Raw genomic sequence first — 288,358 nt, forward strand, 5'->3', positions numbered from 1 at the left:
TTTATTTATTTGATAACGTCAAATTTTATAATATAATTCGTGATTGGAGCCGTAGCCACTTTCTGTCACTTGCTGTTGCGTGGAGTAAATTTCCGACTAATTTTGTATGCCTTCAATGATGATGCACGGGTAAACAACCATGTACTCAACTGTAGCTGCCTTCAAGTCACAGTAAAAACTGCTCATATGCAGATATAAATATCATTTATTAATGCTAAATCCTATTTTATATGTATAATTATTGTATATACAACATTTATAGTGTTGTTGCAAAAATCACATTAAAAAATCACAAATTATAAATATTTAAAAAAAATTCAGAAAATCTGGATGAGATAGAAAATATCGGTCAACAAAGATAAATTTAGGGAGCATTGGTATCTTCATATTTATGATAAACGTTGTGAAAGGTGGATTTGGTTGGAGACCAGCGTAACATTAAGAGGAAAAGTAAGGAACGAAGATATTAGGCACTTATGCAAAATCAAAGGAACACGTGTCTCGAGAATAGAAAAACTTATTACAAACGGCACATAAATCCAATAACTGAGAATAAACTGATAAAAATAGCAAGAAATTCATCTCTTGCTGAAAGAAAATCAACTTAAAGACAAGGAAAACAATGGTCAGACAATATATGAAACCGAGAATGAACCGGCATATATCTACAAGCAGAAGAACTATTATTTTTTTATAACATATAATTTGTTATAATTTATTACATACCTATCTCACAGTGTCACTCAAAAACAAAGTTTCCACCGTACCAATATTACAAAAAGATCCTCTCTATTGTATAAAAAGATAACAATATGTTAATATTGTCCTCAAAGTTATAATGACTTTTATTACGGTTGTTGGATATTAAGATAAACAAAGAACTAACTTTCAAAAACAAAGACAGATTTATAAACATTGTCGTCGCATTTGCGCTCATATCTCAGGTGCATCATATTCGTCTTTACAACTCATTTGGAAACTGTTAATGGATTATGTGAAACCGTGCATCTTTTGATGGTGACATGTAAAATATTACTCCGTTCGTGGATAATCATAGTAGGAATATGAAAGTGCATAATAGTTTTCTCAACCGAGAACATTATTGCGTTTTTATTGCAATCGTCGTTAGCGCATTCATTGTTGATTATTCGAAAGACTTTTTGGATATACAATAGGGGTGTGGAACAGGTGGGCTGTTGCTTTTTAATCTGCCGACTGATGATTTATAGTGTACGATGAGTTTGGTTCATAACAATGCTCAGAGTTGGATTTACCTTTGTAAAAGTTTAAGGTGTATACTCCGCAATGTGTAATGAGTAAATGCCGAGGGTGAAATGGATTATAAAGCATAAAGAAAAAAATACTTATTATGCCATCATTAATTTGTAGAAGAAGGTTAGGACCCATATAGAATCGTAAAGCCATAATAACGATGACGATGACACTACGTAATTGCTAATTATATATTGTTCGTTGTCTTGTGAAATTTTTGATGCATATATTATCACCTTCATACCAAAATTATATCAATATTCATTCTCCTTTATTCCTTTCTTCTAAGTTAAAAAGAGAACGTAAAAACAATATTTTTACAATAGTGCCCTAAATAATATACGATATATTATTATAAACTATAATATCTAGTTTACTGCATATTCATACTCCATTATTCAAATCATTTCATCTTGCTGCTAAATCACGTTTAATGTACGAAATCTTTTTTATAAATATTATTTGCCCAATAAAGATATCACCTGTCCATTCCTCAGCGCCATGATATCTATCATATTCGTCAAATCAGTCCGTATAATTGTTTCTGTCAAAGTAGTATAATCGCAAAGGGGAGACTCGAGCCCAGTGACAGCGCCATGGCCCCCTGGAGCTCCTCATCGCTCATTAGGACAACTCTATTACACGATCTGGCCCGCTTTGTCATCCACCGCGGGGAGCCGATAGTTTTAAAAACTAAGAAATGATTCTTCTTCTTCCATTCTTCTTTTTGTTGGTCGCGAGATTGATTGCCGTAGGTGGAATTTATATGGATTATAGGGTCACGCGAGAGGAACATAGATATGTTAATTTTGATATGGAGTGAGGTTGGATGATTGGATAATTATCTAGGTATTTGCTTTATACCGAGGGTCTTAGATAAGATATTTTCAGTACCTGATTTGTTTGTCTGTATTTTTTTTCTATATTTTTATATTTTTTAAGTACCGGAAGAATGACGAAGGAGCGTACTAATTCTTCTTCTTCTTAAAGTTCCATCTCCTATCGGAGGTTGGATATCATAACGGCTATGGTCACTTTGTTGGCTGCTGCTCTGAAAAGTTGTAGTGAACTACAGTTAAACCATTCTCTAAGGTTCTTCAGCCAGGAGATGCGTCTTCTTCCTATGCTTCTTCTTCCTTGGATCCTTCCTTGCATAATAATTCTCAGCAGCTCATATTTTTCTCCTCTGGTTATGTGACCCAAATATTCTAGTTTTCTTCTTTTTATGCTGTTCATAATTTCTACCTCCTTATTTAGACGTCGTAGTACCTCAGCATTGGTAATCCTTTGAACCCACTGAATTTTTAATATTCTTCTGTAACACCACATTTCGAACGCTTCTATTTTCCTTATGTGTTGTTTCTTCAATGTCCAAGCTTCCATTCCGTATAGTAAGATAGAAAATATGTAACATCTTAGAGCCCTCAATCTGAGATGCAACTGAAGGTCTCTGTTGGTAAGCATTGTCTTCATTTTCACAAATGCTTGCCTTGCAGTTTCAATTCGGACTTTGATTTCTCTGCTTTGGTCATTTTTGTCATCAACCCAGGTTCCCAGATATTTATATGTCTCTACTTTTTCTATTTGGGTTTGCTCTATCATTAATCTTTCATTTCCCTGTTGCGTTTTTGAGACAATCATAAATTTAGTTTTTCTCTTATTTATTTTTAGTCCGTATCTAATGCAACAATCGTTAATTCTATTTACCAATTCTTGTAGCGATTCCAGGGTGTCTGCCATTATAACAATGTCATCAGCGAATCTTATGTTATTTACTATTCTTCCGTTTACAGAGATTCCATCACCCAGATCCGCTATCGCTTCCTGGAATATGGCTTCACTGTACACGTTAAACAGTAATGGTGACAGAACACAGCCCTGTCTTACTCCTCTCTTTATATCTATATTTTCGGACTTTTGTTCTTCTATCTTTATATTGGCCTTTTGATTTCAATACAGATTGATAATGATTCGTAAGTCTCGTCTGTCTATATCTCTGTTTCTCAGTATTTCTATTAGTTTTTCATGTCAGACCCTGTCGAATGCCTTCTCGAAGTCGATGAAACAGGAATAAATATCTAGGTTACTATCTATCCATCTATCTAGGTACTAATTCTACTATTCAAAAAAGGAGATAAAAAACAGCCAAACTACGGAGGTGTAAACTTAAACTTAAAAACTAGCCTAATTTAGCAGATGAACAACAGGGTTTTTGTAGTGGAAGAGCGTGTATAGATGCAATATTCATCATAAAGCAAATCGCTGAGAAATCACACTCACATAAAGTATAATAGAACAGCATTTCTGTGTCTGATTGGCTTAAAGAAAGCATTTGACAGAGTAAGACTCAAAGATGTAATCTTCTGTGTAATGGAGAAGTTCCACTAAATATTATAAAAACTACCAAAAACATCTACCAAAAAAATAAAATGGAAGTCACTATAGATGGCCAACTTACAGAATGTATAGAAGAGCCCTACGCTCTTCAACTTAATCATAGATGAATTCATCAAAAGCGTTAACAAAGGAGCAGGATACATAATGGGAATCACAAAAATTAAAATACTCTGTTACGCAAGCGACGCAATATTGACAGCCCAAGATGAAGATAGTCTGCAAAGGCTAGTCCACAGATATAACATAAGAGCAAAAGAATTTAATATGACAATCTTATCTCAGAAAACTAAAACAAGAACCAACCAGATGTAAAATAGAAATTTATGGCATCAGTATTGAACAAGTAATGGACATAAAATACCTGAGAATGACACTATCTAGCTATGGAGACCTGGATAAAGAAGTGAGTGATCAAGTTCAAAAAGCAAATAGACTGGTATTATGTCTTAATAACACTATATGGCGAAACAGACACATTAACACTGACATGAAGTCAAGAATTTATAAAGCCAGTGTAAAACCAATAATGACATCTGCCTCAGAAATAAGACCCGACACAGCCAAAACACAAAGGCTATTGGAAACGGCAGAAATGAGAGTACTGAGAAGAATTACAGGAAATACGCTCAGAGATCCAAAGAGAAGTGAAGACATTAGAAGAAAATGTAACGTACAATGTTTAAATGAATGGACAGAAAATAGAAAAAAAAAAGAATAAAATATTCACATAAGCAGGATGGGGAACACCTGTGTCATCAAAATAGCAAGAGATAAGTCACCAATCGGCAGAAGAAGTATCGGTCGACCGCGCAAAAGATGGAGTGGCAGCCTTCCATAGAGGTATTAATCCGACAATGAACAAGCAGAATTGCTTATAAGAAGGAAGAAGAAGATGTTTATATTTGAATAGAGATTTTATTAAAATTTATTTGTCAATTCATTATTTTTTTTGTGGCATTATATGTTTTCATGTGGTTCTATCTTGGGGCACACCATCATTATACCCTTTATAGCAAATTTTGGCATCAATTAGGATCTGGCATCACCTAGACGATCATTAATATATTCATTTTTAGTTTTGTTTTTATGTTTTTTTCGTTTCTTTTAAGAGTGCCGTCTCCCTACGGAGGTTGGTAATCATAATGGCTATTTTTATTTTTGAACTTGATAGTCTAAATAAATCAATCGATCTGCATTGATACCAATCACGAAGATTTATTTTTCAACCAAGAATTCTGCCTTCGGCCAACAGATCTTCTTTCTTGAATCTTTTTCTCTATTATGCGTCTCAAAATTTCATATTTTGTACCTCTCATCACCTGACCTAGGTATTCCAGTTTTCTGATTTGTATAGTGGTGAACAGTTCTGTTTCTTTCCCAACCCTCTACAGTACTTTTTTATTTGTAATTATATCAGTCCATGATATTAAAATTAAATAAAAAATTTAAAAAATTAAATTGAACTTACATACTGCTCCAGTGGGCACTGACTCAATATTTTAATTTATTTAAAATGCATCACTTTATTTCTTTATGTTTAGCTGTTGTACTGCCCTATTCGTAGTACTGCATTCTATTATCGATTTTCCCATTTTTCTGACGGGTTATGTGCCCAACTGCGACAAAACAAACAAACAGCTAAAGTCTGAGCTTTTTCTTCTTCTTCTTCTTGTGCCACTCCTATCGGAGATTGGAAATCATCAAGGCTATCCTGACCTTGTTTACAGCTGACCTAAAGAGTTCATTAGTGGTACAGCCAAACCACTCTCTCAAATTACGCAACCATGACATTCTTCTACGGCCTGGATTCCGTTTTCCTTCTATTTTTCCTTGCATTATATTTTGAAGTAATGCGTATTTATGTCCTCTCATCAGGTGACCCAGATATTCGAGTTTTCTTCGTTTGATCGTTGACAAAATTTCTGGGTCTTTTCCTATCCTTCGCATTACTTCAAAGTTTGTGACTCTTTCAACCCAACTTATCTTCAGCATTCGACGGTAGCACCACATCTCGAAATTTTCAATATTTTTTATATTGTTCTGCTTGAGAGTCCAGGCCTCTACACCGTATAATAGCGTGTTAAATACGTAGCCCCTTAGCATTCTTAATCGGAGAGGGATGCTTATATCTCTGTTGCAGAAGAATTTTCTCATCTTTATGAAAGTCTGAGCTGAACTCCACGTACTCCATCGTACACTGACGGTTGTCAACATGGAAGTAAAAATCATCACTCTATTTCTTTTCTCGCCAACATTCATTCTCCCACTAGCCAAAAGTGCTCTTACCCAATTCCAATCTTTGATCGACTGCTAAATACTTTCTTTCTCATATCCGCATAAAAGGAAAAATTCTTATTAATTTCATGCGCAAATTGCCGCCTTGAGAATCAGCATTTTATTTTTGCCCATTATAAATGGACTTCAAAATGTTTAGATTATATTATCAATCTCAGAAACGAAAAAAGTTTTCTCTAACATAACATACTCATTCCATTTTTTTTTTCGTTACACTCATTCATATAAGCATTCTACAACAAGAATTTTTTCAGCAAGGTTTTCTTCTCCTTCTGTACGTGCTCATTTCGCTATTGTAATTGGCATTGACCATTGCTATTCTGATCTTTGATGCTACTGCTTTGAATAGTTCTCTCGAGTTACACAGCCATGAGATTCCTCTACTTCGGATGCTACTCTTGTAAAATCAATTTAAGCACATAGTATCTCTCGCCAGCATATCATTTCCCGTGTATTACAACATTTGTGTTTTGATGGTGGCTATTATATTAATTCCTTTGTTAATTATTTTGATGACTTCGGTGTTTGTTACATTGTCTGTCCATGACATCTTCAGGATTTACTTATACAGTACTTTAAGTTTCAAATTAGATATACACACTATAAATAGCAACACTGTGCACCTTCGACTTTCCTCGAACCTCCGTTGACCCATCGCCAATAATTTGTCATTATACAGTGGTTGTTTAAAGCAATAAGAGCGTAGATTTTTAATTTATTTTTGTAAACAACATGTCTGTTTATACGCCGCAGGACAGGTTCAAATAATAAGGTTCTATGATGGTAATTGTGGACAACAGTGGGTAGATTTATTTTCTGTGTTTTTTGAGGGGAAACCAATTCCTTGCATACAGTTAGTTCATAATATTTTTGAGAGTTGTTATTGTCTCAAAAATTGCAGAAAATGTCACGCTCAAGAAGTGTCACCTGAAAAAGTTGAGGAAAGAGAATACCGGGATACACAAATTTGTGCAACAATCGAGTTCAAGTAGAAGTGTTGCTAGAGAGTTAGATGTTAGCAAGGTTACTGTAACGAAAGTATAGAAAAAGCACGGTTACAAGAATTTTAAATATTCGAAAAGGCAGCAGTTTTATCCAGACAACTACTTCCGAAAAATGGAGTTTTGTGAAACTCTAATAACGAAGGCTAATAATGAACCCAATTTTATTAAAACCATTTTATTTACTGGTGAATCTTCTGTTTCATTAGTAGAGAGACACAATCCTTCCATTACGAGGTATTGGGCGCTGGAAAACCAGCACAAAAGTGTTATTTACAGAACTCAGCGTCCTCAAAAAGTTAACGTCTCCACTGGCATTTTAGGAGAATGGGTCCATTTTTTATTGAGGGCAACTTGAATAGTAGAGTATACCTCGATTTATTACAGAATCATATTCTTCCCGCTATTCTCTATCTTCCTGATGTAAATCTGGAGAATGTTTGGTTCCATCAAGACGGCTGTTCAGTTCACAACGTTTGAATAATTACGGAGTAAATCCGGAAACTAATTGTCAAAACCAAATTCAGATTTCTGCTTTAATGTGTGCCTTCTACGATTTGCAAGGCAAAACAGACATTGATAAAGATGTAATTAGAGACATGGGGAATCTAAAATTGCATTTCACAACATATCTCCTCAACTAAGCAAAATCCTTAGCGAATTGGTTTCCAGTACTCATAAAGTGTATACCGAAATAAAAGGAAAGACAGTTAAGATTTGATTTCACGTATAGTGCGTCTGTATATCCGCTTACACGTATTTCATCCTAAAAGGAATCTTCGGAGCGGCTATTTACAAACGCTCTGAAAGTGAAAACAATCTTTCCTATCGTAGTAGAAGCAACACTAAAATGGCTTCGATATGGACGCAATAGAGACATCTGATAATAAATCCGGAAACTAATTGTCGAAACCAAATTCAGATTTCTGCTTTAATCTGTGCCTTCTAAGAATTGCAAGGCATAATAGACGTTGATAAAGATGTAATTAGAGACATGGGGAATCTAAAATTGCATTTCACAACATATCTCCTCAACAATTGCGGTCTTGTACACAATCGAGACTGGCGCTGATATCGCTCACGTACGAATATATGGTAGTCGGGCAGTTTTATCAGTTTACAAAACTAGCGCAAGCGCTGTTATTGTTTTTGTGGTTTCAGATATTTGAGTTGTTACTTTCGCCGCCTGTTACTTTCGACCCCGGTCTGCCCTACTAAATATGGCTTTTTTGGTTCCAAGAATATTGCGAAACCGAAACTGTGTGTCACAAAGTTGTTCTTCTCATTATTTTCTTATCTTAAGTCATCCATTCCAATAATAAAGTATTTTCCTACCTATTTTGCTTTAAAATAGATCATGATAAAGTTCTAAAACTTTTGACGTATGGAACAAAACTCGATTATAAAAATAGGTATATTACCCTAGAACGCATTTATTTAAAAAGAAAGTAAACTTGAGACAAAATTATACTATAAAAAAATACAGTGTTTTCAAACGACGAAACAACAAAATGAGCACCTAACAATTTTACATACATTAAATTCCCATACAAATCGACCTCAATATCCCAGAAACCATCCCCTCGGTTAGTTTGTTCGCCATAAAGCCCTCATTAGGCACAAAAACATCGACCCCGCTCAATTTATCACTGTCGTATATTTTATTAATACACCTCCATTTACTTACCCACTAGATACATTAGCTACCACTAGCGATGTATTCGGGGTTGCATATCCAACGAAATGGGTAATAGCGTAAAAACATAATTGGAACTTGCAATCTATCAGTTTTTTTTAATCTGTGCTTTACATTTTCTATGCACAACTTTTACCAAACTAGTTTTTAAACTAGTAGGTTATTTTATATTTAATTTTAAACATGATAGAAAATCATGAATGTGTTGCTTGTGTGAGTCCCATTCAAACAGGTAAAAAGAAATAAAATAAGACTTACAATCAATTTAATTTTACCACCAAAACGACCGGTTTCGCTTACTACAGTTTGCTAAGCATCTTCAGGTCTAACGGTACCAGGTAAATTAAATGATGCCGGTACAAAAATTATTAATTAATGATTTGTAAAACATAGTTCAAACTATCCTGGATTGCTGGTGATGGGTGTTATTATAACTATTTGGCAATTAGCGGGGAAGTTCTTGAGAGGAGAGATATTGTAATTATTTGTTAAATGAAAGTGATGTTTTATATTATTTAGATTATTAAAAGTTATTTACATTTATTCCATAGATGTATTTTAGAGATGTGTGTTAATTGATTGAAGTTTTATTAAAAGGACAGTTATATAACAATAAATGAAGGTTGATGTATATTTATGAGGGTGTGCAATTACTTTAACTTGTAATTATCAAACTTTAATAAATTGAATTTGGTTTCTGTTTTGGCTGAAAATTGTGAAGTAAAATATATTAAAATTAAAATAAATAAGGACAATCAAAGACACTAAGGGATAAATAGAACACAATCAAAAAGACAAAACAGACATTAATTTTAAGGGGGTACTTGGTGGTACTGTGACTTTCCTAATAAGTGATGTAGTACCACCAAGTGCCTCCCTTTTAAATAAGTTGTTTTTACTTTACTAAGTTTTTGCAAAAGTGTTTATACCTTGACTTATTGTTTAACGAGGCTTATAAATGTTTACTCAGGCAGAATGGTACGTACTGTAGTCGACAAGTAGCAGCTATCTTAAAAAGTGGTGAATTTAGAAACAGTTTTCATGCAGCGGAACGTCTTGTTAATGAGAGGTTCCCCGATCACCCTACATCGAGGACAGGTGAGAAAACTTCTTGGAAGTTTGAAGAAACAGATATAAAGATAGTGTTAAAGATGCCAAAGGATCTGGTCGGTCAACATTTCGTGATGACAAAAAAATTGATATAATTTTACTTCGTCTACAGCTCAAGTTGCGTCTATCTGTGGAATCAGTTAAAGGACACCGAGTGTTGGCTAAAAATTAATTTCATCCATACAAATTAAAAATTGTGCACCAACTTTCGGATGATGACCCCGACCGAAGACTATAATTCTGTAAAAATATATCAAATTAAATTAACCAACAGCTAGATTACATAAAAACATTTTATTTTAGTGGCGAGAGTACTTTTTCCCTCAATGGAAACTCATACAATGTCAGGTATTGGCGTGACACAAATCCTGATACCTACCCAAACACAAATGTTTGGGTAGGTATTTTGGCAAACAACATGGTTGGGTCTGCTTTTCTCAATACTTAACTTAACCCTGAAGTGTATCTGGAGATGTTACAAAACGCAATTGAGCCGTTAATTCTCAAAATTGTCGAAGATAATCCAGATGAATTCGGCAACTTTGGAGATAATATTTCAACAAGATGGTGCTCCTGCACACACTATTATGGTCCAGTAAGACGTTACCTAGGTAAGGAATATCGTGGTAGATGAATTGGACGACGAGGTTCGATGAAATAGCCAGCTCAGTCACCGGACCTCAAATCATTAGATTTTTTTAGTGGAGGTACTCGAAATCTAAGGTTTACACTACAGCACCCGACAGTATTCACATTAAAAAAAAACGAATTGTTGAAGAATGTAGGGAAATGTTCCCAACACATTTAAACAAGTATGAAAAGAGTTTACCAAAAGGATGCATTACCGTACGCATGTAGATGGAGCACATTTTAAACACTTTATTACAATTGTCGGTCACAGTGGATCTGTAACGTCATATGTCACTATTACATCACCTGTTATGACTGGTTGAGAAACCTACGTACGTTTATTTCGTCCCTCTATTTCACTATTATGAGTATAACCATTCAAAAGATACGAGGGGCGTGGGGACTTTTGGTTAACACTGTATATAAAATAAATTTAAAAATTCTCAGTATTGTTTAGTTTTGTACATTTCACATTGAACTGATTTTTGTGTTTTTAAATTCTGAAATGTAAAGCTGAAAGAAATGGAAATGAAATATTGAAGATAATATACACATCTCTAAGTAAAAAGAAGATCCATTTGTGACATACCGTTTCAAAAATATCGAATACTTACAACTGGTAGGTATCAGTGGCGGCTTTTGGGGGTAGGCAGGATAGGCCGGGCCTACCCAATAATTTTAAGAGCTTTAAAATTGAAAAACATAATTCAAAAATTATGTTAATGCATGTAAATAACTTTTAAATGTACTAAATCAATCAATATATTAGCGTCCGTTAAAACAACTATGTTATTATATTACCACAGAAAGCATCGAATCGCATTCAGGCGTTTTAAATATCATTAATAGGCCCGATCGGAAGTGGCCGACCCAGCTCACATAAGATCCCCGCACAAAAAGCGTTTAAAGTTAAGCAGCTTGCCGGACAACGATTTATATTGTCGTGTTTATGGTTGCTGCTTAGGCACCAGACGATCGGGCCTGCGTCCACCATCGTTGTCACTTGTAACGTAATTATCAATTATCGAATTGTAATATAAATTTCCTTTTAAATTATGATAAAAAAATATGTAACATAATATATAATTGTAACATATTTTTAAACAAACCTTAGAAACAAACAACACAATTGCAACTCTCACACAAAAAAAAATATGTATTACACACACTGGCGGCTACAGAAATTTTTTTGGGGAGGTCATGGATCTTGAGGGTGATTACTTTTCTCTGATGCAAGTCACTTTTAATCTTACTACCAATAGGATAAGTGGGTTTTCAAATATGTTTAATGGGAGGGGGATGGTCATGACCCATGACCCCTCCCTCTGGATTACACTGATTCATGGACGTATAAACACAGATGGACTTAGTGATTTACATAAAAATGTGAAGCCAAAATTATTTGACTAGGTCACATTTCACCTTCACATGTTGTCACATTTTTTTTTATTAAAATATCTTATTCACGTATCGCTGAAAATATTACTATATTTATTTTATACTCTACAGGTGCTATCAAACCAAAATATTAATTTATTACTTATATTAATATATTTAATTGTAATTAAAACATCAAATCAACAACCAATTATTTTATATGTAGAAGCACTGAAACCTATTTATTAATGGCAACGGTGTTTACATTTCTCTGTCTTATGGCTCTACGTCAAACTTCAAATGCTGTTCCATGTCATGTCCATGTTTTGTTTACTTTTTACCCAAGATGAGGAAAAGTTGTTTTTCGATATTTTGGCTGTATTTTAAGTGATATTTGTAAATACTGAAATAAACAAATTATAATAATGGTGATACAGTTTTGCATTTGCAAAAAAAAACGAAATATTTACATCCCAATGTCTCATTTAATTTGTAAGTACTGTTTGTTTACATTATTTAAGATGAGGAACTGAGGAAGCCTGTGTGTTTACATTTTAAAATATGTCTTTCATAGGCGTACCATTGGGTTTATTCATTTTAATTAATGTATCGAACAAGATATTAGTTCATGAAATTAGTATAGACATTTTTAAATTGTAAGTAGACATCATCTGATTAAAAAGATCTGTTTAGTAGCTTTTTAATTTAATATTTCTCATGTTAACAATAAATTAGTGAAATGAATAAAACTCATTTATTTTTCTATGTAGGTTTCCAAATAATATTGATTAATGATGAAACTTACTCTAAACTTCAACAGAGAAAACAGTATAAAAAAAACCTTTCAAAAGCATCCTTTTTGGTTATTTAAACTTGTAAGGAAGCTGAAAAATATTTCAGATTTTTTAATAAAACTATAAATATCTACAACAGACTAGTTAAAAACCTTATGAATATTTTGATTAATAAAACCATACAAAATGTCCCAAAATCAATCTATGAGCATTTTGGTGACCATATGTATGATGAAGATGCAATCGATGGTCACTCTATGCAACTTTTAAAATTGGTTCTTGAGAAATATTTTAAAATTGGAATTCATCATGAAACGAGGACTACTTTAGATGCTAACACCGTGCGCATAAGAAGCGTTCTTATTAAGACTGTTTTATTTCGCAATCAATAAAAATTTATTTCTATACCAACGTCTTCTATTATGTCTATTTACCATTTTTACTTTAATATTTCTGTTCGGTAAATGGCTTTCCAATAATTTATACATTTTCACGCCTACTTTTTAATAAGTAGGTATATTTGCAAATAATTTTATGTCAAATGCCAGCAAGAGCTTTGGAATGATCAATAAATAATTTTGTAACAGAAACCCTTACTACGTGGAATCTATTGATATTGTATTAAAACAAATTTGTCACAATTTGAAAAAATATGTTTTAACACATTATCAATAAATATAGGTATGTACTTAAATTTGACAAATGTATATTTTTTAATTGTTTTTTTTATCGTAGGATTATTTAATACCTATTAAAAAATTAACTTGAGCTCAACTATATTTTATTGTATTAATTTTAAAGCAAATAAAATTGTATTTTATTTTTTCTATAAAAACGTGTTTTTATACATTATTACTACTTCCAATTATTAACTTCTGAATAATTATCCCCGCGAGTAAAAATTCAAGCACGCTTATGCTCACAGTCTATCGATACCCATTTTACTCCCCTTTACCCTCTTGTCCAGGAATATCGAAGCTTCAAAACAGTGTGTGTTTAAGGTATCTTATTGCTGGGTCCATCTATGTTTATACGTCCATGCATTGATTACACATAGCTATATGTAATTTGCTGGCTTGGCCTACCCAAAATTTTACCACACCAGCCGCCACTGGTAGGTATGAACTTTACGGCTTTATACTAAAAAGATTATAACTAAACTATAGTTTATATTATAAACTAAACAAAGATACTAAAAGCCACAGGACAAAAAAAAAAAACTTTAGCGTAAACGCAATCGTTTTGAGTAGTAAATCTGCAATGGCACATCTCAAATCCTGCGGTAAGTATTGAATTGTATTGCCAACCTTTACTTAACAATACAATTCATATTAGTCAGATTTAAATGCACTCATTTAAATGCATTTATCTCCCATAGGATGCACGTCCTTGTCTGGGTGATGGAAAAGCCCCAAGAGGGCCGCGGGGGTCCGATTGCTCCTGTGAGCTGCATATAAATATCGGAGAGAGCTTATAATAATAGAGGCTGGGCGTGCCTCAGTCGGATTGGTCGTAGTGACCGGATCCACCGGATCAATATCATCACCCGCGCCCGGACTTTTCCCCGGATATCACCTTACCACAACAAAACAGAAAGCGCTGCTGCTCGGAAGTGATGAAACTTCGGATTCGAACTCTCCAACTTCCCGCTTCCCCCTCGACCGCTCCAAACGGGATGCGGAACGGAGTAGAAGATGACCCCGGCGAGATGTTCAGGGTGTTTACTTTGTTTAGACTAAACGGAATTTTTAATATTTACTCTTTACACATATTGCGACAACTTTTATTCTTCATGGTAGGTATTATTAGTTTAAAATTTTTATTAAAACATTTTATTTACATGGTCACCAATATTATATCTGTTTATTATATCGTTCATCTTGTGTCTTTCTTGTGTATCCTAAATTAAAACGCAACTCAGCTACTATATTGGCAATATCATTTTAAAGTCGTCTACTTTAAAATGTATAATATTATATGTCTGAATTGTCAATATAAATGGGTCAGATAAATTTAAATTATTGGAAGAATTTTTCACCAAGTAACAAAAAACAAAATTTGTTTAATTTATTAATGTTTCTAAATTAAAACTCCACGTTTATTTAACTTTATTTGTTTTGCAACTGGCAGCTCATTACAAATGCAAATCTTCACTTATCTGCAAACAGCTGGTCGGGTGGTCAAACTGAAATCACTCAAAATTATATCCTTTCCTATTGAAATGTACTTTTAGATATTATTTTTCAGAGTTTTCATAGAAATAACAATACAAACCCATGGATTACATACCTAATATGTATGAAATTCATGAATGAGTGGTAGGGAATCAAAGAGGGACAGATTTATATGTCAAATAAAATTAATGTTAAAGCGAATACGTCGTATTATTATCTAGGTAACTTTTAAGCAATTTTATTCATCATTCTGGCTTCACAACTGGGTCTTCCTCTTCTTCTCTGACCAATGGGTCTATCAAGGAACGTTTTTCTAGCTGGGTCAATAATTGTGGATTTAAGGAAGAGATTGAGCCCAAAATAGCATCTGTTGGTCCTGCAAATTCTGCGGTTCATCTCTGCGGTAGTATTATTTTCAGTATTAAGGAGCTTTCCCAGGTATACAAATTCTTTGACTTATTCGATGACGTCGTTTTCTATAACAAGTGTTCGTAGGATTTGCGATTGCGTGCTTATTTTCATATACATACCTAGTTTTGTTGGTGTTTATTATTAAACCCATTTTTGTAGTTGATTCTTTTAATGCTACTTACGCCTCTCGTACAGCGTTTTCCGTTCTCCCAAAAATATTGATATCATCAGCATAGACCAGGATTTGCACTGCTTTATTATATATTGAACCAATGGTTGTGATTTGTGACATACGTATTACTTTTTCCAGATCCAGAATGAACAGTATATAGGAGAGAGGGTCTCCCTGACGCAGCCCGTTATTTGTTTTAAAAGGTTCTGACAGTTCCCCCTGAATTCGCACACTAGGTACATTCAATTTTTTCAAGAGTTAGTTTTGGTAAATTTACCAACTGATAAATAAATTGATAAAAATCTCCGTATTTATCATTATTCACCTAATATCTAGTCCTTTTCCATTATATTAATAGCACATTGTGTATGCAAATCCTCAACAGGTCAAAAAACCATAGGCGTCACCCTATACTTGTTTTGAAATAAATAAAAAAAATAATATTTTAAGATGCCGTCAACAATTCATTATCTTTTTTTAAAAATCTTTTGTAAAATAAGTGTCCACTAATCTCACTATACCTTTTTTGTGCGTAAAAAACGTCGGTATATATGCCACACGATTAGGGTGATTAACGAGAGAATTCAATGTTTTACGAAATAAATTAAAAAATTACTGATAAGGCTTCACTAATGATAGTTTAAGTATTTTTTATGCCACATTACAGCTTATGCCAATAATATAAATTAGAAATTGTTTGCATCTTCCATTTAGTTTGTAGATGTACATTGTTCATGTCTTACCTACCTACGTTTTTGGTGTCGATATTTTGTTATTTGCTTTTTGGAATTTGCTCTATTTAGAAATGATGTCGGCATTAGGTTTTATCCCGGTTTAGTGTAGTTTTACAGGTGCCTTCAGTCTGAGAGAGAAAAATATAATATTAAATGTACACGATGCACTTGTACATCAACGCCCTTTAAGTAATGTTCGTGAAATCGTTAACATGTGTTCAAATATGTTAGGGGTTGGAGGAGCAACAATTTATAGATTCCTAAAAGAAAGAAAAGGAGGAACTGTTTCATCTCCCAAGAAGAGTGGAGGGAGTAAACCCTTGGAAATTGAAGAAATACATAAAAACATGATAAGACGCAGCGTCCACTCATTTTTTTTTAACAAAAAATTTCCAACATTGGACAAAATCCAAACATTAATTAGAGAAAACGAGGAGTTACCAATCATAAGCAACAAGAAATTATGAGGACTATTGAGAGAGATGTGATTTCATTGGCAAAAGAATAGAAGAAAATCTGTTTTAATTGATAAAGATTACATTGTATGTTGGAGACGAGATTATCTAAGAACTATTAAAAAGTACCGAGAAGAAGGGAAAACAATTTTTTATTTGGACGATACTTGGCTAAATGAAGGTCATACTGTACCATATCTATGGGTTGATACAAATGTGAAAAGTTCCCGTCAGGCATTCATCGAAGGTGTATCTACTGGAATAAACAATATTCTTGTTGGAAAAGGACGCAGACTCATACTAACCCATATTGGAAACGAATACGGTTTTGTCAATGGTGGATTATTAAGTTTTGCCTCAAAATCAACCAAAGATTACGACGAAGAAATAACTGCAGACGTTTTTGAAGAATATTTTAAGCAAATGTTGGATTTAATTCCAAAAAATTCTGTCATAGTCATGGATAATGCTAGCCATTCAAGACTAGCAGAAAAATTGCCAACAACGGCATGGAAAAAAGGAGAGATAATCGAATGGTTGGATAAACACGCAATTGAGTAAAAGGAGAATTTGACAAAAAAGGAATTATTACCTATTGTAAGGCAACATAAAGCAGCTTATAAAAAATATATAATTAATAAAATGGCATTAAACCGTGATGTAATTATTTTACGTTTACCCCCATATCACTGTGATCTGAATCCGATAGAAAATATATGGTCTCAAGTAAAGGGTGAAGTCGGACCCAACAACAAAACTTTTAAAATAGAAGACTTACAACAATTATTAGAACATTCCTTAAAAAGTAACTCCAGAAAATTGGAAAAATGCTGTTAGTCATGCTCACAAGGAAGAAAATAAAATGTGGAATTTGGATAATATGACTGATGCAATGCTGGAACCGGTAATAATTAACATTGGAGTTAAAGATTTCTTAGATTCTGAAGAAAGCAATGAATCTGAAATGGAATTCGATTAAAATAATATTCATTTTTTTACAAATCGGCCCCTGTTACCGCCACAAATTATTTTATATATAACCAATAAAATAAACATCTCCATCACTCCGACACTGGCAACTTTATTTAGGGATTAGTAACCCTCAAAACTATTGTATTCTATTCTGCTTCAACCTTTATACCTGATGGTATACTCAATTTAAAATTGTTTTCCTATATACTTCTGTAAACTTGTTGACAAATATCTATTTTTCATTGAGTCACCCGTATCAACAGTTTAGGGATTTGCATACATAATGTGCTATCAATATGATGGAAATGAACTCCTTCATTATATGATGGAAATGGACTATACCGCACTAAATTCTACACAGCCTGACGGTACTATAAAGTACCGCATCTGTTTTTTGCGTAAAAGGTTTTGAAATTTTTTTAAAAAAATTACACTTCTTTTTGAATGTACTTTTGAACATATTTTATCAAAAAATTTAAAAAATTTGTATTATTTTTATAATCCAGTAACTAAGGATTTCCTTGTTGTTAATAGGTCGCCATTCTGAGTGCTACATTGCCTTGTGGTTGCCATGAATTCTTTTCTGTTGATGTTAACTTGCTTATAGAATGCTTTGAATTCTTTCTCACTGTTGAGGTTTTCTATATATTTAAGTTCCTCATTTAGCTGGTTACGTTTTTTTCTTTTGTGTATCCTCTTTTCTTCTCTTCTCTTTGTCTGGTAATTCTCTACAGTTCTTCTAGTTTGTCGGGTAAGCATCTTCCTGTAAGCTTCATTTTTTCTTCTTGTTTAAGCAATGTAGATGAATTAAACTTACTGATTTATTTATAAATTATGGATTTTTTATCTCTTTCTCTTCTTCTAAGTCAAATTCCTTGCCCGGTCCGATTGGAATGATTATAGATTGACAGTCCACAATTTTTCTTTTTTCTTACGTAGTTTACGGCATCGGTCCAGTTATCTTTTCTTACGTTTCTTATAGAGTGTAATAAAAGTTTTTTGACATCCTTTTATTTAAAAGTTGTATTTTGTTTCGCCCCTTCACCTTTAACTTCAGCCCATGTTCTCTATTGGATTTAGTTGACAATGATAACATGGCAAAGGCAAAGGTAATAACATGGTAAATAATGGTAAGGCGTTATTCATTTTGATTTTGCCATTTCGTTAATGACGTATTTTTTATAGTACGATTTATGTTGCCTTGCAATTCGTAATAATTCCATTTTAAGCAAAGTCTGATCATACGATATTGCTTTGAGTTGGAGCCAGTCAATTATTTCTATTTTTTTCCATGAGACCGTCGGAAACTTTTCCACTAATTATGAGTATAGCTGGCGTTATCGAAACTAACTCCAGCATTATTTGCTAGAAAATTCAATACCTGAGCCTCCAAAAAGATAATAAGGGAAGCTTTCAAAACTATTAAAATGTGGCTCGGTTAGTTGAATATTGGTTACAAATTTGCATAGACGTTGTAAAATATAGCAGTTGTCAGTAATGTATTCCTTTTTTTGGAACCACCTCTTTTAAAATTGGCGTGTTGTAAGATTTTTTTGAAAGCTCGTCCGTTTCTTAAATAATGAATTATATTCCATAAATATTCCATAAATTCCATGGATTTGCATCATACTGTATAAGTATTTACACGTTGCATCTTTTTGAATTTGAATTATTTTTATTGATGTTTAAACAATCTAACTGATTACAAATTAGAGCCCTGTATTATACATTTAGAAGTCTTTGAGGCAAACAGCTATTTGGTGACGGACTAGTAGACATTGTAAGACAAGAACGGTTGTTTCTTGCAGACATAGTTGTTGAGCTACCAGACACACTACATCGAATGGTAGATGCTGATTTCTACTGACGCATGTGGTCTTGCAATTTCTTGGGTTAAGTTTGCATTTGTCACTGTCTGTGTTACTACAAGCTGGATTTAGATCGAATTATAGCACTAATGACCACTTACTAGTGATAAAGAACCTGATAGAGAAATCTGCAGAATACAACAAACTATTGGCACTGATATTTGTGGACGACGAGAAAGCATTCGATACCATGAGCCATCAGAAAATATTAAAAGCATTGACAGAATCCCGAATAGACCATTGCTACACTAACATAATCAAATATATGTACCAAAATGAATGAAGAAATGAAGACTATCTGAACAAGAAACAAATAAATTCTGTATACAGCGAGGAGTACGGCAAGGAAATACCGTCTCTCCAAAGCTATTCAGGACGCTTTTAGGTGTCTCTCTAAGAGACCGAATCCCAAACGGAGAAATACGTCATGGAACAATAAAAACAGACGCCATAAAAAAAATCGCGTCGCTGAAATGGAATTGGGCAGAACACGTCGCCAGACTATAAAACAATCAATTAACAAAACGTATTGTCGAGTAGAGACCAAGGCAAGAAGCAATACGGAGCAGAGGACGCCGCCAACTAGATGTACTGACGACCTGAAGCGTGTTAGAATAACTGGATGCAAGCCGCACAAGACAGAGACAGATGGTAAGAGCTGAGGGAGACCTATGTCCAGCAGTGGACGCATACAGATTGATGATGATGATGATGTTACTATTCAACTGCTGCGCTAAAAAATTATTAATAACGGAAAAATGTTAAAAGTTATTAATAAATTAATTAAAAAAAGAAAAACAACAAAGAAAAAAATATGTGACCTTATGGTCATTAATTGGCGGTAATAAAGAATTGCTGTTACTTAGATAGAACATTTTTGGAACTCTTGTACATAATATTTTTACCAGGTGAAAACATTTTTTCGCTTTTTCTATTGAACTAAGTGTTGAATGCCTACAGAATACAAACCTTTTTTAAAAGGCATCACTACTGAATTCAAGAAGCGCATTAAAAGCATCTCCACAGACAAATCTATTGTGGTTAACCATCGTCTTCACGCTCTGTCAAACATTTATGGCCGGATTTTTATAATCTTTTGGGTTGTTTTGTAAATTTACGAAATTGATATTTGTTCTGGGGCAAAAAGACGGCGAAGGTTATAGAAATATAAGGATTAGATTTACAATTTTAAGTAAAAACCATTCGGTTAATAATATAACTATTTCAATATCAAAGTGAGAGTAACTCAGGTCGCTGATATAATAGGAAAATACAGACTCAATACGTAATAAAAACAGATGGGCAAATCGATTAATTAAACTGATAATTTTTCGACTGTTCTAACAACCATTCAAATTTCGTCATTTTGTGTCATGTGGAACAATTTCACCCAATCATGTCAACATTAGACTGATAATTGCATTCAGTGCAATTTTCAATCCCTATGACAACACGATCGAGTTTGACAACTTAATCCAAATAAATTTCAAAATGTCACGTTTCTAACAACTGGTGTTATAGAATTTGGTGAATTAGCAAAAAGTGGTGTAGAAGAACAACAATTGCTAAAAATTACTGGTCATAGCAATCAGAATTCTATAAAACCATACTTGAATCTCGATCAAGAACACCACAACAAGATTATAAATATTATGCGTGGTAATAGATCTTCTATAGTAGAGAACAGCAACGAATCTAATGTTAACTTAAATTTTAATAATTGTACTTTCACTAACTGTACTTTTAATAAATAAATGTTTCGTTATGTTGAGTTATGATTTTTTTTTTCAAAAAATTATCCGCCGAATATCCCTCGGACATTGATGAATGCCTCATAATTTCATGACAAATTTCTCAAGCTCGTTGCTTCAGCCTTCGGCTTCGTGCTGTTATCAAGGAACGAGCTTTCGATTGTCACGAAATTATCTCGTCTGTTATCAATGTCCTAGGGATATTACTACTGAAAATCATCTTTTGGGCTTCTACGCTATAAAAGTAAAAAGGGTAAGTTTTTAGTGTCACATGATCCATAATTATCGATCAATGTAGCACTAAAAACTCGCCCTGTAGAAAAATTTTAATAATTTCTCTAATCACACCACAAGAAACATTGAAATATTTACATCAAAAATAATGTTTAGATTCATATAACAGCATGATAATTAAAAACACAGTAAATTCAAATTGGAGAATTCGCAAAACAAACTTTTGTTATGCTTATAAAAAAAAGCCTTTTTTATTAATTTCGACCGCAGTTTTAGACGAATATTCTGCAAATTACCTACGGCTTTAAGCTCATAAAAAATATAATCGTTGTAAATATCTTGTGCCATATTCAAATATTAATTAAATTGGTATCTGAAACAAGACAGTCAAATAAGGAATTGTTGGTTAAATTATGTTTATCATTAAAGATCTCTAAGATTAATCGGATATCCCTGGTATATAGATAAGAGAGTCAAGAGTCAAGATAATTAGTTCACGAGGCAGAGTTTAAATTTGAGGTAAGTATTCCGAATTCAGAAATTTGCCTAATGTTGTGCCTTGCAGTTCTCACACACAAACTTCCCGGTTGACAGGAAAGTCCCCGCACATTCTTCGCGGCTGAAAGTGAGACCAATCGAGGTATCAGTTTCACTGGGCGGCCAAAGAAGCGTCTTGATTGGCTGCCTCGAGCCACATGTCACGCCCATGGTATCATCATTCGCGTCTCGACTTAACTTGGTTATTGTCAGCGATGACTTGATGATGAACCCACGCGAAACAACGCCTCGCGGATACGTGAGTGTCGCACTTTACTAGGGGGAGACTTTTTTAGACGGCCGGGTCTGACTATTACTGTCCCGGCCGGATGCAATCAGCGAGACGGATGTTCTTTTAATAAAGGGATTGAAAATAATGAATTTTAAAGCTAGAACGGCCAGACAATTATAAGTAAAAAGAACTAAAAATTATGCATAGGCTATAATAAAATATAAGCTATTATAGTAAAAAATTTAAACTCTACCTATAACCAGCGATTAGTAAATATGAAATAAAAAATGCACTTGAGGAAATGAATAAGAAGAAGAAATTACCGGGAGGGTGTGGTACAACAGTTGAAATGATTAAAAACGGTGGAAAATTACAAGGGAAGTTATTAAGTACTTATATTGACAAAATATTTTGAAGTGGAGCTGTAATTTAAATAATTAATACTTCAAGTAATGTCTGTAAATGATCTTAGACACTATATCAATAATAACACCATAGGGAACGATATGGAAGATTCATATAAAGTATAAAATCAGACTGTGCTCATAACTATGAGTGATATGAAAGTGATCATGCTAAACTTTAGTCAAAATCAGTAGGATATAAAAAGATAATAAAGCTCAGATACATAACTAATTAGTAATAAGTAGATATAAGTCATAAAATGAAATCTAAGGATGGTAAAATAAATTAAAAATTTGATAAAATGTAATTCATTAGATAGACAAAATAATTCGACAAACTAAATAAAAAGATCATGAATGTGTTGCTTGTGTGAGTCCATTTCAATTAAGTAAAAGAAATAAAATTAGACGATTATCTCTTAAAATACTAGTAGACAACCAAAAAACTCAATTTCACCAGTTCCTCTCCTAAAAAGTGATGTAGTGCCAATAAGCCCCCTTTTTAAAAGTTTTATGTCTGTTTTGTCCTTTTAATTGTGTTATGTTTGTCCCTAATTGTCCTTAATTGTTTTTAGTTTTATAATTTTAACATTTGACATCACAATTTTCTGCCAAAACAGAAATCATATGCTTTTTATCAAAAATTTGATAATAACGAAATAGGTTGAGGAGGGGAGAACTGTTTGTCTCAAGTTGGTTAAAGACTATAAAGTGGTTTCGGTAAAGAATATAAAGTGTAAATGCATACCAAAAATAGATCACTTGAGAAAGGCACTCTACCGAAACAGTTGTAGTGATAAGATTTTATAATAAATTTTGTGGAAGTTTCGAAAACAAAGTTTTCAGTGTTTTATTGTTACATAAAATGAATTTCCACCAAGTAACGGTCGAATCCATCAATTATAGCTTTTTGCTTATGGCATTCTGTATTTTTAGGGGAATGTAGGGAATAAGCCACAAAATATATTCAAATGTTTAATTTACTGACGTTTCTCTTTCAAATATAAAATGATAGATATATTTATTTTTTATAGCTTTTTGCTTGTGGAATTCTGTATTTTTAGGGAGAATTTTGAAAATAAGCCACAAAATATCTATTTACATGGTTAATTTGCTGACGTTTCGATCTCCATTTCAGAGACCGTTTTTAAAGATAGAAAAAAAAAGAAAATAAATACTATAAGATTATATAAATAATATTATATAAATATATAATAATAAACAAATAAAATAAATGTAACTATCGTGTATATCTTTGAAAACGGTCTTTGGATATAGAGATCGAAACGTCAGTAAAAACCTGTAAATAAATTTATATTGTGGCCTATTTCGAACAAATAATATTTAAAAAATATTATATAATTAACGTTGAAATAAAAGTGAGTGTACGCCACTGGATTTGCGTACGTCTTTCCCCACTTCTCTGCCTTCAAACGATGAAATCACTCTTCCAAATAGTGGAATTATAGTATAGGCCACAAGATTCGTGACTCCATCTCTTGCACATATAACATTGCAACCAGTCTGTCTTGAAATACGTTGAAAATAAAAGGATGAAAACTGAACAATTTTTCAGTTTTTAATTACGCGACCTGAAAACCCTAACACTAGACCTTAGCCAGAAGGTTACACGAACTTTACTTTTACCAGTCTGTCTTACTTTGAATGTACTCTCCATTGCACACTCTGCATGTCCCATCTTCTTCATTTTTTCATTAGCGAATTTTGTCTGATTTTTATTTGTTTCCTTTATATTTTTTGCTTTCTCAAATTCATTAAGATGCAAGTCATCTTCAACGCTTGTCGTTTGTTCTACGTTTTTTTTAAGAACTATTTTTAATTTTCTTTTTGGTATCATATTTTTATTTTTGGTTTCGTTAAATGTATTAAGAGAAAGGTTGTCATCGCTTGAGTCGTGTAACGATATATTTGAACTTGAGTCATCATAACTTGATTCTTGACATAAGCTTTGAATACGTTTTCTTGTGACTTTTGATATTTTCCGTGTTTTACAATTTCGTGTTCTTTTTTCCTTCATGAGTCTATCCTTCTCGGGGGTGTCTATGATAATTGTAGTTTTACCTTTTCTGGACCATCCTAGCTTTGATTTTCGGGGACCAACTTTGGATACGGTCTTATTTGTTGTGGAGATACATATGGAACATCTCTTAAAGTAGATTAAACACCTCTTAAATTAGATAAAACATATCTTGAAGTAGATGAAACATCTCTTGAAGTAAAAGGTAAGTCAAGATCATTACTTTTATTTAATGTCAATAAAGATTGTGCATCAGCAATTTCATCGGTTGATGAGCTTAAAATATGACTATCCGTAACAAAACGTGGTAAAAAAATCATCATTTGAAAATACATTTCTATTAAATGGGTGGATACCTGTTTTAGCAAATCCTTTTATTATATTTTCGATAAAGAAAGCATCAATAAAGGCCTCATTAGCAAATGACGCTACTTCATATATTGTGACTGTCTTGCCAGAATTAGACAACATACATGCGTTTATAGAAATTCTAAATCTTGTTTTAAAAGACCCAAAGACGGAAACGTCTGCTGGTTGTAGAAGATGGTTGCAATGTGGTGGAAATGCCAGAATAATTATATTATTTTCCAGCACTAACATTACTGTCTGCAAAGTCATATATGTTTTATGATTGTCCATGAGAATAAGACATGGTTTCTCTTTGGATGGACTAGTATACTTGGATTAGCTAAACCTAAAGCACCTTTTGGACCATCTTTTAGCATAAAATCTTTATAATCAACTCTTAAAAATACAAATGCTGAAGGAATTGTGCCCCAGAAGCATTCATAAAACCTACCATAGTCACTAAATTGCCTCTTTCGGCCGAAGTTACTTGGCCAACCTGTTTTATTCATTTTACTGCTATGACTTTAGGAGGATTTGTTACGGTACTGGAGCCAGTTTCGTCAGTGTTTCATATCATGTGTGGCTCAGATCGGCTTAAATCTCTTTAAGACCGTTTCGTAATTATCATAGAACCTAGCTACATTTTCAGAATTAAAAGATGTAGTTCGTGATAAAGAAGTATTCTCGGGCTTTCTGATAGAAAGAGTAGGATTTCGTTTTACAATACCACGTAACCAATCCTTAGTGGCCTTTTCAAGTTGGTTCCAAATAGTAGGTGCTACATTATTTACTTTAGCGTATTGTACGGTAGTTAATCCATAGCACATTTTGAAACACGTTTTTAAAAAGTCAGCTGGCATGTTTCCTTGCAAAACAGAAAATATACATTTCCAATGTCCGATTGATGATGATATTTACCTTCATATTTTTAGCAGTTTTACAAATGTCTGCCAAATATGACTTTGAAATACCATGTGCGGCCACCGTTGATCTAATTATTTGCTTTCTTTCTAGGACCTCTTATACCGCCAGGTCAATGATTTCACCTGTGGGACGAACCCTCTTCCTCTTTACTACGCTCATTGTCTAAAACAAAATAAAAATCATATAAAAAGGAATCTAAACGTATATTTTTGACATGGTGTTTTGAAACGGACAGACTTCAATGCATTGAAACGGACGTCCGTTTCAATACTATATTGCATGTCCACTTCAAAGCAACGCATAGTTCATGTTTTTAAATAGAAAATACTCAAACTACATTGACTTGGATATAATATTTATATTTGATATTCGCTCCGTGCGTGACTGACGCGACACCTACCGCCGTCATCTGACAGTTTTGGACCTACCAATTTTCAGGTTAAACATATGACATATGTTTGACATTGTTAAATACATGCGAAATTGACAATTATTAATAATTAACTTTTTAATTGTATTTTTTTAGTTTATGTACAAAATAAATGTAGTATTAAAAACTGGGTTTCTCAAAATTCATCATTATATATCTTTTCAACCACAAACGGAAAAGAAAGGGAAAAATCTAGTACTGACAAATCAAGTTTTTCACGTGAAAGAGCATATGTTTAAAAACAGTAATAGTAAAAGTTATAATATAAAAGCTAAAGTCATCAGGCACTCTGCAGTTACCTTGAAGCCTTATAAAATATCATTTAAGGTAAATTATTTAAATTTTTCCTATTTTAATTGCATAAAAATGAAGTTATGTGATATTTACTTTTTCATATTAATAGCACGGATCCATATTTTTCTTTTCTCTAATTTATATGTAATCTTTGGGAAACTATAAAACCTACACTTACTATTTTTGCTATTATTAGCACAATTAAATACGCAATATGTATTTGCACACATTTTTGATAAAATTTATGCGTAAAAAGGTAGGGCCAATTTTGTCATATTTCGCCGCTACGCACGCTGGCATCGTTTCAAAGTACCCCTACCATGGCCACGCACGGAGCGAATAAGGCCAGAAGAATGTATAAAAATAAATATATAACTATAAATTTTTATTACTTACGGTTCACTTCAAATGCGGTTCGGAAGTTGCACAAAAAATTTACTTTTTAGGACCTAAAAATAAAAATGCACGTGTAGCTCGGATTAACTTCGGGAACATATTGGCATTTATGTAAGCTGACGTAATGGATACACAGTTGTCACGGTGGGCTGCAGTGGAGCTTAGATTAAATTGTTAAAGCAGTTACAGCGACTGTCCGTTTCAGAACACGTCCGTTTCATGGCCACCTTCCCCTACTGTAGATACATCTATTAGGTATGCTAACCTAGACACAAAATGATTATAATTTCCAATACTGTAATAGAGGATCTAAAGAAAATTGCTATATAAAGAATTGCACAATAATTAGACCATATGGGAAACTTTTTTATTTTTAATTTTATGAAAAAAAGTTATTGGTTATAAAAAGTTCTAAATTATCTAAAACATAAAAGACATAACAATCATCAGATATTAAATTTTTTCAGTTATATACTCGGTTTGTCAAAAACCGTATGTGAAAAAATCATACAGAAATTTTTATAAAGAATAACATTTTTCATAAAACTAAAAATTAAAAATTTTCCATGCACTTCCCCGACTAGATGGACGGGATATAAAGCGAATCACCAAAAATTGGATGCAAGAAACTCAAGATAGAAATCGGCGAAAAATTTTAAGGGAGGTCTACGTTCAACAGTGGACAAATATAGGCTGGTTGATGATGATGATTTCATTGTTTGAACAAAATCTGTGAAATGTAGTATAGAGATAATAGAAGGACGCCATAAAAACCAGGTTGTCACAGTTAAAAGCGCTGAATGTGTGCGAAAAAAAAATCTAATGCATTAAAATAATATTTTTATTTAAAATTTGTTTTTTGTAAACTACTTAAGACATCCAAATTAAAATGTCAAATAAATATATTTGATAAAAATGGCACCAGCAATTTCTCCTTGTTTGTTTTCCAAAATTGTTAAACTTACTCACTTTTCAATGTTTGTTAAATTTATCTACACACAACCTTTTTGTAGTTAGGCGATTATACCTCATCTCAGGCCTATTATATTATCAACTTGAATGTCACGCTGTTATAGATTCGGGCCCGCAAACGCCTTTTGTCGACCAGCTGATAGGGACAGGCATTAAATACAGCCGGGACTTATCATCACCTATCCAGTTTATCGACATATCGGGGCTTAGGTAAACACTGTTTGTGTGCGAGTAATGTACTGTACCTAATCCTCCTAATGCCATTGCTGGTCGGATAAGAGCCATACCACATTTTCGCACCTCGTTCGCCCATCAATGGCCTGTCCCAACAATGGAAAACCGGAAGAGATATAGCTATGGTAATTCGGTTTATGTTGTGGAACTTGTGAAGAGTGCCATGATCGTTGCTTGTTATTTTGGGCCTTTGTTCACGACCCACCAAGCGATTTTCGTAGGTTTATCGCAAAATTGTCGTTTTCAAATATTAAAACTACTTCAAGAAATAATGTTAAATAATTAAAAAAATAATAATAAAACATTTATTTAACATTTCGTCTTTTAGATTGAAATTTGTTACAAACTTATTTAAATAAAACATATTTCTGAAAAGGTTCTGAAACTACTTTCTTGTGACATGTCCAATTTAAATATTATGTTTATATGGGATTAACCCACAATATTTATAGATTTCAATAAAAATCACATTTTTAACTAACTAGTGTTTAACGTTTCGACTTCTACTCCGAAAATCGTTCTCAAAAAGATTATTATAAAAATTCTGCAAAAATATATAACCGAAGTGATTTGTTATTAGGTTAGGTATGTCATTACTCATTTCAAAATTGACATAACTTGGCCCTAATCTTGTAGGCAGCACAATGTAAATGACATGTAAATGAAAAAATCTGAGGGTGGTGTTTTTTAACCTAGGAGTATCAAATGCTGAGTGTTGTGTGGGTGTTTTTGTGTTATATGTATGTGTAAACTATATCGTAATAATTGTGATTGTGTATGTAAATTCTGCAATATAGATTTGTGTTTTGTGTATTGTGTGTTGCATATATATTATATATAAGACTGTAGATGATGTTTTTCGACCTCCTGTTACTCCGCTATAGTTGGTATATTCTTGTTGCTGATTTCTTCTTTTAGTATTGGCAACCAAAGCCTGATACATTCTGCTGTGACTGTTTACTTTTTTATGTCTGTTTATTTCATGATTATTGATACATCTTTCCATTGTGGTCTGTATTCGTTGTCCCAGGCATGTTTGCATATATGAGATTTCTCGAAGCCTCTGCTTTTGATGTATGTTTTATGCTCGTTTATCCTGAGACTTAGTGGTCTTGCGGTTTCTCCCACGTAGAAATTGTCGCATTTACAAGGTATTTTATAGATACAGTTATTTTATCTTTTTTGTATATTGTTGGGTTTGGTTTTGGACAGGATAGATCTTAGTGTGTTGGTTGTTTTGAATGTTGTTGTGATGTTGTCGCCAATAGCTCAATTCGGGCTTTACTATTGAATAAATCGCAAACATAATTGCAGCCAATGGTATTGTCCGAAATTGAGCATTGGCTGTTGTGCAACCTCCAATGGCAGAGCGCCTAGGAGCGGTTAATTAACCTAATTAAATCTGTATAAATATAGGTGCACAACAGGTGGACAGAGATCCGCAGAACCAGCCTTCTTGACATTAGAGACCTTCTGGTTGATTTAATTCCCAGAAACCCAGAGACTTAACTTTTTTTTACCTACCGTTACCTTATTTTCTTGCAGGATTCTAAGTCCCTAGCTGGACTTATAAGAATTTCGTAATATTTTATTATATTTTTCAGGTATTTTTGACTTAGAGTAAGTTCGTATAATATTTTATTTATATTTATCTGGTATTTTTGAATTATTTCTATATATTCATCTTTCAGATTTTTTTTAAGTCCAAAACCGACCTAGAAGAATTTATAATATTTATTTATATTTATTTTTGCTAATCGACTTGAAATAATTTTAAAACAATATTTTATATTCTCTTTCAGATTTTGTAAGTCCCTCAACGGACTTAAAAGAATTTTACAATATTTTGGTACCATTATATGTTTCAGCGACTTAAAATAATTTCATAAAAATTATTTCCTTTTCAAGCATGTAAGTCCCTAAACGGACCTAATTTTTCCAATATTTTATTTTTAGGGACTTTGAAATATTTCGTGTTATAAAATAACTTTTATCCATTTTTACAGGTCTCATAGACTGTTGGCGAGGTTGGCGACGAGGGTCGAAAATTTCCAAACTTCAATAATTCGCTTTGTGTTAAACTTCTGTGTAATGTAATTATTGTTTATTTCCGATGTACTAATCTAATAACTATTTTTCAGAGAAATAACTTATAATTTTTTCACTTTTTCTTAAATTTCAGCGACTTATTTATTAGTCTTAGGCGCAATAATTAATCTTTCTCTTGCAGGTTCTTAGTTTTAAGTCTAATTAAGCCATTTCTCTTACAGATTCTTAGTTTTAATTAATAATTTATTGCATTTAAATATAAAAAGGTATTTCCATTTAGCTTTGGACATATACAACCTATATGCCCACGGACCGAGATCTTTACCTTCTCCGGTCATCTCAAGCTATGGATAGTGCGACTGGACCACCGTCCCTCATTTCCGAGGGTTCAGGCCAGCGACAATGTTATACTTATTTCCTATCATCTTCAGTTTTTTTAATTGGCAATTTACATATGGTATTGTTGTCAATGAGTCCCTTTTTGTAAGTATTTCTGGATTGTTTGAGGTGTTTTGTTGTTTCTTTCTTCAATTTTGTAGAATTTCTTATTTATACATGACAATGGGTAGTCCTTTTTAGTAGAAACGTTTGTTAGCAAGTTTTTTTCTGAAATACATTTTCATTGAAGCAGGTGCTTCGGGCTCTATTATATATTCGGGCTCTATTATGTAGAGATTTGACAGTATCTTTCTTGATGTTAATGACAGATATGTGAAAAAATATCAACTACAAATATGAAATGAAATTTGTACTCAGCCAAGAAAATATTTAATGATGTAAATGAATTTTGAATGTAACACATAAGCTTAAATAGATGACAGACAAAATACACATTCCCTACTTCTGCACCGAACTAAAACTGGAATTCCAGAAATCAATAGTAGCCAACTAACAAATATATTTTGTCGTTTAGAATTGGAACAAAGACATCATAGATATTTTATATATGTCTAATGAATAGAATAGAATGGAGTAGATATCGATCTGAATACAGAAAATAGAATATAATAGGTGAAAGATCACAATTAAAAAATAAAGGTTAAATAGGATATTTATTTGATCAAAGAGTTGAGCGCCGATTATTATTAGAATAAAAATAGTTAAATAAAAGATAAACATTTTTAAATGAATAGACTCGAAAGAAATTAAAATAAAATAATTTTTAAAGAAAAATAACAAACATGTGACGTATATAACGTTACAAACTCAACAGAAATTTTTTTTTCATATTGTTACGAACATGCATTCAGCGTGACCCGTGTAACGGTTGCATCTCGAAAGCGACTAGAAGTTTTCGGCGATATCGAGTGCGAGAGAGAACAACCCGTCACGTAGGCGAATTAGAGGTGGGACTACGTTAAATTATTCTAGAATGATACTTTTGGTATATATATGTAACGATGTTATGAGTTAGTTTAGTTGTTAAGATACTATCGAACTGTAAACTTATAAATAAATATATTTATATAAATTCGAACCGCTCGTTTTATTTAATCTCGCTATAATTGGTGTCAGGTGTGGGGTTAATTGATTTAAAAAAACAAAATAAATTCAGCAGTGACTTTTGAAAAAGACTTTTGAACTTTTAAAAAGTATTGTTCGTCGGGAATACCTGCGTAATTTTGTAGTGATCTTTGTAAGAATATTTACAAAAAGTACGTGTGTGCCTGACCAAAGATGCTGCTAGTAGAACTGTCAGTAAAACAGATGCGTGAGCAACTAGAAGAACGCGATGAAGACTGCAGCGGGTCAAAGAAGATACTCCAAGAACGATTGAAGACTGTTCTCAACAAGAATGGAGACGATCCAGAGACATTCCGGTTTCAATCAGCAGAAGAAGCCGTTTTAACTAAAATAATAGATGGAAAATTCGAGAATATTTTCAAAAGATTCGATGAAACGTTTCAAATGATTGAAGAAACTTCCAAAAAAAAATAATGAAAGATTCGACGAGACTTCACAAATTAATAAAGAAGTAGCTAGACAAAACGACGAGAAACTCGAAAAGGTTTCTAGAAGATTCGACGAAGTATGTACTCAGAACAATGAGAAATTTGAAGAAGTCTCTAAAAAATTTGATCAGATACAGAAAAATTTAAACAACGTAGAAGAGAAGATCAAACAGTTAGAGAGCATGATAACCAATACAAAAGTGCTACCACCAGTTAATAAAGTAGCCTTCGATCCATTAGTGAAAGAAGAATCACCGAGAGACGAAACGACACATCATATGAGATTCAAATTGCCACCATTTGATGGAAAGTCGTCTTGGTCCATATACCTTAGACAATTTGAAGCTATTGCGACAACCAACCATTAGACAGAACATGAAAAGGCTGTTTCCTTGACTGTTGCTTTACGAGGTGATGCTGCGGATATCCTAAGGGTCAAGAAAAATATTACCAGACCTTGTTCACTCGACTAGATAAACGTTACGGAGATGCCCATCTACAACAAGTCTACAAAGTACAAATAAGAAGTAGAATTCAACGAGCAAGTGAGAGTTTGCAAGAATTTGAAGCAGATGTTGCTCGTATAGCGCTGTTGGCTTATCCAAAGGCACCAGACAACATATTGGAAGAAATTGCTGTAGATACCTTCGTCAATTGGTTGAGAGACAGTGAACTACAGAAAGCTTTACGACTAGCAAGACCGAAAGTTTTAGATGAAGCGCTCGCCATTGCCTTGGAGCACGACACAGCTAGTCAAGCTTCACGGAGCTATCGAGTACGAACCTCTGAAGAGAGCAACGAACAAAACGATAAACGTCTGTAGGAAATCGTGCGGAAAGTAGTTCGTAACATGATGCCGAAGAGACGCTTCGGTTGATTATACCTAAAAGTAAAGTGTCAGAAGTATTGCGTCAGTTACATGACGGTGCATCAGGTGGACACTTTGGTATTACGAAGATTCTGCAAAAGGTTCGCGAACGGGTCTATTGGGTAAACTGTAAAGATGATGTAAGAAGATGGTGCCGGAAATGTGAACTATGTGCAACCAGTAATGGTCCAGTTGGTAAAAAGAGGGCACCTATAAAACAGTATAATATTGTAGTCCCATGGAAAGAGTAGCAATCGACATTGGAGGTTCACTTCCAGAGACAAATGATGGAAATAAATATATCCTAGTAGCCATGGATTATTTTACGAAATGGACTGAGGCGTATGCGATACCAAATCAAGAAGCTGCTACCGTTGCAGAGGTACTTGTTAAAGAATTCTTTAGCCGATTTGGTGTTCCATTGGAGATCCACTCCGACCAAGGACGAAACTTCGAGTCAACCCTTTTCCAAAACGTTTGTAAATTGATTGGTGTCAATAAGATCAGAACGACACCCCTGTATCCTCAATCAGATGGAATGGTCGAGAGAATAAACCGAACGATGGGTAAACACCTGTCCAAAGTTGTATCAGAACATCAAAGAGATTGGGACCAGCACATTCATTTATTCCTAATGGCCTACCACTCGGCAGTGAATGAAACTACAGGCCAGACTTCAACCTGCCTGATGTTAGGTCGTGAAGTTTGTTTGCCCTGCGACCTAGAGTTTGGCTGCAGACCTTCCGAAGAACATGTTGCAAGCGAAGATTATGTCGACCGCCTGAAGTTAAGAATAAACAACATTCATGAACTTGCCCGACAACACATCTAGTTAGAGTGACATTTTTAGTTAAATCGTTCTTTTTTCGGTTGGTGAAATTAACTGTAATATTTTTAAATTATTTGAAGAGTTTTCTAGTAAAATAATGCATAAATCTTCCATTTTAGCTTGTAGCCCGTATGTGGTTTATTTTTATATATTTATTGCATGTTTTCGAGTTGTATTCATGACTTTATTAATCTTTTAAACTGATCGTAAACGACTTATTTGCACCTCGAATGAAATCATTGCAAAACGCTCTACATAAGTACCCACTTAAGTTTGCAAGCTTTAATTAACCAATAAACTACCACTTTTAATTAAAAATAACGAGGGAATAGCACCGAGGCATATTATTTTCACCTTGATTGAGAGGTCTTTCTTGACAGTTGCCAATTAATCAAAGTATAGGGTTGCGAAGGATGAGTACCGTATTTTTTGAGTTGGTCTGTAGTGAGGACTCGTTGTTTACTTTAAAAGGTCGAATTTTAAAAGTTTTGAAAGCAACACGCAACTTATTAACTCATTAGAAAACGTATAATTTTAGGAAAGAAATTAGTGGAAACGTATATTTGTAGTACACGCGTAATGTAGAAAAAACTTTAGTCTTCTTCCTGTCTCCGGATCGAAGAGTATTCGAATCATTCAGAAAAACAAACTAATTTGTTGTACTTAAGAGACAAAGTTGAAATAATAGACTGTTCAATTTTGCGGTTCGATAAGGGAGGGTGATGCTACTAGCCTAATTTTTTTGTTATGGTACACTCTTCATATAAACGTATAAGAAGTTTCATTTTAATCTGTCAATTTATTCTTTATTTACAAGCCATTATGACACATCCACGTGTTAAAGTATTTTTTACAATAGAAAAAAACGTTTAAAAACAAAGGCAATTTATGGACCCATATTAATAGTTTATAAGGACTCTTCAAGTTCAATTAGTACAGTAGAAAGATTAGTTGCTGAATTAAAACGTGGTCATACAAATCTTAAAGACGATAATTACTATTTAAATGGGAATAAGCCAAAATTAAAGGGTAAAATACGTTTATTGCTTACTTTAACCTTTAATTGTGGCTTATTTCCATTTAAATAGTAATTACTTTAACATGCCATAAGAAAATAGCTCCAGAACAATCTTAAAGACGATCCACGTCAAGCACATATTGCAAATCGTCGAGTGAATGAAAGAAATTTAGTAAAATTGACATTGTTGAAGAATCCACCATATTCACCAGATTTGGCACCTAGTGCTTTCCTGCTGTTTTAATATTAAAGAAAATGTATGCATAGAAAACGTTTTTATTAAGTTATAAGGTCATAACAGCTGTGGAAGCATATTTTGCAGCCCTTACAGATTCTCACTTCAGGAATGGAATTCATAAATTGGAATCTCGTTTGAATAAATATATTGATATTTTAATTCATGCAATTTATTATAAATAGTATATTGCGTGCAGTAATTTTCGACATGCCTAAAACACAAGAACGACTGAAAAAAAGCTCTGGAAACATAGACACGATCATGGATATAGGAAAAAAAAAATGAAAAAACTTATCAGCAGATAAAATAATTTTAGAAAGATCTGTAAACCTGACCTTTATGGATAGTTAAAAAAAAAGAAAAAAGGAAAGGCAACACCTGTGGCATCTGATTGTCGACGATTTAGAGATATCTTCACCAAAAACGTATTAAAACAGTTTGTACATCTTTATTTGTATAGATGTGTAGTGATTATGATTAAGTTTCAGGATCCTTGTTGATCTTTTGGCATTAGCTCTCCATCTTTTTCTCTTTTATACTGCTCGTAACTCTAAAGAAATTCTTGTAAACGGACAAAGACTTTGAGATCCTAAAATAAAACCATTGAGTACCTCTTCGGAAAAAGTATTGCTTGTGTTGAAAAAGCGAACATATAAACTATCTTAAAACGATCAAAATTTGTGTTAATTTTGGAAAACTTTAAAATTATTCTCTACACTTGCTCTTTCGTACTCCATTACATCTACTTCTCTTGACTCCATTATGAACAACAACATTTACAATGCGTTCTTCAGTCTCTTTTTGTCTTCATTTCGTAGCATCACTTCAACCAGAACCTCTACATTGATCCTCTTATCTAAGCCCCTCTGGTCCATCAGTTACATACAGACAGTGCATGCTCTGCAATGTCTTTATAGTTTCTCTTACACTGCCACTGTATTCGTAATATACAGTAGAGTAATAGCCCGAAAAGTACCTTCCTCTGGACTCCTAGAATTTTGCATACAGCATACAGCAATCACTTGTTTTTGATTGCTCTAGAAATTTCAATAAAAACGCAGAATTATTATGTGACATATTTTAACAAACCATAAAGAAGGATACCTGACAAGTGTAATAAAGTTGGCTTTACCACGGCTTTGTGCAGGAGTAGTTTATTGTATAGTGATAATTGTGACAATGTCGTGATAATAAAAGGCAAATTCCTGGCGGGCGGTGAAAGTTATCTGCAGTGGCTTCGTTTTTCATCATTGCATGGTATAGAAGAGATATGTGTACGTCAAGAGAGTAATCGCCAGTTTGAACGAAACGTACAGACTCATTACCAGCTGCGCGATACCTGCTAGAAGTGCATCTAGCTGCCGCTCTTCATTTTCTTTTATCGACAGCACTTTTCTCATATAGTTGTGGATTTTGTTCCACCGTTCCATCACCATCTTTCCGATTCGGCATTTTTGAACCTGTGCAAGTGGCTATGAAAGCTCCTGTGTCCTGTGTGTACCAGAGTTAGATATAATTCTAAACATGTGTGTCCGCAGTCTAGCCAGTTCCACAGATTCGGTATCAGTGACTTCAGGACAGACCCCTGGGGCACCCCAGCCGTAAAGTTTACGATCACGCCTCCCTCATCTGTTTACCGACTACACTGTTCAGAATGAGTTGATCTGAATCTACATATATTTTCTCTACCATTGTTAATTTAATTTTCGTTATAGTGTTTTAAGTGGGTAGAAATCTCTCGTTACCCTACGGTACAGACCGGATAGTGTTTCGAAGATATTCTTTCACTCGCTTAAAAAAATTATAAACTATATTAATCCATTAATATTTTATGGATTTTATCCACTTTTAAAAAATTTATCAGTTTGCATTGACTAGTAATCTTATTAGAATCACTCTGTAGGAGATTATTTTGAATATTTAACGAGATTATCGTGTAGTCAGATATTACCCAGAAGTCCATGCGCTAAAAAATGGGGTGTATTTCGAAAGATGTTCTATTCGATATATGTTATGTATACTTTTGCATAATTGCATAATATATAATTAACTGGAAACCGCAATTTTTGCGTAACCACACGAAAAAAGAAAACGATAACAACTGTACATATACATATACCCGTATTTTAATTCAAGTTAATAATTGCAATTACCTACAAATCATAGCGATGATCAATTAGCGATTCTCATGACGCGGGAGACAATTTTTCCCGCATAAAAAGTGTCGTCTGATCTGGTAGGATAAGCTTGGCAGGCGTCACTCAATATTATCAAGACTAGAACTTTTTCATGTGTGGTAATTAAATTGATAACTGGTCAATTTGTCCGCTTCTAGTTGAAGGAAACAGAACACTGTAGCGCCAACGACTGTCCTGACTGCAAGCTCAACTAACAACCAGATTTAATTATGATCGTCCGTAAATTAATCGTTCAACAAAAAATGTAGATGTGATATGAAACCGTTAGGTCGGATTAATATCATTATCATGTGGAATGAAAATTTAAGAAGCTGCTTGGTCAATACATACTATACGGCTTATACAACAATTCTGCTTACAATTCGTATATGAAGGTATTTTATTATTATGAGGTAATTTTTTTTAATTCACTGTATGTAAACGTTAGATCTACAAAAGCAACTAGATGTATGCTGTAAATTATGACGTGAAATGTAGAAAGAAAATTTAACAACATCTTCAGATCGAAGAGTGGCATCCAATCGTACCAAAATATTAAAAAACGAATATAGCAAAAACACTTGTTTTCTTAATATTTTTGTATAAGTTGAAGTTTTTTTATTTGAGAGTTGTATTCTAAGAGTTTTATTCCAATGACTATTAACTCTTCTTCTTCTTCACTGGCTTTACAACTCGGGGTGAGTCTTCGCCGTATCCACTATCGCCCTCCATCCTCTACAATGGGAAATAGAAGCGCAAGATCGTAGAAGATAGAGGACTATTAACTCCTAGTAAGTTTATTACTAATAACTAAAACAAAGTGTAGACACTTATTTTCTAAATGGTAAGTCAAGAGGAGTTCTCATGTTTAATATATTTAGTTGTGTGGACTTGCTCAATAAATTTACTGCTAACTCGTTGACAATACTTCTCTTCAAAAAAAGGAGGCAGGGGAGATCCGAAGAACTATAGGCCAATCTCCCTGCTGTCCCAAATGTACAAACTGTTAATGAAAGTAATAACTAACAACAGATTAACGTCGAAGCTCGATAGCTATCAACCGCTAGAGCAGGCAGGATAACTTTGGGAAATAGAGAGAACTATGAACAACTGCAGGATAGACTCGCGATACAGAATGCTCATACATAATATTTACAAGAAAGCTACAATTAAAATACAAATAGACGCGAAAACCAAAGCTATACCAATCAATAGAGAAGTTCGCCAGGGAGATGTTATCTCACCAAAGCTATTCACACTTGGACTGGAAGACGTGTTCAAAGACATTAACTGGACAGATAAAGGAATAGATGTTAATGGAAGAAAACTCGGTCATTTGAGATAGGCTTATGACATTATAATATTCGCTACAAGTTTCGAAGAACTACAGACCATAATGACAGAACTATTTCAAGCTTCGGAAAAAGTAGGTCTTAAGATGAACGTGGAAAAAATAAAAATAATGACAAATACACCGAACATTAGAGAAATAACGTTGAACGACATAAATTTAGAAACAGTAAGCGAATACATCTATCCGTGACATATAATGAAAGTTAACAAGGAAAATTAAACTGCAGAAATTACCAGAATGAAAACCAGAATTTACGATCAGTGTATCCTCACTATACTCACGTATAATTCACAGACGTAGACACTTACCAAGTCTAATATGGATAGAATAGTAAAGACACAAAGAGCGATGGAAAGATCAATGCTCGGGGTAAGGCTTACACACAAAAAAAACTAACAAATGGATTAGAAGCAAAATCAAAGTAAAAGACGCAGGAGAACATGCTGCCAAATTAAAATGGAGCTTCGCAAGACACAATGCTCGACTGAAGGATAAAATATGGAACCACGAAATACAACAATGGATACCATGGTTGGGAAAGAGAAGCAGGGGAAGACCACAAGTGAGATGGGCTGATGATCGGATTAAGAAGACCGGAGGACACAACTGGAAGCAAGTGGCGCAAAATAGAAAATACTGTATTGATTTGGGGGAGACCTATGTCCAAAGTTGGATTACTTAAGGCTGAAGAGAGAGAGAGAGAGGGAACTCGTTAGGGTGTTTTTCCAGTCGTTTAAAATATTTATCAAACCAATTTAACATTTGCTTCACTGTTTGGATCTTTTAGTCCCTGTATTTGTCTGCATTTGGAATTTACCACGGCGCATTAGTGATAACACGAAGAACCTTAGATTGAAATCGCTCTAGTATTGCTATGTTGCTATCTGCTGCACTTCCCCACAGTTCATTTCCGTATATCCAGATGGACCAAACGATTGCTTTATACGCTAATATTTTGTTAGATCATGATAAGGTACGACCGAATAACCAGTAGTGTTTTTTGAATTCTATTCCTAATTGCTTTCTTTTCACCCAGATTTGTGTTGTCCATGTGAGCCTCTTGTAATCCAAGATATTTTACAGTATCATTTTTGGGAATGTTCTTGTTATGCTTTAGGACATTTGGTGTTTCTCTGTGACATTTAGTAAATGTCACGTTAACTGAATTTGCTTCGTTGATCTTTATCTTCCATTTCTTAGTCCATATTTCAATTAAGTGTATGGTTTGTGGTAATATTTTAGCTGCTTGTATGGGATCTGGGTTTTTGAATAAAATAACAGTATTATCTGCGAATGTTGCGATTGTGGATTCTTCTCTAGTTGGGAAATCAGCTGTGAAGATTGTGTAGAGAATTGGTTTCAAGATCCTGCCTTACGGAACCCCTGCATTTATGTTGTGGATGTTAGATAATATTTCTTCGTATCTTGGATAAAGTAGCTGATATATTGCTTTCTTCAGTTTGAATAGTAATTCTGGATGCCAGACCTTGTCAAATGCTTGAATAACATCCAGGAAAATGGTATTGCAAAAGGTCATTTCCTGGAAGGCTCATTGTATCTTTTCTACCACCCTATGTACTTGTTCAGTTGTGCCGTTTTTTGGCAAAAACCGAACTAATGATTAGTTGTTCGTTTTTTTAATATTAAGTCTACTTGCTATGACTTTTTCTGCGACTTTGGACATAACTGGTAATAGGCTGATGGGTCGGTAGGATGTAATGTCATGTAAAGGTTTTCCTAGTTTTAGAATTGTGATGATTTCTACTAACTTCCATTGTGCAGGAAAGTAGCCTGTTCTTAGTATATCTAGAAGTTAGATAGTGTTTCTTTAGCTTCGTATTTATTCTGTTCTGGTAATATTCTCCACAATATGGAGAAGCTAATGGTTCTCGTAAAATTGGAGATGTTCTGAAAGCCTGATAAATGAGATTTCACTGGCTTGGAGCAGTACAGACTTGGGTAGTGAAACTGCTACCTACATGTAAAATTCGTCTTTGAACGTTGAAAGTCAAATCCTTTTTAATCCTTTATAAAAGCAATATTGTTTATTCATTGACGGGTTTTTGCCTCTATGGAAGATATGACTCCATCTCTTGCGCGTTCTACCGATACTTCTTTTCTTTTTCTTACCTGACCCCGTCTGATCCAAAAAGATCTCTATTAACACTGAAGCTGAAGCTTATTGTGTTTGCTGCCCCTTGTAGTTTCCTACACCTAGTTTAGAAATTTTCTACCTTATAGAAGTTTGTACAGGACTTTTGCTTGGTGTGTTCGAAATATACCAGAGTATCCTCTCGGTTGCCCATATAGTGTCTGTTTTTGCGGTCCAGAGCCTTGAAATCGCATAATATATATTTGAAACTTTCTGGTTTCTTATCGCAGTATCTGAATTTAAAGTATCCATTGTAAATGCCTATTTTATTCAGAAATTTTCTTACTGGTACATTCCTCGTCAACATTTCTGCTATTTTTCTCTTTGATCGACTTTTTTGTTGCCTTAAATGCCTTGATGCCTTGATACGTAGACAAGCTCAAACCTGTTTCGGTCTCCCAGTTCACTTTTTCTCTGACGCAGTCCCACACCAGTCTGAACGTCACTTCTTGATATGCCAGTGTCTTCAGTACTGCTTGACTGTCAGATAATATATAAATCTGCTCTTTTTTAAGTGATTTTTCATTATTTTTCTTTGCACTTTGCAGTATCGCATAAATCTCCGCTTGAAAACGGTTTAGTTCCTTCTCAAGACAAAGCTTTCGTTAATTCTTTGATTTTTGGAGTATATTCCTGCCCCATACCCTCTCTAGTCTTGGATTGTCTGTATACCAGCTCTTACTCTGTTGGTTCTGGTACTTCTTGTTTCTGACACTCTGTATAACTTCTTAAAATACGATAACACTTTCCCCCCATTGCGAAGTTTCAGTGATTGTTTTATTCTGCGGGCTCCCAATCTTGCCTTTCCTTGTATTATCAAATTCAAGGAAATCAGGCTTAGTGGAGCCTCCGTAGCTGCTATTGGAGTAGTACGCATGGCATCAGTTATCTCCATACATGTAAGTCTTTGCACCTTACTGAGTTTGGCTTTTGCAGCTGTATAAACTATCTTAGTTTACCGCACCGTTGGTGCATAAGTAATTGAGGGTTTGATAGTTACAGAAAAGTAATTTAATTTGTGTTAAGTGTAATGTGGCTTTATGTAAGGGGTGCTTTCACCGTTTCATACATCTTATAGCATAAAGTGACATACAATTGCCAAGTATGAGTATTTGTGATTTTTAATATATTATTGTATGTATAACTTTAAAATTTTTCATTAGCGGGAAATTATTATTGCACTAAAATTTATATTGTAAGGCAGAAAGCATTATAGTTTATTGGGGTAAATATTTCCCACCTTAAAAAAATAGTTTTTTTGTAAAAAATTTCATAAAAACGGTTGTGTTATATTCCTTGTAATCTCATTTCATAATTCAAGACAAAATATTTTAAAAACTATAATTGCCAGTCTCTTGCCACCTAAAGGGTTAATAGATGTATGGAAGGATTAGAAAGTAGTTCACATGTTGTCGGTTTCAGTAGATGAAATAGCTGTCGTTGGCTAAAGCAGAATGAGGCAAAATAATGCTTGAACTACCATTGTATATAAGAGAGATGATAATTTAAAAGTAGTGCTACAGATTTGTCAAGAATGTTAAAATAAGTCTTACGTGATTCTATATATTATTCGAAAAAAAAATCTTATATCCTAATGTAACTATAACTTTATAATTTTATGTAAAATACTCAAATTATGACCATTATGCAAAATAATTACCTATTAGCTACATATTTATCATATACCGACTAATATATCATGCAAGATCATAATTGATTATTAAACATTTTGTCAAAACTACCGATATGCAAATATATTCGTTAACTTTTTGAACATTTAATTAAGTTATTAGTGAAAGCAAGCGAAAATAATATTTAAATTATAGAGGTGTTCTCTCTCAGGTGCAAAAAGTGATTTTTTAAACTTTGGTTTACTGGTAGCTGTCAGACTGCAACATGCAATACGGGTTAAGTATATGATGACGTGGCACTTTTAGAAACATTCGTAATCGATCGAGATTTTGGTGTAAAAAAAAATCAGAAGCAAAACACATGTCTTATAAAAAATGTAAATCACAGGAAGGTAAGAACGGAGGGCCTTAAGAAAAATTAAAAGTAAATTTAAAATGTTTTGAATTAAGAATGTAGTAGAAGTTTTAGGAACTAGTGATAATATTGTGAATGAGAATAAAGTCTGTGGAATGTGTAGTTAATTGAATGTTATATGTGTTTGCTTCTCAGGCGTGGGAGAGAATAAAAGAAAAGCTATGATCACTTAGTATATAGACTTAAAAAAAATCACATAATAGGAGATAAGTTTATTGGATATGTGCATTGTTTCCTCTTATTAGGTACAGATCTTTTGTTTTTGGCTTTTGTATCAACTGGCGGTTCGCAATAACATCCTCCACCCATTTAACGATAAATCTGTTGGCAAAGACTGGTTTTACGCTTTTATGAAAAAGAACCCAAATCTTTGAGTCCGTAAACCCATAAGTACATCTTTTGCCACAGCTAGGGGATTTTGTATGGAAGAAGTAAACGTAAAGTTTTTTGACCTGGTCGATATCATTTTTCAAAAACACAACTATCCTCCTAACAGGATATATAATATTGAAGAAACATTTTTATCTATTATTCAAAGTAAAGTTCCTCATGTAATAGGCCTAAAAGGAAAGAGACAAATTGGGTCGCTTACTTAGGCTGAAAGAGTTTCTCTCGTGACTATTATTCCCTGTATATGTGCAGAAGGTGACCTTGTTCTTCATCTTGTGATATTTCCGAGAAAGAACATGAATGAACAACAGAGTTGCTCCTCCAGGGACCATCGCATCATGCCACCCGTCTGGTTGGATACAGACAAATATTTTTACTAAATGGTTTAAACATTTCATTGCTGTAACAAAACCTTTAGCTAAGTCAGCTGTTCTTCTTCTTCTTAGTGGGCACATAACCCACAAGCGGAACATTGATGTAACTAATTTAGCAAGGAAAAATCATATTACGGTATTATGTCTACCCCCACATAATCCACATAAAATCCAACCATTAGACAAAACCTTTATGGATCCATTAAAGTCTCACTATAGGTGAGATCTTTTAAGACATAGCTTAAGGCTCTTGAGTGTTTTTAATATGATGCAATTGTTTTGCTAGGGCTGCTTTAAAACACAACGTGGGAAAATAGCAGTAAACGGCTACAAAGTAACTGGTATTTATCCTGTTAATAGAAATGTTTTTAACAGTGAAGATTTCATTGCTTATACACTCACTGTTCCTAGGCCTGAAACTACACGACCAACTAAAGACCCTTTTCCTTGTTCGTCTACTATTTCTGATTCATTTCAATCATGTTCTTCTAAAAGTTCTATTTTGTGATTTCTTTGAATGTTTCTAAGTCAAAACCTTTTGTCATACCGAAAGCGATATCACTACTACCTCCAAAAAATCAGAAGCCAAATAGAAGCAGGAAAGCTAAATCTATATCTATAATAACCTACTCTGCATATAAAAAAGATCTAGAGGATAAACTGAATGAAAAAACCAGAAAAAAAGAACCAGGAGCTTCAAAACAACAAGATAAGGATAAATTCAAAGACCTGTTAAGAAATTAAACTTAGACCCAAACCTACTAGAGAAGATTTCAGTGTAAACAGTGATGGAACATTCCACCCTGATGTATCATCTGTAATGGATTCCATGTCATCAGCTAAAGAACTAGAAAACTAAGACTCTAAATGTATCTTCTGAAAAGGAAGATTCTCCGAAGATGAACGAGAAGAGATTTGGATTCAATGTTTAAGCTATTCTTTGTGGGCCCACCTTGACTGTTTTGGAGCAGGGAAATAAGATTATGTGTGTGTTTTTGTAAATAGAGTAGAAGCAGTAATGACTAGGCCATAATCTTAAAAATATGGTTTTTATAGTAGAAAATAATTCTTCTTAGTTAATGTTTTTCCAAATGATTTCCAAGCCGTTGGGTAGATCAAACAAAAATACTGATTAACCAAGGGTAACATGAAGCCGAACAACTAGCCCAGGACAGAGAAGGATGGAGAGAAATCGTGAAAAAACTGTAAAGGCCTGATGGTGTCACCACATCCCAAAAGGGATTAGGGCTGAGGAGGAGGATTTACATATTCATTCACTATTAAAACAAAATAGATATTTTATTCCTCACAAGTTCATTGCAGTTAGTTGTAGTATGGAGTCATGATGATTTTGGGAATTTTTATTTAAAAAATAGTAAGTTATTTTTAGAAATGTAAATGGTATTCCACAACACTCTCCCTTCCTCTCAGAGAGAGAGTTTCTCGAGGGTGAGGGAAGAGTCACTAGTAGGAGTTATTACTAAGTATTGGTCTTAGGTAATGATTTGAAATTGATGTTGGTAATTTAGGATTTAATTCAGCGAAAAATATAGTATTGTTTTTCGCATATAAAAAATTGAACATCCTTTTTTCTTATGTTCTCTTTATCTAGTGATTTTCTGCAATTGTTCTAGTTCGTCAAGTAAACATTTTTCCGCAGACTTTATTTTTTCCTCTTCTTACATTCTTGCAATCATCATCATTTCAATGATGCACAAGTTTCTATTCCTATTTCATCTTCTGCTGCTGCTTCAATATCTTCCTTTATGCTGGTCCAGTAGGAGACTATAGCTTTCTGGTATGTTTCATTTGATTCCTTAGCCTGTTGGGTTGTTTCCCAAGTACCGTTCTGCAACTGTGTCATCTCTTAGGTTTTGCACGTTCCATTTCTTTCTAGCCATTTTATTTTCTTTGCTAACATTTGAATTTCTAGCCCTCAATGTTGAGATCACTAGACAGTGATCTGAGTTTATATTTACATCTGATCTTTATCTCGGATCTATTATGTGATCGATTTGACTCGTTGTTCTTTCATCAGGGGAGGTCCAGGTCACCAAGTTTTGTATATTCTTCTATTATATGTGATAGCGAATCACATGTTTACTGCTGCTCCTAAGTTTATCAGTCGTAATTCATATTCATTATCTCTACTAACGTTGTGTATGCTATGTATTCCAATAGTGGGGATAATAACTCACGGTCGTCTTATTTGTGCATTCATGTCACCTTAAACTATCTTAGTGTCATGTCTGAGACATCTTCTATAGGCTTGCTCTAGGTCTTCGAAGAACTGTTCTTTTATTTCTTCTGGTTTGTCATCAGTCGGAGCATGAGCATTGATCAAACTGTAATTGAAGAATTATTATACTCTTTGACTGTAAACTTTAAACTCAATAATAAGGCCCTTTGTTTTTTGATTTACAATAAATCCCACTCTATGTATGTGTTGACTTTCATTGCAGCATAAGTTCTCTTGTCAACAGTGCCGGTTCTCGTCCATCTATTTCCTGCAGTGTTAAAACATCTACTTTTTACGTGTTAGTGTTAGTCGAGTGTATCATGAAAATTTCAGAATCAATGACGAAATTTAAAAATTTTCGTGACCCGTGTATATATTTTATAGCTAAATTTTGGTCCGTTTTTCTTGTTTTCAGTTACCACGTTTAAACGAAATGTTTTGTAAAAGTTTCTTTTTGTTTCTTAAAACCTGTTCGTCTGTTTAATTTAAGATGCTTATTTCAAGAGAACCAAATTTTTAGTTATTAGTTTTTAAATCGTTTTTACTCAAACTTTAATTTTTAATAAAATGTACCTAATTCTAATTATTGAATCTTCTTGAACTCACCAACAAACAACCAAGTAGTATTAAACATTATAATACAAAAGAGTCTCATAATTTAATCACCGACGTTAATTTTCCATTCGTAAGAAAACAAAAGTAAGACCATAACGAGCCTCATTCCCTATTCCTAATTGTTTTCAATTGGACGATCGCGTCTGAGGCAGAGACTACCAAAACTAATTCTGGTTCAATTAAAAGTATTATTACAATAATTAGTAGAACATAAAGTATTCTTGGAATGATCTCGGCCATTTAGCGTTGCAGGAATTCATTATGCGACTAAGAGGCCATTACCAAAATGCTTGGCTGGCTTCCTAATTAAGACCGAGACTCGCTTTAACTTTTATTAAAATAACGTACGGGGAATAATAAATTTATCAATTAGATTTGCTTTGAACGTCCGAAGTAGATACCTAACTTTAATTATAATTATTGTACCGTGGATTCGGTTTTCTGCCATTAGTATTTGTTTCTTAATAATACTCGGAAACCATTTGTTGTTGCATCTCAGTTTCTTATCAACTAAATAATTGAAAATTAGCTTCAATTACAACCGTCAATTATTTATTTGAAGTTTGTCCTCCATCAGAAGCTATTATTATAACGTAGTTCCAATTTGTAACGCGAAAAAAGGAGGAAGGCAACGCATAAATGACAATGTGAATCTAAATCTAAACTTACAAGATATTAGGATTTCTAATGGACAATCTTTGACTTCGATTCATTGCAGTGGAGATGGATGTGAAGTAAACGGGTACAAATCCAAACAGAAGAATAAAAATGTCCAAACAAGTATTCAGTACCCATCTGTATTTGTCATGGCTGGTTTGAATTTCTTTGGGGAAATATTCACAGGGGTGCTGTTTTATATTATCTAAAGAAGCTTAGATGTCTGTAAAAACTTTCTCAAAATTCATCCTAATATTATACTGCACCGTTTTTAAATAAAACGAGCGGTTCTAATTTATATAAATATATTTATTTATAAGTTTACAGCAAGATTATATCTTATCAACTAACTTAGCTAATACGAGCGCTACTTATATATACAAGTTATTCTGTACTAGAATATTCTGGAATAGTCCACCTCTATTCACTTGCATTAATCGATTCTATTATGGTCGATACATCCTAAAGCTTCTCGAAGGCAGATCATCGTCGGCTCGAGATACAATCGTTATATAGGCTGCGTCGAAATAAGCAAGTTCGCTACAATACTTACTTAATTCTTGTTCTTGAGAGAGTTCTTTAGTTAATTCTTCCATAAGTTCTTGAACGCACTCGAATGAATCTTTTAAATCACTGGAAAATTGTTTTTGCAAGTGAAATCTGCTATAATTCAATTTTTTTTAATTCGTTAACATTATCCGTGACTGTAATTGTATTAATATCCCAGTCTTGCAAGCCACTATTCAAAATATTTAGGTGTTCGAATAAATCCGCAAGGAAAACTAGCATTAGAAGCCAAAGAAATTTGAAAATAGATCTTCATATTCCAAATTATCCATTATTAAGAATGGAGACAGAAAGATTGCCGAAAAGATCCCTAGATAGTTAAATGCAGGGCGCAAGACCAAAAGGATGTCCACGGAAAAGATGGGAGGATGAAGTGGCGGGGGACGCGCAAAATTTGCTAGACGTGAGAACCTGGAGAAGATCGGCGCGGGACCGACAAGGTTAGAGGCATAGTTTGGAGGAGGCCAAGGCCCGATTTGGGCTGTAGCGCCATTGGAGAGAGAGAATTACATCAAAAGTTCTGCTCTTAACTAGAAAACTCTTTTTGAGACTTTACTCCTTGAAAGCTATCTTACTTAAGTGTGGTAAATAATATTTACATATAAGGCACCAATATCTTTACAATTTTTTCTGAAAATGCGAGTTTTCAGTGCTTTACTTTGGTGAATTTTACAACTTGAATGACACTTTTAAAACACAATCCATTTCGGCAAGTAAACTTACTTACTTACTTCTGGCAATTTAACAATGTGCAAAGATTTTTGCAGCCTCTTTTTCGCCTACGATAATTTCCACAATCTCAACAGCTGCAGGTAATATCTTCAGCAATTATAATTGTCTTATTGGTTTTTGCAATGCGGGATGCAACTATGTCTTGCTAGTAATGCTTTTTCATTTGTATTGATAAGGAAAAAATTGCTTGTTGCTTGTAAAGAGCAGAATTTTGCAGACTTTTTTGTCTAGATGTTTGCTATTTAAATACCAAATTACTTTTTTGTCAAAACTTCTTCACAAATAACGCACTGTGGCTTATACAAAATAAATGTAAAGCCATATTTAAGATACTCATTACTAGACTTCGGCAAATATGCAAATGAAAATGTAGAAAATATGCGCATAAATATGCACGTGTTTACCCGAAAATATGCAAATATTTTACAAAATATGCATACAAATAAATAAAAAAATCGTAAAATAGTAACAATTTTATTTAAAAAAAAAAGTGTACATAACTAAATGTTTCCTACTATTCATTAAGATTTACATTTATTTTAAGTAACTACATCATTTTTAAGTATGAATAAACTTATTTAGAATTATGGTAACAATAAATGACCAAGTGGTGTTCAAAATTTTCTAACAAAAACTTGTGGCTTCTGTCTGAGTACATATATTTATATATGGAAAAACTTCGTTCAACATCAACTGATGTAACGGGAGCATTTTTCAAACTAACCAAAACATTTGGTTCTAAATTAATTGTTTCCGGAATATTTCCAGCTAGAACACTGACTACTTCAGAAAGAATATGGTAACCTTTATTTTTTTCCATAGTAGCTTCAAATTTTTTTAAAATATCTTTTCCAATATTACCTCTAACGTTCCGACAACATGACGCAAATTCTTTTATTAATGCTGTACTTTCGAACAATGACAGTTTTGGTGATTCTAACTGAGTAATTGTTTTTTGAACAAAACTAAAATTTGATTTTATAAATGAAAGTTCTTGTTGAAGCAAGTTACTCTGAAAAGTTTGTTTAGAATCCAAAAGAGATTGGGAACTTTCATCTGTTAACGTATCAATTATGTTCTTTATTTTAACAAAATGATCTGCATAAAAATTAGCTGCTTCTAACCATGTTCCCCATCGCGTTAAAATAGGTTGTGGTGGAAGAAGAATGTTAGGTAGCATTTCTTTATAAAGTTGAATTCTTATAGTAGATTTAAGAAATACTTTTTTGACACTGGATATCATGGTATTTACAAGAGGAAACTTTTTTCGTATTTCCTCTGCAACTCTGTTTAATCCATGCGCTACACAAGTAACATGTATTAAATCTGGGAAAAATATTTTTAAATTTTGTCCTGCTTTCACCATATAAGGAGCAGCATCCGATAAAATAAGCAGTTATTTATTAGAAGGAATAGTTGTCGGAAGAAAAAAAGTTGCTAATGTTTCTTGTATAAAACGCGAAATTGTTAAAGCATTTGTTTTCTCAAGTTGCTGGCATGAAATAAGATGAGATTTTGGTAAGGTATCTTCTTTAAGAACACCAATTAATAAATGAGCAATATACTTTCCTGAGGAATCAGTGGTTTCGTCTACAGATATGTAAAAATAATTATCTGCAATTTCTTCCTTAATATTAATTAACACCCACGAGTATAGCCCGTTCACATTATTTCTTCTTAGAGACCGATCACTTGGAACATTAAGTTTGCAATATTTTTTTAGAAACGAACTAAAATTTACATTTGCTAATTTTGAAAGCGGTATGTTTGCAGACACTAATGCGCGACACAAGTCTTCATTAAAAGTTTCTTGCTCATCTAATTTTTTTGAAGTAGATTGGAAACATTTAGCCATTGAAGTTTGATGTTTTCCTCATATTTTTTCTTTTTTTGCAATGTGTGAAGCAGTTCTCACATGTTGGTCTATCTGAAATTTCTTCTCACATGCTATCTATAAATAAAAATAAAAACCTTTATTTTAACCCAACCTTTAAAATATAAAAATATACAAGGTGTTTTTGGTTAATCAAATAACTGGTTTGGAAAAAAATTACTCGCTAAGTGTTTTAAATGCAGTATTAATCCACAAATTAGTTTTTGTTACTAACCATTAGTACATCATATAACTTATTTTAAAATTCAACAAAAAAGTTTTTTTTTTGTTAATTCAATTACAATAAAAATAATTTTGTTTTAGAATAGCTGACTTCATAAAAAAAAGTAAAGGTGAAAATTTTTTCTAAATACACACCATTGTATTGCACCATGGACAATTTTTTCTCACTAAAGGAAGCTATTTTTCATTTAAAAACAACCTACGAGTACTAAATTTCAAGTAAATACGTTTATTGGTTTTAAAGTTATTGTTGTTATTAACTAAAAGAATTTAATTTTTTTTAATTTTAACACCCTGTATCTCGAAAAGTAAATAAGTTTGACCCCTCATTAACTATATCGTTTTGTTCAATTTTTCGAGAAGTATCTACAGTCAAACGTTGTAAGTGTCATTTGGAAACACCCTGTATGTATGAAATATTAGATATTTAATAGAAACTATTAGATACTTACAATTTTGCCACAGACTGAACAGTAGATTTTTCCCATATCCATAGACAGCTCTTTATAAGGTTTAATCCAAGTTGAAGCACTGGTTGTTTTAGGCATTATAAAATCACAATCTTCCTTTTTGTTACGCACAACGAGTGTTTACGCTTTGAATATCAAAACAAAAATGATTTACAAATCTGAGCATCAAATTAGAAATGTTTAGGTACCTAATTCAATAAACTGGGAGATTTTGGAATTTTACCTGCTGTTAAGATACAATAAATTGAGGGCTACTTAAATTGATCTTCTTTGAAATTGTAAATGTTTTGTACCTATAGAGATTACGTACTTAGATCATTTCTTGATTAAAATGACTACAAAATTTTATACAAGAATTGAAATAAATTGGTATGTTTAAAAATTTTCAAAAACAGTATAAAAATCTGAACTTTTATGCACTTTATGCAAACTTTTATACAAATATGCCAAAATATGAAATATTTGCATAAAATATGCACAATATGCAAAATATGCAATATGCATATTTGCCGAAGTCTACTCATTACTTATGCACTTAGTACCTTAAGTCCAGCCACTAATGTAGCGCCTTTTCTTTGTTAAATATGGAAGTAAAAGTAAAAAGAAAGAAATTGTGTAGCTGGCTCATAAATGCCGCAAGTAAAATCGTTTTTCTCTATTAAACAACTGTAGCAAATCTTAGGCAAAATATCAGATCTTCCCCTTGATTTGGCAAAATTATGAAATGACGAATGAACTGGGTATGATAAGACAAGAAGGGTCACCAACTAATTTAGATATTATAGAGTACTTAATTAGGAATGTACAGAATATTCTAAATTCCAGAATATTTAATATAAGAATACCATATACTAACTTTTGGAGAAAGCAAAAAAGCCAGCAAGTTATAAGTTATAAATCAGAGAATACCGATTATTCAAGGATATGTAGAATCCAGAATACTGAATACACTCCCTACTAATAACCAACAAGCTGTATGTAACCAAAAGTAAGAAACGCACTCATGTAATAATGGATTTATAGCATAGTAGTAAGAACATATCATATACATTAGTGTATGGTGTCCAAAAGTGCAGCAAACACGCACATTGCCATTCCCAAATGAAGTACGGTAACATAAACAAAGCTAAGGATGCCCTGCTGTATCTCTCTCCTCTGCACATCGTTGTAAACGGGGAGGCAAGAATGGGAATATGACATTAATATTATAAACGATTCTATAGATTGCTAGACGCTGCACACTGTGTGGTTCAGAACCTGAAACAGTTAACCATATTTTCAGCTAAAAATAATAAAACGGAGGCAGTAATAAATTTTTGAAAGTTATCAAGTGACTCCGCAAACATATGGTACCCAACCATTAGACATCTGCAAGCTGATACGACGTTCCAGAAATCTAGATACTTAAATCTCAAGTAGATCAGAAACAATTTCATTCAGAAACTCTTTAGCTGCCGCTTGAAGTGTTTTGTATTTACTGTATGAATAAAAAAGGCACTATAAAATGCTATGTATTTATTGTATTTAACAGCACATATGCAGATATATATGCGCATTGATTTTAGACTGCATTTGTAAGGGATTGGTACGTACATGCCCTCCGCCTTAAAATACATTTCAATACATTACACAAATTTTGTATAAGCTCGAAGGACCAATTATGTAGCTGATGCTTGTAGAGTTATATATTTACTGTAATAATTAAAAAGCACTAAAAAGTGCTATGTATTTATCGAATTTAACAACGTGACAATTTGAGTTGTCTTAGTCCTGAACGCGAACTCTGATGTTTATGTACACGTCCGAAATTTTAGCTGTCAATAAGTTAGTAATTTATATGGTTTCTTGAAAAATATTAGAAACTTGGTTTTATTCAAGTACATATTCGATTATTCAAGTCATAATGTAAAGAGGAGGAGTAATTAATGTTAAAAGGAAATTGCGGCTGAGTGTAACACCCACTATGTCTGTTTTAACCATTAATAAATAAATTATTTATTGATATATTATAATATATTACAATAAAGGAAGAAATACACAAGTTATTTTCACTGCGGTAATGTGTCTGGCAATAAATTTCACTAAAAGGAAAATATAAAGGTAACTGAAATAAAATACCAACGTTTTATGTAATATTATTGTGTAATATGTTTTCTTTATATACAATCGACAATCAATATAAATATATACTCATTTTATAATAAATCAATAACATATGATTTTCATCTACAAATTGAATATACGCAAACATCTAGGTTTAATACAGGGTGATCGTTTAAATGTTATGTTAAAAGAGTTATTGCAGATATATTTTACATGGTATTTCAATGATAATTTAGAGAGCCTCTTTAATAATCGCAAGGCTACCCGAACACTCTAAAATTATAGATATGATTTACCAACAGAAATTAAAGAAATTCGACGACAAAAATGATTTTCTATTTATTCAGTACAACAATATACAAAATTAACTGTTGATCGATTTATTTGAGGAAATGTTTGTCTACTCATCAGGTTTCTCTTTGCATGATCTATTTACATTAGAGAGCACGCGTCAATATTCTTTCCATGCTTTATTTAGGCTCGATATAAGATCATTAGGATAATGTTTTTGTTTGTCTTTTTTTTTTTCATTGTTACTAATCTTCGCTTAGATCTGTTCTACAGAAAGACATTCAGCATCTTTCAATGTTGCTAGTGATCGTTTCCCGAAATAATCAAAAACGACCACTAAGGTCACTAACCTTAAGACTCTCATGCTAACCAGTAAGAGAGACACAGAAAAAGAATGAAAGATAGAGAAGGAGCAGGTATAGATAGATATCGGCAAGCAAAAAATAGAATAAAAAAAAGAAAATAAAAACAAACTAAAATTTAGCTGCGTTGATGCCATAGTTATAGTAATTGTACTACACTTATATAAAGTACACCAAAAAACTACAAGTTTGCAAGAAAGTACCAAGTTGCTACCGACTGTAATTATGCAATTTCTGATAGCTTGACGTTGGGATCACAATTGTGGAAGAAGAGTTTTGATAACGAAACTGTGGAATTCTGTGGACCAAAGCGCACTAACAGATCTGTTATAATGTTCAGCACTCTTAGTTGAATAGATTTATCATCACTTTCAAAAGCACTAGCCAAAGATTTTGCCATTTTCTTAACAATTCTACGAGATACATTTTTATGTGTTTGAGAAAGTGTGACGATAACAATTTTTACAACAACTCTTATATTTTGTCTCAAAACTGCTCTGGACAAGGACAAAAATTGTTCAAAATATGTTAATTTATGTGATATATGCAGAAAAGTATTGGCAAAAAAATGTGCCAAATAAAGTTTATGATTGCGCAGAATCACACTTATTGTCCGAGTCATCTCACCGTGACACATCGGGTGGGTTGGACTTTTACAGTTCTTTGTATTTTGATGCTATCTGTTTTTGTCTTAAGTATTTGGCTTAACCAACTCTGTATACTTTCTTCTAAATGGTATTTTGATATAAATACATAAATGTTTCAGAGAGTAGACTTTTTGTGCCAAGATTTAGACAGTCAAAAAAATGTGAGCCATCTCTCACGGACTAACCCTAGAACTATAGCTTCTACTTGAGGTTCTTTGACTTTGGTAACTAAATATGCAAGCTTTTAATGGCCAGATTTTGAACTTTACCATTTTGATCTTCGAGAGAGTTTAATAACTTAAATATTACCTTGTTTTTTCAGTATGTGTATGTGTAAAACATTTCCTGTTTGAAGTACTACCATTAAGTCATTTTTGCCATTAATCGAAAATTTTTATCTGAAGAGGTCATGTTTTCCAAATTGCTAATTTTATTTGAAACACTTGCCATGGTGTTAAACAATCATACAGATTAATTATGGGAGTTATTTTTCAAATTATAATAATATACAATAGTTGATAAATGTTTATGCAAATATGACAAATATGACAAAATAAATATGACAAAAAAAACAATTACTAAAACCAGAAACTAAGGACTATTGAGAGAAAATTGTTAAAAATAGAGGTGATAACATGGGTGGGCTATTTGAATAATTTAAAAATCCTAGTCGGTCAGATAGCCAAGCGGGTCAGGCGGCCGACTCTCATTCGCTTCAATGTCGAATGGTTAAGTGGATGTGCGTTTAAGTCCTGGCTCGGTGTACAGAAAAATAAAAAAGGCTAACGCCGCAGTTTAAAATTCTAAAACGAATCTGCGGCTTTGACTAGAATATGCTGGTGTCTGATCGGCCTATGGTAAAGCAGTACGGCAAGAGATAAGGGCTTGCGGCTCGGTGATACTACTCCATAGATCCCTACGGAAGAGAGTGGCGCCTTAATATACAATGGAAGTTAAGCAGTATTTTAATATTAATAAAAATTATGCTTAAAATAATCGGCTTCTTCTTCTTTCTCTTTATAAGCAATTCTGCTTGTTCATTGGCGATTTATACCTCTATGAAAGGTTGTCATTTTCCATCTTTTGCGCGGTCGTCCGATATTTCTTCGGGCGAATGGTGACTTATCTCTTTCTATTTTGACGACACGGGCCTCCCTCATTCTGCTTATGTGGTTATTCCATGCTTTTTTTATATTTTGTGTCCATTCATTTATACACTGTACGTTACATTTTCTTCTAATGTCTTTACTTTTCCTTCGATCTTTCAGCGTATTTCCTATAATTCTTCTCAGTACCTTCATTTCTGCCGTTTCCAGTGGCCTTTGTGTTGTGTGGCAGTGTCGGGTCATGTTTCTGAGGCATATGTCATTATTGGTCTTAAACGGGCTTTATAAATTCTTGACTTCATCTTAGTGTTGTGTCAGGCATCAGTGTTAATGTTAAGGCATTCTGCCAGCCTATTTGCTTTTGTACTTGATCTCTTACTTCTTTGTCCAGGTCACCATAGCTTAAAATAATGTAGTACGTAAATATAGTAACTATCCCTCACCATCTTTTAGAAGTGGGATGCTTGTTTTGTAATTCCTTTATGAATTTTTTTCTATGATGCTTTCTTTCGTTCACTTAAAAAATATAAGCCCTCATTGAAAGCATAGATGTTAGTAGTAGCTCTGTAATAATTCCAACAATGATCCAGGCAAAGTTAGGCCCTTTAGTCTTTCCTTGACTTATAAGTAATATTTTTTTAACAAAAAAATTTTACATTTTGCATTAAATTACGTATTAGCTCTTGCTAAATTGGACTCAGACACACGATGTAGAAGAATTCAAGTACTAGATTAAATTAAATTTAAGTTAGGTTATTTTTTTAAATATGCATAATATGTGTTTTACTAATTGGTATTACTAAACAGTATATTTACTGTTTAGTAATATTTTTTACGTAAATAAAGTAAAGTAAAACTTAAGTTAATTACATACGTATATTGAAATACTACAACAAAACAAAATTATTGATACCTAATCTATGACACAACTCTATTAAAATGATCACCCTGTATAATGCTGTAATTCTAATCACAATATAACCAAAAAAATAAATAATTTCGATACGTACAAAAACAAAGATTCTGGTAAAGACAGTGTCAAATGAAAATCATTTTGTGCATTTTTTAAATTGACTAAAATGCTTTGTTTCTATAAAATATGCGATATCTAGTCAGAGTCAGACGATGGAACAATTTAAAAATGTACATAATTGTCTTAACAATACGTAAAAATTGAATCAAAAGAATTTTTAATAAAATCAACAAGAATTTAATTAAGAATTTAGTGCGTATTCTGTCCGCTGGTTTTATTATTATCTTTCTTTACAGTGTATTTGTACCTACAGTAAATTTGTTAGGAGAATTTACCATATTTAATGTTTTGATTTTGAAGATTACAACATTGAAATGGAACTGGGCGGGGCATGTTGCCAGATTAAAAGATGGAAGGTGGACGAAGAAAATTCTGGAATGGAGACCTAGACACGATGCTTATCGTAATCGAGGAGGTCTTCCAACAAGGTGGTCAGATGGCATCAAGCACATTCAGCACAACTGGATTCAGGGTGCTCAAGATATAATGCATTGGAATTATTTACGGCAGGCATATGTCCAGCAGTAGACTCAAAGCGGCTGATGATGAGGTTCCATGGAACCTCTCTATACTGTGCCAAAGTTACGTCAAAGAATGATGAAATTCTATATTTGTTCAGTGTGGTTACATAGCACTGAGATCTGGAGTCTGAAGGCGAATACAATCACTCGCTAGAGGCGTTTGAGATGTGGTTGCATAGAAGAATACTTCGAATATCCTGGACATCGATGCAGACCGACGAAGCTGTGTTAAATAGAATAACTCGCCAATATAATGGCCAACATTAGGGGGACCTAATATGGCACCGAAAGAAGAAGAGATAGAAGTAGCCTCGAATTACATTAATTACAAATAATTTCCTTTTCCATATTTACGTAAACTAAGACTTTTTAATTGCGTATATTTAAGGTTGTTTGAACAAAAGTACGTCCTGAATTAACGATGTATTCTATCATCTAGCTCTGACCAAACCTGTTAAAATCCTAATATCGACATTATCGACAAATTGCCACTGAACATTTAAAGTAAGTTCACCATCCCGTACACTTACTCTTCTGTACAAGCGAATAAATATACATAACATTGCAGTAATTCTAGTTTCTGAGACATCACAGAACATACCGTACGTTATACTCGAAAACCAAAAATCTTTTATGTTTAAAAATATTATTAGAAATATGTTTAAAGTATTTTCAATATTTTAAAGTATTGCTAGCCGTTTTTGAACATTTAAGAGATCTGGGTTTCGTATTTTTCAAGCTAGTATTATATCGGAGCCATTATATTTACGATAAATGGTTTTAGATTGATTAGGTCTGTAGAGTTTATGTTGTTTTTCGGTTGATGTGACAATTTGCTTTAGTTGCTTTGCTATTGCTTTATTAGATTTCCCTTTTTTCAATTTAGGCTGTGTAGTTGAATACTAACTTTCCCAGATGCATTTAATATTATAATATCACATTTGTATAACAAATTGAATATGTACCAAATGAGTCGCTTGCCATAAAAAAGGTTTATAGTGTACTGGTTATAAATTTATATAAAATAAATTCTGGGTATTGATTTATTGTACTCTTGTCAAATAAATTATGCGTGGAAACCAAAAAAGCATTGTCCCATACATAAACCGTGTATCGTAAATATTGCTCTTAATTGAAGATATTTATACACTCCGTGATGTCATACTTAAAAAGTTCCTATTCACATCCGTGCCACTCCACGGGCGAGTATCACGTTAGCCTTGGAGGCGAAAACGGCCGATGCAAAATATGACCGTTATTGTTAGGACTCGGTGGAGCGATTCTGACAATTCCACCATGCGAATACGCTCCATGAAGATTGGTATGCGGTGAAGGGGCTCCCAGTCTACCGGGAGATGTCACTTGGATTCTCAAGGGTGTACCGATTTGCGCTGGGTTTAGCTGATGGCCTATTCGCAATGGTAAAGGGGTTTCTATTTTACCCTCGTTGTGCTGCATCCTCAAGGTATCCGCAATTCGTAGATTCATGGGCGGCGAGTGCTGAATAGTAGTCTGTGGGGGAGAGTCCAGCTTCCTAGCATCCTTGTCCGTACTGTCGACATCGATGGGACTCTCGTTGGAACTTAACCTCAAATTGACTGCTGTAAAACTGGAATTATTGTCTACATTAATAGGAGACGCTGAATTTCTATCTTTAGACCTCTCGATTCTGAAATTTGGAGAAAACGTGGGAGGAGTATGCGCTCCTCCAAAGCGAAATTGGGCGGGCATAGGACCTGGGGAATGAGCTCCAAATCTAAAGGAGGTTATCGGGTTCGGTGAGGTTCTTCCAAATTGTATCGGACCTGGAGAGCTGATGGGAGGTGAGTGGGCCCCTAAAGATATGTCTGAGTCACTATCTGAAGGAGTTGGACTTAATGGAGGTTGTCTTCCACCACTGCCGTGTTGGGCCAATTGGGCTGCTAGTTGTTGCTGCTGCATTCTGAAACAAAAAAAAAATTTTTAACATTATAAATTTAAGAGATTATATAAAATAAATCTCACAATAATTTGTAAAACAATACAGTGATTTAAGAAGTTATACTCCTTTTGTCATAATCTAGTAAAGAAGAAATTCATTGTCTCAAATGTTGTAGTAATTTTAGTAAACCAATAGTACAGCTACATATATAATTTATTCACTAATAAAATATTATCATTCAAAAGAGCCTTTTTAAGAAACAAAAGAAATTTGGGATTACCTAAATATTTTTAATCAATATACTAAATTCTTAATCTTTTCAGTTAAGCTGTTAAGCTTTTAATCATTTAAATTTCTGTCTGTTTAGACCTTTAAACGTATCTATTATTACTTTTTGTACTAATAGCGACTTGGAGCAATATTAAGTTAATTCATTCGATCAAATACCAGTGGATTCATTTTTCGTCAATGGTTAGGTTATTATGAAACGATGTAAATACTACTTTGGATTACGCTTAAATGGCGTCAAATACTGCTCTGAAGTGGTCTCACGGATAAGCATGTTGTCCAGAGTGAGCAAATGTGGCAATCAGCTTTCTCATACCCAAAATTTCACGAAGGATATAACAAACTCGGTCTTGTGATATGCCTGCGGTCTCAGCTATCTTGCGTACCTTCAGTCGGCGGTTTGCCAATATGAGATCGTGAATTTTTGTCACGTTATCCTATTATCCAAATAGCGTAAACCTTCAATTTTACTTCTGTAAATGTAAAATTCTTATTTAATAGTGTAGTATTAAAATTTATATGACTCTCGTCTAGACGAACACTCCACTCGGATTATTCGTAGTGCAGTTTCTTCCTTTTTAACTATGACCTGAATTGAAGACGCAATTATTTATAGATTAATTCTAATAAAATCTGATGTAAAAATCAAAAGGGCATTCAAAAACTCATTTGTGCACTAAAAGAACTAGAGATTATAGGTTTTTATGGGTTTTTATGGGTTTTTATTAAAAACTCTTTTCGCAAAAATAAGAATTATATTCTGATTATAATTTTAAAACAAGTAAACGTTAACTGTATCTGTCAAAATATTTGTTAAAATAAATAGTATCTACTTGTGTCACAAAAACTAGTAATACTGTTATAGTTGCAAATTTTTTTTAAATATAAATTTTTTAACTAAAAAATTTGTGGATATGTGGGCGAATGCCTAAAAAACTGTTTATTAGTACTATATACAAAAGTATATAAACAGAGATATCCGCAAAGGCATCCTTTCAAAAAAAGTAGGAAAAATTTTGAAACCGCTTTGTTGATAGTGAGATCATATACTATTAGACCTTACTTCTTCTTCTTCGACCAAACGGTTACTGGCAATGATTATCATAGGTTATTAACAGACGGGTTGTTTGGCTTCTTAGAGGATGTTCTCTTGGAAATTAGACAAAACATGGGGTTTTCACATGACGGACCAACAGTGCATCGTACAATAAATAATGGCGTGCGCTAAATAATGACTACATCGACAGTTGAATTCGATACGGTGGTACTGTGGAATGGCCTACAAGATTTCGAACACTAACTTCACTCGAAAAACTGTGTATTTTTAAATGGCTGTATTTTCTAATCTACTCCATGGATTGTAATTTACCAATGCTCGTTTGAAAAGTATTTAAAAATCCTTTAATTTACAAAATCCTACAATTTATTGCTCATTTGGTTAAAATTGAAAATTAATTAAAAATCATAAAATGTTGTAAGATTTCTTTTCGTTCTGCTTGACCAATAAAATAGATCTTATCTTCTGCGGTTTTGTCAATTATTACATCAAAGAGCTGACATTATAACAAAAAAATGAGATATTGTGAGTTAAAATCGGTCCAATGAGCTCAGAGGCAAAAAGGGCTATTTTTGAACCTTTCCGCGGGGGATATCTCAAGCCCACTGGCACCTAGAGGGCTAAAAAGCTATAGGCTTCTTTTTTAAGGTATTTCTTCTTCTTCAAGTGCCATCTCCGCGGCGGAGGTCGGCAATCATCATAGCTATTCGGACTTTTAACTTTTTTTAAGGTACAATAATATACTAAAATTTGATAAAAGTTCCGCCAACCATCAACTCCCCTACAAAAGTGGCCGAAAAGTAAAAATATTGCTCATATATATATATATATATATATATATATATATATATATATATATATATATATATTGAGATGATATTAAATATAGGAGAGGCGAAGGTGGTCTGGAATGAACTTAAATGGTGGTGAACGAAATAATTTATAAGTTATATACTAGAGAATATTATAAAAAGTATTTATATGAGGGCATTCTTAAGAAATTAACATAATAATAAGTTTAAACAGTGTTTTAATTTGCAATGTATTTGGTTATTTTAATAATTATGATATTGTAAATATATTTGAGTGCACCATCTTTGTAGGCAACCAAATATACACTGGAGTGGGTTTGGTTGTAGGAACTTTTATAAAGAATTATGGATTAAAAAATGGTGTTATTTATAAATTTAAGATGTAATTTATATATAAGTTTATATTCTGATCTGAAAAGCCTAAATTTCCATAAAATTCTCCATAGAATTTTAGTTAGAATAGTAGTTTTCTAGGTATAATAGTAAAGAATTATCTAGAACTCTAGAATAAGATGTCAATATAAAGAATTTAACCTTTGATCGCAGTAGAATCTTCGCGAACATTGTAATGTCTATGAAATAGAAGGATTCGAATATATTTTCTTTCAAGAATATTCGTGAACATTAAAGTCATATAAATACGATGAGATTTGGATTCAAGAAGTCAGTTCAATATAGTAAGTTCAGTATAGGAGTCAGTATGTTTAATATAGTCAGTAAGTATAGTTCAGTCGTTCAGTCAAGATACTCAGTTATCAGTGATCCAGCATATTAGATGAAGATTAAGAAATAGAATTAAGAGAGTATTAATTGAAGATTAAAATTATATAATGTATATGGTGAGTGGAGATTGGAAGAGAGTATTAGATTATTAGAAAGAAGAATAAACAAAAAGCAAATAAAAAAGGAAGAAAGAACAATATTTACCGATTTATAAATGCTGGTAAGAAGAAAAATATTTTAAAATGGTAGAAGCTGATAATTAAAACATTGTGGTGTATTTGGCAATGCAAGTTCACAAAATAATGATAACCGAGGCTGACAACGAAGACATTGAGTGGTGATTAAAATCTTATTTTTGAAAACAGTTTCATTTAGGCATTCAGTGACAGAAAGGTACCAAATTTTGTTAATATAATTTAATTAGTGTCATAAGAATTTCAATTTAAAGATAGATTATTTAAAATTTACATTGTCTATATTAGATATATATGTGTGTTTCATAATAATTATAATAAAGATAATTTCAAAAAGTGCTTACAAACTAATTCTTTGAGAACCGCGATAAAAACCCTATATATATTATCTAGAGTGGTATTAAAAACACTCATTGCTCATAAAACTATACACAAACAAAACATCATAACAATATATATATATATATATATATATATATATATATATATATAATATATATATATATATATATATATATATATAATATATATATATATATATATATATATATATATTATTGTGATATTTAAAGTCTTAGTGCGCCAAGCAATAATTAGCTAATTAATTTTTCGATTAATTAATTAAAATTATTTAAATGATATGATTATGACTCTATCACAATTTTTAATTCTTTTATCTCAGGGTTAAATTCGTGCTTCAATATCTATGCTATTACATGTGAAAGGTAAGGTCCAGAGAATACCGGAATAATAAAAAACACATATGATCTAACACTATATATTGAAATAAAAATAATGAAATAATTCACACTCAAAAGTTTTCAATAAACAAATCTCATATAAGGATTCTCAAAATTTTGTTCTCCGTACGTGAACAATCAAAATTAATGGTACAAACAATATTCATTGAAAACTCAAAATCCCAAACTATTCTAACTCTCCTAATCAAAATATTTATATCCTTTCTAAATTACGTGTAAAAATTGTGTTATCAATAAAAGAAAAAAAAACTGCAGAAAAAAAAAATATCTCTCTCTGATGATGAGTGGTCCAAATCCTTGTTCCTTGTAGACTGTATTATCTCCTCTCAACCGCTCCCTATGTAATCAGCAATCTTACAACAGATTGTTGCAAGTATATCGTCCTTAATGATCTCCTACAAAAGCAACAATCATTCAAATTATGATAGCCTTTCTCCTCTCGATAAACTGAATCTCTCGTTGGCCCGAGTGAAAAATTGACTCTTGGAATATCTTCTCTTTACGATAAACTGAATCTCTCGTTGGCCTGAACAGTGACTCTTGGAATATAAGTAGGAAAATATGACTTACAATATTTTGCTGCTTCAGCTTCTGTCAGATACACTAACTCCACAAAAACTCACTAACATTCAACACTACTGCTTGCTACTTCTTGGGAACCACCAGAGAACAATCACTGTTCGTCTTACAGACTTGGAAACCAACTGATTATCTTTTCTCTCTCCTCAATCTCGCTAAACTTTTTCCTACATACTTATCCCACCTTTTTCAATCTCCGCCAATCAAAACTCGTCACAATTCCCCCATTTTTTCATTTCGATAACAAACAAATTTTTACCTATAATTATAAAATTTCCTAAAACTTATTTACAAATAATATTTTCTATAATTCTTAAAACTAACAAAAACCTCTTTCTAAAATCTCTTCTATTTGTCTCTAATCACTGCATTAATGTGGTTCAATTGTCTTTGGATTTCACTTAAAATTATGCGGGTCACTCAAGTATAACAAAGAAATAATTTATGCAAAGCTTACATTTTGTTTAGTACAGGTAATCCAAGAATTTAATAACTTTCCTTCTTCGAAATGTTTGTTGGATATTATCCTACTTATCTGAATTATTTTAATGTTTTTGAACTTTGAAAAATTTTTAAACAAACCAATATTTTTCTCGATTTTACATATCATAACAATATATATATATATATATATATTTGCAAATGAGCGCAAATTATTAGAACAAAGTATAACTAAGACATCGTCGAATAATAATAAGAACATAAAATAACATTGAAATAAGGGAGGCTGCACCGTAATTGGAAACGGTTGATAAAGCTGCACATGATGATGATGATGATGATATATATATATATATATATATATATATATATATATATATATATATATATATATATATATATATATATATATAGACGGGAATCTTTTCTGTCTAAGGAAGAGTCACTTTTAATTAAGTGTTGTATTACAAAAATTTCAAATCCTATTAACGCTATTATTCAAATACGGATCACATAATACTCCGAAATAGCTTATCACTACGATCATAAAAGACTTTTGACTATGCATATCAGGAAAAAAAGTAGTTCTTTTATTCAAAACGTACAAATTCGGATTATACTTCCTAGGCCCTTTTTGGTGTTACTTAAGCTGTATCTGTTAATGTGAGTGTTAACAAACACAACATCTCGAATCGTCATCACTCTGACGTGACAACTTCTAGGATAAAGGAGCTTGAAATGTTTTTGACAGGGGCGGATTTAGAAAAGAACCTGAAAAATCAACATAAGACTTTATTTGAGTTTACAGACCTTGATTTAATACTTGCAATACGAATTTCCAAACATTGAGAGATGGTAGTGCTAGCGATTATATTATTGAAGCTACATCTATTAAATTGGGAGTCATTTATTGAGTCTGTTTTGTCAAATCACTATGGATCACTACAGCAAACAACAACACGTACCAAAGATTGTTTTATCAAAATGGGTGTTCTTTTCGGGCAACGTTTCGCGTGCTCCGCCATTTTTACGATCACCATAAATCCCAATCAGTACGCCAATATAATACAGGCCAATATAATATAGGACAAGTAAACAATCAACCAACACTCGTACGTAGACAAAACGACAGATTTACCGAAAATATCACCGCTATTCGTAAAAGTATGCAGGACGAGACAGTCGATTTCACGTCGCTCACAACAACTCTGTCTTTCACAGACCACAACTTCATCTATATGTATAATATGGAATACATCATATGGGATACGTATAACCGTCTTTCTCTCTGACTGTACATAAACGTCAACAATTCGAATTTTACATATACACAAACTAAATGTACATAATATAATTTTTATTTTTATATTTTTTTTGTTTTCAATTCCATTTTATTTATTCTATGCCTATACTTTATCGCATATAGTTATATAGAATATAGTGTGTGATTTTTGAAAAAATGGATCAGACAGCAAAATACATAAACAGCAAAACACATAAATTTGCAAAATACTCAAGATCGAGCCCCATTTACAATAAATATTCAAATGAAATTAGGGACAGCATCAAAAATGATCCAAATGCTTTTCTTTTTTTGTTGATTCTTCATTAATAACGAGTCAACAGGTTAAGAATTTTTGACAATTTTGCAAAGTTGGTATCTTTGATAATTTCAGCCTTTTCTTGATTAAGTTAAGTAAAAACTTGTATATTGGAATTCAAATTTCAACTAAGAAATTTTTTTGATTGAGCAAAACTTACGTAATATGTTACCTAGAGGACGTTGGTGGAACCAGACATTAAACATTTTAATTGTTCTTCAATTAATCCAACATTTTGCAAATATTAGGTTAATTCTGCATCGTTTGTGTAATATTTGTTATATCAATAACACAAAACACTGCTATTTTGTCAGAATAAAAGCAAAACATAAACGTTTTAAATTGTTGTTTCACATTGTAAAAAAATTATACATTAAATCATTTAAAATGTTTGAAACTTACGACAAAAATTGGCAACTCCGCACAAATGCTGTCATAAGTCAATGGAAATGTCATGATAAACACAGCAAAATATTAATTAGCAAAATTGATTAATTTGGTGAATATCAACCACTATTTCATTATAATCCAGTATTCTAATAAAAATTATGTAATATTCCGCACTAAAATGATATAAATAAAAAGTTAGTAGTAATATATAGTCCTGATTTGTAATTAAATGAAATGTTATGTTGTGTAACGAATCCTATTTGTCGAGTAAATTGGCCTTTCCAACTATTCCAACTACCGGAAAACGCCGGTATCACAGCCATATTCAACAAATATGTCAAATATAGGAGTGTAATTACTCTATAATATTTTACCATTTTTAAAATTATATTAAAAATAAAAATTTAATAATCTTTCTTAAAAAATAAATATCTTAAAATATATGTTTTTATAAAATCCACCCCTGGTGATCGTTAAGCCCTGCCACAAGTTTAAAACTCCGCGCCTAAGGGCATCAGAATCTGAGAATTTACGTCCGTCGAAGGACCTAAGTAGTCAGCTTATTATCAGGGTGTTTAGGAGATATCCCGCTGGGAAGGGTGGTCTATTTGTGCTCCCTATCCAGCCAACAAATTACGCCTAAATACCATTGTAAAGGTTAAGACATCAACCTCTAACTGAATATAATCCCCTGATGGAAATGTAAATGTCAGATTTTTTTTCGTTACGGATTGTTGTAGAAAGGGAGTCTTTTTGCCTTGAAAGGAGTGCAATTTGTTAAGAAGTGGTTTATGAAACCATTAAAGACAGTAACAATCACGTCGTTTGTTGTCATTCTCGTAACAAGCTTTAAATAAAGATGAGGTGTTTCCTGTTTATTTAGTACAGTGGCAAAAACTCGTTGGAACTATGAATGAAAAAACAGTTATTTCGATAAAGATTTACTATTTCCGTAATAACAAAAGGATTTACCTGTATTTCTGATATCAAATTCTTCTGTATAAACAAATATGATAAACTCTTTACCTATTTCATGGTTGGTCATGGCTGATAAGTCTAAATAGCTTTTTAAAATACATATTTTTAATGTGTGTGTGTGTATGAGAGAGAGAGAGAACGAAAGATGGCTTGTAAGCAGGCCTTATACCCCAGATTTTATTTGCTATTTTCTACCATGGAGGTTAGTCAACGGTGTACTAAGCAGATAAAAAGTAAATTTGTGTTTCTCCTACTGAAACCTCAAATTCGCGATTGATAGCGAAAAATAATTTACGGTTTTTTTACATTATGTGGTTTTAAAATAGCTTTGTAAATTTGCGACGTTGCTAAAGTTAAAAACAATTCTGCTAACAGTGATGATTATGCGTCAGACGGCAAGAAGAGAAAAGATAGAGTGTCACATTCACCTTTCCTGCAGAGCAAAAAAAACTACTAGAACACCAATCAAAGGAAAGCTAAGGGAAAAAGATTCAGAGGATGAGTCCGACGTTATGAGTATGTTCAAGAAGATGATGGGAGAACTGAAAAAAATCACTAAAGAAAACAAGCGATAAGGACCCAAAAAACGGCATATAGCAGTGAAAAACGGCTATAGCAGTGGAAAATAAAAAAGAAGACCCATTATGCCGACGGACACTAGCGATTAACAGGAAAATGAGTTTGAAATAAATAGCCAAAAAAAAAAGAATACGTACGTGAATATTTCGAAATGGTATGTAAGAGTAGTATACGAGGAGAGACAGAGAAACAATATTGAACAGATTAGTCCAAACAAGTTTTATGCAAGTGGAGGCGATAATAGGAATTTTGGAGTGGGTTTTCTGGTACATGAAGACGTGAGGCAGGTAAAACAATTTGTAACAAAATCTGACAGATTGTGTGCAATTAGAATTAAAGGAAAAGAGAACATGATATCGCTGATAAAAAATATAGACGTTCAAAAAGAAGGAAAAGGAGAAGTGAAAGATGTATTTTATGAAGAACTAGAGTCATTGTCTGATGAAATGCCCAGACAAGATATTAAAATTATTATAGGCGACGTCAATGCAAAAGTTGGAAGAGAAGATATATACCTAACCATAAAAGGGGGCGAAAATAAATATATGAATACAAATGATAATGGCCAAAGATTGATTACATTGTGTATTACATCTGTTACAAAACTGTTTCATTGAAATGACAATGTTTTTTTCTTTTAAAAAGTCGATCGGTAAGTAAATTATTTTCATCTTATGGAAACTTACTAAAAATACTCTATACTCTATACTAATTATTGGAAAACATACTTGTTGTAGATTGTAATAAAATTCGTCTATAGAGCTCTTGTTAATTTTTTATTCCGTAAAAATATGATTCAAATCTGTTGTGGTATTTTTAACCGATTCACTTATATACTCTATTTTTCATATTCTTTAAATAACCTTTTATCCATAAATTCCTGTTATCCCTGTCCTTAGCTATAACCACAGTATCATAAGTGAAATATAGGGTGTACAAAGTTTTCTTCTTATTCAATAGTAGCTTATAAAAATTATATCTATTTTTAATGTGTCTTGTATAAATCAAAGTTAAATTTGAAATATTTCTGTTTCTTCACATACAGGGTTATCAATTGCTTTGCCCCAGTTTTTCATAGTGTGACTAAGCAGATTTATAACTCTATAATTTGTTTATTTAAACATCTCCATTGTTTTTGTAAAGAGGTTATAAGATGGTGCTTCTCTTCTCCTTTAGCTTTATTCCACTTACATATTACGATTAAAACAAGTTATTCCTGTATTCCTTACCGTTGACCATAATTCTCCAGGGATTTTCGTTATCTAATCTAATAAAATAAAATGAGCGGTAAGTAAGTGGATTTTAGCACCCGAAATTTATATATTTTAAGCGGTTTATAGGAATTTAGTATAAAGTATTCAGATTTATTTGACCTGCTTGCCAAATAAAAGCTTATAGTTGATTTTAGATACCAAAATAAGTATACTTATAATCCTAGATCGTGATAACCACACCTGTCAGCTAAAAATACCACCAGTTGTAACTTTTTTTACATCATACAATTTCCATTAAATAATATCTGGTAAATTTAGGTCTGTTCGCTTACTACTACACCGCGTCATGTCAAACTGTGACAGCATTTTAAGTACTTTGTTCTTTTGAAATTCAATACTAGTATTTCCTTTGGCAAATACTGTAGCTATTAGATTTCATATTTATTCAGTAGCTGCCGTTTGCTTGCCAGCAACTATTGGGACGGCAACATTACTTTTAAACAGTCTAAAAATATATCGTATCTGTTATTTAGATGTTTCAGTTTCAGATAAAAATGAATATATTGACATTTTTGTAGGTATATCTCGTTTAACAGCTAGTACGAGTACGATAAAAAGTATTGTTTGAATCAAAAATATGTGTTAAGGAAAAGCTAAATTTTATTAATTTCATTTTGTTCTTCAGTTGTTTGTATCATTAGAAAGAAAAAAACCATCTAGATAATTTGTAACGCTATAATCTTTTCTTTTAATTTTTAAACGATCACCGTTCTTAATTTATAGGCGAAGATAAATTTTGGCCAGAAGCCTAGATAATTTGTTAACACTATAACCGTTTAGTTTTAATTTTTTTAACGATACTTAGGTTCACTGGTTGACTGCAAAAATAAGATATCCAAAGAAATAAGAAAAAGAATATGTGTGGCTAAACGCTGTTATTTTGGCCTAGGTACTTAACTAAGAGCGAAAAATACAGTAAGAGCAATAAAGTGCAAACTTTATAAAACAATAATACTCCCAGTGCTCACTTACGGATCAGAAACGTGGGCAACGATGACCCGAGATGAAAAGTTACTAAGAATTTTTGAAAGGAAAGTATTGAGGACCATTATGAAGTTAACAAACAGGGTCGGTGGAGAAGACGATATAATTAAGAACCTTATAGACTTTTTGATGATGCAGATATCGTGAAAACCATTAAAATAAATCGCCGAAGATGGATGGGCCACGTCATGCGGCTAAATGAAAGTGATCCTTCTAAAATAGCCATTCTAAATAGGCCGGTCGGAAGAAGAAACAGGGGGAAACAAACTCAGAGATCTGGATGATGTGAAGGACGATTTAAGCTAGATTGGAGTAAGGGGATGAAGAAGACAGACACTCGACAGCGTGTATGCACATTTATTATGTCTGATTGGTGACTAGAGTCTACAAGAACATAGTCCATTATGTTAATTGGGGTGCCATTTGAGAAATTAAGGCAGATATGAGCTACACCAATGCATTTTGCAAGGTAAAATTGAAGGACGAAGGGCCCCAGGATGAAGAAAAATATCCTGGCTTGGTAACCTGAAAGCATGGTATAGAAAGACCTCAACACAGCTATTCCGTATACCAACCAACAAAGTGATCGTAGCCAGAATGATTGCTAACGTTCGAAACGGACAGGCACCCTAAGAAGAAGATTTGGAGAACTCCATGTCCCTTTGTTTATATTTTTGCGTTAAAAAGATGATCATGTTAAAAGAAGTAGCTAAATTTACCAACCTGTCATTGTCGTTGGATGCTTTACGGAAGCCGTGTTTACAAATAGTAGATTGGTATTGTTGTTCTTTTCCAATTTTTGCACTAATGTCTCCATTAATAATCTTAATGTCACTTTTTGTGACATTAAGATGTGTATTATGCTGACTATAGTTCGTCATAGAATTCTTCTTTGATTTCATCTTTTTCTTTAGTTGGACCATGTACGTTTAAGAGTTTACAGTAGAAGAATTTTAGAGCAGGATAGTATAATCAATTCAAAAAAGACTTCTTTTTAGTCGAAATAAATATGGTATAGAGTAATTATGTTAAATTGCCCATGTTTCAATTAATTAAAAACTAAAAACAATATTTTCAAATCATTCCTATCTGTTAAACTCATAAAATCGTACTTTAAAACATTAAAATTTGACCCAAATAATATTTTCTTTTATAATTTGTGTCATAAATGGCCGTTTTAAAATTCTATTTTAAAACACAAAGTGTCCTCTTGTACGGGCAAGAAATGATTGTTTTATTTTAATAGAGTTCCTATCAGCGGGTCACAAAAAGACCGACGGGACCGAAAAGAGAAACAATAAAGATTTCATCACAGAATCAACTCATGTGTTCAGTAATATCATTGACGAAACGAGCTCTAGCATTGTCTCCGGTGCGGAATAATCGCAATATACCTTGGGTAGTGTGCGGTCTTTGATGATACAAGAGAGAGAAGAGAAAAGGCAGAGGCAGAGCACAAGTCGATGACGTTACAGTCTATTCTGTAAACAAACTCGATTAGTATTACGCTGGTCTCGTTTCTGAGCCGCGGGCTCTGGCCCTCATTTCAATATCTAATCAACTTAATTCGGGTGTATGGGTTTTGATAGAGATGCGACTGCACAAAGATGCGGTAGAAAATTAGAATTAGATCGAATTAAAAGCAGAACGATCGATCCGTGGGTCTTTGCTTGATGAACTTTTCTTTTAATATGTTTTCTATTCCTTAAAGTAATTACTTTGAATTAAATCCTGACACAAATTAAACATATAGAAATGCAAAATTATAAGAATATAGAGAAAAACTATGTTTGTAATACATATAAATAAAAATTTTAAATTTGCATTTAAAGAGGATTATTTAAACATTACATTTTTTTTTAATTCAAGCTCATTTCCTTTTACATATATTTTTAAAATTCTATTTTTTCTAATATCGTGTAACATCTTTTTATAAAAACAAAAGAAATATATGACAACTCCCAAACTACGGGGCCGTAAAACTACTTAGTCATACCAACTTAGTCCGATATCAATGCTGTGCTAACTGTATAAACAATATGGACGCTTTATTTTTAATCACATCTAGGAACAATTAGATGAAAAACTCATTCCACAACAAGCAGGCTTCAGGCCAGACAAATCCTGCACAGGCCAAGTACTGACCCTAAAAGAGATCATAGAGGAGGGAGAGAGAGAGAGATAGTGTCAGCAGCCTTGGTAGACCTCACGGTGGCATAAGATACAATAAAACATAGAACCTTGATAACTAAGATTGCCTAGCCTAGTGCTTGACTACGACCTAGCAGAGATCAGCAAGTCATTGCTATATAATAAATCCTTCTACGATATGCTAAATAAAATAAAAAGCAAATGGCGTACTCAAAAATAGCCTAACCAGGGAAGCGTTCTACCCCCATCCTTATTTAACATTTACACGAACGACCAGCCACGAATGCACCTCCAAGATGAGAACTTTGTTAATGCTGACGATCTTGATATCTCTGTGGAAGGGTAAACTTTTGCACAGATAGAGTCGACAATGAAAGAGGCTTTAAACATGATGTTAACCTACTATAAACAAAATTCACTAAAACCAAACCCTGCTAAAACTTAATTGTGTGTATTCCATCTCAACACCTATCTAGCGTATGTAAAACTGAACGTATCCTGGTAGAACATACTGATAACCCAAATATCTTGGAGTCGTATTACACCGCTCCCTAAAATATAAATATTACTGTCAAAGTATAAGAGTATAAAACAAAAGGTTGCTATAAAAAAAAATCTTCTCCGAAAAGAAAGGCTTTTCTTTTAGGAAATAAATGAGGTGAAAATCCACAGGTGTTAAAATCAACAGCCGGGCCTTGTGTTTCTTAGCAGAGAAACAATTTTCAGCAGTTTCGCAGTAGTTATAGGCACGCCCCATTACTGCATTAAATAAAACATGTAGAATAACTACTGGTTGTATGAAATCGACCCCTCTACCCCTACTGATACAGCTGCTTTCGTATCACCAGAAGATTGTAGATACACCTCTGAATCTGTAGAGAAGTTCCGGCGAAGTTTCGATAAAAGACCCCAATATACGAGTTATAAGAACCACCAGAAACCAGCTGGCTCAAATAAAAAAAGGTTTATGAGAAGCGTCGAACCCCCCAAATTGTTCCCACTACCTATACCTAGAGTCACCACGTGGGATGGACCTGGACGGGAGAATCAGGCAAACCAAATGGGTCTAAAGACTAATATCGACGCACTCTGTGAATGTGGGAAAATACAGAATGTGGAACACCTGAAATTATCCAGACTTTATCCATCACAGTGCATCCTTAATGATCTATGGCTAGCAAATATAAAGACAGTAGACCTAGCCCGTTACAGATTTGAAAAACTAAGTAAGTAAGCCACACCATGAAGATATGGGAGAAAGTAACTGATAAACGAATAATATCTGTGTGGGAGGAACTGATAAATTTTATTTCCCGTTTATGTATGCTGACGAGGTAGTGTTAATAGGAAATACTAAAAGAGATTTAGAACAAAAACAGGACTGAAAAGGAAAAGACAGTTAAGATTTGATTTCACGTACAGGGCGCCTGCGCATCCGCTTATACGTATTTCGGCCTAATAGGCCTCATCAGAACGGCTTTCGCAGTCGCTTTGAACGTGAAAATAAATCTTTTCTGTCTTAGGAAGCAACTCTAACATGGCTTCGTATAGAGGCAAATAGCGACATCTGATAATAAAATCCTTAAACTAATTTTCGAAACCAAATTCAGAATTTCGCTTTAATCTGTGCCTTCTAAGAATTGCAAGGCAAAACAGACGTTGATAAAGATGTTATTAAAGACATGGGGAATCTAAAAATTGCATTCCACAACATATCTTCTCAACTAAGCAAAAATCCTTAGCGAATTTGGTTTCTAGTACTCGTACAGAGTATATCGGAATAAAAAGGAAAAACAGTTAAGATTTGATTTCACGTACAGGGCGCCTGTGCATCCGTTTATACGTATATCGTAATAGATAAAGTGGAAGGAAGCGAGTGGTATGTCGTATAACAGAATGATAACAGTGCAGTTGTGCAGTTAAAAATGACGAGGAACAAAGAATGCATGTGGCGAAAATACTTGGATCGATACGTGGACTAATAAAAACGTTAAAAGAAAAGAAAAAACAAAGAGGATCGTAGAGAAGACACTTAGGACAAGTCTAAGTGTCTAAGGAAAGTCTAAGGAAAGGAAGACTGAATGGAATAACATAGTAAAAGTAGCGAGAGATACATCAACCTAATGAAAGGCGATTTATCTGAAGACCAAGAAAACAATAATCAGGCAATTTTTGAACCCAAGAAATAACCAGAAGAACGATCAGACATAATATATGCCTTTAGAGAATAGTAGGAAGAAAAAGAGATAACATAAGAAAAACATAAATTAACAAATACTTGACGATGTAATGATGAAATATACTTGAGCTTGAAAGAATTGTAAAGATCCTGGCATCAACCAAAACACGAACTTATATGATTAGTTCATGATGATTTTAACCATTTCATTATAGTGTATTTTTATGTATGAGAGAGTAATAAAACAATAAATTATGTATGCAAATCCCTAAACTGTTGATACGGGTGACTCAATGAAAAACAGATATTTGTCAACAAGTTTACAGAAGTATATAGGAAAACAATTTTAAATTGACTATGACCACCAGGTATAAAGGTTGGAGCAGAATAGAATACAATAGTTGTGAGGATTACTAAACCCTAAATAAGGTTGCCAGTGTCGGAGTGATGGAGGTTAACAGGTACTAATGAATTTGCAAGAAATGTAAGATGTTTATTTTATTGGTTATATATAACCAATGAAAGTTTAATAAGTACCTACCTATTTGCAAAATAAAGTTTAATTCTTTAGATAAAATAAAACGTTTTATTTTATCTGAAATGAGTGCATTCCACGAAGTAAGGGTTTCAACAATCAAACATTTAATTCTTTAATTCCAGGAATCTACGACAGTAATTGACTAGATAATTACCTTCTAAACTTATTCCACAGAAAATGTGATAGTGGGTTTTTCCATTTTGTAGGAAGGTCCAAGTGGCGTATTCAAAATTCTTAACAGTTCACTAAAAGTAGGTACTTCAGTTGCAAGGTGCAGTTTATTGTGTATACTAGTGTTATGGAAAATTTGGAAGTGCCGTGTAAACGCCGAAAAATTGGTCCTTTAACAGTTAATGAAAAAACATTAATATTTAATTGTTTTAAATCATTTACAGACAAGCGTTTATGTGAAAGTGTTGATGAGACCGTTGAGTTAGTTAGCAGTACACTTGGTGTTGGGAAATCTACGATTTACAGAGTTATTAAAGAAGAGAAATGTGGTAGTTTTCAAATGCCACGTAATGCTCCAGGGAAACCAAAATTTCAAATAGAATATCATTTTAAAGAAGGACTTCGACGGAAAGTGCATGAATTCTTCTTTAGACAAGAATTTCCAACATTGGATAAAGTTCTTGTCTCAGTTCGAGATGATAAGGATTACCCAGAAATGAGTCGAAGTACGTTATGGAAACTTTTAAAAGAAATAGGCTTCCGCTGGAAAAAGAATCCCAGAAAGTCTATTTTATTAGAAAGAAGCGATATTGTCATATGGAGAAGACATTTTCTAAGAACCATAAAGGAAATGAGAAACCAAAAAAGAAAAATATTTTATCTTGATGAAACATGGATCAACGAGGGTCATACACCAAATAAATTTTGGCAGGATGAAACTGTTACAAGTCAAAGGCACGCTTTTGTAAATAACTTATCTACTGGTTTAAACCCACCATCAGGAAAGGGACGCAGGCTGATAATAGTACACATTGGCAGTTCAGACGGTTTTGTTGAAGGTGGTTTATTAACTTTTGAATTAACTCGTACCGGTGACTACCATGAAGACATGAACGCTGATGTCTTTCAAGAATGGTTCGAACAAATGATAGATCTTCTTCCTAAGAACTGTGTAATAGTAATGGATAATGCAAGTTATCACTCCAGACTTATAGAAGGACTGCCCAAAACCAAGTGGTTAAAAAAAGACTTGCAGAATTGGCTGAGTTCAAAAAATATTACGTACCATCCCGGATCTATAAGAAAGGAACTTTATTCGTTGTGTGCCCTTCATAAAGAAAAATTTAAAAAATACGAAATTGATGAAATTGCCAAAAATCGTAGAATGACAGTACTTAGTTCCCCACCATATCATTGTGAATTAAACCCGATTGAACTGGTATGGGCACAGATAAAGAGTGAAGTTTCAAGAAAAAATACCACTTTTAAAATTCATGATGTTAAACAGTTGTTTTTGGAGGCCGTAAATAATGTAAAACCTGAAAACTGGGAAAAGGCAGTAAATCACACTATTAAAGAAGAGGAAAAAATGTGGAAGCTGGACAATATTACTGATAAAATGATCGAGCCAGTTATTATAAATCTTGGTTCTGAAAGTTCATCTTCTGAATCTGATTTGGATTTGTAACAAGAAGCTGTAAGTTTTATATTAATATTTTTATTCATCTATTTAACATACCTTAGACGGTTTTAAAAACTCTTTTTCTCTTTTGTAATTTTTAAAAATTAAAAAAAATGTGAATTTTTTAAAACCCTTTTTAATGTAGGCCAGTCAGTTCTTATATAGTGTGTGATAAAAGAGGTCACTTTTGTTTACATACACATAACACTTTATAACACTGAAATAATTCATTTATTTTTTACAATTATTTAAAGTAATTTTTCAATTAATCTTGAGCACGCCCATGGAGTGGTCGGAGGTACCAGTTAAAATTATGCTAATTACTCTCTCGTTCGTAAAAATAAACTATAACATAAAGAATTGTTAATTAATTAAAAAATTAATTATTTAACTTTTTATTTATGTCCACTTTTTTAAAATTTTTTGAACGTGGAAAATATGTTTCCCATCACCCAAAACCTTTTAGAAAGCTCTTTATTAGAGTGACCAACTTGAGACAAACTGTTCTCCCCTACTCAAATTATTCAGTTGAAGACTATAATAAAGTGTAAACTCATTCCAAAAATAGATCACTTGAGAAAGACACTCTGCCGAAGCATCTGTAGTGATAATATGTTATAATAAATTTTTTGGAAGTGTTAAAAACAAAAGTTCTCAGTGTTTTATTGTTAGATTTTTTTGTTTTTTAGATTACATAACCTGTGCTATACCTGGAACCGCAAAATAGGGATCACTGGAGTAATAGTTTGCTAAATGAAGAAGCTGATGAATTCCCATCATAATTTAAATGCTAATAAGACTTGAATTTTATCCACAGATGTATTTATCATAGCATTAGATGTCTCTGGTCCTTGATTTTTATTACTCCGTCTGGTCTAGTTATTTTTCTGTCGTGTTTGTAAAACTAAAAACAGCTTTCCGGAGTTTTATAAAAGCCAATATATTTACTAAAAATGTAATCAGTATCCTAACTCCATAGGTTCTCTATTGTTAGTCTCCTCTTGGGATTAAACAACATCTTCTGGTGGTAAATTAGGCAGTAATTAACAGTATTTAATTTCCATGTAGCCACTACTTGCACAACTCCTATTGTTTTGATAAATTACAGTGCAATCCAACAATTCCATTTCTTGTTTGGCGTCATCCTCACAGTCTTGATAGGAAATTATTTCATTGTTGAGCAGACTGTACAATTAGTTTATAGCATATTCCACATGTTAGGGATTATCCAAATTAAAAAAAATATATTTCCTGCTTAAAAATTACATATTAATATTTTGGTCAGTGGGAATTATGTTTTCCCCTAATATTATATCCCATTATACAACTTCTCAAAATAACTGAATTGATTTTATAAACATGATTAATAACCGATATATTACATAATGTATACAGACAGCAAATTGATGAAAACCCCTTAATTATTACTTAATTATAAAAGAAAACAAAAAATTTGTATTTTGTAGTAACGGTAGAGGTTTAATGTAAAATTAGCAATCTGGTGATTGTACTTTTCCTGAGCTTCGTGCTGTTTTAGCCTAATAATAAACGCTGAAGGATTATATCCACAATACAATATCGTTAATATGCAAACAGGATAGATTTCATTTCAAATTAAAGCCAACTGCGAATGAGGCCATCCAGAGATTATTGTGATAGAGTTATAACGTTGTTAGAACACGCCGTGGGGGCGAATTCTTGAATGTAAACTAGAGTTCGGGTTGAGAAAACGAGAAAATTGAATTCCGTAGTAGCGGAACTAAAACCATTATTCACACACTATATATAAATGACCGTATATCGTTTGTTGCCGGGACGTAGACATGGCATTTTTATATTTTGCCCCGCCCATTGTAAAACCAAATCGAAAATCAATACCGAAAGAGAGTACAAACAATGGGTTCATTTGAATATTTTCCATGTACAGCATTTATGATATATTAAAGAGGAGGGTCTATGTTTATACTTAATGACTATTTCGTCCATGCTTTAATCATGGAAAGGGCGAAAGCTTTTTGTTTTCCTAATTTCCGGAAATTTCTTAACGATGTGATAGGTTAATGCACATTTGCATAGGTACAAGAAATCCTTTTTTCTCCTTCTTGCGTAGCTATTAATACTTGTAAGACTTTCAAGCTGTGTATTTTCTTTACAAAGTAAACATTTTAGTAATTTTTGTGTCAGAATGAAAACGTTTATATATTAGTATAAGGTTTAGTTAATTTACACAGTAACATTAATTCCGGTTTGGTAAATTACAAGCATTAAAATCTCCAAAAACAATTATATCTTAAAAATTTAATTGGTGAAATATTTTTAACAGTAATTGGACAAACTCATATAAAATATTAACATCAATAATAAAAAGGAGGTTATCAAAGATCACAAACAAGCCAGTAGGACAGTACCAATTTGGATTCACAGGAGGAAGATCTACAATAGATGCAATATACATAATAAAACAAACAATGGAAAATATAAATTAGAATTGGAAATGTTATTCATAGACTTCAAACAGGCATTTTTTTCCACAAAAATTCCACATAAACTCAGAAAATTAATAGAAATGACAATGAGAACTACAAAAATAGGCATAAAGATACAAAGAGGAGAGACAGAGGAATTCAGTATAAATAAAGGGATGAAACAAGGAGATGCCTTATGAACAACGCTATTTTTTAATCTAGCATTAGAATATTTACTACGAAATATAAATAAAGGAAATCTCAGAACAAGAGGTGGTCAAATAATTGCATATGCAGACGATATTGCTATTATTGCAAAGAACAGGAAAATAATGAAAGAAATGCTAGAAGAAATAAGAGAGGAAGGAGAGGTAATAGGACTAAGATTAAATCAAGAAAAGACAAAATATTAAGATTAGGGAAAAAGCCAATGAAAGAAAAAATCAAAATAGGAAGTTCTGAGTTTGAAGAAGTAGAATACTTCAAATACCTAGAAGTTACAATAAGCAAAACGGGAGAAAGTCCGAAATAAAAGAAAAAATATTAGCAGCGAATAAAGCTTATTTTGCAAACGAAAATTTACTTAAAAGCAAAACACTGTCTAAGAAAACTAAGATGAACATTTATAACACCAACATTAGACCAATATTATTATATGAAGGATAAACAATGACGTTAAAAAAGATGAAGAAGACTTAAGAATAGTAGAGAGAAGGATTATGAGAACCACACTGGGACCAATCAGAACAGAGCAAAATGAATATAGAAGCAGAACAAATGCAGAGATTAAGGAAGACATCGTGACTTAAATAAAGCAATGCAGAGTTAGATGGTTGGGTCACATTTGGCGAGCAGGAGATGAGGCAGTGACATACGCAATGATAGAATGGAATCCAAGAGAAAGAAAGAGAAGGGAAAGACCAAGATCAAAGTAACTGCAAGAAGTTGAAGAAAACCTCCAAAGGACAGGAGTCAGAGAATGGAGAGGAAAAACAAAAGACAAGAAAAAATGGAGAGTTGTCGTCAAGAAGATAACATAAACAAAAAGGACTGATCCACCCAAGAAAAAGGATCTAAAAAGCATTCGCAATTTAACTCCACGCTGGGGTGTATAGCCATTATATATTATATAATTGGACAAACCACCTTCTTGCTTCTTTCGAAGTTGTGTATCTTTTATAAAAAAAAAACAGATATTCATGCGATATTTATTATTCTTAAAATGGTATGTAATATAATTTCTCGCGAGATTCCTTAATGAAACGGAATGGTCTTAATAAACCGGTTCGAGACAATTAAGAGCCTTAGTTGTTAGCGCATTAAAGAATCTGAGGGAACAAACTAGCAGTCTCAGAGCCAAAGCAATACTCTAGAATCTAGAAGAACGTTAGAGGCATAGAACCATTTCGCAGAACCAGGAAGGATACCGAAATGAAACTCAAAAAAAGCTGAGACACACTTTCAACATTGTCAAATTAATATAAAGAAAATCATTATCAACATTGATAGAAAACTTCTGACTAAGCTCACAATTATTAATTAAATTTTTATTAATACATTTATGTCATTTGCATATGCTAAGATTTTGCAGTCAGTCAAGGATCTGGTAATAACTGCATATATTACTGTAATAACAAAAACTGCAAATAATAGAGGCTCTAAATGGGCTCCTTGAGGCACTCTAGAGCTTGAAAAGTATGTAGTTGAAGCAAAGTTGTTTGACACACAAAGGCCGGTCTTGGATATACTTTTTCAACCAGTAAAGAAGTTTGCTAGACACACCCAAAATTCCAAATTATGCAATAAAAGGCAATGGTCTCACCTGTCGAATTCTTTAGACAATTCAGTATAAATAAAATCTACCTGAGACCTGTTAAATGCATTTATAATGTAATCAGTGTAAACCAGTAGGTTGGTAGAATTTGAACGACCAGGCAGGAAATCATGCTGACCAGTATGAAGCTGATTCTTTAGATTAACTACCAAAAAATCAGTTACTAAAGCATCAAACATTTTAGGAATAGCAGAAAGAATTGTACTGAAGCGATAATTAAACATCAATGATTTATCACCATCATTGAAAGAAATGAAAAACAACAAAACGCCTGGAAAAGATGGAATAACTGCAGAGATGCTGAAATATGGTGGAAAAGAAAGGGGATAAAGCAGATATAAAAAACTACCGTCCTATAACACTCCTCAATGTAATGTATAAACTCCTAACAAAAATTTTAACCAATAGATTGACGACAAAATTCGACGGATGCCAGTCAAAAGAACAAGCTGGTTTTAGAAAGGGATTCAGCACAAGTGACCATTTACTAAGTATGAAAATACTTATAGAACGAGCAAATGAATACCACATTCTTCTATATATAGCGTTCATATATTTCGAAAAGGCTTTCGACAGTGTCGAACATAGGGCAGTGAAAAGTTCTTTGATTAACAGAAGAATTGACCACAGATATACGGAACTAATAGCCAATATATATAAGGAAGCCAAAACAACAATTAAAGTATATGAAGGAACAAAATCAATACAAATAATGAGACAGGGTGACACAATATCACCGAAACTTTTCAATCAGGCTCTGGAAGATATTTTTAAAAGATTAAAATGGGAAGAAAAAGGTATAAAAATTTGTGGACAACGCAACCGATAAAAAAGAAGAAATATTTGAAATGATGAAAGAACTGGACGTAGAAGCTGGAAAGATAGGCCCTAATAAAACTAAGCTACATTCTTAAAAACAAAAGATATACACAGCATCTTAAGACCAAAGTATACAATCAATGCGTACTCCCTGTTCTCACTTATGGTTCCCAAACGTGGACATTTACAAAAGCAAACATGGACAAAATCATAAAAAACCAAAGAGCAATGGAAAGACAAATGTTGCACATAATATTAATGGATAAAAAGAGAAACGAGTGGATAAGAGAGAAAACAAAAGTGAGGGATGTTAGACAAGAAGTTGCAAAATTGAAATGGAGATTTGTCGGACACAATATAAGACAAAAAGAAGACCGATGGAACAAAATTCTTATAAGTTGGAGACCGTCGGAATGTAAAAAAAAGCAGAGGAAGGCCCCAAATAAGATAGGCAGATGATATCAAGAAGCACGAGGGCTCTAGGTGGATGACTATAGCGACAGACAGAGAAGAATGGAAAAGGATTGGGGAGGCCTATGTCCAAAGATGGACCGAAGAAGGCTAATTAGATAGATAGACAAATAGATTTATCACCAGATTTGCGTATGAGTTTAACAAAAGCTCTCTTAAATTATAATGGAAAGTGACTCTCGCCTCAGAGATTTATAAAACATAAGCTATAGAGGTCTACATAAAGAGAATGCACAATTCTTTATAAACAAGTTACATATTCTATCTGAACCAGGACCTTTATTGGTATTAACACTCTGTAAGCGTGCTAAAATGTCACAAATTTTCATAGTTAAGAAGTGTATATGTCTATTTTGATATATTGATATCAGGTCTATGACTTCACTCGTCTAGGCAGGAAAACAAGGATTATGGACACTGCTAAAGAAATTAACAAAAGCATTAACAATTGACTGCGGCTTACTAAAGTCAGAATCATTCAACTTCATGCAACTTCAAATATCAAAATTATTTCTCTTAGCGCCTCTGTGCGTTTCTCTGTGCATGACAAATTTTCTTTAAAGAGATAAGATGCTTCAGTTTTTTATCGAACCATACAAGGAATATAGGAACTGGTTTATATATTCAAACAAAATATTATAAAAGATATCTCGACATTCAAATTCAAAAATAATTGATCAAAGTTTATTGATAAAAATATGTTGCTTAACCTTTCATAATCTACATGTATAAATACATATTTTTTCTCATTCAAAGATGCAATTAGAAGCCTCCAGAAAAATACCAATACTAGGTGCCGGATAATAAGGATCACAAGGACCAGAACATCTTCTGCAACCCCAACATTATAAACAAAATAATTACTGAATACGAAATCTAACATTCCATTATAAATATTCAGTATTGTGGTTAACTGATAGAAATTAAAAAGAGAATAGTACTCAACAATAACATCAGCTGATGGTACTTCTCCAACAGTGACCAAGCTATCAATATCGTTAGTCCAGAAAATGCCAGCAAGAATGAGCTTCATATACTTTAGAAGATCTTGAATTGGGTGGAATGTAAACACTGCCAATACAATATTTATTTTGTATAATGACAAATAGTTGTTTCTAATAAATAACACTATGAAGAATGATAATTTGTGATGAGAAAAAGCAATTTATCGGCAATAATAATGCCAGCTCTACGTGTTTTGCAAGTAGTAATAGAGTCACTATCTTTTCTAAATATAGAACAACCATTCAAGATAAGTTCAGCATTAGCAATATCTTGGCAAGATCCATGTCTCTACTAAGACCATACCATCATATCCATTTGAAGAAGCATTTTTCCACAATAGATCCAATTTTATCCTTAACATTTTGGTAATATGCAGAGAGCTGCCTATAAGATTTCATAAAAAATTTCTGTTTAATTATTTTTCACAGTTTTATTATTGCTTTTAAATCTACGTGGCGGTTTGTTAATAAACTCCCTTACTGTAACCATGCTTGGCTAAAATGGTGGATTTAGCTTAGCATCAAAGCTGCTCTCACGAATACCAACTCTGAAACAACTGTAATAATAATTGAGAGTCAGTTGCTTTACCAAAACATCATAAGCCCTAATTATATACCCTTTGACATCCTCAGAGGTATCACCTGGAGAAACATTATTAACATGCAAAAATCTCATATTTTCCACTCCTCTAAAATTGGCATCGGAACCAACCATGTTTCCATGTCACCAAGTAAAGTTGGATTATAATTTTATTTAACTAGCCTATTAATTCGTACTGGCCACAACAAGGAAGCAAATGATGTCTTGAGCTTTACTACTTTTTAGTGGGTTTTTGTTGTTAAAAGAGAATTCAAAAAATGGATCCAAAGTAAACTTCTGATTTAAAACCTTCAATTTATTTTAGCATCAAATTAACATAAAACCAAAAACTTAAGAGCTCATTTAAACACAACAATTTGGTTTTATATGGGTTTTATTATTATAACTCGGTAGTTATTGAACTATATTTAATTAGTCTAAAATAGTAAAAAAAACAGACGAAATTTTATATTAAATACTGTATATTCTATAAAAAATAAACTTAACAACGCTGATACAAGGATCTAAAATAATATTTTCACGAAAATTCGGGAATAGGAAAGAGGCCCAATTTTTAGAGTGTGATTCTAATCTTCAACAAAAAAGGGATCTAATTTAGACTACCAAAACTTACTAAACACGTACATGTGTAGTTTCCGCCACAGTATATCGACAATTGATCGAATTTTCGCCGAACTTTTTAAAACTTTACTTTTATGAAAGGTTTGCCTAATAATATTTTTCGGAACAGTATAGACAATCAGTATACCTTACAATATATGAGTAGAAAAAGCTACTTTATGTCTCACATTTTACGTATTCAAAACAACTTAATAACCAACTGGAACATACTGAAACGATCGGAAGCAATTACAGAAATGCTCTTACATCATCCGCTGCCAAAATCGGTAATTACATTCCATATTTGAATACCACCGCACGAATAGCCGAAAACAGTAAAAAAGCAAGAAAATGGCATAATCAAGCCAACCAGCAAGCAATACATTAAGTCGTAGGCTAGCCCTTGGCTGCATTTAGTATTCAAATGAAGAGATGGTATCAGTTGACTGGTCTCCCGCCCTAATTGCTCTCCATCGAGGCGATACCCTTTGTACAGCGGTATGGGATATGGAAACACATCCATTATGGAACACGGCAGCTTTTGTTCGCCGTTTTTTATCTACCACGCCCTTGTGAAATGATACTGGTGCTAGATAATGTGCTGCGATGTCGACGCACGAATGTTGCGTATGAGAGATACGGGTGTTAGTACAAGTATCGGGCGCTCGAGAAGATGACACTGAATCCCATTGGGATACGAAGGTTATGCAACTGTCAAGAAATTATAGTGAGAAAAAAGTAAAAAAAAAATATCATGACATGTGTCTTGCTAGATAGCTTCTTCCTTCTCTTTAACCAGTTTTTAGCCTTTTTGGGTGGTGACGATGGGGTATTTCTTTTTATAATAGGTTCATATTTTTAAACTAATTCATATATGTTACCTCCGTGAGGAGTTCTGTAAATAATTGATTACAAATAGACAGTAATTTTATTTGCTCCTTGCTTTTTTATTCTTTAAAAATCAAAAAGACAGTTTATGGCAAAACATTGAGATAAAAAATGATTATTTAAAACACCTTTATCTTCTATAAACAATTTTCTGTAATTCGTCATGTAGAGGATAGTTTATTATCCACTATTTTTTTTATATAGAAGTAGTGAATATCTGTTAGATATAAAAGTTTGTGTTCTGGCTATAGTATAATATATTTCGACCCATATTGGGACTTGTTAGATAGTGGTAGGGCGCAGACAAAAAGGCTGACCTTTTAACAAAATTATCCATTACGGAGTAGACGTGAATATATATTTTGGATGTAATAATTTAAAGATATATTTTTCTCCCAATTACGTACCGACCTATAAATTTTAAATTATTTTTAACACTAATAGTTTTAAATATCTTAAATATCTTCTTTATGCGGACGACACTGATCTTAGCTGAAAATATTGAAGATCTAACAATGAACGTCAAGAAGACGAAATTTATGAAAATATCGAAAAATCAAAGAAATAACGAGAATCTTCTAATAAACAGAACCAACGTCGAAAAAGTGGACAAATATGCATATATTTGTCTAATGTATGATTAATTCCACAAATGATTACATTCAGGAGATCAAAATCAGAATAGAAAAGGCTAAAGCAAATTTCAACAAAATGAGAAAAGTGCTATGTACAAGGGATTTAAAATTGGAACTAAGAGTTAGGTTGGCGAGGTGCTATATTTTTTCGACTTTGTTTTATGGAATAGAATCTTGGACCTTGAATGCGATATCAATGAAAAAAACTGGAATCATTTGAGCTGTGGATGTATAGAAGAATTCTGAAAATATCGTTGACAGAACACGTCACAAACAAAGAGGTTCTGAGAAGGATGAATAAAGAAATTTTAAATAAAATTAAAACAAGAAAATTGGAATATCTCGGACATATTACAAGTGGAGAGAAATAAACCTTGCTCCAACTGATTATCCGGGGAAAGATCCAAGGAAAGAGAAGCATAGGGAGGCGTAGAATATCATGGCTGCGCAACCTGAGAGAGTGGTAAGAATGTACATTAAATGAACTTTTCAGAGCAGCCTTCTCAAAAGTCCGAATAGCTATGATGATTGCCGATCTCCGCCGCGGAGATGGCACTTGAAGAAGAATGAAAGATGTATATAGATAAAGAAGTAAAGCATATTGAAGAAAATTACAAGAAAAACGAAATAAAAAATTTCTACAAAGAAGTAAAATACATTATAATTGAGTACCAGGGAAAAACGATGAATGTAAAAGATAAGCAAGGAAACGTGATAGTGGACGAAGACCAAATATGTGAAAAATTTAAAGAATTTAGAATCCTATACACAAAAAGGGAGATAGAACTGAATGCTCAAACTAAAGAGGAATATCCTTGTTAGAGATAATATCGCTGCCCCGAAAGTATAATGACACAATTGTAAAGTTTTGAAAAATGACTTTATTGTATTGAAGGGATTAAAACTGCATGTTTTATATATTTGTAAATCGTTATAATTATACTTGCGAAATCCTCTGTCATGGCGAAAGTCGTAAGTACAAATATTATTGATTTACAAATGTGTAGAAAATGCAGTTTTGATCCCTCCTAACGGTGTTAAATGTTTTTTTTTCTAAATTCCTAAGCTATATTGGATATAGATCTAAGACATATTTTTGTATTTAATAATTAATTTATTAATGGATTATACACAAATTCAAGGCATATGTCTAAAAACAAAAACGACATTTGATTTCCTGTTGAAGACCATGTATAACAATATATTAATGATAGCGAATCTCCTGGCTTAATATAACTAACTATACGGTCATTTTTGGTTTAACCCCGGTAGTTTCTTTGATCTCTGCAGTTTGAGATGAAAGCGATATCCTACTTTTCCTCTGTTCCCAGCAATCATTGTACGCACCAAACAAAGCCCCGGTAAAAAATTGTTAGGGGATCAGTTTCAAACAGGAACCCATCAAGAGTTTTCAGTGGTCTTTTCAATGTTGTCCTGTAATGTCAAGCGAAATTCTATCATAGAGGCACATTGAAAACTTAAAGTGGTATTGCCGTAACTGTGGGTAGTAATTTGGAACGTAATTTGAGATGGATATATTACAGGGCTGATATTGTATGAGGATTATATCAGATATAAAGATTTTGTTTGTGATTGGGGGTATATTAAAGCTCGGTATACATATACTCATATAAAACACACGAAATGCGAAGTATATATTTATTCACTGCTTTAAAAAACTATTTTGTCAATACAAAACATAAAAAGTATATAAAGTGCACTAAATTGGTTTATTACACTTCCACAAATATGTTTTAATGAACTTAATGACCGCTAGATGTCAACACTGTTTTATCAAGTTGAATATTACATAATGTATTTGACTATTTTACATTTATAAGACTACAACTAGTATTAATGAATATCCACAGTATCTTTAAGCGCCTAAGAACATTAACCCCATAAATAATGTATTGATATCTATGGAAACACAAACGCTGAATATCAGTGAAAGGAAAAAGGTTTCGTAAATAGTCTAAATAAATCCAAAATGAAATATATGTCAAGAACACCACTTAATGTCATTGCAAACAAGGAAGAGCAAGACCACCACTTAGACAGGTCATATGACAGAGGATGACAGGCGGTACAAAATAATTGTACATTAGAGGACACAGAAATAAAAAGCACAAAGAGAACTGCCACAACATAGCTAATCAGATTACATAAAACAACATACTGGACAGAGATCGATGAAAATATTTCACGGTAGAAAACGATTATGAAAATAATGGGAGTTTAAAATCCACAAGGAAACTAAGTTCCTGTAGCTGGCTGTATATCATGTATCACAAAAAATTTAAGTAAAAATCCTTTATAAAAGGTATATAAATTAAAAAACCCAAACGGGCTATGTCATGAAGACAAAACGTTTTCGGAAACCATGTTCCATCATCAGTGTCTAGGTGTACATGTTTTGAGCCACTAAATATCAGGGTAAAACCCGTTAAAATTTATCTGTTACAATTTGGTTTACATTATTTGGTATTATATTTTAACGCCATGTTATCATATCCACTGATAACTCTAACATCTTAAAATATAGATAGAGGCATTTAAATAAATAGCATTGACAATATTTGTAGGAAGATAATATTCTTCTTACTCTCTACTTGTAATTGGTAAAACATTCCGCAATTACCTGGCAATCGGTCGATGACACGTGTTGCAGAGACCTAATCACTTATTTTGCTTTTTGTTAGCAAACTCTAGGAAATTCGCAGTAAGAATCTTTTAGGGTGCGGTAAGAATGAGAAAAAACAAAAAGTGCCCGCTGTGAAACGTATATAGGTGGTGTGGAAATGACAAATGAATGAGTGACCTTCTCGGCGGGATGTCGCACTCGGCTAATGAAGCAACTTGATTACCGCTACAATATCATCAGTAACTAAGAGTTGGACATTGTAACTGGTATTACAACTGTTATTTCAGTAAAACCTTTACTAAAAATTATTTTTTAATTAGCTAAATCTAGTTTAGTTCAAGCTATTGGATTTTTCTTAATTGAACATCTTCGCGATTTCTATATTTTCGTTTTCTTCGTAATTTTTTAAGGTGAAACACTTATTAGCGCACAATTATCTTCTCCTGTTGATTTGATAGTTATACAATTTGTCTCAAAATATTCTTACTATTTGGTTTTGCACCATTCTATCAATATATTTATTCCATTCTATTTTTTTATATCCACATGTTAACCGACTAATCTATTTTGCACTACCTTCTAAACGTTTTCACTGCTTCATCTAGGTTAATGGAAAATATCATACATCATTGATGGAGGTCACCTCGTTGTTGTTGTCTGGCGACACCGAGCTACCTTCAAACAGATTTGCTAGCTATACAGAGACTTTTGTAATTACTCATTACGAAACAGTAACTGTTGTAGTTGATGGATACCAGCAAGGAAATACAAAAGATAAAGAACACCTACGCAGAGTACGTTCTAGCAATAAAGTAAACGTTGAAAACTGAATCCATGTAAATATAAACGAAAGTGAATTTTTAGCTGACGCTAACAACAAAATGGGCCTTATTTCACTTCTTACAGTACACTTGCAAAGTTTTAATAGCTATTGATGGAGCTAAGAAAGACGTTGAACCGACCAGTTTTGTTGACTGTCCATTGAACATGGTGGTACCAAAGAAAGGCGATCGGCAGGAAAAAGTCTACACTATTATTGACATTCAGCGAGACATTTGTAATATGGAGCATGTACTTCTTACAATATACGCCTTTACAGGATGTGAAACGGTATCAGCTATCTACAAAAAGGGTAAAATGACACTGTATAAGAAAGTGCAAACCAACGACGCTCTTTTTAGAAAACTTCTAGTCTTCAACGACGTCAAAGTTGACCTCAGTGCAATAGCTGACGCGCAGTGCCAGAAAAATCGAAGATCTAGATTGTTTTTGATATGTCTTACTTGAAGGCCATTTCAACGCAGCTTATACATTCTTTGCTCAAGTTAGCTGCGCTACCCCCACTTCAGGAGCTTCTAGCCAGAATTCGTTCAGAACTTACCACCAGCAACGGCAGTGGCTGAACGAGAAGAAGAATCCACTCGAGTGGAGTTGACAGGAGATTAAGAAAAAACTGACACCAATTACAACAGTACGTGCTGCACCTCCCGAGTAATTACTCTTTAATAGTGTGTACTCGCAAAGACGAGTGCATCCGTAACTGTGAGTATAGAAAGAGTGGTCTACAGCATATGCAGCAATTGCTCAGGCGTTAGATGTGATAATATGGACACAACTATTATAGACGAAGATGTAGAAGAGGAGAAGTTTTATTTAAAGAGGACTGAAACTGATGAATAAGTTCACACAATCCTGTTAAAAAAATTAATTTCCTCAGTAATAATATAATAATTTGCCCAAAAAATTTGCCCAACGACAAAAAAGGAAATTTTTTGTCGTTTTTTATCTTTCTGCTGGTTACAGGAAGTAATTTTGAGATACAGAGAAAACGGACTAATCCATCTCTAATAAAATATTAATGTGTTATCGTCAGTTCGTGATAGCTCTATCAGTCAATGTACAATGGACAATGACAGTCGGAGAACGCGTGGTAGGAAATACATAATACAAAATCGCACATCTTCTGGCCTATAATAGAACAGATTAATTGATCATTACGGTGGTGGCATTGGCGTTCCAGAGACATAAATAAAGAGTAAAATCAAGAAATGCAGGTAAAAACAATTTACCTGAAAAAAAAACATGAACACGGTGATAACCAAATTTTCTTTTGCTAATGACGCGTTCTTTTTAGATAATATATAACGGAGCGATGAAGTAAGGTCAGAAATGTTGAAATATATAAGAGAAAAGCAAAAAAAAGCTTATTATACATCCTAAATCTATTATGGAAACAAATATTGCATAGATAATGGTCAAATGCTTTATTTATACCAGTGTACAAGAAGAGAAACAAGAGACTGTCAGAACTATAGAGACATATCCCTATTATGTATACCTAGTAGCAAAACTAGACAAAATAATAATAGAAAGAAAAATCAGGATAGAAATGAAACATAAACTGGAGAACGTACAAAGCAGAGGAAAAGTTTGATTAAATTAAGTCTTTTATTTGAGGTATATCGAAAACCAGAAAATTATAAATTTGACAGATGTCTGAGGAAATGGGAATTCTACTAGTGTGTTTAAAATGCTAAAATATGAAAGCGGTGAAAAGGCTGGCTGTTCCTGTTCGTGAAAAGAATAACATATGTAGCTGAAAAGAGATTGCATGCCGGTAAAGTAAGTAAGTACCAATAAATTCTCATTACATCCAGAGAAATTTAGGCTAGGATAATAATTTAGTATCCAAAAGAAGATGAGTTTTGGTTAGGACGAGAGATCGAGGTTTGTTTTCTGGAGCAGAACCTAGAAGGGAGTTTAGCGAATTGACAAGAGAGTACCTGATCTATTTTATAATTGAAAGAAATTAAAAGTTAATCGAATTATTATAATTTGAGAACAATATTACAGAGATATAAAGTTTTGAAACAAAACAGTAAATCATTTAGTAAAGCAAATTAATTTTGGCTGCGCAGCAATTGTCAGGATAGGGACGGAGCGATATTTATATTCGGTTTGTTTGACATGTGTAATAAAATAAATTTTTCAATGTATTAGATCAATATATTTTAATTGAATCGAAAATTTTGGCATTTCTTTTATTTTCTTACAATCCTGTTATATTTATTGAAAACTATTAAAAGGCAAAGGTAGTTCAGAATATATAAAAGAATCCTGAGATTAAGTTTGAACATCTGATTTACAATTTGAGCTAAAGAAAGCGTTTGACAGAGTAAGACTCAAAGATATAATCCATTTTCTGTATAATAGAGAAGATCTCCTAAATATTATAAAAACCATCAAAAACATCTACCAAACCAACAAAATGGAAGTCAGAATAAATGGACAACTTACAAAACCTATAGAAATAGGCAGCGAAATAAGACAAGGGGATTCATTGAGCATCATGATCTTCAATTTGTTCATGGATGACATCATCAAAATCATTAACAATGGAAGAGGATACAGAATGGGAAACAAAGAAATCAAAATACTCTGTTACGCAGACGACGCAATATTGATAGCCGAAGATGAAGATAGTCTGCAAAGACTGGTCGACAGATTTAACATAAAAGCAAAAGAATTTGATACGACAATCTCATCTCAGAAAACTAAAACAATAGTAGTCAGTAAAGAACCAACCAGATGTAAAATAGAAATTGATGGCATCAGTATTGAACAAGTAGGTAATGGAAATAAAATACCTGGGAATTACACTGTCTAGCAATGGAGACCTGGATAAAGAAGCGAGAGATCAAGTACAAAAAGCAAATAGACTGGCAGGATGCCTTAATAACACTATATGGCGAAAAAGACAAATTAACACTGAGATGAAGTCAAGAATTTATAAAGCCAGTGTAAGACCAATAATGATATATGCCTTAGAAACAAGACCCGATACAGCCACAACGCCAAAGCTACTGGAAACGGCAGAGATAAGAGTACTGAGAAAAATTTTAGGAAATACGCTAAAAGAACGAAAGAGAAGTAAAGACATTAAAAGAAAATGTAACGTACAGTGTATAAATAAATGGACACAAAATAGAAAAAAAGAATGGAATAACCACATAAGCAGAATGGAGGAGACTTATGTATGACAACATCTAAATACCCACTACGATGTAAAATCTAAATTGATGAGAAAATAATAAAGCAGGAAGCAAGGATTAGATATCTGGGAATAGATATAACTAGTTACAGAGATGTTGAAGAAGAAGTACGACAACATAGCTTAAAAATCTATAAAGTAGCAATTGGACCTATATTAACATATACGGTGGAAACAAGACCTGACACGTCTAAAACGAGACGACTACTAGAAACAACAGAGATGAAAATACTTCGATGAATATCAGGGAAAAGTATGTTGGATAAGGAGAGAAGCGAAAACATAAGAAGACATGCAATACAGAAGACATAAATGGATGGGTGACAAAACGAAAACAGGAGTGGAACGAACGCATTAGTAGAATGACAAAGGATAGGATAGGAGGATAGTACGAATAGCACGAGATAAGTCACCAAATGGACGAAGAAGTAATGACAGACCAAGAAAAAGATGGTGACTCCTGACATTGGAACCTTTTCATCATTTACATTTCAATCAATTATTCATTGGTTTTTTTCTCTTCTTGAATTTATAGTATTCTTATAATTTTTACATATGCTTCAATTCTTAAAAAGATTACGTTATCATATTTTTTTCTTTGAATTAACACAGTGCCAACCACCGTTACAAATGTAGATAAATGTTTAGTCATGTCCAGTTACCCGAAATGGTAACATCCCAGAGTGTGACTTGCAAAAAGTCGACTAAAAAGGTCTCAAAATGTGGCCTCCTCGTACCGGATTATAATAGATGTTATCATTCGCCGATACACTGACAAGATGACAATGCAATGCAGCTCTGGGCCAAGTCCGGGGTTTGAGAAAAACAAACCGAGACCGTTGGCGCCACACTTCCGCTACATCAGAGCTGCCAACATATGTGAAATGTCACTGTAGCGTAGGTAAAATAAAACTACCCTCGTATTGAATTACTACGCACACAGAACTGTGTTCTTTTCTATTATTTAAATAAACATACACTTAAAATGTTTTCGAATAGCTTTGAGAAAGTTTAAGGGGTTTGTTTTGTGCAAATATTTTAGGAGACGTTAAGCCTTTGTAATGCAATACTTGACCTATACACGTCAAAATATCGGGACGGCTTGTGTACACAGATGCTATTTTAGAGCTGCACGGTAATTAGAAGTTTAGCTATTAAATATACTCAGTTCGCTGATCCCAATCGCAACTGTTTAGTAAATTTAGTAATTATTTTTTGCTACCTTGGTTAAATTTTGGCCAACTGGCAGAGGTTGAAAACTACTATAGAACAAGCTTACGTGCTCATTGCCAATATTTAAATAAAAAAATATTAACATGCAATTTATTATCAAAATAAAACTGAATCCATTAAAAAAAAGTTTATTTTTGTAATTTTATAGTCGTTTAGGTATTAGCGTTTACAAATGGAAAGTTTTTAATAAAAATTAATAAACATACACTCCTCTTAATCATGGTAATTCTCCTTCTTTGAATTAATCGTCTATAACATTAATTTTATAGGACTTTATATCAGAAAATAGTGTCAGTCATTTTTCTTGTAGAGTTTTTTTAAAAACAAACATGTTGGGTAAGGTTAATAATGTAAATAACAATAAAATGTTTGTGAACACACAATTAAGATAAAAAATACCAAAAAAAGTCTATTTATTAAAAAAATACAAAAATTAAGATAAATGTACCTCAATTATTATTAAGATGACCTGTACAAAAAGGAACAACGAAGCGTTGTGGATTATACTTCATATAGTTTACTTACCGTTGCACGTCATCCGCGTCATAGTCCGTGAGGTCACATGATACCAACACGAAATATTTCGGCGGTAGGTATGTTCTTTTTTAGAATCACTTTGCCGAGTACACTGGCATTACAGCCACTAGACATTTTATTATATACGCGTAGAAATAATATTTAAAGATTTCTTTTAATGTTAACTTAAAGAAATACACAATAATATGTTTCATTTAATTTATATAAACGCATTATAAATCATTTTTATGAAGAACATTTGTTCGGAACACACTGTAACTATAATCGAACGAAGGTGATATTTTGGCATAAATTGGTAACACTTATTTGACAGTTGCGGTATTGACTAATGTTAATAAGTAATGAAAAAAGTGTTGTTTTTGTTTAAGTATTCCATTTTACATCTTCATACGACGCATACAAGCGGCTCAAATTGTTTTTAACAAGATTATTTTTTAACTCTTGTTTTGTTTGTATTTATTTACATTAAATATTAATTTGTTTTGTTGTATGATCCACTTTTGCAATAATTATGTGACCTATTTGATTTAAAATGGATTCAGGATTTTTTCTTATATTTTGGCAACTATGTCAACTTCGATCTCTGTCAGTGATAATGACGTTCAACGGTAAGTAAATTAGATGGACTGTATGTAAGAGTGATAAACGCTCTAAATCATTTAAAAACAATACATATTATTTTACAAATTTTCTAAAGCCTTTATTTCTTTATAAACAATGTTATTTCGTTACTAAATAAAAAATATTTTTCTTTTTTATAAACCAGTGACACATGACGTTATATTTTACGTCATTGATCAAAACTGTACGAAAACATGGCGGCTGATGAAAAGGCCTATTGGACCTATTAATAGTGACAGGTATGAATTTTTGGGTTGTATGTTTCCGACAATGAATATGTCAACATTTTCCCAAGTTGAGCGAAAGGACTATGGTAGATATCGCTTTAAAATTAAAATAGTAACTAGTAAAACAGTATCTTTTGGAAATACAAAAACAGGTAATACTATAACCCGTATAAAATTCAAAAGAGATTTAATTTTAATCAACTAATCACATTAGAGAAATCGCCAAAATTTTAGAAATTACCTATACGTCAAATTAGTGTGACATCCGACTGTGTACTGTCATATATTTTTAAGGTTATGTGTACATTGAAAGCATATAAACTGCATATATTATATAATAGCTAAGTTTGAGTAATATGATACATGATTTTATTTATTCGATTCTTTCTGAAAGGACAATTTTTCTTAATACCCTGTATACATATATACCACTGATTGGAAATAGAAGTAAATAACAAATTAAGGTCATCCAAAGGTCTTTCAGTTCCACAGCCGAACAACAAAAGACTCCCGATATTAATCTTTTATTTTTATAAATTAACAAAATCACTCATTGCTTTCTCCGAGTGATTCCATCAATAATTTTTCGAGAGATGAAATATAGACGGTCTATTCTTCTGTTCTGACCCTAATTACTCACAAAGCGAGTCCGCAATCGCTCCATTCGCAGTTGGCACGTAAGAAACGATCATCATTAGCGGAAACCCCGAGTGCCGCAGTGGTTCTCGACGCGAGAATACAATTCTGTAATGATCTTTATTAATCTGGTCAATGGTAGTGATCTTGAGGGGTCGTAGATGACAATACATTAATAAAAGAATAAGTTTGTTTATTGATTAAGAACAAAAATCATATCACTAGTATATAACGAACTCAAAAGTGATTATAAACATCAAGTGTAATGATAGATTATACTGGCTACAAAACTCCCAGTATAAAGTCTTAAAGATCATTATAAGATCTTATTAGAGACTGTTTACCAATATTATTAATTTTTTCGTTATCTTTACACAGGGCGTCCACAAACTCTTCAGACCAAAGATTCCTCAGATAATTTAAAGACAATTTAATCTAATTCGAGTAGTTAACGATTATCTACTTGGGCCTGTGGAATTGCCTGCTCGTTTAAATGCTGCTAATTACTTACATTTTCTGCAAAATGTTTTACCTAATTCGTTAGATGATGATCGTTTCTACATGACGGCTGTCCGGTCTACTTTAGCAGGAATGTACGAGACTTTCTTAATAATAACTACGAAGACCACTGAATTGGAAGAGGGTGTCCAGTTGCTTGGCCATTAAGGTCACCGTATTTTAATCCTTGCAATTATTGTATTTATTCCGTTCTCATACAAAACCGTGCACAACTCTGGCTAAGAATACAAGATTCTTGCAACGAATTTACAAATAACTTTGGAATTTAAAATTTGGAGTTCTCTAAGCAAAAGGGCAAATTTATGTATAGAGACTAATGGTCATCAATATCGAGTATCTTTTGCAATTATCTACTTTTGATACTTGTTATTTTGTATTAGTTTCCCTTAGGTACCTATTAATTTAACTTTCATGACGAAAAAACGAAAAATTTTCAAATCGATTTTTCTAGAACACGGTGTATCCTAACGACTTAAAGTAATAGTACCTTTTAGTACTAGAATACCTAAAAATTTAGTAATCTAGTATAACGAATGCTTAAAAAATAAAGACAAAAAAGTGATGCGTTAAAATAACCGTTGACCTACCCAAAATGGACGCCTATGACCGGTACTAGAAATTCACAATTAATGAAATCGATTTAACTCTGGATGGTAAATAAGCGTACCAGTTTTCGTTAGAAGCATTCTGGCGGTATTACTACTACTACTACTTGTCGGTTTATAACGTTCTCCGCCGTTTTCTGACTTCCAATCGCCACTTAGACCGGTTGTTCCATAGATCTTCTTCTATGGCCCTCTCTCTCAGTTCTTTATTTATTCCTTCGCTCCAACTTTTTCTCGGTCTACCTCGTTTTCTCTTTCCTTCCGATTGCCACTTTAGTATTTCTTTTGGCATTCGTTGTTCGTCCATTCTTTGTATGTGTCCGAACCAGATAAGTTGTTTTGTTGTTAGGTCATCTGTGATTGTTCGTTTGATTCCCATTATTTCTCTAATGCGTTCGTTGGTTATCCTTTCTCTTCTAGATCTTCCTGCGGCTCTTCTCCAAAAATCCATTTCCGAAAAATCCAAAAATTCTGGAGGTATTAAAAAAAACTAATTATAAGGCGCCATCTTCAAAGATCTCTAGCTCCCTTAGAAAGCATTTTCAGACTAAGTGAATTGGGTTAAATGGTATTTAAATTATCAGAGAAATCTCCAGTCTTCGTTTGTCAGGAGAGTTTCTGGATACCCTGTAGAATGAAATGGATCAACAATTCGTCAGAACAAAACAGGCAGGAATACAAAATACCGAAAAATAAAGCCAACGAAATAAATAAAATAAAAAAAAGAAAAATGACTGGTTAAACTAAAAGCTAGAGGATATTAAAAAAAGACAGAAAAAATCAACAAAAATACGCCAAGTATTAAAACTAGAGGACCGAAAAATCAGAAAAGAGAAACTGTATGTGAAGATGAAGAGATCAGTCGAATACAGGAAGAATATTACGAACAAATTCTATTTACTACGGAAAAAACACATTACGATGAAGAAATAAGACCAATGGTACAAGATAACGTTGGGGCAGAAATTTCTACAGAAGAAAAAGTACAAAAAGAAATTAAAATCCTCCGAAACGGAAAAGCAATAGCAGAAAATGAAATAGCAGTGGAATTATTAAAATACGGAGTTAGAGATACACAAAGAAATAAACAAGCTAACATAATAAATATGGACACAAAACATACTACCATATGATTGGAATAGAGCTTTTATAGTGCCTATATATAAAAAAGGAGATCGGGAAAAGTGCCAGAATTACAGAGCAATAACCCTATTTTACCAAATGGCTCAACCAACCTCAAAAAATGGCTCCACATGCTAGCAAAGAACTATAAGAAAGACTTGTAATGAAATTAGAAGATGGTTGGTCACTATTTTCTGTAGCGAACCATCTTAACGTAAGCAGAACAACAGTTTTTAATATTAATAAAAGATGGAGAGAACAAGAAACTCTCGAAAAAAAGATTCTGAAAGAACAAAAATATCGACCGCTCATGAAGATCGTACGTTTTTGGAAAGATTAGAAGAGAATTCTTTTAAAGATGCGAAAACTGCAAAAATTATTTCACAGTTTCTGGGAAGAAAGACAACAACTCGGCGCAGAATTAAAGCATTGCGTCTTAGGTACCGAACTGCAGCAGAAAACAAGCTGTTACACCATAACAGAAGCAATCAAGACTTATATTTGCTTTAAACCATCAGCTACAAAATCAAAATTTTTGGGACGGGGTAATATTTTTATAGATGAGAAAACTTTTCAATCTTCTAAAAAGAGCAAAATTGGGGTGTATAGACTAGATAATAATAGATTTAGTCCTCTATATGTTGATAGATATCGAGCAGTTAGTCATTGTATGGGGATGGATTTCATCTAGAGGAATGGGAAGGGTATGGCGTATTGATGGTAGGTTTGTTAAACAGACATCTGAATATTCTAGAAAACATCATGTTTCCCAGTGTAGAACAGTTGTATCCAGAAAATAATTTTATCTTCCAAGATAATTGTCTTGTTCACACTGCAAATATAATAAACCAGTGCCTCCAGAATAACAACATCGAGACGTTACCATGGCCCAGCTACAGTCCAGATTTAAACCCAATCGAGAATGTGGGGGGGGGGGGGTTATTATAAAACGGTTGTATCGGCGTAATTTTATACCTCAAAATGCTGAAGAGCTGTGGCACAGTATACAACAGGTTTGGGAAGGGCTCTCTGAAGAAAACAATTTTATAGTTCTTTTACGCAGATGGACCGAAGACTACAAGCTGTTATCAATGCTGGTGGAGATATTACAAAATACAAAAATTAATTTTATTTTTACATACCTAAATTTGGTACAGTTTTGGTTTTCCAGACCCTCGCTTTCTTTCGAGAATTTCTTGTTCTCGCCATTTTTTTCTTGCTTTAATACCTATATTGTTTAGTTAAGTCGTTTGTTTTATTCCTTACTAATAATAAAAATAATAACAACAACCCTATTTTATGTAAAAACTATCATTTATAATACTCTTTATAAAATACAGGAATTCAAAATAATATCAAAATTTAGACCTTAATAATTATTACAATTTATGAATTAACATATGTAATCAATTGTTTGTTGTTTGTTTGTTTATTTTATTATTTGTCTCTCATAATAAATATGATATTATGTCAGATCTATCAAATACACTGCTCAAAATGATCAAATTTTACTAAGAGTCGTATCAGTTTTTTAGGAACCAGCTGTACATATGATATATATCTATTTATTGCCCTCTATAACAGCGGTTCCTAAATGGTGGTCCACGAAACCCTGGGGTTCCATAGAAGGGGCGCATGGGTTCCGCGTCCGTCCGACAGTTAAATAAAACATTCGTAGTAAAGACTCATAACTACATCTAATTACGACTTTTCATTTAAACCTCGGTATGGTGCGCTGCAAACATCATGAAAAAATCTTTGGTTGAGTGGTGAAGGTAAGCCACCGGCTATCCACCCTTGAGAAGTGCTGGCGCTGCGATACGTGAGCGCTCTTATGTTGGGCGAGTTGTGCATCGCAACACAATAGGAGAAGAAATTTTTAAAGTCATTGATAATTATATGACTAAACACCATATTGACTGGAACAAATGTATTGATGTGTGCAGCGACGGAGCTGCAGCTATGGTCGGCAAAATAAAAGGAACTGTAACAAGAATAAAGAATATTGCACCCAATTGTAGTAGCAGTTACTGCCTTCTGCATCGCCATGCCATTGTGGCGGAAAAAAATGCCATCGGCTTTAAAGAAAGTTCTCGATCAAGCCGTACAAATTGTTAACTACGTTAAATCACGTCCACTCCAGTCGAGGCTTTTTAAAAAAGCGTGTGAAGAGGTAGGAAGTCAGCATGAACCACTTTTGCTACACACGGAAGTAAGATGGCTTTCAAAAGGAAAAGTTTTATCAAGATTATTTGAATTGCGCAACGAGCTTACGATATTCTTTGCTGAACAACCCATTTCTGTATCTGTTAGTACGCTTGTTGAACTATTGCATGATGAGCCATGATTGATGATATTGGCTTACTTAGCTGATATATTCGATAAACTCAACGTATACTGCCAGTCCCTACAAGGAAGAACGATAAAAGACAAAATATCATCCCTTAAAAACAAAATTTGCTTCTGGATAGAATGTGTGGAACAAAAAAATTACCAATGTTTACTCTTTTAAATCTAGAGGCCAAATCCACCTGGCTTGCTAATCAATGCAGTGAAATAGAGGCATATGCTTAACAGTATAATAGCTTTAACATGCATAAGAAAATAAAGGAAATGACAAATACACTGAGAAAAAAGAAAGATGCCCTTCTGAAAGACGCAAATGGAAAAATCATTATAGAAATTAAAGAGAAATTAAAGAAATGGAAGACATACATAACAGATCTGTTTGGGGATAATCGACAAGAACCGGAAGAAATCGACAGCGAAACGGGGCCAGAGATCATAATAGAGGAAATCGAACAAGCAATACGAAACGCAAAAAACGGAAAAACTGTAGGTCCAGACGAAATACCTGCGGAACTACTGAAATGTCTAGATAATGAAACTCTACCTGTACTTCTGGACCTATTTAATGAAGTATATAAAACTGGAAAAATCCCACAGGAATGGTTGGTGTCCACCTTTGTAGCAATACCAAAAACAGTATATGCCAAAGATTGTTCAGACTATAGGACAATATCACTAATAAGCCATATCCTCAAAATATTTCTAAAGGTGATTCATGGAAGATTATATAGAAAACTAGAAGATGATATAGATGATACTCAGTTTGGGACTGGGAACGAGAGAGGCATTGTTTGCTTTTAATGTCCTCTCTCAAAGATGCTTAGATATGAACCTAGATATTTATTCCTGTTTCATCGACTTCGAGAAAGCATTCGACAGGGTCCCACATGAAAAACTAATAGAAGTACTGAGAAACAAAGATATAGACAGACGAGACATACGAATCATTATTAATCTGTATTGGAATCAAAAGGCAAATATAAAGATAGAAGAACAAAAGTCCGAAAATATAGATATAAAGAGAGGAGTAAGACAGGGCTGTGTTCTGTCACCATTACTGTTTAACGTGTACAGTGAAGCTATATTCCAGGAAGCGATAGCGGATCTGGGTGATGGAATCTCTGTAAACGGAAGAATAGTAAATAACGTAAGATTCGCTGATGACACCGTTATAATGGCAGACACCCTGGAATCACTACAAGAATTGGTAAATAGAATTAACGATTATTGCATTAGATACGGACTAAAAATAAATAAGAGAAAAACTAAATTTATGATTGTCTCAAAAACGCAACATGGAAATGAAAGATTAATGATAGAGCAAACCCAAATAGAAAAAGTAGAGACATACAAATATCTGGGAACCTGAGTTGACGACACTAAAATGACCAAAGCAGAGAAATCAAAGTCTGAATTGAAACTGCAAGGCAAGCATTTGTGAAAATGAAGACAATGCTTACCAACAGAGACCTTCAGTTGCATCTCAGATTGAGGGCTCTAAGATGTTACATATTTTCTATCTTACTATACGGAATGGAAGCTTGGACATTGAAGAAACAACACATAAGAAAAATAGAAGCGTTTGAAATGTGGTGTTACAGAAGAATATTAAAAATTCAGTGGGTTCAAAGGATTACCAATGCTGCGGTACTACGACGTCTCAATAAGGAGCTAGAAATTATGAACAGCATAAAAAGAAGAAAACTAGAGTATTTGGGTCACATAACCAGAGGAGAAAAATATGAGCTGCTGAGAAATATTATGCAAGGAAGGATCCAAGGAAGAAGAAGCATAGGAAGAAGACACATCTCCTGGCTGAGGAACCTTAGAGAATGGTTTAACTGTAGTTCACTACAACTTTTCAGAGCAGCAGCCAACAAAGTGACCATAGCCGTTATGATATTCAACCTCCGATAGGAGATGGAACTTTACGAAGAAGACTCTTTTAAATATCTTTCTGGAAGAGATTGAGTTAGGAGTAACATCAGATGTGGAAAAAAACATAATTGATATTTAATTAACCTCGAAAAATCCTTGAAAGATTATTTCCCGGAGAAGTTACAGGACATCGGCTGGGTTCAGAATCCATTCATAAAACATACCAAGCCATCGATTCTAACTATGCCAGAGTATGAGAATTTGATCGACATTAAGTGTTTCTTCTAAAACAAAAATTCGAATCAGAAGATTCTAATCTGAATGACTTTTGGATTGCACTTAAAGATGAATACCCCGCAATCGTTGAGAAAGTATGGTTCTACTTCCTTTTGTGACGACTTCCCGACGCGAGACTGGATCAGCTTACACCTAAACCAAAAACAAGTTCAGAAATAGGCTGGATGCAGCTCCGGATCTTGGTATTCAATTTTCAAACATTAAGCCTAATTTTAATACTATTATAAGAAACTGTGTGAAAAAATTTCATTCCTCACATTGAAATAGTTATAGTTACTTACTTAATTGTATTTATCTTTGTATAATAAATATTTTGTATTCCCTATAATATTATTTTTCATTTATAATTTCTTCCTTCTTTTACAGTCTTAAATGAAAAATATCCAAACTACAAGGTAATTTCTTTATTTATGAAAATAGGGTTCCGCCAAAAAAAAAAAAATATCGTCAATTAGGGTTCCGTCAAAAAAAATTAGGAACCCCTACTCTATAAGATGCTTCTGCTCCTTTTTCTGTATTTTTTGGTGATTTTTTAAGGATTTTTTGTGTGATTTTTACTTAATTAATTTAGGTAACTCGGAGTGTATTACTAGTTTATGCTTTCTTGTTTATTAGTGTGGAATTGCGTACAATTGTAAATAAGATATTCTGCTTTATTACCATGTGGGTAAAATAGTTTACTAAATACCAGAATTTAATCAGTTATGCACCATCATAAAAAGTAGAGTCTTCAGTTACAGCCGCCCTGACTAGACGTCTCATTAATTCTTCAGATTCAAAGTTAACGTATTTAAAATGTTGATATTAATTAAAAACCCTAAAAAATAATAAAATCAAGTAAACGACAAGTTTTTCATGTTATAATTAATGTGTTGGTAGATTAATTGGAAGTTTTTGCGACAGGCGTGTATCTCTTATACGGGATATTCGTAAAAAAACGTGTGATCGCGGCAGAAGAGGAAATCATTTCGTTGACGTTTTTCTTAATTCATGCAGGAAACATTTGATTACGAGGGTGGTACTGATAATTTTTAATAATAGATATGCCTTACATTTTACATTTACATTTTTAATAATAGACATTTTTAATAAATCATCCCAAATTTTGGCATATGCAGATGATGTCGACCTAGTTGCCCGCACAACACGCAAGCTAGAAGAAATGTATACCACCTTGTCAAACGTCTCAAAAAATATGGACCTGCAAGTAAATGAAGATAAAACTAAGATAATGGCATCAACACCCAACAATAGAGCCAGAAACATCGGCCACCAATTCACGGTTGATAACTCTACATTTGAAGTGGTGGACAAATTCACATACTTAGGCTACCTGATCACCAAGGAGAACGTCATGACGGAAGAAATCAAGCGAAGAATAATCCTAGAAAACAAATGCTATTTTGGACTGAATAGACATATGAGAAGCAGAAACTTAAGCCAAAAAACAAAAATACCCATATACAAAACCCTTATACAACCAGTGTTGACATATGGATTGGAGAAATGGACCATTTCCAAGGTAGATGAAAACCTCCTGCTTATATTTGAACGAAGGATCCTGAGAAGAATATTCGGTGGCATCTGTGAAAATGTTGTTTGGAGAAGGAGGTACAACTACGAGATATATCACAGATATAAACATATGTGCTGCAGTGATCTCAGTTTGGGAACCAAGATGCGAATAGTGAGGTGCAACGTTCTTCCAGTGTTACTGTATGGAGTTGAAGCCTGGACACTGACGCAAGCCACTGAAAAACGAATCGAAGCCTTCGAGATGTGGATATACAGAAGGATACTAAAAATATCTTATGTGGACCATGTCACCAACGTTGAGGTCCTACAGCGCATGACAAAAGAAAAAGAAGTGCTTAATTTAATTAAACAACGCAAGCTTGAGTACCTCGGCCACGTGATGCGGAACGAAGAAAAATATCGAATTCTTCAACTTGTTATGCAGGGTAAAGTATTTGGCAGAAGAGGACCGGGACGCCGTCGTATCTCGTGGTTGAAAAATCTCCGACAATGGTTTGGGATGACCTCAGCGGAGCTGTTTCGCAGAGCAGTCAACAAAACCATGATAGCCTTGATGATCGCCAACATCCGGACCGGATAAGGCACTGAAGAAGAAGATAAACATATATTTGGTGGTAAAGACGTAGTATCCTTTATAAAAATAGGAAGACTAAGATGGGCAGAACATCTGGCAAGATCACAGCAGAACAACCCTCCTAGAAGAATCCTTATGTCGCAACATGTGGGAAGTAGAAGTAGGAGTAGGCCAAAACTCAGATGGAGGGATGATGTAGATGAGGATGGTAGACAAATAGGCGCAGCAAACTGGCACAGTTGGCAATGGATAGAACTGACTGGCGTAATAGACTTGGGAAGGTCGAGGCTCTTATATAGGGCTGTAGCACCAATGATGATGATGAGATATGCCTTACAGTACCAGAAAAACAAATCAAAATATATTAAGACAAATGTATAAGCTGATTATTCACAATAATACAAACAAAAATATTAAAATATTTCAGAAAATGCGACTAAACCTCTAACAATTAGAAGACCAATCTAAATTTTACAGACAATGTCAATTTTGGCAACTCAAAAAAGTTGCAACAAAGGTTGCCACTCTTGCCAGTGGGCTTCTGCTTAAAACCCCTCTCATAGGGGGGACAAAACATTGATTTACGATGTTACGATGAAAAAATATTTCAAACAAGAAGTGTAGCTAAGATCATTTTTAATATAAATGTTTATAAGAACTTCTTCTGTAGAATGAATCGTTCTCCCAGAAGCAACGATTGAGGAGACCGGCGATTTTGACTGTCATTGTCAAGTGTAGCTAAGATCATTTTTAATATAAATGTTTATAAGAACTTCTTCTGTAGAATGAATCGTTCTCCCAGAAGCAACGATTGAGGAGACCGGCGATTTTGACTGTCATGTCAGTTACGCGAGCGAAATTATTTTTTTTAAATAAAGTTTGTATCAACTCATTTGATTGTACAATTACGTTTTTCACAACTAGATAACTTCAGCTACCAATTCCACTTCATGCCGTTTTCGTGAAAGCATTTTCCGTGACGTGAAATCGTTTGTAATATGAAAGTTTAAATTCAGTGTTTTTAGGCATAGTGGATATGACAATGCAGATTAAGTGAGGTAGAGGTTGGAACCATTGTACATTTTCTCAAACTTCTACAAACTTAAGAGAACTTCTTTACGTGAAGGAGACACAATGTGAAGGTCCCATTTCTCGTGACTTTTACATTAAACACAATTACGATGATAGTTATTCCTCCATATGGAGATGGAGTGTGGTGCTTGAAGAGCATTGGGGCTAGGAGGTTTCTACTATTATTATTACTACCGGGATTATTTTGACTAAAAAAAGAGGATTTACTTAACATAGAACCTCTGGATACAGTAAACTTTCTTCTGGAAGTAACAGGTTTGCGTGAGTCAATCTAATCACTGAAGAACCATCAGAGAAGGCAAGAAAAGGGGAGACATAACAGATCTTATAGCTCGTATTGTAAGTTGTCTAGCAAAAGTAGTAAGAGTAACAGTCACAGCACGTTATCGATTTAGAATTTCAAAAAAAGAATAAGTGGATTGAAAACTAAAAAATTTGCTAAACAAAAATCAGCTCTGTGAATTATAGAGTGATACAATTTTTGAAGTTATACTTCTATACGCTCGCTACACGTTGGAAATTTGTATGGGAGTGAATCTGTGAAATCATTACATATGTAAGATAGTGAGTAAGAGAGAGACAAAAGATATATTTTCTCTCTCTTTCTCTCTCGAATCTAAAAATGTTCCTTTTGTATATATAAGTTAATATTATATATATTGTATAAAGATATATATACATATAATATTATATATATATATATATATATATATATATATATATATATATAATAAAATATTTATTAATATGATTATTTATGTGTATGTATTATTTATTAAATGTTCATAATTATATTAGTCTTTTATATTTCAAAATAATAATCTCAATAAATCACTGTATGATCCAGAACTGTCAATTTTGAAATACATTTGTGTCATGTCCTCGGTAGTATAGTAGTTAGTATCCCTGCCTGTCACGCGGGAGACAGGAGTTCGATTCCCAGTCGGGGAGGACTTTTTTATTAATATTATTACATGGTAAATGTATAATGGTAAAACATATATGCGTCAGTAGAAAAGTTAGGTATATTATTATCATTTTTAAATACTTATGAATATTGCATTTTCATTTGTATTGTATTATTATATTAATAACAAAATAAACAATAAATTTTACTGCAAAGTGTACGTAAAAAAATTTTTGCATTCAACTCCTTTCATACATATATGAAAATAAAAATAAACATTTTCATCAAAATATTGATTTAATCCTTCATTTACTTATTACAGGTCAAAGTTGTTTATTAATTGTTAGTAAGTTGTTATTAATTCTGTTTCTCTTTCTGCTATGTCTTACCTATAGTATTACATATTATGTAATGATTGTCCAGATTGACTCCCAAATAAATTTGTAACGGCGAATGCGTGTATAGAAGTGTAACTTCCACCGGCAGTCCCACTGGACTGCCACACCCGTTTTTTTTTTATATAAAAAATGTAGTTTTCTTTTTACCGAGTATTTTCGGAAGAGTCCTCGTACTACAGACGTGACAAATAACCGGTTAACAATCCGATTTGTGGCTTTAATAAAATGTCACTAGGTAACTGTATAATTTGGTTAATCAGCAAAACAACGATATGATGTAATTAATGTTGCTTCCTACTGAGATTTTTGCACATATTTAATATTTATATATAAATATATTATATATCTACACTACAATGTATAAAACGGTGTCGGACAATAAAAAAGAAATATTAAATTGAATAGAAAGCCAAAGAAAATAACTGGTAAGTGAAATCGCTCAAAATGGTAAAATGTTATTGCGGGTCTATAGCGAAAAATGTTTCTTCTTTTTCATATATCATGTATAAAGAGTATTTTATCTATACATTCTGTCTTCATTTTGTATTATATTTTGTCATCAAAAAGTTTAATGAGGTTTATTTCTAAGAAATGAGTTTAATAAAAATACTAGATTACTCCGTTTTTTACAATACAATCTATCTAAAAACGCTTGGCGAGGTACATTTTTATCCTTTCGTATATGTTTAACTGTTATAACTTTCTTTTAGTCACGTTACTTCCAAACAGTATAATTTTTATTGCGAAAATATCTTTTTGGAAATAATTTCGAACCTAATTCGTTCACTACAACGAATTTTTCAAGTTACAATTTTATTATTAAAATAGAAGGAACGTTTGCCTACTTTGCTTTTCATTACGGTTCCACCCTTTATAAGTCGATAAATGGTATATTTTCCCACTCGGGGCATCTTTGAATAGATTTTAAAATCGTTCCCCAATTATTGGAATATCGGAATACTTTGCATCATACACAAAAAAGGAGATATATTTAAATGCTATAACCACAGAGGAATTACGCTTCTAAATGCAGCGTATTAAATGTTTCTCACAGTACTACGTCACCGTGTGGCAGCATATGCAGCACGGTTAGTAGGAAAATACCAGGCTAGTTTTCGAAGGTGGTAAGTCGACAATTCATCAAATTCCAACCCTGAGACAAATTTTAGAAAAAACACTGAAATATGACATATATACTCATCTCATATTTAGACTACAAAGCAGCCTACGACTCTGTGAATAGAAAAGAAATGTTCAAAGCAATGAAAGAACTAGGAATATCAAATCAGTTGGTAAATTTAACAAAACTAACTCTTGAAAAAGTTAAATGTAGAATATGAATTCAGGGGGAACTGTCTGAACCTCTTAAAAGAAATAACGGGCTATAGAAATATACTGTTCAATCTGGATCTGGAAAAAGTAATACGTATGTCACAAATCACTGGTTTAATAGATAATAAATTAGTGCAAATCCTTGCCAAACGCCAACAAAACGAAGTATATGAAAATAAGCACGCAACCACGATACACAAGTACCACGCAACCACAAATCCTACGATCACTTGTTATAGAAAATGACGTCATCGAAGCAGTAAACAAATTTGTATACCTGGAAGTGCTCCTTAACACTGAAAATAATACTACCGCAGAGATAAACCGCACGGCCAACAGATACTATTGTGGGCTCAATCTCCTCCTTAAATCCACAATATCGAGAAATACAAAAATAAACCTGTACAAAAACAATAATGCAGTTCTAACATATGGTTCAGAGACCTTGACTCTAACAAAAAGTAATGAAAGCATGTTAGGATGCTTCGAAAGAAAAATTAAAGGCGAATATAAGGAGCAGTGAATAACAATAGAGTGTGAAAAAGACGATACAACTTCGAACTTTATAGAATATACCAGGAACCTGATATCATAAAACATATTATGATAGGACGTCTGAGGTGGATAGGGCATAAAATGTGGATGGAACAAAATGACCCAGCTAGAAAAATGCTTATTGATAGACCCATTGGTCAGAGAAGAAAAGGAAGACCCAGAACAAGGTTCCTTGATAACATCGATAAAGACATGAGAATTATGAGAATACGTTCTTGGCGGAGGAAGGCGATGGATAGATCCTTCGGCTTCCTGGTCCGCGTTTTCTTCTACATTTCCTTATAGAATTAATTGCAGCAACCCATATCTTTTGCTGTTCCTCATGATGTGATCAAGGTATTCGATTTTGGCTGTTTTTATTTTGGTTATCAACTCCTTTTCCTTTTTCCATTTTTAATAAAACGACCTGGTTTTCAAGACGACTCAATTTTCTTGCAGATAACAGAAATAGGAAAGATATTACATCGTAGCAACGTATTATGATTGATTTGAAACAGCTAGTTGAGTTGAAAACAATATACGGCTTACATACTAAATCTGGATAATAGTCAGTTTATTACTTATCCACAGTCTTTATAAGTATTTGTAGATTATTTCGAAAAAATGTTGCCCCTTTTTGATTGGAAGTATATTTTACCGGCAATTTTATCCTAAATTAGTCCGTTGATTTTTAGTTTTGTAGTTATAGTGCATTTTATTCTTAAAAAATTAATATAAATGAATACGTCTATGGAATTTTCGATTTTCAATCCGGAAATAGTTTTTAAAAAAATTAAAAAAAATATTATCAGACTTAGCCTGTAAAGGTTTATAAATTGACGTGGGGTAGTACTACCAATTTGACAGTTGACTTACTTGACATAGATCTTATAGGCGTTAGCCATATTTTGATCGAAATTCTGATAGGTATTGTTGAACGTTCGGACGACCATTTTGTGCTTATGTAGTTATAGATGATGTGTCTCTGACCTGCTATTAACTCATTAATGCTGATGTATTCTGAATGCTGAATTCCTCTTTTAGTATTAGTAAGCTGCTATATTCTATTGCTATTGGTGTGTTTGCTACACATTTAGAAAGATAAGAGCTGCTTCTTCGACTTTTTTCTTTTTCATATCTTTTGTTTCATGATTCATGATGCACCTTTCCATTGTACTCTGTGCTTATTTCCCAGGTATGCTTGCATATCTGTGATTTGTTGAAATCTCTGTTTTTTATGTATGCTTCATGCTCGTTTATCTTAACACTTACTGGTCTTGTGGTTTCTCTCACATAGAAATTTCTGCATTCACAGGGTATTTTATAGATTCAGTACTTTAATTTTGTTCGTGTGTTGTTGGGTTTGGTTTTGGACATGATAGATCTCAGTATGTTGGTTGTTTTGAACTCTGTGATGTTGAACTTATTTCTTATCCTTTTAAATTTTTCTGATAAGACCTTTACGTATGGTATTGTGGTCATCTTTGAATCACTTCTTGTGAGTGTTTCTGGATTGTTTGCTTTTTTGATTAGCTGCAAGAAGAACCCATGCTGCTGAAAATTTGTCTGAAAGATACATTGGTTTTGTGTCCTTTTTGGGCCTCTTATCATATAGGTGTGGTGTACTTCTGTGTGTGGGGGGGGCTTACATTTGCTGTCGATTTTGTGGTTTTCTAGTTTCCTTTTGCAAACTACTTTTTATTTTTCTTTTTCGGGTCTGTCTGATTTAATTCCTGTTTTTAAAATAGCTTGTGAGCAATATATCATCTTTCGTACAACGGATTTCAATCTCTATGGTTAATGAAAAGTTTAGTTAGAGTTTTTTTATATTTTTTGCAAAAAACAATTCTTAGAATGGCATACTATATTTATATTTAAAAAAGCGTATGTTGCGCTCAATATATTGCATGTGCCAATACAAACAATGATAAATTATTTACACCTCTAATAGATTTAATGTTAAACCTGTAACTTCACAATGCTAATGAATATCTTACGTTGATTAATACTCTAGTAATTAATGCAACGAACACGCCATATAGCTGCGTGTGTGTGTATATATAGAGCAATAGCATATAACTGTCGGTTTATGTGCCGCTTAAACTATGGTTTGGGATTACCATAATGTGTACAGAGGATAACGACAACACCTGTAATGCAGATTAGGATGAAATTTTTATGTGGCTTCAATGTGGATAATGCGGTGGCAATACTAGGTCATGCTTTAACCAGGCGGTTTTAATAAAGACACATGTGCTCCCGTCAAATTGGGGAAATTAATGTGAAAAGATGAAAAATGCTCAGTTAAGAAATAAAAAGACAGATTATTAACATATACAAATAAATAATTATTACTAATGATTTAGCTTGTTATTTTTAAGAATTTTCCGTAAGTTTTCATATCCTGCACAAATATTTAACAATATAGTTGTCAGTAATCATTTTCGGTTTGGCTAAAAATCTGGATCTCTCCCTTCCTCTCTCTCCCTTCTCTCTCTCTCTCTCTCTTTTCTCTCTCTCTCTCCCCCTTTCTCTATTATATCATGTTTCTGCTTGTATGTACTGCTTTGTACTAACCGGCGGGCGAACTTTCGACACCAAATTGTCTTTGTACCTGGGGTAATCGAAGGGTCAAATTTTATTATAGGAAATTTCGACACCGCGGCGTAAAGCAGGTAGGTAGGTAATTAGCGGCGATGGACATTTGCACCCAAGCAGGACAAGCGGGTTTTCCCAATATTTATTGTCACGGCGGGGGGCGTGGCACTTGTGTACTTGTGACTAAATTATTTCAGTTGTAATTTATTTCTTGTTTGACGTTGACTTGTGCACGTATACGGATATTTAAAAAATGATTTTGATAAAAAGTTCCCGTGGTCGAGATTTATTAGTGGTGGAGCATCATTCGTTCTCGAAACAGAAAGTGTTAAAAAGCGGCGAGATATTTTGGCGCTGCATCCAAAGAAACACTAAGTGTTCCGCAAAAGTGTTTACAATAGGCTGTGAGGATCTCACCATCACAAGAAGTGATTTGGTACATAATCATGAAGCCGATCCAAAAAAGCTTGAAGTAAAGATGGTAACCAATGCATGTAAAAGAAAAGCCCAAGAGGACATATCGGAAAAGCCTGCCAAAATTACAAGAACTGCTGTTGCTGAGTGTGATGCCAATTTGCTGACGGTTCCTGACATAGCTAGCATAAGAAAGAACATTTACAACTGTCGTCGTAAACTGTTACCAGGTCCGTTACCAAGAAGCATATCAGAAGTCCATAACGCGGTTAGTAATTATTCTCCTAAAACCTGTCGCAATGAAAGTTTTTTGTTTTTAAATCATCCTGAATTAAATGTAATTGTATTTTCATGCGAGACAAATATTAGTTTGTTGTGTAAATTAAAAACTTTGTATATGGATGGTACATTTTCATATACCATTTCAATGTACATTTCAGTACCAAATATTTCCTACAATTATTTACTATACATGGCTTGGAAAATGGACATTATGTTCCTTTAGCATACTTTTTGTTAAAGAACAAATTGTCAATGACATACAAAAATTTATTTTCTTTATTAAGGTCTAAGATTTTTGAAACATTTCAATTATCATTAGAGCCAACTTAAATATTTGTGGACTTTGAAAAAGCAATTCACTGTGCTTTATTGTATATGTGGCCCAATGCAAAAATTAGTGGATGCCGTTTTCACTTACACCAAAACTGGTTTAAAAAAATTCAATCTTTGGGTTTGGTACAAGAATATAAGGATACAAATTCAGAAATTGGAAAATGGTTAAGGCATACGTTTGGTTTAACTTATTTAAATCCAGCAGAAGTTGAAGAATGCTTTCTTTATGATTTAATGTCATATAAACCTATAAACGCAACACTTGATATATATGCAGATTATTTACTGGAAAATTACATTTTCGATAGCGCTCTATTTCCACCACACATATGGTCTAATCAGAATCCGTCTATTGCGAGGACCACAAATGCCTGTGAATCCTTTCATTCGAGATTTAATTCTTCTTTTTATTCAACACATCCTTCTATTTTTATTTTTATTGAAAAGTTAAAAGAATTTCAAGTAGACACTTATGTCAAAATAAATAGTTTACATATACCAGCAAAAATCAAAGATACTACTGTTAAGGCTAAATTGGCATTTTTGGAGAAAATGATGGATAAACTACGATCCCAACAAATACGTAGGTTAGATTTTATAAAAGCTGTATCTTATCATTCCTATAATAGCAAATAAATCATTGTATACAAGTATATTAACGGTAAAATGTACAAAAATTAGGTACTAGTTGTATTATATTTAGATATTATTACAGTTATAAAGAAATAAAATCCACATTACTTTTTTATTAAAATAAATAAATTAATTAATTATGGTATTTTATTTATGTCGCAGCTATATTTATTTGGTGTCGAATATACCTGTAAGATAAAAACGAGAATTGGGGCTGGTGTAGAAAATTGCCATTAAATTTTAGTCGCTACCTGCTTAATGTCGAAATTTCCTACGCCCGTACTAACAGATCATTTTTTTCACTATTTTTCTCTGTCGATTCGTTTGATTTAACATCAGCAGAAAAAACCAAATGTATGACAATATCTAAATACCCACTACGATGTAAAATCAAAATTGATGGGAAAATAATAAAGTAGGAAGTAAGGTTTAGATATCTGGGAATAGATATAACTAGTTACGGAGATGTTGAAGAATAAGTACAACAACAGAGCTTAAAAGCAAGTAAAGCGGCGGGATCTCTTAATGACACAATCTTTTGGATAGGGAGATAAGCGAAAACATAAGAAGAGCATGCAATATAGAAGACATAAATGGATGGGTGACAAAACTGAAACAGGAGTAGAACGAACACATTAGTAGAATGGCATAGGATAGGATAGTATGAATAGCACGAGATAAGTCACCAATTGGACGAAGAAGTATTGGCAGACCAAGAAAAAGATAATGCGATATTGAAGAAGAAACAGGCGTTAAATCCTACATACAAAAAGGAAAAAGAAGGTTCGTTTAAAGTTTGTAAACCATTATTTTCTGTTTCGACAATTGCTGTTAATTACCAATTATTAAGACGCCAATCTTCTTCTAGTCCACGACTACACCTGATATTTATACTTCTTCTAATTGAGCTACAACCTTTTGTGGGTCTTGGCTTGCTTAATAACGTTCTTTTATTCTGCCTGTCGGATATTTATACAACTGATATATATCGTCGCTGTAAAAGCAAACCACCAGAGATTTTCACCAGAGCGCTCTAAAGATTTTACAATTAATTTTTTATCGCTTAGGTAATATAGTTTATTTCACACTAGAGCTACCATTTGTAAGTATAAAATTATTAAAAGTTGTTCTTGCTGGACTTCTTCTTCTTTAGCCTTAAGTAATCCAACTTTGGACATGGGCCTCCCCCAAATCAATCCAGTATTTTCTTTTTTGCGCCACTTGCTTCCAGTTGTGTCCTCCGATCTTCTTAATATCATCAGCCCATCTCATTCGTGGTCTTCCTCTGCTTCTCTTTCCTAACCATGGCCTCCACTGTTGTATTTCGTGGTTCCATCTCTTATCCTTTAGTCGGGCATTGTGTCCTGCGAAGCTCCATTTTAATTTGGTAGCATGGACTATTGGCTGCTAACCATGACCAAACTAACCATGGCTGCTAACCATGAGAGTATGGCTGGACTATTCCTAACAAATAACCGAGTTATTAACTAAATCCAAAGAAATATGCAGATATGTCACTATGACTTTAAAATGTGATTATTGTATGCATTTAAGCCACGGTGACAACAGTAAAAGGAACTTATTACAGGCGAGTAAAAAATTTAAAATGAAGTTATACCTAACAAATTTATTGCTCTTCCTATAATCTTTTTAAACGTTAACATAGATCCCTTTACGTCATGAGAATTTACTGTTTATGTCTTTGTTATTGTTCAGAATAAAAAAGTGGGCGACTCAAGAGTTTTACTGGAATACTAGGCAAATTATAGAGAAGGTTATTCTATAGTAGATCAACTGTTTAACTTGACAAGTATAATTAAAATATGAAGAGCAAGGGGTTATAAAAGAACTTGAAAATTGATCGACAAGCACTGTATTACAAGCTTAGCTGTATGGGGTTGTCTTCTAAAATGCGGGAAATTATCAACTGTCTTTATCATTTTGAGCAGTGTATTTGATTGGTCTGACATTATGTTATATTTATTATGACAGATAAATAATAAAATAAACAAACAACAAACAATTGATTACATATGTTAATTCATAAATTGTAATAATTATTAAGGTCTAAATTTTGATATTATTTTGAATTCCTGCATTTTATAAAGAGAGTATATAAATGATAGTTTTTACATAAAATAGATAAAATCCATCTCCATACATTGGCGCTAAAATAACCAGCTGCTCGGTATTTATCAACATATAGAGGATTAAATATATTATTATGTGGTCTATACGCCCCAATTTTGCCATTTTTAAAAGATTAAAAAATTTTCTCATCTGTAAATATTACCCTGTCCCAAAAATCTTGATTTTGTAGCTGATGGTTTAAAGCAAATATATGTCTTGATTGCTTCTGTTGTGTTGTAAGAGCTTGTTTTTTGCTGCAGTTTTGTAACTAAGACGCGATGCTTTAAATCTGCGCCAAGTTGTTGTCTTTCTTCCCGGAAACTGTGACATCATTTTTACAGTTTAAGTATCTTCTCTAAGGATTCTCTTCTAATCTCTCCAAAAGCGTATGATCTTCATGAGCGGTAGATTTTTTTGGTCTTCCAGAACCTTGCTTTTTTTCGAGAGTTTCTTGTTCCCTCTTGCTTTTAGTTATTTGCTAGCATGTGGAGCCATTTTTTGAGGTTGAACAGAGGAAGTTATCTGACAAATTTTAAGATTTAGCAGTGACAATGACAGTATGTAAATAATAAGTATTTATCCATATACTATTTCTATATACTATATTATTTAACTATGTATTTATCTTTCAAAATGCACTGCTCAATTTTCTACAAAATACGCTTTTAGAGTCGTATCAGCTGTACATAAACAAAATTTAAAAGTGTAAAGAATTATATTTTATACAATTTTGATTTTTTTTTCACTTTTTTGTTAAAATCAGTATTTAAGGCCGTAGGTTTGTTCCTTTTATAGCTTGATTCTGAGAGATCTAGGGATCGTTAATCGCTTGTGTCTCGTTAGGCTTGTCATAGGCGTAGAACCTTAAATATTGATTGTAGCACAAAAAATCAAAGAAATCAAAATTGTATAAAATGTAAATTTGCAACAATTTCAGTCGTTACCATTTTTGACGCAACAGTTGAACTCAGGCACGATTTTAAATTTACACGACTATTAACCCCCTTAAGGATTAGAATAATAAAATTTGGGGCAGCTCGCCATGCAAGGTTAAGCCTTTTTTCGTCTAACTCGACTGGACTACGATATTTATTGAGAATAAACAGCAATTTTAATTAAGACTACGGTGTATATAAGGTTTTAATTTCCACAATAAAAATTGTGGATTATTCCCGGTAAATATTATAGTTAATATAGAATTGTCAGACAGCTCTGTTTTTTTTTTACTTTGCCTTCAATTAATCTCTTAATATCTTGTTCTTGCCGATTCGTTCTCATTTCTCGTTACTTTTTAAAGTTTGTCCGACGTAACTTTTTTTCTTTTTTTTTGTCCCCCTTTTTCCTTCTATTTTTATCCCTTCATATTTTCTTAGACAATTTACCTTTGATGTACTAAACTGATACGAGTATGAACAATTCTAGAATTATTAATTCGCGCCGAGTTGATGAAAGTGAATGAAACTTACCCCGAATAAGGTCTTCCCCTAAAACAAAAATTTAAAATAAGAAAGGAAAATAATACTTTGTATATAAAAAAATTTAGCATCGAGTTATAGAAAATATTTATTTATAATTATAAAAAAATCTTTAACAAAAGTTAACCAAGAAAATTATTTAAAATTATTGCAGAATGATTGAAAGCAAAAAATTGGCATTCTAGTTATATTTTCGGCACGAAGGTTTTCATTTGTTCAAACCATCACCAATAAAATATTAATCTAGAAGTAGAAGAAAAGCGACCATGATGTGGAGATCATGCGTTTCTACCTCTACATCTATTTCAACCGGACTGTGACCAATTAGAATGTAGAAACTACAGAGAAATAACTCTCCTTGATACAGTAAGAAAATATTTTCTTGGGTCTTATGCAGTAGTACGTAGATATTTGAACAAGCTTTTGGGTGAGTATCAAGCTGGTTTTATACTTGGTCTTATTAAATGTACTTACCACTTACGAGTGTTAAGGCAGATATTGATTATCTAATTTAATAAATAAGTCCCAAGAAAAGCCCTGTTTGTGATCTAATAACCGGTAAAACTCTACAATAACTACTTGTTATAGCCACAAAAACACTCCAGCAAATAATCTATTTAATAATAAACTACTTCCATTATCCCAGGAAAATTTGGATCTGTCATATTTGGAAACTCCCAATATCAATCACCGTCGCTTGTCACATTGCTATGTTTGCTTGATGTATTTTGTTGTGGTCGTACAAGCGAATTATTTTCATGGCTTTTGTGGTAGTAGAAAAAACGTAATATAAAAAATAATTCTTAAATAATATTATGTATATATGTGCAAAGATTCACTGGACGTACTTTATAATGCGTTTTAAAACTACCTTAAATGGCGCCGTTATTAAAAAGTTGTAACTGTTATTTTAATCTTTCAAAATTACGTATAATCACAGAAAATTCGGTTATAATTGTGTTTATTGCAAAATTAGAAAATGAGTTGTGGATATTGCTACAAGTGCTTATTCAATTATAGATATTAACTTAATTTGATTGTATATGTGTTATGATGACGATAGAATAGTCATGTTGTTTGGTTTATGCAATAGTTATTAACTTGTATAAACACTAACGTATCAGTGAGCGTATCATTGGTATCATTTTTTTTATATTTCCTTTAAACATGATTATTCCGCCAGCTATTAACTTGCACAAATAAACAATGAAATGATTCAAAGCTGCCATATAGGACATACATCCTATATAAGTAATAACCAAATAAACATCCACAGATAATCTCAGAACTTGTAAACTGATACACGTAATCACATACACACATAAATATAAAGTACACATAAACACATATACACCTTCACCATACTCAATCGACAAAACACTAGACATCCACATTACAACTTGCTAATAATACGATTACACCATCCTACACGTGGAATACAAGGCAGTTAACTAAGCGATGCTCCAGAGTGTCAGCGAACTCTGATGTATCTTAGCCTTGTCACGCTATGTGCACTCTTGTCAAAATTTCATCCCAACTTGTGGGCATGGAGGCAAAAATAGATAGCACAGAATAGTAACTCCTCTGAGTCTATAAATAAAAATATAAAATAGGTCTTAATAACTCCAATCAAGATCCTATGGGCGAACCTTCATGACGGTAAAGCAGCTTTGGCATAACTTGCTGTTGCTATGAGAAGCTCGATTTACTCTCGATACAATAGCCCTGCGGATACCGAAACCAAATAAAAGGACTATCGGTTGTTAACGGGGAACCTATATACGTATACGAACTGTGGTATTGAAGGAATAAAGTGCCCTTCTACAAAAGACAGTAAGTACACTTTTAGCATACAAAGTGAAAAAATCAGTAGTTTACTATAAGAAAAGAAATAAAACTATAGAAAGAGACAGGAAGATCAGATTCATTATGCAATAGCTTGTAGGATTCACTGAAATAATCGTCATATCATATTTTAATCTAGCAATAAGCGATTTATGCTCTGGTATACTTTCTCCCATTGTAACAAAAACAATTGAGGAGATGTAACAAAACAAATAAATTAAAGCTGGCTAGCTGAATGTGCCGGAGAGTGACTACTTAACACTCAAAAGAGGATTCGGCAAATTTGCATGCCCTACAGAGACCGTAGAATAAAAAAATGAATGACAAGGTAATAAACAATCTATAGATATATAACTGAGGTAAATAAAAATGATTATAGAAGTTGCTCCAAAATGTGAGTGGGCGCCAGGAAAGTATTAACATAAAGTTTCCAAGGTATCTTGTAAAGCTATTTGCTGAAATACAAAAAAAGGATACAGGTATGAATTGAAATATTTAGTTTACACCAAAAATTTAATCCCTATCCAATATATACAATCTAAATTTACCCTAAAATACCCACCACCAATTATGTACAGTCAACTTAGTTAATTATCTACAAAAAAAAATAAATGCCCTAGTTGTACGCAACTGATCCTTGATGATCTAAATTTACCAATAATAAGATATAGAAAAAATTGTAATGATTGACCTAAAAAGGTAATTACTTGCCTCAGAGATGCAACTCTGTCATTTGGCTTTCAATCGAAGGTTGTAATAAAGTAATGAGGACAATATCCTGAAGGGATAAATGCCCAAAGGTTTGAAAATATAATAATAATAAAATCTTAATAAGTAACTCTCTGATTAGATATGTACACATAAAATCGCACAAATTGAGTTAAATGGGAGGATTTAAAACCTCCACCTGGACGTGACAATTTTACTGCATATATATATTATAATTATTTAGAAAAAATGACGGGTCTTTATTATTAAATGAAACAGTATGATTTAAGATTGGAAACAAAATATTATAAACAAAATTATTAACAATTAATGAATAAAAAAAAATATAAAAAAAAATGAACAATGTTCCACCCTCTAAATAAGGGAGGTCTTTCGGGCTGGTATCCTGAAGTGGTCCGAGAGTAGTCTGAGAGAGCTCTGGACCTCTGATGGAACAGACGGGCAAATGGGCAAATTCAAAAACGCAAATTCTTTTCCTCCTTGTAAAAAAAAATCCCCAAAAATAAATGAGAAAAAAAATCCTCGATCCTGGATTTAACTTCTTGGGGTAGGCTAAAAAGAACAGTTGTGTTACAATTCCTCCTTACGCTTAATAAAAAGAAGGGAAAAATACAAGGTTTATTAACAAATGAAATAACTTGAAAAATATTACAAAAAGTTGCTGGGAAGCTTGTATCAAAGAAAAAAGCTGTAATGATTTTGTAGATAATGTGACCTTCGCATGGTCTGACAATATTTGATGTAAAATAAATTGATCAAATAGATAATTTTTAACGAAAACTTGCTACGGAAATATTTTTGAATGTAAAAGAACGATATGAGGCAGAATATTTTTACAGATAGACTTAATAGATAATAGATAGTTTTAAAAATGGATACCTAAATATATGTTTTTAAGGCCGGGAAGTAAAATAGAAAATTGATATGATTTTATAACATTACTATATCTAAATCCAGAATGTTTCTTAATGAAATAATGTGATAAATGACAGATATATATATCCCTAACGAAGGGAAAAATGACGATATTATAGAAGTTAAAATGGCTGATGGTTTTTACACTGTTATTTATAATTGAATCAACTACCCTTTTTTTTTGTTAAACGATGTTGTCTACCAAAAGGTTAAAACCAGAATGAGCGCTAATTGCTAGCCGGATGATCATGTTGCCCTACATCATCGTAGGTGTCGCTGTTTAAGCCAACTTAGAAATTCAAAATTCAGAAAAGCATTAAGAGGATTGGGATTTTAAAATTGTATTTAAAAATGTTTACGGATTATTAAAGTAACGGACTCGTTACACCATTAGACATGTCCTTCATGCTCATTCAATCCGTAGTATATACTCTCCTTAATAAAACAAGCTCCACAGGTTTATCGTTATCATATACAAAATCAAAAATAATAAAATTTAGTAGACGACTTCCCTCCCTATCTTTTAGTATTATGATTGACAAAGCTTATCTTCCCGTTATCAGAGAATGTAAAGTACTCGGTTTAAAGTTTGATTCTCGACTTACCTGGAAGCAACATATTTATATTAGAAATAAAAGGTGAAGCGTACAAAAGATTAAATATTATCAAAACTCTTTCGCACTTTCGATTATTATCAAAATGTCCTTCTTAAGATATACAGATCTCTTATTTGTTCCAAACTGGACTATGGTTCTTACATACACATCTCTTTTTTCTAAAACACATCTTAATCTTTTAAATTCCATACATCTCAGTATTATACAAAGCTTTTTGTATTTGCATAGTCGCCTTCCAATCGAGCACCGTTGAAAACCTATATTGCGAAGCAAATAAATCCCCTCATTGGATTAGACGGAAGCAACTACTACTCTCCTACGCAGAATGTATTTCTTCTAATCCCCCTAATCCAGTATATCCTCTTTTTGTATCATCCACGAATATACTGCAAGAACTGTCTAAATTAGCATTATTAAAACTCATCCCACTAATTTTGGTACATTTACTTGATGACATATCTCTATGAAAAACAATTCCACCTCGCCTATTCCCATATCCTCCTTAGTCTATAGTCATTCCTCAATGTAACACATTACTTACAAAATACGATAAGTTTATAACTCCCAAGGAACTCGTTATAAAAACTTTTAAAGAAATTATCTTTACAAAGAAATACAACATAGTACTATACATTATTGCTTTAAAAAATGATCCCTGAGTAGGCTGTTCTGTTACAACGTCACATACTCTAACGTCATCCCATATCCCCTCCTATTGCAGCGTATATACTGGCGAACTATTCAGTACACTTTAAACTATCACATATATCGACAAACAAATATCAGTTACTCTAATCTGGTTACCATTCCATATTGGTAGGTATCACAAGCAATGAATTTGTAGACCACCACGCAAAACTTGCCTCAACATCTTTACATCTTCTGATTTCGCTGTTAAGGTCCAAATTAGTAAGGACTTAAAATCTCACATTAAAAGAAGAACAAGAACCCAATGGCAACAATACTGGGACACCAACTACTCAGCTTTACATCAAATACACTTTGGCACCACAAATTTGTCCAGACGAGATCTTATCGTGGCAAGGAGACTTCGGATCGGACATACAAAATTAACACATGGTTACCTGATGTCATCCAGTAATCGACCTACTTGTCAAAGCTGCCAATCACAACTGACAGTAAATCACATACTCGCCGAATGTCATCAATATTCTGCCAAAAGACAACTTTATCGCCTCAAATATACAAGGTATGTAACATTTTTTTATTTTATAACCGTCCTTGCATAAGTGGCCTTAGTAACCGAGCACGTTAATTTTAAATAAAAAATAATAATAATATTGGATATTAAAAAAAAAAGTTATTAAAATTGGAATTAAAGATTACCACGAACAGAGTTATTACCACGGGAACATTATTAAAAACAATAAGTCGAAAACTAGACCAATTTCATTCCTTCTATTTATCAGACTAGCGTTACACTAAATCGGTGTTATCTCCCCACTCGTGCAGGTCTGCTAGCGACAAAACCAAATACTCATTTTATTGGACTTCCTGAATAGACCATTATTTCCACAAAGATCTCGAAAGCTTGTTTGTCTCAGGAAGCAATCTCCTTCAAGTGGCAAAACAAACACTAATAATATGTCGTTTGTTCGTGTCTAATATGAAATCAAGAATGCGTTGTTTATCTAACCATCGCAGTGGAAACGGACAGCAGCCAGCGTAGAAAAGAATTAGGAAATTATCTTTGACATATCACAACAATGTTTTAAAAAATATATGAGAATTGTTCAACTCAGCGTGGAAATTGTGTGTAAGATGTGTCTAAATTACCGAGAACTCGGGTTACATACACGGGAGTGAAAATTATCTGTTGTACTGGGTGATCCATCATTAATAATATGTATTATATTTCTGAATGTGCACACAGTGATTTGATATTAATGAGATATGGATAAATTATGTAGTTATTACCAGAAACATTACGATTTCGGTCAATTAATTTTAGTGAAATTATTGATATTAAGATTTAATTTAATTCATTTATGACTACAAGTCATTAAAGGCTACAAGGCCTTAAGGTCACAGTGATGTTAAAAAAATCTTCTTCTTCTTCTTGTCCTTCTTCTTCTTCCTCTTTATAAGCAATTCTGCTTGTTCATTGGCGGATTAATATCTTTATGAAAGATTGTCACTCCATCTCTTGCGCGGTCGTCCGATACTTCTTCTGTCGATTGGTGATTTATCTCTTGCTATTTTGACGACACGGGTCTCCTACATTCTGCTTATGTAGTTATTTCATTCTTTTCTACGACTACGTCATGTACGATTTTAAGAATGTCGAGAATTATTGCATGACATTTTAGTTAAATTTGACAGTTGTAGGATCGTAATCTCTCTTTTTCTAATTGAAAATAATTTAATAGTTTTAATATTAGTCTTTGTTCTTTCTCGATATATTTCGGTATATTTAAAATATTTTTATGACAATAAATACAAAATTTTCACTGTAAAATCTCTGATAATACTAATCTGGAATGACAATTATCATTTTATCAGTTGACATTGTGAAAGTACTGTCACGATCGAGACAATCTGCGTCAAATTATATTTATGCGCATCGTTGATTGCATATCCATTGAGCGTATTCTAAACTCCAACCAATTATACATCCGTAAGTAGAATTAGCTTTACGATAAATCATTTTCTAAGTTCCCTTCATTTGTTTCCCATTCTGTACCCTCTTCCTTTGTTAACGCTTTTGATGATTTCATCCATGATCAAATTGAAGAGAATGGGGTTCAATGAATCCACTTGTCTTATTCCACTGCCTATTTCTATAGATTCTGTAAGTTGTCCATCTATTCTGACTTCCATTTTGTTGTTTTGGTAGATGTTTTCGATATTTTTTTTTTCGAAAAAAATCATGCAATACAGTTATTATAAAATTCTAAATTTGGGAGTTCTGGCAGTTACAGGCGTGTACTTACATATGAAAATGTTTTATATTTCTAGGAAATTAAAAATTACTAATGAGATTGAACTATCTAGAGCAATACAAAATGACTAAATGTGAACCAACAAACATTAATATAGACAGAGAAAAATGAACTTTTTAATAAGAAATGTCACAATATCAATACTTACATTAGCAAATGGTAAAATACAGAAGCTTGGAGATTTATAAATTTAATTCGAATATCGTACAAATAAAGAACAAATCTACAGATAATAGAAATTATAACAAGGATATGTCGTAATTTCTTAGAGAATTAGCTTTTTAGCTAAGAAACTGGCTACTTAGCTAAGTGGAGCTTCTTAGACTAATGAAATTCAATGCCTCCTTTCTCTTTTCTATAAAGCTCAAAAGTCCTCAGTTTCTTATACTAGTGTCATATAATCGACGCGCCTCTTTTCTTTAAAGCTGAAACCTGAGCATTAAAATCTATTAATCTAAAATTATTTAAAATTAAAAATAAAGCAATCAACAATTTGGTTGATGAGGACAATTTGCAATGGACACTTGAGCTTTACAATATTCAATTGGATTTATTATTCTCAGATGAAGAAATAATCACCAATTAATCTCTTAACTCGCAACCTACTAAGTTAGTACCTAAAGCTACAATACCTTTAGGACATTCTACTAATCCATTACATAACGAAACAGTCAAATATTTGCTATTATTGCTCCATTCTTAGAAGGAGAAATTAAAGTAAATCAATTTCTAGTGTAAATAATTCCTAAGCTATTTCAAATCCATTCCATCAGGATCTAAATAATTCTCAACATGGAGAAACTAATTCGTACAATAAAAATATATTCAAATAGGTAAAAGAAATAAAATAAGACTTACTCACAATCAATTTTTTTTATATTATATTATCTTATTTTATTTCTTTTACCTATTTGAAATGGACTCACATACGCAACACATTCATGATAAAAATACATTTCTTGAAAAACTGGGCTCTACTACAATATCACGTCATCGTCCGAATATATTACTAAAGCAGCTAGACAATGAAGTTGTAAGCACTAACGATGTACTTTTCAGAAAGAAAATATTTTATCAGGAACTGCGAGCAACGGTATGAAGCGAAATGTATTATCACATCAATATACCAAGGTTTACCGAGTTTTATTTTGATACAGCATGAAGTAGATTCTACTCAGTGTGGAGAAGAGCCTACTAAGGACCGCAACGTCAATAAAATTAATTATAATGTTACATTATTTCAAGATTACTGTAGACACTTCTGAAATACAGCAGTCTTGTTTCAGAAGTCGATAGTCTACAGCATTTTCTGCCAAGTGAATTCCAATCCTACAGTTATTCCATGCAGCAACGATTTGCCTTTTATTTCGTCCTAAATCAAGCGAACATATACTTCAGTTGTTATTGATTAGAACTGATTATCTTTTTCTCCAATTGCCAAATTTAACAATGGAAGTAAATAGGACACTAAGATTAACTAACACGCACAATATTTATAATTTTTATGAGTAAGTAAAAAAATGTAAGATGTTAACACTTTAAAAATATTAAACAAAATAATAGTTCATTAATATTACCTCAACCGTTAAATAAAACTTTACAACGATTCAACTTTTGTAAAGCTGCTTTTATATATTCCAGAAACTCAATTACATCATTTATAATAGTAAAAAAACATTATTTTTGCAACTTGTTACTAACAGACAAAGCATTTTGTCCAGAATTACCATAACATGTGTTTGTTCTCTCGCCATCATCCGAGGAATCGAACAGATACCCTTAGGTAGAGCACCAATCCCTTGTTATTTTTCCCCGACTAAGAACACAGATCAAGATTGACAGTAAATTCGGCCCCAATCCTCTGCAATCTGATTAAAGATACGACACTCGGATAGCTCAAAAATAAACTAGAAAAATCAATGACGTTACGGGTTTTTCTGTACTTGAATCTTGAAGCTTTTTTGTCATACATGGAAATATTACCCCATAAAAATATTACAATATAAAGAGAAATATAAAAAGTAATTAGCTGGACATTCAAAGAACTAGAAAAGATTTATACATATTTTAAAAAAGCGGCAAATACTATGGACCTAGAAGTTAATGCCTCAAAGACAAAATTACAGAAAACAACTAAGGAAAAAGTACAAATGAAAGGTACTCATATATAAGTGATGGATTCGACATTTACTTGATGGAAATTCATTTTATCTAACAATAAAACACTAACATTTCCACAAAATTTATTTTAATTTATTATCAGTACAGCTGTTTCGGCAGAGTGCCTTTCTCAAATGATCTATTTTTGGTAGGCGTTTACACTTTATCTCTTTCTTCTATCTTCAGCCTTAAGTAATCCTACTTTGGACATAGGTCTCCCCCAAATCAATCCAGTGTCTTCTATTTTGCGCCACTTGCTTCCAGTTGTGTCCTCCGATCTTCTTAATGTATCAGACCATCTCATTTGTGTTCTTCCTCTGCTTCTCTTTCCTAACCATGGTCTCTATTGTTGTATTTCATGGGTCTATCTTTTATCCTTCAGTCGGGCATTGTATCCTGCGAAGCTCCATTTTAATTTAGCAGCATGTTCTCCTGCTTTTCTATAAGTCTCACCCTGAGCATTGATCTTTCCATTGCTCTTTGTGCCTTTCCTATTTTATCCATGTTAGACTTCGTTAGTGTCCAGGTCTAGCTTTCTTGTAAATATTATGTATGAGCATTCTGTATCGGGAGTCTATCCTGCAGTTGTTCATATTGCTCAAAGGTCCATGGAGTCGAATGCCTTTTCATAATCAACGAAGCCAATGTATAAGTTCCAATGATATTCTTTGGCTTTCTCTATTAGCGTTCTGACTGTAAGAAGACGATCCGCTGTACTGAAACCTTTTCGGAATCCTGCCTGCTCTACCTGTTGATAGCTATCGAGCTTCGACGTTAACCTGTTAGTTATTACTCTCATAAACAGTTTGTACATTTGGGACAACAGGGAGGTTGGCCTATAGTTTTTCAGATCTTCCCTGTCTCCTTTTTTGCAGAGAAGTATTGTCAAACTTGCATTCCAATCATCTAGGACTGCTCCACTGTGAAGACATTCGTTAAAAAAAATTTTATTTTTTCGAGAATAATTTCACTCCCCTTCTTCAACATTTCTACAAGCATTCCATCTGGGTTCGGAGCCTTATTGTTCTTTAGTGGTGCCATAGCTTGTTTTATTTCGAAGGATTCTGTATTAGGGAATATTTCTGAGTTGACATTCTTTATCTTTCTCTTAAATTCTTCCTTTGCAGTGTTATCTGGGTTCTTGCTTGAGGAACATAAATCACGGTAAAATGTTTGAGTAACTTTTAGGATTTCGTTTTTTTTTCTTATTTTTTTTTCCATCTTTATCCTTCAATGAGATTATTATAGGCTTTCCTAAGTTTAATCTTATGCATTTTAGGTCTCGGTTCTTTTCTATTATTTTTTTCACCTTGTTTTCATTGTAGATCCTTTAATCCTCCTTTACTCCCTACACTTACACTTTATAGTCTTTTTAAATGCATAAGTTGAGGAGAGGAGAACTGTTTTTCTCAAGTTGGTCATTTAGAATTATATCTGTAATGGTTTATTTGACATGTAGAATATATTTTTCTATTATTAAAAGTCCTTTTGTGTTCTGCTACACGTTTGTTAAAAGTTTTACCAGTTTGACCGATGTAAATTTTTAGGTAGTCGCCACAAGTCAAAATTAGTATCTATTAACTCAAAAATAAGAATATACACAACAGTTATGAGACCCGTAGTAACATATGCATGAGAAACATGGACTTTGACTAGTGAATAAAAGAAACACAGTCTTAGATGGGAAAGAAAATTTATATGGACCTATATAGGAGAATGGGGAATGGCGTATAAGAATGAACCACAAAATAAATAGAATATTTAGAAAACTGACTATAACAAAAGAAATACGAAGAAAACGAATGAGTTGATTGGGACACGTAGAAAGCATAAGATAATAAGAGAAATAAAAAACAGAGAAGAATTAAATGGGAAAAGACCGAGAGGAAGGTCCCGAAACAAATGAATTGATGGTATTAACCAGGATTTAAAGGAATTAGGAATACGAAAATGGAATAAACAAGCAGAGGAAAGAAAAACAAGGTCAACTATAGTCAAAGAAGCAAAATATACATGACACTGACATGATCTCCTCAAAGAAAACAAGCTAGGAAGTACTCTCCATGGGCTGTCAGGGTCACAGATGATGACGATAAAAAGTAATTTTGTCACCACGCTGGTTAAACTTTTATTAAAAAAAAACATTTTTAGTCAACCATTGGCTAAGGTATATCAACTTGTTTGATGGCAAACAACTTAAAAATTTCCTTAAATTATATTGCTTTTAATAGGTTAGACTTAATCTTTATCTCCAATTAATATTATTTCATTGATATTTGGTTATTCTACGTGATACAATTTTTTACAGTTTCTGTTCTTCACAAATTCTTTTTTTATCTTTATATCTCTTTTTCTTGATTTAGACGATACATTACCTGTCTATGATACTTGGCATTAAGATAATTTTATTAAACACTCTGCTTTCATGGAACTCTACCAGACGTCTTGTGATCTTGACGAAAGCAGACAAATTTTATGCAGAGTATTTTAGGAATTGTTCTAATAAATACTTATTTTATCGGTGTATTTCCTCGTCATACTACATTCATCCATACTCCATACTACATACAAGTATTTGTATTCATCTTTTGTATTTGTAATATCTTTTCTACTCTGGTTTTGATTTTAGCTCTTAGATTGAGAATATGTTTTGTAAAATCTTCTAATATACTTCACTGAATTTTTTCTACTTTCCTCTTCTAATATCATTTATGATTCTTAGGATTATGTAATGTTATGTTATTCATTTTACTATTAATTACTGTCCATTTATCGCTTCCTTATGTATTATGTTTTACATCTCAGAATGAGCAATCAGGCTTGTTCTTTATTGGTCTAACCGTCGCGGTGGAGTTCTTTCTCTACATATTATGACAGGTCATTGCCGTTTCCAATGGCCAATGAGAAGATCACGTTGTCAATAAACCCGGTCCATTAGACAGAGAAGCAGGGACTGCTTTGCGTCAGTTTTCTCTGTGGGTGAACGTGACTGTATTACAGCAATCAATCTATCTTGTATTATATGTCTATGCTTTTATTGCTACCTGATCTAACCTAACCTAATATACTTTCACTGATAATAGTAACAATTATATTAGTAATTTTAAGTTCTAATAATATTGATCATAGACTACTTGAGGATTCTTCTAAAACAAATTCCTCAGCGCTTACGAGTACAATTTAGATTATCAAAATGTATGTTGAAAATATTTTGCTTAGCCTTAACCCTACAGAACATCAAAAACATAAAAAAATCTTAAATAAACTTAAAGTTACTATAAAAAAATCAACAAATATTGTTAACGCACCCCCTTTTCTCCGTTCATGAGTGAAACCTTGAATAAACACGCCCTCTGCTAGGAAATTTTACGAACTGTTATCATATCCTAATGGACGGGTATCCCACTAACAAGCACCAGACTTGAAGCCGGGATTATTCTAAGCCTGTGGAAACTGTATGGAAGACTTTCTAGTTTCCACGTCAGTCAGACTGATGCCAAACTTTTCTGGGAAATCTTCGAGGGAAATGTTCTCCGGCCAAAACGTTTTGATTGCCTCGAAAATTATACTGATGGAATTCTTAAAAAATCGTACAAAAACTTTTCGTATCATATTATATAATACAATAAATTTTATTTCTTATTAAATATAGACAATATTTAGTATCTTTCATAATTATTATTTATTAATAATTATGCAAATAATTATTTACAAATTTTGAATATTGCTTATTATTTAATTAATATTGATAAAGCTGAAGATACAGGTTTTGATCAAATTTGTGGTGGGAGTGCGGGTCTGTTGCGAAAATTGTTGGAAAATTTTGTCCATTTAGCTCTTAGATATCTACACTCAGAAGCAAAAAAAAACGTTACGGAGAAAATTTTAGTCAAATTCAAAGTATTTCAGTTTTTTTTTTATTTTTAACCCTATTTTGATGATTTTTTTAGCACACTGTGTAAAAATATAAAAATTTTAATTTAGTATAGTGAGTTTTTTAATAAAATTTTGTATTTGACTTATTATACGGGGTTAATCGAAAGGTGGTTTTTTATCCAAACTTTGAAACATCCTGTGAAATAATTCCGTTAGCAAATTTGCATAGAACCTTTTTTTTCGGTTGTGGCCATGTCTTCTAAGTATTATGATTTTGGTTTCATGTGAAAATATGGATTGGTTCATTTTTAGGAGAGAAATGACTTTGCCACCCACAATTTACGATTTTTCCTATTATTACTATTATCTTTTGTATTAATTTGTAATACGACGATGGTGGGCTTTTGTATTGCCTCCCCTAGCCTCTATAACTGCCTGTAAACGTCGACTCATGCTGTCTATGAGGTTGCGAATATCATATTGCTACAGGTGTTTTGCTATTCCTGTTCTAGAGCCAAGCGAAGTTCGTTAATTGAGGCTGGTACGACTTTGCGACCTCTAATATTTCTACCAAGTATGTCCCAAACGTACTCTATTGGGTTTATATCTGACAAACACACTGAACAGTTCATTTTATTAATACCAACTTCCTCTAAATATTGCGTGACACACATTGCAGAGTGTGGTCGCGCATTATTTTGCATTAATAGAAAATCATCGCCGATATATTGAGAAAAGGGTACTACGTGATTCGCTAAAATTTCCTCAATATACCAGTGTGTGCAGTCAACGAATCCTCAATAAATACCAATAGTGTGCACCTCTCGGGATATTCCTGCCCATACCGTCACCGTACCATGCCATCACCTCCATGGCTAACGCGGGGACTGAAAGCGCACTCCGCAAATCTCTCTCCAGTTCGACATCATACTCGTTCTCTCCCATCTGATGGACGAAGACAGACATTACTCCATTGTCCTAAATTCCAATGTAAATGTTCCCTAGGAAATTGTAGTCTAGCCACTCTGTGCCGTGCGAGTAATTTGGGCCCAGTTGCTGGTTGCAAATTCATGTAATCTTCGACGAACTGTTACACTTACATTATTGCCTTGAACCTCTTGAAGCTGATTTCTTGTTTGCACCGCTGTTAAATGACGATCCCGCAAAGCGTTGACTCATATAAAACGGTCATCTAAAGCGGTAGTTTTGCGCTTTCTGCAACTTCCCGCTTTACTCTTGTTTATTCCAGTTCGCATAAAACATTTTGGTTGCTGGTGTCGAAAAATTTGTTTCTTTCAGATATGTGCCTGGTGGCGTAAGTATATAAATTAATATTGCGTTTTGGCTAATTATTTATCCCTTTGGTGTCTGTTTAAATATCAATATTGTTGGCGGTAGTTTTTTGGTTAGATATCGGGTTTGAAAACGATTATGAGGCTTATGGTTTTCCCTGCTATCAATGTTCTTTTTATAAATTTAGATTTCAATAAAAGTTAAGAAAAATTCATAAACATTCAGTTTCAATTTCAACATTAAGATATCAATGTTAAACTGTTCACTTTAATGACCATTAGAGCGTTATTCTGCTAACTGAAAGTGGCTGATATTCTAACGATATAAGATATTTATTTTACAAAGCCTAATTCAATTAAAATTTGTCTTGATAGCTCTATACTACAAATACATCCTAAACTGTCAATTTTCTGTTATAAAACAGCAAAAACACTTACTAAAACAAGTTTACGTTAGTTTCACAATTAAATTATATAAACGAAACTTTTACTAATAAATCCAAGAATATTTTCTAATTCTGTGCTATTCCTCCCCCGGATCATCTTTTCCGCCAAGCGATTATTCTATCTCAATTTCAAATTCATTACGACGAACAGTAGTAGCTAATTTGCCTAAAAAGTCTGCAGAACAAGCAGAAGCAAAGCGGAAAGGAATAGAGCAGGGCTTTCGGTGCCTTCTGCATTTACAAACACAATATTATCGCAAAAGTGTGAGTCGATAAAGCCGGTGTAAAGGTGGAGAGCTTAGAGTCGAGGCGTCGTAGAGAAGGTGTTCGCCGAAGTCGAAACTGTTTGCACTAAAAGCTCGCGCCTACCCGCCGTAGGGAGCTTTATTGAATGCAGAGGTCCCCAAAATGTTTGAGAATTGGTTTCACTACAATCTGAATTAGAAAAATAATAGTTGATCCAAATTAAGTATAGTGTGTTATTTAACAAAACCATATTTAACTAATATCTTAAATAATTTCGTGATAATCTCGTTGCAACTTTTTTATTTATATATCACGGTTTTATGCAAGGTGAACAGCAGCTCTTAGGTAAACAGATTTTTTAGTAGGTAAAAATAGAAAAGAAAAGACTAACAATTGGTTTTATTGTAACTTGGACGACCAGTTTCGTGCCTTACAATATCAGCCGGTCACCGTCGTCAGGTTCCCTATTTAGCTTGATTAAGCTTCCCTATGTGCTTGATTAAAACAGTGTAGTGTTTGTAGTTTGTACAGAAAATGCCCTATCGAACATTGATGTAGGGGCAGCATCTTGAGAACAAGATATGTAATAAGTGTATTGTGTTGCTTTGATATTTATGAATATATATTTATTTATTCAAGTTATACCTTCACAGGTTATTCAGAAATTTCGATTATTTGTGATATTGAAATAAAATTTGTCGGGACGGCTTTGTTAAACATATATAAAGCTTAAAAATCATATAGATTAATTTTTTATCCTTTCCATGGAGATTATATTCTCGACAAAAAGTTTTTGTACTAAAATTACTGCTCGATGCTACTCCAACATTTTTTTTACCGCTGGCAGCGGATTCAAACCAACTCGAAAATCGACAAAAGCAAATGGTGAGGGGGAATAAGCAGTATTTATTCAGTATTCAGTCCTACTTCAGTGTATCAGTTGATTTTGTAGCTTGTAACGAAAAATCCGAATAAAATTGAGGAGTATTTGTTAGAAGATTACCTCTGTAATATATTTTGTATAAAAAAATGTTACTGACAGCTAATTTTTGTTTTTTCTCCAGTGTTTTCGAACGATTATAATAGATTGATGACACTCACTGAAGGAAGTATACATGGGGTTCTAAAATTATAAAAACTACACAAATTAAATGTCTGTGTGTCTATATGAGCAGTAGATATGGAGCTATGTAATAGTAGTAGCACTTCTTTTTCTTCAGGTGCCATCTCCGCTACGGAGGTTGACAATCATCATAGCTATTTTAATTTTTGAGGCAGTAGCTCTAAATAGTTGTTTTGAGCTGCATCCAAACCATTCTCTCAGGCTCTCTTAAGCCATGAAATTCGTCTTCTTCCGATGCTTCTTCTGCCATTTATCTTTCCTTGCATTATGAGTCGCAGGATGCCATACTTCTCGCCCCGCATCACATGTCCGAGATACTGTAGCTTTCTTTCTTCAATTGTAAGTTCAACTTCCTTCTCTTTACCTATTCTTCTCAGTACTTCATTGTTCGTAACTCTATCTACCCAGGAAATCCTCATAATTCTTCTATAGGTCCACATTTCAAAGGCGTTAAGTCGTCTCATTGTGTCTAGATTTAACGTCCATGATTCCACTCCATAGTATAGTCCACTGTATACGTAACATTTTGTTAGGCGTACTTTAAGAGCTAATGTTAAATCTTTGCCACATAGGACTTTTTTCATTTTCATAAAATTAGAACGTGCTTTTTCGATTCTGACTTTGATTTCTGCAGTGTATTTATTATTTTCTGTTATAAGTGTTCCTAGGTAAGTGTACTTTTTTACTCTTTCGATCTGCTGGCCCTCTGCTATCAAGATTTCGTTAGAATTATGGTTGTTTTTACAAATTTTCATAAACTTCGTCTTTTTGATATTGAGCGAGAGTCCGTACTCCCTACTACACATTACTATTTTACTTATGAGTCTTTCCAGGTCTTGTAAACTAAGACTCCATTTACTCTTATGCCGGCTGTTTCATCTTCCAGAGTTTCTCGAATTACCTCTTCAGAATAAGCGTTAAATAATAGAGGTGATAGTATGCAGCCTTGCCTGACTCCTCTCTTTATTTCCATTTCTTCGGATGTCTCTTTTTCAATTCCTACTATTGGACGGTAATTGTAATAAAGCTTTGTTATTGGCCTTAAATCTCTTTTATCTAGGTTTTTATTTTTTAGAATTTCCATGAGTCGGTCATGTTTTACTTTATCAAACGCTTTATTGTAGTCTATAAAACAGACGTATAGAGGACGGTTAACATCCAAACATCTCAGCGTCAGCACTTTGGAGGAGAATAGTGCCTCTCTGGTACCCATACCATTGCGGAACCCATATTGTGTGTCACTAATATCCAGCTCCAGTTTAGAGTGAATTCTGGCGTGGATAATTTTCAAGGTATGTGACATTAAGCTTATGGTTCGATAATCACTGCACTCTTTGGCATTCACTTTCTTTGGCAAACACACAAATGCTGATGTCAACATTTCTCTATGGATGATTCCCGTAGTATAGTTAGCGTTGAACAGTTCTACTATTATTTCCAGGTTTTTCCCGTTGACCAACTTTAATAGCTCGCTTGGTAATTCATCTTGACTAGCAGATTTATTGATTTTCATTGAGTTTAATGCCTGACTAACCTCTGATTTGGTTATCTCTGGGCCTACGTCTCCCGTTTGGCTATCTACAGATGTACTAGCTTCTCTCTGGTCATGAAATAATTCCTCGATGTACTCTTTCCATCGTCGTAGTTTTTGTTCTGTCTCCAATATAATATTTCCATTTTTGTCGAGCAATATATTCGAGGTTCTTCTACTTCCTACTCTGGCTAGTTCTTTGACTTTTTTATGTAGATTAAAGTTTCTTTAGCCTCGCTAATTTTTTTTCTTATTTGGTTTCGAAGCTATTTATAGCGGATCGTATTGATGGTTTTGTTTTTTCTCCTTTCATTCATCAACTCTAGAATTTCCTCGGTCATTCACTCGTTTTTCTTACATTTGGTTGTTGTAAGTACTTTCTTGCTTGGCTCCACTATAGAGCCAAGTATGTTAAGCTTATTGTTCTTGCGGCTTTTTTGCGTCTTTTTTAGTTGAAGTTGAAACCTATCAATAGGAAGACTGTGATCAGAGGATACGTCTGCTGCTGGATATGCCTTTACTGCCTGAATTGAGTTTCGATACCTGTGTTTTATTAGGATGTAGTCAATTTTATTTCTGACGATTCTGTTGTCTTTGTCAGCTGGCGATTTCCATGTATAAAGGCGTCGCTTAGGTAATTTAAAAAATGTATATACGGCTAGAACATTATGCTCCCGGCAAAATTCTATTAGGCAATCTCCTCTGTCGTTTCGTTCACTAAGCCCATATGGTCCTACATAAGAGTAGCATTTTCCTTTGCCAATTTTTGCATTGAAATCCCCCATGATCACTGTTATATCTCTAGATGCTGTGAGATGTAATGTTTTTTGAATTTCGCTAAAAGTTTTCTATTTCTTCTTCATTTTTGTCAGCAGTTGGCGCATAAATCTGAATTATGTTCATTTCTCCATAGGTTGTCAATAGCTGCAGCATTTTAATTCTTTCGGACATCGGAACGAAGCCTGTTATTGATCTCGTTAATTTTTCACTGAGGATCATAGCAACTTCATATTTGTGTTGAGTGTCTCTGCTTCCAGAATAATAAATTCGTCCATTGTCTGTATTGAGTTCGCCAGAGCTGATCCATCTTGTATCGCTTATTCCTAATATATCAATCTCCAGTCGTAACATCTCTTGCTGTATATTCCTCAGTTTCCCAGGTTTATACATACTTCTTACGTTCATTCTAATGTTTCTTACGTTAAATATTTGTATATATTTGTATGTATTTAGGCAGTGAAGCCCTGTCGTTACTGTTCTTTCTTCCCCTGTCGAATTTTGGCATCCGAGAACCATGATTAGTAGGTTGTTGATTATCATTCTATAAGCCATGAAGATTTCTAGGGATACTCCATGAGTCTTTAATGCAGTGGTTTCCCGTTGCCTTCTGCATTCTTCTGCCGTTGACCAATTTATTGGTTCTTCCGCTTTTGGAGTCGATTTCTCAGCTCCAGGACAAAAGAGTTTTCTACTACTTAGTAGTACATATGTAGCACTATATATGTATATTTAAAAAAATTGGAAAATAAAAGAAAGCATACTCGTTACAGAAGTTGACAGTTCAAATAGTAGTAGTAATCGAGTTTTTGAATAGTTATGGTATTCATTTAGTCTTTTAAAAGTATTGTAATATTGTTTCCTATTTTGAATAAAAATGATTACAAAGAAGTGTAACACTATTTATATTATTTACTTTATAGAATATCTTTTCTACCACTGGATCTTACCAATCTAAAACAAGTTATTACCTTTAATAGACTAACCTAGTATACCTTTATTAACCCATCTAACCCATTATTCCATCTCAATTTCAGTTCCATTAGCAGATAATCGACTAGAAAGCTATTTAATTTCGCTAAAAAAACTTGGTAGATTGCGTAAAGTGTGGCGGTGTATCATACAATCCTTGATATTATCGGTTTGTTTTATAGTGTAATTATTTAATTTCAGCGTGAGCTGTAATAATTGGATGGATGGATGGATGATGGTAACTGTAAAACATTCTTTGAAAGTATTTAAAATTAATAATATACAACTACAGAGAAGTTCACAGGAAATATAAATTTAATATTATATTTTATATAATGAGGTTTTTTAAATACATGTCCAAATAAAAGATGAGGTAAATTGAACAGATTAATGTCAAATAATTTTTTACTGTTAAAATTCGATTAGAAAAATGTGTTGTATCTAATGTTGGTGCAGGCTTTTTAAACCAATAGCTTGACAAATTTTCCCATTTCTATACAAATCTTAGTGTTTGCCCTTCAGTTATCCCTCACTTTAAGATCCTTTTCTGCTTTATACAATCATCTTTTTCTTGACCCATTCACTCATTTCAGTTTTCACTAATCAATAGTTTTTCTCAATATTTTCTTTGTCTACAAGAGACATGCAGGAAAAGAAGTCGATGGAGTGAGGGAGATAAGTCTCCCATAGATAAGTCTCCCGAGATTCTTATCAAAAACTCCAAAACTTATAAACTGTTCTCATTGCAGATTTCACTGCAGAGAAAATTTTGGTGAAGAAAAAAGTGCTGTCCAAATTAGAGTGTATCAAAATTTTTTTCTAAAAACTCTATTAGTAATAGTCCTCTAAACAAAGCATGTGAGGGTAAGAATAAAATAACAGGCTTATTTGAACGCAATGATAAAAGAAGTAGACATGTACCTGCCAATAAAACAGCCGAAGATGATATTGACTTTATTAAAAATCACATCGAACATTATCCGCTAATAAAATCTAAATAATGCAGAAAGTCATCTAAAGGAAAGTATTTGGAAGCTACATTATCTACCGGAAAAATGTATGCCTTGTATAAGGAACTATATGATCAAAATGCTCGCATACCAAAAAGTTTGGCAAAGTAGAAGAGAATATTTGGTCAGAAATATAACTTGTCATTTTTTAAACTGCGCAAAGATCAGTGTGCACGATGCAACAGATATAAATTAGCAATAGGTGAAGACAAAATAAATTTACAGCAAGCTTCTGACGAGCACAAAAAGCGCAAGAAGGATGCCAATGCTGTTGACAGTGACAAGAAACTCTGTCACTGCTACTTTTCACCTTCAAAGTGTGCTCTAAATATCAAGTGATGATGTATCAGCCTTAGACTAGAGTAGAAAATAATCTGCCTTTAATTTGTGCATTTATAATGCACACTGTTTTCCCTGAACAGAACTTAATGATGCCAAAGGGAGCTTAGAAATTGCTATTTAAAAAACCTCCCTGCGAGAGTCACAGAAGTGTCATTGTTTACCTATACTTGTGGGAGGCACAATAGGAATCAGTTTGTCATCGCAATGCTGTATTATTTTGTTCATGCGTTATCTGAAGACAATATTACTGTGCTCGTGCAGAAGTTTCTAGTCAGGACATACGATAATGGAATGAGACAGTATGCATAGCGCCATCTAGAGGGAAAAGAGGTATGTAGCAGTACACACGCTGCATGACTGGAAAAAATTTTTTGTCATAGCTAGATCTAAACGAGGCATGAAAAAGAAGGACCTTTGTCTATGAGCTACAACAATATTCAGATTTTATTAACTGGAAACTACTTGTGAAAGATATGTTAAAAACACAAAACTAAATAAATCTGGTGAAAAAGTTAGGTTTCAGTGTTGAGAGGGAATATCTAGAAATCATTAAATATCACTATGAGCACTACGGTCACTACTTTGAACTAACTATTTATGGATGAAAAGACCTCCAACACAAGCTTCCCTATTACTTCAACAGGCTTACGTAGGTATGCGTCCCATTTCGTTTTATTTACAAAATTTAATAATCTACAGAAATTATGCACTACCGACATTATCCCTTAAGGCCGATTCACATTATAGCTCAGGTCACGCTCCGCTCACGCTCAGCTCAAGGTTCGGTCAAGTATTCTTACACGCATCTTAAATGGTGCTATTCACAGTAAACACAACGCTCACGTTCCGTCCCGCTCTTTTGACCGCGGCGATTCTCCAGGAGAATAGTTTGATCGTGACTTGATCTGAGTGGAGTGGAGCGGCAGGGTAGTGTGAATTAGTAACAGTCAGGTGAAGGTACGATTTTCGCAGCTCGATGGATGACGAACAGTTGATTGAATTGGTGCGCTGCTGTAAGGAATTGTACAACCAGGGAGATAGACTGTATTTTGATACGGTACAATAAAATTTATGTTTTGTCATTCGAAAGTACTGAAAAAATTTAGTTTCATTGTCATAGAGACCTTTATACAGAGTAAAAATGTCCCCTTCTGTTTTCCTTGTTTTTAAAATATTGTGCACCCATATTCTTGGCTGTTTATTGGTTGACTGAAGCTCTTCTTCGTCCAAACATAAAGTAATGACAGCCAAATCACTGTTAGAAAAATCTTTAAACATGTTAAACAAATTTATATATGCAAAGAACTGTGCCTATTCTCTGAGTCCCGCCAAATTGAATAGTATTGTCGCCCAGCCTGCTGAATTGTGATTGGTCAAATGGCAACAGTAATTGCAGCCAATCATAATTCAGAAGTCTGTTGCTCATTTCCTGAATTATCATTGGTCGAACGGCATCTGAGCTGCAGCCAATGATAATTCTGAAAATTGGGCATTGGTCGCCGTGCCTGGTCAATCGTAAAAAGGTCCAAAACGACCGTTACGATTGACCTACTTTTTTCTGCATAAAAGAAGTGCACGACGGCCAGGAAATCAGACCGGGTCAGGATATGTCCGCTGGTCCAGCTTTCTAGGCAAGTAAGATCCTCTGGTTGATTCAGTTCCTAGAGAGTTCTTGTTTTTCTTTCAGCTCACCTCTAAAACCCGGAACCTAACGTTCCACATCTTTAACTACGGTTTGTCTACAAACCACGGCGGCCATTTTTGAAGGATTTATTTATGCTTTTTGACTTAGTCAAATTTGCTGATAAATTCCTTTAAGAGCGTCGCCATTTTTCGCCGAATTAATCTGTGTTTTTGGACTTAGTCTAAATCCTGATTATTTCGACGGGCTTACAGGTCATGTAAGAAAATTTCTCTTACAGATTTGCTAAGTCCCTACTTTACGGGACTTTGCCACCGGACGGTGCATATATCCTTTTGCAAAGATTGAGATTTAATAAAGACTTCCTGTGTTGTTTTATTTTTTCTCTTTCAGGCATACTGATACTTGCAAATAAACGTACATAAACTGTGTTTTACTTCCCTTTCCCTTTTTCAGGTACACTGCAAAAGGTTGGTATTTGATATTTAAACTTTGAATATAACACTTTGATATATATATATATATAACTTGTATGCTATTTCTGTTCTCTTTCTCTTTCAGGTACACTATTAAAAATAACTTGTACTTTTTTCCTATCTTTGAATTAATGATATTTATTTTTCAGCTACACTGTTAAAATTTCTATTATTATTTTTATGACCTTAATACTTGTTGTTTATTTTAATTACTGCTATTTTGAATTGATATACATTATTTGTGCCTATTTGTCACCATTTGATTATTTTCTACAGGTCCAATTGACTTAGAAAATTTGTTTGAAAAATAATTTGAATTTTTGCTTATAATTATTTTTACAGTGTACTTCTTCCCCATTTTATTGTTGATTATCCCGATTGGCATAACAACCGACATTCCTGTCCTTATCCCGAGTTTCTAGCTCAACTCCTTCCTACTCCAAGTACTTTTGACAAGTGACATTTTCTATATTTACTAATTTGAATTTTGTTTGTATTTTGTTTATTATTAATAACTAACGTGTATTCCCTTCCAGATTCTTAGTTTAAGACTAATCAGTATAATTATTCTCCCGATTTCCGGATCAGGAGATAATTATACGTCTCTTTCAGATTCTTAGCATAAGTTATATTATATCATTTCTACTTATTATAATTACTGTGCATTTTAATTAATAAACTTTTATAACTGTGTTATTCTTTGAAAAAGGCATTTAATCCCTAGCTAGGTAATAATGGCTTCCGACAGAGAGCCTTACTCTCTGAGGTCACTCCAAGCGACGGATAGAGCGGTTAACTTGCCTTCTCCCTCTTTAGAAGAAGATGGGAGTTATATCAGTTACCGACAGTATACCGAAATTCTTGATCGTGAGCGGAGCGTCACCTGAGCGCCTACTGTGAATAGTGTACACAATTCTTGATCATGAGCGGAACTTGAGCGGAGCCTGACCTGAACGTCTAATGTGAATCGGCCTTTAGGAGTTTAATGCTAGGTATTCGTCTCTTCAAACCTCCAAATTAGCCTAGTATTTATAGCAATAATGAAACAGAGGAAGCGAAGACGAAGACCGAATCATCGCGATCATTGGATTTTTGTTTTTATTTATATAAATGTATTTATTTTACTGAGTTACTTGAAATACGAAGAAGGTTTAATTACATTTTCTCGCATACTAAATGTATAGTCCGACTTTTGTATTAAAAATAGAATTTGATTTATTTTTGGAGCAACTTAAAATTATTATTAACATTTTGATTGATTTTGAAGTTTATGTATGTGGAGATTTTAATGTATCTCCTTTTGCATCTGATAAATACAACAGATAATCTTTTCCTTTAAAAAACTTTGTTTTAGATTGCACATAATGAATTATAATGAAATTAAAAGCTCAAACAACAATATTTGAACTTGATTGGCTCTATTTTTTTCTCTGTACAATGGAAACAAGTGTCAATATAAATTGTTGAATTCTGCAGTATTCTGTTATTGTGGGTATTCTAAATATTATACCAAACATCGTGTATTTATTCCATTTATGAGTATTATGGGAGAGCCATAGAAAATCAATGATTTTTAAACTGGATGCGTAATCCACTCATGTTTTTACGCATTCAAACCTCCCCTCGCTTTTGACCTTTCGGAAAAACGCATTCGAATAAAATAACCAACCACCTCTCGAGGTTCACTATAAACGTCACAATCGATTAGGGCACGTTAACAGACAAACCCGCCAAGTTTGCACCCATTGTGGAAAGCTCGCCCGAAAGGTGGACATGTCAAAACCAACCAACATATATCCGCATAACCGCCTATAAATGGACTAAAATTTAATCTTCCACTCTGAATTCATGGAAATTACTGTTCCACTCTCCTACATAATTTTCCGAGCGTTTCACGCTTTGTCGGTGCCGTTTCCATTCATGGACGGCTCGTTGAAAAAGCCAATTCAGACCAAAGTCAATTATTGTAGATAGATTTCCAAAAAAGGAGCCACTTCCAATAATACAGATATAAACTGATATACTTTTTTGTTGTTATCCTGTAGGTTTTTTAATTACAAAAGTTTAATAATTCTTACATTTTTTTAATGAAATCAAAACTATAAGAATAAAAACAGATATACCACGAAGAAAATGGACATAGATAAGACCCAAAGAAATTAATAGTGCATTATATAAGGAGCAGTAGAGAGTTTGTAATTCTTCTACAAACTATTACAAACCCTTATAAAGAAATGGCTGGAAAAAATCTTAAAAATATACTGGCATGATAAAATAACAAACTCAGAACGGAGAACTACTACGTTGAAGAACAAAACAAAAGAAAATAACAGTCACGATTAAAAGAAAGAAATTGAAATGGATTGGACACACATTAAGAAAAGACCAAAATAATATAACCAACCAGATGAAATAAGAAGAAGAGGAAGACCGGATAATAGCTGGAGAAGAACTGTAACAAGAGATCACGAAATAATTGGTGTGAGATAGAGAAAAGTCAAGCAGAGAGCGAGAAATAGAGAGGAATGGAAAATATTTGTAGATGAAATTTCAAAGGAATAAAACAGAAGAGGATGCGCTGACACATCCATTCAGCCATCTTTCATTTTTAGCTGAGAAACGCAAGAGTGCCCAATATTCCATTAAAAGATAAGACAGTAGAGAGCGAGAGAGAGAGAGAGAGAGAGAGAGAGAGAGAGAGAGGAAGACATATGGAACATAACGCAAGCAGCCGATCAAAAAGGCCATATCAGGAGATAAAGGCGAGCCCCAATATAAGCATGCCTGTAGGCTGAATGGTCCAAAGATAAACATTATAGTATAGTACCAAAAAGAGACACTGGGAAACTGTTCCGCCAGTATAGCAAACTCATGTTGGTATACAGAAGGTCCAAAACCCATGAAGGTGCAGGGGCTGGCATATAGCACAAGATCAAGGACATATTTCTGGTTAAGCTTGAAAACACATGCCACCGTAATTCAGGCTGAAGTTGCCGCTACGCAAAGGTGTGCAGTGGAGCTAATGTGTCACCCAATGGAGAATGACTTAGCCGTTTAGAACTGCTTGACTACCTCCGGTAGTCAAGCAGTTCTAAAACCACTCAGTTTTAAGCAGGTTGATTAAATACTTATGTGAGACTGTTGGGTACCCTCCCCCAAGTTGGAAGTCGAAATAGATTGACATTCCTGGTTTCTAGTGCACAAAGCCACGTAGCCAATGAGAAGCCTGATAAACTGGCCCAAAAAGGTGCTTGTACGCCGTTAATAATTGGCCCGGAACCCGTCTTTGGGGTTTCAAACACACAAAAAAGCAGCCATTGATAAATTGGTGCAAGAAAAATATTTGGAATCGTGGAAAGATATTGGTTGTAACAACTGCTTCCTAGTTTTGATATTGGTCATAAATTATTAGATATTACATTTTTTGAAGACAGAGAAGCTCTTTCTCAGTCTACAAAACAATCTTGCCTGGCAAATTCTATCTAGAAATAATAAAAAGATAATTTTTAGTTAAACTTACACTTACGTTAAAACTACTGGTGGCTGAGAATCAAGAAAAGTTGAATAATTGCCGTACCTGAAACAAAAAATCAAAATATAAGTAAAGGCTAGAAAATATTATATTATAATAATATAAGTTTATTAATGAATGATTAATACTTATATGAATATACATAAATCTTATACTGAGCTAATCCTAGCATACAAATATTTCTTATAAAGTTTTTTAATTTATAGGACAAGGTGAAAACTTGAGATAACTATAAACTAAAGACAGCAGGGTTATGTTGCTGTCGGTCGGCATTCTTCTTCTTCTTCTTTTTATGTAGACATGACTATGTCTGTTTTTTCGGCTTATATGATCGTTCTATTCTACTCTTCTATTTCTTACCCAGTTCTTGATGTTCTCCACCTTGCATCTACGTCGTATATTTTACTTCTAGCTCTGCCTCATAGAGTCTTGCCATCAATTTTTCTCTGTGTTTTCATTTCTGCTGTTTCTAACATCCTTTTTGTCTTCGCTGTGTCAGGTCGTGTTGCTGTCGCGTATGTCATTATTGGTCTGATGACTGTTTTGTAAACTCTGCCTCTCATTTCTTTCCCGGTATTTTTATCTCTTTATATTGTTTCATTTAGGCAGTCTGCGGCTCTGTTTGCTCTATTCATTTGATCTTCCACTTCACTTTCAAGCTTTCCATAGCTAGATAATGTGATGCCTAGATATTTAAACTCCATCACTTGTTCTATTCCTGCAATTCCAGCTCCAATCTTAGTAAATTTGCTGTTGCAACCATGCATTTTGTCCTTTTTTTTTTGGGAAATTAACATGTTAAATTTTCCGGTGGTTATATTAAGTTGGTGCAGCATACGTTGTAAATCGTCTTTATTTTGAGAGAGTGGTATTGCGTCGTCTGCATAGCAGATTATTTTAAGTTGTTTTTCTCCCATTTGGTATCCTTTTTTAGTTCTTACTGTTTTTATTATTTCATCCATAATCAGGTTGAATAATAGAGGACTCAGAGAATCTCCCTGTCTTATCCCATGGCCAGCTTCAATAGGGTCGGTTATTTCTTCTTCCACTTTTACTTTGATTGTGTTGTTTTGGTAAATATTTTCGATCGTTTTTGATTGTTCCCAGAGGTATCTCTCTTGCGTACAATAAGTGGATAACATTCTTTAGATATTGTATAGTATCAATAGAAACATAGATATGCCGGTTTGTTGTATTCTAATGATTTCTCTTGCACTTGCCTCATTAAAAATATAGCGTCGGTGCATGATCTTCCCGACCTGAAACTTTGTTGTTCTTCTGCTAGTGTTATAATTTCATTCAGTTTATTTCTTCTCCCTTTGGTTGTTAATTTTAGTGTTGTATTTAATAAATTAATTCCTCTGTAATTTTCCGAGTCCGATTGGTTTCCCTTTTTAAAGAGAGGTATTAGGTTGCTTGATCTCCATTCTTGAGGAATTCTGTTTTTTTCTACTATTTTCTGGATTAGTTTTAATAGTTGTTTGCTCAGATCTGGTTCTCCGTACCTTATAAGTTCGTTTGGTATTCTGTCCTCTCCTGGTTATTTTCCAATCTTTAATTTCCTTAATGCTTCCTTTTCCTCTTCCTCCTCAATATTTATTTCTTCGTTTGTCGTTACCTGTGGTGTTGGTGGTTCATTATTGTTACTTTTAGCAAATTTTGATCGAAAGTAGTCTACCCATGTTTTCTTCTGAATGTGTTTCATTCTTATTAGTTCGTTCATCTCTTTTCTTTGTCCTCTGATCATTATCCATATTTCTTTTTGTGTTCCGTAGAAGCCGTGTTTTATCAGTTCCATCTGTTTTGAGAAACTCTGCCAGTGTTCCGTTTTTATTTGTCTAACTAAACTATTCGTTTCATTTTTGATTCGTTTATAGTGGTTACACATATGCCTGTTGTGTTCTGTATTCTAAAAAGGCTTTCTTCTTTTCTTTACATTTTGTCTTCACTTCTTCTCTAAACCATGGTGTTTTCTTCTTTGATATGTTAGTGTTTGTTACTTTCCTCTCTCCAAGTGATTTTGTTGCTGCGTTAATTATGTTATTTTTGAGTTTTTCCCAGCTTTTCCTGATGTTATCGTGATCTAATATTTCATTCCCTGCGATCTTCTCTTCTGTATAAGGATTCCGTGGATTCCATATTTAGTCGTTCGGTCGGTATTATACCTTGTATATAAACGGTACCCCCCGTTAAGGTAGGCAAAATGCCATCACTCCCAGACTTTAATTTTTTGAATTTTTTTTTATTTTATGTGATTAAAAAATATGGCTAAGCGCAATTTTAGCTCGCCACCCGCTCCCCTCTGCCCCTAACCACCAAAAATAGTTTATTTTTTAGATATTTTAAACCAATTTCAACCTTTATTTAACGAAGTAAGTATTTTTATAAAAAGAAATAGAGACAATCGTGGGGTTTTTGGAGCCATCGTATTAATACATGTTTTTGTAGAATGAAAAATATATACTTTTCCTTTTTCATGTAATATATGTGTTTTTATATAATTTAACAATAAATTTCAAAGTCTTAAAAAGTTGTAATAACTTCAAAAATAACTCGAAGGGAAGGATAGTGCCTACTTAAACAGAAGACCACTTTTCGTTATTAAAAATGGAGTCCTTCCCGTTCGTGTACACACACCAGACCCGCCTCGAGCCAGTGCTACATTATGCACAAAAACGTTCAACATCTTTACTTAGTTTGGTGAAGCACTATTGCACTAGTACCCTTGTTCAAACAAGTGGCCATTTGCTTTGTATTCTTTGGTGTACACACATACATTATACAGTGTGAATGTAGTTGAAGTATTTTTTACTTAAACCTTACCCAGCGTTGATACGTTGAAGATTTCAAAACAAATACTCGCACTGTATGTACCTACCTGTGAGCGTACGCTGTTCTTAAAGTAAACAATACCGCCACGATGGTTTCAAATGGACGCCGGCTAATTGGGAAATCCAAATATGTAATTAAAAAGAGAAATAGGTGCCTAAGTTTGTCGGTATCGCTTACGCTAATAACCATACGCAGATAACGGGAATCAGTTGTTATATTTGCGGTACTAGTTAATTAGGTAATTAGTTAATAACATCTATATTTGGATGAATTTATTTTTTTTTTGTAAACAAACTCATATGTATATATGACGCATTTGTGAAATATGTCGTAATTTTTTAACTTCCAATAAAGCATTTGACCAAAATATTTTTGCACATTTAACTTTTAGTTCTTCGACGACAATATGAGTCTAAGTAAACAATTTTTCAAAAAATTATCGTTCTTCTTCACGTATACTTCATTATCTGACTGCTTATTGTCACTGTTTCTTTTATTGTTTTAGGCTTTTCTTTCAGTGTTTTCGATCTGCACCTATTTAATGGTCTTTCCTCTTTTTTGTCCAATTTAATTTATTCTATCTATCCACTTTTTTATTAATCTGCTTTTTTTTCTTTTATTTGTTCTCTTTGCTTCTATTACACAGACCAACAATGAAAAACTTTTTTACTTAAAACACCTTATTATGTTTTTTTAGGGTACTAAAGCCAAATATGACACTTATTAAGATATATCACCTACCATTTCTTCACGTTTACACTCAAATTTATTAAATTTTGTGATTTTTTAAATAATTTAACAGTTTTATATAGTTCAAACGATTGTAAAATAATAGGACAGTTATAAAGAAAGACAGATTGTAAAAAAATAACTTGTACTGGATGTAGAAGAGTTGGCAACACTGCTAAAACATTTTACTATCTATTCAGAACTGATTTTTTGTTTACTGTGAACCTAACTTCACTTTCTGGTTCTCAGTACATGTGCTTAGTAAAATGTCTAATGGTGGTCGTAAGAATACTGTTGACAGTTTTTGTTATATTTTTTGTTATATCTTTGGTGTGAAGATCTCGTGTTTGGAACTAAACTTGGTGACCAGGATAAATCTTGGGCCACGTAAAATGTATGTTAAGTTTGTGTTGAAGATCTTAGAAAATGATCAAAAAAGAAAACTTGTAAGTTTGCTGTGTCTATGGTATGGAGGGAGCCTAGAAAACACATTGATGATGGCTACTGTTGCAGTATTTATAATACTGGTCATAACCTCAAAAAACAATAAGGTAATACAATAACAATAGGTATCCTAACCTAATGTCCGCCATCCAACCAGTAGAGCACGATATAAATTTGCAGGTCCCAAAACCGTCAAATAATTTGAATTCTTTTAAAACTGAAGTATTTTTTGATGTATGGTCAGAGCTAGATGAGCAAGATGAAGAAGAGTTCCAATGTACTATCGAAAATATAGATCCTAAACTATTAACGCAGATCCAGCTTAACGACTTGATTAGATCTTGGGTTAACAATAGAAAAAGCTGAATTGTTTGGATCTAGACTAAAAGAAAAGAACTTGCTGGGCAGTTGGAACCAGCATATATCTGTATATGAAGAGAAAGCAGCAGTTTTCAAGATTTTTTAACAAGAATGTGATTTAGTGTTCTAGTTCTGAGTTGAATACAAAAAGAAAGACTGGAGACTCCATCTTACTACACTCTGTGATTAATTCCGGTAACCAACTGTAAATAAAAACCATAATATTGATTTAATATAGCGTTTCATTAATTTCACCATATACTGTATAGCGATTTTATACTATATTTATAACAAAAAGCAGGTTGCTCAAAACCTATGAGTGATACAAAAAACAAAGACCAAATTTGGTTCCAACACATAAAAATCAGCTAATAAAGTCAAAAAATATTCAACTAAAATTTTTGTTAACGTTTGTTATCTTTTTAGTTAATTGTTTTACTTTTTATTATTATATGTACGTTCCAGTCCAACTTTTCCTCTCATTTTTTTTTCTATAAATATAAAATTGATTTATCTGTTGTCTAACTTCATTATTTCTAACATCTGCCTAATTTTTGTTCCATTATTCGTTGTTCCACCACTTTTGTATAGATTTTGAATGTCACTGCAAATAAAATTATGACTCTATAACTATCACATTGCCTATGGTCTCCCTTTTTTTATATAGAGATCATCAGGCTGTTTTTCCATTCCACTATCTTCTTCCACATTCTTTTTAGTCTTCTCCCAACCACTTTCAATTTCTGGTTCAGTTCCATTAACACCACAGGCCTTTCCTGTAATATAGTTATTTGACTTCTACTACTTATGATTCTTCCATGTTTACCACTTCCAGTTCTTGCTGAAAATTTTCTCAACTACACATAGCAGCAATGAAAAAGAAGTCCTTTAACTGCTAAATAAAGATCGGCAGCTTCTAAATATTGTCAAAACGAGATAAGATAGCTAACTCAGGAATGAGAAGCACTAAATACCACATTCTCGCCAGATTATCCATAGAAAACAAGAGATGAATTGGTCGTAAAAGGCTCTCATGGTTGCGTAATATAAAAGGTTGAACCGGGTTTAATGTAAAGCAACTTTTTCACGCAGCAAAAAAGTTTTAATGGATATGTTTTAATGGACTTGTCATCGTGATAACCAACGAATACATGCATGGTACTGAAAGAAGAAAGATATAAATACAAAAGATGTAGAGGGAGTCCTCAGATTAGATAGAGAGATCTTAAAAACATGTTTGAATAAGATTGATGTCAACAACAGGATGTAGAGAACAGAGAAGGACACACGGGACAAAAATAAATAGCCTCTTTATACTAGAATAGAAGCGACTAACCTGTATTTCCTTAGTATTTTCATCTTCTGTTATATTTTCATAATATTTGTTTTGTTATATACATATATATATATATTTATATATATATATATATATATATATTTTATATATATATATATATATATATATATATATATATATATATATATATATATTTATATATATTCAAAAAAAGTTGCAATCGATTTAGCACCGTTTCTAACCCGATTTAGTTGAGGCAATAATTCCTAATCCTACTACATCAGAAACTTTTATATTCTAAAGTTACGATTCGGTTTTTCAAACAATAAACCAAATAATGGCATTGGTTTCACTGGCGATTCCTAAAGCTCCACACGCAACGCTTTAATCCGGCGTAAAAACCAGAAGCGAACATTTTCCTACGCGATCGTAAACTCTGAAAAACTCGTTAAACTCTACGCAAACCCCGCTAATCCCGAAAGGGCATCCCGTTGAAAAATTCATCCTGGTCTGATTATTTTCGCAGCAGTCGTATCCTGCACAAAGGGCCGTTCATTAAAAAAGTGACGCGCCAGATCTGACAACTTAAACCAATTGCGAGCGATACAAAATATAAACCATCGGGTTCATACCGGGTAGGACAATAAAACTGCAAGTTGTTTGAGTTTTCAGTTGAAATCGAATTAAAAATTTATACGACGTCGTCTCTTTGACATCCCTGCGTCCTTTGTAGTGCTCCGAAGGATTTGTTCGGGATTTTTGCAGCTCTGAGGCTGATTGCTTTTGTAAATATACGTTCTTTGCTTTTCGCCGTGTAAGTACAGTTCAGACGAAACGAGTGTATGTACATATATATGTTTGTAAAATCCCGAAGGAAATATATCCAATTTGAGATATCTTGTTAACTGGTTCCCAGCGCAGTTACTGTTCATATCGAAACTAAATTCAATATACATAACAGCAAGAATATATTGCAAGAGTGGATTGAATATACGTTTTTATACATATTTGATTTTGGTTCTTTTTGCCGAAAACATAACCCGTGCATTATTCACTATGGCACAACGTCTCGTTTGCTTAATCTGAAACCCTTAAACCGACTATTAGTGTAACAAAGCTCGGCAAACAGAAGCTCCACATTATCTACTGTGAAATATGACACACCATTAACTATAATTTCACCTCCTTTAGCATCGACGACCTGTTACACGGCCTGGCCTCGGTCTTGGCCTTTTATTAAACAGTAGTAAGCAGATACTCGATAATTAGCCAGTCGTTATCGATACCGAGAGCGAATTTTAAGGTTGGTGGGCCTGGCAATAAGAAGAGAACGGTCGGTAATGATGCAGAAAGTTGTTACCGACTATGCCGATCAGATACGGCCTAGCCCGATAGTCTGTCTTCAGTATACTCATTAAAACTCCAACGCAACTAAATACCAATGATTTTAACTAAGTTTAAATTCTAAAGAGGCAAGAAAATCATCGGAAAACTATAGAAATATTGATAAATGTAATAATTTTAACATCGTTTTTAATAGTAGATGGAAAAGTTCTAGCAGGAAATAGAATTTTAATTCTGAAAACATGTTTCTTAAGTCTTTTGTGTGTATTTTTGTTCTGTAACAAGTGAAAGGCAGAATATTATGCCTAACGAAATACACAAATTACCATGTATTTCCACCTGAAATAAAAAATTATGCAAATAATATATTCAAGAGACTCCCGCTGTACAGCTCAAGAAATAATATAATTTTTATTCACTGCTCAGAGAAGGGCAACAAGAAAAGAAAACGTTTTTTTTTCCAAAAATGTTTTAATTATATTTTTTGTGTTCTGTTAGAGATAGTGCAAGCACTCCTGACCATGGCGCAGTAGACTAAATTTGGTTTAGTCCCCACTTTCATGCGAAACGCATTGTATTATGCACTGTATAATTCCACTTACAATAGAACCTTTCTGCCTTTACGTGAATTTGACTCCGCCTTCGCGCAGCTCCATGGTCAGGAGTGTTTAAACTATCTTTACAGACAATATTTTTAATGCACCAATTTTTAATTTAAATAATTTTTCAAACCGTATAAATACAAATGTCGGAAGCAGAGGAAAAGTGTATAGGAAGAGAGTATATATAAAAAGACTGCAAGACTGGTTTGATAAAGAATGTAGGAATGCTTTGGCAAGAAGAAACAGGGTAGAACTACAAAGAGATAAAGAAAATACCCAAAATACGATCGAAACTATGTGGCAAGAAGAAAAGAAGTGAAAAGAATTTGCAGAAAAAAGAAAAGAGAACAACTAGAAAAGCAATTGAAAAACAGAGAAGAAGCCTACACAAACAAGGAGATGAAGAATTTCTACCAAGAAGTTAAAAAATCCAGAGACACTACAAAGAATAATCTACAGTATTCCAGAAACAAAGAAGGCTTACTTCTAGGAGAAACAACAGAATAATTAAACAGATGGGAGGAATATTTCGAAGATATATTAAATACAGACCAACAAGAGGAACTCTAGGGAAATGAGAATTGGCGAGAATATGAAGAAGGGACGTGCGAGGAACCAACTTTGAATGAAGTCGAAGAAATAATAAGAGACCGAAAAAATAACAAAAGTCCAGGAGAAAGTGATATTCCAGCTGAGATTTTTAAGGAAGGTGGCGAAAGATTGAAGGAAATGATATTTTACTGAACATTAATAATTTGGCAAAAGGAAGAAATGCCGAAACAATGGAATAGCGCTCTTATTTGTCCTATCTACACAAAATATCTAGAGGAATACGCGATGCTGTGGGATCTTCGGAATCAGACGTAATACTCGTACTTTTGGGCGACAATAAGCACAAACATTCACAAAAATTAACGAGTAGCGCAAAAATCGGTGAGTTTTCTTATTTGTCAAAGTAACAATCAATATAAGTAACCATAGTAACATAAAAATTATTTGTGACGTTTGAAAAAAATAGTATGTTCTATTTGGAGTAAAAAGAACTTTTTGTGCCTCGGCTTAATGTGAAACTCGCTACTCTCGTTCGTAAGACGTACAGCCTCGTCACAAAAAGTATCATTTTTACCCCTAATAAAACAATATACTATTGTTTAGTAAAAGTAAACGGAAAAATTATCAACAATATCCGATCCACCGCTGACAAGGTACTATTCGCTGACAGCTAGCAAGATCTACGAATTCTACCGGGGAAAATCGTACAAGAAGGACAAAGCTATGGTATCAAAGTCAACGAAAAGAAAATAAAAGCATGATTATTTCTAAAATATCCAATTACTAATAGGAAAAACCAAAGATAGAGAAGAATTTGCAGAAGTCATCATTAACTTTTGCTAGAAGATTGCACCTAGAATTTTAATTCCAATCTCGTTACAGAAATAATTATTACACAATCAATGTATCAATATGTATACAATAAAATTGTTATAACAACCCTAATAAAAGCTTTATAAAAATAAATTAGGTTAAGACCAGCCAGAGGCATGTTTACCATCGCTAAGGTGTAACAGTACCATACAGAGATTGAAAAAATAAATATTGTAGCATATGGCATTTAATCTTAGTCCAGACGTTACAACTTTGGTTCCGACGATTGGGAGTCATCGATTTAAAAGTTATACTCTCATTAGGTACTTGAAAAAACTTTTGAATAACAGAAGAAAATATTGCTTTGAAGGACATTAGAATTCGTTAGTTTAAAAATGACTCAGAAGGAAAATTTAGTTCAAAAGCGCTAATAGAATGATCATCATTATCTGTCAATATCTTGCATCCGCTGTTGGACATAAGTCTCTTTCATCCTCTTCTGCTGTGCTCTATTGTCTGCTTTCTGTATCCAATTTTCTGCTGGTTTTCGTAGGTCGCCCGTCCATCTTGTTGGTGGTCTATCTTGGTTTCTCTTGTTTTCTCAAAGTCTTCATTTTAACTCTTTTGGTTCACCTATTATCATTTAAACCTACTATATGGCCAGCCAATCTCCATTTGGCTTATGCAATCTTCTCTATGTCACCTGTTGTTTTAGTGTTTTTTCTGCTTGTCTTGCTTAGTATCATATCTTTTCTGGTCATTCCCAACATCTCTATTCATTGTTCTTTCGGTTACTCTTAATGTACTGCCAACTTTTTTTGTCAATGTTTCGGACCCATGTGTTATTACCGAGGTGTAAATTGGTTGTAAAATTTTTTTCTTTGAGCTAATCGGTAACGTTTCTTTTTCTATTCTAGTTTCATATCCCAAGTAAATATAGCTAAATACTTAATGTACTTCGTTGCCACCTATTCTAACACCACTTAGAATTGAAGTGGTCATGTGTTTTGCTTTTTGAAAGTTTATGTTTAGGTCTACCATTTTGTAAGCTTTATTTAAACTCTGGGCTGTAATAGTAATATCATCTGTAAATTATAAGTGACTTAAGTATTCACCATCAATATTTATTCCTTTTTAGTCCAATCTGGTTCGTTTAACGCATTTTCAAGATCTGCTGTAAATAGTTGGGAGTAGATGGTGTCACCTTGTCTAATTTCTCGCTCAATCCCATATTTATCCATAAAGTTATGGAGTTACACTATTTAACACGTTTTATCGTAGTCTTAGCGTATCTATAGTCTATTGCATAGTAGCTATATAATAATAATATACAGAATACAGAATAATAAAGTTTAATAGTCATAATGTAAACAATAGTGACAAATTGCCTTTTATATGATTCTTTTCGTATCGACAGTTTTGTGTAAAAATATATATTGTATTTTATCGGGTGTAAATAATGATCCGATAAAAGTTTACGCTACCTACTATATTGTATGTAATATTAACAATTACATTTTAGATTATGACAATCTTTTTCTGTGCAACGTTCTCTTATCTGTTGACTCTCAAAAGAGTATCATGGCTCCATCGCTTGGATCGTGAGTTTTAATACTTTTCTTTATTAAGCTGATAGGGAAATTTCTTGTAGACCATCCACGCAATCGTTTTGAATTGATTTTAGCCTCGATAATCAGTTTTTCTTAGACATTCTGTTCTTCGGGCTATATATCTAAAGTATCTAACTGATGTTGGACTTTTTGTTGGCAGTCTTATACTGACCTTTAGTTGCTTTTTAATTGAAATATTGGTGCTATGTTCCATGTATCATACTTGCAATTCTTTTCTATAAACCCACATTTTCAAGGCATCTATTTTTCTTTGATTGGCGACCTTTAAAGTTTATGTCTCAAATGCATATGTAGCAATAGGAAATGCTAATCTATTTTTTAAATGTAGTTATTAAATTCAAATAATTTTTAATAGCATACCTTTTTTGAATTTTTGATATTTTGATTTGTTTATAAAATTAGATTATAATTTTTGTTTGTTATATTTCAGTAGGAACACAAAACTTATTAATAAAAAATCTGCAAAACATAAAATTTATAGTTTTTATCTAAATATCTACAAAACGAAACATGCATATTTAGGTATATAAAACCTAACACCAAAAGAAATTTTGTTGCCAAATTATGTCATATAGATTGTGTCGATACCTATTTCTCCCATTGCTTTAATAATTTGGGTCTTTATGTCGTCCTAACCGAGTTATTTATTGCTTTGTATCGATCGCACGGCCTTTTCCACTTCCGCTCATAGAATTGAAGGTTCCATCTCTATCTTACTATAATCTAGATTGAAATTCACGGTTCCATCTTCTTCTTCTTAAAGTGCCCTCTCCTCAATGGAGGTTGACTACTACAATTTTAAACTCTTCTCTATCTTCAGCTGTTCAAAATTTAGCCCTGTCCATTGTCGGATGTTTCTGAGCCACGATAGTCTTTTCCTTGTGTGGCCGTATGTTTCCGTATTTGGCCTAGGTATGATGTTTTTCTAACTTTAACTGTGTTAAAAAGTTCTCTTTCCTTGCCTATTCTATGCAGCACTTCTTCGTTTGAGGTATGCGATGTCCATGAAATTTTGAGTATTCTCCGGTAGATCCACATTTCAAAGGCCTCCAATTTATTTACGGTTGATGTTTTAAGGGTCCACGTTTCAACTGCATATAGAAGAGTCGACCAGACTCTTTTTGATTAACGTAGTCGAATTTCGAGTTTTATTCGAGAATCACAAAGCAGTTTTTTTATTTTTTCGAAAGATTTTCTAGCCTGTTCTATTCTTGATCTTATTTCTAGATCAGGATTTAGGCTGCTATCGATCCAACATCCCAGGTTCTTAAATCTATTGACCTGTTCTAAAATGTGCCCATTTATTGTGCAAAGTTGAGGTATGTTTTGGTTTTTTTGGATTGACATCACTTTGGTTTTTTTAATGTTTATTTTCATACCAAATTGCTCACAGGTCGAGTTGGTCTTGTCGATGAGTCGTTGTAGACCTAAGTCGGAATCCGCAATTAACACTGTATCATCGGCGCATCTGATACTGTTGATATTTACGCCATTCACATTGACTCCATCCTTGGAATCCTCCAATGCTTCTTTAAATAGAAACTCGGAGTGAAGATTAAACAGCAGAGGCGACAGAACACATCCTTGTCTAACTCCCCTCCTGATTTCTACTTCTGCGGATGTGGAACCTTCGATCCTAACTCTGGCGTTTTGGTTCCAGTACAAGTTTTTTAAGAATTTGATGTCTTTTCCATCTAAACCGACTTCTTGCAAACGTTCTAATAGTAGGTCGTGTCTTACTCTATCAAATGCTTTTTCGAAGTCTCGGTTCCATCAGTATCATGTAATAGTAATTATTGGTCAGTTTTTTATTAATTAAATTAAAAATAAAAATTGACAGATTTACTGATTAACGATAATTAGTGACTGGCAAATTTCTAAGTCCAAGTCTGTCCTCAGTCCGTGTAATAAGACACTCCTCATCTCGAGTTACACTCGTTCCACTAATTACACGGACCTTTACACAAATTTGAGGGATTCTTTTGGGTCGAAAAGATTAATTTCAAAGAAATCCAGGTGGCCTTCGGTATCGGTCTCTCGTGGTCTGGTGGATACGTATTCTTCTTCGCCGATTTCGCCGGCGCGGATTGAGTTTTTCGAAACGGGAAATTCGAGCTGAATTTCGTGTGATCGCGATCGCACGTCAGCCCCGATTAAGGCCGTGATTTTTGCCAGTGGGTTACATGTGTTATTTAAAACAACACTTGTCTACATTAATTTGGGTGGATAACCCGACCTGCTGAACTATAAAGGAAGAATTGAAAAGGGAGCCATATTTTTTACACGCTTAATAAAAAGTTAAATAAGATGTCTTTGAATTGTTGAACGAGTTCAGCATGATATTAATTATTTGAAGACATACTTCAATAAATATTTATAATTAATGCAATGCGTTTTAAGAGTGTAGGCGCAAGATTTTGGGCCAATGCTTGTTAAATGCATTCATTTTTTTTTCGAATCCTGAGAAAATTAATAAGTATTTTTGAAAAATTTAAACGCAGAATGAAAGATTACCTTATTACCGAGGACCGAAAGTCCCTGAAAACTTCTATAATGTTTATTTTAGTAAGTTGCAGGGGTAAAAAAACAGAGAAAATTAAGTGTGATTTTTAATTTTAAATATCTCATTCAAAAGAAACTTTTTGTATATTCTAAGGGACTTTCGGCCCTCGGTATTAATGTAATATTTCCTTCTGTGTTTAAATTTTTCAAAAATATTTATTAGTTTTCTCAGAATTCGAAAAAAAATGAATGCATTTAAAAAGCATTGGCCCGAAATTTTGCGCCTACGCTCTTAATTATCCTTCCCATAATTTCTTTTCTGAATCACATTTATTCAAATTTTTGACATTTTATTAAAATTTTAAATTACACTAGCTTAAAATTATATAATCAGTATTTTTGAAGTAAAACCCAAAGATCAAAACAAGTTAAAGTTAAAAACAAAAGTATAAAAAAAATTATCGAAGTGAAAAAACAATTATCCATGAGTGGAAGCATATCAGCTGAAATTATATTAGTCCAAATGAGGAAAAAGAGACTACCAAGATTAGCGTAAAATTTCGAGAAAGTCTTTCAAAACAACGAACTGTCAAAAATGACTGGATGAAACAAGACATCTTAGATCTAATGGACATTCGAATGCAGTACAAATCCATAAACAGAGAACAATACAAATGCATACATTAAGAAATCCAAAAAATAATTAAAGTAGCGAAAGACCTATGACTACAAGAATCCTGTTAAGAAGTTGAAAAACTGGAGCAACGACATGACAGCTTCCATTTGGATAAAAAACTAAAAGAATTAACAGGCAAAAACAGAATTTACAGGAAAAATATATTACAAGACTCTAGTGATAGAATTTTAAGTGATATTAAGGAGTGTTGTACTGAATAGGAAAATTACATAATAGAATTATTTAAAGATGACCAAAGAATCTACCAAGAAGTAACATTCAACCAAGATCCAGGCCAACCGATTTTAATCTCAGAAGTTCTCAGAAGCCCATCGACCAAGCGAAACGAAGGAAGGCTTCTGGTCGTGACGAAACACCTGCAGAATTGTTACAACTATTAGATAATGAGAGTGTTTGGTTATAACATCGTTTTTTAACAAGATATACAGTACCGGTAAATCACCAGACAACTGGTTAGAATCAATAGTTATAACAATTCCCATGAAAAGAAATGCCAGACAGTGTAGCTACTATCCAACTTTAATGAGTCAAGTTCAAAATGTTTATGAAAATATTGCATTGTCGCACAGTACCACATACATTACTATTTCACTGCTTAGACTCCGTTGGTCTGGACCCGTATGACATTAGATCTACTGACAAACTAATTATTAAATTTTTGAATAACTGGCCAATTAAGATTGCTTTTAAAAAATATAGAAACTGTCGGTCACTCTGGCACTGTCACGTGCCACTGTCACATTGAAACACTCCACTTTTAACTCTACACAATTTCAATGTGATTTATTTGGTATCATGTCGTAATTGCAATGCTTGTTATATTGGCCAAACTTGTCGACCTTTTAGAAGTGACATCAATGAGTCAAAACATTCATGTGACTTGTCTCAACCTGCCATCACTGCTAACCATAAAACAGATTTTTCTGGTGTTAATATCTCTTGTAGGGAAAAAATTTAAATCAAGTATCAAATCGTTTAACACCCTTCTTCCCTAAATAAGATGGCTTTTACAAGAAATTTATACACTTAAAATACCTACTAGGAAAACCTTCAACAGCATCTCCATTTTGTAAGGACAGTAATGACGAAGATAATTTACCTTGTTTGAATGAAAATGGAGGTACAGATTGTTATAAGGAATACAACTAAACATTTATGTCATAAGAATTGTGCCAATAACCACTGAGTAAATCAAAAGAAAAAAGAGGTCCATTTACCACAATTTTTACATTCTCACCGGGGATCACCGTTGTTATCGAGCACCCACAACAGAACCTCTCGACTCTATCATACACTTTCTAAAGATCAATGAATACCATATGAGCCATTGTTTCTTTATTCCCATATTTTTTAAATCAGCTGCCTAATAATGCGTCTATCAATTCATCTTTCCCATATTATTATGGTATGATATAATTGTCTTACGGCCCTGTAGTTTGTGCATTGTTGATAATCTTCTTTGTTTTTATAAACAGATACTATTATACTGCTTCTCCATTCGTCTGGCTTTTTTCTCACTTCCATAGTTCTATCAAACAAATCTGTTATAATATAGCCAACTTTTCCTGTCTCTCCTGAAGTTGTCCACACTTTCCCTGGGATATAGTTTTTCGGATTTCTAATACAGAAATCAAAATGTCAAAATAACAAAAAAAAATGTAGTTGTCATTGCAACTAATTTTGGTTGAATCCCATCTAAAAATATCATCTATTAATATAGTATCTGGAATAGTTTGGTGACATCGCCAATTAGGATGGCTGCGATATCACCGAAACTGCTGCTAAATTTACCTAATAATGTTAAATTTGAAAAAATAGTGGTTTTTGTATTTAATATCTATAAATTTATGTCAAATATTTTTCAACCACAAAAAGTAGATAATTTTTCGTTTTATTTTTTAGAAATAATATTTTCGCACTTTTATTTCTAGATGATACCGTCATGAAAATTCTTAGAAATGTTTTTGATAAAATAAATGTTTAGACACCATGATACTGTAAAATTTTTGAGGTTGAAAACATAATCATTCTTTGTCTACTATATCCTGTTTTCTTGAAAGTGACTAATTGCGCGCTCAGGTAAGACGTTTTGTCTTTGTAACTACAACGTTCTGGGTATTATTTTATATTTTGTACCGGTAGGTAGTCAATAACAAACACTTTTAAATTTCACTCTAGTCACTAATTTCTACAAGCACTTCATCACTGTATCGATACAGCTCGTTCTTTGTCTCTCGTTTTTTCTCATGGTCCTTCCCGGCAATATCTACCAATTAAACCACTCCACTCGAGTCCCAGGTAAAATAACAGTCTCCATTCTTCCCAGAAGCTCGCACCATCGACTTCTGACATGCCCATACAGCGAATTTCAACAGTTGCATCGAGAACGAGGCCAGAAAGGATTCAGTTTCCTTGCCCCAGCGCGAAAACAAAAGCCTGCGAAATTTTCGAGTCACGTTCATATTAAGTCGAAATCTAGAAGGGCCACTCATTTAGAGTATCCTTCGTTATGTTCAGAAACAACAAAAGGACGTAAGAAGGACCTCTTCACGCCAGCCGTATGCATGTGTGTATACGCTCAAGTGGAAAGGGTGAAATGACGGAGATATGCGTGCGAAAGTAACTGTGATAGCTTTGAAACACATAACTTGGATTTGTTTAAGAATAAAAATGGGTTATTGACTTTATGAATTTAATGGGAACTCAAAAGGTTGTAATTAATATAATAGTATTAATAAAGACGTAAATTTTACAAGACAAGAGATTCTTAAAGCCTTTTAATCTTTTAATAATGTTATACCTACTATTTATGAGCGTAAAAGATACTCATAACTCAGTTAATCGCTAATAGTGCTGCCGAATTTGTCCATTACACATCTAAAAGAATTACACTTGACATTCACAAAGTTGTTTTTAAGCCTGTACACTATTCTTTTAGGTGTTTTAGCCAATATATTCATCTTTCTTCCATACTATGTATTTCTATTCTCTAATTTACCTTGGCTTATGTACATCATAATAATGTCAGATTTTTGGAGTTTTCATTGATTTTTGTACTTTCAGTAACGTGATCCACTCATGAGATATTCAGAATCCTTCTATACGCCCACACTTTTTATCTTCTCTCACGTGCTGAGACTTCAACTTGTAATAAATCAAGAAATAAAAAGATTAACATTAGAAATGAAAAACACTGAGTGAGAGTAAGAAAACGAGTTTATTGTAAAGACACAAAACGATACTCTACTAAAGAAAAAAGAAAGCCGAAAACCTTTAATGACTCAAGAAATATTAGAAATCATGGAACAAAGAAGAAAATATATAAACAAAAACCCAGATAAATGTAAAAAAAACATTAATTAATAAGGAACAAAATAAAAGAGACTAAGGGAAAGTGGATGATGGAAATATGCATTGAAATAGAGGAATTGCAGAAAAGACATTCTTCTTCTTCTTCTTTTGGCATCATAACCCTGGATGGGTCTTTGCCTGTCTGGCTATGTCCTTCCATTCAGATCTCTCTTGTGCCCTTCTTCTCCATTGTCTTATGTTCATTGTTTTCAGGTCGTCTTCCACGTCATCCAACCATCTCGTTCTGGGCCTTCCTTTTTTTCGCCTTCCTATGGGCTTCCATTGTAACATTTTCTTAGTTGTTTTTGCATCGCTTTGTCTCTGCACATGTCCCAGCCATGACAGTCTTTGACTTTTCACAAATCTTACAATGTCATAACCTTCATTTAACTCATTAAGATCGTCGTTTCTCCTGATTCTCCATGTGCCATCTTCCTCTTGTACCGGGCCATATACTTTCCTCAGTATTTTTCTCTCGAATGTCCTGAGTTGGGCTTCATCTTTTTTCGTCATTACCCAAGTTTCACATCCATAGGTTACTACGGGTCTAATCAGTGTTCTGTAGATAGTCATTTTGGTTCTTTTGTCTAATAATTTCGATGTCATCAATCTTTTATTAGCATAGTATGTACGATTCCCGCTGGAAATACGTGCATTAATTTCGCTACTTACGGAGTTCTTCTGATTGATTTCTATGCCGAGATATGTAAAGGCATCCACTCGTTCGATAGTATAGTTGTCTATTGTGATATTATTTTCATTGTCAGTTATTCTTTTAACTGTCATATACTTCGTTTTTGCTTCGTTTATTTTGAGACTTCTTTTTCTTGCTTCAGGATCAATTTGTTTGAACACTTCCATTAGTCGTGGCTTATTCCTACTAATGATGGCTACATCGTCTGCATATGCAGTAATTTGTACTGATTTGGTGTTTATATGACCGGTTATATTGGTTTTTCTGATGACTGCCTCAAGAACTAGGTTGAATAGCATGGTTGATAGGGCATCTCCCTGTTTTACTCCCATGTTGATGTTAAATAGGGGAGTCAGTTCTCCATCTACTCTGACTGCGGCTTTTGAACCCTGCAACGTCATTTTTATGAGGCTGATGTATTTCTTAGGTATACCTAGATTACAAAGGTCTTTCAGCATTCTGTCTCTATTCACACTATCAAAAGCTTGTTTAAAGTCTATATACATATTATATAGGTCTATGTCGTATTCATAAGCTTTTTCTTGTATCGTTCTTAGTATGAATATGTTATCTGTAGTGGCTCTATTTGGTCTGAATCCATTTTGATAATCACCAATTATATTTTCGGAGTATTCTAATAATCTATTGTAGATTATACCAGAAAGAATTTTGTATATTACATTTAACAATGTAATTGGCCTATAATTCTGGCATTCCCTCTTATCTCCTTTTTTATATATTGGCTGTATGAGGCCAACTGTCCATTCCTCTGGCATTTGCTTCTTCGTCCATATTAATGTTATTAGGTAATAGATTCTTTCCCAGAGTTCGGATCCTCCATGCTTTAATAATTCTGCCGAAATTCCGTCCGTTCCTGGTGCTTTATTGTTTTTTAGTTTATTTATTATCTGAACTACTTCTTCATAACTCGGATTTTCGATGTGCAGCTCCGCCGTATAATATATTGTCTCGTTCTGATCATTTTCGTTGTCTGCATTTAGATTTTCTTCGAAATATTGTTTCCATCTCATTTCGCAGAAAAGACATAATTTACGTAAAACAGTTAGAGAATTATCTGGAAAATCACGAACAACCACACCTAACCGATTAATTAACAAAAAAAATAAACCTATTAATAAGCCAATTGAAATAAAACAAGTATGGACTAAATATATTGAAGATATTTTCATGGACACAAGAATGGAACCAACACAAATTGATAACAAGGAAGCTCCAATAATATAACATCTGCTAGTCTAAACGTCTATGTCCAACATGCTATAAACAACTCAAAATCTGGCAAAGCCCCTGAGCCAGATAAAGTTCATATCGAGCTGAATAAACTTATAGATGATGACAATTTTTTGTACGTAATTACGTGGTTAAAGGTTCTGAACACAGCAAACGAAAGACAGCATGTTTGGGGCACATACTTAGAAATGACCAGTATGAATTTTTACAGCTGATTATGAACGGTACAATCAAAGCAAAAAAGGAAAAAGGGGATATATAATATTCTGGCTGAAAAACATGTGCCACTGGACAGGGTTAAACACAAAGACGCTTTTAACAAAAGCCGAAGATAGAGACTAACTTGCTATGTTTATAGGCAACCTTCACTAGTAGGATTGGCACTAGAAGAAGAAAATCCTTTTCTCAAACTCAGTGTCTACTATTTAACTTTATAGTATAAGGCACTGTTAACGTAAATCCAAAATTACTAAAAACATTTATTTGTCTGCAGTGCGTTGTCATAATAATAAGTATTTATTGTTTTTCTTTTAACATCCATTAAATTTAGTATGAAATTAAAATAGAAAATGTCCATAAGATTCATTTTTTTCGGGCATGCGGGCAAGCTTTGAAACATCCCTACATTGTTGTACAATAATCCCGATTTAAAAATTTACTTTTTCCTTGGAATAGCTTACACTTTGTTTACGTGGCAATTTACCAAATATTGTTTACAACATAGTAGCACATACTTAACACATAAAACAGTTAGTAGGTCGTTTTTAGACGCATCGCTTGTACTGAAAAAAAAATATTGACATAGCTAGATATGGTCTCTATGTAGATTTCTCATCGGACTTGTCGATATAAATCGAATGAACTATGACATGTTTCATTTGAAAAAGCGTATCTATAATATTATATAATATAATTCACATATTGCGAAATCACACGTTTTTTGTCGGAGATCTAACCAACAATCATTTGAATCTGGTATGGAATCGTTATTCGAAGGAAGTACGAGTGCCAATTTTATTATTACAAGATGACCAACGAATCTTCAACTATAGACAACGATTTAATAACCTTTAACTGTTTAATGAAACAAATCCGTTTTCTAAGGCAGAAATATACAAAAATTTATCCACATGATATCTCTGCTTGTAATAATTTTTTTCTAATATTTATTTAAGTTCAACTTCTTAATTTCTTAGTTTTATTTATCTTTAAATATATTTAAACGACTTTTTTCTTTATCGCTTCGTTTCATTAAAAACTAACTTCCTTTTTTAGTCTCCACTGCGAAACTCCTAACTCCCTAGCAAACTGCGAAAAAGACTAATGAAAGTATTAACACTTATTTTTGAAATGCAAAAACCTTTGTTATTTATAAAGAAATAAGACTTTCTTTGACATCAACTCCAGATGTTCGTCTCTTACGAGTGTCAGTGCAGTAAAGTCGCAAGAAGTTGCAGGGTGTCTGGAGTTCGGGAGTAGGTCGATTGGACGAGATCAAAGGGGCGAGAATTAAATTTACAGGGGTTGGTGCTGTTTTACACCAGTTAATTTATTGGAAGAATAAGTGTGATAGACAAAGCAATTATAAAAATGGTTAAATAATAATTATAAATATAATAATGAAACCTGGTAATAAATTTTTACATAATTTATTAATTATTAAAAACTACTTTGCATTTCAGATACTTTTATTAAAAAATGTTTCCCTTAAACTTTTATTTTGATTGGTGTAAAATTAAGGAGTGTACGTATGCAAAAAATTATTAAAATAATTTCTGAATATTAAGACTGTATCAATAGGTGTGTATTATAAACGAACATCTAATGTATTTTTAATATAATGTAAAACATTTTCGGTCGCATTCAGGAACTAATCAAAAACTCCAAGGAATCGCCTTCAGGGGCCTTCTTCAACAATGTGACGGACGGTCTGTCGTTGTGCACCACAGTCACACTCAGGAGTAAGGGCTTTTCCCCATCTATATAAGCTGTCAGCACATCTACCGCTGCGCTACTTGTTCTTATTCTGTTTAACGTTGTCCATGTATTGCGGGTCAGTTCAAAGCCTAGAGGTTTCTGATCGACACAGGCCATTTGGTGTGCTTCCTGTGGTGAGTCGCTCTCCCATTGTCTTCTCCAAGCGTTGGTGAGGTTGAAATGTTCCTGATGTAAGGAGTTGATTCTTAACAATGAAGGATATCTGGAGCGCAGTCTATTTATTTCGATATATCAGGCTTATCATGGTGAATATGGGTAGATGGTGGTTAGCCTCGATTTTTCGATATTCTCTGAGAAGAAAATGACTCCTTCCCAGTTTCAGCGGTGGAATGTGACTCAGAGTGGGAAGCCAATAGTTCGGTGTGGGTCTAATTGTATCTGAGATCATTCGCATTGTCTGGTTTAATTGGGTGTCAATAATTTTCGTGTGTTTGCTATTAAGCCATACCGGGAAAGTATATTCAGCCGCCGAGTATATAAGTACGAGGGCGGGTAATCTGAGTAAGGAGGATAAGGACCCCCATGTGGTGCCAAATAGTTTTTTTTACTATATTGTTTCGCGTTTTCAGTTTTACTGTCGTTGTTTGTAGGTGTTCTTTAAATTTAATGTTCTGTCCAGAGTTACTCCAAGATATTTTGGTGTTGAGTTATGAGTGAGCAGTTTATTTTCAAAGTGAACAGAGGGTTTTTTGTTAGCTTGGGCATTATTCAGATGCAAAACAGCACACTTCGGTTTTCATTACATTGGGTCGTAGCTTCCATTTGCAAAAGTATTCTCCCATAACGACAAGGTTATCCGTTAGTATTGTTTCCGTAATATCCATGTTATTATGTCTTGCTTCAATGGCCCAGTCGTCAGCGTAGCCAAATTTCTGCGAAGTTGTCCCAGGTAGACCAGCGATGTATAAATTAAACAGTAATGGTACCAAAACAGATCCCTGTGGCAGTCCATTGTTAAGCTTTATTTGGACACTTTTAAAGTTTCCCATTGTGACTTGAAAAGGTCTGTCGATGAGCATACTGTCAATGAGTTTAAAAATTAGAAGAGGTAATTAAATCTTATACAGACCCTGTTATATACGCTCGCGCATATAATCAGGGTTCAATCGCAGTATTCATATGCGGTGGTTTCTCGTAAGAGTTTTAATTGTTTTAAGCTAAGTAGCGGTGTTTTTATATAAAAAATTCGCAGTTTTTTTTCACTGTATACATAAAACTGTTTCTATATGAGTAGTCGTTCAGTAATAGAGGACGAGAGAGCTAGAAAGGCATCTATTATCTACGGCAACGATATTAAAAGATGTGATAAAAAAAAAACGGTTGTTCTATACGGGAACAAAAATCAGAGAGGTGTTAAACAAAGTCTGTTGTCTCTAGGAATCAACATCAGAGAGCGAGATTTTTCGTTTGCATTGTCCAAGAATGTCTGTTCTTGGGTAAGAGTAAAAATAGGTATTAGGAATTAATAGTATGGGTCGGCTTAGGTAATGATTTGAAATTAAGGGTCATAATTTACGATTTAATACAGACAAATATATAGTATGTTTTTGCATGTGATAAATTAAACAATTGTGTAAAACTTAAAAGTTCTCGAGGACGGTATGAGATTTTTTTTAAATTTCTTTGTGCAACTGTTAAGGCTTATATTAATCTCTATCTTTGTACAACATAAAGTTTATGAAAAAGTTGAAAATCATATTGTGTGACGTAGAGAAACTTTGATATTAAATAGTATATTTTGTTGCTTTTGTTAACTCTTTTAGCTCTTTTAGCTCTTTAAGCCTAGCTGCCTTGTAGATAGTCGCTTAATCATTTTCTTTCTACCTTTCAATAATAAATAATGACTGCATTGGGGCACACATAAACTCATCCCAATTAGCATAAATGCACTCGTAGATAGTACAAACTCATCAGTGCAATAAAAACAGGATTTTAAAATAGACCTGGAAAGATTTGCAAACAAAACACTGGCATAACCTGCACTCCGTGGCAGGTGAAGGTCATAAAATACTTGAAAACCGATAAGATTTGCTATTCTAAAAAGTAATCCAAATCCATTTCAGTAAATTCTATCAATACCTTCCTTTTTACCTACCAATTGAATTTTAATTAAAAATTATTATAGTTACAAAAAAAGTAAAAATGATTTAAATAAAAGTGCATTTTCAAGTACTTACTATATAATTTTCATTGATTTTTATTTACTTTCAACAAGATATTGTTGATTGAATTTCGAAAAGGGCACTTAAAAATACAATCGAAAAAATTGCTATCTATAACACAGCACAAATTTTTATCCTTACAAGTAATATTAAAAAATTTTAAATGTAAATATTACATAAACATTTTGGAATGTAAATCCAATAGGAATTTCAATTCAAATGATTGTATATTTTTTTTTACAAAAAATATTTGTTGCTATCAAAAACTGAAGTTTTTTGATACATATATTAGAAACTACTTTATAGGGTTATATATTAGAAACTACTAAAGGTATAAATATGTTTTAACACAGTGTTAAGGTACCTAATATCATGCCAATAATAGTTTTTTAAAAAGTTTTATTTTTTTTATTATTTTACAAATTACAGCCTAATATATGAAAACTCAATCCTTTTTGCAAAACGAAGGTACCTTAGGAATGTTTACTTCTTTTTATTTAATAATAGAAAGTTTCATCTACCTATTCCCAAATTTTCATCTTTGATTTATTTTTTCAGAGAAACAACAGAAATGAAAGTCTTACGAAAAATAACAAACCAAACTCATAGAGACAGAGTAAGAAGTGAGGAAATACGAGCGAGATGTGGTATAGAGGAAATAAACGCGTGGACCAAAAGAAGAAAAGTGGAATGGAATCAACACATCGAAAGAATGACAGAAAATAGAATAGTACGAATAGCAAGAGACAAATCTCCAAATGGAAGATCATTGGGACGACCGAGGAAAAGATGGTCAGACAACGACAACGTCAATTGAGGCTAAAAACCGAAGTAAAACAGGCATTTTGCCTATTTATAAAGTAGGAAGAAGAAGAAGAAGAAGAAGAAGAAGAAGAAGAAGAAGATTTATTTTTTATGCTCATAGTGTTCTTTGATCGGTGATCGGGCTATAACAGAAATACTGGAAGAAGGTGAAATAGAAGTCAGTGGATACACTAAAAAATCTTGTTTGGTAAATGCTTATTAGAAGGAAAAGCACGACATTAAGTATTACAAAAATTATTACAAACAGACTAACAATAAAATTCCAAGAGTATCAATCAGTAAAACCAGCTGGCTTTGGAAAGTAGTGCAGCACATGTGATCGTTTATAAACTCTGAAAATCTTAATAGAAATGGTTAACAAATGCAACATTCCACTCTACCAATCGTTTTTGGAATACCTAAAGTGCAGTAAAATATGCCCACTTGGTTTCCAACCCCCATCACTAATTAGTAGCAGCAAATTTGTATTGCAAAACATCCGGTATCAGATTCAATTTGCCAAAACAATACAGAAAACCATGTGAAATCAAACCTTCCTCGAACAAAGTCTACCTTAATTATAACGTCACCATCTATCAGACATTACGTCTTTCATTTCTTCGAGCTCTAAAATTTGATACCAGGCAGATTTTTTTATTTCACAATTTGTAAACCAACCACGCTAAATAGGACCATTATACCATAAGTAATGAATGCACGCGAAGGCAGCACGAAAAATGGAACAAAAAATCCAAAATGTAGGATAAAATATCGGACCCAGAAGCAGTGGTGGAGATTATTTATAATCTAAAGTAATTATTGGATATTTAAATTTATTTGGTTATTATTTATGTGATATTTTTGTAAATGAATATTCTTATAATTAGAAAGATGTACAATGCAGTACTTTTAGCACTGGTAAAGCATTTTTTGAGTCTTGATGCTAGTTCAGAATAATCTAGAAGTTAAACTGCTTCGATTTAAAAGAATATTTTACAGACTCTACTGCTATGGAACATTCGCATCTATTGACAAGTGCCCTTAGCAATTTATTTTATAACCTTACAACCTCTACGGCTGTTCTGAATAGTGACCTACTTATAATTCCATACATTTAAAGAAAATTATTTTCAGATGATACTTTTCTTTTATCAGAAACTATATTAACCTTCAAACTGATCATCGAAACGTTTCATACTTTTAAGTTCTAATATGGCAGAGTTGTTTGAATTTTCTCTCCTTTTTAGTACTATTTACATCAAAGTGTTTATTAATTTAAATTAATACTCACTAATTCGTTTGTAAGATGGTCCATGGAATTTTAAACTTCTCGTATAGCTTCAATTGTTCATAGCATTCTGTTTTTAAACATGGCATCCTTAAGAGTCCATGACTTACTACCTTACAACACGACTTTAACTGCATGCTCTCCACCATGCATACTAAATGACACAGCATCGGCGTAAGGGCATACAAAAGAGAATTTTGATCTAACATAGAATTCAAATTTGTTTCACCATATATTATTATTTCCATTAACTCTGTATTTGTATTATATTTTCTACACTCTTTTTAATTTATGGAGTTTACAAAACTTTAGTAGTAATTTATGTCTGCCATATTTTTTATATGTATAACTGCAATGACTTGGCGAGTAATGGTGGTAAAAGAAAGACCATCCTACGATATATCATACAATAAAAATAGCTGGCAAAGAAGTATCAGAAGAAGACCTATATTCTGGCTCGGAAACTTAAGAGTTTTTTCTTCGTTTCTGGAAATCCTGTATTTTGCACCGGTTGAACTCCAGCCTATTGGTTTATTGTACATATGCCATAAAACTGTAATATATAAGCTTACTGTCAACACCCAATAGAACTTATACCCAGGGTCCTTCAAGACTAAATTCCATAGAACCAGTAAGTTCTGCCGAAGATGACTTGCTGTGCTAAAGGTTTGCCTATACGACACTGATTGAAGTTATTAAGACCTCTTTGAAGTACGTTGCTATGCAGTCGTCCTGTGCGGTATTTTATCTAGTTAAGAGCATCTTAATCTTTAATCTAAACATGGAACTAGAGAGCGATTTGGAAGTATGAAGCCTAAATTCTTTATAATAGCTGTTTCAAAAGTCATAATAGCCATGATGATAAAATATATTGTACTAGAGTAATTTAGGTATTGTGTAGCAGGTGGAACAAGAGATCTCTTTAATTTTCCCGTTGATAAACTTGTTTCAACACAATACGTTTATTATTAACTTAACTACATGCTTGTTATACAATGACTATGGTATGAGGCCGTCGATACATTTCTTAACAGTTACTGTATATTCTATAAAATCTATATCTGCTAATACGAGCTGGGACATTGAGAAATGTCGTAGCGATTTCTATGGTACAATAAATATTCCTTATGCTATAGCTAAAACTGCATCAATCTGCATTGTCTGCGCTGAAGTATTCCCTCCTCTACGATTTGCAAATATCCAAATCATTTACCATCCGGTTTTTGAATCTATAGTAAATCAACCAAGTGATAACTAACAAACAACAGTAACCAATGTCAGAGCGCATTTAAATCATAGACAATATGTCTATGATTTCAATTGACTAACATGATACACATATAATACCCAGATCTACTGATAACTTAACCTCTAATTATTTATGTTCCTATTTTACCATCGAAAACCATACATTGTTCATGTTATGCTAATGTCAAATTTTCGATTACTCTGTATATAGGTTGTTTTGTATTACAAAAAAAAGATTTTGAACAAACAATGTTGGTTCAAACAAATTATATACTCTAGAATTTGTATTTGTAGGCCTCGCAGCAACAATAGCTCAAATTTATAAATCTGCATCTATACTTTTTGGCACATTTAATAAAAAAAACCTTTTCTACTCTGGAAAATTGTACTAGTAAACTATTTTTTTTACTCGCACATTACTACAGTCAAAATTTCCAAAGCGGTTAGGAAATCGAGCAATATTAAATAACTTTTGTCATACTACTTCAATTTCCTCGTAGTAAGTTATTTGGAAGCATCTGAGTATGCTGCTTTTCGATGTTCCATTATATTTATTCTATAGATTACTTCTAGATACGTCCCGACGTTCAAATAATCCTTAATTATACTCGTTTTGTTCTATGCGATTTGATTTTATGTCTTGAAATATAAACAATTTTATTTTTTAGTACCCCCAAATACTAAAATTGCTAACACACCACTGTCCAGTGAAATAAGAGCAAAATTTTTGGTAAAATATCCTGCGCTACCCGTACACATGGAATAGTATCGCATATCAGCCAAAAGAGGAGCGTAATTTGAGCCGAACCGTGTTGAAAATTGAAGAAAAGCTGATCAAATCTACCGGATAAATAAGCCCCTCTTCGTAGATCGAATTACAGACTTGAAATGAATATACATAAAACGTTTTAAACGGCACCTTGTAATTATACTGTGGTTGGAAGTACTTTCCAGGTAATTTTCTTAACAAATGAGTCTGAATCGATTTGCCTTTTTTCGTTTTCGAGGATGCTGATGTCGGAGTACAATTACCGTATTCTACGCTCTGATAGACACATTCCTAGTAATTATTTTGACAATTTGTTGAACATTGAGTCATTACGGTGCCTGTATCTTATTCGTATCGAGACATTATGACTACCGAAGCGGGAATCGCTATAAATTAAAAACCTCTCATATATAAATCAAATTAATTATATTATATATATATATATATATATATATATATATATATATATATATAACTATTTTGGATGGGTTGGAGTCAATAATAGGGCTATTGGTTAACTATTTTTTTATTCTCGAGCTTTCAATTGTGTTTACAATTATTATCAAGAGCTAAAAAAGACAACATACTTACAAGGTTGAACTAAAAAGAAAAAACAATTTTTGTTAACTTACCAAATAAAAATTAGTTTGGTAAGTAAAAATCACTGCTTACATCTTCAAAATATTTAATACAAAAATGTTTCAATCGAATAAATGTTTCTCCGAAAATTTTTATAATTTTGAAAACATTTTTTTAATATAAAAATAATTGAATTTATAAATAAGTTCAAACAGCAACCAATTACAAATAGCCTCAATGTCATAAATGCCAACATAAATTTTTTATTTTTGACAATTATATTGCCAAAAGTAAAATTTCGATTAAACATTCTTTTTTGTTTAGTAACAAAAAGAAGAAGATTTATTCACCGTTGACAGATGTCTGAAAGAATGTGACAGATATATGGAGAATTAAATATGACATTTTACAAGTTTTATATATAAATCATAAAGAAAGAATATAATTATAAATTTTGCTTAAATTTTGAATTTCAGATCTTTTGTTTAAACTATTATCATTTTTGCTAATACAAACCATTTCCAAAAAAGTCCTTTTAAATTTATTACTTTCACTACATAAAATTTTAATGTTATCAAAATCCATAATATGGTCTTTATCGATTACATGTTCTGCCAAAGCACAAGATGAAATGGTTTGTATTAGCAAAAATGATAATAGTTTAAACAAAAGATCTGAAATTCAAAATTTAAGCAAAATTTATAATTATATTCTTTCTTTATGATTTATATATAAAACTTGTAAAATGTCACATTCTTTCAGACATCTGTCAACGGTGAATAAATCTTCTTCTTTTTGTTACTAAACAAAAAAGAATGTTTAAACGAAATTTTACTTTTGGCAATATAATTGTCAAAAATAAAAAATTTATGTTGGCATTTATGACATTGAGGCTATTTGTAATTGGTTGCTGTTTGAACTTATTTATAAATTCAATTATTTTTATATTAAAAAAATGTTTTCAAAATTATAAAAATTTTCGGAGAAACATTTATTAGATTGAAACATTTTTGTATTAAATATTTTGAAGATGTAAGCAGTGATTTTTACTTACCAAACTAATTTTTATTTGGTAAGTTAACAAAAATTGTTTTTTCTTTTTAGTTCAACCTTGTAAGTATTTTGTCTTTTTTAGCTCTTGATAATAATTGTAAACACAATTGAAAGCTCGAGAATAAAAAAATAGTTAACCAATAGCCCTATTATTGACTCCAACCCATCCAAAATAGTTATATATTTGTTCCAAACGAGTCACAAGTACTTCTTTTTTCTCATTCTATATATATATATATATATATATATATATATATATATATATATATATATATATATATATATAATGTGTGTGTTCCGAAAGATTTCCGCATAAGAATAATACTAATACAAGAATGAATATTAAAGTCAGTCTTCCGGGTTAAGGGTATCATAGCGTCGAGCTTTCGACATACTCTTTGATGTCTTCTTCAGGGCTTCCGAGGTCTCAGTCTCCTGAGCCCTCAGACACTATTACGCTGATCACTAACCAATGCATTACTGGTACTGGGAACAGAGGACGGTTCATTTATACCGACGATAGTGACGTGGTTTGGGTGGAGCGTTGGCGAACTGGTTAGTGTGAGATTGGCGCGAGGGTTGGCGCGAACATTTCTGACAGTAGGATTTCGATTGGCGGTTAAAGCGGACGATATTTTCTTTATGAGAGGTCTCCATGTCGAAGGTAATCGTATGATTCTAAGAAGTTTACCTTAAATACAGAAAATTGGAAGAAATATACAAAATATTTTATTAAAAAAGGGCAGCAAATGAGGGAATTACACAGTTATTATCATTGAAAAAACCATCCAGTAATTAATCAATTTGGATAAGACGACAGTTCATGATATTTTCCAATTTCAAATGAAAATCAGTATCAAAACTTGTTCACGTTAGTAGATATAATATATATCTAAATATAGATACATATACTTATAGTATATAATAATATTTAATAAATATGCTTTAGATCAATAGATTGTGCTGATAACCCGCAATTGTTTTACTATTTTAATTTATAATTTAGACATGTATCTCTAATTAATCATCTGAGGCAATGGCACTCTTCTATCTACCAACATCAACATTCGGATATGTTTCATTTATTTAAAGTGGAATTTTAGTTCATAAACCCATTTTACTAGTTTAATCTTCTCTTGGAGTGAGTACTTACTAATATTCATTGTTCTACATTCGTGGTTGATAATTTTCTTATATTTTTTTTAAACCTATCTAACCTTTATAAGCCATGCTTCATTTAAGCTTAACTTTAATAAAGGTATATGTCAATAGAATCTTTTGGTAAATTAATTTTAACTTTATTCATTTGTTTTAATAATTAAATTCATTTATATTAAATATCTCTTTATAGTATATTTATAGTAAATCATATTGTCCTTGCCATTGTGAATTTTTTTATAGTTATTAATTTTCTGAAACTTCATAGCAAGGCAAGATATTTACCTAGCTTATGCTGTCCGCTAACACAAGATTTCTTGTTGTAGTTTTTTGATATGTATTGGGCTTGTCTTGCACCCTTTTTCTTATGCGATGCAAGTTTTGTTTGTAGTAATTTAGCAAGCCTACAACCCTAACTGCTTCCACGATAGACCAACATGTGAAACCTGTAATTGGCTCCATGTGATAAAACATTTAGCCTTCCTACAAAGGCTATAGCGACTATAGAACTTCCTATAGAGACTATAAAGTGTAAACCCATGCCAAAAACAGATCACTTGAGAAAGGCCGATCAGCCGAAACAGCTGTAGTGATAAGAATTTAAAATAAATTTTGTGGAAGTTTTGAAAACAAAGTTTTCAGTATTTTATTGTTACATTTAGCCTTCCTTAATATTGTTCTGAAGCTATTTTCTTGTGGCATTTTAAATTAATTACTATTTAACTGGGAATAAGCCACAATTAAAGGTTAAATACGTTTATTGACGTTTCAATTTCCACTTCGGAAATCGTTCTCAAAATACAAACATTAGTAAATTGTAAATTATTAGTAATAATTTACTAATGTTTGTATTTTGAGAACGATTTCCGAAGTGGAAATTGAAACGTCAATAAACGTATTTAACCTTTAATTGTGGCTTATTCCCAGTTAAATAGTAATTAATTTAGCCTTCCCTTCAGAAGTGGCACATTCTAAAGGGAAGATTTGGAGATTCTGGCAAAACTACATTCAGCTTTCACCCAAAAGTGATAAAATATATGTTATAATTATTGTCATAAGTAAATTTTTATTTTTTCTTGTAAAACTTAGGCAAGATTTGCTTTTTTTTAATATTTAAATTTAATTTCTTTATATTTAATAAATATGATGAGTTAGTCTAGTCTTTTATTTATCGAAGAGAAAGCTAGTCAAAGCCCTAACTATAAAATTGTTATGTCAAGTGTCTTTTTATAATTACAAGATTGAAGTGTGATTTTATTGTTAAACAATTGGCACCCAATGATCTAGGGGTTAATTTTGTTACAGTATATCAAATAAATCTTCAATCTATGAATAAAAGAAAGTCATCAATTAAAAGGAATAGAGAACAGGATACAGAAAACAAAAGTCAAGACGGTTTGAAGCACTTCACAGAACAAAAGCTTAAAAGATTAAAAGCTTAAAATATTTGCTTAAATATGCATCAAACCATTATAGGCCAGTATATGAACGTGAAATACGGCAATACCGTGTAATTTTCCGTGTCATCAGCTAATTGCATGAAAATTTGGATTTAGGTTCTACTTATCTCCCCCCCCCTCATTATTGGACTTGTGTTGTTGGTTGGTTCTAAAGTAATTTTGAGAAAATGCTAATTTTCTTAAAAATTAAAAAAAAATCACTTCAAAACTAATTTTTTCAAAAAAAAAGTACTTTGAACCGGTCATACTTACCGATCATATAAACAATACATAAATAAAGTAAATTGTTAAGTGATAACGATTAATTTCATTTTGGGTTCAAATTAGGAGGTGTTTCTTATCCAAAACAAAGGACCAACTTTATTTTGAGCATACAGTACTGTGCGAGTTAATGGAATCATTGTGACATTTTTCAATATTCACAGTTGGCAACACTGTCCACACATTTACAACTGATTAAGCATTGAAAACATAACCTTACTTTTCTCTTACTTTGGTGTTTTGGGACATGTCTCACTAAGTTTGTGTTGTTTTGTACAATTTTGTGTTGTTTTCGGTAATAAGTGAGTTTGTTTCGTTTAATTGCATCATGGATATTACGTCTAAAAAGCATGAAAAGATTATCACGTATCAAGAGTATAACATGAACACACTTCTACGTCACAAAAAGAAATCGAAAGGACGTGTGGATTGGGTCAGGGGGTAGTAAGCAAGTTAAACGAGAAACCAGATCAATGGATGTGAAAATGTTAGGAAAATGCGGAAGAAAGAGAAAAACAACACCAACAGATGAAAGATTTTTACTTCGAAAGAGCAAATTGGACCCAAGAAAAATGAGCCAAGGACTCCAACAAGATCTAGCAGCATCAGGTGTAGTGATTCATGGCTCATGACTCAACTGTTCAATAAAGACTTTTGGAGAATGGTAGAAGGACAATGCATCCACAGAAAAAACAGCTTCTAATTGAACGAATAAATAAAAAAAACAAAGGCTATTGTGGGCTAAACAATACTCGAATTGGACTGTAAAAGACTTGAGAAAAGTTATATTTACAGATAAAACTCACTCTATAGTTCAGGGATAGCGGTCGAAATTCATCAGGAAGTCTGACAATGAAAACCTTACACCATCTCATATTATTCAAACTGTAAAACATCTAGGCAAAAAATGTTTTGGGGATGTTTTTCATACATGGGGTTGGATCTTTGGTAGCAATCGAAGGTATGATGAGTAGCCAAAAATACAAAATCATGTTGAAACAGAATTTGGACACAGTACTCCAATTTTTTCAAAAATAATTAGATTAATGTTTTAGATTGACCCGGTAATTAGCCAGACTTCAGCCCCATTGAAAATTTATGGGCCATTTTCAAAGCTATATTGCGCAAAATCGACTGTACTACAAAAATAAAAAATGATAGAAGCGGTCATTCAGATTTATTCTCGAGATGAAAGGATTTCTGGGAACGGTCAGAAGCTCGTAGAATCTATGACAAAACGGGTAAAAGCAGTAATTGCAGCCAAAGGGGACATTTTTTTTTTCTAAACGAACTGTTTTTTCATTAAACAGCCTATGATTTCAATAATTCGCAGAATAATGTAACTCGCTTAGTTTTGATGATAGAATCTTAAAAAAAAACAAAAATAAAGCTTTTTTTAAACACTTTATAAAAGTTTTGATGAATTTTAGATTTGGAATTTAAACAATAAGAAACTACTTTTCATGAGCTACATCTCTGTCTCTACCTACTAGGTCTACAGACTTCATAAATACACCATTTTTTTGTATTTTTTTTTTTATAAGCTACAGTTTTGCTTATTATATTTTTGACGTTTGAGTTATTTGTGAAAATTCGTCTGAAAACGTATTTTTTTTTGAAAAATGAATGAATATTTTCACTCGCTAATAACTAAAAAGTATTAGTGAAAAAACTCTATATATTAAAAGTTGCTTAGAATTAGTCAATTTATCCATTTCCGGACTTAATTTGAATGTATGTTTTTTCACCCCTGAGAAGGGGTAGCTTTCATGTCTCAAGTAAAAGCAATCACGTCCCAAGTAAAAGCAACCCTCAGCTTAGGTAATGTAGGAGGTAAGAGCAACTTAAATCCAAATGTTCAAGCAAATTCGTCATTACGAGGAAAATGACACTTCAAAGCGGTAATTTACTGGAGTATTAGGAAATAGAATACATTCTACTAAATTCATTCGAAAAATGACGAAAAATTTCTATAAAATAGAAATTTTATGAAGCTTCCAAATAAACGTCTCCTAAAGAATCTACAATTTAAGAAAACCACTTGCTGCTAAAGTCGGACACTGGAGAGTTCTGGAAACAATTCCTGATTCAGTGCTTTTCTGTCGGTTAAACAGATAGAATAGGAAGTGCCGGTGTTGGACAAACAAACCACCACCGCAGAAAACAATCGGAGTGGACAAAAGAGCTGTTAAAAACAAAAGGCGGTTGATAGAATAGAGGTGACAGAAACAAAGTCTCCGGACACGCTAGTTGTGTATATATACAGAGGCGGTGTTGGCCCACAATTTTTTCTTGGGTGAAAATTTTTGTTTTTATTAAGAAAAACATTTAGTCAATGAAAAATTATTATATTTAAAAGTAATTGATTTTTGATAATAAAGATTGATTTGCCACTAAATTCGTTGAATATATCTAATTTGCGTTTTTACTAGTCATGGATTTGGATTTTTATAATACAACACATACTTATAAACGTAGCTATTTGCTTTGATATGATTTTGTAACGCACATTAAACATAAGTTTTTTTTTATTTGCACAAATATACATACCGGTATAAACCACTAAGGATTATTAGCGAGGAGATATGTGCAGTCAGTGAGATACATATTATTACATAATATACTTTACCTTAATATTGTTCTGAAGCTATTTTCTTGTGGCATTTTAAAGTAATTACTATTTAAATGGGAATAAGCCATAATTAAAGGTTAAAGTACTTACAGTACATAGTACATAAAGTACACTTCGGAAATGGCTTATTCCTATTTAAATAGTAAATACTTTACCTTGGTATATAGTTTATTTATTCTGAGATAATTTAATAAAGATGTTAAATTTTAAGTCAGCACGTTTTTTTAAAATTGTCACTACGCACACCCGATCATTTCGTTTTAGCATACTGAGCACTCGGTAAGTATAGTTTCACTAATAATTATCCATCGGTGCAGCTTCCTTGTTGAAGATACGCTTGTGCGTAAGTAAAAGATGTCCTATTCGAAGTCGGTTGATGATAACTTCGTATTTTATATCACTTGGTAAGATGAATGTGGTTCCATCTTGATCTAGATATTCTTTGAGTTTGGTAGCAGTGATCTCAAGTAGTTTGCCTCGCACTGTAGATGTGGCCTTTGATGACTTTGTGATCAGACCAAAGTATTTGATTTTTGATAGCCATATTTTGGTCAGTTATTACATCGCTTACCAGGTAGTTCACTTCCTCATTGCCACTTATTTTCATATGAAGGAAATATCTTTTGAGCCTGTGGATAAGATAATTCTTCTTTGATCTTGAAAAGTGTAGCGTGAGTTGCATATAGCTGTTTTATTTCTAGTAAATTGCAACAAGTTCTCCGGTATATATACAACAATTTGTTGGAATGCGTACAGTGGAGTTAATGTTTTCGCATATATAGGCTGTAGCATGTCCTGCATCATATTTGGAAGCATTAGTAAAGATTTGGTGGGTTGTTGAGTATTTGGATATTTAATTTTTATAAACTTGCTGGATAAGAAAGCGATGTGTGGAATGTTTGGCGAGCTCTTTTAGAAACGTATCTATGTTTGGAGGTTTAATCAACCACGGAGGAAAATTTACACAAAAAGTCATAGTAAGACTAAAGTGTTCTAATTTAAGACCAATACGTTTTATCCGCTCAGGAAATGGTAGCATATTTCTTTTCATGTTTCTGTAATGATCAAAAGATACATCCGTTTTATAAAACATCGTTAAGTAGGCTACGTTGCTTTTGTTTGTTGAAATTCTGGTAACGTTATTTAGTGACAAGAGTTACTTCATTGGCTCAAGGGGAGTTCATTAGCCAGAACTGGTAAGCTACTTACTGGACTGGTTTTTGTGGCATCTAAAACTAATCTCAAGCTTGTATTTTGAATGTAGTAGTAGAAATGTTCCATTAGCAGTATCGTGGAATAAATAACCGTAGTCTAATTTTCCTAGTATTAATGATCTTTAAAGAGTAAGTAAGGTTGTTGTATCAGCCCCCAAAGGTGTATTTGACATTATTTGTAGTAGGTTAATTCTAAATTGGTAAGAACGTTGCAGAACGTTATGTGGCTCTTTCATTTAAAGTTACGTTCAAAAGAAAATCCCAAGAAACTTATTTCTTCTGTAGACATAAGTTTATCTTAGAGAAAACACATAATATCTGGTAGAAAACTGACTGAACATGGTTCATTCATTTCAATAATAACATAAATCGCCATATCCATTGTTAAAGTTCCACAACTATAGTTCTTTCGCTTTTTAGAGTAAATACATTTTTAACAAGAATTTTTTGAATTGCGATATTTTTTTAATAATTTTGTACGATGAAAAATTAGTTGGTTTTCAAACCAAAATGTCAAACCATCAAGTAATAATTTTTTAATTGATAATATCATCGTTGATTATTTTGTTTTAAAATTAATGTCAAAATTCAGCAGAATGAAAACCAGCGAGGCTCAATCTCTGAATAAAGTAATAATATAATCGTATTACCGATGTAAAAGATCTCTCTAATTTTTCCATTTGATAGAAATGTTACAATGGTAAAATTTTATAAGCAATGGACACATTTATTTTCTTATATGGATGTGAAGACTGAATTTTTAAAGATGAAACCATTAGAAGGAAAAATCCCAGTGGTTTTCTGCAAACCATAGTTTAGAAACTTATTGATACCTTTTCGAAACAAGGAAAACGTGAGTAAGAAATACCAGCTAACTGGTGGTAAGATTAGAAAGTGAAATTAATTTATAAATAACAAGTCTTTCAAGACAGGGCCGTGATTCTAATTGAGATTTCGACTTAAAACATGTCGAAATGCGACTTTGCGAGCCTTGTGGATTTCAGCTGAACTAACCAAACGACGTCACTAATTTTCGATTTATCGAAATAAATTTCAACTTTAAGAAAGTGGTTGAAATTTCATTTCGAGTCGAAATTATTCTGACATGACTGGCTGGACTGGAAGAAGTGAACTTAGGTTCAGTTTAGGCGGTGTTGTGTTTTGATTCTTGCAAGAAAAACTGAGGCAAAAAGTATTAATATGGCTGCGTTTTACGGACATTTGCTGGTTTTGGAGGAATTAGAGAGGATAGATATTCGACGCTCACAACGGAGGATAAGAAGAATGTTACGGGATACTCAAAATCCTTCTTCACTAAGTGATGCTCAATTTAGGCAGCAATTCCGGCTTAATAAACAAGCTGCAAATTATTTGATAAGGGTATTAGAACCATATTTGGAGAAGGGTGTTTATGCCTCTAGGATACCCAAAATGTTTAGGGTAAGTATTACTAAGCTGCATTAAATTTAAAAATATATTTGAATATAACCACCAAGTCAAATCTTAGTGGTTATATTAACCTTAGTGGTTATAACGTAAGGATTTCCCACATCGCCTTTTTTCTTTCCTTGCCATCATGGCCAAGGAGTTTGCTCTTAGCAAAATCAGCATGGTCCTCCAAAAAAGCCACCATGATTTCCTTTTGCTCCACAGACAATTTAGTGCCACGATCACCGACAGCCTCTCCATCCATTTTCTTTCAATTCAAAATATAATTGAGAATGGCCACTATATGATTTAACAACTCAAACAAGAAAAAAAGAACGTTCACGTAACGTAAACAAAACAAACATTCAACAAGCGTTGTGCAGCGTGCAGCCAATAAAAAAGAGGGCCAAGCCCAATTTTCAGCAGTGTCAAAATGATAAAGTAAATATCCCCAGTTTTAACTACAATCGAAATGAATGAGAATCGCTAGCGATTGCGACTGTCATGGCGTAGTCGCTTTTAAATTTCGACATCAAAATGAAATAGAATCAGGGCCCAGGTGATAGTTTATTTTTAGTTGTTACTCATATATTAAACGCCCACAATGGGTTTTAATTTGAAACAAATTTAGATGTAAATAATATTGTTATTGTAAATTATATTAAGTAAATTAAATTATTGTTTTTAAAGTGAACTTAAAAGTTATTTATGCAATATTTTTTCTACAAAAATTTTTCCACAACATATGTACATACTCACTTGCCTATATCTCTTTGGACCTTTATGTGTTTTTCACACATGAGTACGTGTGAACATCTTCCAATAATTAATATAACACTATAGCGTTAATATTGTGTCTAACTATATACATATCTTAATTTAATTGAAGATTGAGTACGGTCCTGTATGTCACATGTACTATTAGTAGACAAGAAAGTAGAATGCTTTTGTTACGGCTCGTTACCAGTTCATGTCAAATCGTCCTGTCGCGATAACCTGCTACAATGTTTATCTTGATCTCGATATTGTTTCCAAGAAGGGAAAATTTGTCGAGCACATCTTAAACATTGTCGACACTCAAGAATAGATATACTGTAAATTTATATATATATATATATATATATATATATATATATATATATATATATATATATATATATATATATATATATAAACTTGGGGAAGAAGGCTATTGATTTTAGAAGATCCAGATTACTCCAGTCACCGTGGAGGAAAAGAGGTCAATACTTTTAAATTTTTTATAACTAAATCGATTTTGCTCATAATTTGGAATTAGGTTTATCTTACCTCCCTCTTCAAAAGTTATATATGCGATAGGTGAGCTTTTTATTTTTAAGGGGTGAAATCACCCCTTATTGAAAATAATGAAAAAAATTTATATTAAAGCATTTTATGGATTTAAATCGTGTTAAATTAGGTAATTGAAATATTGTCAATTATATTAATGGATATTGTGTACATTCTCAACCCTTAAATAATCTTAAAACCCACCCCTTTTAATAAAAATAATTGTAAAAAATCGTTTAACAGGTTCAAACGCTTTTGTAGTGCATTTATATCATCTACAATGTAATTCTCTGCTTATATAAAACAATTTTGGTTGATTGCAACACTTCAACCCTTAAAAACTACCCCCTATGTCAAAATATATAAAAAAATCTTTTTAAACAACTTCAAAAGTTTTTAATGTACATTTATATTCAAAAATTCCTTTCTTATCAATAAAATATTTTTTGATTGGTTGCTTATTTTCAACCCTTAAAAACCACCTCTATGCTCACGAAACAAATTCCCCTTTGGTAAATGTCTAAATAAAAAAATTAAGTACATATACTCATGATGTTTTTATTGTAAAAAATCATGCATGAAAATACTTTACATTAGAAAGTATACAAAATATATTTACAAAAATAAAAATTATTTACAATATATCAAATTATTCATTGTCTGAAGCGTCATTCTCGTCGTGTTCTAACTCCACCTCTTCGTCTATTGCAGGACAGTTTTAACAATTGTCGCCAGAGCATGTTCCACACGTAGCATTGCAAAATAGACCTAGTCTACGACAGCCACACGCTGAGCCGCAACCCTTTTTGCAATTGCAAAAAATCAGTTTCAATAGTTCTTCTGGTGCAGGTGAACTTTTCATTTTTATTGGTTGTAAAATATCATCACTCTTGAACCATCCCCAATCCGTTATATCAATCTCTTTGTTTCTAAGCCATATCTGAGTTTGTAAATAAACTCTTTTGATATGCTCATTCAGGCACTTACAGTTTAATAATCTTAGACCGTATTCATTTTGTTCATGTGGGTGTCTTTGGCAAGGCCATACAGCAAAATTGTACAGTATCTCCCAGCTTCTAAAATGTCTTAGAGATCTGAAGTACTCCTGTCATTGGCACTCATTGGCGGCTTGCCCACGCAACTTCAAAGGACTGTCGCTTCTCTGTGTTCGTCAGTTCTCTGAAGCAAATGTTCAGTTTAGAGGTGCCTATATTATATACATAACATATATATATATATATATATATATATATATATATATATATATATATATATATATATATATATATATATATATATGTATGTATGTATGTATTATATACAGTGTGAGTGTTAATGTGTCTGTTACCAGTTTTTCGAATATACTTGAATAAAGCATTTATATATACAGAAAATAAGTTGATGCTCCAAAATATAAATAACATGCTCCAAAATTTTTTTAGAATAACTCCGTTAATTTTTAAGCTACAGTGTCCATTAAAAAAATATTTTGAAGGTAATTTCAAAAGCTACAAGACTAAGTAGATTAAAATATGTTAAAATTCTTTCTTTTTAAATAGTAAAGGGCCAAAGTGCTGATTACAGGTGTGTCAGCCGCTGTATCTCAAACTTCAATTGGCTATATCTCTATTATTTTTCGAGCCACAGCAAAAAAAAAATTCAAAATTTTTGTTAAGAAAAAAACTACATTTTGGTATAGAACCATTTTTCACGTATCTCTTATAGTTTTAGATTTATTTTGAAAAAATGTAAATTTTTAGATAATTAAAAAAAAAGATTTTTTAATTTAAACATGATTTTTTCAAAAAATACGCATTTTAAACAGGCTAAACTTTTAAAACTTATAAATAACACTAAAATAAAATGAATTGTAGAAGATATACGTTTAATTTCAATTCTGATCGAAATAGTGTTACTTATACTGCTCGTTTTCTTTTTAAACGTTAGAGTAATTCAAATTCTTTCCTTCGTATTTTGCTTTGTTTTAATCGAAATAGCTTTTAACATAGCTCATTTTAAAGGTTTTTTCTAGCTCTTTAAAAAGTGTTGTATGAGTTTTTATCAAAAAAGATGTCCATTTTCCGATATTTGATGTTAAATGCATCGAGTATAGTATCCCAAAAATAAAAAGTCATCTTCAAACAATTATAAATCGTTTAGTATTGTACTTATAAAACTTAATAAAAAAACAGTCTCTTTGTTTTTTTATAAGCTTTATTTTTGTTCATTATAGATTTTTTAATACAACGCTTTGTTTTTGAGTTATTCGTACAAAATCATTGGAAAACATGTTCTTTTTTGCGAAAAGTTTACTTTTTCAAGTGCGTATAACTCAAAAAGTATTAATTTAGCGAAAAAAATTTATATGACATTTTTTGTTTAAAATTTGATTCTATATCAATTCCCGGGGTTATTTTGAGTGTAAAAAGTTCAACCTCCTAGATGGGGTGCCAACCACCCCAGGGGTAGAAGCACACATCGGCACAATATAACTTATGTTTTTTGAGTAATTTACTACCCACTGTAAAAATTTCAGATAAATTGGTGCAGTTATAAAAAATTTAAAGGGAAAATGCCACAGTAACTGGACTAGATGTATTCCAGACCAATAACTAATATTAACTTAGGGGGAAGCTACATCTAGGAAAGGAAGAAATGTCCGAGAATAAAATATCTCCTATACTGATTCTTTCCCAAATTAATTTTACATATTCTATCTTGGCTAAACTGTACTGATTAAGAACAACAATTTAGAAATACATATTTATTTATGTTTGATATATTATTTTCATCATTTTTTATGCAAGCTTTCTGTTTTCTTAAATTTTTATTACATTATAATAAACTTAACAAAATATTATGGTAAATCATTATATTTTAGATTAGCTTTATCCAACCTGGCAGTCCGTTTATAATCTTTGTTGTGAGGTTGCAGGGCGATTTTCAAAACAAATGAGGGTGTCCTAGGCAAACAAAAAGCCCTTTTCAATAAAGAGAGAATGAACGAGTGGATTGTTCATTTGATTGTTTCCTTCTATTTCAGTGCGGTTGAATACAACAATTAAAAATTATACGTTAAATTGATTATATTTACTAATTAAAAGCCGAAGAGGAATGAAAAACGGAAAATGTTTATAGTTGACAAGATTATGCATTGTTTTGGATATAATGTCTTAAGGAATTTAATGCCATTAAACATATTTGGAGAATATGCAAAACTTGAAACGATAGCTACATTGGACCTAACGGTTACAGTGACGCAGCAGTTTCGAAAATACGACAAGAAGCATTGAATACTGCTACTCCTGCAATTTGGAATAAAAGTGTGCGGAAATGTGAAAAGTTAATAGAAGAATGTTGGATGCGTGAAAATCACAGCGAAGCAATTAACCCAGTCATCATTTACAATCCAAATGAAGATACCGACGGCACTGATTATGAATATGGATATATATTTTGATTACACCGTAAGGTATGATTTTTCATGTTCTCATTAAGTTCTCATATTTTGAGTGTTATTGCCATAATTTTGTCAGCAAACACTTATCACTACATTTTAGAAACAATAGATGAGACGTGCACTCTTTTTTATATGAAAAATTCTATATATCGCTTATGATTGATCGATAATAATTGCAATTTGCAACAATTCCATGCAAGCAATTAGAATACCAACTTTGCAACAATATCACGTTTTGTACAAGAAGAAATATCAAATTTTTTTTTGTCCTGCAGCTGTTTCTAGCTATAAATTATTGCTTTTTTATATGATGCTGCACCATATATGGTCAATGCAGGACAAATATTTAAAACTATTTTATAACAACTTAATACACCTTACTTGTATAGCACATAGAATAAACAGAGTTGCCGAAGAATGTTTGCGAATTTTTCGCAAAATTAAGAAGGAAGTTTCTTAATATACAAATATATGTACACAGATAGAAGCCATAAGTTTTTATTGAAAGATTTTAAAAAACATTTGGTCATTTATTGTTTCCATAATTCTGAGGAATAGTATTTTACTTCGTAAGTAGCGAAATTAATGCACGTATTTCCAGCGGAAATCTTACATACTACGCCAATAAAAGATTGATGACATCGAAATTATTAGACAAAAGAACCAAAATGACTATCTACAGAACACTGATTAGACCCGTAGTAACCTATGGATGTGAAACTTGGGTAATGATGAAAAAAGATGAAGCCTAACTCAGGACATTCGAGAGAAAAATACTGAGGAAAGTATATGGCCCGGTACAAGAGGAAGATGGCACATGGAGAATCAGGAGAAACGACGAGGTTAATGAGTTAAATGAAGGTTATGACATTGTAAGATTTGTGAAAAGTCAAAGACTGTCATGGCTGGGACATGTGCAGAGACAAAACGATGCAAAAACAACAAAGAAAATGTTACAATGGAAGCCCATAGGGAGGCGAAAAAAAGGAAGGCCCAGAACGAGATTGTTGGATGACGTGGAAGACGACCTGAAAACAATGAACATAAGACAATGGAGAAGAAGGGCACAAGAGAGATCTGAATGGAAGGACATAGTCAGACAGGCAAAGACCCATCCAGGGTTATGATGCCAAAAGAAGAAAAAGAAGAAATATTTTACTTTGAATTAAATTATTTAGTACATTACAATTACCTACATAGTTTTCAAATTTATTTATATTGTCTTCTAATTGTTAAAATAAACATTAATTAATATACCATTATTAAATATAATATGTTTCCACTGATAGTATGAATATTTTCTAAAAAAATGCATATTAAATGCAAATTTTCTAAAAAAATGCATGTTTAATGCATTTTTTTGGGTGTATTAGTGCCTATTTGTACACACATTTTTCACTTTTTTGCATATTTGCCCAAGTCTAGTTATCATTCATAAGTCACCTATCAGCTGCAGTATTTTAATTATCATCTGTGAGCAAACTCACTCACGTATTCACACACGGTGACAGATGAATATACAAATTAAGATGAAGTATTTGATTTTTTATCCTTCACGCTTCAATCTATTTGTTTTCTTGCCAATTATAATATAAACCAACAGGTGATTGATGGTAAATTCTAGTCAACTAACTCTGGTTAATTTTTAAAAATGAGTATTTTATCTTTTATAATTATTTCACGACTCATTTAAAAAGCACCCCAAACAGCCGTTACTTATGCATTACATAATATTATTACCATGCACTCGTCTTTAAAATGAAGAAAATTTATTACCCAGGAACTAGCTCGTGGACAAAACCTCGTAAAATGTAAAAAATCTATAGGTACTTGCTACAAGCCAAGAGTAACAAATTTCTTCATTACGTATCTATTTATGGCCAACAAGCATTACGTTAAGTGGAGCACGTAAAAATGGGCGAAGATCGTAAAAATCCCTCTGCGCATAAATATTTATGCGTAGAGGTCGACTAAAACTATAATTTCCGTCGTTGTTATAAATATGTAACTGAAGAATAAATTTCAATATTTATTATTGTGCAGTTTTTTGTTATTAACAGAAAACAATGTATTTAATCCCACAAGTAGGTAACCATTTTGTATTTAACTACTTTACAGTCCTAGGTTCACTGGTCACTGGCTCACTAGGACCAATAGTTTAAATGGTCATTGCTTAAAAAATTCTTTTAGGGTATTTTGTACTTCTTCATTTACTACCGACTCTAGTGACCCCAAATATGTAAAAATCACAAAGCTATAAATCGGGACTATAGGGTGGATGGTCTAATATTCTCTATTTCTTTCATTGTAGATTTTTTGTCACTATTTTGGTAACCTGAGACCAAGCATTGTCGTACAGAAAAATGACAGTACGTGAGAGCTTTTCTGGTTGTTTTCGTCTTATTGCTTGATGGAGCTTGTTCAAGATTTTATTATACAGGTTTGCGTTGATATAAACTCTAGGTGATGTAAACTCTATGAGCAAGAGTCTTTCATGATTGAAAAAAAATGTTTCTTTACCGCACGCTGATTACATTTAGACGAATTTCAGTTGTTTCCAAGACTAATCTGACCAAAGATGAGTTTCAATTGAACAAGTTTCTAATTGATTTTGCGCACTTACGTAATGTGGATAACTGACAACAACGCGTTTAAACCTGCAGACTAAGACTTGATTATATAAGAGTTCTAATAATTCACTGTTTATATGGTTATAGAACCGTTCTTCCTGACTCTTGGCAATCTTCTTTATTTCTTATTTAATTGTTTCCACGTGGAATTCCCGATTTAGGTTTTTGTTGTAGATAAATCACGGAGCGTTAACTATATTCTTAAAATTGGGTTTTAGACTATTTTGATGCAAGCCAAGACTATAAAACTATATGCAACCTGGTTATTTTATTGTAAGCGACAGTTTTCTTACAATTACGATAGTACAACTGGATGGTTATTAACTTTTTTATGTGACATCGATATGGGTAGATTTCCCTTAAATTTCCCCATAAATATTCGCATTTAGTATTTATTTTGTTCACTGCATTTTGGAGGTGTCTGGTCGTCTCTTAGAATGCTTCTCGAACGATTGGTATTGTAGTATCTTCTACAAATATGGATTTTTTAACGTTTTACGTGACAGGGATGTCAAAAGTATATAAGAAATACAGCATTGATCCTAGAACACTACCCTGTAGGGTCCCTACTTTGATCAACCGTTATTCTAAATGTTCTATATCTTGTTTAGCTCTAAATGTGCTGTACGTAAGGTATGAGTGTTTGCCTAAGGCTTTTGATATGTATAAAAAAATAGCTAAATATAATTTATTTTCTTTAAACATGTCTATTATATTTGTTATGTGGTGTACTTCAACTATTGTTGAATGCTTATTACGAAATTAAAACTGATGGGATGGAATTATTTCTTTTTGGTCCAGTATAGATTGTATTCGTATTAGTAGTATCTTCTCAAATACTTTGAAGATAATTGGTAGCAATGTATGGTAGGTTTTTTCGGTTTGAAGATCGTTTTCCACTCTTTTGAGACGTATTGTGGTGTCCTGAATGCTCTGAGTTTTACGATGGCATTCCGAGGTGATGGTTATAGTAATTTTTTTGTTTATCCCAGGGTATTTTTGGGAATAGTCATATTTTCGATTGCATTTGTTATTTCTTTGGGAATGGTAGGTTTTATTATTACTTGATCAAGAGTGTTCTTTATGTTCGATATCCTTATTATTTTTGTTTTCCCCTTTATCATTATTTTCTAAATTTTAATTTTGGGATATATTCTCTATGTATGAAGCGAATAGATTTGTTTTTTGTTTTTTGCCACTTATCTATCTTCCATCTTCTTTTTGAAATGACGATATCTGCTGAGTTAATTTGTTTATTCTTGTCTTACATTTTAATAGCAAATAGACAATGGTTTATTCATCAGTTAGATCGTTAGGTATTGATTTATTGATTCGTCGTCGAAAACGCTATAATGTCAATTCGATTTTGACGTTTGTGGAGTAAACAAGCGCAGAATATCAATCGATAAGCCATAAATCGGTTTACTCCGCACAAACGCAAAATAATTATTTTCATTTTTTTAGGTAATTTCTCCGTTGTGTTGGCGAAGCGTGAATTTCGTCGCAGTTTTTCTTGGCCGTCCGATACCAACTGGATAAATACTGCGGCGTTTGGCCACTCGGGATACTTCCAAGGCTGGCCGGCTTCCGAGCAGCAGTTTTGCTGAGAACTCGTTGCTGTTGCTCAAGATGTTGAAGAGAAGCCCGGAATAACGACAAGACGACGTACCATGTAATTGGGCATTAGCCGGCGGTTCCTATGCATAATTTTAACAGCTGTTAGCTGGGGTAGTTTATGGGGTCTTTGAAGTCCCAGGTTTACGTCAACAAACATAGACTCTTAAAACCCTACAGAGAATATTCGCCAAGAATGCGAGAACCTGTCGCCCGAAGTCAACCATTAACTCTGGCAGCGGCCACTTGGCTGATATCATTTTTTCTACTTCTTTTTCTTCTTCCTCTTCATAAGCAATTCTGCTTGATCATTGATGGATTAATACCCCTATGGAAGGTTGTTACTCCATCTTTTGAGCGGTCGTCCGATACTTGTTCTGCCGATTGGTGACTTAACTCTTGCTATTTTGACGACACGGGTCTCCCCAATTCTGCTTATGTGGTTATTCCATTATTTTTTTCTATTTAGTGTCCATTCATTTATACACTCTACGTTACAGTTTCTTCTAATGTCTTCACTTTTCTTTTAATTTCTCATAATATTTTCTGTAATTCTTCTTAGTACTCTCATCTCTGCCATTTCCAGTAGCCTTTGTGTTGTGGCTGTGTCGGGTGTCTTGTTTCTAAGGCATATGCCATTATTGGTTTTACACTAGCTTTGTAAATTCTTGACTTGATCTCAGTTTTATTGTTTCTGTTTCACCATATAGTATTATTAAGACATCCTGCCAGTCTATTTGCTTTATGTACTTGATCTCTCACTTCTTTGTCCAGGTCTCTATAGCTGAACAGTGTAATTTCAAGGTATTTTATTTCCATTACTTGTTCAATACTGATGCCATAAATTTCTATTTTACATCTGGTTGGTTCTTTGCTGATTACTATTATTTAAGTTTTTTGAGATGAGATTGTCATATTAAATTCCTTTGCTCTTATGTTAAATCTATGGACCAGCCTTTGCAGACTATCTTCATCTTGGGCTATCAATATTTCGTCGTATGCGTAACAGAGTATTTTCTCGGATTGATGGAATAAATTCTAATGGATTAAATAAGCAAATTTCAGAAGTTGAACCAAAGTTTCTCATTAAAAGAAATTAAAGCAAAAGAACATCGGGTGATTACTTTTGCTTCAAAAACATCGACAGATTCTAGGAGGCACACAATGGATACAGATGGCACAGATATTCGAAAAAGATCATCACTTAATGACGACAGCCATAAAAGGTCATCTCCGACATCGTCCTTGATAATACCTATTGCAGTTAAGGCGAAACTCAGTAACGCATAATTCGGGATCACCGCCTAAAAACCCAGAAAACAATATTCTTTTATAAGATACTGGTTGCGAAAGAGTACTCAAAATCTCATAAGTTTGTTCACAATTTTAATGACACAGCTTCCACAACTTCCTAATAGAACGAAATCACAAAATGTAAGCAGATCTATAAAAGTAAGGAGTACTCTTAGATTAGATACATATCAACACCTTGATCAAAATACACTTTGTGTATCAACACGTACTACCCTTTTAACAGTATTATTAAAAGTATATAGTTCATCGGTAAGTTCGTTTAAAATCGACCAAAAAATTCCACCCTAACAGACAGAGAGAATAAAGTCAATAAAAATATATTAGAGTGGTGCTAAATAGAAAACCTACTGGAAAAATGTTTATTTTATTCCGTTTAATTATTTTTATCTACTCTCAGCGTTATTTTCAGTAAATTATTTAAATAAATCATCGATTTTTTTGTAAAACTATTTATAGTGCTACAAGCTTAGTTCCCTATGATTTATATCGATTATATTGCTTCCAGTCTTCATCACTGCTTGTTACTAACCATTAAAAATAAGCGTTTTCTCTTCTTCAATTCAGAATACTGCGTGAGTAACCGTTCCTTCACACGTAGCACAGCTCCATCTCTCAGTATGCAAAAAACCACAGTGGCCGAATAATTATACGACCGGAAAGCGAGATGGTATCTTTCGGCAGCCTGTGACGTCATATCCTGAAGTAAAACTGCCATTAAGGTGGCACTAAATGGCTTTCTTAAGTAATATTTTATTATCGCGATCTAGTTGCTACAGATGGAAATAACCGATAAGGGGTAATATCATTCGACTAATGGTGTTAAAATTTCTTACAAATTACGTATTATTAACGAAAAGATGAATTAAAAGGAGTACCTTTGCTAACGCGATAATTATTACTTAGGGGTGAAAAGAACGAGAAATATATAGTAGGTCAAGAATATATGCCAAGTTTTCCTATTTGTTATATTTTTTCGTTAAAAATTGTTTATAGTGATTCTTTTCTCTGTGTAAAATGACAATACAAGCAGAGTCATTAATACTAGTTTATCAGAGCAGATTTTTTTCGAAATCGAATTTTTTTTCGGAATATTAACGATTAAAGCTTAATTCATACGCATGAAGACATAATACAGAAATCCAAAGAATGTAATATTTACATAACATACACTAACTTTAAAAGCTTTACTAAGCTTCAAGTCCAAAATCAATTACTAGGGAAAAAGTATCAGACGAATATTAAATCAATAATGGGCTAAAAGAGGTACACCAGATCTCTCCCACCCTCTTTAATCACATAATAAGAATATGTTTTAAGAGAAACAAAATTAAACGAAAAAAACATAATACTGACCCATTCACACAGAGAGATCTAAAATTGATAAGCAGAGACAGAAAAACATTATCATTCTCTTTGCCTTTATTTCGAGGCGAAGACGGCTTTCCTCATTACATTTCTTCATACGTTTCTATGAGTCATACCAATATCAACTTTCTTTACCGACTTGTGCTGCCCAAGCGTCTTCCCCCAGGTCTTCTTTGGTCTTCCCCTCCTACTGAGGAGAGCAAGGAACCTTTCTTCGTCTTAGGTAATTACCGTCTCGACATTGAACATAAACCAACCATCTTAACCTATAATCTCTTTACCCCTAGACTTCTCCTAATATACTTATTTTAAATTTTATCTTTTTTTGTCAATCTACCCATCCATCTGAGCATTCTCATTTCCACCACATTCATTCGTTGTACCTGCTTTTTTTTTCTAACTACCCAACGTTTAGTTCCTTATAACATAGCTGGCCTTATGGCTGTTTTATAGAATTTTCCCTTTAGCTTCATTGAAATTTTTCTCTCACATTTCACTCTTCACTTCACTTCACTTCTCACTTCCTTCCACTTCATCCATTCAACCCTAATTCTACTACATGCATCTCTATAGTTATACACAAGAGTTATTAGACCAATCATAAGCTATGGCTCGGTAATCTGGTGGACAAAAACGCAACAAATTGGAGCAATAAGGCTGCTAGGTAATACACAAAGGCTAGCTTGCCTGTGTATTACGGGGTCATAAAAACAACTCTTACAGCAGCGTTGGAAGTCCTGCTGAATCTACTACCACTTCATATCTTTATAGAAAGCAAAGCCAGATCAGTGATGCTTAGATTAATCCATAGTCAGCAATATATAAGCCGGATACATGGTGCATCCGACAAAGACAAGCGAAACAGTTCATTACAGAACATTCTCCAAAATTTACGGCAGACCTAATAAACAAAGACAGGAAAACAGTCAAAGTAGTAGGTCTTCTAACAGGGCATGTAAGTTTAATAGGTAATTAAAGCTGATGGGATTAACACATAATGACCTGTGCAGATTCTGCCATCTCGAAGAAGAAACAGCAGAGTACATTCTACGTCAGTGTGACAGTCTGGCAAATGTGCGGTTCCTTGCATTAGCAGAAGAAAATCCACCGGCAAATAGCTACACGAAAGGTAGAGTTTCAAAGCTACTAGACTTTTTGAAAAGGGTCAGGCTAGAGAATGTTATCTAGAACTAGAACCCCACAATAGATTTGAAAAGGTCGCAGTGGAATAGGCCAAAAAGCCACCTCTCTAAATCTATCTATCTATCTACATTCATCTCTATTTCTATTTCTCCATTACTCTATAATACCAATCCTACGTATTTAAACTTATTACTTTTCACAATCATATATAAAACTCAAGTAACTCCATCTTTAAATGAACATTCCAAATTCTCTGTTTTGTCGTACTAAGTTTTAAAACTTTCCTCGAGAGCTTTTCTCCACTGTTCCGTTTTTCTTATAAATCGCTTTTACTGTTTCCTGTTACTGTTACTCTGTAGTTTCTCTGTTTCAATTCTAATGAAGAATAAATAAGGATCAAGCACCGAGCTTTGGTGAAATCTTACTTTCAAATGGATTTTATCAGTCTTACCAACACCTATCCTAACAAAAGTTTTTAGTCCGTTATTAGTAGTTTTCTTAGATAGTGCCCTCTACAGAAACTTACGAGAAACTCTTGATTTCTCAAGATCAATAATGCTTGATAATATTTTTATTTTGACAGTCATATTGGTCCTTCCATTTAGTCTTTCGTTTTTAGATCATCAGCATCCTGTTCTTGTTTTTTGTGATTCAAATATTTAAAAACAGTGGAGCCCATTTTTTTGCGAAACATTGTTCTTTTCCGTTTCTTTTGTGTTATTTTATGTATACCTTTCGTGTCTTTCTGACCTCCCTAAATGACTCCTCCCAGCATTTACAATGACTGAGCAACGGTGTCTTCGAGTCACAAAGTGTATCTGTTTTCTGAATCTACTTCCTAGAAGTTTGATTCACTATGTACGGTACAATAGTAATGGACAGTCTAGATTCTTCATCTAAAATTTAAATAATATTTTTTTAATAGTCTGCATTCACTATTCCAGTTACTGCTCTAATTCCATTTAAACATTTCCTAGTGAAAGCATATTCTATATTCCATGGTAATATCCAGCGTGTATTATTCTTACAATTACAAGTGTATTAACACCAATTTCCACATTCTCACTGGAACCTTTTTCTTATTCATTACATCATCACAAAATCTCTCGAGGTGGGCTATTAAAAGCTTTTTAATCATAAATAAAACAAGTATAAATTATAATAAGAAAATCTTCTCATCGACCACAGTTTTACCATAGTTTTTATTATAGTATAACAAAAAAAGGAATGTAACATAAAAAAACAATTTCATGGAAATAAGATGAATGCATTGCCAAGATTGGTTATGGAATTTTTTTAAATTCTAACAAACGTAATTGAACTTATAACTTTTGCAGTATTTGTATATTATTTTTCATATATTTGATGATTTTAATAAAAAGATTTACTAAATTAAAATAGAGAACAGTGATGTCACAAACCGATTTCTCCCCATTGTCGACACGCCGTCAACCCCTTCTACACGTGTTGTCTTCGCCCGAAATTTCCTAGGAGGAGAGACGACGTTTCGCCCCCGGCCTTAATGTATGTCAGAGTACAAATTGTATCAACCAAATGTGGATTTAGCCCCGGGAACAACACACGATGCTTTGTACGTATAACCCTATAATGTTCGCGATTACTCTGATTGAGTTAGGGATCTGGGTTGCTATATGTTGCAGGGATCTTATTTCTTAGATCGGTTGAGGCTGAATTGTTAGATTTGTTTGGTTTGTTAGATGTATAACTTTGTAAAGAATTCTCTTACAGAATATGCTAGCATCTAGGGAAAAAATGTAAAAATCATACAAATTATTTATTAAGTTAAAATTGATATTAACTTTGATAAATGGAATGATTTGTTCATTATGCTCATGACCAACCTGAAGGTTTATGAAGCAATACTATAATCATGATAATACTCCTAATTTTTATAGAGTAAGGTCGAGTTTTATGCGGACACGTTCCACAGAAAAGCGCATATAAATCAATTGCATAAAAAAAGAGATTACTTGCCTTAAAAAAGTAGGGATACGTCCCGTAGCCTTCTAAAATTACATAAAACCAAGACAAAAACAAAAAAAGTTTCCAGAAATTAAAAGAAATAGGCTTTATGATAAATAACTTCGAATATCTGAAATAAATTCATACAAAAGCTTAAAAAAACTGGTCCATTTGTTTTTGTGACTATTTACATTTATTCATATCGTGTCGATAAATAGGAAAACAGGGGAACCTGTTTATTTTATTAGTATTGTTGTTGAACGTAAACTAATTATTTATGAACTTCGTCTGCAGGTAGATGTTTTCCTAAGTTGTCTCGTTTTAAAATGTGTTTAATTCTTTAATACTCTTCTAGTTTAAATGATAATGTTTTTCTATCAATGCTCTAACATCAACTGCTTTTTCTTGTTTTACTTGTAAAGTAAATCTTTGCCTTTTAAAGCCCGTGGTCTAAGAGATTTATTTATTAAGAGCGGTTTCAACATCCTATCTCCTGATGTATTGCTACTCTATTGCTATAGTGTATTTTTATGTATAAGAGAGTAATAAAACAATAAATTATGTATGCAAATCCCTAAACTGTTGATACGGGTGACTCAATGAAAAACAGATATTTGTCAACAAGTTTACAGAAGTATATAGGAAAACAATTTTAAATTGACTATGACCACCAGGTATAAAGGTTGGAGCAGAATAGAATACAATAGTTGTGAGGGTTACTAATCCCTAAATAAGGTTGCCAGTGTCGGAGTGATGGAGGTTAACAGGTACTAATGAATTTGCAAGAAATGTAAGATGTTTATTTTATTGGTTATATATAACCAATAAAAGTTTAATAAGTATCTACCTATTTGCAAAATAAAGTTTAATTCTTTAGATAAAATAAAACGTTTTATTTTATCTATTTGCAAAATAAAGTTTAATTCTTTGCCTATTTGCAAAATAAAGTTTAATTCTTTAGATAAAATAAAACGTTTTATTTTATCTGAAATGAGTGCATTCCACGAAGTAAGGGTTTGAACAATCAAACATTTAATTCTTTAATTCCAGGAATCTACGACAGTAATTGACTAGATAATTACCTTCTAAACTTATTCCACAGAAAATGTGATAGTGGGTTTTTCTATTTTGTATATAGGAAGGTCCAAGTGGCGTATTCAAAATTCTTAACAGTTCACTAAAAGTAGGTACTTCAGTTGCAAGGTGCAGTTTATTGTGTATACTAGTGTTATGGAAAATTTGGAAGTGCCGTGTAAACGCCGAAAAATTGGTGTTGATGAGACTGTTGAGTTAGTTAGCAGTACACTTGGTGTTGGGAAATCTACGATTTACAGAGTTATTAAAGAAGAGAAATGTGGTAGTTTTTAAATGCCACGTAGTGCTCCAGGGAAACCAAAATTTCAAATAGAATATGATTTTAAAGAAGGACTTCGACGGAAAGTGCATGAATTCTTCTTTAGACAAGAATTTCCAACATTGGATAAAGTTCTTGTCTCAGTTCGAGATGATAAGGATTACCCAGAAATGAGTCGAAGTACGTTATGGAAACTTTTAAAAGAAATAGGCTTCCGCTGGAAAAAGAATCCCAGAAAGTCTATTTTATTAGAAAAAAGCGATATTGTCATATGGAGAAGACATTTTCTAAGAACCATAAAGGAAATGAGAAACCAAAAAAGAAAAATATTTTATCTTGATGAAACATGGATCAACGAGGGTCATACACCAAATAAATTTTGGCAGGATGAAACTGTTACAAGTCAAAGGCACGCTTTTGTAAATAACTTATCTACTGGTTTAAACCCACCATCAGGAAAGGGACGCAGGCTGATAATAGTACACATTGGCAGTTCAGACGGTTTTGTTGAAGGTGGTTTATTAACTTTTGAATCAACTCGTACCGGTGACTACCATGAAGACATGAACGCTGATGTCTTTCAAGAATGGTTCGAACAAATGATAGATCTTCTTCCTAAGAACTGTGTAATAGATTCAAGTTATCACTCCAGACTTATAGAAGGACTGCCCACAACCAAGTGGTTAAAAAAAGACTTACAGAATTGGCTGAGTTCAAAAAATATTACGTACCATCCCGGATCTATAAGAAAGGAACTTTATTCGTTGTGTGCCCTTCATAAAGAAAAATTTAAAAAATACGAAATTGATGAAATTGCCAAAAATCGTGGAATGACAGTACTTAGATCCCCACCATATCATTGTGAATTAAACCCGATTGAACTGGTATGGGCACAGATAAAGAGTGAAGTTTCAAGAAAAAATACCACTTTTAAAATTCATGATGTTAAACAGTTGTTTTTGGAGGCCGTAAATAATGTAAAACCTGAAAACTGGGAAAAGGCAGTAAATCACACTATTAAAGAAGAGGAAAAAATGTGGAAGCTGGACAATATTACTGATAAAATGATCGAGCCAGTTATTATAAATCTTGGTTCTGAAAGTTCATCTTCTGAATCTGATTTGGATTTGTAACAAGTAGCTGTAAGTTTTATATTAATATTTTTATTCATCTATTTAACATACCTTAGACGGTTTTAAAAACTCTTTTTCTCTTTTGTAATTTTTAAAAATTAAAAAAAATGTGAATTTTTTAAAACCCTTTTTAATGTAGGCCAGTCAGTTCTAATATAGTGTGTGATAAAAGAGGTCACTTTTGTTTACATACACATAACACTTTATAACACTGAAATAATTCATTTATTTTTTACAATTATTCAAAGTAATTTTTCAATTAATCTTGAGCACGCCCATGGAGTGGTCGGAGCTACCAGTTAAAATTATGCTAATTACTCTCTCGTTCATAAAAATAAACTATAGTATGTAATAATGTTAATCAATCTTTACTTGCTTTGTATTCACTTGCAGTTTTTTCATCCTTTACGATGTAAGTACGGTTAGACATAAAAAGAGACCTTACTGTGCTGAGATGTTACATATTTATACGGTACTCTTATACGTTATAGAGGCAGCAGTTCTGACTAAGCCGATGATGACAAAAGTGGAAGTTTTTCCGACGTGTTTTTACAGAAGAATCCTCAGAATATCTTACTTAGACAAAGTCACAGACGAAGAAGTCTTTCAAAGACTTTTATTATAAAGAAATCATAGTACGCTAACATTAAACTGGATTTAAATACACTAGAAATCTCAAGATTTCCTACTTGACGAAACTAAGAGCTCTAAACAGAGAGCCTCTGCATATGTCGCTCTGATGATACCTAATGAAGTTGAATTACGTGTAACCGGGTGGCGGATGTTCTGCATTGAAATTAAATTTAATACCCTCTTTCTGTTAAACTGGATTTATTGCTGACTTCAAGTTCCTTGGCCAATTTTGATGTGATATTTTGATAGTATTTGAGTTGACAAATTATCATTATACTATAACCAGAACATATATTGATGAACTTTGACTTCAAGACAACTTCTTGTCCCACATTTTTTTATTACCTACGTATTCCGTTTTTATATAAACAATCGTATAGTGCTAAATTATAGCTATAACTTTAAAACCAACATATTTTTTAGAGTGAATTATAACTATTAGCTGTAACTACGTATATTAAGAATATACTTAAATCCTAACTCACGGCTATATCAATTAAATACAGTGTACAATGTTTCGCGTTTTTTACTATTATGCAAAAAAGCCAATTAGAGTAATGTACCTCGCTGATGTAAGATTGATACTAATACAATTTAAAACATTTTAACTTTTTTGTTCCTAATTAAATGATTCGCGATAATATAAACAAAGTTATTAAAGCCGAAGGTTTCACAAAATGTTTGCCTGCTAACAAAAATAGTTGGTAATCACGTATTTTTCTGAAACAGAAACCAAAGACCAAATCATCCACACCGAAACACTAAAGACAAATAAGAAAATTGAACCACCCCACAGGTTCTCGTTAAGGGTAGAGAACAGAAGTGAACTAAAAAATATCCTGTATCATATTGATAGTTGGTGGAGTAACCAATCGGAATTTGTCATAACTGCTCAGTAAACGGAAGAGATTCTTGTAATGGAAGAAATAAGTCTTTATGTCTGCGAACTAAGTATGAGGAGGACGCTCAAAAAATAAATAATTAAAGATGATAGGGTAAAGTAGCCGAAATTGTACCGGCGCCAATATTGTACCACTGCTGTATTTATCCTTTATGGGGAAGCCAGAGCGCTCTTATGTCGTTTAGTGGAACTAGTTACTACCTAGAGTTGAGTGCTGAAGTTTTTTAACGTTCACATTTGTCGATTTTCTTTTATCATTTTTTTTTGTATTTAATGGTATCTTAGTATAGTTTTCTAGTTCTATACGTCAGGTTAGAGCATCTATAAAGGTGTGTGCAAACCATTTTGATTCATAAATACATAAAATATACATAAAAAATGAACCATTTAATTAAAGCAAACGTGATTGAAATGTTGACTAAGGTTAAAAAGCAAAATGGTTATACTTACAGGTTAACATGCCTGAGCCACCAAAATATTAGGGTAAAACCCTTTACAAAAATTAAAGTTACCAAAAAATGTACATGTTGTTGTTAAAAATGAATGATGTTTAATATTTTATTAGATTTAACTTTAGGCAACATATAACCATACCTCACGTGAATACCAGCATCCGGAGGGTAGACCTCTTCATTGTCCCAACCATTCATGTGGTTTCCCTTTGCCGGATCATTTTTAGGTTAGGAATCGTAGTTTATTTACATAAAGTGCAAGTTTCCCATATTGTACCACGCCGAGTTGCCTATATTGTACTGGTGCAATTTTAGATACCATTGGGTATTTAAGACCTACCTATTTTCAAAAATAAATAAATAAATAAATAACACACACCGTTCTTGTATGTTTTAGATGTCAAACGGAAAATATGAGACTTGGAATGTGGACGACATGAACCGGGCTCTTCAAACGTTTCGTAATAGAGACATGGGATTAAATGAATCCTGTAGGCAGTATGGGGTCCCTAAGCCTACCTTGCTCCGTCACCTTAAGCGGACCAATGTCGAGGCAAATGGAGAAACGAAGGCTTTTGGCCGAGGCCGTGTGTTACCAACAGCAATGAAGAAGAAGCTAGTTGATCGCATTTTAAAACTGGAGACGTTGATGGATAATTATATACTACATAATTTTAATAAAGAATCCCAAATGGCAGGAAAGAACTGGTTTTACGCTTTCAAAGCTCGTCATAAGGATATATTCTTACTAAGAGAAACTCAAGCAAAGTCCATGATGCGCGCAAAAGGATTCAATAAAAGGAATATTTCCGTCTTTTTCGACCTTCTGGAAAAAATTGTTGATGAGAATGATAATATTGCAACCGGCATATTTAACGTTGACGAAACAGGTGTCAGCACTGTGCAGAACAGATGCCAAAACGTTCTCACACAAAAAGGTAAAAGGCAAGTTGGGTCAGTATCCAGTGGAGAACGTGGAGTTAATACGACAGTTGTTTGCTGTGCGAGTGCATCAGGAATTTACTTTCCACCAATGCTTATATTTAAGCATATGCAACTAAACAATGATTTGAGGGTAGGTGCTCCTACCAGGGAGTATGGTTGAGATATCAGGATCAGGCTAAATGACTAGAGATTTCTTTGTAAAATGGCTCCAGCATTTGATTGATTCTGTAAACGCAACAGTAGAAAAAAAGTTCTTTTGGTACTGGATGGGCATACAACATGGCAATTGGCATGGATGATTGCCAACCTCCGTCGCGAAGATGGCACGTAAAGAAAAAGAAGGGCATGCAACGCACTACAAAAATCTTGAAGCAATTTTACGTGCTAGACAGCACGGTGTAATAATGCTACAATTGCCTAGACCAGCCTTTGAATAGATCATTGTTTAAGCCGTTTAAAGGCTACTACACTCAATCAGTTGAAAAGTAGCTTCGTTCTAACCCCGGATTATGTGTTACACAACTTCACATAGTTGGCTTGATTTCTAAAGCTTATGGAAAAGCAGCAAACAAAAGATGACTTCAAAGAAAAAAAAATGAGCTACTTTGGTCACATACTAAGAAACGAGAAATACGAATTGATGCGGCTAATCATACAAGGAAAGGTGAAAAGCAAAAGAGGACCGGGGAGAAGACGCAAGTCCTGGCTGAAGAATCTGAGACAATGTAGTGGGAAACGTCAATAGAACTTTTCAAAACGGCTGCAGATAGAGCCAAATGGGCCATGATGATCGCCAATGTCCTTAGGGATGGGGTACGTTAAGAAGAATCAAGGATTGAAATTGCAGTCAATGGTTTTCGAACTAGTGGACTATTGCCTGTTAGTCGCATGGTCGTCAAAGATCATGACTTTTGTGCGGCTGAAAATTTAAATGACCATGAAGGCAGTGAAACTCGGGAAGATGGTGAAAATGAACAGTCTAATGAGACAAACAAGCAAATAATCTGGCCTGAACTACTTAATCCTAAAGAGAGTTTAGCTGCAACTACTCCACCCACTAGACCTACTAAAAAAACTCGTGAATAAGTGCAAAACTTAACATTTCAATTGATTCAATTTCCCTGATACCAAAGCCTCATCCAAAATTCAAGAAGGTAACAGCACAATAAGCAATGATTTTGACGGGAAGTCCCTAAAAATGAAATATAATTAGCTAAACAGCTACAGTTAGCGCAGGAACAGATAAAACAAATAAAAATGAAATTGGGGAAGGTTAAACCGAAATCGTCAAAGAAACTTGTAAGTGCTCCAAAAATAAAACTAGAAGGTAAAACTAGTCTTAAATGGAACAAAGAAGCTGTTAAGAAGAACTTAGCAAAAAATAAATGTAAAAATCCTACAGAGTGCATTCTTCTAAATGTCGGGTCAAGCTCAAATCAACCTGATGTTGTTACAGATATTATGTGTATTGATGAGTGGTTCTCTTCAGTTTGAGATAAAAAAAGAATTGAGGACATAATCCAATGCACCAAATGCTCTTCATGGAGCCACGAACTTAGTGCAGGAGTCCAACCTGGAACCCAAACTTTTTCTGGCTTTGAATGTAAATAAAAATATTTTTTTCCATACCTAATGTTAAAGTGTTGCTATAACAACTGTTTTGAGTAGATAAAGTATCACTTTAACCGCAAGGGTAGATAAAGTGACACTTTAACAGCAAGAGTAGATAAAATGTTTTAACTTTTTTTTATTCAATAAAATTTACAAATTCAAACAGATTAAGGATTAAAAACAACTGAAATTTCACAATTAACATTATTAGAAATAGTATAAGAATGCTGTATATAAGTATACACTTGGATATAGCAATCTTATTGCTTATTGGCTCTTCAATGTAAGATTCTGCAACAGATGACGATTTCCATCCACCTAAACGTTTAACTTTTACTAGATCAGCTCCAGAATTTGCGAACATAGTAGCTAAAGAACGACGGAAACAATGCCCCGTGTACATTTCTGAATTTGCAAGTTTCAAAAAATCTGCAATCTTCTTACAGATATTATATATAGTGTTAATCCCCACCGGTTGAGTAGTGCACTTTTGTTGTCGGTAATTTACAAAAAACTTACTGTGAGGTACGTTTTTGGGGCGCAAGGCAATATACTTTCTCACAATTTCCAAGAAACTCAGTCCACTTTTCTTGTCAGTAATACAAAACGACCTTTCCTGCTTGGTTTTAGTATCAGATAATGAAACGATTATCACCTATTTTCTGTCGTCCACGTTAAACACTTCTAACTTGTACAATTCATCGGACCTAGTCGCTCCATGCACACCAAAAATAGCAATAACCTTCATCAACAAATAGACGTCATCAGGAGCTTCTGTCAGAAATTTAATAATATCTGACCCCAGGATTTTGGACTTTTTAGCTTTGTATCCTCCACTCAGGTTTTTTAGTAAGGTGGTTAACTTGTTGAATTTAGAAATGTCATAGTTTCCATTCACCAACAACGTACGCTTCAGCATCGAATAATACGACCATAATGACGATGGCATCGCTTTCTTCTACTTTTCAGAAAAATACGCCAGAAGTATTTTTTCACTCACGCCATTGATATTCTTAATGCTTTTCCACTTTTTAAAATACGGGTATTCTTTCTCATATATCATCCTAGATTTTTGTGGCAACAATAAAATTTCTGCTTCCAACGCTGCATTTTCTACATCTGATGACAGGTTTTCCTTTTCTTGTGTCAATTCTTTTCCTTCCATTTTGTATTTATTCACTTTGTACACAAAAGCAATAACATTCTCCGCAAAAACCAAAACGTAACATTTCTTTGACATTTGTTGACAGAGTAATTCATATCTCTAGCAACGGAGCAACACAATTGCGATTTTTGTGCTAAAAATTACAATTTTCTTTGAAATTCTATTTTTCACCTGAACTTGAAGTCTTGCTATAGAAAAAAATGTTGTATTGCACACGACGATAAAATCGCATTATCTTCTCGAGCATAATTAGCGTCTAGACTGACGTCTCGACGCTAAAAAACGCTCTCGAAGATAAAGTACAAACTTATCGTCTTATACAATAAATAACTAATTTACTTAATTTCTGATAATAATTTCTGAAAATAAATTTTATTAAACAAAACATGATTAATGGTATTCACACTAAAATTTATTTTACTATACACTGATTCCTCTATATGGGTTACTATCGGTACAATTAAAGAAACCCATGGTACAATAAGGCAACTAGTTTTCTAAATTGTACTACCTGCAACCTACCAGGAAAACATACATTTTTAACAGTAAAATCAATAATATTAAGTTACAAAAATTATCATATGTGTGTGTAAGTGTTTATTATTTATTTTAATACATCGTTCAGTTAAATATGGCGTATATTATTCAAAGTAAAATTCGAAATATATTACGTGGTATAATATTGGCAACTCTCCCCTATTAAAAGAACTAAATCATGCAGTATAGGATATAACAGAGGAGATAATAGCCAAACGAATCATGATACGGAAACCTAGAAGACTAAGAAAACGGAACTATCAAAAAATTATGGAAGTAATTAAACAAATAAGCACAGAATAGAGGCAATTGGGTTTGTCACTGTCATTAATTATCATCCAAGAAACGATCAGATTGTAGTCTCTTATTCGCACTAATATTTTTGTAAATAGTTATATCTTCCTTTACAAAAAATCATTTGTAGCACTTACTAAATATTCTATAAAGCCCTACAATATAATTTCCAGTTCGCAACCCTTTCTATTACTACGAGATTCGAGGGGACGATAAGTCTTTTATTCTTCTCAGTGGTGGCTGATGTGCTCTTTAACGAGTAGGCTTGAGATTACTAGGTATTTGAATAATATATTCATTTTGTTCATATCAAAAATCGAATGGGTCACATGTGAGTGAATCGGTGTAATTAATCCACGTGTACACGTTGGTTGAATGTCGATCAAGTTTGGAACGGTGACTTTGGTAAAAAATAAATTTTAAATTCAAAAATATGTTTTGTTGAAATTTTGCTTTAAGCAGTTGAGGATATTACTGTATTTTACAAAATATTGGATGACGCCAATTTAGGCGTTATGTAATTGGTATTTAAATATAAAATATTTTTAAGAATTTTTATCATCCACTAAAAGACAGCTTTTTTAAAAGCTCTATTGAATATCACAGAAAAAAATAAGGAAGTGTCTGATAAAAGACTGATAAATACAATAAAATAGGGAAAATTCAATAAGGCGAATAGAGATTGCCAGATCAGCATTTATACGAATGAAGCCACTCTTAACTTGCAAAAATCTAAATTTCAACATTTCAACCAGGTTGCACAAAAGAAAAAAGATGAAAATTTATATCTACTAGATACTTGGCACAACAAAGCTATTTGTTTAAAAAACAGATCTCAAACCTTCGCTGTAAATGCCGGTCAACCTTAATGGATCAGAACTTCGGAATTAATCACCAATGATGGACCAATCTTAATGTTTATTTTCTTAAAATACGAGTCTGTTACGAATTCCGTGGATCGACCACAGGACAATTATTTCAATTTTAAAGTGGTCGGATATGCAGATGACATATATACATATTATTGCTAGGTCCACAGAATCTCTGATCAAAGCATTGCGATCACTAAAGGCGTCTGCACTGAGAATTGGATTAAAAATAAACGCACAGAAAACCAAGTATATGTATTGTAGCCTAGACTATTAATTGACGATCTGGAACTGGAAGGTGTGTACACCTTCGTCTACTTGGGCTCGCTGCTGATCAAAGACAACAATGTCAGCGAAGAAATTAAAAGGAGAATAGTGCTTGCCAATAAGTGCTATTATGGCTTGAGGAAACAGATGGCCCCAAAACTACCCAGAAAAATTAAAGTTACCATATATAAAACACTAATAAGGCCAGTGTTAACATACGGCTCAGAAACGTGGTCACTTACACAGAACGACCAAGAATTGCTTAAACGTTTCGACAGAAAAATTCTAAAGAAAATATATGGAGGAGTCCAAGAACAGGGTTTGTGACGTAGGCGCTACAACTTTGAGTTATACAGAAGTTTTGGGGAATCTGACGTTGTAAAATGTATTAAATTACCACGTCTTCGATGGATAGGACATTTAATTAGGCGAGATGAAGATGCAACGATCAGAAAAATTTTCGAGGATCAGTGGGAAGACAAGCCAGAGGAAGACTTAGGTATCAAGATAATATATAGAAGATGATCTAACATCCATTGGAGTTAAAGCATGGAGAAGAGTTGCCAGAGACAGCGGCGAATGGAAGATTGTTCTGAAGAAGGCTTTGGCTCATAACGAGCTGTAATTCTACTGATGATTATGAAAAGTCAGCACACCCAACCTATTACCTACCGGTAATACAAAGTATTAAATTATATTTAAGTTTACCTTACCTCTGCAACCACCTGTACCGATAAAAATTGACGGTATAGTTTCTAAACTTGTTATTACATATTGTAGTATTTATTTATATAAGTATGTAGTTTCTGTTGGGTCAAATGAGGCCTTAAAATGTCCCATGGGCTTGTAGTCTATTCATTCTTGTGGTACTTTCCCTGTTTTTTGAATATTTGCAACAGTTTTTTAAGATGTTCATACAAAGTTGTAGAGTTCACAAATAAACTATAATATCAGCAAATGTCACATTATGATACCAATTTTTGTAAAAAAGGATTAAAAAATAACAAGATGATTAACGTATATGTTTAATTACTTTATTAATTATTTAGTCGTCATGTATTAATCGAGGTAAAAACCTTGCAACAGAAACGATTATTCGTTTTTTGCATCAAATGTATAGTTTAAGTTTATGTATAAATCGTTATGATCAACCAATAATTAATTTATCGTGATTTTATGGATAATAAATGTTGAAAGTTCCTATAAAATATTGTGTACTTTGGTATTTCGTAAAAAATACATTAAAAAAGACTTCTTCAAGACATTATTCTTTTAACTAGTACTGTAAATGTTTAGTAAAAAAAAGAAAATAAAATATTTATGGAAGTGGTCGAGTTTTTTCCATGGTCACTTTGATTATAATGAATCTCGGATTTTTCCATAGACGAGTTGTTACAGCGGTCTTATCCGCTGGATTGATGGTGATATCTTAATCGCTTGCAAACAAAAATTACAAAACATCAATTTTGTTATTTTAGAGATTACTTACTTATTTTCCCTGTCCGTTTTCCCAATATTCTAATGATGAGTTGTTTTGTACCTCTCCGCAGGCATAACTGTCATTCTCTGTGTAATCTGATCTTTTTATATTGTATCCTCAGTCTTATCCTAAGCTTTTTAGAGCTCCCAAGGTAGGGTACGGCAGTTCATACCTTACTGCCATTGCAGATTGATGCAATGGCAGTAAGACAGTAATCTTGATGGCTGCCTTGATTGATCCAATAATAGTTTTTTTGGGTATGTTTTCAGCTTCTTTGTTTTTACATCCAATACGACTTTGGGGTAAATTTGTTTACAAGGATAGATACATCTTGATATTATTCTGAACAAGTCATTAACGGACTTATCAATGTGGTGGGTATATGCAGACCTATTCCGCACTGGAACATTCTGCTACAGGAGGAACTAAATGTCATGCCTGAAGTATCTAGGATAGTTAAATGGGCTCCCCAAAATATTTCAGTTATTTTAAGTATTCTCATTACTCGAGGTATGCGACGACTTGGGTCTTTGTGTCTTTGAATTTCTCAATTCAAAGACATAATATTTGTTCAGATCTTTCAAGATATTTAAGAGTTTTCCCCTACCTCTTCAAAACTTCTTCACTGAGCACCCTAATCGCCATAGGTATATAAAATATTCATGTTACGTGATAACTCTATGTTACGTGGTATATCATTGATGTATATGTTGTGTAAGATCGTAGTAAGTACACTCCATTGAGATAAAATGTCCTCATGGTTTCTCCTACAGTTCTTGTTTTGCAGTATGCATTTAAATAAATTGATCAAACCAAAATCTATCGTGATATTTTACTTCTTTAAGAAAAATTGTTGACGGTTTTATAGCGTTTCGTTTGCCGTCGTAATTTGTTTTTCTTTTGAAATCATATCCAAAATACTGTCCCATTCCTGTCTTTAACTCAGCTTGTTCTGGTATTATTTTCTCATTTATAGTTTAAGAAATGCGTTTCAGTACCGTTCTGCCAAACATTTTAATAGATAAAATAGATGACACAATAAAGAAACTGGTCTAGAGATTTTTGGTTTTGTTAGTTCTTGGTTTTAACAACGCAACTACTTGTCTTGCCATGTTTGTAATTTTTCATAACTAAAATCGCTTAGGTGAGTTCTTATAAGGTTAATGGATTTCTAAGAAAGTTTCAACATCTCTAGCTATTTTAGGACCTTCCGTATATCCATTCATTTTTTCAGTTATACAAGTTGGTGTGCGATTTGATCAAGCGTTACTTCTTACTGCTGGTTTGTAGGGCCATTACTGAGGTTTTCTAGAAGTTTTACGTTGTCAGCAAGTTGACTATTTTTTAAGTTCTATCATGTCATTGCACAAAGAATCATCTTTGCCTGAGTCCTGGTGCAGCTCGTACCTAATTTTGTAAACTTCGTCCAAATAGGGAATAATTTTGTAACCTCTAGCTATATATTTCTTCCAGAACTTTTTACTAGCTCTATATAGGCTTTGTAATTTGTGTATGTAGGATCTATGTTTGGAAGTTCTTTGTTTACTTCCACCGATATATCTTGCAATTTGGTTTTTCTAAAATGAAATCTTTTGAAATACGGCATCATTCATCTTTTGAAATAATGCAGCTACTGTGCTACACTTGATACCAAATGCTGAGTTTATGAGTGATTTGCTTGTTATTTCAGATATTTTTTCGCTATATAATATGATAATTATTAAATCGTGTCCTGCATCTACTAATGTTGAAAGATGGTGAAAACTTGGAACCATTAATGATTTGAAGATCTTTGTGTTTGGCCCAAGCTTCCTAATCTTCAAATTTTTGTTGAGTCTCTGCAAAGTCTCATATACGGCTGTAAGAGTTAAAGTCTCCTATCACGATCTTATAATTTTGTTCTTCAAAATACCTGGTTCTTGGCAAACAAAGGTGATATTTGGAGGTTTTTATATTAAAATAACTGTATACCCTCCTACCTTAAATGTTAAAATTTTGATGTCGTTTTGGCAAGTTAAATAAGATCACATTTGTAGTATAATGAATATTAGACTTCCTTGTTCATCATGCAAAATATCACAAAGGTCAGATAATACAAATTGTTTATATACAGATATTCATGTAATAATATTTTAAATTTTTATTAGAGTTAGCCTTGAAAGAGGCCATTGGTTTCTCCCATTCATTATATTTACAATTTCTCGTTCGTGATTCGATGGTGGTAGGATTAGCCACCAAAAGTTGTTTCCAGTGGACGTCTAACTGCTGTAAGTTAAACAAGATTTCGAATGCAGCCTACATGGAGTATTTTTCCATGTACTTCATTCCTTTTGGGGCATTTTAGTAGAATACTGATTTAAATTAACACTAATAATTTCGCATAACTGGTTTAACTCCACATAGGGATGATGATGTTTATATTTTTATATGTATCATCTTTTAGTATTCTTTGTGATTAATTATTTACTTCTAATGCTATTCTGAGAATATTTTAATTTACCATTTAATTTTCATGCATGGCTGAAAAGGCCACCCTCGTACTTACACCGAACAATTTTTTATAACGACAAAAGACCTAGCCGATTGTGCCACTCTATTTGATAATCGAATGCAACTTAATAAATTATGAAAACTCTTCAAGCATGAGGGCGTTAAATATCTATAGAAAAGCTTTTTGTTTTGCCAACATTCATTTAGGTCTGTTCAAACACTTTAGCGCTGGTAGCACAACACTGTCGCGTTATGCCACTTAATTTTGAGTGCCGTATGCCTCATTCCACCCTCTTTTAGATGTCATCGTCATTGTACTGTGTATACACTACAAGTTATTTCGCCCGTGTTTACTTTGACTACGCTATAAACTGGTTTATAAAATAGAACAAAATGATCGATTGGTCTCATAAATACAGCAAAGGAACAAATAAATACCGGGGCTGCTTTTTGCCTAAGAAAATGTGTTAGAGTAACAGTCAGCAGTTTGGATTGCAAGAAGGAAACAACCACTGTTCACTACAAAGTGACCAATCACTATAGTTAACAAACTATATTAGATAATATAGTTTGTTAAAGATAACAAACTGATAACTACAAAAGTAGATTATTTACTGAAATGTATTACATTAACAAAAACACTTTAAATTATAAAACGGACACTGGACAGTTAAGTAACATATATTGTAACATATTGAACAAAATTTATAAATATTAAAAATAGCCAACATTCATCTTAATAACAACTAACCTTAATAATTCATCAAATAAATATTATTCTTCTAACTTTTCTTTTATTGTTATTTTTATTTTTACATTTGAAATAATTTTAATTTTTTATCGTATAGCTGTAACGAACGTACTTAAGACAATTTAATCTTGACATTCAATTTTTCAAATACTTCAATGTCATTTTTTATTTGCAAAATCTTTTAAATTCTGTAAGTGTTTTAAAATGTATTTGTACGCCATTTTTTGTAATGTTCAAATTGTTTTTAGTTTACTCCTGAGGAAGCTTTTAAATAAAGGGGGCTATAACTCAAATAATAAACTTAAAATAAAGTATGGCCACCACGTTTGTATATCACAGCTCTACATCTACTGTTCATGCTCCGAATCACATTGTTAATGTCTGCTTGAGGCAGTTGTGTTCATTGTTCTTTCAGAAGCTCTTTTAATTGAAACTCATTGTAGATATTGTCCATATGTAGAGTAATTCTTCGTTGGAGCATGTCCCATACATGCTCAATGGGATTCAAGTCGGGTGATTGTGCTGGCCGCGGCAATACATCAATACCCTCGTTATCCAACCAGTTTGTTACAATATGCGCAACATGTGGTCGAGCGTTATCATGCATTAAGTAAAAATTTTCTTTAACAGCAGCAGCAAACGGGCGCACAACAGGTTCAAGAATAGTGTCCAAATATTGCCGACTTGTGAGAAAGCCACGTGGGAAAATGAGGCCAGTTCTTCCGTCAATCATGATTCCGCCCCATACCATTAATGTACCACCTCTGTATGCATACACTTCTTGAAGATGTCGTAATCATTCTCCATTCCGATTCGTCTCCAAACTCTTGTCCGACGAAAATCTGGATGAAATCCATATCTAGACTCGTCATTAAACAAAACTGTGGCCCAGTCATTGTCAGTCCAATTCTGAAACTCTTGACACCAGGTTAATCTTGCAGCGTGATTGCCTCTAGATAGAGGTGGACATCCCAGTGGTCGCTGACTACGAAGATTGGCTTCATGGAGACGATTCTTCACAGTACTGCTGCTAATTGTTACATTATGTGCAAGCTGTAATTCATTAACCAGCTCGGGTGCTGTGCTGCCACAAACGACTCACGACGCTTTGGGAAACACTTAGCTGGTCAGCAACTTGAGTTTGTCGTATACCAGCTTGAAGGAGGCCCACGGTTCTATTCATTTTGTCCAACGTTAAATGTTGTCGTTGCATGGTAAAAAGACAATATCTTTAACTCACCTATTAAGCAAGAATGGTATAAAGTGACTAGAATTAAAAATAAACCAAACATAAAATCGATTTTTTTGTCCCTTATAAAAAACATTCTAAAACACGTATTGCTATCAGTTTTACAATTTTTTTCTGATAAGCAGTGAGTGTCTGTATCAACAATTATAATACAAGCAAATTTATATGGTCATGACATTTCTGTCATTGGTATTGTCAAATTATTAAAATATCCTTAGACTTTTGCGTTGTGTGTATATATGTACAATAATATTTAAATTTTCACTGATGTTTTTCGCAGTTTTTGTATCTATCGTTCCATTTCATGTCTTTCATACCCCTTATAACATAACTTCAGCTGCTTAGTTTTTTCAGGATATTATACATCGAGATGCTATCAGCTGGGCTTAATTTCGTTATTTTTTTTGTGTCTCTGCTCTCACTAACTTTTCTGATATTTGTATCACTCATTTTTTTTTATTTTCTGCATATCTTAATATGTTTTTATTAATAAATTTAGTTCACTGGGTTAACGATGATTGACAAACAATACTGTTATAAAACAAAATTATTTATGTAGTTCGATATGTAATACAAGCGATGTTGATTATGTCCCAATTCACACATTTTATATGCCATTGTCATTCCATTGTACATCATTTCAAATTATTTTGGCTATGTATACTTTGAAACTAGCTTATAATATTTAACAAAATGATTTATCGGCATACACATAGTGTAAGAATAGACATATACCGAGAGTATTTTTCCGTCAATTGGAATAAATTGGAACAGTTATTGAAAAATTTGTTTACTTAATTTGTTTGTCGTGTTCAACTTACAAATTTCCATTTTTTTTTTTATTTTTCGTAAAAATTGACTAGGACTGATTTGCCAACACTTTAGCTCATTTTATAGTTGACACCTCAATCCAGTTTATAGCACTTGCCTTAATTTGTGGTAGGAGGATAAGCTAGGGTGGTACTGGAATCCCACTCGCCAAAAGTGCTGCGGCTCTAGCGCGATAATAAGTTATATACATTACATTGTATGCACGGAAAAAAAGAAATCAAAGATTTTTGATTACAAGGAATCGAAGCAAAACCGATGAACAAAAATATGTTCATATACTTAAATTAATTGTTTTTGAAAATAGTTTGGCCACAATTTACTTTAGCCACATAGCTAGAAGAGCGGGGACCATGAAACTATTGGTAGTAGAAGGAAAGGTAGGTAGAAGCCGAAGACCAAGAGGAAGATCTCCAACACGTTGGGCAGACCAAAAGAAGACTCGGGTGGGAAAATCCCTATATGACACAGGATCGTAGCCAATGCAGGCAACAAGCCAGTAATATTTAGAGTATCACCACTCCCTGACAAGGGCTTTAAAGGATGAGGAGGAGGATTTAAAATCACTTTAATATGTTGCAATACATGTTGCAATCGGCTATTATTATTAAAAGGATTCCCGAATGATATTTTAAAATACTTTAAGAGACTTTATCTTATAAAATTTTCCAATCGTTGTATTAGTTTTCTATTTAATTATTTTACCTATGATGATTGATTTCCTAAATGTGTTACTAATATATCCGGTATTAACATAAAACTATAAGTGTGTTTTTATATTATATCAATAGAAATACCTAATATATTTAAATGTGTTATTGTTGCCGCTATATAATCTCAAGTAACATAGTTGGAATTTTTCCAGTGATATTAGCCTTCAATCTTGTTTAATTGACAACTTTTTTAAACTTTTGTTATATGTTGCTTGCTTGGTTCTTGCTATACTCCATTTTTTCTTGCTATACTCCAAAATTTTTCTATATTATAGAGTGGCAAAAATCGGAGTTCGTACCATTGCCCAAAAAACCAGGAGCAAAAGTTTGTGAAGGCTATAGGACCATAAGCCTAATGAGCTATCTTCTAAAGCTATTTTTAAAAGTCATCCACAAAAGAATTTACCGGAAATGCGAGGAACAAATTGCACCCAATCAGTTTGGATTTGTGAACGCCGTTGGTACGAGGGAAGCTTTATTTAGCGTCCAGGTATTGTTTCAGACATGTAGAGATGTCAGCTGTGATGTTTTTGCATGCCTGATTGACTACAAGAAGGCTTTCGATAGAGTCAGACATGAACAAATGATGGAGGTGCTGAAGAGGACAGAGATTGACGAAAGAGACCTAAAAATAATAGCTAACCTGTATTGAAATCAATCAGCGGTGCTCCGAATAGATGAAGAATATACAGATCAGGTCAAAATCTTAAGGGGAGTGAGAGAGGGGTGCATAATTTTACCACTGATATGAATCTGTACTCGGAGCACATTTTTGAAGATGCTCTAAAAGATATTGATTAGAGCATCTCAATAAATGGAGTCAAGCTCAATAACCTGCGGTATGCAGATAATACAATAGTGTTTTCCAATACCATAGAAGGGCCTGCAAAACTTCATGAACAAAATAACGGAAACAAAAAGAACATAATGGACTGGACATAAACACCAGCAAAAAAAAGCTAATGATCATCAGCCAGGAAAACATAACTGGAGCAAATCTGTATGTGAACCAAATGAGAATTGAATGGGTCTCACAATACAACTACTTGTGAACTATATTCAATGAGTCGTGGGACAATACCCAAGAGATTAAATATCGCATCGGAAGCAAAAAGTGCATTCTTGACTATGAGCTTTGTGTTCAAGAGCCATGACCTCACCCTAGAAACAAAAATAAGGCTCATTAAATGTTGCGTGCTTCTGTACGGATTAGAAACGTGGACATTGAAGGCGGAAACTCTATTAAACTTCAGGCTTTTGAACTATAGTTATACAGAAGGATCCTGAAGATACCGTGAACAGACATTTAAGACATATAATGAGAAATCAAAGCAGATATCAGCTACTCCAATGCATTTTGCAAGGTAAAATTTAAGGAAAAAGGGTCCCAGAACGAAGAAGAATATTCTGGCTTGCTAACCTGAGAGCATGGTGTAGAAAGACCTCAACGCAGCTATTCCGTATAGCAACCAACAAAGTCATCATAGCCAGAATGATCGCCACCGTCCGGAATGGACAGGCACTCTAAGAAGAAGATATAATAATAACTATAAATAAATCTTAATAAATCCTGTATCGATTACTTGTTAAGTCGTTTTTTATCATAACTTCGGAAATAATTCTGATCAATCCAATCTTATGATTTTTTCCCTTAAAATACACGTCTTTTGTTGAACTTTCGACATAAGTTTATAAAAAAAGTTAACTGAAAATTGGAGTTATTTTATTTGTTTATTAGCTTAAAAATTGTACAGTTGTTTAAAAAAATCCCCATAGGCTCTCCTATTTAACTGATTTCCATGATTCGACTTTTATTTGAAAGCTTGAATGCCCTTTTATATGCAAAAAACTTACAAGTAATTTAAAACTATTTAAAAGTTTGAAAATTAATAACTTTTTTCAAAAATATAGGTTATAAAATTATTTTGCAAAGATTGCTTAATTGATTGTACTGAAATTTTGTATAGTGTTTTTTTTTTATATTTGAAAGATTTTTTGGATAAATTTTAAAAGTTCTATGTGGCTTCTAAATACCTTCAAAAAACATTGATTTTTGGCTCTTTTTAAATTGTTTTTAATAATTTTGCAATCATTAATACATATTATTTTTTAACTTTGCTATTAATTTTGCCTTATAGGAAATTTAATTGTTAAACTTTTTTGTCTTTACCAAATTTTTCAAAAATATATAGCTGCCGAGATATAATAGTAACGAAATAGAGAGAAAGCATTGAATTTTCTCATTATTTTACAAATTGTTTAATAAAAAATTTAGCCCACCTTTTGAAGTGTATGTATAGTTAAATTATCATTTCTAATATTATTTCGAGTGAATTGTGTATTGTCGAGTGAAACTTGAAAGTGTCTCCAGTGTCGAGTGACACTGAGGAGTAGGCAGATTGAGACCTCAGTGCCGTTTGACGGTTTTTGTGTTTATACTGATAATGGTACGTCACGAGTGAGGGGAGTAGGCAGATTGAGACCCTGAACTCGAACGGAACCGTATCTCTCTTGAAAATTGCTCCAAAATGGGTGCCGAAACGTCGAGCATTAAATTATCAACGCGGTTCTTCCCGAGAACTCAGTAATTTTCATTTATCTGACCGCGGAAATTTATCCGAAGATACTTTTCATACAAAATTAAAAAAACAAATATGAAATTATAATAATTGCAGTTCATATTTGGAAATATAAAAAATTGCAGTACATAGCAGTACATGCAGTACATTTGTCAATGTTTCTATCAGAAGTTTTTTATTTTGGGCTTGAAGTCTGGCAACATTTAATTTTTCAAGACGAACAAGTCGTTGCAACTCTTGTATTGATAAACTTTCCTTAGTCTCTAACTTAAATCTATTCTTTTTTGGGCATTTTGCCAGCGTTCCTATAGATGAGGGCATTTGTGAACTCGTACTAGCTGATCCAGTATTTTGTAGATTATTCGCTTCTTCATTGTCAGTTCCAATGGAACATCCCCCAGGAATTTTCGTGAATACTGGATTTTTTTTCAAAATTTAATATACTAAGAAATTCTTTTTCCTACTCGCATTTTAATTTTTTTGTTGCCAGTCATATTCTTATCCGTTTTATTCTTTACATCTGTTTTCATGTTATTAAGAATTTTTTTTAATTTCTCAATAGTAATACTTGCACCAGAAGCCTTAACAAATTGGTCTTTTATTTCGTTCCATGCCTTCTCTTTACTTTCAACAATTGGCGGAACCATTGATTTATTCAGAAGAATCATATAATTTTTCAATATTTTTACAAATCTGAGCCTTTGACATCCACTCTCGACAGGCAATTCTTCCTCACTTGACGACGACATGATTACTTGTAGCACGAAAATTTAACTGATGTGGATATACTACAAAGAATATCAACGACGTTTACAAACTTGTTAAAACTTGTCTTCAGATATAAATAACCTTACAAGACAATTTTATAAGTAAATACTTACAAGCATAAGTTAACACTTACAACAAGTAGGTATATACTTAAATTTCAGAATGGGTTTCCAGTATTACTTTATCAGAGAAAACATACTTTTATTCAAATATAAATAAGTAATATCTTATCCTTATAAATAATAGCTTGTGTTTAAAAGTTACTACTTCTAAGGTAACACTTATTTTTATTCAATAGACCAGGCAGTTTTAAAAAATGTCTGCATGTATGATGCAATAGAGAAAAATTGATTACAATTCTGTCTTCTGTGAAAAGTTTGACCTAGTTGAAATATGTCTAAATTTCCCATACGTAATTCGAATGGTTTAAAATGTTTTCTTTACATTTTTTTATGAATTGTTTATTGATTGTCTAGTCGATTTCGAAGATATTTAATTATCCACTACCTACTTTAATCACCTTGTACGGTATTTAAAATTTTCTCTTTTGAAAACTTTCTATGTAGTGTAAACTACGAAAAGAATTCAATGAACCCGAAGTGACAATAAAAAAACAAGAACGAAACACAACAATAGCGATTATCACCAGCCATTGAGCCAAGACCCGATAAGTACCTAACTAATAAAGGGTATTCATTGGTGTTATCCTTCCTATCTTCAAATCTACTTAGAAAAGGATAATGGTTAATGTAATCCTAAATATTGACAATAGAACAATAGATTTAAAGCCAACATTTTGACCTGCGTACTTCCTAAACGGATGTGATTTTTGCTGTAAGGGGGAACGTGAGATTTTTATTTTTTTAAAGATTAAGTGTAAATACAAAACAAAGTAAAAGTTGTGCACTGTTCTTGCATTTCACGGAATTTTTTACTAATAATCTGTAACACAAAGTAAAAAACAATGAGGTTCTATAAGCCATACTTTTTCTGCTGATTATTTTAACGTTTCTGATAACAAAAATAAACAAAAAAGTATTTAAAAACTTTTTAAATATTAGATCTACTAGATCATATAATTTTTTATATTGTTGGTGTTAAAAATACTCAGTTTTTAATTATTATCATTGGATATTTCACAAAATAACAGCGATTAAACGAGAAAAATTGGATGTACAGGGTGAGTTATAACTATTGAGATACAAACTAGGGTTATCTGGACCAAAATATGCACAATTGACTACATATCGCACCCTCAGTGCAAGACTGCAGTAACTCAAAATTTTATGAAAATGAAGTAATAATGAAATTCGATTGTAAACGTGCATATCTATCCCCTATAAAACTCTAGTAACTTTCAAATGCTTAACCGGCTAAATATTACAACAACAGTTTAACTATTTTGCGTTTTGTACATAAGTTCCGTGCAAAACTGTTGTAATTCTAATGTAACAGAGTTACATTAATGGGGTGGTGTTTAATTTTAATATACAGCGTGTCTACGTAATCCATTAACGGCCGAGACAATAAACAAAGATTTACGAGACCAATCTATTCATGTAAGTTTAATAAGTTTAGTAAGTTATAATGTCCTTTGTGTGACATTATATTTTCCATAAAATGTGTGCGATATCGTTTCACCATTTATTTATTAGATTGGATTAACACATAAATTAAGACTAATTATTTACAGCCAAAAAGTATTTTTTCTTATGATAGGAAAAACAGGTATCTTAAAACCTGTGTATTAACAATACTGACAGTTTGTATTAAATCTTCATGTAACCTTCCGGGATAATTGATCAAAATAAAGAAAATGTGAAGTGGACAGATAAAAATTCTGCAATATTGAAAAGATAGTCCGCACACAATTTTCTTTAAGTATAACTATGATGACGAACTATGAAATTCTTTTAATCTAAAAAAATCATCACGGACTACACATATTATACGAGAAGTGCTACTTAAACCTGCCTACAAAGAACAGCCAAAAATTCAAGTGGCCAAAAGAAATATTTGGTATACTTATGCCATTCGGGTATGATACCAGAAGCCCACCATAGTGTTTATAAAAATATTTTGGCCCAAGATGATATACGAGAAGAGGACAACAACTAACAGAAAATGTGTCTACACTTTTCACAATTTTCTCCATGCAAAAGTGTTGTATCTTTAAAATTCTAATACTAAATGTGTAGTGATTAACAGTTTTCTCCGTGTAAAAGTGTTGTATCTTTGAAATTCCTAATTTTTTTAGCATTAAATTTATTTTATTTAAATTTCTATTTTGGGATATTATATAATAGGCTGAAAAGGATGCAAAATCATAATTGAATGTTAATTTTTCTTAAAACTTCGGTGTTTTATTTCACCGATATTAGCACAAAAATAAACAAAATTGACTTTATCTCGAAACTTACTTATTCTGACTTACTGCAGACTTGCACTGAGGGTGCGATATGTCTTCGTGGCGGTACCTATTTTAAGTTGGGTGTGAAGCATATAATCGCAGTTGTTTGCAAAATATCTTTTATGCAAAATACAGTGCTTTTCGATAAATGTATCCACCTTAAATAACTTTTGAACTTCTAATTTTTATTAAAAACTCAAAAATACGTCAATTAATATTTGAAGGGGGAGACGTTATGTCATATTTAAGGTTGCTGGGAAATGCGCCCTCTCGTCCCCCGTATCATCCCTTTATTTTTTTTTTTTAATTATTTCCCCCTTTTCTTAATTTATATTTGGATTCTCTAGTATCTAGTAAGATATTATCTCTCTCACCTTAATTGACTAACAAAATAGGTTGTAGGATAATTGAAACTTTTTAAATATTTAACCGTACTATTTGTAGTACCTTTAAAAACCAAGAAACAAAAACTTTACTTTTTATTAAAGTTTTATCAAAGGTTTTCGATATTATTTGAACATTTATTTTAATCGGTTAATAGCCAATGACAATTTGTTATAACTTGTAACAGACTACATATTTTGATACGTGTGCAATTTGGTCGCTGAAATGGTTTACACTTTGCAAGGAAGAATCAAAATTGTGGGTTTATACTACAAAAATAATAATTGTGCATAAGCTGCTACTAGAATTTTTAATGAAACACACCTCAATAGACATGCAACTCATAAGTATGTGTTTGAACTGATGCAGAAATTTAGAGCAACAGGGTCAGTTTGCAATAAAAAACATAACCGACAAAGACTCGTAAAGAATAAAGCAATCCAAATAGCCATTTTAGGGCAAGTTAACTTAGACGCTGATCAATCACAGTCACTGTCAACAATAAGAAAAGCAATCGGTGTTTCATCTTCTACAGCCTCCATAAATTTAAGTTTTACCATATAAAATTAAGTTAGTACAAGAGTTAAATGAAGAAGATTTTGATCGTCGTCTCGAATTTCTCAATAAAAATCTACAATTGTTAAACACTATTTGCTTCTCGGATGAATGTTCATTTTCATCAAATGGTTTGGTGAACAGACATAATTGTCGATACTGGGCTGAGAGTGATTCACGTATTGTACGTGAATTTCACACACAGCATCCTCAAAGCTTAAACGTATGGTGTGATATCCTAGGTGATCATATTATTGGACCCTTCTTTATCACTGGAAACTTAAATGGTGCATCGTATCTTGAGTTCCTTAGGCAAGTGGTTGATCGTATTAGAACAATAGTAAAAAATGATAATAACCTTTTCGAAGATTTGGTTCTATTTCTACATGATCGACCTCCTCTACACTTTGCTCTACCTGTGCGACAATTTTTAAACGAAACGTTTCCCGCTCGTTGGATAGGTCAGATGGACAGAGGACAGATGATGGATTGGCCACCTAGGTCACCGGATTTAATACCCCTAGACTTCTTCTTATGGGGGTATTTAAAAACAAAAATTTATGCTACTAAACCAGAATCTCTAGATGATTTACGACAAAGAATAGAGGATGAATGTCGACAATTCAATGCGGACGTGTTAAGCAATGTCAAAGAAGAATTTCAAAATAGATTGTACTATTGTATAAAAGAGAATGGCAGTAATTTTGAACAATTATTGTAAAAATCTTTGGTAGTGAAATGTTTATTCTAAATAAAATTGTTAAAAAAAAAATTTTTTCTATCCAGTTTTCTTGCTTTTGTATTTATTTTTCTCATAAACGAATCACTTCAAGCATCATGTGTTATACATTTCTGAAATCAGTAAAAAGAGGAGAATCCAAATATCAAATAAAAAAAGGGGGAAGTAATTTAAAAAAAATAAAGGGATGAACGGGGGGAGAAGGTGCATTTCGCAGCAATCTTAAATATGATATGTCTTTCCCCTCAAATATCAATTGACGTTGACGATGTTTTTGCGTTTTTCCCAAAAATTGGAAGTTCAAAAGTTATTTAAGGTAGATAGTTGTATCTGAAAACCCCTGTATATAATGTGGGTTTAAATTTTTATTAAACAAAATTTTAAAAAAAATTCAAAAAATTAGATATTTTTCCTCATTTTTTCGCATATATCTCAAGAACTATTAGTTTTAAAAAAAATTTGTATAGAACATAAAAGTTTTGCTATTAGATTTTACACCGCGATGACCACTACACTTCCTCCGGGGAGTAAGAATTGAAGAAAGAGAGAGAGAAAAAAAATTAAAATCTTTGATTTTTCTCTTTTTGCTGTCCATTTCTTTCATGACTTTTGATCCATCTTTCCATTGCACTCTGTGCTCATTATTCCATCCTTGTTAACATATCTGGAATCTGTCAAAGTCTCTATTTTTAAAGTTTCGAATGGGAAGTCGATACGCCAACACAAATGTAAAATGTAATTCTCATTACAATCAATTGTGGCTTAATCCCATAGAAAATAATGTTTATACATTGTTTAATTTAACGTATATTACCGAGAATATTCCACTATTGTGTGCTTCGTTGTTAGACACAAAACAAGATTTTTAGGGTCCTTGTGCTTAATATTTTACTATTTAAATTATAAGAACAGTTTATATTGATATAACAGCCAGTTTCTCTTTAAAAACATCTACATGCCAACGACTAACGCGAGGCAACAATATTACATACTAATTGTAGATTTCCGGAACAAATCACATATCCATTTTGTTGTTAATTTTCGATAGTTTACAATTAATAATATAGAAAGTTTTTCACAATTAGTAAAGTAGGGAGGATGATGTTTATTTACATAAAAATGGACGAAAAAAAAAACTTGTAAACATAAAAACACAAAATTGTAAACGAAGAAAAACGATATCAAATTAATTAAAAGCAAGAAAATATTTGGGACCTATTTCTTATACTCTGTTTCAAATTTTACACAATAAAGTTGTCCCAATTTATTATTATTCTACATCTACCTTTTTTTTTTCTTTTTTCATTTCTTTTAGCTAACTATTGTTGTTATTATTTTGTTCTTTTCGGCATCTTTTTGGCAACAGTTTAATGGTTATATATAGTTTTTGTTATGTACTATTTTTATTGAGAATAAGCCACAATTTTACTTAAAAATACGTTTATTTGACGTTTCGATTTCCTCTTGGAAAATGGTTATCAAAAAGTAAAATACTAATAAATTAAAAAAAGTTTTTTTTCTTAGTAGAAAATTCTTCTAATAATTTAATTTAATCTGACTCATTCATATTGACAATTCAGACCTATATTATACATTTTGAAGTAGACGACTTTAAAATGATATTTTTGAGTTGCGTTTCTGGGGCGATTTTATTGAAAAATAGTTCATTTGATACATGAAATCAACTTTAACTTAAAAATATCCGTCAGAAAAATCATAACATGTGATTTGTCTTTAAAAAAACAACCACATGCAATGATGACAGTAAAATTATTCTGTTGGTGATCCCTAGTGTTAGGTAAATCATGAGGGAGAAACCAGGAAAAGACCTCACGATACTAGTTTACTCGCAATATCAACTCCAAACTTTGATTCTGTATTCGTGTTTCTTTTCATTGATCAACATTCAGTATCATATTAATCAGATTAACAGTTTAAGAGCATCTACGAAACTGGTACAACTTGTGTCCGACTTCATAAAGATACCAAAAAATTCCAAATAGAACTTATGATTAGACAGGGTGATACTATCTCTCCGAAATTGTTTACAGCTGTACTCGAATATATGTTCCAGCGAATACTACGAGAGGATAATATCTTCTTCTTCATCATCATTTTATGTAGACATGACTCTGTCTGTTTTTCAGTGGCCTCCAGTAAGTTGTCGTTCCATCGTTTTCGTGGTCTTCCTACTGGGAATCCGTCTCTTGCCGTCTTACTACTCTATTTGTTGTCATTCGGCTTATATGATCGTTCCATTGTACTCTTCTATTTCTTACCCAGTTCTTGATGTTCTCCGCAGTACATCTACGTCGTATATCTGTACTTCTAGCTCTGTCCCACATCATTTTTGTCCCATGGTGTCTTTCTAACATCATTTCTGTCCTCTCTGTGTTAGGTTGTGTGTCTGCCACTTATGTCATTATTGCTCTGATGACTGTATTGTAAATTCTGCCTTTCATTTCTTTCCCGATATTTTTATTTTTCCATATTGTTTTATTCAGGCAACATGTGGCTCTGTTTACTCTATTTACTTAATCTTCTACTTCAGTTTCGAGCTTTCCGTATCTAGATAATGTGATGCCTAGATATTTAAACTCCATCTATTATCTCACCTTCCAGCTCCAATTTACATCTGAGTAAATTTGCTGTTATATCCATGCATTTTGTCGTTTTTGGGAAAATTAACATGTTACATTTTCTGGCGGTTATAATAAATTGGTGCAGCATACGCTGTAAATCATCCTCACTTTGAGAGAGTAGTATTGTGTCGTCTGCATAGCAGATTATTTTAAGTTGTTTTTCTCCCATTTGATATCCTTTTTTGGTTCTTATTTTTTTTATTATTTCATCCAAATCAGGTTGAACAATAGAGGACTCAGGGAATCTCCCTGTCTTATTCCATTGGCATCTTCAATAGTCAGTTAGTTTTTCTTCTACTTTTACTTTTATTGTGTTGTTTTGGTAGTTATTTTCGATCGTTTTGATTATTCCTAGAGGTATCTCCCTTGCGTACAATAAGTGGATAACGTCCTTTAATTTAACCCGGTCGAATGCCTTCTTAAGGTCTACGAAACATAGATATGCCGGTTTTTTGTATTCTAATGATTTCTCTTGCACTTGCCTCATTATAAATATAGCGTCGGTGCATGATCTTCCCGACCTATAACCTTGTTGTTCTTCTGCTAGAGTTATAATTTTTCAGTTTATTTGTTATCACTTTGGTTGTTAATTTTAATGTTGTGTTTAATAAGATAATATGTATGAGAGTATAATATGCGAATTAATATAAATGAAGACGATCTGAACAACCTAAGATTTGCCGATGACATAAATTATCATATCTGATAGAGTTAATAAAGCTACAAAACGCTCTATAACGCAATAAAAACATTTGGTCTGAAAATTAGCACCTCAAAGGCAACATTTATGACCAACCTTGTAGTCAGCAATAAAATTCAGATTGAAAGCCATAGCATCGACCAAGTAATAGCTTACAAATAACTAGGATATGAGATTCGCTTAGGCCGAGATAATCAGACAACTGAAGTACAAAGAAGGATAGGTCACACATGGGCTGCCTTTGGTAGATTGATCAACATTTTCCAGTCTATTCCAGTTTGTTTAAAAAGAAAGGTTCTTAACCAATGTATTTAACCGGTCCTTACATATACTGTAGAAACACTAACTCTGATAAAAGGAACAATAAATAAAATAAGAGTTACCACAACACGTTATGGAAAGATCAATGTTGTGTATTACCATTAGAGATTAGTACCAAGCCTAGAAAAAAGAAAAAAAGCAGGAATCACGGATGCAGCTGAAAAAATAGCGGATATTGACGGATGATAGATGGACAAAAAGATTCTGGAATGGCGACCAAGACAAAAGGCATATCGAAACAGAGGACGACCACCGACTAGATGGAGCTGATGATGTAAAACGACCATAAATTGGATGCAAGAAGCTCAAAATAGAAATTGGTGGAAAATTTTACGTAAGGCCTACGTTTTATTACACAACACACCACTTGCTTTCTTCTATTTGTCCATCCTGCTGTAACTGCATTGTATGTCCTATTTCCCTTTGCTTTGTAATATCTGAATATCTAAAATAATTTTATAAAAAATCATTTCACCATCACAAATTACCATCTTATTTGTAACAGTAAGTCCATCTTCAAATCAACATTCTAGTCTAGATATTCCGTTTTTTTCTGATCATTTGTTCAGATATTTACTATTATAAAAATAATGGTTGACTCCTTAATCATATAATCCAAAGGATACGTTCTTTTTAATATTTGTAAGTCCGGTGGTCTAGAGCCATGCCGTCGAGCTTTACCATTACATGGACATTCTTATTACGAGACATTTAGGCATCATTACAATTAACTAAATGATGATATGAGTGTAATGTTACTTTGATTGGTTTTGAATTGAAAACATCGCGCAAAGTCTTTTGGTACGTAAGAACTACATAATCGTTACTTTGTAGTTGGTACTATACCGCGTAATTACATTATGATAAGATCGTTAATGATAGGAATTCCAGAGCAATGTTTACAAGTTAAACACATGGAATGTTTTGATTATTCTTGGAAATTTTGGTATACGTACGTCGAATCAATAACAGTGAAGTTAGGAGCAATGATATGAATGATTACGAAAATGTTAATAGGAAAGCGCGGTATTATGTATTGATTTTTTATTAAAGTCTTCTGAGATATTTATGTTCCACCTTTTTGGATAATAGAATAATGTCATTAACGAACCACAATGGATGAAAATATGAGAATCTGTGATATAATCTTAGCAGTTGTAGATTTAGAAGAGAACTTAACTGAGAACTTCATTATTAAGCATAATTATAAGAATATAACAACTTATGGCCGCGATCATAATATTTAAAAATAGAAAAGTTGCCGGGGCAAAATACCTATCATATAAGGACAAATAGCATCACTAACCAAAAAATATACACCTAATAAAAATGAAAATATTAAGAAAACTAAAGAGAATCAAAGTATATTAAAGAATGTTTAGGAAACAAGATTAAGTTCAGTACGAATAGAAAAAAGCAAGGATGCATGATACAGGAAATATGGAACCTCGTGGACCAAAGAAAAGACGTTAGAAGCAAAGATAAAAACGAATACAAGAGAATCAACCAAATAGTCAGACAAAAAATAATTAATGAATAATGAATCCCAGAATTTTCACTTCATCTAATTTTTTTTTGTTGACTTAAGAATATTTCTCAATATACTCATGATCCTTACTGTCAATGCCACTATCTGACAAGACCTCCATCATTTTGGTATGTTAGAGGTCTTGATCTATAATGTAGCAGGCATATACACAGTTCATATCTCTACATCGCGAGACTTATTGTTCTGTAATCACTGCACTTTTTGGCCTCTTGCTTTTTTGGTTGTACTACAAGTTCTAGACATAGGGATACTTTGGATACTTTCCACCCCTTTCACTCGTTACAAGTTTCGCAACATAGTGTATTGTTGATATAAAACGGCCCACCTGGCCAATATCAAAAAGCATAAGGTATAGATGTAGAAAAATTAACATACTGTATTGTTTGATATAAAATGTGAGTTTCATCTACAACAATTTCATGTTTTTAGTATTATCATATACAAGAAGTGATATTGTATTATTTTATCTTTGGGTATTTTTCCAGTGTTACATATCTTATTGAAAATGACAGTTAATCCTTTCCTGAAGTTCTCATTGAAGAGTTTGATGATCTCTGATTGAGCTCCATCTGGACCACAAGCTTTTCCATCTCTAGAGATATTATTGCTGCTTCCACTTCCTCTAAAAGGATGTCCGGACTGTTATTGTGTTCTTTAATCAATGTTAATACCGCTATTCAATACGACTTTTCCGTGATACTCTTTCCGAGTAAGCTATATAAACTAAGCTTAGATTTTAGTGAATCAGATTTTAAAAAATCTTGCCCTTTAATCAATTCTATCGCTTTTTTTTTTCCCAAGGAGGAATTTCAAATCTGACATCGAGAGTAACAATTTAAATACTTCGATTGTATAATAACAGTGAATCCAGTAGCGATAGTCCTGACGTAAACAGTACCTCTGCCGTCAGTTTAACCAACAATAATAATAACCCTCCATTTGATATACTGCCTATTGAATGGTACTACCGGATTTTTTTAATGGCGGTTTACACAACTCACGCCTATGCAGCTATTATATCTTGATACCTAGCCTCATTATTCGTGTAATTTTCGTACCGATCGGGAGAAACTCGGTTTGATTTAGTACCGGAGTTGGTACTAATTACGGTTTGCCGTTGGAATACACTGTATCAGTATATCATTCTCGTTCACTATTACGACATTTCGATCGTATATCTTCTAGTGTTTAAGAGGCCGAAGAAGAAAAAAAACAGCGGCCAGAATGAATTGATTTCATTCAAAGTATTTAATAACGGTTATTAAAAATAGATATTAAAATATGTACTAAAGTATTTACGAAGAAGTCATGTGAACATGAATATGTTTATACAAACTTTTTTACACTAGAACTTAACACAAGAGTCCCTATACAAGTAATGATGGTATAACATGTGATTGGTTTTTGCTGACACCACACATTTCATTTTTTTATCCACCATTCGTTATAGTAAGCCTCCTATATTGGAATTCAAATGTAAATAATGCTAAAAACAATTTAGTTTATTTTTTTTTTAAATTATCTGCATTAAACATTCATACTTATTGGAAAAAAAATTATTTGATGTAGTTTCTGTGTTAAGCAAATGTATTGTTGCTAATTACAGTTGCCTTCATTGTCTCTACATAAAGCTGATTATTAGGTATATGCAAACGATGTTATACATCAGGCAACTACTGATCCCATAAACACAAGAATTTCTCCTTCTTTATTTAATAAAAAAAATCCTGTGCCCGGCTCACGAAACACGTGATTCACTGAGCTTTACTTAGTAAGTTACCGCTTTATATACTATACTACCAATATTAACATCAAATGATCTTTCCATTTGACACGTAATTTTTTCAATTACTTCACACAATATAAATTATTTATACCAGATGTGTTGTTTACTAAACTACCAACATACTAAAATAAAAAAAAAAACAAAAACACAAAGATTAAAACAGATATTAGTACACCCGAAATAACGAAACCATTCACATAAGTGGAGCAATAATAATATAGCAACTTGCATGAATGGTGCGAGTGCCTACTAAAACATGGAGGAATCGTCAACATCAGGATCGAAGGTTTAAAATAAATTGACAATAGAAAAATTGGTCTAATTTAGGTCTAATTAGTTTAGTTTAATTATAAAAATATTAAATATTTTTCTTTTTTTGTTTTATAACCCTAAGTGGGTCTTGGCCTGTCTGGCTAATTCCTTCCTTCCAGTTCTCTCTTACGTTCTTCTTCTTCTTCGTCTCGTAGCATTTTCCTTCTCACTCTGAATATCATAAAAATCTTTAGTTCCTATAGCATTAAAAAGATGCTATCAAAGAAAATAGGCACTAGCCTATTAATGTAATAAATGTTTAAAATGTTACCCATCAACATCCAATCATTTTTAACTCTTTTATTAAGATTTTCATTAGTAGCTCTTGATATTGATTCTTTATCTATTTCGTTAAGAACTTGAAGACTATCCATTATATATTCCTCAGTAGTGACAGGTTCTTCTTCTTCTTCTTGTGCCACTCCTATCGGAGATTGGAAATCATCAAGGCTATCCTGACCTTGTTTACAGCTGACCTCTCAAATTACGCAACCATGGCATTCTTCTACGGCCTGGATTCCCTTTTCCTTCTATTTTTCCTTGCATTATATTTTGAAGTAATGCGTATTTATGTCCTCTCATCAGGTGACCCAAATATGCGAGTTTTCTTCATTTGATCGTTGACAAAATTTCTGGGTCTTTTCCTATCCTTCGCATTACTTCAAAGTTTGTGACTCTTTCAACCCGACTTATATTCAGCATTCGACGGTAGCACCACATCTCGGATCTTTCAATATTTTTTATGTTGTTCTGTTTGAGAGTCCAGGCCTCTACACCGTATAATAGCGTGTTAAATACGTAGCCCCTTAGCATTCTTAATCGTAGAGGGATGCTTATATCTCTGTTGCAGAAGAATTTCCTCATCTTTATGAAGGTGGCCCTGGCAATTTCGATACGTCTTTTTATTTCATTGTTTTGGTCTCCAGTTTCGTTTATTGAAGTCCCCAAGTATTTGTAACTTGATACTTTTTCAATTTGAACGCCGTTTATACTAATATGTGCTGGTTGTGTCATGTTCTTTCTGAAGGCCATATACTTGTTTTTTTGATATCGATACTTATGCCATAATTGTTGCAGGCAATATTTATCTTTGTAAGTAATCGTTGTAATTCTTCTACTGTTCTTGCAACTAGTACAGTGTCATCTGCGTATCGAATATTATTTACAACCTCTCCATTGATTACGATTCCTTCGTTTGATTGCAAAAGGGTTTCCTGGCAGATGCTTTCACTATAAACATTAAATAGCAGCGATGACAAAATGCATCCCTGTCGTACTCCTCTACGTATTTCTATTGCTTGTGATATCTCATTTTCTATTTTGATGTTAGCTTTCTGATTCCAATATAGATTGAGAATTATTCGCAGATCTTTATTATCTATGTCCTTTCTTTCAAGAATGTCGTCTCTTAGCTTATCGTGGCGTACTCTGTCAAACGCTTTTTCAAAATGTGACAGTGACAGGTTCAGAGAACACCTTATTTTTAACATATCTCCAAATATAGTAATCTAACGGTGACAACGGGATCGTGGTGACCAGAGAAACAGATCTATATTAGCTATCCGTCTATCGCTGAATATTTCATCAAAAAATGTACTGACTCCTCGAATATTGTGAGACGGTGCTCCATCTTGTTGAAACAAGCCTTGTTAGCTTTATTATTATGTAAATCGTATAGTGCTGGTACAATTACTTGCCGTAAAATGTTGCAGTAACGCTCTCCGTTTAAATTGTTGTTATAAATCATGAGAGCGACTATCTTATTATTTTTTAGAGCACAAAAAACATTAAACAAAAAGAATGCTTGAAATTTAATATCCCACGTGAACTGAGGATTTCCGTAACTCCAGAAGTAACTGTTATAGCGGTTAAACATACCATTTTTTGTAAATTTCAATTCATCGCACCAAATAATTTTTTTTCTAAAATCTTGATCTTGGCATATCAATAAAACACATTCACAAAATTTTACACGTCTTACATAATCTCCAGGATGTAAATGTTGAGCTAGTGTACACTAATAAAGGGTTCAATGATGTTTTTTAAAACTCTATGAATTGTTCTAGTCGATACCTGTAACAATTGCTCACATTACCGTAAAGATGAATTTGGAGTAGCTGCAAAATATCTCAGGGTATCTATTTGTAAGCCTTTATTATCGACTTGGGTCCTTTTACTTATAAACTGACCAAACTGGAAACAGTTGTTAAACAAACGTTTTAGAGTTTTATCATTTGGTCGAGGCTTCTCAGGATATCTCTTAGTAAAAAAGACAAGTTCTGGATACTATTCTGTAACCCTCACCGTAAATTATAATTAAAAAAAAAATCATCATTTGTATATCATAAATGAGCAAATATTATTTTGTCCAGAAAATTAGTCAAAAAACAACAAGGTCACTAATAAACATTAACGGATTTTTTAACGGATATTTTTGTCAGAATACAATAGGTATAGGGAAGTATTAACAAAAAAGGCACCTTTACACTGTCAACGATAATGCTTATATACCTGGTATAAAAGTGTAATTTTCATATAAAACCATTATAACTCAAAAACGGTTTACAATAGGTATAGGGAAGTATTAACAAAAAATGTTCAAAATAACGTGAATATTTCTAGAATAAAAAAATATACAGGATATTCCATTAAAAAACGAAGTTATAAGCAACTCCCGGTATAACCTAAAGTAGCAAATAGATGAAAATATTTTCATAAAATAGGTCACTCTTCAAAACCCCTTCACTCCAAGTGGAGTGAACTCCTCCACCAACAGCGTGGAGGAGGCGTCAAAGCAGAAATAACCACATAAACTAGCGGAATTGCTCATACATATGAAGAGGAAGGTGCAATTTGTTTTATGCCAAAAACTAGTTAGTGAACCTACAAAAACAATGGAAATATGAAAAACAATTTGGATAATAAAAAAATTCATAAACAATAGATGAAAGAAGAAGAAATGACAGAATTAGCAACAAAAGAAAACGAAGAAAGTAATTATAAAATAATTTGAAACAGATTAAAAAAATGTTGAAGTAGAGCCGACGGATAGATGGGAGGATCCGTTTACGGAGGAATTAACACAGAAATGAAGTGTATCTAAAACAAGAAATAATGAAAAAATAAAAATTTTATACGACAATGTTAATTGTCGTAGTCAAGAATAGTTTATGATTTAGGTTGAGTGGTTAGGACATATAAAAAGAAAGAGAAGTGAGATAATGCTCAAATTACTCTACAGAAAACCAGTCCAGGGAAAAAAAGAGACTAAAAAAAGATGTTAAAAATTATCACAGTAGAGGATAGAAAGAACGATGCACAGCACAAAGGATCATCGAAGAAAGAAATAAAAAAAACTGTATGGAATTGCTCCGAAAAATAATTGTAATTTTGTAATTCTATGATTTTTTTAGCATTAAGCCATTTGTATTTTATCATTTATGGTTTATAATTGTCTTAAGGCCTGTTGAGGTAAATAAATAAATATTTCTGAAATACAAAGGAAGGTGCTAAGTCATTTTTATCTGCAATATTGAATTGTTGCGAAAGATTCTCCTGAATCTTTTTAGTCCTGTTTTGTAGATCACAAATCATTTATTGTTTTAGATTTCCACTTCGGAGATCGTTCTTAAAATACAAAACATTAACAAATTCTGTTTTTGTTACTTGGTAAAAAAATTCTTCTAATAATTTAATTTTATCTGACTCATTCATATTGACAACTCAGACATACCTATATTATACATTTTAAAATATATAATATTGCCAATAGTTCATTCGATTACATGAAATCGGTAGCATTTGCACACGATCTAACATAATTAACGACAAAGAAGAAAGAACTAAAAAGGCTAATGAATAATATAATAAAAAAGTCAGAACAATTTGGATTTACAATAAATGAGGAAAAGGCAAAATACATGACAATGGGGGAAACAGATAAAGAAAAAGAAGAGACTTTTATATTAGAAATAGATAGAGAAAATATGTGCATCAAAAGAGTTTCAGAATTTAGTTGCCTGGGTGTAAGATATATGAAAGCGAACATGAGAAACGGGAGATAAAGGCAAGAATAGCAAAAGAAAATAGAAAGCATTGCGAGAATTAATGAAATTCAAATATGTTTCAAGAAAAACAACGATTAGAATTTACAAAACGGTAATCAAGTCTACAGAAATCAGTAATAGATGTTTTAGAAAGTTGAGAAAAGAAGATACATATAGCGTGGAGATAGATATGGGGCATGGGGTATGAAAAAGATGGACAATGGAGAAGAAGGAATAATAAAAAACTTTAAGAATTATGGTCTCACTAATTAAAGAATCCTTTGAAAAGGTATATTTCCAGAGTGGCCTAAAGTCAGCCATTATTATGCCTCTTCATAAGAGTAGTGAAAAATCTAATGTCTACAAATATATCCAAAATAATTAAGAGAATCATAAAAACCTGACTTACGTGCTTTCTCGTTGAAAGCAACATTTTATCACAAAGTCAGTTCGCCTTTTTATCTAATCATCATATCACAATTCGTACCAGCGATGCTATGTTTTCTGTACTACATGAGGACTATCAAGCACTAAACAATAATTTTTATACTGCCACTGTTTTTTGTGACTATGCCAAAGCTTTTGATTGTGTAAATCACGACATTAATTCCAATCTTACTTGAGGAATAGGAAACAACTAGATAGAGCAAATGATACTGACTCTAGTCACAAAAGCATTGTATGTGGAGTACCACAACCTTCGGTACTGGGTCCTCTACTTTTCCTTATAAATGACATCAATAACTTGATGGCAATCAATGGAAACATTTTTCTTTTTGATGATGATACCAGTATTACCTGACCTGGAGGAACTCTAATTTTGCAACTCTTCATGCAATTATAATTTCTGATCTACTTAAAATATAAACCTGGTCCATATCTAATTTACACTCTTTTAACATGAAGACAGTAGCATTATCGTATAAAGGAGCTCTTTAACCCTTGCTTTTTAATAACAGCCAGATGAGTATCGTTAATTCTGTGAAATTTCTTGGTATTTTTATAGACAGCAATCTTAAATGATCCCTTCATATCGATTTGTTAAGTAATAAACTAGCCTCAGCCTGCTATGCATTAAAATCTGTTTCGAAGGAAATCAATTTAGCATCTTCCAAAATAACATATTTTTCTTTGATCGAGTGTCATCTTCGAAATGGCCTTTCTTTTTGGGGTTCTAGTACAGCTGCCCACGCTGATGTTATTTTTAAATTATCAAAAAGAGCAATACGGTATCTGTTTGGCTTCAGTAGAATAACACATTGCAGAAGCTACTTTAAAAATCACGGGATTTTAATTCTTCCCTCTTTATATATTCCAGAAACTGTTTGCTTCATTCGTAAACACCTACATATTTTTCCAGCAAGACCTAATCATGACTACTTCACCAGAAATTGAAGCTTTCATGTGTATTTACCGATCTCGTCCACTGAGTTAGTAAAGAAATCTATATTATATTCGGCAAAAAAATTGTACAACCATCTCCCTTTGGAACTTAAATCTACAACTTCTTTTCTTAAGTTCCGTAAATTGACAAAAGCCTATTTATCTGAAAGACCATATTATTCAGTGAAAGAGTTTCTTAACGAATAACTAAAAAATTACAGTACGTTTAGGTGCAAGCTAAAAAGTGTACTACTAATATTTATACTATACTAAAGTATTTTTATATATATTTGGGTATCACATGCAGCAACTTAAACTTAATCGTAAACCAGTTCGTAAGGTTTTATTATGCAATTTGCAATTTAAATTTTGCAATGGATTGTATATTTTTTTGACTTTTTGTAAGCTTTGTCCATAAAATTGTACAATTTTCAGAGACAATAAAGCATATTTCTATTCTGTTTTTATTCTATTACATAAGGTGTCATAAATAACCATAGTAATTAAAAAGCAGAGAAGAGCAATTTTTAGCATTAAAAGAATGCGAAAGGGAAGAATGCTAATGATGGTACTCTGACGAAATCCAAGACAAAAAAGAAGGAAAGATAGATACGGAAGGACAGCGTATATGAAGACTTACAAAAAAGTAGTATTGAGCAGTGGAAATAAAAAGCATTGGACAGCAGTGAATGAAAGGAAGTGGTTAATAAATGTATGGGAAGACTACAAGAAATATTAAATGTATTTTATTACATAGTGTAAATAGTAATTGTGTTTGTAAATGTAAACTTTTGATCGCTAGGCCTTCAAGGCCTGTTGAGCTTTATAAATAAATAATTGATAAACTGTTATAGGTTCTACGAATGGCAGCAATTTGTTGGGATTCAGTTAGTAAATTTTAATTTATTTGGAAGCGACGGTAAACTTTTTTTAGAATAAAATGATATTTTCCTGAAGCTATTTTTTTGTGTCATCTTAATACAATTTACTATTTTTATTGAGAATAAGCCACAATTTTATTCTAAAATATAAAACATTATTAAATTAAACAAATTTGTTACTTGTCAAAAAATCAACAATATTCAAAACAACAAGCACATTGAGATTTATTTTATCTAAAACTAAACCTAACAATCAACAAGGAATAACAAAGAGTTGTATTTATAAAATACCTTGTGAACGCGAATATTTTTACTTAGGTGAGACATCAAGACCATTAAATGGTAGAATAAGTGAACATCAATCTTGTAACAAAAAGAAAGAATTTGATAGATCTCAAATATATGTAAACACACATGGGAAAATGAGCATAGATTTAAATGGGAAGATTCAAGTACAGTCCTTAAAGAAGCAGATGGCCTCTTTGACCAATTGCGTCCCAAATTCCTCGGCAGTATGCAATAGGATCTGGTAACTTATATTAAAAGATGAAATCAATAGACAGAGAATACCACTATTACTAAGTCAATAACATATCGAGGATACATAATTTATGTTTTAAAATAACTTACATTTAAAATAGAAGTTTGGTAGATATTAACTAAATTGAGAGTTACTAAATGTAAGACCAAATACTTACCATGTCGGGATAGAATTAAGACGTTTTTTTCCTGTTTTTTCCTCGTGATTTACTATGGGATCACTAAATGAGAATTACAATATCATCATTGCACGTGGGTGTCTTTCTATGATTATGATTTTTCTGACAGCTTTTCTTAAGTTACAGTTGATTTCATGCAATCAAATGAACCAAAAAAAGTCTTTCAGGAACGCAACTCAAAAATATTGACTATCATTTTAAAATCATCTACTTTAAAATGTATAATATGTCTGAATTGTCAATATAAATAAGTCAGATAAAATTAAACTATTAGAAGAATGTTTTTACCAAGTAACAACAACAAAATTTGTTTAATTTATTAATGTTTTGTAATTTGGGAAAATTTCCGAAATGGAAATTAAAGCTTTAAATAAACGTATTTTACAGTAAAATTGTGGCTTATTCCGTAGCTTATCATATAGCAATAAAAATAGTAAAATATATATGATATCGCAACATCTGTAGTAAGTACTTAAAACAATTGTAAATTGTACCATTATTTTTCCAGAACATAGTAAATGAAAAATTGTTATTGATATTTAAATTGAAATTTAAAAAATACGCAAACCCTTATCGCAAAAAAATTGAAACTAAAACCATAATCCTAAATCACCAATTCTTCCTCTATATCTATAATAAACCATCATAAAGCTGAGTTCAAAAATAAAATATCACAGACATTGCTTCAACAATCAGTTTACAAAATGTAGTATTTTGAAATCGATTCGAAAACTTTAAACAAAGTTTTTATTTTTTATCAGCAGTGTATTTTCATCAGCAGCATGCAATATACCTACAGAAAAAGATAATTTACAAATATTTAGTAGACTCCAAATTTGTACAAATAATAATTTTATGCTTTATGGATGGATACAAGATGTCATCAATTTAGTTTAAATTAATAAAAGTTTGTCCAAAAAAATATTTTGATATGTTTTCTACAATAATATTTAAAAAAAGTAGTAAATAATCGTGTAATTATTTTTGTACCGAGAAAATGGAAAAAATATGCGGTAGATGATACTAACTGAAAAACATTTCAATTATTTTATAATTAATATAACGGATATACAGGATGTACGTCCTTATTATTATAATTAAATAAATTAAGACTCATATATTATGAAAACAACACTGATTTATTTTTAAAAAACTTGTGTAATAGTTTTATGTAAAAGCGTTATAATTCAGTATTTGTTAGCTACATGCATTCATCAGATAAATGTCTTGAATGGACCTATTTGTTGATATTGCATTTGTTTTAGTATATAAATTTATATCAAAAAGTACGTTGTGGCCACAAAATTTACGAATATATCTACTATGATTGGTAATCCAAATCGGTCCTTATTTTTATTTTATGACGTTGTAATTTTTAATATATAGAAAAGTATATTAAAAATAAAAATAAGAATATATTTATAGTTTTAAATATGACTAACCTGTTTTTGGCCGCAGCTGCACGATCCCGCTGTCGTCGGTTCTTGAACCAGTTCCCAACTTGAGTAGGAGTGAGTCCCGTCGCTTGGGCCAGTTCCCGTTTCTTGGTCGGGTTCGGATAGGGATCTTGAAGATACCATTCGCGTAACAAACTTCTAGTCCTCTCTTTAAAACAATGAGTCTTTTGTTCACCGTCCCAGATAGTACGGGGCAACGGAAACTTTTTCCGAACGCGGTACTTGTCGACGGGTCCCAGAGCCCTGCCGCGTAATTTTTCCGCTTCTTGGTAGTGTGCCTCCAGCCACATGGCCTGGAGCTTGCCGTGGGAACCTTTGGTAAACTTGTGCGATTCTAAAATTGAATAGAGTTCTCTAAAATTGCCGCTGTGGAAAGATACTATAGCTCTTGCTCTTAAAACGGCTTCGTTTTTGTTGAGTTCACTTATGTTGGGATGTGCGACAGGGAGTGACCACAAGAACCTCGCGAGTCTTTCGATATCACCACTTTCTTCGAGAGTTTCGCACACGGCGGCCACTTGGGAGACGGTAAAGTTTAGTGTCGGTAGCGCAAACATGGGATTAGGAAGCATCGGTGCCGGAGCAACCGGGATAGGGACACTGATTCCTGGAGACGACGATGTCTCCGAATGTCCTCCGGATCCGGGCCCAGTACTCCCGGAGCAGAGCCCCGAGCTCAATCCCAGAGCCATGTGAGTTGCCAGCTTGCAAAAACAATAGTTCACTAGACACTTATCATCGCCGCACTAACAAACGGTATCGCTAACAAAAACGTGTTACTCAGGTAACCATCAACAAAGAAAGATCCTATTGCATGAGTTTTATGTGTTGCTCTCGAGACGAGACTGAGTTTGTGTCCGTAGTTCGCGTCTATTGGCCCCCGTAAGGCTGTTACCACGGAGACTGGGTTGGGCGAAGGCCAATGCGCTGTCGAGTGGAGGGGCGACGGCACGGTATGGGCGGGACCAGTGTCACTTTGATATGTGACATTTAGATGAAAGCCTTTGTAGCATACACCTAACTAAAGGTGATGTATAAAGTGGTCCTCTATTCCGTGTAGCTCTGTCACCATGATAACTTTCAAGATACGCCTTTTATGTTTATTTCTAGGTCGTGAAATGACTGGAATCTTGTTTTGCTTACATTGCGGTCGATATCTTTATTAGTTGTAGCTGCGGGGCCGCGTAGAAGGGGCAGGAAAATGCGCCGGTGTTTACTAAACATGTAGATATCGATAAAACGTAAATTGACTTTTTATTATGACTGGCTTTCTTTCAAATCGATAAAGTGGTGGGTACGTTTATTATTAACGGCCTTTATCAAGATGACGGAAACGTTATTCTGATTAATTAAGAAATGACGGCTGTTCATTTTATACCAACATCGATTTCATATTATTTTCGTACATTTTATCTTTAAGCAGTGATCTTAATTTGTGACGTTTGCTTTATTTACACGAAAAAATATCCAAAAGACGACTTACAGAATAATGTCAACATCAATATTTATTTGTTATAAAGTTAATATATATTTTATATCCTTAAGTACCCATAAGAATGAACAATCGATTTTAAGTAATAATAAATAGAGTAACTATATCGAGTGTAGTTTATTCTTTATGCAATTCTACGTTTATCCCCGCCTTTTTAAAAACTTAACAACTCATTCTTTAATATTTTCTCTACACTTTAATCTATCCTGGATTCTCCCTTTTTCGTTTATCATCTCGTAATCACTTGATTAGGATCTAACTTTTGTTCATTCTTTGTACATGTCCATACCATCTTTCTTTAACTTGTATGTAAGAATACAATATAATATTTAGTGAGAGTGTAAGCCAAAAATATAAGTTTCTTGTCATAGACATTAAAGTAATAAAAGAAACTTATTAGCTGACGAAAATAGCCGAACAAATCATTAGAGCCTAATAGGTCTAAAATGATCTTCAAAATTATGAGGTTTCCAGAAGCAAAAGTTTTTAATCATAACTAGATAAATTCTAGGAGAAATCGATAAAACAACAACCAATGCATAAAATTAATGTAAAAATGCAGATTCTTAGAGAAGTACGGACAATGTTAGGAGAGACAGAAGCAGCTAACGGAATTGTTTAGTAAAATTATGGAAGTTGAATAAAATTTATTATACTTAATTAATTGAGGCTCATGGCTTGACAATGGCTCTCCATTCTTTCAGGTCCTTAGTTTTTCCTCTCCAATTTCTAAAAAAGCATTTTTCCTTTCTCTATAAGGTCCATTTCAGCTTCATCTAACCATTTATTTCTTGGTCGACCTAGGTACTCTTCTTAATGTACATTCTTTCTTAATGTCCCAACTATCTTAATCTTGATGCTTTTACAACTTCTGATATTGTAGGCTCTTAAAAAGGACTCATGATCTCGGCATTGGTTCTTCTTCTTTATGCCTCAACCTCTTTAATTCCTCCAATAATTCTTCTCAATATTTTTCTTTCCGATATATTTATTTCTTCTTTTTGTGTTTGATTTAGCAACCCTGTTTCGCTTGCATAGATGACTGTCAGTCTTAAAACTTTTTTGTACAGGGTAAATCAGTGTTATGGTGAACAAAAAAGTTAAGCCGTGTACCTATAAGGCAAGAAATTTTTTATTTAAACGAAATAAAAATACACTTCTTTCACAAAACATATTGGCAACAACTTAACAGTGCCATAGTTTCTTTAAGACATTTCAAATGTTTAAAAAAAACAATATTTATTTTTATTAAAATCACCATTTCATCCATGCATAAGGGTGCAATGGCGAAGGCCCTTGGGGTGAAATTGTGAACTTAATTCTTCTGCTTTTTACCACATATCATCATTATCATCATGCAACCTCTTCTGTCCACTGCTGGACATAGGTCTCTCCCATTTTTCGCCAGTTTTCTTCATGGTTCTGTGCGTCTTGTTGCCATTTCTTAGATATTCGTTTAATGTCCTCCATCCAGCGTGTTGGTGGTCGTCCTCTGCTGCGGTTTTCTTCTCTTGGGCGCCAGTCAATTAGTTTTCTGGTCCATCTAGAGTCTTTTAGTCTCGCTATGTGACCTACCCAATTCCATTTCATCTTAGCTATACGTTCGACGACATCAGTGATATCTGTTCTTTTCCTTAGGTCTTGTTTGGGTACCTAAGGTGAGAGTGAGAGTTTCTGCTCCGTATCTATGTCATAATAGAAAGAACGTATTGGTCAAATGTCTTCCGTTTCATAGCTATCGGGATGTTTCTCTTAAAGATGTCTCTTAGTGAACCATTCGTCTTTCGAATTCACAGTTCTAATTACCGTTGCGAGATATATGTACTTTTCTGTCAATTTTACCACTTGATTTTGGATGGTTAGGTGTTCGCTGGGAACCAAATTTGTCATAAATTTGGTCTTACTGATGTTCATTTTTGGACCTATTGTTGAAGATATGTTTTCTAATTCTTGTAGCATTTGTTGTGCTTCACGCTGATCTTTGGTAATAAGTACTATATCGTCGGCAAAACGCAGATGATTAAGCATTTTCCCGTCTATTTTTATTCCTCTATTTTCCCACTTTAGTATTTTAAAGGTGTATTCGAGGACCGTTATAAATAATTTATGTGACGGAGTGTCGCCCTATCGCCGAGTGAGTTTTGGTACAATGTTTGTACTAACTTTGTAAGCCGGTAGTCTATTCTACTATTATTCAGAGCAGTTATAATGCTGTATAGTTCCACGGTCTCGAAGGCTTTGCGAAAGTCTACGAACATAAGTACCTTCTTCTTCTTAAAGTGCCTATCCGTTCCGGATGTTGGCGATCATCACGGCTATCTTTACTTTGTTTATTGCAGCGCGGAACAGTTCAGTGGTAGTCGTGTTATACCACTTTCGTAAATTTTGAATCCAGGAAATGCGTCTTCTTCACGGTCCTCTCTTACCATTTACCTTCCCTTGGAGAATCAGCTGGAGAAGGTTAGTATATATTCTATCGATTTTTCCATTAGGCTTTTTACTGTTTGTAGGTGATCGTTTGTTACAAATTTTGAGCGGAAGCCAGCTTGTTCTCGGGGCTGGTAGAAATCCAGCTTTTTTTTTTAGTCTTGTCGTAATTATTCGGGTAAACATTTTATAAATGTGATTCAATAAGCTGATTGGTCTAAAGTTTTCTAGGTGCGCCTTGCCTCCTTTCTTGTATTTTACCACATATATCACACATGAATTCATATTTTGAACAGTCTTTGTGCAGCCAAAGTTGCATTTAATCCAATGCACGTCCTTTTTAGTGTAACTATACAGTTCACCACACCCTACACAAGAACAATATTTATCGTCTACGATCATCATCGTCTTGCAAGTGGATAAGTAACGATGAGTCGGATTCATTGTCAGTGCTACACACTTTTCGTTTCTTAGTTTGCTTGGTTTTGGTCTTCAAAATCTCATCTAGAGCTCTAGAATTCTTCCTTAAAAATATAACTTTAACTCTAGGATAGGTATCGGTGAAATATGATCCAGGAGTTTCCCAGGAGTTGTTTGACATTTTTCTGCTGTCACTGTTGAAGTCAGATCTGGTGCTTCTGGTGAAGAATACATAATTTCCTGTGAATTTTTCGCATAATCCAGTTGTAATGAAGTTTGCCTGCGTTCATGTTCCTGATGTTTATCTACTTCTGCTGTTGTTTTTTCTGAGGAATTCGTGGTTTCCTGCCAGTGCGAACAACTTGGTTGAGATGAAGTAGGTCTATTTTCACGTCGCTCGTTGTTTTTCTGTTGTTGATATGAATCTGATATTAAAAAGGCATATTTAGGGATAGCATTAATATACAAGGGGATGTTTCCTATACTTCTAAATCCCGATACTGGGTTATCTGTCGTAGCTGCTTGTACCCATGCCTTTGTAGGAGTCCTCTAAACACTAGTTTCGAAATTTTTCTATTTGGATTCATTTTAATGTAGGAATTACAAGCATTATAATAGTATTTTAAAGCTTTAAAAAATGCTCTGCAGATAATGGGTCGTGTGGCTGGGTAGACAGAGCAAAACTATGTTATTTTTTTCTGCAAACTGTTATGTATTCACACTGCTTCAATGGAAGCTACGTCCAATCAAAATGAACCCGACTATTCCATCAGGCTTCCTTGATGCAAAGTGGTTCCTTAGCCATAGAAGTAAAATGTCAGATGTTACGTACACCGAGTTTTGTGACATAAAAATTATGGAATTAGGAACAATTTTTGAATAAGGCTTTTTTATTTTTTCCCTTCATATTACATGATGGAGGTAAAAACATACCCTATCCATTGCAGCAAACGATTACAGATATGGTTTCACCCTTTTCACCGGATGTAATTGCAGCTACGCCCTTAGATCCCTTTGCTGCCAACACATAAACTGGTCTATTATTTAGTTGAAATACGGATTCATCTTCGTTAACTATATTTCTCGATTTATCAAGAAGGTTGTTCTCTATCAAGATGTTCTGCAGCAATGAAAAGAAGTTGGCAACATTTTTCTTATTTAAATCCCTTGTTCGTGCCTCCTTCCGATTTGCGGAATGAGAGTTCTGGATTTCATTTTAAGATTAAATGTAGCCAATCCATTTCGGCAATTTTATTTTCATGGTTAAACTTGGGATGCAGATTATATTTTTGGCCAGTTTATATGCTATAGTACGTACTTCTGGTCTAGTCGGTGCAAATCCGAATTTTTGTAATCTTATGATATTATGTTTTAAAATCTTCTTCTAACATTCCTGTGTGAAGACAGGCGGCTCACCTAAAGGCTTTTTTGTAAAGCATCCCTTTGCTATTTTTCCGTTTAGCGTTGCAAATGTCTTTCATATTTCATTCAAGTTCATTCCATTTTATACTGCTTTGACGGCATCTTTAAGTTGCTCTTCTGTTCAGTCAGCACGGATGGATCCTTTTTGCCTTTTATAAAACGTAGGCATCTTTGCCTGAAACAGTGATGATAGAAGTTTTACTTATGACGAGAAATACGAGCACAGTTTATTTTTTTTTAATCACTGACAAACCAAAGCAAATCGGACCAAACTAATCAAAAAAAAATTGGACTTGGCCGAATTTGAGCAAGCGGCGCTAGAAATAGGTACACTCGTTGCAAAAGGCCTTCACCATGTCGCCCTTACCCGAGTTCACCATTTCTCCATTTTTCCATGGGTGAAATAGTGAATAGCACGGCAAAGAGTTCACAATGTTAGAAGCAACGATTTCTAGGTTATGTTGTATATACCTAAACAGTCTAAAAAGGCTAAATTTGTCGAAAAATACCTCGTGGACTAAGTTACCTGAAGCAACGTGTACAAATTGTAAAAAAATAAAATTGCATAAGAATTATTGAGCACCGGAAACAGTTTTGCACAAATTACTTACGGTTTTTAAAACGGGGCTGGTTTTAACAACGTGCTCGCTGCATAAATGATAACAAACTGTCGGCATTTATATTTACAGAGACATATGTGTACCGGAAAAAGAAATAGAGCATTTCACCATTTCAGCCGATTCACCATATCACCTTGAATTACCTTATTTGAATTTTTAGTGTCGACACATTTTAAGATGTAAGGATTTTGTGTAAAAAGGTCTTTTTCCTATTGCATTGCTGTTATTTCGAACTTCTTGAAAAAAATCTTACTTTATTTCCGCGATTCTATTTTTTCTATGTTTTTCTCAATGAACTTTCATTTTATTGTTCTACAGATGCTTTTTGTCGTTCTTCTTTCCATTTCACATAGTATTATCCTCTTCTCATTCTGCCTGTATCATTTTTTCTTTTGCATCATCATCATCATCATCATTGGTGCTACAGCCCTATAAAAGAGCCTCGACCTTCCCAAGTATATTACTCCAGTCAGTTCTATCCATTGCCAACTGTTGCCAGTTTGCTGCGCCTATTTGTCTACCATCCTCATCTACACCATCCCTCCATCTGAGTTTTGGTCTACGCCTACTTCTACTTCCCACAGGTTGTGACATAAGGATTCTTCTAGGAGGGTTGTTCTGCTGTGATCTTGCCAGATGTCCTGCCCATCTTAGTCTTCCTATTTTTATTAAGGATACTACGTCTTTACCACCAAATATATGTTTACATCTGTGATATATCTCGTAGTTGTACCTCCTTCTCCAAACACCATTTTCACAGATGCCACCAAATATTCTTCTCAGGATCCTTCGTTCAAATATAAGCAGGAGATTTTCATCTGCCTTGGAAATGATCCATGTCTCCGACCCATATGTCAACACTGGTTGTATAAGGGTTTTGTATATGGTTATTTTTGTTTTTTGGCTTAAGTTTCTGCTTCTCATATTTCTACTCAGTCTTTTCTTTTGCATTCCTTCCCTTATTGATAGCTTAATTGAATTTAATTTAAAACCACATGGTTTTACATATTTTTGTTTTATTTGGAATTAAGTTTTTTGCTGTCATTTCAATAACTTTTTCTATTTGCTCCACCTTTCATCTATACTTTCTTGGGTTACATGCAGGTTCTGTTTTGCAATTTCGTCTGTAAATATTTGTTTACGTTTTTCTTCTTTTAGCTATTGTATATATAAAATTGCGTTGCTTTTAGGATTAAGTTACTTTTACCTTTTCTTTCAAACGTTTGGTTTAGTTTTGCGACTACCAGAAAATGATCGGTATCTGCATCTGCCTCTCTAAGATCTTTTACCATCTTCTTATGTTCTCTTTAAATAAGCACATGATCTATTTGATTGGTATATTTACCATTTGGAGCTGGCCACAAACCCTTAAATTCCTATAAATTTTCAAAGAAGTGGTCTTTTATTTCTTCTTCTTTTTCCTTTGTTGGTGCGTGGACGGCAATTAGGGAGTTCCTAGTTATGCAGCTATTATTTGAGTCTGATACACCAGAGCCTTTCGTTAATGGGTTTGAAGATTATAACTGACCCCACAAGACTTTTCTTGTAGAATTGTCGAATTGTAGAAGTGTAGTGATACTACACGAAACGTTTTCTTGGAACAATGATTTTAATGAAAATGGGATTTGTTATCCCATTTTCTTTGTATGTTTAAATTAATGTGGTATTAATATATATATATATATATATATATATATATATATATATATATATATATATACCATTAGTGTACCATTAATGTTAAATACAAAATAATACACAAAATATTGTCTTTTTAAAACACTTCTAAAAAAATTTACCGATCTTGTCTATAATTGGTGTCCGAAAACACTTAAAAACCTTAACCGAGGGAATGCAATTAACGGCAACGAAATCACATAAGGATCTCTAAAAATAAACACGTCAAAATGGCTTTAATGAAGTCACCAGGCCGTCGTCAACTGGAGAAAAAGGGGACCACTGACAGAAGACACTCGTTCCCTGGTGGATGTAACCTCCTGTCTTCGGTGATTTATGGCAGATCCGGACCGGATTATTATAAAACTGGTCCTAAACAATGTCTCAACATTTGAATAGGTCAGAGATATTTTTAAAAAACAAATGTGTTTTAAAATCAAAAATGTTTTAAAAACAAATATGTATTAAGGAAGAAGAAAGACGAAAGCATGTCATGTTATATCATTTGGGTGATTTTTCTAATTACATATTATTAAAATACTCAACAGATGTTGTAAGTCCAGGACGAAAAGTTTGAATTACATTTTTTTCTAATCTTCTTTAATCTTCTGTTTTTCGTCTTCAGTTGATATCTAAATATTCTTGTCCCAGAACGTTTTACACCTTTTCATCTTGTCATTGGTCTAAATAAATTATAACACAGTGGCTTTTTAATAAATTTTTATAAATTGCTGGTGTGGGAACGTAAAATTCTTCAAATGATATATGGCCCTTGCAGAGACAGCGTGACAAACAAATGAAGGGGCAGATACAATAACGAGCTAGAGTCTCTATTCGGAAAAGAAAATCTATTCAGATGTATAAAGGCCAATAGACTCAGATGGGCAGGGCATGTCATACGCAGTAACAACAATCGCCTTATAAACAATGTGTTCTGGGAAAGGCCAGAGGGAAGAAAAAGGTGGAAAGATGCAGTCGAAGAAGATCTAGAGAAAATGGGAGTGCTACAATGGGAATTACTGGCACAGGACCGACAAACATAGAAGGCAATAGTAAACGGGGCAAAGACTCACGAAGAGTTGTAGAGCCATTGATGACGATGATGATGATGATAATGACAGTGGCTTTTTGACATGCTCTTCTTCTTCTTTCGGTGCTATATTAGGCCCCCCCTAACGTTAGCAAATATATTGGTGAGTTTAGAGTTTATTTATTTAACTATTTAGCAAATACAGATATTGTTTGTAGCAAGTCAAAAAATATATATCGTATATAAAAAAGGAATAAAAAACGAATCTTAAATATATCACAAACAAGAACATATATTAAATAGAAAAATATTTATGGCAAAGTCACGGCAAGCAGTTCAGTGGATGTTCTGCAATGAGTCATATATTCTTCTGAGCAGTACAAGCATATTTCAGAAGATATTTTTTTATAACTTTTTCGAATCCTTTACAGCAGGAAGAAAATCCTAATATGAGACAACCTTTCTTTCCGTGTAACAGTTCATTCACTCAAATTATGTCAGGAAAACCAAGTAAACTAAGTAAGCCCAATTTGTTTACCCCCTTAATAGCACATACTTAACTCAGCCTCTGGACGTGGCATTTTTTCGCCCAGTTAAAGGCTATCGGACTGGAAAAATACCAAAGAAGACCTTAAAAACGAATATTTAGGAGCAGAACTTCCCATCACTGTTAGCAAAATTGATGAAAACTGTTGCACCAACCATCAAAGATAATTTGATATCCAATTTTCGCAAATGTATAATATCTCCTTCGAATGTTGAGGAAGTTTTAACCCGCTTACTTCGAAGTTCAAACCAAGCAGAAACACTTGAAACAAGAAGATATTTGTCAACTAACACTACAAATAATCGCAGAAAAAAATCAACTTTTCTTCTGGAAAAACTGGGTGCATTATCAATAATCAATTGAGGAAACTACGATCTCAAGTACAGCAGAGGACGAGCAGCTACCAGGACCTTCTACTTTTAGGAGAGAAGACACACTTAATTTAAATGATGATCATCAGACGATGTTAACTTAGATGAATTAGAAAAAGAGTAAGAGAAAAAAAAAGTTTTCGGTTAAATTTTCTAGAAGACAAATGTTATCAAACAAATGATTTTCATTTTGATAAAGTTGTAAGAGAAGTTGGAATTTTTGTGTTCTTTTCTTTTGATGGACCGTTCTATCATGGACAGATTGTTTCTTTTAACACTGATAAAGTTACAATTACCTAGTTTAATGCAGAAATCGCTTAAAATGTGGAGGTGGCCTTCAAAGAAAGATCAACTTAGGTACTCTTGGTCCGGTGTTCTTGGATCTATTAAGCCTCCCAAATCAGTTAAAAAAAGGGTTTTCTGAGAAAGAAAAGATACTGTTTTCCGTTTTTTTTTATTTATTTTGTGGGATGGGGAAAGTTAAACAAAATGTGAGGTTATTTTATTAAGTTGGGCAAAGTAATCTTTGACTATATTAGACTTTGCTCCACATTTCAAATGAAAAAATAACAATACCTAATTCGTTATTTTTATGCTTAAAGCATTTAAACTCTAATTGTTTAAAGTATTCTTTACAAGTAAATAAAGATATCTTTCAGAAACAAAATTTTTCAGATATCTTTAAAAACGAAGCAAAGTATCCCCCGTATGTTTATAGAAACGCTAGAAACGATATAAAGTTACACGAAAACAGTAACGAAATATGAATTCAAAGAGGTTTTATACAGGATGGCACACTATCGCCGAAGCTCTTAATAACTGCCCTAGAACATGCTTTTAAAACCCTTATCTGGGATCATAAAGGGATAAGTGTCGACAAAGAAAGACTGCACCCCCTGAAGTATGCTGATTATGTAGTTTTGATAACTTAAAAATTCAAAAAGACAAAGAGAAACTTGTGAAAAATACACAAACCTTGGACACGAAATTAGAATAGGCGAAAACAACTAATTAAGTGAGTTATCAAGAAGAATATTACATGAATGGGCAGCATAAGGAGCTCTTAAAAACGTATTTTAAGACAGTAACATACCCATTAATCTGAAGATGAAACTCTTCGATCAGTTTGTTCTGCCAGTAATGACCTACGGTGCGAAAATACTGTCCCTAACAAACAATAATCCCTCAAAACTAAGAATCGCAAAAAGAAAGATGAAGCGTTCAATACTAGGAGTAATAAAGAAAGACAAAATCAGAAACGAAGACCTACGAAACAGATGAAAGTCACAGATGTTGTGAAGAAACCTCAAAACGATGGCTAGACCATATCAAACAAAGTGGCGAGAAACTGGCATCACATAGCACAAAACATTGCAGACTGGAGAACTCACGGGATGACCTTTGTCCGGGAGTGAATGCAAACAATCTAAAGACGAAGAAGAATATTCCTTTGAAAATAGTATTATCATTAAAATAGTAGAAAGTGACTAAACAATTCTAAATTAACAAAGGATTCTGTGCTCAAGTTTCCACTACCTACGGACTACTCAATATATTCTGCTGAACTTTTTGCGATATCCAAGGCAGTACAACAAACTCTTAATCGACCTGAAGACATGACAATAATATTCACAGATTCCTTAAGTGCAGTCCAGGGAATTCAGAAAATATATCCAAATCATCCGATTTTAGAGCAGATTAAAAAAGACCTTGTGACTCTACAAAATAATCATAAACAACTACATATTGTGTGGATACCATCTCATGTGGGGATACCAGGAAATGAGATAGCTGATCAAATGACCAAAGAAGCTTGTAAAATGGAGAGATCCGATGATAGAACTAACCAAATTTAGTAAAGCGAAGGGACCACGTTGTACTACATCGTATTCGAATAGGACATACCAGACTGACGCACGAACACCTACTAAGGAAGGAACCTCCTAGAATATGCTACGCCTCTGACACCAATATAACTGTAGGCCACATTGTTATAGACTGTCCATTATATCAAATGGAAAGACAAGTTACTGTACTACCAAGTGATAGAAAGTGCGCTTTAGACAGTGCGGATTGTGACAAAATCATTAGGTTTTTAAAGAAAACGAAATTGTATAATCAAATTTAATTGATACTTCAAGAAAAATTCTAAATTATAATCAACTTTGTAAAAACTTTATAGTTTATATTTTATATTAATTATTATAATATACTTATTATGCAAGAAGCTCAAGATAGAAATAGGTGGAAAATTTTACGGGAGGCCTACGTTCAGCAGTGGACAAATATAGGCTAATTGATGATGATGATGATGATTGTACCACCGCTAATAACCTTCTATGGTTGATGCGGGTTATTCCCAATAAAAAAAAATTCTAAATTCGAAACAATTCTAAATTTTAATGGAACTGTAAATGTAAATTCTATAAAACCCAATGTTAGGTAATTAAAAAGAGAAAAGAACAACCGGTGGATGTTAAAAAAATTGAAACGCTTAGGTAGATGTGTGGACTGACAATAAAAATAAAATTAAAAATGATTATAAAATTATTTAAAACTTTATCTGACAATTTAGGTCTCTTTTAATGAAAAAGTGAAAGAGCTGAATCCACTAAAAAAGTTTTTATTATACAAGTCTGAAATTTTGTAAATAAAATGCCAAGTTTTGCATTAAAAACTCAAATACTGTTTTTTTTTTAACTATATATTAGTGACTTTGTATTGTTTCTTCAAATCTCCATTATGTCTGTCTAAATAGAAAGATTTTATCGATCCGCAAACACTTTTATCTTCTTCTAAAACAATCCCACACCAAATTGACTTCTTTGTACCTCTTCCACGGACAAAAACCCTGGTAATCGACTCAAATCATCTCGCTGCCTACCTCCCCAAATTATAATCTCGTCTAATAGTCTTAACTGAAAATATTAAGCAAATAAAAACAAAAATCTTTGACATGATTGGGACAGGGAAGTGATCGGTGTTGTTTAGATAGTCGAAGTTGTGGCGCCAACATCAACGAAAAGGACAGAAATAAACAGAACCGGATTGAAGTACGTCCGTGTAAACGTCAGATTTGGAGTCAAGTTGACGTTTTCAGGAATATGATCGGAAATAAATTTTAAAAGAAAGCAAACAAATCACCAGAAAAAAAGGTCAATGTTAAAACGGGCTCCAACGTTTTTGTGTTTAAAAATGTATCATATTTTATCATATTTTTCACAAACTACAACAATGTGATAAATACATGGATATACAGTGATGAGTGCTTTAAGAACCGGCAAAATAACGCAAAAGATAGAAAACATAACACGTTGTGAAATAAAAAAAGATGAAAGTAGTAGAGGTGGGAAATTATCGATAGAAACCTCTAATTTAAATTAAATTACATTAGGACTATCGATAGTTTCCCACCTTTAGACGTTAGCTTACGAGCTATTTAGTTGACTCAGTCATAATATTACAAGTATGACGTCGAATATTTACATTTTTTAAATTTCGCATAAAGTAAAAACTGATTGAAGGCAATAAAGCAAATGTAAGTAAACAGTTTAATTAGTAGTAATTTGATAATTAATGATAATTCTATATTGAGAAGAGTGTATGGGACGTCTCAAATCATACTTTATTATTGATCAATACTTTAATGTTGGATAAAAAATACTCCTACTTAAACTGTTTTTACTTACATTACGTGGTACGTATTACTATGACTGAAGTCAACCAGCTCATAAGCTAACGTCTAAAGGTGGGAAATTTTCGATAATTCTAATGTAATGTAAAGTAAATTATAGGTTAATATCGATAATTTCTCACCTCATCTTTCATCTTTCATCTTTCATCTCTTCTTCTTAAGGCACTCATCCCTGTATAGAGTATAGAAGCCAATTATTTAAGTCAACAAAGAATACAAATGAATTTAACTGTTTTGTATAAAAATACCACCACTTTTAATAGGTACAAATATGGATGGTAGTGAAAAATATATACTTTATATCGCTACTTAAAGATTTCCAACAAAATAGTTCTTTCCCTGAGAAGTGATCATTTCCTTGTAATTGAAAAACTAAATCAAATCTTCCGAAGAAAAGAAGAAAAAAAACTTAATGGTAAATAAAAAAACTTAAAAAGTATAAAAAAAATTAGAGATGCAATAATTGCAAAATACAACAGTCGAGAAAATCAAGGAAGTACTCGTATACGATTAGATGGAAGGTGGCTTTACATAGACGATTTATTTATTTATTTATTGGAAACATTGCAAATACTAGCAACAGAAATGGACTTCTGGAGAAGAGCAACAGGAAAATCAGGAAGAGATCGGATACCAAATGAGGGAATACGTGAAATGATGGGAGTCAAGCATACAATAGTTGATGACATAAAAACAAAACAGTTAATATGGTACGGCCATGTACAGAGAATGCCAGATGACAGGATTCCAAAACAGATTTTGACGTGGACACCACAAGGGAGAAGGAAAAGAGGAAGGCCGAGAAAAAGCTGGAGAGAGGGAATTGAAAAAGAACTTGAGGAAAGAGAAATCCCTCCAGGCCTATGGCTGAATAAAGAAGAATGACGGTTAGGAGTCGGAAGGCGTCGGAGAACGCTGTAAACCGATAGTAGTAGTAGTGCAAATACCACAAGTGATAATTACAAGTAACGGTGAACTATGCTAAACTAAACCTAAAGTAATTCTATCTTCTTCTTTAAGTGCCATCTCCGCGACGAAGGTTGGCAATCATCATGGCTATTCTGACCTTCGAGGCAGCTGCTCTGAACAATTGCCTTGAGCTGCAACCAGACTACTCTCTCAGGTTCTTCAACCAGGAAACGCGTCTTCTTCCTACGCTCCTCCTATCCTCTACTTTTCCTTGAATTATGAGTCTCAAGATGTTGTATCTTTCGCCTCTCATCACATGTCCGAGATATTGCAATTTCCTTTCTTTTCTCCCTCTGCCTATTCTCCTTAACACTTCTGTATTCGTGATTCTATCTACCCATGGAATCCTTAACAATCTTCTAAATGTCCACATTTCAAACGCGTTAAGTCGATACATTGTATTCCGGTTTAATGTCCATGATTCAGCTCCATAGTAGAGTACACTGTGTACATAGCATTTAACTAGCCTTATTCTGAGAGCCAATGTCAGATCTTTGCTGCATAAAATCTTTTTCATTTTCACGAAGTTGGCACGTGCTTTTTCAATTCTGATTCTTATTTCTGCAGTATAATCGTTATTTTCTGTGATTATCGTTCCCAAATAAGTATATCTTTTTACTCTCTCAATCTGCTGGCCGCCTACCGTTAATATTTCGTTTGTATTGTTGTTCTTGCTAATTTTCATGAATTTGGTTATTTTGATGTTAAGAGAGAGTCCGTATTCTCCACTATATTTTCTTCATTATTCTTTCTAAGTCTTCCAAGTTGTCGGCTAGTATGACTGTATTGTCGGCATACCTAATGTTGTTAATTAAACTTCCGTTCACTTTTATGCTGACTGTCTCGTTTACCAAAGCTTCTTGTATGATTTCTTCAGAATAAGCATTAAACAATAACGGCGACAGTATGCAACCTTGCCTGACCCCTCTTCTTATTACCACTTCTTCTGACACTTCTCTTCCAATTTTCACATTTGATCGTTGGCTGGAGTATAAATTTGATATCAATGTTACATCCCTCACATCCAGATTCTTGTTTTTGAGTACTTCTATAAGTCGGTCATATTTTACCTTATCGAATGCCTTGTTGTAGTATATAAAGCATACATAAAAATCTCGATTAACATTCAAACATCTTTGGGTCAGCACGTTAAAAGAAAATAGTGCCTCTCTTGTGCCCATTCCATTCCGAAATCCAAATTGGGAATCACTAATATCCATCTCCAGCTTAGCGTGTATTCTATTATGGATGATTTTTAGCAGGGTTTTTAAAATATGTGACATTAGACTGATCGTTCGATAATTACTACATTCTTTGGCATTTACTTTCTTTGGTAGACAAATAAATGTTGATATTAGCATTTCACGTGGAATGATTCCTGTGGAATAGATTGTGTTCAGTAGTTGGACTAAAAGATCTATGTTTTTTTCATTGACTTGGTATTTTATCTGGACCAGCAGCTTTATTATTTTTCATGGACTTTACTGCATGCATAACTTTTGACTTTGTTATTTCAGGTCCCTCGTCTTTACTCTGATTATCTTCATCTATATTTTCCTGTCTCTGGTCATGGAATAATTCCTCTATATATTCTTTCCATCTTCCTAATTTTTGTTCTGTCTCCACTAAAATGTTTGCTTGTTTGTCCAATAGTATGCTTGAGGTTTTTTGTTTTGCTACCCCAGCTAATTCTTTAACTTTCTTATGGAGATTGAAGTTATCATATTTGTTTTGTACTGTCCTCCATCATTTCCAAGATTTCTTCTGTCATCCAATCTCCTTTCTTGCATCTGGTTGTTGTGAGTTCTCTGCGACTTGGTTCGATAATTGCATTTTAAAAGAATTGCCACTGTTGTTCTACATCACCATCAATTGATTCCGGTATGGATTCTAGATTTGCATTAAGTTCTTGTTTCAGTTTTTCTTTGACATCTCCTGATTCTAATTTTTGTATGTTCAGTTTATCACTTTTGTAGCTTTTTTGTATCTTTTTTAAGTGAAGTTGGAATTTTGCTACAAGAGGATTGTGGTCCGACGCCACGTCTGCAACTGGGTACGCTTTCACCGATTGTTTTGCGTTTCGGTATCTGTGGTTTATTAAAATATAGTCAATTTGGTTTCTAACTATTTTATCGACCTTGTCAGCTGGCGATTTCCAAGTGTAAAGGCGTCGTTTAGGCAGTTTGAAGAAAGTATTCATTACCGCAAGATTATGTTCTAGGCAGAATTCTATGGCGTTCTATCTAAGGCGTTCTCCTCTCTCATTTCGAACACCGAGTCCATATGGTCCTACAGTAGACTCACATCTTCCTTCTCCAACTTTGGCGGTAAAATCACCCATTACTACTGTTTTATCTCTAGATGTATTTTGTAGGGTGTTTTAAAGTAATTCTATATGAGCTATAAATCATACATATAGAGTAATGAACTAATAAATCATTTTATTTGTAGTTTATATAGTGTTAAATATATCTACACTGGCTTCGCTGATTCCCTATTAATAACATATATTATTTATAGATAATACACTATATGATTCAATACATTCAATAAATAAACGTATCTATCAATGCTTAAAATCCGGGGACTATTGGGCCGATTAAGTATTTAACGCTGATGAAACGGGACTGTATTGGAAAATCTGCTTAACCGTACTTATATAGCAAAGGATGAAAAAACTGCAAGTGGACATAAAGAAAGTAAAGATTGAGTAACATTATTACATACTTTGTAGCAATACATCAGGAGATAGGATATTAAAACTGTTCTTAATAAATAAATCTCTTAGACCACGTGCTTTAAAAGGCAAAGATTTACTTTACAAGTAAAACAAGAAAAATCAGTTGATGTTAGAAAAACATTATGATTTAAACTGGAAGAGTATTGAAGAATTAAGCTATTTTAAACAGGTTTTAAAACGAGGCAACTTAGGAAAATATCCACCTGCATATGCAGTTCATAAATAATTAGTTTACTTTCAACAACAATAGTAGTAAAATAAACAGGTTCCCCTGTTTTTTTTTTGTGTATCGACTCTTCTTCTTCTTCTTCTTCTTCTTCTTCTTCTTCTTATTCTCGTAGCACTACAACCCGGGGTCAGTTTTGGCTGACTGCACAACTTGCTTTTATCATAAACGGTCGTCCATAATAGTTGGGTCAGTGGGTAGCCCCATTGTTCTTAGATTTGACGATATATTGTCTTTCCATCGCATTCGTGGACGTCCTAAGGTCCTTCTTCCTGTGGGGACTTCCTCCCATATTAACTTGGTAAGACGGTTATTAGGGAGTCTATGGACATGGCCAGCTTATCTTAAACGTTGGGATTTAATCTCTTGGACTATATCGATCGCTCTATACATCTGCTTTACCTCAGCATTTGTTCTCATTCGGTATTGGTTGCTATTAATGTCGTGATAAGGACCAAAGATTCTTCTGAGGATTTTGTTCTTAAAACATCTAAGTTTTCTTTCAGTTTCTTTGGTCAGGGTCCACGTCTCACACCCATACATGAGCACCGGTCTAATCAACGTTTTATATTATAGATTCATTAGTATTGTGGAGGCTGTACATACATCTGTTTGCAACCTGAATTCTTCTTTTAATCTCTTCCGCGATATCGTTATTTGCAGTGATTGTTGCTCCAAGATATTTAAAACTCTCCACTGTTTCAAAGTTATATGGGTCTATTGTAACATTTTGTCCTATACAATTATCAGTTTGACTATTGTATTAAAGTACGACAAAAAGATTTTTGCGGTCAGCCAATCAGGTCTTACCGGGACTATCCCGGTACGAGTGACAGTTGGTTGCTTGAGTACCTCTTTGTCGATATAATAGTATCTTTAGCAGTTTTTATGCTTTTATTTTTAAGATATCTATTATATATTCCTTAATTTCCGATATATCTCTTGGTCACAAGATGATAAAACATGCCCAGCTCCCTGCTTATGGAAGTGGAGTTGAAGCAGTATCCGCAATTCAATAAGTTGTTCACTGGAAAGCCGTTCATCCAGTGATTCATTATAAAAAGCATCCACATATACTGCAGTCAGTGTATAGTGAAACTAAAATTCACTTTAAAAAGTTTCCGAATTTTTCCCAAATCCAAAAGTGACGGAAGTGTCAGTGAAGCTTTTGGGAATAAGTACCTATGAATCTCCGAAATTTCCAATTATGGTTTTCGCGTTAAACAGTGTAAGTGTGTGTTATGACAAATTGTGTGTGTTTATAATGTAATTTTATTACGTATGCCCAAACTAACTGGTTGATTCTGCCATATCCTGAATTAAAGCTGGATGAAGGAAAAGAACTTTGTCGAGCTTGGTCTAAAATTATATTAAAGTAAATATTTCCATTTTAAGACAAATGCAAGTCATTGTTAAGGCATGTTTTGGTAAAAAAACGTGTGAAGAATCTTTGGCTTTTTGTTTCAGATTTCTTCCGATATAATTTTTAATTGATCAACATTCAAAGACACCTTATTGAGTGTAAAAAAATTCTGAAGGGGCCCAATTCAAAAGGGCAATTGCCATTAGGGACTCAAAAAACTAAACAGCTACTTTTTAACCAGGACTTTTGCGATGCATTGTTATCTTCGAGAATTCCAATTTCAAAAGTGAACAATGTCACTTTTACAGAAATATTGTAAATTTAACATTCCCGATTATAGTACCTTACGAAAAAATATATCGAGATTTGCTACGATGAGACAATAACGAAAAATTCGAAAAGTTGTTGCCGATAGCTCGATTTATTTTAAAGCTGGCGAAAGTACTAATTCAGGGGGTGCTATAAGGAGCATTTAATGATAGGGCTTTTACACAAACAGATCAAAAATAAATGTTACCTTATTCAGTCAAAACAAGTTGAGAAAATCGACACTTTGATCATAACACGTTTTGTTTGACACCGGAAAGCATATTATGCGATAAAGTTAGCATAGTTACGTATGCAGACAATCGTAATGGATTTATTCAGAGAGCTGAATTGGTTTTTTTATCCAAAACAAAGAATACTAACTACCATGGAGAAATGAATTGTTATAATTTTTCGCAATGGTTTGATCATCAGCTGTTGAATAACTTAGAGGACCCATCAATTATTACAATATATAATGCTCCATATGATAGCACAATAATTAATAGAGCTCCTACATCTGTTGCAAAAAAAGCTGAAATTAAATAATGGATAGAAAATAACAATATGCACACCAACAAACAATGTTAAAACCTCAAATGTTTGAACTGGTGCAGAGGTATGTCTTTAATAAAATTTGTGCAACTGGATATGCTTTTATTATTTCATTGCTTGTAGTATAAACCAGAACTAATATATGAGGTAGATAGAATGGCTGAACAATATGGGCATAGAGTTCTTCGACTTCCTCCGTACCACTGTGTTTTTAATGCAATTGAGCATATATGGGGAAAAAGTAAACGGAATTACCTACTCTGACCATGTTGGTACAAATGGCAGTTTCACTGCAAAGTCTTTGGCAGTATGTTAAAAGTCCCTGGACCAAATTACACCACAAATATGGTAAAAAACAATAAAGAATACAGAATCTAAGATACAGCGCTGGTGGGATAGAGAAATTGTTTTTCATCGTGAAGACATTAGCCCTGTAGTTATTGATTAGGGCAGATGGTGATAAAGATGACGATATTTGCATTGATAACGATGACAAAGTCTTTTAATTGTATTGGGAAAATAATTATATAAGTAATGTAATATTGTGATAATAAAAGTCCATTTCTGTAATATATATTTATTTAAAAGATATTTGTAGTTGATTCAGATAATCAGGCGAGTTGGAAAATCCAAATAATTTTATATATTGATATATAACAACTATAATTAACAGAATTCTTACATTGTTAAGGATTGTTGGATAATGCAACTTGATAATGAAATAGAATTTATTTAAATAGATCACAATTATTACAGAAAAAAATATGGTCTTTGTTTTAATAATTCTACTCTATAATGGTGTTAGTTTGTTGTAACTTGAATGGTAACGACGGTTACAAAGAATAATGTGTTCCTCTTCTTGAATCTTTTAGCAAGTTCCACAATTATTTGTATCCATACTTATTGATGTATTAGTCATTAATATATGTACTATTTATCAATTCCAAAAAAACTTGTTTTCTTATGATAACTACTTAATCATTTTTGTGTTAAAAATAATTGGAACCATAAATGTGTACTTTATAAAACTTCACTTTTAGGACGATATAAAACATTAGTTATAAAAAGATGGGTATAGGTTATTAAAGTTAAAAATGTTCAACTTCTAAATTAAAAACGACCAAATTGTTTTCAAAAGAAGAAAACGAAAAGTTAGGTTATGTGTGTTTAAGAAGAATATCGTAAATGGAAAAATAGGTTGACAACGACGCACCTGATCACTGTGTGATGTCATTTCATTCTTATCATGAAAGACCTTTAGAATATTATTATATGAATTGGCTTTTAAATGCAAAATTTATTACCAAGACGATGATTAACGCCTGCATATGTGCATATATTAGGCATATTCTTCTAAAAGCATAAGTGATGGAGTTATTTATCTTATCTACAAAATAAACGAAAAAATTCGATTGAGATCATCCAGGTATACGCACCTACCAGTGCCCACACAGACGAAGAAGTTGAATGGTTCTACGATGACGTTAACACTGCGCTAGAAGAGGTAACCACCAACTATACCATACTGATAGGAGACCTAAAACGCAAAAATAGGCCACAAGCAGGATAATTCGGAGTTTGTACTTGGACCTCACGGATATGGCGACAGAAACGAAAGGGGTCAAACTCTTATAGAATTTCTCCTGCAACACAAACTATATGTCATGAACACCCATTTTAAAAAAGCCCACAAAAAAAGTGAACTGGGAAATCACCAAATGGCTTGAACAAGAACGAAATTGACTCTATCTTTACTAACAAAAAAGACGCGCTGTTCACTGTATTAAATCAATTTTCAACCGGAAGTGACCATAGAATGGTTAGAGCGAAGGTACCCTTGAACGTAAAGAAGGAACGAAGAAATATGGTAACAAGGACTAAAAATGTTACGTTCACTGCGATTACTAACACAAGGGCATACCAGGAAGAAATAGATAGAAACCTTCAGAATGACATGCAAGATAAAACCGATATTGAACAACTTAACGGAAGATTGGTGGGCGCTCTAAGGAAGGCACAGAAGAACTGTCAAGTTAAGCAAACAAGGAAAAATGAAAAACTTACAGAAGGCACAAGGAACCTAATGCAAAAAAGAAGGGGAATAAAAGATAAGCACACAGTGAACATGGCAGAGTTGAGGAATTTAAATAAAACCATTTCAAAAGCTGTTAGGAAAGACATAAGGGATTTGAACACTAAACAAACAACTAATACCATAGAACAAAATAAAAGTCCTAAAGTTCTAAAACGAAGAGTAGCAGAGTATCAAATACAATAATTAGGAGAAAAACTGGTGTTACTGACGCAGTTCAAAGGATTGCAACATTGAAATGGAACTGGGAGAGGCATGTTGCCAGATTAAAAGATAGAAAGTGGACGAAGAAAATTCTGGAATGGAGACCTAGACATGATGCTTATCGTAATCGAGGACGTCCTTAAACAAGGTGGTCAGATGACATCACGCGCATTCATCACAACTGGATTCAGGGTGCTCAAGATAGAATGCATTGGAATTATTTACGGGAGGCCTATGTCCAGCAGTGGACTCAAAACGGCTGATGATGATGACGCATATTCTCTCACTTTGTTTGCATATTTGCGCCAATTTTGTGCCTATACGAATAGTATATGCGCATATTTGCTCTGTTTTCTGTTGCATAAATTCCAGTTTCTAGTGATGATATCAATACCAAATAATATAAAAAAATACAGTTAACTAACTTAAAATAAAGTAGAAATAAGATCAAGATTTGTTTTCTTTGCGTGTCTTTGTTTTTTTATGTATTTTGCATCTACATTTAATGATGCGTGAGTTTATTTCACAGAGTTTTAAACCTGTAGTTGAGCATGTCGCATAAAGTACGGATTACATTCTGTAATCGCGTTAGCTAGTGATTGTTCGCATTCTATTTACATCTGTCGCTACATCGCTAATTGTAACAAAACATACACTACGCAATCCTATTAGCCGTCAGATTTTCCCGTCGAAAAAATAGAGTATCTATTAGTGAGGGCAAGCACGCTACATGGGCGGTACAATGAGATCGCTTAATATTTACCTAAAAAGTTTTTACTATTGTTTTGCAACTATGTTCTTGTGATATCTTAGTGAAATTTACTATTTAATTGGTATTAAGCCACAATTTTACTCTAAAATAAGTTTATTTTGACGGTTCGACTTCCAATTCGAAAATCGTTCTTTTGAGAACGATTTCCGAAGTTAAGTTTTTTTGTGCCTGTCGCCAACGTTCTCGTATAGAGTACTTAAATTTCTTAGTCGAACCAAAACGAACATCTGCCAACAAGTGCTTCATTACCAAGTTACGTTGAATGATCCAACTAAATTAGGAAATTGTTCGTTTTCAGATAGACACAAGAAATCTTTAACATCATAGCATACTTCAATACATCAATTAATTTCATCAATACTTGTTTGACCTGTGTTGTTAATCAATGAAAGTTATTTAAGTATATCATGTGCATGCTGGTGTAGCAGTTTTTAACACCTTATCAACAGCTGACAAAATCAGCAAAATCGAGAAAAAACTTTCCCTTTGGCCTTTTGGATTGGATATGGAACCCAAGCAAAACTACTAATCTATGATTACGTATCGAACAAGGATATGGTCGTCTAAATGCCAACGAACGACCATTAATGAGAGATGACGACTACCCCAAACGCCTCCATGGAGATCATACTTGACCTCCCTCTATTACATATCTGGATGGAGAAGGAGGCAAAGGTGCATAAAGAAGGCATATAAGTCGCCAGGAAGCATGGGGAAAGGGTACTCTGTAGGGATAGATAGATAGATCTGGAGTTACGAAGGGACACCAAGACTAAGCCTTAGTGAAACCTAGGTAGTCACTCATCTATTTTCCAAGAAGAAATTTATGCTTTATAGATGTGTCTTCAGGAACTAATAAAGATAAACGGCAGGTAAAGATCTATAAAAATTATATCGAACAGCCAGGCTATCCAATAGCAATAATTGATTTCAAGTTAGTTTGGAATTGTCTGCAGTATAGGTGCCTGGACATAATGGTATTGAATGGAACTAAAAAGCGGACCTACTTGATAGGGGAATGGCTAAATAAACATTCATAGGCTTATAACCTTTCTTTGGTACAGCAAAAAGCACAAGCAAAGAACGATATCGGAATGTGGCACGAACAAGTGGGCACGAATAAAATCAGACTGACAGAAAGTAGGGATTGTAGATTTTTTCAGCCTGAAGATGAGACGACGGAACACTTTCTGTGCAACTGCCAGGGTTGGATAGGATAAAGCTTAATGAACCAAAATTGTCACGAAAGGCCAGACAGATATATACTCCTACTGGATCAGAATAAAGGAAGACATTAGGAACTGAAATTTGTGCCCGTAAAAATCATTGGTTTGACGATAAATGCAAGAATGCAACACAAGAAAAAAATAAAGCCTACAGAAAGATGCTTACCCACGAACTGTAGAAAATTATCAGACAAAGAGAAAAGGAAAAAAAATATACACAAAAGAAAAACGAAACTACTTAAATAAGACCAACAGAAAAGAATTCAAGGCGTAACCACAAGACAATGCAGAAGTCAAAATGGCGACCTATTAACAACAAGGAAAGATGTATTGAATAGATGGGTGGAATACTTTAACAAGGCACTTAATATAGAGGAAGAAGAAGAAAACCTGGAAGACCAAAGAGATGAGGTAAAGGAAGTAGAAGAGAGGGAAGAGAAACCTCCAACGATTATTGAAGTTAAAGATGCAATTCAAAAACTAGCCAGAAGCAAATCACCCGGAATATTTATCTCCTAGCTGAACTATATAAAGAAGGTAGCCATGATACCATAATGGTATTACAGCAGCTTATAAAAGAAATATGAATACAGAAATCCCTCCCCAATGATTAGATTATTAAAATACTTTGCACCATGCACAAAAAAGGAGATATCTTTGAATGCTCTAACCACAGAGGATTTACGCTTCTTCTAAATGCAGCGTATAAAATATTTTGCACCGTACTATGTCACCGTATGGCACCATATGCAAAACGGATAGTAGGAAAATACCAGACTGGTTTCAGAGGTGGTAAATCGACAATTTATCAGATTGTAACCCTGAAATAAATTTTAGACAAAACTCTGCAATATGACGTTGATACTCATTACATATTTCTAGACTACAAAGCAGCCTACGAATCTGTGAATAGAAGAGAAACGTTCAAAGCAGTGAAAGAGCTAGGAATACCAAATTAGTTGGTAAATGTAATAAAACTAAATATTAAAAAAATTTAATGTAGAGTACAAATTTAGGGGGTTGTCTGAACCTTTTAAAACAAATATCGCACTGCGCCAGGAAGACCCTCTCTCCTGTACACGTTCAATCTGGCTCTGGAAAAAGTAATACATATGCCACAAATCATAACCACTGGTTTAATATATAATAAATCAATGCAAATCCTTGCCTATGCTGATGATATCAATATTGTTGGAAGACCAGAAAACGCTGTACTAGAGGCGTATGTAGCATTAAAAGAATCAGCTACAAATATGGGTTTAATAATAAACACCAACAAAACGAAGTATATGAATGCATAGCTAACAGATGCTGTTTTGGGCTCAATCTCCTACTTAAATCCACAATTATATCGAGATATACAAAAATAAAACTCTAGAAAACAATAATACGGTGAAAACATGTTAGGACGTTTCGAAAAAAAGTACTAAGGCGAATCTATGGAGCAATGAGTGAAAAATGGAGTGTGGAGAAGACTTTGAACTTTATAGAATATACCAGGACCCGGATATCGTAAAACATATTAAGATAGGACGTTTGAGATGGATAGGGCATTTAATGCAGATGGAACAAAATGACCCAGCTTGAAAAATGCTCCTTAATAGACACATTGGTCAGAGAAGAAGAGGAAGACCCAGAACAAGGTTCCTTGATAACATCCATGAAAACATGGGAAATATGGGAATACGTGCTTGGCGGAGGAAGACGATGGACAGGGACGACTGGAAAGAAACTCTTGAGAAGGCTAGAACCCACGCAGGGCTGTAAAGCCAGAATGATGATGATGTCACCAAGAGCCACAATAGTCTTTGTTAAAAAGGCTAGGCTGAAAGAACAACTTTAACCTGAGGGTAAGCTGCAATAGACTTCTTAGGACGCGTGGAAGCTTGGTTAAGCAACCACTTAAGCACATAGACCTATAATACAAACTCATATTACACCTAATCTAACCTAAGATATAAGTGTTATACATGATCAAGTAAGATTAAGTTAATTTTTATACACGGGATTAAATTTTGTTCAAATATAAAGTAATTTATAATTTATCAATTTACATATTTCGCTTCCAAATAATTTCTTTTCATAATATATTATTCCTGAAAATATTTTTACCATGATGTTACGCCATTGGGGTGGCTTTTGATATTGTTTAGTTGTACAACGAGATTATAGACTTAGTTTTAGATGTGAGGGGCAGGGATGTTGCGTGTATTGCTTTAAAAAGTGGTTAATTCGAGCTCGCATGTTTTAATGCGTTTTTGGATGCTTGCCACGGATAATCCTCTGGTTTGTGTAGACAGTGGATAGAGTGTTGAATTTCGTTGGGATTGTGATGGTATGGGCGGGGATACCTATTGTAGGGGTAGATTCTATACATTTATAGTAACTGAAATAAATGATATATTGAATATAATATAAATGTAATGCAAATGTATCTTAGATACATAGTAGTTAGTAAATAACTGAGTTAGTAATATTTTTAGCGAACAGCGACCATACGACTGTACAGACCAACAGCAAAATTTATACAGATTTATAAAGGCGTAAACTGTACAGCTAATTTTGTACAGCTCTTTTATTTATTATCCACAGTGGGTGATCAAATTATTATGATTACTGCAAAAACTTTGAACTTTGATGTTTGAGAAAGACTAAAACTACATATAATCATCTAATGCTGTGAGTGCAATATAAAAAGAGATCAGGAACACGTTCTTTTAGAAAAATTTTAAATATTTTTTTCTTTGACCTTAAATATCATTTTTTTAAATATTTCGTAACCTCCTTTAGCCCTTGATGACAGTTTTGATCCTTCTTGACATGCTCTGAATGTTTTTCAGGTATTCATTTATTTTATTGTCTCTGTGACAGGTTGCAATGAGTTTTCAATTAACTGCTACTTATTTGTGACAATTTCTTTGGTAATCCCCCTCTTCATGAGCTGCCATAGTTTTTCGATCGGGTTGAGGTCTGGGGAATTACCTGGCCACTTTAGTACTTTAATTTTCTTTTTTTATTCAGGTACGATGTTCCTCCGTGCCGGTCTTAGCTTGTGTAGAGGAGGGAAGCTGAACTGAGTAGGGGTCCTTCAGTACTTTGTGCAAGACAGACTGGGCGGGGAACTCCTCAACTCCGACACGGCGCGTCCCAATGGCTGATAGGGAACGTTCCTGTAGATATGCAGGACAGGTATGAATAAGGCTTTGCCAAATAAGTACCCGAGGATCAACGGAGGACCTGACACAGGTCAGCAACTGCTTCATTAGTGGCCCGTGGCTGAAGAATACAATTCCTGACAGGTGCCGTACCACAAAGTCAAATACTGATTTAACCGGCTGTGATACTGCGAACATTCACTAACCCGTCCGGCAAGCATGGTGTTTTAATGCTAATATACCTCTCAAAACATAACATGTTGAACTTGAAACAAAATGAGACGATACTCGAGGTTGGTAGAGCTAGCAGCTCAGAATCTCACACCGGAAAACCGGTCAGCGTCACGGATTCTGGGGGAGGCACAAGTTATGTGGAAAAAAAGACATTTTCTGGGGGAGGCACAAGTTATGTCGAAACAAAGACATTTTTGAAGATATAACTGCTCCCAATGATTCACAACTGGCAGCGATCATCGCCTTTTAAGAGCAAGGATTCATATTAAACAGACGAAAACTAGTAGAAACAGGCCACATCATCATTGTAATCAGATAGATCAAACTAAAATACGACATAAGAAAGATAAGTAAAGAGAAGTCTTAAGAAAAGAATTTGTAGAATATTATCAACAAGAATACTCCGGCATGAACACAATTAATAAATAAATGCAACGAAAGCTCTTGAAAGCAGGACTAACTATTGCAAAGAAAACGTAGAATAAAGAAGGCAGAATAAGTGATGGAACAAAACATTTGATGGAAAAGAGACGCACATTTCTAAGCGAAGGAAAGCGAAACACCAATGGTTTCAAAGAATTGAATAAACAATTAAAGAAGGGAGTAAAGGAAGATTTAAAGATTTACAATGAAAACAAGGTAGAAAAAATAATAGAAAAGAACCAAGGCCTGAAATACTTAAGGTCAAACTTAGGAAAGCCTCTTTTTTTATGTAAGAAATAACTTTGGATACTTGGTTAAATTTCTGTACGAAATTTCCCTTGACTGCTGATAGGTGAGGTAATGATAATTTGAATGTAGTCACGTAGTCAGTATCAAATTGTATCCCAGCCTAGCTGGTCACGGTTAGAGGTTTAACTCTCGCATATTAGTTAGTATTAGTTTCGTATTCGATCAAATTCGACGCATTTCTGGTTTAAGAGTTTAGACTCGCGTATTGAATATACCTAGTTATTGTTACATAGCTTATAGTTAAAAGCTGAACGCTCATTCTTAATCAAGTATATTTATATTGAAGCAAACATCCTTAGTTGAAGAGATAATTATTAATTAATAACTTTTTAAGCTGTATCAGTGCTCGTGTAATGTGTCGCTAGTGTATCGCGGACAGTGATCGGCGGTTTCAATAAAAGAACTTGCTCTAAAACTTTGGCTAGATATTAACTTAGTTGTAGTAACATTCAATTATTAAACTAAGCATTGTTTAAACTGCTTGTGTTCTTATTTCCCACGCCAGTGGGTGGTCCTTCAAGTTGGAAGTAATTACATGACTTAGTAACCTACAAATGGTAGCAAGATCGCCGTCCTAATTTGTTGAACAAATGTCCGTTTAATTCTACCAGTAATTAAAGCCTGCTACATTCTGTTGATGAGTTTGCTACTCTTTATTAAGCAGGATGAAAGCTGCTTCTTTGGTTTTTCTTTTTTTCATTTCTGTTTGTTTCATAATTATTGATGCATCTTTCCATTGTACTCAGTGCTCGTTGTCTCAGGTGTGTTTGTATTTCTAAGATATGTAAAAGTTAAGTAGGTAAAATACATTAAGAAAAAACATTGAAAAGAAGAAAAACCACTTGAGATATGCCAGTAGCAAATTAAAGGGTGAATATATAAGAAAAAAATGTGGCAGTGAATACAATGGGAATTGAAAAAATACAAACTGAAGTCAGAAGTAGAAATAAACTGGGAAATGATCAAATAAACAGTGGAAAAGGCAAACAAAGTGCTTGGATATGACAACAAAACTAGAGAAATCAAGTAGTGGTTCAATATGGAATCTATCCGAGGAAAACACAAAGCAAGACAGACAACGAACGTGTTTACAATGAAAAACGAAAGGGAATTTAAGTAGAGCTACATGATTAAAGAAACATAAAAACAATAGTAAGATCAACTATTACTAATACATGCGGGTGGTGAGTGCTCATTTAATTTGAAAAACGGCTAGAAAGATGAGCAGTACTTAGCAAGATTTAGCAGCACAGGAAATTTCTGTAACCATCGTCAGATCAAGCAAGAAAGCGATCATTGTGCCTAAAAAAGCAGATTAAGCAGCCATGGAGTCACTTATGAGACCAACTATGAGTTGTAGAGCCAATGATAATGAAAACAAAATATGTAGATAGCATTTGACCAAATAAATATAGCACTCTGCGCAGAAAGTCATAGCAAAACATTACAAAACTTATATAAGCATGATAATAGCCAAAGTTTGTTCACAGGCATGGCACTTAAAGAAGAAGTTTGCAACATTGTCTAAGCAGACTATGTTCCAACCTCAAGGGACAATGGAATAAGTATTGGGTATAAATTGTAACCTCAAAGACTTTTTTGACTAAATGTTGATCTCAAACGTTATTAACCGTTTTGCTTTCATATGGGTAAACAAGACTTTGACATTTATAAAAATCTTTTTAGATGTTCAATTGAAAATCAATTGAAAATATTCCTCGATGCCGTTGATGTAAGAAGGTGTTATTTCATTATTTGTTTACTTTTGGGGACATTGTTGTCAAACTATTTTATGTATAAATTAAATATCTTAATGCCTTGGATAACGGTTTCATTTGTAAAGAAAAGAATCGGCGTCTTTTATTAACAAACGCAGGTTTTTATTAACAAAAAGTGTTTTTCTCTTTTTCTATAATTTTAAAGAGTATCGGCCTTTTACGAATTGAAACCCAGACACGATATAAAAGTGGATATTCCTTTGAGCATGTCGAAAAGATGCGGCCTATAAAAAAATCAATAAACCATAAATCACCTATAGCGCACACAATAGGAACATACATGTTCAAGATAGCAAATAATCGCCCTATACAAACTTAATATCCCGCACCGTAGACAGGAACAGATACAGGACAATAAAGCAATAAACGAAGCGTAGGAGTAAATCGGAGGAACCGGCTCGGCCTGGGGCGATTATATCGGCTGTCAAGTGTTGACAGTTGAAGCGCCGCTGGAGACCGGGATTAGAGCCGTCGACGAAGGGCTAAAAAGGGCTCGAGTTTCATATCCATCAACACATATGCCCCTAATAGGTCTGTTACTGCTGCTTTTTGCTGTTGATATATCCTGTTTAATAGGTTTTACAAAATCACCGAATTTGTGTATATTTGTAGTCATTAAAGACGTACAATATTTGATAAGTTCGACTGAATTTTAAAACTTTTTAATGATGTTCCTGAACTAAACGTGCATGTCTTAACTATAAATTATTCTTAAGTTTGATTCGTTTGACATTGACATTTCTATTTTGTGCACCTGTGTGTAAGTGTTTGATGAGTCGTTTGTAATACTTCTGTTTGCTGTTTGTATAAGGTGTTTCCAAATTAGTGTAAAATATTTTTGTGTAGCCCCACAAAGCATTTAACGCTTACGCTGAAAGCTATTGAACAAGAAACAGTGAGAATAAAAATAAACGGGATTTTATTTATCAGTATTATGTATACTGATAACTCCATCATAGCTAGACGATGTAATAGAGGGAAGAATTTTGCAAGATAGAGATTACCAGAATAGAAAGAGTTATAAAGAATAATCGGGAGAAGAACTACACTGAAAACTGTTAAAATTCTTACTTGTCGTAGCATTAGTAAAATGACAGATGACCGGTATATTTATTGAAATTAAACAAATGACGTAGAACACAGAGTTTTTTGCGTGTGCCGAGAAATCAAATAGCACAAGAACTCGACCGAATTTTGACCCCGCAAAATTTCTTAAAGCTCGTTTAAATAAAAATATATTTTAGGATTATCTTTAAATGTATAAAGAAAAAAATTAAAACAAAACAGCAAAGGTAACAAAGATATAAATAATACAGTCATAGAAAACATCAAAAAACCACACTTTCTCATCTGTTGTAAGCGGCTGAGCTTTCTGACACTATCTGAGTTTCTTTTCATAAATCTATAGAAGAATTCCGCTCCTACAAAAAAAGATTTCCAGATTATAGCTGCCTTTTTTCTTCTTAGGGTGCCTGCCGTTCCGAACGTTGGCGATCATTCTGGCTATAATGACTTTGTTAGTTGCTATACGGAATAGCCGTGTTGAGGCCTTTTTATACCATGCTCTCAGGTTAGCAAGCCAGAGTTTTTGTCGATGCGACATTTAATCTCTTGGGTATTGTCCCACGACTCATTGGTTAAAGTTCCCAAGTAGTTGTACTGTGAGACACGTTCAATTTTCATTTGGTTCACATATAGATTTGCTCCAGTTATGTTTTCCTTGCTGATGACCATTATCTTTTTTTTTGCTGGTGTTTATATCCAGTCCATATGTTTTACTTGTTTCCGTTATTTTGTTCATTAAGTTTTGCAGCAATTTTAGCAGAAAGAAAGCAAAAAATCTAGTACTGGCAAATCAAGGTTTTCATGTGGAAGAGCGTGTAATTAAAAACAAGAATAGTAAAAGTTATGATATAAAAGCTAAAGTCATCAGGCAGGCTGCAGTTAGCTTGAAGCCTTATGAAATATCATTTAACGTAAATTATTTAAATTTTTCCCATTTCAATTGCATAAAAATGATTTTATGTGATCTTTACTTTTTCATATTAATAGCACGAATCCATATTTTTCTTTTTTCTAATTTATATGTAATCTTTGGAAACCTATAAAATACTACACTCAGTATTTTTGGAATTATTAGCACAATTAAATACGCAACATGTATTTGCACCCATTTTTGATAAAATTTATGCCTAAAAAGATAGGTCCAATTTTGTCATATTTCGCCGCTACGCACGCTGCCGTCGTTCCAAGATACCCCTACCATTGTTACGCACGGAGCAAATAGTGTTCACAAACTTTTGCTCCTGCTTTTTTGGGCAATGGTATTTTTCCTGCCTTGTTTATTTCATTAAATATTTCAGTTATTATTTTTATTTGTTCTGCATCAGAGCTTCAGCAGTTCTGCAGGAATTTCATCAAGTTTCGGTGCCTTTCCATCCTTCATTTGTCTAACGGCTGCCGTTATTTCTTCTGGAAGGATTTCGGAACCTAAATTTTCTTCAATGGTGGGTTCTTGTATTGTTCTAAGGTCGTGGAAAAGTTTCTCCAAGTATGATTCCCTTACTTTCTTTTTATCTGCTTTGGTTATGATAGAATTGCCTTCATCATCTCTTATTTTTTCACTGTTGAGTTTTCGGAACTTCCCAGCTATTTCCTTCACCTTTCGATGGACATTAAAGTTATCATATCGACTCTGATACTCCTCTATTTCTTGACATTATTCTGTTTTTTGTTTCTCTTTGGCTTCTCTTATCTTTCTTCTGACGATGGTATGCATTCTCTTATATTCTGGGAGATTTTCTTTGTTTTTTTTCTCTGATCCATAAGTTCAAGACTTTCATCGATCATCCACGATTTCCGTTTCTCCGTATCTTTCTTCAGGTGTTGTTCTTTTATTTCTCCCACTGTTTCTTTTATGATAGTCAGAGTTTCTTCTATAGTTCCTGCATTTCTAAATTTTAGCACCTTTGTATTGAGGTTTTCACTCACCCTCAGTCGAACATTGGGATCTTTCATACTTTTTCATCGACTTACTTGTAACCCTTGTAACTTGTAATAATTGTCATACTTCACATAAAATGTCATACTTTTATTTTCAGTTTCTATATTATTACAGCTTTGGTTATCCTACTGATCACTTCATTATTATTATGAAAAGACATACATTTTTTCTTTTTCATCGCATTGGTTAATTACTAAAATATTTTCTTCATAAATACCACTAATATTTTATAAACTAAAAAGCAGCTTTTTCGGTTTTCTTAAAGGGTAAAATTTCTAGTTCATTTGCAACGTTATCAAACACTAAAACAAGAGATTAATATCGTTAAAATATTAAACAACTTAGTTCTCGAGCTGTAATAGCCCTCCTGTATTTTACACAAAGCTCGGGGATAGTTTGAGTTTGGTATCCTGTGGGAGACACGGGATTATGAGGGTATTTAGGAATTAAGAAACATTAGTCATATTTAACATAATATAGTCTTTAATATTGCATATATCTAATTTCATCTAAAATTTCATTCCTTCCTGATTCATGCTATTTGTATGGTATTGAGAAAAAATAAATAAGTTTAATTAGGAGAATAATGAAATTTTTCTCAAATTTAAGTATCCATAGTTAATATTACACCTTTAAAAAATACGAAAAATAATCTACGAAACGGAAAGGCTTGGGATATTCTGGATTTTGGGGATTATAAAGTCTTGGTTAAATTAAAAATTGATTCTTGATTGAATCTTGATTAAAATAAAAAAATTAGATCAAAAAAATATTATTACGTCGTTATGATGATGAGAAATAATAAAATTTCGGTAAAAGTTTATTCGATAAACATCGTTTGGTATAAAGGTCAGTATCAAAAGCTTTTTCTCTAACTAGGAAAACATGTGTGTCGGAATTCCAACCGAAGAAATTGTAAATCAACCAAACATCAACAACGTGATAGAAGCCCAGAGACCGAGGTTGGCAGGGCATGTACTTAGAGCCAATGACGAATGGCTTATCAAAATTACATGGGAAGAAAATTCGATCGATAGCAGAACCATGGGCAGAGCTAGACTCAGATGGAGGTATAAGGGATGAAAAATTTGCATCAACAAGGAAACTAAGTTCCTGTAGTTGGCTGTATACCATATATTAAAAAAAATTTTCAATAAAATCCTTTATAAAAAGGTATATAAAAAACCCATTTGGGCTATGTTAAATCGGAATAAGTATTCCATCATCAGTGTCAGGTTAATACATGGAAATAGCCACTAAATATGGGGGTAAAAACCCTTTAAAAATTGCTAAATGAAATTTAGTTTACATTATGTCTAGTTTATAATTAAGATGGTAAAGTTACCGTTGGATTGGTAACAAGGCGACATATGACTCTACATTAAGTTGCAAGTCCTGAGACGGTATGTCTACGAGTTTACATAAACATAGACACATAAACATAGACACTTCCTCTGTCAAACCTAACCTAACCTAAAATGAATATAAAAAATAGAAGAGCCATGGAAACCATAGTAATAAGTTTTGACTGAAATAAAAAGAAAATCAAATAATATAATGTCAAATGTTAAGTAATTCTGCTAATTTTATAGTACAGTCCTTATAAGGATAAGCCTGTTGAAGATACAACAACTTTTCCAAAAACAACATAGGCATTTTCTAGTTTCTAGGACTAGTTTCTTCCAATTTTTTTTGGTCCTTCACTTGTTCTCTTAGGTTCCTTGCTTCCATTTCTTCTTATATGTTAGTCCGGACAGCATCAAACGACTTCCTTCGTAGTCTCCCTCTTACTTTTTTTCATTTTTTCCAGCTTGTATAACTCTTAGGACTCTTCCCATTTGTAAAACATACCCCAACCATCTAACTCCCTGTGCCCTGATTTTCTGTGTTATTTTGGTTCTCTTAAACATCTTCATTGGCTCCTGGTTTGTTTTTCTGCGCCATTATCCGTTAAGCTCTTTTGTACCACCAAAAACGTTTTCCAAGATTTTCCTCTCCCAAACCTCTAACCTTTTTTCTCCTTTCTGATTCATTGTCCAAGTTTCACATGCATACACTTCACTATTGTTTCATAAGTTTAAATCTTAACTGCCTTGGATATGTTTTTTGCCTTTAACAGTACGTACGAAAATTAAGGAAAAAATAATGACTATTTATTATATAATTATTATTAACATTATATATTATATAATGTGACTAGAAGTCATAGGAAGTCAAGTAATAGAAAGGATCGATTGATTGAGAAAACAGGCAATATTCCTTAGAATTAACAAAGAAAAACAAAAAGAATACCTATTTCTTCCATTATATATGAGTAATTTATTTATATTTCTCTGTAAACCCTTGACGTGTATTTTAATCATTTATTCTCTTCTCCTGTGCAGACTATACATTACAACACAAAATGGTAATGTGATTTAAAAAGTTAAAACAACACAAGCAAATAATTCGTCTATTATTCAAGCTGCACACAATCTGATGACTCTGCCGGAATATAAAATCGCAAATGAAACAATATGAATAGTTTTCGATTATTTTTCACTCTGTTGGGCTTTGCTGGATGCATAGACGGTGTGTGTTCGTGCAGAAAAACACAATGGGGAAGGGTGGATGGTAATTGCTATTGTCCCATCCACATTCAGAGCGATTGACCCGAGCTCTGATACTCCCGTAGAATTACATTATTATCAAATTGATGTTTTGCATTTTTACCCCCGCATTAGTGGCGGACGTTAAAAAAGGGACAGCCAACGATGCGATTGTACCTTTAAATTTGAAAGTTTGCTCTATCAGCGAATGCTGCTTTGTTGAGAATTTAAACTAACGATTTGCTATTCGGCAACAAGACACATATTACCTTCAACTAGATTCAAATATTGTTAATAATAATAATAATAACACAAAACAAGGATATGCAATAAAACAATAAAAATATATAAATCAACAATAAGACCGATAATGACGTACACAGCGGAAACAAGAGCAGATACGGCGAAAACACAAAGACTACTGGAAACAACAGAAATGAAAGTCTTACGAAACATAACAAACCAAACTCTAAGAGACAGGGTAAGAAGTGAGAAAATACGAGCGAGATGTGGTATAGAGGAAATAAACGCATGGTCCAAAAGAAGAAAGTTGAATGGAATCAACACATCGAAAGAATGACAGAAAATAAAATAGTACGAATAGCAAGAGACAAATCGCCAAATGGAAGAAGATCATTGGGACGACCGAGGAAAAGATGGTCAGATAACGTAAATTAAGGCTAAAAAGCGAAGTAAAACAGGCATTTTGCCTATTTATAAAGTAGGAAGAAGAAGAACACTATATACCACCAGTCACTTAGTTTACATGGACGATATTAAATTATACGCCTCAACACTTATCCAAATCAAACAACCTTGCCAGGTTGCAATAAAAAACATAACCGACAAAGACTCGTAAATGACGAAGCAATGCAAGTAGCCGTTTTGGGGCAAGTTAACTTAGAGGCCGAAGCAATCACAGTCATTGTCAACAATAAGCGGAGCAATCGGTGTTTCACCTTCTACAGCCTTCTGAATCTTCCATAAATTTAAGTTCCATCCATTCAAAATTAAATTGGTACACAAGAGTTAAATGAAGAAGATTTTGATCGTCCTTTCGAATTTTGCGAATTAATGACACAATGTATCATTAATAATTTACAATTATTAAGCATAGCGATTGAGAAATAACTCGAAGCATTCGAGATGTGGCTATACAGAAGAATCCTAAGGATATCATGAGCGGACACGATAACCAACGAGAATGTACTACGAAGAATAGGGAAAGAAAGTGAAGTGATGTATACGATTAAAAGGAGAAAGTTAGAATATCTCGGACGCATAATGAGAAACGGCACTAAATACAGATTACTGAAAATAATCCTTCAAGTCAAAGTATTCGGAAAGCGCGGAATTGGGAGAAGAAGAATATCATGATTAAAAAACCTGAGTAAATGGTTCTCTAAAACTTTTCCCGCCTGTTAGACAGGTAGAAGAGGATAGATGATGGATTGGCTACCTAGGTCACCGGATTTAACACCCTTAGACTTAAAAACAAGAATTTATGCTACTCAACCAGAATCTCTGGATGATTTACGACAAAGAATAGAGGATGAATGTCGACAACTAAATGCAGACGTGGTAAGGAATGTCATAGAAGAACTTTAAAATATATTGTCCTATTGTATGAAAAGAATGGCAGTATTTTAAATGATTATTGTAAACATTTTTGGTAGTGAATTGTTCATTCTAAATGTTTTTAATAAAATTGTTAAAAAACATTATTTTTTTTTAATCCAGTGTTTTTTATTTTGTATTTATGTTTCTCATAAACTAGTTACTTAAAGCAGCATGTCTTATACATTTTTGACATCAGTACAAAGATGAGAATCCAAATATTAAATAAAAAAGGTGGAAGTAATTTAAAAAAAATTAAGGGATGATATGATGGGTAGAGGGTGTATTTCCCAACAAGCTTACATATGACATAATGTATCCCCCTTCAAATAGTAATCGACGTGTTTTTGCGCTTTTTCTGAAAAGCAATATATATATATATATATATATATATATATATATATATATATATATATATATATATATATATATTAAATATAGAGCTAAGATTATATTTTACAGAAATTAATATTAAACTCAGGTTAAACTCAACAGTCTTCCGCGTTGAACATCGTCGATTATCATTGCGCCGAGTTTTCGACATCCCCTTCGATGTCCTCTTCAGGGCTTCCGAGGTCGCAGTCTCCCGAGCCCCCGGACACTATTATACTGATCACTAACCAATGCATTACTGGTAGTAGGAGTGGAGGACGGTTCATTTATACCGTCGATAGTGACGTATTTTGGGTGGAGGTTTGCGTGGGGGTTAGCGTGGCCATTGGCGCGGGGATTGGCGCGGGCGTCGGCGCGAACATTTCTGATAGTAGGATTTTGATTGACGAGTGGAGCACACGACATTTTCTTTATGAGAGGTCTCCAAGTCGAAGGTAACCGTATGCCGTCATTTCTTTTAGTGAGACAATTTGGCCTTTTTTCAATTTCTATGACGTCTCGGATAACTCTTGGTTTATACAAGCGTATGGGAGCTATGGTTCTGGAGTTTTTAAAATCAATTTTGTGACCTATATGAAGATGGTGCTGACCTAGAGCTAAAATTGAATCGGAATTGCAAACAGAAATGGCATGTTCATAAATCCTATTTTGGATTCTACGATTTGTTTGGCCTATATAGGATCGGGGACAGTCTGGACAAGGAATTTCGTAAACTCCGTGTTATTCATTTGGAATTTTGTCTTTGATTGATCGGAAAAGACACGAAAGTTTTTGTTGGGGGGTAAATATTGTCTTTATTCCTCCTGATTTAATAATTTTGTCGATTTTGTCAGTGACACCTTTGATGTAAGAAAAAAAAGCTTTCGTATGATTAAGGTCTGAGTCTTTGGGTTGAGATTGAGTGGGAGAATGATGTCTATTGATATGCTTTTAGCAGTACATGGTATGGTTTCACAATAATGAATACAATAAAAACTGTTAACATAACAAAATACGACAATATAATACATTTTATTAGTGTGTTTTCAACTGCACGTTCATAATCATATGAATCACAAAATTTGGCGAATGAGAGAGAGGAACGACGCATTCGCCAAGAAATCTAGTGAATTGTATTTTTTTTTTTAATTCAATTCGTCTCAACAAACAAATGCAAACATTAAACGGCAGTTGTGTTTAAGACAATGCAATGACTTAGCCGTTTACAAAAATTAAATTAAAAGAAAAACCGAAACAGAACAGGGTAATATAACTTCTCAATACGATAAAAGGAAAATAAAGATATGCGACAATAGTAAAACGAGTAAAATTGCAAATTAATTATTTTGAACAACCAATAATATCTATTAAAAACAAAAAGCAATACAAAAAAAGAGAAATTCATAAATCAATACACATAAAAACAAGCTAAACATGAAAATAATTTATCAAATAAGCAATCCAGTTGAGAAAAATACGAAAAACTGGTCGAAAGGTCTGCTAAATAATAAAATGTTTAAAAAAAATTTACGTCAAAAGAAGTTTTACTTTTTTTTATTCTTCGGACTTGATTAACTTTTATTTTGAACGCTGAAATATATCTAGCTACCGAAATTCAACACCGAAACAAGCAGTTCATGAAAAACGATGAAATCCTTACTCTTATGAAACCCGAAACCATTTTAAAATTGCCAGAAAAATTATAACGCACTTCGAAATATTAATATTTCGCCATCGATGGGCCAAATGTTGCGAAATTTGTATCGTATTACCATTATTAAAAGATATACAGTGGCGTTCGTGATATAAACTTAAAAAATCAGTCAAAGACATTATTCGAAAAATGACATATTAAATAGACATAATATTGCTATTTTAATTTTTTTAGCATTTTTCATATAATGATAATTTAAAATCAAAAATAAAGTTTTAACCAAGACAAATTTTTGGGGATGGGCAGAATTTACAAAATAGTCATCAGAGCAATGTGTACGGATGTAGAGTTGTGTTATAGAGGTAGCACCTTTTATCGGAACGACCACATCGAGCTTCATAGACGGGAGATGGTTCTTGATTACTGGTCCTCATAAGACAACTAACTCTCACTTATGGTTCCACGTGCCACACCCCGGGCAACTGCGTTGGTCTGTAAGAGTAGCCAGATATGGCGAAAATTTCACCGAGCGATTGCCGGTATAAGTAATCCCCCGTTTACTGGCCAACTGCTTTGGGTGGAGGAGCCAGCAAATGATAGGGCACCACTTTGTCCTGGAGTTGGGAAACTGGCTTCAAAGGCGGAAGAACCGTGGAAGCGGTCAACGGAATATAGATCAGGAAGAAAGATTGGGACAAGACACCTCATTTAACATCCGGATTGGATAAGTCCTAGTAGAATCAAATGGCTATGCTTGCAGTGAAATTCAATTCCGGAGTGAGCTTCTCAATCGGATCTCCGAAAGGAGCAGTTACAAGTATAACAAAAAGATTAAAATGCAAAGAAAACATCATAATAGGCACATGGAAAGTGAAAACCATGGCACAGGAAGGTAAAATCCATAATACAATACAAGAAATGGCACACATGAAATTAAATATTCTGAGAATAAGCGAAATGCGTTGACCAGGTTCAGGAACCGCAAATATCGGAGAACACCGCGTTTACTATTCTGGAACAGATAACGGCAAACATTAATTAGGTGTCGGCATTATATTGACAAAAAAAGTGGCAAAACATGTTGACAACTTCATGCCAATCTCAGCAAGAGTTATGCTCATACAACTAAAAGCAAGTGTATGCAACTGTATGCACATATAACAGAAGAAACAGAAGAGGTAGAAAAACTATACCATAGCATTAATCAAGTCATGAAAAGGTTAAAAAAGCAAGACCTAACAATTGTCATGGGTGACTTCAACGCCAAATTTGGGGCCTGCAAAACATCATTTGCAGCTGGACCATTTGGACTAGGAAACTGGAACGATCGGGGAGATAGGTTGGAGATTTTTGCGTAAGCAAATCAATTAGTAATAATAAACACCTGGTTTAAGCTACACCCAAGGAAACTGTATACCTGGAAATCCCCACGGGATTCTGTGGGAAGGATTGTAATAAATCAGATTGACTGCATGCTAGTAAATAAGAGATATAGGAACAGCTGTACATCTGTCAAAACATATCCGAGGGTAGACATAAATTCTGATCATGTACCATTTGTAGGTAATTTCAAAGTCAGAATGAAGAAGGTTACAAGTAAGTCGATGAAGAAGTATGATGTTAGAAAACTGAAATATCCCAATGTTCGACTGAATGTGATCAAAAACCTCAATACAAAGGTGCTAAAATGCAGAAATGCAGGAACTATAAAGAAAAGTCTGACCATCATACAAGAAACAGTGAGAGAAATAAAAGAACAACACCTGAAGAAAGATACAAAAATGGAAATCGTGGATGACCGATGAGATACTTGAACTTATAGATCAGAGGAAAAAAAACAAAGAAAATCTCCAAGAAGTAGTATCAGAGTCGATATGATAACTTCAATGTTCATCGAAAGGTGAAGGAAATAACTGGAAAGTTCCACAAAGTCAGACAAATGAAGGATAGAAAGCACCGGTACCGGGATGAAATTCCTGCAGAACTGCTAAAGCTATTAGATGCAGAACAAATAAAAATAATAACTGAAATATTTAGTGAAATATACAAGGTAGGAAAATTACCAGTAGAGTGGCTCAAATCGGAATTCGTGCCATTGCCCAAAAAACAAGGAGCAAAATTTGTGAAGACTATAGGACCATAAGCTTAATGAGCCATCTGCTGAAGCTGTTTTTAAAAGTTATCCACAAAAGAATTTACCAGAAATGTGAGGAAAAAATTGAGCCCAATCAGTTTGGATTTGTGAACGCCGTTGGTACGAGGGAAGCTTGATTTACCGTGCAGGTATTGTTTCAGAAATATAGAGATGTCAGCTGTAATGTTTTTGAATGCCTGATTGACTACAAGAAGGCTTTCGATAGAGTCAGGCATGAACAAATGATGGAAGTGCTGAAAAGAACAGGAATTGACGAAAATGACCTAAAAATAATAGCTAACCTATAATAGAATCAACCAGCGATGTTCCGAATAGATGTAAAATATACAGATCATGTCAAAATCTTCAAGTGAGTGAGACAGTGGTGCATAATTTCTTAACTGATACTCAATCTGTATGTGGAGGAGCACATTTTTAAAGAAGCTCTAAAAGATATTGATGAAGACATCTCGATAAATGGAGTCAAGCTCAATAACCTGCTGTATGCAGATGATACAATAGTGTTTTCCAATAACATAGAAGGGCTGCAAAACTTCATGAACAAAATAACGGAAACAAGTAGAACATTTGGACTGGATATAAACACCAGCTAGAAACCTTGTGTCAAGTGATATCTCGGTTGAAAAATATTGAACATACCTATTAAATCCTGTGTTCTTTTTATATTAATTATATATTGGTACAATATTATTACCACACCATTATTTCGGCATTATTTCTTGTTGTCAAGCCTTTTCGATTAATAATTGGTGAATTTTACTTCATGACGGTCTATTTTAAACAACTCGTTTATTTATCGGTTTTCAGAGTTTTTATGAAATTTCTAATTTTTCCCCTGTTTTTTTTACTTTCCACAAATTGGTGGTCGTTTTCACAAAGGTTAGACAGTGCAAAAAAAAAGAGCTCAAGTTTACTCTTCAGAAGCCCAGATTACTATCGGCAGCTTTGTTTCCATATTTATTAGTCTATACCACACATTCCAAACGGCGATACAGTTAACACTTTTTTCATCTGGATTGTTTTTATTACTTTTAACAATTTGTTTGGTTAAGTTGGTTTTGATTTTTCGCTCGATACGATACTAGTTCGTTTCACTGCGCACTGAGTTTAACACATTTAACACAAGAAGATCTTTTAGTAATTTATTTTTCCTTATGTAACCTAAAACTGTAAGCCGAATGACAACAAATAGAGTAATAAAAATGACGACGGACGGTTCTTCCTAGGAAAACGATGAAATGATAACCTACATGTCATGTTTACACAAAAAAAAGGACAAGAAGAACATGAAACTTTAATTTTATATCTCTCTTTCTCTTTTGTCGTTTCTTCATTTCTGAGGGTCATGATTTCTTCCAATATTTCTCCATTGTTCTCTATCTTTAGCTGCTATGATCTTCACAAAAGTGTAGTGTCATCAGTAAATTTAAAATTGGAGATTTTCCTATCAGCCACTGTTACTCCACCGGCCAATTTATCTAAAGCCATCCTCATGACATGTTCACTGTAAATGTTGAATAAGTCAGGTGACAACACGCATCCTTGTCTAGCACCTCTTTCGGTCTTGAATTTTTTTTGGGAACTTCTGATCTAGTCGTACTGTTAGTATATTGGACTATTGTTAGTACATTTCTATTAAAATGGACCACAGATTTATCCAGCTTACACAATCAAATGCTTTTTGGTAGTCAACGAAGCATATAATCATAGGTACTTGAAATTCTCTAGACTTTTCAATGAGTTGTCTCAGCTTCAGGATTTGTGCCCGTTTACCTTTACTCTTTACAAATCCCACTTGTTCTTGAGGTATTTGGTAATGTAGACTGGTTTTTAATCTGTTTTGGATGATATGCAACAAGATTTTACTAGCATTTGTGCGGTGTTAGAGTGTGCGGTAGTTGTCACATCTAATAATAGTTCCTTTTTTGTGTAGCAGGATATAAATTGAGGTACACCAATGATGGCAATTTTCCTGAATTCCAAATAGCGACACACACAAAGTGGATGCTATGTAATTCTTTGTTACCTAGTAACTGTAGTATTTTACCTGGTATTGAATCAATGTCTGGGATTTATTTCTCTTCAGCGATTTAATTGCATCTTTGACTTCAGCAAGTAAGACAGTAGGTTCTCCAGGGTGAATCCACTGATTTTCTGCTGATACCTATTTATTTTTATATAGCTCGCCACTGTAGTTTCACCACATTTCCAATATTTTGTCAGTATCGGTCTTTATATTATTTTCCTTATCTATTGCAGACCATGTTTGAGATTTAAATTCTCTGGTAAGGAGTTTAATCTCCTGAAATAAATCCCTCCGTTTATTTCGACAGCCATGTTCCTCTACCTCTCTGTATATTTGAGAGATGTAATAAGCTTTTTATTTGTGGCACTGTTTTCTAAATTATTTCGATAACGCTCTGTATTCATCGTTTGTTTTGCATCTAGTTTTATGTTCTTTTCTGAGTTGAATCACAGTCCACGTATTATTGGATCTCCACGGCTTACGGCTTGTGGAAACCGCTTCCTCACAGTCTTTTGCAGCCTCGATTACCTTATCTTTGAGATAGATCCAAGTGCTCTTAGGGTCACTATCTACTTGGTCTAAAGAAAGAGCTTCTTCTATGTTTTGTTGGACGTCATTGATTTTTGATGGATTTAGAGACATGACTTTTCTTAGGAAACTTCTTTTGAGAACTTTAAAATGAAGTTGAACGTTCAATACCAGGAGTTGATGAACGCTTCCACAGTCTGCGGAATTTTACACATAGGTGAAAAATTCAATCATACTTAATGTTCACCATGTTGCCACCAAGAAAAAACAAGAAAATGTAACTATTTTCAAGAAAATGAAACATAAAATAAATTTTTATAAACATTTCCATTTTTAATATAAAATCGCACTCTCCCCTTATGGAGACGTCAATGCTACCTGGTTTATAATTCGGTAACAAAAGAGAATATCAGCAAAGGGCTGAATGTGCTCAGACAGGCGCGCCTGATATCAGAGTAGGCCATGGAAAATGAGCCGCCTGCTAATAAGGTGGCCGATTACAGACTAAATTTGATCTTCGATGCGAATATATTGATTTTATACACCGTTGCACGCTCGGTCTCTCTCGCACTTACACACTCGCTCTCCTATATCACGGCTCCTCAAATCTCTTTAGTGTGTATAAACGTGCAGAACGATACGTCAAGGGGTATTTAACGGTGGGTTTACTTGGAAACGTAAGGGGTTTATAAAAAAGGGTTTACAGATTACCTAATCAAGTATTTTAATGTTAATACTTTATAATATTTGCCAACAATTTATCACATAATATTAAACCCAAGTAAATCCATCTGAAAAACTGATTTTGTTTATAATCATCATCATTACTTAAAACAATATCTTCTTCTTCCTATTTATAAGCAATTCTGCTTGTTCATTGGCGGAATAATACCGCTAAGGAAGGTTGTCGCACCATCTTTTGCGCGGTCGTCCGATACTTTTTCTGGCGATTGGTGACTTTATATAGTAACCTATCAAAATAGGGTCAAAATAGCCTCTTGCTATTTTGACCCTATCTCCCCCCTTTTGCTTATTTGGTTATTCCATTCTTTTTTTTTCTATTTAGTGTTTAAAATATTTTGAAAGAATTTAAAAAAAAATATATGAGAACTAAACATTAGAAAATAAATACAGAAATCGAGCGGGACATTGATGCCTGTGGATGCTCCTATACGGACGCAGATGACAGAATACTCCTTGCGGACAGCAAAGAAGGACTACAGATCTTGGTTGATCGCATTATCCAATACTGTGAAAGGTATGGAATGGCACCGAATACAAATAAAACAAAAATTATGGTGATGGGAGTTGACATTGTATGCCAGATCAATACGCCTTTGCGATGATGCAAGCAGGCAGAGCTCTCTTTTTTTTAAGACAAGCCCTTATCCTAAATTCAGATCTTGATCGTACGAAAGTTTTTCTTCCATACATCAAAGGATTCACTGACAAAATTGACAAAATCCTCAAATCAATAGGAATAAAGACAATATTTACCTCTCAACAATATCTTTTATCTCTTGTCCGATTATTCAAAGTTAAAAACAAATGAAGAACATAGAGTTTATGAAATACATAGGCCAAACCAATCATAGAATCAAAAATAGAATTTATGAACATTTCATTTCTGTTCGTAATTTTGATTCCATTTCAGCTCTAGGTCAACATTATCTTCATGTGGTCACAACATTGATTTTGACAACTCTAGAACCATGGCCCCCATACGTTTCTCTAAATCAAGAATTATGCGAAAAGTCATAGAGATTGAAAATCGCCCAAATTATTTCAATAAAAGAGATAAAACCCGGAAAAGATATCAGAGAGTATGTTTAATCAATAAATCTAGAGTTAATGACATAGCTGCCGCATGTCCTGTTCTCAGTTGATACTCGGGTATTTATTTAGTTATACCTGACTCACGTCTGTCTATTGTCCTACATACTTATTAGCTATTAGCTATTGCGACACGTCGTGTCGTGTCAGAGATGAGAACTTTCCAATCAGTCTGTTATGCGCGAAGTACTGGAGAGTTCAGACTCATAGTCTCAGACTAACACGGTATTATTTACTTATCTCCACGGCGTAGTCTCCTGATCCAAGTGAGCTCTCAGAGTTCGCCAATTATCTGCCTCCAAACAGTGCAGATGGCATTTTTTGAGCTACTGTTCATTATCTTCCAACTCCGGGCTGCAATCTGTCAATTCAGTAAGACGAAGTGCCCTTCAATGTCTTGCCTTCTGAAGTTTGTCGGCAAAGATTCTTAACCGGTCTCACTTGTGACATTATTTTCATGTGATCTGTTCATTTTAGCTTAGCTGTTTTGATTTTTGCTACCAGATCAGGTTTTCCATATATCAAGACTACTTCGTTGTTATTCCTTATATGCCCCACCTTCGCATTTAGACATTTTTAAGGGAAATTAAGAAAACGTGAGGCGCATCACGTAAAGGTTTTACCAAGACGTAACAATCATAGAAAAATGATGACGAATTACTACATTTGGAATTTCCTTGAGATCTTAAGATCATGTAAGAGATAAAATATAGAAAAAGAGCACTTTTAGAAAGTTAGTTATTTTATTTTTTGTTTATTTGTTGTTTATTTTATGTAAATCCATTCTATATTATATAGAAAGTAATTTGAAATTCCGTGCATTTGCCAAAGAATATATATATACATAAAAAGTAGAATTTTTATCATTTTTCAGTTACAGTAGTGTTTTTAAAATGTTCATAATATAAAAGCTGCAATGATAAACAGATGAAACTTTTGACTTATCTTTTTTTTAACATATAAAAAGTAGACAAAGGTAGCTAAAGCAATAAAGCAGTTAAGGTATTTATGAATGAAAAAATAAAGAGAATTCAAATTCATAGGGTTTTAGCTGGAATGAGCCAATTTCTCTCTGTATCAGAAAAAGTTACACATTTAATGTAAGCAAACACGAAACCCTTTGGCTTTTATTCGAGACAGATGGGCAACTGAAATGAACAATAATCCCTTACGAAATGAAAGCTCCAAATCCCAGATACAGATCAAAATGTGGTTCATAACAAGTTCTTGGGTTTCATATTTCTATTGTGTCAAAATCGAACGGAATATCCGATATGATTTTATAAAAATATGTATTTGGAAACATGTAAGATGTAATACCTGGTTTTTGTGAATAGAAGGATATAAGCTTTCACATTTTGTTTTGTTCATTGTGTAATTGATTATTATCATCGTTATGTAGAACATAATCTACATCTCTTGTGAGGAATTTGGTTAGTTTTACAATAGGTACCTATATCGCTTATTTTTTCAATTTTTTGGAAATTGTTACGAAATATGGATGAGAGAATATACACTGGGTGGTGAATCGTCAAACTGGCCGTAGGAAACTTAATGGGAAACTATTTGTATACGACTGAAATCTGCCTGTTAGGCCACACGCAGTGCAGAATGTGTATACTGGGTTGCGTTTGATTACAATAAAGTTAGATATTAGCAATAATTGAATTGTCAATATTGTTATTTTCGGATTAATTATTTAAAAAAACAATAAAGTTGATAAAATGTGCTCAGGGAGGAGAAAGTAGTAATAATAAAGATTCATGCAATAGTTTGCATACTATCAGTTATTTATTTAGCGTAAGATATCCCTATAGATTACTTTAAAGTCATTTAACAATTCAAAGCATTTTTAAAAATCATGAATGTGTTGCTTGTGTGAGTCCATTTCAAAATGTAAAAGAAATAATAAATTAGACTTACAATCAATTTAATTTAACTATCAGACGACCGGTTTCGCTTTCTACAATATGCAAAGCATCTTCAGGTCACGATACAAAGTTAAATAAATGCTGAAAATAATAAACCCATATTAGGGTGTTGTCTAATAAAGGTAAAACAAAGATAGGTGATATAAATTATATAAATTACAGTAATTATGCCAATATTACATTTCTGTGGTTTTTAAAAATGAATAAAATGTTTAAGCAGACAAGGTAAGACCCACAAATTGGTAAAATAGTCTATTAAACTGTAATGAATTAATAAATAAACAAATAAATAAAACATTACTTACATGCTGGTACACTATTAATTGATGGTTGAAAGAACATAGTTCAAGCTATCTTGTATTGTTGATTGGAGAACTCAAGTCAACTATTGTAATTGTTTAACAGTAAACGGGGAAGTTCTTGAGGAGACAGATTTTATCCAATGAAGTAGAGATAGGTAAATGTAATTGTTTGTTTGATGATAGTAATGTTCTATACCATTAAGTTCTTTAAAGTTATTTATATTTATTCTGGAGATATATTTATGAAATGTGTGTTATTTATTGAGATTTTTATTTTTGTTTTGGAAGGTGACAGTTGTGAGACAATGAATAAGAATAGATGTACACATTGTGTGGGTGTGCAATTATATAAGCTTGTAATTATCAAATTTCTTTGATAAAGTTATGTTACAATATGTGGCAAATTGTTGTAAAGTCCAATATATAAAGTTAAAAATTAAAATTGAGACACTTTAAGACACACAGAAAACACACAGAATACAATTAAAAAACGGGGGGACGAAACAGACATTAAATTTAAAAAGGAGAGGATTTTAAAAGAACTACATCTCTTACTTGGAGACAATGAGTTTTTTATGTGTTATATATCAGATTTTAGAGGTACTCGCTATAAAAGATTTTACCGAGACTTGCAGAAGTAAATCTAGATGAAGAAGACATTTGGTTTCAAATGAGTGGGTACCATACCATACCCTTTCGGGAACTGGGGAACCAGTTCGAGTATATAAATGCCGTTGGTAGGAGAGAGACGTTGTTCTCAATACGTAGTCTTATTGCACAGATGCAAATACCTCAACTGCGACGTATACGCTGGTCTGAGTGATTACGAGAAAGTGTCTGTGAAGTACAGCAGGCCAAAATGATGGAAATACTAAAAGAAGCAGGAATTAACAACCAAGGTCTACAAATAATTAAAAACCTTTATTGTTGAAGGTGTACACACCGAATATGTGAAAATCATGCGTGGAATGAGGTAAAGCTGTATTTTGTCTCATGTAATCTTCAATCTTTACTCTAAAAGACTATTTATCGCAGCTTTGCACGCACAAGACCTACAAGTCCTTATGAACAAAATCACGCATTACAGTTCTAGCATTTTCGGTTCATTCCGTATATCACAAAAACCGAAAAAGATTTTTAATCTTTTTGCGTTTCTGAAATTGATATTCTACCCATTTCGGAATCTGTTTATAAATAACAAATTGCTCTTTCGTTTGATCTCGGTTCCGCCTAGATATTTATGCATAATATAAATATAAATTTTTCCATCACCACTCGCGGGAGAATGAATTTTGTCTTGAATTGACTTCAAAGTTGACGATCGTAGAGGTACGAGGTAGGAAAGCCAGCTGAAGAAAGCTGTTTGTTCTTTAGCGGCAGTTAAGTACGTGGCCCGTAACAAAATGGGAAAATTCATAACATTCAGTTGAGAAATTAGTCGTTGAAGTCTACAGCAATAATGTAAGTTGAATTTAATTTTAAAACTTGTTCGAATGTTAGAGATATAATTGCAGATATTTTCTTTCTGGAGAATCGAAGAAATAGACTTCAGTTCATTTGTATCTTATATTACCTCCGTATTTCGTGCAGTGTAGTGCCATGTTTTTTATAGAGGGTATGTTCCTTAATTTTTTTGCAATCCGTAATAATCTTTGGTTTTTGTGTACAACCTAAAAGTTTGTATGTTTAGTAATAGTTTGTGTGTTCAGTAATACTTTTTATTCGGGTAATTTATAGGTATTTATTTTTTATTAGGTAGCAGGTGATAATGCCTATAATATCATAATATGTATGCTGTAACTGAGGAAAAGTATTTTTGGCAAATCTTGCTATTTTAATTAACCTTTCAGCTTTACCCAATTATAAAGATATTCCATCTAATTTTAGGAATATTTGTTTAATACTTGATTTGTCTAAATTTACATTTTTTTTTTCGCTATTTGACTTGTTTAATTTATGTTTATACTACTAATGTGTTGATATTGAATAATACTTTTATCTGGCTGAACTTGTAAGGTTTAAACCAGTTGGGATATACTATTTTGAAATCCAAGATTGACGTAATATCGTGAGGTCAACCTTAGTTAAAGTATCTCCTCTTCGCCACCACAAAGACAATCATGGAGATCCTTACCCTGACTAGTTCATCTCAGAGGTAGTTCGGCTAATCTCAAAAACAAACAAGGGTAGCAAGAACGATCACAAGGGAGATCAAAGCATAACAAAAAATTTAAACAAACATTTTATTTAAATAATTACACCTGCCTCTACGTTACAGTCAGTCCTGTACAAAGTTGTTGAATACGTTAATAACAAAGAAAGAAAAAAAAATTGTCCAAACAAAACACTTAACTTGCAGTGCTGTCTTCGTTGAAGGGCTGTTGGATAGAAAATTGCTGATATTAGGTATGATATCAGGTCTCTTAGTAGTTTAACATATGGACGAGTACTGCACCATGTTTTGGGATCGAGCCTGGTGGAATGGGAATGCTAATTCCTCGGTGAAATGGATTTAGTAATGGGCGAGTGCTGTACCATCTTTGGGATCGAGCCTGGTGGAATGGCAAAACTAATCCCAGTATTTTTGTCCCATTATACGAGATCACAGACCTGAAAAATTATCGACCAATTTCACTTCTTTTACAACTTCATAAAACCTTTACAAAGATTATTACAAACAGGTTAACAATTAAATTTGACGGATATCAACCAGTAGAACAAGCCAAATTTAGAAAAGGGTACAGCACCTGTGACCATCTATATACTTTGAAAATCCTAACGAATACAATCTCCCATTATGTCTGGCTTTTATAGATTATGAAAAAGATTTTGATAGCGTAGAACTGTGGGCAATAGAAGAAGCATTATTCAACAACCAGATCGACTTCAGGTACAGAATATTAATACATAATATTTACGAACAAGCTGAAATGATAGTGACGTTGGGTAATGGAATTGAAATAAGACCAGTAAAAATCAACCGAAGCGTAAGACAAGGAGACACAATATCTCCAAAATTATTTACAGCTGCCCTAGAAGATATCTTTAAGTCAATAGACTGGGAAAATAAGCGAATCCCTATTAACAGAAGATAATTGAACCATCTTAGATACGCAGATGATGCAGTACTACTAGCCGACACGTAAAATGTACTGAGGAGTTACACACAGAATCCCTAACAAAAGGACTGAACTAAATTAATGTCAAACAAAGATGACAAACCTTTGATAAACATCCAAGGGACAGAGATAGAACACGTAGATGAATATACATATCTGGGTCAAAATGTCAAGGTAAGCAAAGAAAATCATACTACCGAAATAAGCAGACGTGTAAAAATGGGATGGGCAGCATTGGGAAGACTCTCATACATACGTAAAAATAAAAATATACCTCAAAGTCTGAGAACCAAAGTGTTTAACTCCTGTATCCTACCTTTACTTACATATGGAGCTTGAACTTGGACATTCATTAAAACAAATACTGAAAAGATCAGAAAAACTCAGAGAGCTATGGAATGACATATGCTGGGTATCTTACTCAAAGACCATAAAACCAATGAAGACATTCGTAACAGAACAAAAGTAAAAGATGCTGTCGAACAGGCAGCTAAACTGAAATGGAAATGGGCTGGACATAATAAACGTCGTAAGGATGGCCGATGGAATAAAGAAATCGGGAATTGGCGGCCATATAAAGCCAAATGCGCTGGAACAACGATATTAAAAGAACTGCAGGACCAATGTGGAAACGTCTTACAAACAATAGAGATGAATGGCGAGAATTAGAAGAGGCCTATATTCAGCAATCCGAATAGAAAGAAGGGCTTAAAAAAATACGAGACCCAAGTTACAGTAAAACGACAAACATTTAAATCGGACAGATGTTATTGCTGGTTATAAGCTGGATATAATATAGCTGAATAGTTGACGACGAAAAGGGCCTGCTCTCTTCGGAACGAGATATTTAAACGTTTGAAGTTCCAAAAAGTAGAGATATTGATAAGAAAATTAAATGATGTATGAATATTGAAATTTTGAGTTACAAGAGGCATCGAAAAGTTAGTAGACAAGACAAGTTAAAAAGTAGAATTTGAGCGCCAATTATTTTGATTTTTAGAATAAAAATAAAACAATAAACAAACAGAAAGGGTCATTACAATAATATAAATTATTAAAAAACGGGAAGACAGAATATTCGATAGAAAATTAGGGAAATGTAAAATAAAGAAGCCGTTACGTTATATAGTCCGTAACAAACTTTTAAGAAATAAAAATTGTTAATTTGTAGCTATTATTTGTTCAATCCTCTATCATAATCTTTCTTTCTTCTGGTAACTCATAAGGAGGTAAATCTGACAGGAATGTAAAGCGACAATATAAGGTAAGTCTGTTTGTTTTTATTTCTTATTGACTATGTATGCATTTTGGTTTTTTTGAAAGGTTTAGCCTAACATTTTTTTATTCTTTCTTAAACCAATCTCTTCACAGGTCAAGTGTCGAGTTTTCCTCGTC

General features: G+C 33.2%; 1 protein-coding gene across 2 annotated transcripts; it reads right to left on the minus strand.

The window, feature by feature from the left end:
* Positions 1-53,133: 53,133 nt before the first annotated feature.
* On the minus strand, positions 53,134-236,636 carry Optix (optix). 2 transcript variants are annotated; one of them, XM_072520822.1, is made up of 3 exons: positions 235,768-236,636; positions 116,407-116,424; positions 53,134-59,000 (listed from the first exon to the last, which is right to left on the minus strand). In XM_072520822.1, exons 1-3 carry the CDS (start codon positions 236,472-236,474, stop codon positions 58,268-58,270), a joined length of 1,458 nt encoding a protein of 485 aa, XP_072376923.1. In that variant the 5' UTR covers positions 236,475-236,636; the 3' UTR covers positions 53,134-58,267. The 2 variants fall into 2 exon arrangements, with proteins under 2 accessions (XP_072376923.1, XP_072376924.1); XM_072520823.1 differs by lacking the exon at positions 116,407-116,424.
* Between the last annotated feature and the right edge of the window lie 51,722 nt (positions 236,637-288,358).

This window comes from Diabrotica undecimpunctata, chromosome 1, assembly GCF_040954645.1.
Source record: "Diabrotica undecimpunctata isolate CICGRU chromosome 1, icDiaUnde3, whole genome shotgun sequence".
Classification (NCBI taxonomy): Eukaryota; Metazoa; Arthropoda; class Insecta; order Coleoptera; family Chrysomelidae; genus Diabrotica; species Diabrotica undecimpunctata.

What these genes read in the sequence shown, in the direction of transcription:
- Optix (XM_072520822.1), bottom strand. Translation starts at nt 236,474, where the DNA reads ATGGCTCTGGGATTGAGCTCGGGGCTCTGCTCCGGGAGTACTGGGCCC.